The sequence below is a fragment of the Thermobia domestica genome, chromosome 6, assembly GCF_964235325.1.
Source record: "Thermobia domestica chromosome 6, izTheDome1.hap1.1, whole genome shotgun sequence".
NCBI lineage: Eukaryota > Metazoa > Arthropoda > Insecta > Zygentoma > Lepismatidae > Thermobia > Thermobia domestica.
The window spans coordinates 40,993,779-41,270,758 of record NC_137459.1 but is presented as its reverse complement, the minus strand read 5'-3'; the positions used below and the strand labels follow the sequence as shown (position 1 = coordinate 41,270,758).

The following is a 276,980-nucleotide window of genomic DNA, read 5'->3' as shown; positions in this document are numbered from 1 at the left end:
ATTTTATAAACAAATTAGAAACTGAACTTAATTTATCAACATCGACCGTTTCGAATGAACGCTGGGCTGTTGCTTTAGCCGAAATTCATTTTCCAAACACGTGTTATAATGTACTGAAGGGACAAAATATAATTCAAATATCAATATCAGAACCTGAGAGTAAAATTACGAGTAAGAAAATTAGAATTGCACCGGGCTACTATCCTACGATACAAAGTTTAATAGAAAAAATTAACAGTCTCACCAATTTATTTAATATTCAATTGGATGCTACAAAAAATTCCATTCATATCACTTATAATTCTTCATTAAAGGAAATAAAATTTTCACCCATTTTAAGTTTACAATTAGGATTGGAACCTAATAAAAATGCAGTCAAACAAACATATGGTACAAAGTATCCACATCTTGACATTGGTTACCCACAACAAATTTCTATTTATACTAATATTATAGAACATCAAATCGTTGGTGATACGAAAGCTCCATTATTACGAATTGCAGGTATTACTAATTTACAGTATGGTCGAAATCAAACTATTACATTTAATCCGCTGCATTATCTTCAATTAGCAAAATTCAATTTTAATACAATTGAAATCATTTTAAGGGATCACGCAGGTCAAAAATTACCATTTCAATACGGGACAGTGACGGTGAAACTACATTTCCTGAAAGTATAATAATAATAATAATAAAAATAATAATAATGGCAAGAAAGCAACGTTTTCAATTTTATGGTATGGGAGAACTACCCTACTTTCGGGGACCTATTTACCAACGCGGACATGGTCTCGGCAGCTTTTTTAGTGGGCTTTTTCGTTCAGTCGTTCCTTTACTTAAACAAGGTGCAAAAACTCTTGGTAAACAAGCTTTACAAACTGGCATGCAAGTAGTTGGAGATGTCATAAATCAAACACCTTTACAAGAATCTCTTCGTTCTCGATTACGTGAAGCAGGAGGAAATTTGCAAACTAAAGCAGAAAATAAAATTCAACAACTCATTAGTGGGCGCGGGAAAAGAGTTCGTTCACGTAATCAACAAAAGAAAACTAGAAAGCGTAAAATATCTATAAATTTCGGACCTCCACTAACTCCTCCTCAGTTCAAGAAGCGGAAGCTTACCAAGAAGACGACGAACAAGAAAAAAAAGACTACGAACAAGAAAAAAAAGAGGAAGATCAGTGATATTTTTCAAGTGTAAAAAATATGGCTTTTCTACATCCTAATAGTCATGCTTGTTGTGATTCTGCATTAGATCTTGAAAGTGTACCTCCTACTGAAACAAGTATAGAAGATTCTACAATCGTTGAGTACCGACCTGTGTCAACACTTAGAGATGATGGCCCCATTGAATTTTTTATCCCTGGTGATGGTGGAAATTACATCGATCCTGCTCACATCTACTTATATGTCTTGTGTGAAATTACAAAACCTGATAATACTAAACTTACCCAAACAACTGACAGTGTGGCTCCATTAAATAATTTTCTACATTCCATGTTTCAACAAGTCGATGTATCCTTAAATAATACTCTTGTGACTGCTGCTGCAGGAGGATTTTATCCTTATCGTGCATATATAGAAACTCTCTTAAATTATACTAAAGAAGCTAAGTCAACACACCTAAGTAGTGCTTTATGGTATGAAGATACTCCTGGTAAATTTAATAATTGTGATGATGAAAACAAAGGGTTTACGAAACGACTTTCTTTCGCTGCAGGAAGTGCTACATTTGACATGTACGGAAAGCTCCACTCAGATATTATGTCCCAATCAAGGCTTTTGATAAACAAGGTTGGAATCAGAGTCAAATTACATAGAAGTAAGGATTCATTTTGCTTAATGGCACCTGCTACAATGTCGTGCAAAGTACATTTACTTGATGTGACATTATTTGTCCGACATGTTACTATTACTGCGTCAGTTGGTCTTTATCATAACCGAGTGCTACAATCATCTACATTAAAGTATCCCATCACTCGAGTTGAAACGAAAACTCATACTATACCTCAAAATGTGACTTCGTATAATCTTGACAATATTTTTATAGGTAAACTTCCCAAAAGAGTGGTCTTTGCATTTGTCTCCAATGATGCTTATAATGGAAAACTTGAACTTAATCCATTTTATTTTCAAACGTTTAATGTTAATAAACTTCAGCTACTTGCAGGATCAAAAAGTATTCCAATAACACCATTAACCCCCGATTTTCAAAATAATTTGTACATTAAATGCTATTATTCACTATTTTCTGGAACAGGAACATTCTATCAAGATACAGGAAATAATATATCACGAGAAGACTATAAAAATGGTTATACCTTATATGCATTTAACCTTTCCCCTAACATTAACCAAAATAATGGAAGTTGGGACTTGGTTCATGAGTCATCACTTACTCTTAAAATTGGATTTTCTTCTGCTTTAACGTCATCTATCACGTGCATTATCTACGCGGAATTTGATTCGCTAATACAAATTAACGGTAATAGAGATGTATTTACTGATTACACACATTAATCAGTATTTCAGTTACTGTCAACGGCTTCACAAGCAATATGATACGTCTAATTATTGATTTTCTTCCTTTTCGTGATAGTGATGGGATTCTTATGCCCAAAGAACTAGCTGTTGTAAACCCTGATTCTACTTGTGTTCAATCTTGGATATTTAATGCACCATATGCTTGGAGTGAACTAGATCCCTATGTTCAAGATGAAAATATGTGGTACACACGTAATATCCACGGTCTCTCATGGGATGAAGGGGATGTGGACTATAAATTACTCACTTCTATTCTAAAAAAGTATACAAATATTGCATCCATTGTGTTTTCCTATGGCCCCGAAAAGTCAAAATTTCTTTCTTCCTTATTAAGTCGGGAAGTTATTAATTTGCAAGATTACGGGTGCCCTAAACCATCTGTACTTGCTCATCTTCCTATTACATCTTGCATGCATAGTTATCATAACTTGGCAAAAATAAGTTGTGCTGTTCGTAATGTACATGCATTTTCAAGATTTATAAAGCATCTCGACTATATATCTCTACCATTTTCTATCTGTTCACCCACGGAATCTACTGATGAATGTGATCGTACTTCTACTGCCGCTACTGCTGCTGCTGCTGATAGTGATACTAGTGATGTGCCTCAGTATTTTACTAAATGTTTTGTAAATAAATACTATTCACAGACAAGCAATGGATAATTTTGAGTTACTGCATTGTATTCTACGAGATAAGTTAATGGCTTCGGAATATGTTGGAAGTTTCCCCAATGATAAACTTCCTACGTTTGTTCATTTTCCTGCTGGTATAATAGTTAACAAAGACAATAGTGATGGACCTGGTTATCATTGGACTGCTATACACATTAATGAATGTGGTTTTGGTATCTATTTTGATTCTCTTGGAAATCAACCCAGTGAAAATGTAAAATATTTTATGAATAAAAACTGTATATCATGGACTAGAAACTTTTGTGCCATTCAACACTCAAGATCTGCATTATGTGGTTTATTTTGTATTTTATTTCTTTTTTATATGTCAAGACGTTTTTCATTTTCTTTATTTCTAAACCTGTTTTCAAATGTACACTTGGAAAAGAATGATCAAACTTTGTTACGTATAATAACATTTTTAAATTTGTTACCTTTACAAAAATTATACCACTTTCAAAATTTGTCATTAACTTCAAAGATGTAAATATCATATTATATATATGTACTGAATTCTGTAAATTCATATATATTTTTTACCAATAAATGTATTTTTTCTGTAAATTGTAACAAACTCTTTCTTATTATTTCTCATTTTTACCACATATATATATTAACAAATAAAATGATCTCTCTCTTAAATAATAATAAAAAAAATCTTTTTTAAGAGATCATTTTATTTTTTAGGTAATGAGGGTGTATATATATTTCTTTTATTAAGAAATAAAATATCAACGAAATATTTTTTTTTAATTTTTTATTCGTGAAATAAATTCAATACATACTTTTACAAATGCCATTATATTTGCATATTATACTCGTAAATACATCTACAAATGTTAGGATTTTCATTTACAATTCTGACATTATTCTTTCAATAATGCTTTCCACACAAATACAATTGATCTCCCACTTAATCATATTCGTATAAGGATCACAATCATCATCGTCATCGTCTTTTGTTTCTTCATTGCCTACACTAGTTACAACCTTTCTTAGCACAGATTTCAGTCTTTTTTCATCTTTTTTCATTAGTCCGATTTTTTCGTCCTTTTTTGCCTTTACAACACTTTTCTCAACAACTTTCTCAAAATGTTCTCTAGCAATTACACTATATCGCTCAGCGTAATTCAGCACTGTATCCACACACTTTCTCATTCTTAGAATTGATCCCCATGTCCAATCAGTTAACACCAACAAAAACTTATCAAAACTGTCTCTTGGACTAAAGTAAATTGATCTTTTCCCAAATGACTTTCCAAACTGAACAGCATACTCACTTAGTCTTATTGCTGTTGGCTCCTCCTCGTAAACATCATCTTTTTCCACACATGTTAAATAAGCAGTAATACGATCTTCATGTGCCATAAACACTTCCCAATCATCTTTCGACAAACTAACACCGAAAACACCATTTTCACTAACCTTCATAAGTCTTACTATGGCTTCAAAGTTTCGCTCTGGATCAAGTCCTACAACCATATGCTTAAAAGCTGATTTACATAACATATACGTAGTCTCACGAATATGCTGATGCTTTTTCTCAACACTATTCTCTTGCGAGTCCGGTTCATTTATCAGCTCCTCCTCCTTGGCCGCCTCCTCCTCCTCCTTCTTCTTCTCCTCAGTCTGCTTTCTCACCTTCTCCTGCATATCCATCTTGAACTTTTTCTTCAAGAGTTTTCCATTCTGCTGCTGATGCTGCTCACTCTTACGTTTCATTGGCTTCATCTTCTTCTTCTTACAACGATTGTACACTAACTATGTCTCTGTGTACTCTTATGCGTTGACTTTCTGCCTCTCTCTCGCTTTAACGTTTACTCCTAATGACCAGTGATGTACTCTAACGCTCAATGGACGACTACAACTTCAACTAACTATATATATAATACATTATCATCTAACATCCTGACGTCAACTGTACTATGAACATGACCTTTGACCTCACGTGACGTCATGCATACATCTACCATCATCTACTATGAAAGTGACCTTTGACCCCCTCCCCCACAACATGACCTTTGGACTGGCACTGCTGCATACTATCTACTATTATCAAATCTTGATGAGATTGGAAATGAAAAATGGTTGGTCATAGCTCAAGCAGACTAATACAATGATTGAAACTTACTAGCATTGTAGCCTACATTTAATTTCGGAATAAAAGTTAAAAATGATGGAGAGAGACAAAAACACTAACTACGGGACCCCATTCTGTAACGGTTTTCATCAACGGTACGCTAAATCTGCGTTAGACTAGGGCCATCGTAACCTGAGCTCTGACAGATCTAACATCGTGTAAGTTGACGACAGTGTTGCGAACCGTCATAGCAAGAAGAATCAAAGCGACCACATGACAGAATGATAAAGGAATCGAATTACTTTATCACTGATTGAATCAGATTGTAAGTTGAAATATTTACGAACTAGATATTTAAAGCAATAATCGTACTTCACTTTACTCCTCAACATTCCAGCACAACGTAGTTCCACTAGGCCTAAAGTTATTGCCACAATAATGAATTGTTTTTTTTTTCTTTTTCCACTTATTGACACAACTCTGTCCTTTTGACAAATTTGCTACGTAAATAGAAGTGAGGTTACATGGAACAACAACCGGTCCACCTCCCTATCGCCGCAGGGAGTAGGTTTTTGTGGAATTGAAAGCGAAGAGGGTAGTGAGTCTGTACGGCTCTTCTAAAGTTCAAGGGCAATGAACCATTATTTGGAATGTCAGGCTAAAATGAGTATAATTTCTCATGATCTTTGTAGGAAATTTGTTGACATAAGGAAAAAATGTACCTACATACTCTATATATTACAGAGATTGTTATAATGAGCTTTTCATAAGGACTGATTTAGAAGTTGAGTGGTTGGAAAGTAACGAACGTGATCCAGCTATGTTTGTCTTTTCGTAGAAGACATTTTTTCACCAATATGTGAAGGGAAGGATAGGTTTAGAACCACAAAAATACATTTGGAAACACTAGGTTGTTTCCATGGTAACCGAACAGTGTTGTCGCATTTATACCTACTCATTACTGTGAAAGTTTTTGTGTTGTCAGGTTGTTTTGATTTTTTGTGCTATCATCTCGTGCATTGGTGTGAATATTGTGTTGTTATTTTCATTAACCAGTGGAACATAGTTTGTATTCGTATTATTCACATAGACCTAAAATATAAATTTAGTATGTGTATGTGTGTATGTTTGTGTTTATGAACACAATGCCTGAAGTGCGTAAGAAGTGCGGAAAGGTGGTGCCCTTGACAAGTCAGGCACGGGAATTTGAATTTTACGTCCCACGCTTATGACGGTTAGGCTAAAGGAGAACGGGAATTTGTGTTTAATCTTAGGGAATATTTGGAGAAAGAACGTAACGACGGTCCTTTATTGCCATTGAATAAAGTGATTGAAAGAGTAGATTCAGCTTTATACATTAGCCCTACAACTGTGAAAAGAATCACAAAAGAAAAGTGCCTGAAAGACCTCGCCGGACCGACAGAAATTTTATCCACCCTAGGAAAGAAGCGTAAGATTTCTACAGTAAATGGAATTAAATTATCTAGAATTGAAAGCCATTCTCTAACGTAAGTAGTTTTCATTAAAAAAAGAAAAAGATATAACATTATGGGTCTTAGCAGAGTCGTTCTGACGCGTGTTTAGTGTCATACTAAAGAGTTGAACTGATTTTGAGTTTAACGTCTCTTTCAACAGCGAGGCTATATGAGAGGTGGACCTACTGATTAGCATGGAATCCGAACCACATGAGCTCCCGCCGGGAATAGAACCGGGGTCTCCCATGCCAAAGGCGTACGCTAACCGCTTAGCTACGAAGAAGCCCGATCTCATGCTAAAAGAGTTCGACTAACATATGTTTCCATGCAGTAGTCAGGCATTTAGTATGACGCTACTCATATGTCAAAACGACTCTGCATAAGGCCCTGTGTGTTTAGAAGTAACGATCTTAACGCAATACTAATTTGTTTGTTTCTTTTGTCTAATACTTTCGTCAGGCATAATGTTAAATAATATTTTTGTTGTAATACATATATAATTCATTTCCACAAAATGTGCCCCTTGTTATATTTATATTGTTACAGAAGATAAATGTGGCAACCGCGCTTGATCACACGTGAGAGTTGTCAGAGCTCTTCTTAGCGCGGCCTTACTCTAGTAAATTTAACATCTATAATTGATTTTTTTTCAGACCTTGCGAAGCGTTACACTCCACAGTTTTTGCGAGGACTGGTACGGTATGATGTTCTATGATCTGATCAGAATTTGATAAAAGTACAATAGTAGGCTTTAGTGTTAGTTACTTTTGGATGCTCGAACCACAACCTTGGACATATATATATATATATATATACACGCCTGATCTCACTTGGATAGTGGCACTGTTGAGAATATCAATTAGGTCTGAAGATTTGTTTTCAAAATTGTTCAATTTCTGTTTTCTTCTTTTCATTTTCTTTTCTCTTTTTTGTTTCAAAAATTGAAATTTTATTTTCGAAGGAAAGCTCTTTATTTTAAGCTACCCTAAGGAAACATGGGTGATGTGCTCATTTTTATTAAAAATGTGTATTCACATAGGCATGTCCTTAGTGTAAATACCGTGTCTATTGAAATGGTCTTTGAAGTTACAACATCATATCAGCCTGATATTAACACTATTGTTGCAGCTGTATACAAACCAAATGCTGAATATAAAGATTTTAAGTTATTTATTGACAGAATGAACAATCTTCTAGAACTTTTAAGTACTTTTACTCCAATATTATTTTATGTGGGGACTTTAATATTGATTTTAACTTGGAGAACAATATAGAAAGTATTACGTTAAATACTATGTTCTCTTCATTCACTCTAGCTGTTGTTACTACTGAGATTACCAAGACTAAAATTATAGGTGGTAGTTGCATTGATAATATAATTACTGTTATTGACAGGTCTATTGATAGTTCAATCGTAAACTGGGCGATCTTACTTAATTCTGAGATGTATTTTCTCAAGGTAACAGATAAATCTAGTAACAATAAATATAGGTTAAGGGTCGGCTTAATGAGAGAAGAAAACAACAAGATTTCAAGAGGTACTATCATTAGTTGATTTGAATCTTATGTATAGCTCTTTGCACGATACTAAGGACAAACTAGAATTTTTAATGTCTGTAATGTCGTTCTCAATTGAATGCGCGTTCTCAATTGAATGTGAAATATGTTATCGGTAAGCCAACTAAACCAAAACCTACTAGAGTTAAGAGTAAAGAAATTGATAGGATCAAAGCAAAATGTGAATTTTATTATTATAGTAGTACTGCCTCATGTGTCATAAAGAATTTATATATAATTACTAAGAAAAAGTTATATAAACTAGAATTAGGGTTAATGATAATACCATCAACAACTCTGGTAATAAGTCTAAAGAAATGTGAAATATTGTAAAAAAAAAAGAAAAAAAAGATAGTTATCCTATATACAATAACATTAAAAACTCTGATAAACAGCTGAATGCCTCTGAATTTAATATATATTTTTTGTTAACAAAATTGAAGAGATACTGAGGGAAGTTCATCATACCCTTATAATAATGATTCAGATTTTTATTCAAATAAATTGTCCCAACCTATTACTACGTTTAATTTTCATCCACTTGAAGTAAAAGATATTCAGAAAGGGATTATTAAAATGAGTAGTAGTAAATGTGAGGATATTTATAATCTTAGCCCTATTATGTTAAAATATGAAGTAATTTCATGAAGGAACCTTTGACTCACATTGTAAACTCTTATATACTACTGTTATTTTCCAGAATGCTTTAAATTAGTGAAACTAGTACCTATGATGAAAAAAGGAAATAAGTCTTCTCTTGATAACTACAGACCGATTTCACTGGTTCCAGTTATATCTAAAGTTTTTAGATTTTTTTGAATGAACAGATTGTTGACTATTTTGAACATAATTCGGACTAGGCTTAGGAAACTAAACTAAGTAATATGAGTGTTAAGGGTAAGGTGCCTTCCATTTCAATTCAGGCAGAGCATGTACCATCACCACCTCAGATATTGTTGAAACTTTTTTTATAGCAACTAGACATGTTTTTAAGAGACCCATATTTTTTTTTGTTTTGTCGAAAAAAATTTTCCCGCCAAGTAATGGGCCATCAAAGACTGGGAGTACAATTTATGAATTGTAGAAGACATGGAAAATGGTCAACTTCGGAGCCTCAACATTCGGCTATGGAGACAGGTAGAGTTATAATTCTTGTTGTGGTATGTACATAGGGATATAAATAAACTATATTTTACTATAGTTTGATTTGCGCATGCGTATCTTTTTGTACATAAATTAACAAATGAACGTCAATTTATCTGAAAAGTCGAAGTTTGCGAATTTTTTTTCGAGCACTTTCGGTTCGAATTTTAAAATTCTGTTTTCACGGTTGGTAAGAACTGGTTATCCGCTTTCCGAAAAAAATTTGTATCGCTTCTGTGTGCAACCGTTTTGTCGCAAAAAATTCGAGAAATTGTAAAATTTTCAAAAATCGAAATTTTTGGGCACCATTTTCTCGAAAACACCATCTTTTAAAATTCTGAAATTTTGTCAGATGGTTCAACTTTACATGAATATAAAACACACCAAATACCATTCTTGACCAATACTTCACGAATTAACTGCAGCCTTTTAAAGTTAGTGAAGTTTCGTTAACTTTGATGCCACAGTTAGCAACACTGGGAACAATAAAAGTGCAATGATTTGATGATATTTGTGGTTCACATTCATTAAATGAAGAATAGAAGGTTTTCTTGACTTTTTTTTTATTATTTTGATCAAGAAGGCTCTCTGAAATAGTAAAATGAGCCTCCCCCTATTCCTCCGTTTTCTTAAACCGAAATAATCTGAGGTGGAAATTACGATTACGAAACACACAAATTTTAAGTTTACTTGAAATGGCCATCCAATAAATTCTGATGATCTACAAAAAGCCTGAACTATTACCTCAGTGATGATTTGGAATGCTCCAGATAAAGTCTCAATTAAGTGCGATGTCATTACAGTGATCGAAAAAGGACAAAAAGTAAAAGAAATCGAAACGTTTTCTTACGCGTCCCAAACAAATTTACTGACTTTTTAAACAGAACAACCCCAACATAAGAATGGGTCACTCGGAATTTTACAGTATTCGACTAAAGTTGGTCAGTCCGCAACCTGCAAGGGAAGTGTGTATGTGTGTGTGTGTGTATTGTGCAAATTTTAAGTTAGCTGCTACTGCGTTGCTACAAATCAAAGGTGCAGCCTGTATTGAAGCTGTCATGAGTGACATGATCCGTAGAAAATGACAACTGTCTTCTTCAAGAATGTGGTGAATGTCCTGGAGTGGAAAAAATAAGTGTGGAGTCTTTAATTATTGATCCTGATGAAAATGAAAGTGTTACGTATGCCATATGGGAAAACAATGATCCCGTTAAAAAAATGTGCCACTTTCTGTTTTCGTATCGTACATTGCTGGTTTAACTGTAAGAATTGTAATTCATGACTACATCAAGAAAATCCAAACAGAATTAATTGTTACCGAAAAGCGTCGTATAAAATTTCAAGATACAAACTCTATTTTACTTCATGTGGACTTCGCTGAAAACTGGGCTGTTATATTGCAAAGTGAAATTCAGAGTTATCACCGGAATATTAAACAAATGACAGTTTTATTGTAATAAACAACGATAAAACACACGATTCGACTCATGTACTCATAGCCATAGACAAGATTCTAAAAATACTCGAAGAAAAGCGAAAATATATTTTATAGAAAAAGATTTGAATACGAGAAAATAAGTGTCTACAATTTCCCAAACCGTGTCAGTGATTTCTGATGGTGCTGCATTCTACTTTAAAAATAGCTTTCAGATGTTCGAGATGCAGACAGTTCCGATAAAGCAGTGGTTTTGCAGTGGAACCGGCCATGCAAGGGTCTCTGCGACGGCATTGAGGGGGAAGGGGAGGTATAAAGAATGTGACAGCGCGGCATAACTTCAGGCAAATACAGATACACAGTATTAAAAACGCAGAAGAAAAAAAATGAAATGAAATCTTATCTTTAAGTTTTACTTCCCACGTTTATGCCGGTTAGGCTAATGGAGACTGTGATTATGAGAAATGAATGAAATGGTGGAATGCAGAAAGTGGGAGGAAACGGGATAATCCAGAGAAAACCCACGAGCACGGTGTTTGTCCACCACAAAGCCCACACGGCGCAATCTGGGATCAAACCAGGGACCCCAAGCACCGGAGGTGAACGCTCTACCAATGAGGCACCGCGCCCCTACTAAAATCGCAGAAGAATTCGTGAGTATAGTGCAAGCACAAATTCCGGGTATTACTCTCGTTTTGTTGCCTGGAACTGAATTCGACGACTTCCGGAAGAAAAAAGGGAAAGTATGCGACCGGTAACTGGTATTCAACGAAGTCATCTTTGGCTTTCGGAAAATGGGAAGTTTTTATGGCAGTAACGGGTCACCATGAACTAACTTCATGCTTCCCCCAAAATCAAACTTCTGCAATTCAAAGTGTAGATTTAAGAAATCTGCAAAAAGGAACTTTTGCTACATACATATATGTATGATAACCTGTGGAGCGTAGCAGAAATATTATGAATAAATCATGAATTACGTGAAGTTGAAGTGCTGTTTATGCTTCCACATGGACCTTCAGCATTTGTGACTATCGACAATGTGCTACGCAGGGGCGGATCCAGGACGGACTTCTGGAAAGGGGGGGGGGTAATACTGCTACTTAGAGGTACTTTTAAGAGCTCCAAACTCTGAGATCGGTTTTATTTATATATAAAATAAATAAGTTTCTTCCCCCTAGATCCACTCCTGGACGAGTAGAGTGAGCCAACACCTATTGGAGCACCTGCACATTTACATGCTATTAGCGAAGAAGACACCGACCAAGCAAATGATTGGTTCATGTAAAAAATAAAAAAATAAAAAAATCAGTGAAATTTTGTTTCCGAAGACCATTTTAAGTAAGTGAACTTGAAATTTGTGCGTTTCGTAATCGTAATTTCCACCTCAGATTATTTCGGTTTAAGAAAACGGAGGAGTAAGGAGAGGCTCATTTTTCTATTTCAGAGAACCTTTTTAATCAAAATAATTTAAAAAAAAACAGTCAAGGAAACCTTTTATTCTTCATTTAATGAATGTCAACCACAAATATCATCAAATCATTGCATTTTTATTGTTCCCAGTGTTGCTAACTGTGGCATCAAAGTTAACGAAACTTCGCTAACTTTAAAAGGCTGCAGTTAATTCATGAAGCATTGGTCGAGAATGGTATTTGGTGTGTTTTTTACTCATGTAAAATTGAACCATCTGACAAAATTTCAGAATTTAAAAAGATGGTGTTTTCGAGAAAATGGTGCCCAAAAATTTCGATTTTTGAAAATTATACAATTTATCGAATTTTTTGCGACAAAACGGTTGCACACAGAAGCGATACAATTTTTTTTTCGGAAAGCGGATAACCAGTTCTTACCAACCGTGAAAACAGAATTTTAAAATTCGAACCGAAAGTGCTCGAAAAAAAATTCGCAAACTTCGACTTTTCAGATAAATTGACGTTCATTTGTTAATTTATGTACAAAAAGATACGCATGCGCAAATCAAACTATAGTAAAATATAGTTTATTTATATCCCTATGTACATACCACAACAAGAATTATAACTCTACCTGTCTCCGTAGCCGAATGTTGAGGCTCCGAAGTTGACCATTTTCCATGTCTTCTACAATTCATAAATTGTACTCCCAGTCTTTGATGGCCCATTACTTGGCGGGAAATTTTTTCCGACAAAACAAAAAATATGGGTCTCTTAAAAACATGTCTAGTTGCTATAAAAAAAGTTTCAACAATATCTGAGATGGTGATGGTATAATTTTATATTTTTTTGCCTGAATTGAAATGGAAGGCATCGTAAATGTATTTCATGTTACTGTCAAAATACAAGAGGATTGGATGCAAAATTAAGTGAATTGTACACAAGTGTTCTAGTTGCTAACTTTGATATCATAGTTATTACTTAGACTTGGTTAAAGCCAAGTGTGTATGATAATGAAATTTTAGATGATAGATATAGTATATTTAGACAAGACAGAAATAGTAAAGAAAGGAGGTGGTATTTTTATAGGAGTATTAAACCACTTTCATACATATAAAATCGACATCAACATAGAAAATATTAAAGCAGTTGGCCTTAAAATTATAGTAGAAAATCACTCGTATCTAGTAATTGCTGTTTATTTTCCTCCCAGTTCTAGAGCAGAAACTTATTATAATTTCTTATCAAGGGTGAAGGAAATCATTAAATCACATCATTTTAATATAATTCTGATTGGTGACTTTAACTTACCTTTGGTAACAGACTCAAATTTTTATTTATTACAAGGTGGAACGATATATTCTTCTCTTGCTAATTTTATGTCATTGAACAACGTTAAATCTATAAATAACATAAAGAATCGATTTGGCAAAACATTAGATTTAGTAATAACAAACCTCAGTGAAAATATGAATGTATATAGAATATCAGAACCTTTTGTAGCTGAAGATTTATATCACCCAGCTTTGCCAATTCAGAAATCGATAATTGTTAGACCATCTCATCCTAGATGCAACTCGATTAGAGTTTATAACTATTCTAAACCAGATTTTTTGAGTTTGTATCATGATTTGCGGGAAGTTAGTTGGGATGGAATATATAATTCGAAAGATCCAAATGAAACATTGGATCACTTCTATAGGGTCTTTAACAGCATTATCGAGAAAAATGTCCCTAAAAGAAAGTAATATTAGAAAGATCATTTCCCAATTGGCTTTCACAGACATAAATAAAACTTTGGAACAAAAGGAATATAATAGACCCAGACAGCACAATGCACGTACAGTATCCGTATAGTACATGTACAATTGCACGGATGCAACATGTACATCATCTGTATAAATGCACGCCTGTACATGTGATGCACATATACATGCCAGGTCCTATTCAACATCTTCACGTGCACAGAACATGTGCAATGCACACGTACACGTCCTGCGCAAGTGATTTACACCTACCGCGCAGGTGATTTACAAGTAACACGTATTCGATTTACATGTAGTTCACAGGTGATTTACATGTAGGACAGCGGTGATTTACACGTAGCACACAGGTGATTTGCATGTAGCACACATATAATTTACACGCAGTAACCAGGTGATTTTCATGTAGGACAGAGATGATTTACACGTAACACGCAGGTGATTTACACGCAGTACCCAGGTGATTCACATGTAGGACAGAGATGATTTACACGTAACACATAGGTGATTTTCACGCAGTAACCAGATGATTTACATGTAGTGCACAGGTGATTTCCTCGTAGTACAGAGGTGATGTAAAACCAAAATCGAGAAGCAACGAAAAACAAGAGTTTAAATATTTGGTGTCTTAAGCAGTAACACCATCTGTAAATACAAAGACATCACCTTCAAAGTATATAACAAGTAACGCAGAATTGTCAGTGAGAATTTTACTTTTGGAGTTTATTATTTACAACGAGCAAAACTTTAGGTAGTATCTTTGACATGTTTGCCAAGTAACAAATAACGCAACATATTCCGCTGTAATCGGTCACGAAAATAATTTTGTAAACTTATGAACTGTCTGACTGTATTTACATCAGTACAATGCTGCCACCTGTTGATCTTGTATCCTAGCTCAGCGGACGTTATGGAGTTTTTACAATCATTCGGCTGTTATTCGTCGAAAAGTCTCTATAACACCGCCTTGAGCAAAAACCACACCTACCAAAAATGGAGGTTACTTTCTGTTGATGAGAATAAGAGTAAAAGAATGAAAGTAAAAGTATACACTTGCACAGTATTATGGACGTCTCATACACACGTGCAGTAGCCGTGCAAATGCCCATGTGTACACAACGGCTTAAGCACCGGTAATTTAAATGTGCTTCATCCACGCAAATACACATGTGCACATGCACGGCTCAAGCATGGGTTATGTACATGCGCTGCATACGCGCAAAAGCACATGTGTACATAACGGCTACAGCACGGGTTATATAAATGTGTGCTTCATCCATGCAAATGCACATGTGCACATAACGGCTTAAGCACGGGTTACGTACGTGCGCTGCATCCATGCAAATGCACATGTGTACATAACGGCTTAAGCACGTGTTATATAAATGTGTGCTTCATCCATGCAAATGCACATGTGCGCATAACGGCTTAAGTACGGGTTCTGTACGTGCGCTGCATCCACGCAAATGCACATGTGTACATAACGGCTTAAGCACGGGTTACGTGCGTGCGCTGCATCCACACAAATGCACATGTGTATATAACGGCTACAGCACGGGTTATATAAATGTGTACTTCATCCATGCAAATGCACATGTGCACATAGCGGCTTTAAGCACGGGTTCCGTACTTATGCTTCATCCACGCAAATGCACATGTGTATGTAACGGCTTAGGCACGGATTATGCAAATGTGTACTTTATCCATGCAAATGCACATGTTCACATGTACGACTTAGTCACTGGTTATGTACGTGTGCATAACCCACGTCAATGCACATGTGCACATACACGGGTTATGTATATGTGCTTCATCCACGCAAATTCATGTGTACGGCTTATGCACGGGTTATGTATGTGTTCATCATCCACACAAATGCACATGTGCGAATGTACGGCTTATGCATGGATAGTGCACATGTGTCGTACATGTACGTGTTGTCTGAGAGAAAGAGAAAACAACATTCTGAGTATAATGAAACTATGTTTATTGAATTGCGTAAGAAGCAGGAGAAAATGATAAAAATTGAATATAATCTGTATTTACACAATATTGAAAATAACCTTGATAACAACCCTAGTTATTTTTGGAATTACATTAAAAGTAAAAAACTTAACAATCAAAACATCAACACTATGACATATCGTGATACACTTTTACTGTCTACACGGGAAATAGCAGATAGTTTTGCACAATATTTTAAAACTGTGTATGCTGCAGGACCTCCATCTTACGAAATTCCAAGCACACATTAGTTGACAGTACCTAATTGCTTAAATATTGATATCATACATGAAGACGAATGCAAAGAATCAATAAAGAAGTTAAAATCGAGTAAATCCAGTTGACCTGACCAAATACATCAGTATATATATATAAAGGATGTCGCGATCTAATATTGAAGCCTCTGTGTTATATATATAATTTCATTCTGAAAATTCAAATATTTCCTGATAGGTGGATAAGTTTTTCCCATTCACAAATCAGGTAATCCTGATGTGATTGAAAACTATAGGCCAATATCATTAATTTCAGTACCCTCTAAAATATTTTAACAGATTTTGTACAAAAGAATATATAATCATATAAAATCATATATTTCTGAATTCCAGCATGGCTTTTGTCCTCGAAGATCAACAGTGACAAATTTAGTAACGTTTACTCAATTTATGTCTAATGCAATTAACAATGGTAATTCAGTTGATGTAATTTATACAGATTTTGCTAAAGCGTTTGACAAACTTTATCACTCTATTTTGATCAAAAAATTGGCTATGTATGGTTTCTCTAATAGTTTGTTGAAATTGATCATACCCTATGTGTCAAGTCGAAAACAGTATGTTTCGTATTATCAGATTAATTCAGTACGGTATGAAGTTCTATCAGGTGTCCCACAAGGTTCCAACTTAGGGCCATTATTTTTTATGTTAAAATGATCTGCCACAAACAATTAAGTCATCTCATTGTTTGCTGTCTGCAGATTACCTTAAAATGTATAAAGTAGTTAATAAAATGAATGATGCTTTAGATGCAGACTGACTTAAGTAATTGTTACAAGTGGAGCGTAGAAAACAGATTGTTCTTTAATGTAAGAAAATGTCTTGTTATATCATTTTCTAGAAAGTTAGTAACATATAAATGAGTATAAAATGCATGACGAAATACTACGAAGAGAGGATAAAGTGAAAGATTAGGTGTGACAATAAGTTGCCGTCTTACATATGAAAACCATATTGATTCTGTTATTAATGATGCATACAGAACATTGGGATTTGTAAACAGAAACACTGTTGATTTCAGAAATATAAATGAAATAATAAACACTTCTGACCAGAGTATATACACTTGTTTATTAAAAAACTAAATTCCAGTGTAACAGTTTCAACAACGTAACGTTGTCTTCATCAGACACTAACAGTTAGTGTCTGATGAAGACAACGTTACGTTGTTGAAACTGTTACACTGGAATTTAGTTTTTTAATAAACAAGTGTATATACTCTGGTCAGAAGTGTTTATTATTTCTTTAGTGAGCTCCAGAGTCGTGATGGATAGAAATATAAATGCAATGTGCAGTTTATACAATAGCTTTGTAAGAACTAAATTATAATATGGATGTATAATTTGGGCTCCCTGCTATCAATATTATATAAAAAAGGATTGAACGGGTACAAAATAAATTTTTAAGATGTCTCTTCTATAAAAAAAAATATAATAGATCATCGTATCAAGAGAGAAAATCGTATAGATCCCTTTTAACGGAATTTCATTATAATAGCTTGTGTGATAGAAGGGAATTAATTGATGAAATGTTCTTGTACAAAATAGTTAATGGTTTGGTCGATAGTCAGGAACTATTACATTCATTAAATTTTAATATTAGGAAGCACACACTGTTGTAAATCCAATACACTCGTACATCAAAACTCGCCAATAGCAAGGATAACTAGAAACCATAATCTATTAGTGAAAAAATGTTGTGATGTCTACTTTGCAATGAATATTGAATATTATATAACCATAATAAAAGAATACATTAATAAGTAAAATAGTACTTTTGTTGCTAATGAGGACTTACTGATTTGCAATGCGATTTGGACCATGCATATTTACAAACTACAAAACAAGTATCAAATACATATGAAATTATATATAGGAATATCTACGGTTTGCACTTTGTTCATGTATTCATGTATTACACATTTATAACAAAACGATGTATTTACTCTTTTACTATGTAATGTATTGAATGTATGTACTATTTTCTTTCATTATTCTGTATACGTTTGTTACGTTTCTTTTCACTCTGTTTATTCTTTGCTTTTTGTAATGTTTCTTTTTATTAGTTTTACTGTGTAATTTTACAAGGAAAGTACCTGTAATACCTATTGTAAAGGGAGCAATAGCTCTGTAAAAGGTAATCATGATAAATAAATAAATAAATAATAATTTATTTAGTAAAGGACTAGGTACTGTTAAGGCTGCTGTCTCATTTTTGGTAAATTGTATTACTGGGTTGGACAGTAAAAACTTTGTACATGTAAAACTATATGATTTATCAAAAACATTTGATACTGTGTCTCATGATATTTTGTTTTAAAGAACTAGAATTCTATGGTTTAGACATTGTAGCTCTGTCACTTATTCATTCGTATTTAAATGGACGATGTCAGAGAGTTGTTTATGAAGGAAAGGAGTCTAACCTGTTGCCTGTTAGACACGGAGTGACTCAGGGATCTATTTTGGTCCGATTCTTTTTATTATTTATATTAAAGACCTTCCATACAGTGTCGCTTCACCCTTCGTCAATAGTTATTTATTTGCTGATAATCTCAATATCTGTGTCAACTCACGACAAGAAGACTCAGTTCAGTCTATATTAAACATCACCCAGATACTATCAAGGACTGATGTACTTCCAACTTGCTTTGTATTAACTCTGACAAGATCAAAATCTTGGTGATTACCTACAATAACAAAATTTCGAATGTAGAACTTAAAAAAATATTCCGTTCCCTTTCTTGGAGGTTTTAAATTGATAATCATTTGAACTGGGACCACCATATCCTGAAAGTGGAATCTAGAGCTAGTAAAGGAGTTTATCTAATACGTAGATTAAGATTGTACGTAAGTTTACAGGTATTTAAAACTGTTTACTATTTAAAATTCTTTTAAGTTATGGCGCGATACTTTCGGGTCATCAGTCCTCCATCAAATCCTATTGAAAATACAAAAGATATGTATAAGATTGATGCTTGGTCTCCCTAGTCGTGTGCATTGTAGGTCAAGTTTTGTTAAATTAGGAGTTATGACAGTTCCTGCAATTTTCATATATCAATGTTTGCTTTATATCAAGGAAAACAATCATATTTACAATGAATTAGGGTATTATCATACATATCAAACTAGAAACAGGAACCGTTCAGAATTTTTTAGATGTGAATATAGGAAGACACAAATAACCTTTTACTATATATCAATTAAATTTTATAATTTTCTTCCTACAATTTTAAGGGAACTTCTATTTTTGGTCTTTAACAAGCAAGTACAGAAATTACTTATTAATAATTGTACTAGAGCAATATTAGCAACAGATCGACCTGTATGGACAGGCATTTATTTCACTGGAAGTTCGCGGGGGTAACTTGGAACAATTTTTCTGCCATGACCTTATTCATACCAGCCAGCACTTTCCACTGACGTGAGTGTGTTCTCCACACTTGTAAAATGTCAGATTTGCTGATATGTCATTTGTAAATAATTCCCACGTATAACGTAACTGAAGATGAGAATTTAATGTCACCAGATACTTTTGACTTTATTGTAAGTGATGGTGAGTGTAAGTGAGATCTTATGCATGGACTTCCTGGAACCAGTGTGCAAGGAAAATCATTAGATGCATACTTTCTTAGTAGTGTTCTACCCACGAATGCAGTACCAGTTGAGAAGGTCACAAACAGTACATGTTGCGTGGGATCAGTATAGTACGTATCCATCAGAGATACTACAAGGGAGAAGAGAGGTCACAGCACTTGACAGAGTGAGTGCCGTGACCTCTGGTTCCGCAAAGGTTCCAGGGAATTGGCATAGTTTTATTTCACGTTCTAATAACAAGACTGAGCTAATTTCATATTTTTCAGGGAAAGTGATGGAAGTACAGACGCCAGAAAGCAAACGTACACCGCAGGCGAGTACACCATGTAGGAAGTGGCATTTACATGGGAGAATGCAATCACGAGGAGACACATACGCGCATTGTCCTACATGATCTTCATTCCCTGCAGAACTCACTGGGACATACATGTGACAGTAATTCTCTTCATTAATTTCCACCATATACTAAATGTCAACCCAGAAGCAGAAATCTGGTGGCATTTAAAGCTGGAAAGCGGACCAGAATTATTTTCATTAACCATCTTGCAACAATATTAGGAGAGACAAAGTATAAAGCATTGGCTCTGTTTCATTCTTTCACTAGATCAAACAGCACATAGGGCTTTAAGTTTAAGGGAAAACGATGTTGTTTAAAAGCAGTGGAGACCATCAAAAATCTACAAGCAGATTTTGCAAGTTTTACTAGTGCTCCATTTGAATTAACAACTGTGTTGGAAGATATTGCCAACAAACTTGATGCAGAATTTACTGCAAAGACGAAAGCAATGGCAATGTTGATCATCTACGAATGAAGATGTTCTGTCACAACACTCGAGACGTTGAGAGAATACCCCCCACAAGTGACGCTCTGAAACTACACCTGGAAAGAAGTATCTTCCAAGGAAGCATATAGCTTTCAGCCTACAAACCGGTGATGCTTGTTCCAGACCCCTGCATGTATGGATGGACCAAAATAGACAACAAGCTTGTTCCAGTGTGGTGAACATTACATGTGGCGAAGGAACTGTTTCAACTTTATGTTAAATGAACCTGCAAAACTATATGTTCATCATGCAAGTGCAAAGAAGCAAAATTAGAATATACACGCCTCTGCAAGTGCAAATGTGCTGTTTAGAAAATGAAATTTTGTGACACTCTGGATTTGAATTACAATCAATGACCACGGCCGGATTTCCATATTTTGCGCCCAAGGGCTCTAGTGACATTGCCGCCCCCTAACCGCAGCAATAGCATCGCGCTCCGAACCTTGCATTCTCCTGGATCCACTTCTTAAAATATTACTTTTTCCTTTGCTACTAAATTATAATTATTACTATTACTAATTATATTATTAGTTATTACTCTTCTTATTTTTATTACTCATTTTATGTAATATATTTTAATTCCTATATCTGGCCAGTATTTGGAGAAGATTCCTTATAACTTACCTAGCTTCTGCCTAACCTATCCAACATTACATGGTGTAAAAAAACGGATAAATATAAAACAATCTTAAATGATATAAACAGTTATATTATTGTACCCAAAAATTTACAAAATGACGTTTCTGAAACTTTTATGTATCAAAACTGCTTACGTCTTGCTTTGACTTTGGCAAAATCATTAATGATGTCATCAAAATAAAGTTTAACAGTCAAGTCATTTTCGATGTCTAAAATAGCTAGATCAACCAGTCTCTTCTGAGAAAGAATAGATCTCAAATAGTTTTTGATTCTTAACAGTGTGAAAAGTGATCTTTCCGCCTCACAGTTAGTTGCTGGTGTACATAAAACACTTTAAGGCGAATACTTATGCTAGGATATAGATGTAAGTCCTGAAGATTTTTCGATATGAGAAATCGGTTAAGTTGCGATAGTGACATTCCTTCGGCATTTCCCAAATTCTCTTAAGCTAAAAGTATTTTTAAATGAAGGCACTCAACAAAAAAACAAAGATTCCTTGATGTCAACTGCACACACTTCCTACAGAGAAGTCGCTGCTGTGGTGACTTCTTCGCCACTCAGGTTGCATTGATTTGTTAAGGAAAATCTGCTGAGAAATCCATTGTAGACCGAGATTCTCTTGTTCAATTCGGAAATAAGCTTGTCAATGACCACAACAAAGGTTTCTTGAAGACGATTATTTGGGTCTTCTATCTCCCTTTCCTCTTCTGATTCAGATGATCCTGATTCATCAGAGAATTTCTTTCTTTATCTCAATCTTTTAGGCCTGTTTCCTATGCATTCACCATGAGTTTCAAGAACAGTCTGAACAGTCTTTAGTTTTTTTTTCTCACATACCTTACAATTCATACACAAATGTAATGAGAGATGTGCACAGACTCACAGCTGTACTTACAGTAGTATTATTGGATTATATATCTTTTCACTTACAAAATTGAATTTACTGAGAATATTTCCACACAAGGCTGCCATACACGAAGTTTGAGGAGAATGGTGTTAAAATAGACCATACTGCTTCAAACCGAGTGAAAGAGCTCTGTTGGTAGAGCGTTGGGTTTGCATTTGGAGAGTCCTGGGTTCAATCGTCACCGCCGACCATTCTAACTGTGATTTTCCCTATATCTTTCCCTTGTTGTTATATATCTAGCATAAAATGGCTTCCGGACTGCATCTGGTATTTGTTGATTAAATAAATAAATAGCCTAAACAAATACACGTCAATTTGTGAAAGTACGAATGTCGAGCTGCCTACTGCCACCCTTTACAGGAGATCCACTGACAACTGATCAAACGACCATAATAACTAACTGACTTATGACAATATTTGCTACAATTAATCTGCTACATTATTTTCGAAGTCACGGTCATTTAAAAAAATGGCTTTCGCTTATTTTATTGAGTTGTTGGTGAAATATGTATTTTCAATAGTTTTATCGTTTTTTAAATATTTTTTAAAACTGCCACCCTGGTCCCGGGCCCGTGTGGTCCATGCCTAAATCCGGCCCTGGCAATGACATAGTAAGAGGTGTGCAAACTGTTTGATGAAACGGAAATAAACAATTTAACTCGTTTAAACAATCCTTTTATTAAATTAAATACGTGTGACCGTACGCATATTGAAAGGACATTGTATATATAGGGTGAATTTAGTAAGAGTGACACTCTTAAATAAATCTAGAACAACATAATGTGAAATTTTTTACCGTGAATATTTACCTACATTAGGGGCACGTCTTGTGTAACATAAACCATAGTAATTAGCTTACCAGTATTGACAACTTAACAGAAAATTATATACAGAACTAACAGAAAACAGTTAAATAGCTCGAAAAAGTCTGTTATATCAACCCTCTCATTGACCATGTCATGAAGATCATTCTCTAATTCATTTGAACTCGATACCTCAAGTAGTTTAGGAGATACAAAAAATGTAGGAAAAGTTGGCAATACTGATCTCCTTCAGTTGCTTGCATCATCACGTATCATATATTCGTGGAGGTTCATTTTTCTTTGCACTGTGTTAGTTTGGAAGGAAATAAGGACATTGTAGAATATATATAGTGGCGGCGGTTGGACGTTAAAAGTGGGGGGCAAGACATGATCAGAACAATTCTATATCAGTGTTAGATTTCCGTGTATCCCTATTTCCGTACTTAAAATGCCGTATATCGTATTTCTATTTTATTAAGTAAATTCATAAGAGCAATACAGATTGGTACTAGCCCTTTATACTCTTAAACAACGAAAGTGTAAAAAGAGATTTGAGTTCTTGCTCATGAACATCTTAAATTTTTTCTGGAAAATTGTGCGATCAGATTATTTAAGAAATTTGCAAAACAAATAAATAGAAGGGATAATATTAATCATAGTAATGAATAATGACGCTTGTTTTGTAGAAGTTATATTGAAACTGGGAATTAATGAACAACTTATACTTTTAATTCCACACATGCCATTAAATGAATGTTTTATTCTTAGAAAATGAAATACAATAAGTACTGCAAGCATATGCTATGGCATTTAAAGAAATATCCAATTGTAATATTAATTGCTTTGAAATGCAATTGAAACGCAATTCCTGTAGCTTTCTTAACTCCACGGGAAGACATATTGTAACATAAATTCGAATCTTTAATGTATATTAAAAACTTCTAAAATTAAAGATAAAAGAAACAAACAGGCTGAGGTTTCGTAAACTCACTTTCAAGGAAGTGAAATTTAAAAATTGAAAGTGAAATTGTCAATCGGCAAATACCATATGGCACCAGTTTTTCTATGAAACAGTAATACATACAAACCTTTACCAGGGTGTTCATATTCTGGAAAATAAGTGAAAGTTAGGGAAAGGTCAGGAAAGTAAAAATGTATTAGGCGAAGTCAGGAAAATAGCAGATTGCTCAGGGAAAGTCAGGGAAAAATTGATTTAGGTCCATTGTTCAATTACTGAATTCATGAAATAGGGTTGATTTCTTTACTGTTACTGGATGCAAAAATGTGGTGTTTTCAATGATGATATTGAGGGAGTCAGTGTTGTCTGATATAGTTGTTGAAACTAATTTTCTGCGAAAAACACATCTAACTGCATCCTGGCACATTTGCTCAAAAAGGTAGACGCTGTTCTAGAAGAATTGCATGGTGCCAAGAGGATATCTGGACAAGTGACTGAGAACGCGAAGAAATAGTATCCCCAGCTCACAGTGAAAGCTCAGACTGAAGAATTTAAGGAACACTCGAATGAATTCATAGTCAATGATAGAGATGGTATTTGACTTGATGATTTTTTTTACTTAGTCTTAGGAAATGGGAAGAACTTCGTTGACTTATGGTCAGTTATGAAATTGTGTTTTATTTTCTTTCACGGAAACGCATTTTTTGAATGTGGTTTCACAATAAATAAAATTCTCATTGTTAAAAACTTACAAGAAGAATCTCTGGTGGCTCAACGGATCATATATGATTCTGTGAGAATAGGTGGATCATCAGGATTAATAATTACAAGAGGTGTGATAAATTTAGTGAGAAGTTCAATGAGACAATATCAGGTGTATTTGAAAAGAAAAGAGAAATAAATGCTGGAGACGAGAAGAGGAGAGAGAAACGGAAGATTCAGCAACAACTAAGGGAGCTGGAGGAAGAAGAGAAGAAAATTAAACTGCGGAGACAACAAGAAGGATATTCAGATCAATGAAAAGAAAACTATGAGAGAAAGGATGAAAACAAATTTCTAAATGAGTTGCGTTTAACAACTGCACCAGCAAAAGTATGTGTTACATAATGTGTGTGTTTTTTTAATAATCAATAAAATCATGTTTGAACTCTTTATTACTATAGACCAGCGTTTCCCAACCTTTTTCAACTTGCGGCACACTACGGGTGTAAATTGAATTCTCGCGGCACACTCATAGATATTATTATTAGTAGTAGTAGTAGTAAATAGAAAATACCGTCGTAATTTTTTCTGTGATTACTGACCTTCTCACAGAGAAAAAAGCTCGATCACTGGTTTCCCCCCATCGTAAATCATTATTTTATTTTTCATTCTAATTCAAAAATAGAAAACAATTCCAACGAAATATAGGACTCAGGCTTTTAAACATGCACTTTCTTTTTGAAGACTGTATTTTAAAACAGATGGAGGTAATTTGTATGAGTGTTTGCTTTGTCGAAAGGGTAGAATGAGATTTTAAAATTTCAAGTTACGAAATAACCTGTAACAATGAAGAAGCAATAATGGTCATAGCAATGATAATAAATACCTTTTTTAACATTAAAAATGTATAGACAAGTAACAGTGTGAAACATAATTTATTAACGGTTAATGTACGCCACAATTTTTAAATATTAATAAAATTCTGTTTTCGAAATACAATATGTGTAGTAGTAATGTATGTATATACAATAATATATTACAATTACAGTATTTTTTTCCATTGTAGAGGTTCATAGTAATGTGAAATACAAATACACATTTTTCCTGTCTTGTAATTTGGTTGCTGTATAATTAATAATTTTGTTTTCATTTCCTCGCGGCACACCAGCGGCCCATTCGCGGCACACCAGTGTGCCGCGGCACACCGGTTGGGAAACGCTGCTATAGACAATATTATAATGCTGTGTAATTGGTATTATAATGTGTAAGCATATAATGTGTAATTTTTTTTCATATCTTAAGTACTCTGTATACTGCACACTTTCTTTGTAACTTTACATTTTGTGTAATACGTTGGCCTAATTAATATCGATCTAATGCACATGTTTGTAAATTTACATTCTTTTGTAAAGAAAATTGAAAAAAAGAAAGAAACAGAAGCGGAAGAGAACAAGGCCAACTATGGGGAGTGTGGAGGCCTGGGTTTCTTTCTTTCCTCTATATTTTTAAGTTATTCAGGGGTCAGGGAAATGGAACTTTCGTCATGGAAAGTCAGGGAAAAGCCAGAGATCTTTTCTCCAAATTGTGTGGACACCCTGTTTTTATTTCCAAATGAAATTATATAAACTAGGGCGTCACTTCAAAAAAGTGGGGGCATCGCCCCCTCTTGCCCCCCAATCGCCGCCCATATATATATACAACAAAGGGTGACTGGGTGCGAGCTCATGTTAGCGTAGTACCATATAGATCCATATTTCCACCGTACTTGACCAGCAATACACACGTAGTCTCTTTACATTTATTACATATGCGACGTGTGCGATTTTTTATCTGGCGGGATTTCCCCGTGGGTTATGGTGCCATACGGAGCCCCATAGCTGGCGTACAAGTGTCCACTCGAACTGAAATCGTTGTTAATACATATACCTTCAAATTAAGGAAAAGTATAAGACTTTTAGATGAAGTTGAAATGAAACATGTATTTCTTATGGAGCTGCTCCCACTATTTACAGATACAAATGAAGGACGTCTTCATAAAAATCGGCAAGGGGGATCATAAAGGGGAATTTTTTTCGATTATTTTTTTCAATATATCTCGCACCGTTTGCAAGATTTGAGCCCACTTCTGGTTGGAATTTCTAATTAATTTATGACCAGTGTTTTCTTTCTTTTGGCATGCATTATGTAATAAGTAAATAAATTACACACACAATTAAATATGTCAGTGATATAGGGTGTTCATTGGGCAAAAGTAGTTATACCGGCACTTGGCTCCGCTTTTGTGATCAATTTTCCACTTTTCCCAGGTCCCGCCTGATCCGAAGGACTCGATTTTCCACTGTCGCACGATATGCCGTGTCACGCGTACCGTCCAACTATGGAAAATCGAACACCCAGAAAACTCGTTCTCTTTTATGAAAGTGTATTCGTTCCCTTTTACGACCACTTTTTAGGGGTATACTCGTTCCCTTTTATGACCACATTTTCCAACCTCTATATAACATAGCAGAAAATACATAAGACTAAGAAAACGTAGCAGAGCCAAAAAAAAGAGTTTGGCTTATTTTTCCACCCTATTTAAACATAGCAAAAATAACGTAAGACAATGAACACAGAGACTACGAAAACACTCCTATGTAACATAGCAAAGACTACTAACATAACAGAGAATAATGGAGGTGTACTTGTTCCCTTTTATGAACACTTTTTTCAACCCCTATTTTAACATAGGAGAAATTACATAAGACAATGAACACAGAGACTACAAACACACAACTACGTAACATAGCAGAAAGGCTATTAACATAATAGAGGTGTACTCGTTCTCTTTTATAACCCCTATTTTAACATAGCAGAGCTGAGAAAAGAGTATGACTTATTTTCCAACCTCCACATAACATAGCAGAGCCAAAAAAGAGTTTGGCCTATTTTCCACCCCTATTTTAACATAGCAAAAATTACATAAGACTATAAGCACAGAGACTACGAAAACACAACTATGTAATATAGCAAAGACTACTAACATAACAGAGAATAATAGGGGTGTCTTCGTTCTCTTTTGTGACCACTATTTTAACAGAGCAGAGCTAATAAAAGACTATGAACACATTTTACAACTCCTATGTTATTAAAATTTATTTAGCAATGCTACTTTAAAGTGACCCTTTCTCTGAGTGACACAAAATATACAAAATCTAGCACTACAACTAAATAGACCACTCAAATTTATTCTTTCGTTTATTTGAATCCCCCAGAAAGGTATAAAATGCTGAGCTAGTTAAAATGAGCCACAGAATTTTATTATTTCGTTTATTTGAATAGCACAAAAAGTTATAAAATGCTGAGTTAGTTAAATGGCATCTCTCGTTGGTACAAATTTGAATAGGTCACTCAAATGTATTCCTTCGTTTATTTGAGAAGCAGAATATGGTATAAAATACTCATCTAGCTAAAATTGTCCTTCTTCGTTTTTTTCTGGTTGGTACAAAAATAAAATAGATCACCCAAATTTATTCCTTCGTTTATTTGATTAATACAACATGTACATAAATATTGAGCTATTTAAAATGGACCTTCTTCGTTTTTTAATCGTTAATACAAAAGTAAAAAAGCCAACAAAATTTATTTATTCTTCAATTTTTTCTCCTTGGTACAATATTGAATAGGTCACTCAAATTTAACCCTTCGTTTATTTGAATAGCACAAAAAGGTACAAAATACTGAGCTAGTTAAAATTGACCTTTTTTGCTTAAGCCACTCAAATTTATTCCTTCGCTTATTTGAATTTCATAAAAAGATATAAAATGCTGAGTTTAGTTAAAATAGTCCTTCTTCGCTTTTTTCTGGTTAGTACAAATTTATTCCTTTATTTAAATATTACAAAACGACAAAATACTCAGCTAGTTAAAGCTGTCCTTCTTCGGTTTCTTTTCTCGTTGGTACAACAGTAAATACGCCACTCAAATTTATTGCTTCGTTTGTTTGAGTAGCACAAAAAGGTATAACATGCTGAGCTAGTTAAAATGACAATTCTTCACTCTTTTCTCTTGGTACAAAATTGAATAGGTCATTCAAATTTATCCATTCCTTTGTTTAAATAGTACAAAAGTTATAAAATTCTCAGTTAATTAAAATGGTCCTTTTTTCGTCTTTTCTGGTTAGTACAATTTATTCCTTCGTTTATTTGAATACAAAATGGCACAAAATGCTGAGCTAGTTAAAATGGCATTTCTGATTGGCAACAAAATAAAATAGACCATTCAAACTTATTCCTTCGTTTATTTTAATAGTACAAAAAGGTATAAAATGCTGAGTTAGTTAAAATAATCCTTCTTCGCCTTTTCTGGTTAGTATAAATTTATTCTTTCGCATGTTTGAATGCTAGAAATATGTATAAAATACTGAGCTAGTTAAAATGGCTCTTCTTCACTTTTCTGATGCGTACAAATTTATTGAGTAGTACAAAAGGTACATAATTTCTGAGCTAGTTAAAATGGACCTTCTTCGCTTTTTTCTCGTTAATACAAAAGGAAAGAAACCAACAAAAGTTATTCGTTGTTCGCTTTTTTCCTCGTTGGTACAAAAGGAAACAAGACACCCGAATTTATTTATTCGTTTCTCTAAATGGCACAAAAAGTATAAAATGCTGAGCATGTTAAAATGGGCCTTCTTTGCTTCTCTTGTGATTGGTACAAAAATAGAATAGACCACTCAAATTTATTCCTTCGTTTATTTGAATAGCACATAAAGGTAGAAAATGCTGAGTTAGTTAAAATGGCATTTCTTGTTGGTACAAAATTGAATAGGTCACTCAAATTTAACTATTCGTTTGTTTAAATATTACAAGAGGTATAAAATTCTAACCCAATCAAAAATGGTCATTCTTCGCTTTTTTCCTCGTTGGTACAAAAAGAAATAAGACACCCGAATTTATTTATTAATTTCTTTAAATGACACAAAATGGTACAAGAATAATCAGCTAGTTAAAATAGTCCATTTTCGCTTTCTCTGGTCAGTACAAATTTATTCCTTTGTTTGTTTAAATAGTACAAAATTGTATAAAAATAGAACACCCAAATTTATTGTTTCGCTTATTGGAGTAGTACGAAAGGTACATAAATTATGAGCTAGTTAAAATTGTCCTCTTTCGCTTTTTCTCGTTGGTATAAATTTATCCCTTTGTTTGTTTAAATATTACAAAATGTATAAAATTCTAAGCCAGTTAAAATGGCCCTTCTTCGCTTTTTCTCGATGGTACAAAAGGAAATAGGGCACCCGAATTTATTCCTTCGTTTGTTTGAGCTAGTTAAAATGGTCCTTTGTCGCTTTTTCTGGTTAATACAAATTTATTCTTTTCTTTATTTAAATAGCACAAAATTGTGTAAAATACTCAGCAAGTTAAAATGGATCTCCTTCCTTTTTCATTTTTGGTATAAAAAGTACAACGCCCAAATTTATTCCTTCGTTTATTGGAGTAGTATAAAAGCTACAGAAATTCTGAGCTAGTTAAAATGGACCTTCGCTTCTTTCTGTTTGGTACAAAACTGAATAGGTCACACAAATTTATCCGTCGTTCTGTTTATAGGTTATAAGAGTTAAATATTTGACCTTTGATTTCCATGGTCAGCACTTTTGAGACATGTAGTAGTTGATGATCCATTACTAAATGTGAAAACAGCACCTCAATATGTGGCTCCCTTACGTGTTATTCGGGTTTAAATATTTGACCTTTGACCTCGATGGTCAGTACTTTTGGTACATGTAGTAGTAGATGGCCTGTTATTAAATGTGGAAACAGCACCTCCATACGTTGCTCCGTTTAGAAGTTATTAAGGATTAAATAGTTAATTTTTGACCTCGATGGCAAGTGCTTTTGGGATATGTAGTAGTTGATGACCTGTTAGTAAATGTGGAAACAACACCTCAATATGTGTCTCCGTTTACGAGTTATTCGAGTTTAAAGTTTTGACCTTTGACCTCGATGATTAGTACTTTTGGGACATGTAGTAGTTAATGATCTGTTACTAAATGTGGAAACAGTACCCTCATACGTTGCTTCGTTTAGAAGTGATTAAGGCTTAAATATTTGACCTTTGACCTCCATGGTCAGACTTTTGAGACATCTATTAGCTGATGACCTGTTACTAAATGTGGAAACAGCGCTTCAATATGTGGCTCCGTTTAGAAGTTATTCGGGTTTAAATCTTTGACCTTTGACCTCCATGGTCAGCACTTTTGGGACATGTAGTAGCTGATGACCCGTTATTAAATGTGGAAACAGCATCTCAATATGTGGCTCCGTTTAGATCCTATTTGAGTTTAAAGTTTTGACCTTTGACCTCGATGATTAGTACTATTGGGACATGTAGTAGTTAATGATCTGTTACTAAATGTGGAAACAGTACCCTCATACGTTGCTTCGTTTAGAAGTGATTAAGGCTTAAATATTTGACCTTTGACCTCCATGGTCAGACTTTTGAGACATCTATTAGCTGATGACCTGTTACTAAATGTGGAAACAGCGCTTCAATATATGGCTCCCTTTAGAAGTTATTCGGGTTTAAATATTTGACCTTTGACCTCGATGGTCAGTACCTTTGAGACATGTAGTAGTTGATTACCTATTACTAAATGTGGAAACAGCACCTCAATATCTGGTTTTGTTTACGACTTATTAAGGCTTAAATTTTTGACCTCGTTGATCAGTACTTTTGGGGCATGTAGTAGTTGATGACTTGTTACTAATTGTGGAAACCGCACCTCAATATGTTGCTTCGTTTACGAGTTTAAATATTTGATCTTTGTCCTCCATGGTCAGTACTTTTGCGACATGTAGTACTTGATGACATATTACTAAATGTGGAAACGCCACCTCAATATATTGGTTCGTTTACCAGTGATTCGGGTTTAAAGTTTTGACCATTGACCTCGATGGTAAGTACTTTTGGGACATGTAGTGCTAGATGAATGCTTGTGTAATTTCTGCTATGTTATAAGGGAACTAGTACACTCCTGCTATTGGTTCATTCTCCGCTGTGTTAAGTAGGAGCTGGAAAATGTGTTCATAGTCATACGTATTCTGTGCTATGCTGCATAGGGTTTGATAAAATGTACAAACCTGCTATTGGTTCATTCTCTACTGTGTTAAATAGGGATTTAAAAAAGGAGTCTTAAAAGAGAACGAGTACACCCCTAGCTTATGGTACATAGGAGTGCTGCTAAAATAGATGTTCGTAGTCTCTGTGTAATTTCCGCTATGTTAAAATAGGGGTTGTAAAACGTGTTCATAGTCTTTTATTAGCTCTGCTATGTTAAAATTGTGGTCATAAAAGAGAACGAAGACACCCCCATTATTCTCTGTTATGTTAGTAGTCTTTGCTATATTACATAATTGTTTTCGTAGTCTCTGTGGTCATAGTCTTATGTTAAAATAGGGGTTGAAAATAGGCCAAACTCTTTTTTCTTTGGCTCTGCTATGTTATGTAGAGGTTGGAAAATAAGTCATACTCTTTTCTCAGCTCTGCTATGTTAAAATATGAGTTACAAAAGAGAACGAGTACACCTCTATTATGTTAATAGCCTTTCTGCTATGTTACGTAGTTGTGTGTTTGTAGTCTCTGTGTTCATTGTCTTATGTAATTTCTCCTATGTTAAAATAGGGGTTGAAAAAAGTGTTCATAAAAGGGAACGAGTACACCTCCATTATTCTCTGTTATGTTAGTAGTCTTTGCTATGTTACATAGGAGTGTTTTCGTAGTCTCTGTGTTCATTGTCTTACGTTATTTTTGCTATGTTTAAATAGGGTGGAAAAATAAGCCAAACTCTTTTTTTTGGCTCTGCTACGTTTTCTTAGTCTTATGTATTTTCTGCTATGTTATATAGAGGTTGGAAAATGTGGTCATAAAAGGGAACGAGTATACCCCTAAAAAGTGGTCGTAAAAGGGAACGAAAACACCCTCATAAAAGAGAACGAGTTTTCTGGGTGTTCGATTTTCCATAGTTGGACGGTACGCGTGACACGGCATATCGTGCGTCAGTGAAAAATCAAGTCCTTCGGATAAGGCGGGACCTGGGAAAAGTGGAAAATTCATCACAAAAGCGGAGCCAAGTGTCGGTATAACTACTGGCAAAACACTCCAAACAATGAAGATTCATCTTACACTGTAGAAATTGTTATCCTTCGTTTCCATTATCACTTGACTTTGAAACAAACGCCTGGGAAATATACAACCCCTATATACAACAATGTGATATTGGAATATATAACTCGTAGGATATGATGCTTCATTTTTTTTAAAAAAAATTCAGTACTTCCAGTATACCTCTAAAAATGTAATAAAGAACTAATGGCCATGCTTTTTAAAATATTCAATTAGAACTGGATAATTTACAAAAAAATTGGAATCGACCAGTGAAAATGGCACGTTTCCAGCACTTGTGGGTTTGGAGATCTCATTGTCGAAAGGATTGGGGAGAAACATATAAAGTTTTCTGTGGGGAAAAACATATAAACCTAGTATTTCAATATATAGACTAACCTTTGGCCGCAGACCCCCGAATCTGCTGAGCCTATAGCCTCGCATTTCTTATCTATTGGCATTTGCATCAACAGAGAATTTCGTGAACTTGCTCTTCATATTTCCTGAATTTGTCCATCCGGGAGCTTCGGCCCCATACACTGTATTTGCTCGGCCTACGACCCCGCACCTCTTAAACCCACAGTTCTATTGTTTCTTTTCCTATCTCATCTATCTAAAAGATAAAACTTTGTATCCCAAGAAAACGTCCATTTAAATAGCATAGGAATTTCTTCATCCCCCTTTAGGCCCCTAAAAATTAAAAATATTCTTTTCTGGCAATTTTTCTGTCGGTTAGTCTTGGAAGGCTACAATCATGCCAAATTTCATCATTCTAATCATGCCGGAAGTGCCTAAACATTTTGGGGTGAAGACGTTTCAGTTCCCCATAAAACCAGTCTATAGTTGGAAATTTTTATTTCTGATTATTCACTTTTGTAACGCTAACGTAAACGTACAAGTATACCAAATTTCAAGTTTTTATTGCAATTCTAAGTACCTAAAACATGAGATTATAGGTCCTAAAAAAGGTCTTCTTAAATAACATGGGGAAATTCTTCATCCCCTCTTTAGACCCCGTAAAAATTAAAAATATTCACTTTTGGCAATTTTCCTGTGGGTTTGTCCCGAAAAGCTACAATGATGCTAAATTTAATCATTGTAGCCCCACAGGAAGTGCTCAATAATTTATGTCAGCTCATGTAGTTTTATATATAGTTAAGATATTAAGATAAGATATATATAGTGTTGAATAATCTTTCGAACTCGAAATTGATAGTAAAATATTTTCGTCTGTTATACAGTGATCTTTGTTTATTTTATGGTATGATATATATGTAGCACTAAATTTGCAACTTTGAACTATTTATTTTTGACGATTGTAATACACCTGATGTTTTCAGATATGTCTTCAATATTTATTTCTTCTTCTTCTTCTTCTTCTTATTATTATTATTATTATTATTATTATTATTATTATTGCATTTTACTTACAGAACAAAATTTAGAAAAGAGTATCATTATCCATATCTACCAGGTTTGTAATTTCTCGACTTTAATTTTAACTATTCGCTTAGCAGAACAATAATAATTTGTGATGGTTTCGGCAACTATCTACCTTGGGTTCATAAGATGCTAGCAAAGTGTTAATTAATGTCTGGTGAAACCAAAATAGGTGTTTAGGGGATACTATTAGACGTTATTATTATTATTAAAATTATTATTATTATTATTATTATTATTATTATTATTATTATTATTATTTAAAAATAATAATAGCATTGTTTAGCTCAACGAGTAGTTTGAATCATGCGCGCCGACTAAGCGGGGGCTCCGGGGCTCCAAATAATCTTGTTTGTGCGGCCCACCCACAAGATTTTTAGTTTGATGAAAACAAAATAAAATAAATATTTCTCACTTGCCATCATCAAAAAGTAATAAGCAATTAAAATATGACATGGAAGTTAAAATATCTAGCCTCTATAATATAATTGCTTCAAATTTGTTTGTGAAAAGGCAACCAAGCAACAACTTCCCTTCCTCACCTGTCTCTGGCAGTCCCCACAATAAAAAAATGGAACTATATAGTGAATAGAATCGAGCACAGCCTTTTATGATAGTGTTCATAAACGATTTTAACTAAAAGGAAATTAATCAAAAAATATTGAGACTTCCCTGAATACACATAACATGACCCGCCATTGACATGCACCCACATATATTTTGGAAAGTCGGCGCCGCACAGTGCGTCGAGCATATGGGAGTAATGGACAAAAATTTAAAAAAAAATCATTCTGAAGCTTTTATCACATGTTTATTGTGTTGCAAGGCGTTCTTTGGTCACTTAGACTGAAGGAATGTTGTTTTTGAAGTTATCGAACTTGACAACTGTACTTATATAGAAAATAATATTCCGTTCAGGGACGTAAAAAACTATGTTAGACATTTATTGTTTACAGGACTCGTAAACACGAACCCGACTCAAAATTACATAACATTAAAATATAATGAAAAGCAGTGCATGAAATGAGTGAAACAGTTATAAAGTTTTCTTCAGATCAGTCAGTACCATCACTGTCAAATTGGAAGAGAATTGTGGAGCTGGACAGCATCAGCAGCAGTTTTGAAATATCTTTCCAGATCCGTATCTGTCCTCCTTTTCTTTGCGTAAATCTATCTTGGAGGAGACAATAGGGTCAGTTAGAACAAACATATGCGTCATCAGGTGTAAATAAGTATCGAAGATAGGTTTTCTGTATATGATGTAGCCTAGTGTGACGGAAGACTTTGTGGAGAGTTTCTAAAGCTTCTTTCGCATAACCGACAAGCCTTTGGACTATTCGTCATTTGTTGGTGTATTTAATTTCGCTGCTGCTTCTTTGGCAGCAAAGGCAAGCTCCTCTGACGATTTAGTCGCTACAAGAGGATCTAAGCGCCTTTTCTTTGTTTTTACTGAACAATCCGCGGACTGTTTACTAGGTCTACCGCGAGTAGAGAAAGCTACATCGGTCTTCACGTTCTTCTAATACCGAGCAGTTATCACTGTTGTTAAATAGTCCGGAAGTGCACACACACGATCAAACCACTCTTTACTTTTAGCTAGGAAAACCGACCGAACTCTGTGCGACATCCTCCATTTTTTGCTCAAGGTCATATTAATAACTTACTAAATTTCTCTAAACTGTTTTACACATCTTCTGTGGCGTCTTCAAGTTTATAACGACTACAAATAGACTGCATAGTTTCCGGTTTCTTCCGACTAGCACTGGTGGTTGCTATTCATCTTTCAAAAATGTCCTTGTTTTTCATGGCGTTTTCTTTCACAATTTCACTAATTATAGTGACAATTGCGAACACTTGCACACACACTATTGCTGAATCCAAAGGAAATCATTAAAGCAAGATATTCCTGCAGAGATCTCAAGACATGTTTACGCTTTTTGAGATATTCCAAATATAATAGTAAAAAATGATTACCAATCGTTCGTTGTAAAGGAAAGAACGTACCTGTGCTATAACTGCCCACTAGTGACAAAAAGTCTAACCTTCCGCTTTGGTCTGAAACACCAGTGCAATCGCTGTGGAGATATTGACTCAGGTCAGTCAAATATAGTGGTTGTGCATGCGAATTGTTATCTATAAGAGTGTCATCTCGACTCGGGTCGGTCTAATGTGGTAACTTTGCGCGTGCCCTCTGTAGGCTGACGGGGTGTTATCAGTTTGTGGCTAGGGATTTCTGTTTTGTGAATCATTTGTGCTTCGTTCCGTGCTATTTTCAAGTCCGAAGAAAATTGTTTCTTTTCTCATTTTTGTCCATTGGTCGACGCACTGTGCGCCGTTGGTTTGAATTATATTCAAATCAAAAAGAAGGTTTCAAATATCAGCCTAGCCTAATCTAGATTTTAGGTTGGAATTTTAACGTCATTTTTCAGCAGCAATGCTATTAACACATGACCTACAGCTTAACGTGTATCCCGAACCACCGTGATGCGTTCAAATTCCAAGGTACTCTCACCAGAAATCGAGCGTGTAATCCTGCCCAGCAATGCTACGCTTGTTAGCTGTTTGACCAACAGAAAGAATTTTTGATTTGATTTGATTTTAGCGTCGCTTTCAACAGAGAGTCTATAGGATACATGAAACTACAGCTTAAGGTGCGGTCCGAACCACGTGAGCTCCAGCCAAGAATGGAACCCAGGTCTTCTGCGCCAGCGATCAACATGGAGGACCAACACAGATTGTAAAAATATGAAATAGTTATCATTAAACACTAATGAGCGTAAAAATTTAAACTTGGCGTTTTTTCAATGCATCGACGTTTCTAAAGGTTAATCTAAAACAATGTTTTGAATTGAGAATTAACTAGAGTGAATAAATAATAAAGAATCGGATGAAAAAAATCATCTGATGATGGACAAAATACATCTTTTCGTATCATGATTTTTATTGTTTTTGTTAACTTTATTAGTATTGTACTGCATGATTTACGATCTTGATGACTTAAGAGGAATGTAAGTAAATTATAAAGTAAAGTGACATTGTGTCATCAATCTCGTCTGTTAAACTAGAACCTAATACCAGATAATAAAAGTGTAGCAAATGTTTTGGTGATAAGCCCCGCCCACTTTTGTTCAGCCATTCGCAGTTAATGTTAGGAATTATTCCCAGGATTTTTCTAAATTCATGCATTTTCGTTATGTTTCATCCTCAGTTGTGAAAATTCAAGTTGCAAACATCAATGCAAACAATTTTACACATTAAAACGATAGAACAGAATTATGTACAAAAGAAAGTTTTATTGATAGAAGGATGCATACCTTTGTACTACATTCTTCTGCTTCGAATTTGTATATAATAGAATTGCTGAAATGGAGTGACGGTGAGAAATAAGTGAGACGGTACGTTATCATGCGATTGTGGATTTAGAAAAGGCACGAGTCTGGTATTTCTGCTCGTGTACAGTTTGGTAACATTGAAAGCGGCAAAGGGAGCCATACGTTGTGTTGAAAGAAGTAACTTGTTTGACAGTTTTTAAAATTTACAATTTTGTGTAAAAGTAATTAAACTGTATCAGTACGTCACTAGTAACAGCCAAAATGTCTACTAAAGAAGATGGAAAGTCTGTTACGCCTCCACCGCCTAAAAGACGGAAAGGTCATGCCGAAAATTGCACATCTACAGTTGTACCTGTAAGTAAATTCAAATAATAAATTGGAATGCATTGATAATAAATATAAATGTGTATCATAATTCCTATCATAAGTAGCATGTAATTAATCTACAGTTAATTGTGTAACGTTGAAGGTGATGCACGGCAAGAGTTACGAGAGTTAAGCGGTAAAAAAAAAAAAAAAAAGAAGAAGAAAATGTTATTCTCGTAAAGCATGCACGGAATGCAGGGAAGTTCAAAAAAATAAAAAAAAGTAGCTGTGCAATAAAATTACATTGAAATTGTGTTGAAAAAAATTCGATTTAATAGTGCTTCTGTTGTGTCGTGAAGAAATTATATACCACTTTGTTTTACAAAGTAAAGTCGTTCTTTTAAGAATTCTTTCCAAAAGTATTAAATAAAGGCGGTCGTTGAAGTTACGTGCATCGTAGTTAGGAGTTATGATCGTAGTAAATTTAGTAGGAGTTAGAGCAGGAATGTTAATGTGTATTTGGATATGATAAACGGATTCTGGGGTTTTATTCAGCAGTTGTGAGCCAGAAGTCCTCAAAAATTTAAACATTTACGGTACAGAAGAAATAGCAGTAAAATAGTTTAGAATATTACATCGTTCTGTTGTTCACCGTAAAGTGTTTAACTTCTACAATACGTACTCTTGCAACATCCTCGTTTATGCGCATATCCATTGTCGCTGACGCACCCCCGCGCTACTGCGTAGGACCATATCCTACGACCTTGTGCTGAATGGTTAGATGCAATTAGTTCTCTTTAGTGACAATCTAGCAAAGGTTGGTTGGTGTCTTTTGCACTGTAGTTTTTACGGCATGTATTTATACCCATGACTTTTTAGCCCCCTGAAGTCAAACTGCACGGAGAGAACTCAGGTCATAATATAATGTAACGCATTGTGTAGCAGTAACAAAGGGTGAGAGATTACATATTCAAGGAACTTATTAGGTTAAACATCCTGGCTCACATCGGCGGAATATACTCCTGGTAAAATCAACAACATACGCTCCAATTGTCCATCGATATGTAGGACTGATTTGAAGGAATCCTGTACTTTAGTGGAGTAATGTCAGGTTAGCTTTAGGGAAGGTTGGACTCATTTTTAATCAAGAGCGCTTTCTCGTGTCTGCATAAGGATAGCAAGAGAAGCTGGAACTGTAATGTTAACCCTATAACCCTAATTTTTAAAAAGCAACGCGTTCTAATAACATCTTTTATTTTATTTTAGTTTTATTTATTTAGTTTTTGATTGTGGAAGAGTATATAGGCCTACAGAAATGTTCATGTAAAAATGATTGGTTTAGGTTGATATTGAATGGCTCTTCTGTTTGCCGAGAGTATGATTTACCGCTGAGTTACTAGTGAAATATCATTTCTCGGACTTGAAGTAGGTTTATACATTGTAGTACATTCTTCATAGAAGGAAACTACTAATTGGATATTTTAAACATTTTTTCTTCATTTGAACTGGGTAATTGGTGTTCAAAGGCAGTCTAATCTTCCCATATTATGAAGGCAATAGTATTGTCACAGACGCTCATTGATATCATCGTTAAACTTTGTCCGTGATTGTACTTTTAGTTCAATATTCTTCAAAAAACATTCAACAAACAGCAAAAAGAAATAATAGATATTTCAAAACTAAATTATAATTAATTAATAAATTCTTTATCTATAAAACTGCTATATAATTCCGTCTTTAAAATCGTTGTCAAGCACTAAAATTAACAAGCTCTCTCTCAATTCAACATGTAAAATCATGCATTGACAAATATGATAGAAAAAAGTAAATTTCAAAAATACATGCCTTTACGTATTTCACCACAAATACAAAAAGTTGCATAACCTCGCCTCGAGTCAAATATTAAAACTACTGAACTTTTCCAAAGTCATGGTAGTAACATAAAAAGAACAATCAAGAGTAACACCTTATTATTAATATGTATTATATCACTCATCAAAACTACACCAATAATCTAAAAATATACACCTATTTCATATTTGTCAGTGCCTAATCATAAGTCAGTACGTAAAGTGTTTCTAATAAACACTACTAAACTAAAATTATACACATGAAAACAATCCCCACAAATTCTTTTCTTTCATTTAAGTTTTTTTTTTTTAAATAATCATAAATATTAATATATAAAATTACCAATGTCTAAATTATTAAAAGGTTGATTATTGCTATAATACCTCTTGCATACATCCTATTCTATGTAAATCATAAATAACTCACAACAAACCTCAGTATAACAGAATTTTAAGTAAATTTGTATTCTTACTAATACTCTAGCCGGCCAGTTATAAACTTTTTATTCTTATTATACTTTGATTCCAAATTGAATATCGTTTGTCAGAAAAAAAAAATACTGCCCATAATTTCACGTTAAAATATCGATTGTAAAATGTTTTTTAAAAAAATATTATATAATATCGACTATGAATTCGCGTTATGTGCTACAAACAGCTTAACTTACATAATAAACTTCATTATGTAAATTGTGCATTAAAGTGCTTCTGTCGTCTGACAAAATTTCGATTTGTATATGAACTCAGATTTCTGAGCTTGTCTTTGGAACGCATGGCTCTACGTCATAACCACGGGCATTTTAGGTAACAACCTCATCAAAAGTAATAGTATAAAACCTTAAAATACTTCCAAAATAAAATGGTGTGTAACTAAATGTTACATCACACTTTTTCTGTATATCACTCTAAAATTATATCTTGACTTCAAACTCCAGACATCTTCGTCAATAACTTAACTATAATATTAGTAAAATTTCAAAGAAAAATAACAGTTGATATCAAATAGCAGCAATCTCTGTAAACTTCTTCTAAAACGAAATGCTTATGCTAAGATTGTACGTAAGCAATCAAGTTATGAAATATTCACATCAATTAAAAATCATTAGGTATGTGCATAGTAAAAATCTGTCAACTGCCACGCATGTCACAATACAAAAACACCTCACAAAGACCATATGACAACAAATAATCAAAATCATTAGATAAATTACACATTGAGGCGTATACCTTCTATTCACGCTTAAAATTATATTATTTCATGTCATAAAACTTCACTATTAAGAGTATAGTAAAGAGTTTTATTATGAAAACTTTCTCGCAATACACTGCAAATAAGATTTCATAAATAAACCTTAAACGTAACCATATGGTGGAAGACGCGTCCGGATTACTCCATCATAATGATCGTAGGTTAAAATGAGATCTTGAAAAAAATATATATATATATCTATATAATTAAATTAGAATAAAAGTATAATTTGTAAATTACCTTAATTTTCACGTACGTGCATATTAATAATGGTAATGTGGTGTGAGGCATTGCTTCCTTATGTTACTAATATGATTTAAAGGATGGTAGAAGAATAACTCATTGGTAGACTATCGGAAATGGCTACCTAATATAAACCTTTATTGAAGTTTGAGTATTTCGTTTCTTCGTTCTAACACAAGAAAAAGGACTTCGCTGACGAGTATTTTGGCAAAAGTATTAGATCGAATCAGTAACAGCTTGTAGCTATTTACAAAACTCTTCTCTCTAGTGGCTAGCGCACCTTTGGGTCCCGGGTTTGATTTCCAGTAGGAGACCCTTGAAATGTGAACGTCTCTAGGTCCACGTCTCATGTAGCTTCGGTGCTGATAGAGACGCGAAACTCCAGTAATCCATTTACGTGATCGAGTCATCACTTCGCAACTGCTCATGAGTTTTTGGTTACCATACATAGTTACGTAAGAATATTTGTAAGTAATGAACGACGGTAGTGTGACACGTATCTTTTTCAGTGGGAGACCCTGGTTCGATTCCCGGCGGGAGCTCAGATGGTTCGGATTTCACGTGAAACAGTAGGTCCGGTCTCACTTAGCCTTGCTGCTGAAGGGGACGTTAAACTCAAACTTAACTCAACTCAACTGAACGTATCTTTTTCATTTTCAGAAATAAGTCATGACGTTTGTAACGCCCAGAACTTGAGATAAGTTTAGGTGAGCTGGTGGTGATTCTAATAGCTGTGCCTGAATTCTGGTTGCGAAGAAAATTTTAGATATTTTCATCCTCCTTTCCTAATACCGTGGACTAACTCTCCACAATAGTTGGTTTCAGTTTTTATATGAGGTCGTTGTTTTGTGTACATTGCATTCATTGTCCTCCCTTATTTGTGATTCTACACTTCTGTCTTCCTTGTTTCCCCACATGGAGGTTTTTCACCTGCGTCTTTGCCCAATATGAATTAGTTATATTTCGACAGCTTGTGGATTCTACTCGGCATTCCCTAAAAACAGGTAGAATTACAGACGTCTGCAAGTTTACAACATCTTTGCGTGTTGGGGTTTCTTCTTAGCGTGCAGTTTCTTTCTTTCCGTGTTGTTAATTACCTTTTTTTTTTCTTTCTTGTTTGTTCGTTTACATTCCCGAGTTCTGTGTTCAATATCCTCTCTTTCAGTTCTGCAGCTAATATACAATTTCCTATGATTTTTGAAAAAAATCTAAGTTACATCTCACTTTTTCAAGTGCTGGAATTTAAAGGTAATAGACCATGTCGGTCCCGGTGGCGTGGTCCTATAATTCATTTTTCTTCGAGACAAGTTAATGTAGTGGGGAACAGACTATATGGTGAGAACCGATCTTGTGAGCATCCGCCAAATGGATCAGATTCAAGCCTAGGTCGTGTTTCGGAAAACACTTGGTAGCAGGGGCAGTCCTACGTAACCTCGGTATTGAATAGGGGTGCAAGACAAAACGCTCCAACTTACAAGGAGTATATCAATTTATTATCCTTCCTTCGTTCATCCTTCTTTCACTAACATCCGAGATACTTCTAGCAGCGACCCATTCTTCGAGCTTCGTCAAACTTAGACATTACCTTGTAGATTAAAAATCGAGACGCCCGCCATACAATTATAAATTTATCTTTTCTTTGAGAAAATCATTCCTTCAAGGGCTGTATGCTATTAGTGTATGAACTTTTATCACCGTGCGCGTTCCATATGCAGATTAAGAATAAGAACACCTAAAGGCCCCAAAACAGAACAACAACAACAGGCGACAGTGCGACAATGTCGCAGAAAGAAAATGCGGGCTGCAGAAATACTGACTAACCTCTGGATGAAAATTACTGCATCAGAAAGATTGTCTACTCTGTAAATAAAAATTATGACTAGAGAAAGATCTGTAAATGAAACACGATTCAAACTAATTCAACGTTTGATACTCATTGATAATCTTCCAACAAACTTAAGAGGCGCGAAAGTGAAGAGTAGGCGATACGGTACAGTGTTACAGTGCATGCAGCCAAGTTGAGACTGCAGCAGACAACTGTTCGGTGGCGGAATACTCGCTGAGCCATTTCGCATTAGTTGGTAGCGCTACCGTTGTGGTTACTACATTATTGTGATATTTAGAAAATGGTTACAATGGATTTGAAGTGATTGACACAACTGATATGTTGGCTTGCATTTAGATAAATGGACTTTGTGCTAGTTACAATGGAAACAGGAAGTTTTTAAAATTGGCTATGTGTCAGAAATCAGGTAGTCAGTATTACAAATCTGTTTCTGGAAACAAATTAAGAGATGACATCCAAGGTTATAAGGATACAATAAGATTTAAATGATTCATTGGCATGTTTCAAGATGTAAAACAAGAATTTTAGGAATGATCCCAAGAAAATGGATCAAAAGATTGCGATCTTGGCCAAGAATTTTAGGAATGATCCAGAAAATGCATCAAAAGATTTCGATCTTGTCCACAGCCTCTAAATCGAGTTTTCGTAATTTTTACGGAATAAGCACATCATACTGAGTTAAGTTATAGTTTGGGTTTGGCTACACTATATGTAGTTCTCCAGATATAAGGCCTACAAGAAAATTTTTGATTGAAATGTATTAGATCTTTTGATAAAAATAAAATAAAATAATAAATAAATAAAATAAAATAAAAGTAAATATCCCTTAATACTTTTTGAGTAAATTTATGAAGATCTCTTGATTGGTTACTTATTCAGTTATTTTACAGCCCTTCTCATAAAAAACCTATGAAGCAACAAAAAAAAAGTTCAGAAAGATAAAACTTTCGTTCTTTTTATGCGCTTGAAAGTTTTAGTTTAAATTTTATTACACTATTACTAAAATGCTTGCAGAAAGTTTAAGTTTTTAATCAGCCGTCGCAGAAAGTTGAAAATTGTTCTGGTTTGGGGCCGAAAAATAATGACTAAAATAGCTTCTTTTACATAAATCTACTGCTAATGTCGTAAAAGTTTTACCGTATGGATGCCTTCCATTTTTAGTTAGTATGCTTGCAAGGGCATTTGTTTCGTAACCTACCGGTAAGTACAGGAGCTTGAGTGTGCGATATGGTAAAAAAGACAACCAAACATTACAGAAGGTTAGAACGCTGAGACGGGTGCTCTTTGAAGGCTTTGTGGCTTGAATTACAGTGGGAAGTGCGTATAAAATATTACTTTGTGTAAGTGCTTCTCATACGGGGTATTACATGGTAATCCCACCTGTTTGTTTCTGTCGTACTGTTTAGTTGGGGGTATGACTGCATTAGTAAGGTAGTTATATATTAATCTTTTGCTATCAAATAATGGATTTTACGTATAAATTTTGAAAATAATGGCATCCAGGTTTTTATTCTGCACTATGGTTGTTTTTCTGATATTTCCTCCAGAATATGTCTTCATTTTATAGGGGTGTGCCGAAATTCAAGATGACAGGGTATTATTTGATTTGATGTTCAGGTCTTGAGGCACCCATTTTGTTAGGTTATTTAACTGTTACGTCAATTCATATACAATTGAAGCATTTAGTATTCATTTTGTGGTATACTAATGGTCAGTCACCTTCATATGTGTATCTTGACCATAGCCTCATGAAGTGAAGTTAGCAGTATTATTACATGAGAAGCAGAGATTGTTATTGTAGGCTATTTTGTGGTCGGGGCCGGCTCTATCATATCTGCAACACGTGCATTTGCACAGGGCGCCAAGTTCCGAGGGGCGGCAAAATCTGTCACGGCAATATTATTTAAAATAAATATTTTTGTTGGAAACAGACTTCATTATGATGGTAGTTAAATTTACTAAGCTGGCCTCTATTTGAATACTTCAGTACATTCATAAATCATGTTTAGGTCGCATTAGCTTAAGGTCACATGGCCAGTGCTAAAGCAAATAGTCAAACAAATCCCAACATGAATTGCTTGATTGTTATCAAATACAAGAACTCAATTCTCGAACAGTAGCGAACACCTGTTCCATTTAGTCAGTTATCACAATTTTGATATGAAAACTAGTCTTGTCTTTGTCACAGACAAATTCCTAATAATTGAACGTGGATTTTTTTAAAATTTTTTTTTAACAAATGTAGAAGGAAAACCAAGAAATAAAGATAAAAGAGTTAGTTGTACTGGAATTGCAATCTGATACATTGAGATTGAAGCTCGATATTGAATTCGATATAAAGGACTACCATCTTTCCTCTGCAGGTGTGTTTGCTTTATCTTTCACCAACGTAGTAGATGATTATTTAAAGAAAAAGACATAACGAGATTGTATTTGTAGCGTTTAGGTCTTTGTGAGTTGCGAGTACTCTTTCCTGCCCCCTCGTTGTGCATAATGGGGTAGCATACTTAAAATTGTGTCTTTTAAGATTTTTTTTTTTTTCTGGAGAAAGAGCGGAAGGTGGCAAATGATGTTATTGCCTGGGCCGGCCATTTTCAGTCAGGTGGTTTACACGTACTTTCTGTGCCTGTGGTCCCTAGTTTGAACTTTGGTGGGGCATTTGCCACGGATGCAAACCCAACTCGTTGGGATCCCATTTTAAACGTTCAGTCTCGTCATATATTGTTTTTGTTTTGAAAAGGGATACCGGTGTTAAATTCCAGTCAGTCAATCCATTAGATGAGATAAGAAACTGGAAGAGTTTCCTTTGTTTACGCTACTCATACTGAAGAAGTTTATTATGTTCACATTACCTGTTACATTTGTCAAGTATAATTTTGGATAGTGCTGACAACCAATTATTTTCATGTGGTAGAAGGTACGCGATTTGTAACTGGTATTTCAAACGTTTTGTTTGTTGAAGTGTTGTCTCCCTTTTCAGCACCGAGGCTATACCAGACGCGAACCTACAGTTCTTCAAGGTGGAATCTGAATCACTGTAATGCTCTTCCACCGGAATCAAATGTGCGACCACGTGCACAGAAGCGCGTACAGTAGCCACTAGCGAGAACGGCTCTAATATTTTGTTAGCAAAATTATGTAATTTTTACAGGCGTTCATACTTCATCAGCTATCTTACGGTCAGATACATTCATTTAATCTTTAGTGCAAGATTGGGATGAACGTTACAGTACCCACTCTAGCTGGTATCCTTACACAGACACAAGAAGTTACGCGATTAATTTTTACAAAATGGGTCCAAACTTCCGTAACCATAAGCTACCCTACTGTATTATACCTTTATAAAGCAGTCCTACTTATCGATGCGGAGCTGAAGTGTGTATTGTTAAGTCTATCTGGAGATTAGTTACTGTGGAAATTTTTACACGTAACAAGTTGGGCGTAATGACTATTGATCGCAAATTATTTTCCAGTTATAATGTTATGTAGTTGTTACTTTTCTCAGCCTATCATGAATATACAATAGATGCTTGACAGTGTTTGCAGGCGTAGTTCAGTTCAACTTAACACTTTCATTTGACCTTGACCTTTACAGTTAGCGTAAAAAAGAAATCTGCGATACATTTGTCCCATTAGTCACATCACTGAGTTAATTAGTGTCGACCATATAGGTCATAGATTTCTCAATCCATTCAGAAATGTATGTATTTTAAATAAATCCAAGTCTATGAACCTGTTCGGAAATTTGCCACGCGATAGTTTAATGAGAAATCCACACTACTTATGCCGTTTGTATTTGAGTCTCTCTTATTGAGGATGAAATGGACCAGTTGTCTTTTGGAAAATATGGGAAGTGCAGGAAACAATTTTTCCAGCGTTTCTCAGTTTTTTTCTTTCTTCAAATCGGGACCATTTGTATTAATCAGAATGTTCTGTGTACTACCCTGCTCTTGTCCCCTTCGAATGCAACTTTATCATTTTTTTTTTTCAATTTTAAGCATATAATGATATACTTACATTAAAAAAATATGATTAATTAAAATTTCCTTATTTTATTTTGATATTAATAATATTAATAGAAGAAAATACATATTCTTTTAATAACTGTAGGCAGTTAAGGATAATTTTATAATAATATATCGATTACATGTTCATAGATCAATGTGGGAAATGCTGCACAATATCTTTCTCTACGTGTGAATTCAATGAATGAAAAAGTGAAACTGGACCGATAATCGATCTGTGAAAGACTGTGTTAATGGTGAACAGGAGTCTGGAGAAAGTGGTTGCGGTAACAACGTATGAAGTACATTGCAAGAAAATATTTCGGACGTCTGCGTTGAATGAAATGCTGCATGGTGTGTTCGACAGCGTTTTCGTTTTTGGGTTATTATTGTTTTCTTGGTCGTGTGAGATTACTTACGTGGCTTTATAGCCCTAAACGGTTTTCGAGGACCTGATGTGTGGTCAACACATGACTCACCATTGCATTTACTTCAAGTAGCTCCTCAATTGCCTCACGATGTTGAGTTGACACCGAAAATTTTATGCCACACCGGGAATCGAACCCGGGACTACGCATACCAGTAATATCTCTACGTGAGAACTGTAAGATAGCTCTGAATATTATTGTGTACACAAACATCTTATTCATTTTTGTAAGAACTTCCTATTTTCATGATGAAAAGGATCAAATCGAAATGCTGCGCTGTTTTTGCTTTCTTGCTGTACATTGCTTACGTTAAGTGTAGATCACGTTAACTTCTTACTGCATGGTATTCCAGTGACAACCGCAAAATATTTATTTATTTATTTATTTATTTACAGGGTTTCATACAGCATTAAGAATTGACTGAAACTGAACTATATAATCATAACAAAAAATAAAACAAAATAAAAAGCAAAAAGTAATAAATAAATAAATAAATAAATACAAACATAGAAGGTTCACCTATAAATTTACGATGTTCTCTTTAGCTGAGTTCTAAAGTTTTGTTCAGAAGTAAAAATATTACATCCTGTTAGCAATGTATTGTAATCAGCGCTAGTCTATAAAACAACGAGCGTTTTACAATTGATAATCTAGGTGTCTCGTATGTCAGCAAATTAAGAGAGAGATTTCACCGGAGAGGAACTCAAAAAGTTAATCTCCGATAGTAAAAATTCAGACTCAATTTTACCATTGATAATCTTACATAGGTAAAGTAGGCCTTCAGCTCGGCGTTTATTATTATTATTATTGCACTATCTTATCCCATAAGACAGTTTAATGATATGTCAGTGTTTTGACTTTTGATCCAGTAGGGAGTTTAGAGTAAGGAGGAAATACATTGTAAAAGAAAGAGGGATGAAATCGCTGTGGATTGGATATTTTACATCTTTTTAATTTTGTCAAGATTTAGTTTCTGTTTCTGAAATGCTGACTGAGGTGAAATGCTTGATGTAGCTTTAGACGTTAATCATTTTCCGTGAAACTTTTGAAAACGTCGTCGTTAAATGTACAATACGCATGTGGTAGAATCATAATTTTCCATTAAGTCCAAAGTCAAATTCTTATTTATATGTTATATTTCTACAAAACAGTTTCCACACAGGAAGTCTTTATTGACAGCTGAGGGTAAAAAAGTTCATACAGTAAGGATTAAAAAAAAAATATATATATATCTGCAAATCTTAATCTCTGAGTAAGATTGTATCAAATAGTAATCTTGTATGTTTCTCGTCCCTTCAAAGCCTTCCTTGCAAGCTTAAGAAGCACCAGATACTGCACACAAATGCAAGTACGGGGAGCTTTTAATGGAAAATCGATTTTTTTAAGTGCGAATATATCTTGTCTATTTATAGGGTTACATTTGAATACTTTCATTAGTGTGTGTGTGTTTTTCACATTCAATTTCAGTTTCTAGGCTTTGTCTTGCACGTGGGTCCGTTCAATATATAAGTTTCTTTAAGCTGGAAATATAAATTTTTAAGTTATATTTGTAAATTATACGTACATGTGTAGGTGTGTCCTTCTTCACCTTTCCATGTGATGCCCATTGAAGTTCATGCATTTGTCTCACCGTTGCACCGATTTGTCCAAACACTTTGCAGAAAATCAGGTTTTTTGACTATTTAGCACTCTCCTAACATTTCGCTTCACTTCATCACTAGTTGACAGGAGACCAGGTTGCTTGTGTCGAACCTGAACTCTTCTTCATTGAAGCGCAATTCGACCTAAGCGACCTGGTCTGTTCTTGTCGATAACGCCCACCAGTACTCAGCACACGCAAACAAGACAAAAAATTGAAGAAATAGGGTGGGAATGGCAGTCTTACTCTCCATACAGCTTCAATTTAGCGCCGAGTTACTATCATCTTCTCCGGCGTGCATTGCAAGGTGAACTATTCGAAACACATGAAGAAGTGAAGCTGAATGTCAGGGGGTGCTAAATAACCAGAGACCTGACTATTTTGCAAAGGGTTTGGACAAATTGGAGCAACGGTGAGGCAAACACCTGAATCTCAATGGAAATCATATGGGGACGTGAGGAAGGTCCCACCTTCACATGTGGATATAGTTTACAAATTTATTTTAAAAACTAAATATTTTACAGCTTAGAGGAACATATATTGAACGACCCACGTAACTTGCAAACTGGAATAAAGTACTTTAGTTAAACTGGATTCTTAAATAAGTCTGTCCTGTCTTTTCAAATTCATTGGGTACTCTTACATTTTTATTTATATATCGAAAGCGGATATGTGTATGTATATTGCGACTAAAATGAAACTAGTAAATATGAATATTAATATTAATCAGTGTAGTTACGAAGAACAACGTTCATGTCATTATTGTAACAATAAAGCTTGATGTGATTTGTTTGTTTTTCCCTGTAGTTTGTAACAATTTACCTTATAGGTTTTCATGAAACATCAATCAGGATAATGTACTGCTAGAAATTGATTCTGAAGTAGATAAAGGATTAAAGTGTCGATTTTTGGCAAGAAGTTTATTTTCCTTCAAGTTACATAAAATGCATTGCCCACTGTATGTTAATATCATATCCAATACCAAAATTGACAGTTTTTTTTCTCTTTCTTGTGTGTGATCCTATCAGGCTATAACCACACAATTTTTACAGAAATAACACTTTGGTCTACAGCCCTATTTGTCTTGTGTTGTACTACGAATTTCAAGTAATAATATATTATTCCGTATTTCTAAATAGCCTGAGAATTCAAACGGATTAATTTAAAAATTTTGCACATTTTTAAATACCAAAAGATTGAAGTAAAACTCCACATGAATTCTGCAGTTAACATGAATGTTAAGTTTTTTTCCTGGTATTGTTACAGCATTGTGGATCTTACGCTGTAAAGAAAACAGTTCCAATAGGTTCATGATAGTATGTTTATTTGTGAACTGTTCTGAGACGTAATGACAACATTTTGTACGTCAAATGTTATCAGGTAGAAGAAAATGTAAAACATTGTAGCGGAATAAACAGTGGCAGTAGAAAATCATAGCAAATGATTTACTTGAAGATGCATTTAAAATTAGTTGTGTGTTTAAAGCTGTTCATTTTTTTCCTTTTCGACATTCACTTTTCGAAGTGAAAATATTACAAGACAGTGAAACACCTTCGTACAGTTCTTGTGCATAACTTATAACGTACATAACTCAGTCTTTTTGAACTGGTTCCTGTTTTACTATGTATTTTTTTTTTTTTTTTGCTAGAAAAACACACGTAGAAATAGTAAAACTTTGATTTTATATATTTGTAATATTAAGTTTTTTTTTAAAAAAAAACTTACTCTTTATAAAGTAAGTTTACGTAGTAAGAGTTAAATTAATAACCTACACACAATTGTCACTGGATACTATAAATACATATTGTATTCTACATATAGTGAATCCTAGGTTCGGAAAAGTTACAAAACTATGCGCTGAGAGTTGGGTTCCGTAAAAAAATAATAAAAACTTAAGTATTGCTGTCTCTTTCAGGAGTAAAGATAAAAAAGAGATTGCATCAGGAATAATCGAAGGGATATTTGAAGAGTTAAAACATGAAGGTATATTTCGCTTTGTTGAAATCAATAGATGCATCTTTATTATTGTTATTAATAATACTAGCAATTTTATTTTATATCTATTATTATAGTGGTATAACAACATGCAATAATCCCTTTTTCGTTATGCTTTTTGGCTTCCTATTGACTTTTAAGGGAAACGTATTTAAATGTTACGTACCTTGTGGAATTCTCACGGAGATAATCGTGTAATAATTGAGAAGGTTGTTAGTGTTTTATTCGTGTTTTCATTATCTAATGTTCAATATATATATATATATATATATATATATATATATATATATATATATATATATATATATATATATATATATATATATATAAACAGTTTTCGTAGTCAGGCTTTTAAGATGACTGATGCCAACAAATATATATATATATTTACAAAGTTATTAGAACTCAACAATTGGAAGAAAGTATCCCAAATTTTGTATCTTTTGTTTGTTTGGTGTTAAATTTTACATCAAGAGGTCTTCATATCAGTCTATTGTAGGAATCTGTAGTTTTCTCTGTTACCGATATACCAAAACAAATTAACTTGTCACTTGCTCATTTTCATAGTAATCCCACTTCTTTCACTGAAAAACGATTCCACTTGACTTCTGCTGGAAATATTTACGGCGTAGATTCATTTTACACCAACAGAATAAATCGGTGTTAACGCGTTGACAATCTAGAACATTGGGATTATAAACACAAAAACAAACTCACAAGGAACGGACATGAACGTGTCACCCGGACATACGAATCAGACCTAGTTCATTCGATAAACCTAACATAGATATCTTTATGTACAAAAATTTAGGTGCCATGGACAACGGAGTAAGTTCCTAAGGCCCATTAACCTGTTAGTATAAAGAAAATCGTAGACTCGCAGTGGAATAGCTATTGCATCAACAATGTTCATTAGAAAGTCATGGTTTGTAGTTCATTCCCTTCAGCATGAAACTAGCTTTTATATGGTACTGCGTTTATATTTTTTATATTATGTTCTCGTTATGGGTCAGGTCAGAGGTTCGGTTTTGTATGTACTGAGCGTATTGGTATACAGCTTTTCCCCTCATACCTATTCCGCCTATCGAAAAGAAACTTGGTACACTCATTTCTTAACCCCTATAGTATTTTTCGAGGTACAGTTAGATTTCTTTTTTAATCCGGGGCCACTCCAGAGGGAGGTAAAGTTGATAGGATGGATTTTTGAAGGGAATTTTCCGGACATTATCCCGATTTTTCCTGTTCAGGTACGTTATGGGCCCCGATACATAGCACCTCTGGAAAGCTTGTTTTATGCTGAAGAGAATGAACTATAAACCATTACTTTCCAATGAACAGTTTTGATGCAATAGCTATTTCACTGCGAGTCTACGATTTTCTTTATACTAACAGGATTAATGGGCCCCGGGACTCACTCCCTTGTTCATGGCACCTAATTTTTTGTATCTTTGTTACGTTTATCAAATGAACTAGATTTGAGTTGAGTTGAGTTGATTTTGAGTTTAACGTCCCGTTCAGCAGCGAGGCTATATGAGACGTGGACCTACTGATTAACGTGGAATCCAAACCACATGAGCTCCCGCCGGGAATCGAACCCGGGTCTCCCACGCCAGAGGCGCGTACGCTAACCGCTTAGCCACGGAGGAGCTCAGAACTAGATTTGATTCGGACGTCCGGATGACACGTTCATGTGCGTTCCTTGTCAGTTGCTGATTGAGTGGAACAGATGAATCGACCTCAGTTACAATGACAATAAAGATTGAGTCTACGTGCAGTTGACAAGAGTTTGACAAGCTGAATTTAAGGGAGCGTTATTCATCAATAGATGGCAGGACGTTTCCCTTTTCTTTGCAATATATTTACGTAGGAAGTGACAATGTTTTGTAAGAATTCAGTCAAAATCAAAAGATGTATGTTGAAAATTTAATCATCAACTAATTAAATGAATAATCCCTGGAGGTTTTATATATATTGTGTATTTTATTGTTAGGAGCATGTTTCTGAAGAGTAAAGTCAAATAATGAATAAAACAAACCTAATTAAAAATTGCACGAATTGTACTTTGAATATGTAGGGTGTTGCAAAATACAGTTTACAACACTCGAGGGTTAAATCTGTGCATGAAAACAAACCAGAAAATCTATGTACAGAAATGCCCCAGACTGCGTCCTTTCCGAGTTATAAGTGTCCGCCATATCAGAAAAATGAAATTTTGGAGCGGCACAACGTAAATACCAATGACATTGGAGAAAGCAGAATGTAATATCTTTTCAAGAATACCAAAACCAACATGAAATGGGAAGTTGTTGAATTTACGCTCATTTCGACTTACTTTTACTTTCAGGATATACATGAATCTCATCGTTCCTTGGGGGAACCCTTTGCGCTCGTTCAGACTCGGTTTGATTTGACGATTTCCGAAAATAAAGGTATTACCATACATTAAGCAACTATCTGATAAAACCTCAGTATTACTTAAATTTCTTTGTGCTTTCATTCGTGTCTTGTAATAATTTGTCTGATGACCTAAACATGGCGCCACTATCGTATTTATTTAAACATTCACACCATCTTAAGGTCAGCAGATAAAGTATTTGAAGACACGGCTAAAACCTCGAAGAGGTTTATATAATACTGAGGTTCTGTCTGATAGTTCCTTACTATATTGTATTGCAGCCTGTAAAATTCACTAGACCGCCTTCTCTGGCGTCATTGGTACTTGCGTTATAGCGTCCCACAGTTAATTTTTCCGACATTTCGGCGGCTTATGACTCGGAGAAGACGCACTCTGCATCATTTTTGTGCATAGAGTTTCATGCATATATTCGTCTCTCAAGCTTTGTAAACGGTATTTTGCAGCAGTCCGTATACTCAGCTTGTCTTTGGGCAGGAATCATCTCTTGAATTTCAGTTATTTTGAATATTGTTATTCCTTAAAAAATTCACCTACATTCGACAGGTGGGAGAACATGGTGCCATCTATTGGCGATGAACGAATCTTTACATTCACCTTGGCTAAAATGGTCGGATCTCTTTTGGTGTGTAGTTAATATGAGATGCGACCGTTTATAACACCCATTTATAACATTTGTACTGACACTTGCAAGTCTATAACTTGTGTGGATTGTGGAGAAAACTACGGATTCCTACTATAAACTAATACGAGAAGCGTTTGGCATAAAATAGGCAGGCCCAAGAGTAATTGAAATTAAGCGGCATTTGGGATACTGTACTGTTGTAACAAGTAAAAGTGAGTATTTGTTTCCATTATTGAACTACGTAGGTTCTATAACTTCGTGAATATAATTGTTGTATAAGACTAACGCAGTTATAGATTTTCCAAACCGAAGAGTAAATTTAATCAAATAAAACACGAGTAAAACATTAAAACACACAGCAATTATTACATTCAATATTCTTTTAAAACAGTCTGCACAATTTACACTTAATAAGCTCTCTCTTTCACTACAAGAGGCATGTCACTCGTCATTCTATAGATGTGAATAAAACACAATTTATTAACTCTTGCAGCTTTGTGCACTGTTATATTAATTCTCTTCCAAGATACCAAATGATCACGCCTTCACTGAATCAGAAATGTCATACGTAACATCTCACATGCTCAATGCTTTTTCTGTAATTGGTGTTGATAAAATTGGTCTTGCTACTCGGCGAAACGAACAAATATTGAACCAGAAATTTTCCGTGTGTGGGAAAATTTTGAGTATTTAATAAATGCCATTTTGTATTTTATATGCTGTATGCTATCTGAAATCAGTAAAATCATAGTGACATTCAGTTACATTTTGATGCTTGATTGTTTTAGGCTTATTTTTTTTAAAAAGATCGTTGAATATAGTGGAGTCACAAAAAAAAAAAAAAAAAAAAACCGTTGGGATGATTTTAAAGTAACTCTTTTAAAATTCAGACAACGAATAATTTTATCAGTAGTGCTTTAAACAAAGAGCTGCCTCGTTGCTAAGTGGTTAGCGTACGCGTCTTTGGCACCGGAAAACCTGGGTTCGATTTCCAATGGCACATAATGTAACTGATATCCCACGTTAAGAGGCCTAATTAATCACTGCGAAATTAAAATACCGCTAATTTTACAGTAATTATGTGATATCTTCACGTAGATAGAAGATAATCGAAATGTACAACAGGAGCGCATTAGACAATATTACTTTTCATGAGGTACCGTTATCACGATTCACCTAGTAGCTTTCTGTTTGCCACCGTTTAAAAACGTGAAGATAAAGGCCGATTTTCTAAATGGCTGGAAATGGAAAGCAGATAAGTGAGTCATGATAACGGTATCTCATGTAAAATAATATTGTCGAACGGGCTCTTGTTTCACTTTTCGATTATCTTTCATCTGTTTCAAGATATCACATAGTAACTGTAAAATTAGCGATATTTTAACTTCGCCGTGATGGGACCTCTTGCTGTAGGTCTCATATCCTCGTTGCTGAAAGGGGCGGTAAATTCCAAAACACAGCAAAATTATTTCAAAGAACTACAAACAAATATAACATAATTTCGAGAACAATGTAGAATTTCGAATTGGTTTCCGTGATAGAGCGCTAACTTTGTGACGAAGGGATCTGGTTCGATCCCAGAACGTGTGTGTGGTGAACTTTTTTTTTTTTTTTTTTTTTTTTTTCACCATTCATTTCGATTTATAATCCATCTTCTTTAATATATAGAGTATAGCTATGGGACGTTAAATAAAATGAAGTGTCTCTTTTTCATTGGATCAAAAGATCCAATATATTGAGGCAAAAATTTTCTTGTAGGCCATATATCTGAAGAACTACATATAGTGTAGCCAAACCCAAACTATCACTTAACTCACAAGGAACGGACATAAACTTGTCATACAAACTTCCAGATCAAATCTAGTTCATTCGATAAACATAACAAAGATATGTTCATGCACAAATAAATAAATAAATAAATAAAAAAAAAGGTGCCATGGACAACGTAGAAATTCTCTGGAGCCCATTAACCCTGTTAGTATAAAGAAAATCGTAGACTCGCAGTGAGATTACTATTGCATCAACACTGTTCATTGAAAAGTCGTGGTTTATAGCTCATTCTCTTATGCATGAAACAAGCTTTCCAGAGGTGCTATGTATTGGGACCCCCTAACGTGCTTGGACAGGGAAAATTGGGAGAATGTCGGGAAAAATCCCTCCCATCAAATTTGGACCCCTCTGGAGTGGCCAAGAGTAAAGGCTTACAATCCAAATGTATCTCCAAAAATACTATAGGGATATGAAATGTATGTACCAAGTTTTGTGTTGACAGACAGAATAGGTATGAGAGAAAAGCTTATGTACTAACACACGCTTTCCCCTCATACCTGTTCTGTCTACCAATAGCGATTTAGGGGCCATTTTCCTGTGACACTTAAGCTTATATAAATTGGCCACTTTTGGTTCTACAGAAACTTACGAATGTATGTAATGTTTACACAAATGTACAAGAAAAATAAATAACCAATGTAGAAAATGTGGCTAGCGTAAAACTTACACTGCAGTATGAATTAAAATTGTAGGGTTAGCAAAGGCACATGTCATGATCAATTTTATATTTACGCCCTTTGTCAGCAGCGAGGATATATAAGACGAAACTTTATTGTAATGCTTCGATACTCATCCGCCGGGAATCGAACCCGGAACCTCGTGGACCGAAGGCACGCTCGTTAGTCGCACTAGATTAACAGAAAGACTCATGATCACATGGTGGCGTCATCTTACAACATTTCTCAGCTGTGAAGAAACGATCAAAACTCTCATTATTATATTTTTACACATACGTAATAAATTGTAACACGATGCTGTCTTCAAATTTTCATGTCGATTTTTGCGTTAATTATTTAAAAAGAGTCAAAATAAAAGTGGCTCCACTAAGAATGAAGTCTATGTTCGTCTACACATAATTAAAGAAAACTTGAATCAGATTTCAGATATTGTAAAAAAAAAAAAAAAAAAAAAAGTCTTAACTTGAACAAAAAAGTTAAAAGTCTTATATTCCTGCACTAAAAAGTTAAATGGTATTTCAGTGTTTCATTTTTAATTTTTGGGAGTAGATATAATCTTGTCCTCAACAGAACATTGAATGACTAAGATGCTGAATTCTGACGAATCAAAGTGTGTTGCTTAAGCTCAGTCGAGATAGTGAAGCGGTACATCCATGGAAGGATCTACTTCTAGTGATAAATATCAAAGTTGAAAGATCTAAGAACGTTTCTATTGGAACATCGCCTATTGGGGAAAAGACAAACTGCATATCATCTGCGCACAAAACAGTTGTTGGAATACTTCCATTCTTTGTAATTATTGTGTAAGTGGTTAAGAGTACTTTTGAGGTTTCTAGATGAAACTGAATGTGTGTTTGTATCTTATTTGCAGTCATCACCTGGTGTGTATATATATATCTGTGCCTTGGGTCTAAAAGGGCCCATGTCACTTTTTGGCAAAAATGAGATACTCTTCAATTTTAACGTCTATAAGTGGTTGTTTTCTTGTACAAGAAGAGCAAATGTCAACACGAAATAGTTTGGAATATATGTACCATTCATGTTAACATTTGTTTTTCTTGCACAAGAAAATATCCATTTATAGGCGTTAAAATTTGATGAACATCTCATTTTTGCCAAAAGTGACATTGGCCCTTTTAAACCCAGCCCCCCATATATATATATAATAAAATTATTTCTAATAAGGTGTCTGCAAGGTAGCTACAGTATAAGTGTGGTGGATATTGTTTTCTGGATGCTTTCGAGATGCTGAATTGTAGAAGGGTGCTATGGAATGGGTAATACACTTGGATGTGTTGGGAATATTGAAATGTGAGGTACATGCAGTAGATATCTGCAATCTTACACCTTTAGGAGAGTTTAACTCTAGGTCGTCCGTTTTGGATCCTCACATGATAAAGTAATTGAAACAAACCTGGCAAAATGTTCGAGGATGTGTTTTGAGAATGGGGCCCATGTGGAAATTTGTTGCCTTCAATTGTACTGAAAAATTACAAGTTACAGAGATGGACAACTTCGAATGTATAAAGAATATAGAGTGTACTTTGTAAATGTTTCCTTAAATGATGAACTTCCTTTGTATTCTTCGATGATTAGCTCTTCACTTGCTGCGAAATAAAAAAATTCTTAGTACTTCCATAGGACCTGTTAACCCCTTTCCGATCGAATGTCGTACCCCGTCCGACAATGATTTTCCTGTTCCGCCCCGATGTCGGAAGATATACACCTTTTTGTTAAATTAATTCGCCTGCTCCGTAGGAGTGCGTCTAGTGCGTTTCTTTCCTCTTGTACGGACTTGAGCCAACAGATAACGTAGGTTGCATTCTTTTTTTCGTTTTTCGGCGGGCCATGTGATTTGATGTGAGCAGGTAGTGGGAAAATGACAAAGAGATGATATGTAACTGACCCATATTCACACACACAGTCAGAACAACCTCTGGCGAACATCTTTTTGTCATATTCCGACAGATACTCCCTTGCCTCGTCCAGTCAACATAAACTTTCATCTGTCTCCTGAAAGGTAGCGTTCGTATAGATTTCGATTGTTCATCTTCCTCTCCATGATGTACACTCATGTCCAAAATTATTGTCGCATGTCTATAAATATGTTGTTGTAGGAATATAATTTGATAACGAATTCGCCCGGTATTTCTTATAATGTTAGTATGTGTATAATCAGCAAAGACATGAATGTGGCAAATTTCATGTCAAAAGAGGAGTAAATAAGAACAATAAAGTGAAAATAAAACCTTCTTGTCCACTTAACAACATTTTGTTTTACTCATTGTAATTTTCGTATTTATAATTTTTTTCCTATTAAATTTATGACAAATATACATTTCCCACTTGTACACATAGTATTAAAAATACCCTGCAAAATCATTATCAAATTATATTTTTTACAAGACAGTTAGATATGCGACAATCATTTGGGACATAAGGATATGAACTCTAGCTTCTTTACCAGATGTGAATCTAATGCCATTATGGGCTTTACGGTTGTGACGGAACATGTATACACTCCTTGTTCTTTGAGAGTAATCTTCACATTGCACCAAGGAACAAACTTTTTGCGCCACATCGGGCCTCCGGTATCTACGATGTCCAATATCGGAGTCCAGCAACATCAGGGATGCCAGTTTTGTTGCGATTCAATAACACTTCATTGGTCCCTTTCTTCGCCACACGGAAACCTTGTGCTATCATACATTGTTTACTTATTTTTTTCCATAATTATAACCAATGTCGGAAATGAGACAAATATAGACCTTCAAAATGACCGTATTTTTGGAGCCATATAATCATTTATATGCACAACAACATTCCTTCCTGCAAGCCAGCACACAGCTCTTTTGAACTACCGCAATAACTTCTGGGATGTGTTCACACGTTTTGCTACCAAGTGATTGAATTCATAACTACAAACGTGAAACGACTGTTTTGAGTCTATACTGTGTTTTGCGAGTCGTCATAGGCCTTCATCTATCTATAAATCTTGTTTCTCACAAGTAAACCTTACGTTTGGGTGAATCGAGTTGCTGACTGAGACACATATGAGAAAGTAGTACTAAATGTGGTCAGTATTTCAGTGAAGTTATAGGTGCGAAGCTCCAGGGGTTTAGGAGATACAGCTACCAGAACATCACATGGAAGTACAAAATAGTCTTCATACAGTTGGAAGTAAAAGCTCTGTAAGACCTCTTGTAACGACAATAGGTGAATAACAAATATATGGGTACATATTAGGACTAGGGGGAAGTCATATAGTAAGGGTAGACCTGGCGGCGGCCATCTTGAAATCCGCCATTTTGAATTAAGATTAAGTTTCTAAAATAGAAATAGGGTCATGTGATACATGATTTAAGGCGCAAATTTAATCAGAAGAACAATGGTGACGGTTATTTTGATTTACGCGCAATTGGTAAAAAGTTACAGGGAAATTAAATATTGTTGCAGCATATGTATTAGTCCTTTACCCCACCTTGTAAATTTTGTGTTAATGATAATAATTAAATAAAAAGCAGGTGGATAAATACTAGGTCTATGGTAAGAGTTGCTTTGATGGCAGTCATGTTCAACTCCGCCGTTTTGAATCAGACAAAAGTTTTAAACAAAACGCATAACATTGACACCTTATTAATAGCAAATTTTACCATAACTCCAACAATATAACCATTTTTGCTTTATCATTAACCAGCACAAAATTAAATGGATCGCTCCTTACGACTACTGCTTTAACGGAATTGTTAACGACAAATGTGTCAAGTGTAACTCGTTTGCCTTTGTCAGGTGTGCTCACTGTGAGCAGAGCATTTGTGCATGTCATGCACTCTTTACTGAACTACATATTGATTGTACTAATTGAGGACTTTTCTGGAAGAAAGACCCAAGTTCAATTATGACTCAATTCCACTTTGGTAATTTTTCCTTAAATTAGCAACTTGTTTATGCGATAACAAATGCTGGTTAATGATAAAGCAAAAATGATTATAGCGTTGGATTTACGGTAAAATTTGCTATTAATAAGGTGTCAATGTTATGAGTTTTGTTTAAAACTTTTGTCTGATTCAAAATGGCGGATTTGAACATGGCCGACATCAAGGAAACTCTTACCATAGACCTAGTATTTATCCGCCTGCTTTTTATTTAATTATTATCATTAACACAAAATTTACAAGGTAAGGTAAAGGACTAATACATATGCTGCAACAATATTTAATTTCCCTGTAACTTTTTAGCAAATGCGCGTAAATCAAAATTAACGTCATCATTGTTCTTCTGATTAAATTTGCGCCTTAAATCATGTATCACATGACCCTATTCCTATTTTAAAAACTTGACCTTAATTCAAAATGGCGGATTTCAAGATGGCCGCCGTCAGGTCTACCCTTACTATATGACCTCCCCCTAGTCCTAATATGTACCCATATATTTGTTATTCACCTATTGTCGTTACAAGAGGTCTTACAGAGCTTTTACTTCCAACTGTATGAAGACTATTCTGTACTTCCATGTGATGTTCTGGTAGCTGTATCTCCTAAACCCCTGGAGCTTCGCACCTATAACTTCATTGAAATACTGACCACATTTAGTACTACTTTCTCATATGTGTCTCAGTCAGCAACTCGATTCACCCAAACGTAAGGTTTACTTGTCAGATAAGGATTGACCGATATTGACTTAAAAGAAGCATAAATGTAATTGATGGCCTATTAAATGTGGTCGAGATTAATCAAGGTCATAAACTGAAGCTGAAAATGTCTAACGAAAATAAATTTTTAAAAAATACAAACGATATCAGACTTCGCAGTAGACGCATCGTAATGATTTAATCCGAGAAGCAAATTGCTCGTAAAGTGGATGAGGAAGGAACTGAAGTTTAATTTTATATATATATATATATATATATATATGTGTGTGTGTGTGTATACTAGCTGAACCTGCGCTCTCTACACAGCGCATCATTCGCATATGAGCATAAATCTCCTCCTCATTCCTCACAACATATGTACATGTCCCTTTACAAACACAAGTGAAAGACGTCTTGATTAAAAAAAAAAAAAAAATCGGCAAGGGGTATCATAAAGGGGAGATTTTTTCGATTATTTTTTCTCAATATCTTGCACCGTTTGCAAGATTTGAACCTACTTCCGGTTGGAGTTTCTAATTCATATATGACCAGTGTTTTCTTTCTTCTTGCATGCAGTATGTAATAAGCAAATACATTACATTTACAATTAATTATAATGTCAGTTATATATGGTGTTCATTGGGCATAACACTCAAAAAGTAAAGATTTCTCTTATACTCGAGAAATGGTTATCCTTCCTTTTCCATTATTATGTGGCCATGAAACAAACGCCTGAGACATATACAACCCCAATATACAACAATGTGGTGTTGGAATGTATAACACACAGGATATGATGCTTTAGTTTTTTTTTAATTTCAACGCTTCCAGTCTACCCTAAAAAATGTAATTAAAAAATAATGGTCATGTTTTTTTTTTTTTAAATATTCAATTAGAACTGGACAATCTACGCAAAATTTCCAATCAATCAGTGAAAACATCATCTTTCTAGAGCCTGTAGTTTCCGAAAGGATTGACCACAAACATAAACGTCCTCAACATATAGTTTAAAAGAACTCGGAAGATGGAAGCAAAATTCACATGTATTGATTTTAGAGAAGGCTTATTAAAATACAAAGGCTTTGAACAATAATTTTGTATCATAAACTTTATGAAAAAGATATAGTTAACTAATTTAGACTATTTAAAGTACAAATACTTAAAATTTTTTTCTCTGTTAAACGTGAAATCACACACAACGGTAAATGAAAGATTTGAAAGCTAAAGTTATAGGTTAGAGCTCAGGCGCTTTTAATTGCTATTGTAGCATTATATATATATATATATATATATATATATATATATATATATATATATATATATATATATATATATATATATATATATATATATAGAGAGAGAGAGAGAGAGAGAGAGAGAGAGAGAGAGAGAGAGAAAGAAATATACAGGGTGGTAAGAAACTGTTTGTACACACTTCGGGTGCTGATTCCCGACACCGAAACCAGCAAAAAGGTCCTGTCGAACTTCGGTCAGTGAGGGATAGTTTCGGCGATATAAGGTGCCGAAAGCGTAGGAAAATAAACTTCAGAGGGTTGTAATTCGAAAACAACGCAACGTAGAGAGTGCGGTTTAAAACATGACACTCGAAATCATCCCTGCTCAATTGAAAAATGTATGTTTCAAACCTCCGCAAGGTGTGCGCGATGGATTTCCCAAAGAATCATAGGGATTACTTGCCAGGTTACAGGAAATTGCTAAATTCCTTTGGGGAATCCCTCACGCACATCTTGCGGAGGTTTGAAACATTTTTTTCAATCGGGCAGGGATGACTTCGAGTGTCATGTTCTAAACCGCATTCTGTACGTATCGTTGTTTTCGAATTACAGCCCTCTGAAGTTTATTTTCCTACGCTTTCGGCACCTTATATCGCCGAAACTATCCCTCACTGACCGAAGTTCCACAGGATTTTTTTTTTTTTTTTTTTGCTGGCTTGTATTTTTGGAGTGTTTTGTCCAATGAACACCATATATAACAGACATTGTATTTAATTATGTATGTATTTATTTATTTATTTATTTAACGGCAGAGTTAAGGCTATATTTGCCTTTTCTTACACTCAACCAACTAAAATGTATACAAGATATACATACTACCATTATCATCTAATCCATAAAGATTACAATTACTACATTAATGCATATGTATATACACACATATATACCCCTACACACGAATATACTCCCTTACATACCCCATCCCCCCATATCCTCATACTATTTATCATAAAAACAAGAAAACTATACATACAGCATACACAGAACGATATATATATTCTTAAAAGTATATTACCTTACATTCCCCCCTCCCCCATACCTTCCCACAAACCTAGTATTATAGATACATACCTCAAGTTTCTGTTTACATTTTATTGCTACTGCTCATCTTTGTGAAGAAAGAAAGAAAGAAAGAAAAGAAAAAAGAACATCATTCCCGAGATTGGTGTACATTGGCTAAGGCTATCAGATATTGCTTCAAATTTCTTTTGAATGTCGCAATTGAGGGTGAATTCCTTACATGCTTACATGTAATGCATTTGCTTATTATATACTGCATACAAGAAGAAAGAAAATATTGGTCATACATGAGTTAGAAACTCCAACCGGAAGTAGGCTCAAATCTTGCAAACGGTGCGAGATATTGAGAAAAAATAATCGAAAAAAGCCTCCCCTTTGACACCTTTTGGCATTTCTTTTAATCAATACGTCTTTCACGTATACGTCTATGTGTCTGTAAAGGGACATGTACAGATGTAAGGAATAACATGGAGATTCATGCTCATATGTGAATGATGCGCTGTGTAGAGAGCGCAGGTTCAGCCAGTCTATATATTAAAATGCTAGGTTTTATATGTTTGTCTCCAATCCTTTCGACAATTAGATCTCGAAAACCACAAGCGCTACAAATGGGCCATTTTCGCTGGTCGATTCCAAATTTTGTGTAGATTGTCCACCTCTAATTGAATATTTGAAAAACGTAACCGTTACTTCTTTATTACTTTTTTTAAAAGTACACTGGGAGTGCTGGAATTTAAAAAAAAGTAAAGTATCATATCCTACGTGTTATACATTCCAACACAACATAGTTGAATACAGGGGTTGTATATCTCAGGCGTTTCTATCATGCCCAAATAATAATGGAAACGAGGATAACCGTTCCTCCAGGCTAAGATGAACTTTTATTGTTTAGAGTGTTTTGTCCAAAGAACACCATATATCACTGACATTATAATTATTTGTGTGTGTGTGATGTATTTGCTTATTACAGCTGCATGTAAGAAGAAAGAAAACATTGATCGCACATGAATTAGAAACTCCAATCAGAAGTAGGCTTACGGTGCGAGATATTGAAAAAAAATCTCCCCTTTATGGTACCATATGCTGATTTTTGTCAAGACGTCGTTCACTGGTGTCTGTAAAGGGACATGTAGAGATGTTGTGAGGAATGACAAGGAGATTCATGCTCATATGTCAATGATGCGCTGTGTAGAGAGCACAGGTTCAGCCAGTAATAAGTTAAAATAGATTTTGAGATGGATTGTATCCGGCAATGCATTCAGCAGCAGTAGGAGAATTCAGAATAAAAGTCAATCCTTTAACATGTTAACAGGTGCCTTGTTAACCGGTATCTTCCATAACCCATGCATGGAAATATTTCGCGTGATTTTCTGTATAGTGTTTACCAGAGTTGATGGACTTATAATCACATACCTCCTTAAATCTCACTTAATTTGTTTAATTTATCGAAATCAACACTCTTATAATGTACATATACCAGTGATGGAACGGGTCACGAACTTGCTGAATCGGGTGGCAGTCAGATCCGGTGATCCGGACAATCCATGACCCAGTGTGATTCGGAGACGACGAACATCGTCATACGCAAGGGGAGTATCTGATCGTGCTAGTCATTCAACAAATACATTCTCTTCTCTCTGCCGTCTATAGTTTCCTTTATCTTATTGCGTGTGTCAAAGCATTGCACTGAAACGTAACTACAAGTTTTGTCAGAATATAAACATGTGACAATCACAAAGGTATGCTACATGCTTCTCTAATGAGGGGTTAACAGAGTTTAATCGAGCGAAGTTTTAAAACTTGCGGGTCTAAAATATAAGAACTGCACTCAGCCCGAACGGTATTTGATTAAATCCTTTTTATGTAGTGTATTTCCGAAATGCAATATGCATTTGTAATATATATATATATATATATATATATATATATACTAGCAGCGTTCACCCCGCTTCGCTGCGGTCACCCCGGAACGCAATAAACTTTGTTACTTAGATAATTTTTACTTTTTCGCTTTCAAGTGATATGATAAAAACCATAGAAGATTGCAGTAAATGTTAACATTATATCGCCTGTCATTTATGTTAACCCGCCCCGCTTCGCTGCGGTCACCCCGTAAGTTTTCGCTTTCAAGTGATATGATAAAAACCATAGTAGATTGGAGTAAATGTTAACATTATATCGCCTGTCATTTATGTTAACCCGCCGAGTGACACGGTCATGCGGGTTGCATATAAATACGTTTATTTTTATACCTATGATGAACTAACAAAGGATTTGTACGTTATGGACACTTGAATGGTCAATTATCTCAAGACACTGGTAATTAAAAATTAAAGTGATATGATAAAAACCATCTAGGGTCCAAATCCTAATAACCCCCCAAAAATAAAAGAAATTGGTTCAGCCGTATTAGCGTGATGAGGGAACAAAGGATTTGTGCGTTCTCTTTTATATAATAGATATATATATATACAGTGGTGGATCCAAGGGGAGGGCTATAGGGGCTATAGCCCCCCTTGACGCTCAGGTATACACTCGATAAAATGGGCTTCAATCTTGCTTTACACTGGATAAAGCGGTAAACTATGGTTTAGCCACTCCATTTATCATATCCTGGATCCGCTACTATATATATATAGCGTTGGAGGACGAATTAAACATGACATATTTCAAATACTCGAAACATGGTATGTTGATTAAGAGATGTCACACCGGAAATCAAACATGTGAATTTGGAGCTGAAGTAGTTAGTGGAAGTCATTTATCCACTACCATATTCTGCAGTAATGCTTTAGAGATATTTAGGCTGCTGCCGGGTCATTGGTTCAATCTGGGCTGCTGGGTCTCCGACTTTGAGAAGCGAGATCCAGACCCAGATGACACAAAAGTCATGACACGTTGACCCGTTCCGTCACTGATATAAACAAATCAATGCTTTAATGCTATTTTCTGCAAGACTATGGAGGTCTAACTTACGCTATAAGGTTACCAGATTCGTTACCATGCCTCAGAAAATTGTTGCTTTTACGATAACAATAATAGATTTAGCGCTAAACAATATCCTGAATTTGTGGGGGCGCGGTGGCTCAGTGGTAGAGCGTTCACCTCCGGTGCTTGGGGTCCCTGGTTCGATCCCAGCTGGCGCCGTGTGGACTTTGTGGAGGACAAACACCGTGCTCGTGGGTTTTCTCGGGGTTCTCCCGTTTCCTCCTACTTTTTTCATTCCACCATTTCACTCATCTCTCATCATCACCGTCTCCTTTAGCCTAACCGGCATAACCGTGGGAAGTAAAACTTAAAGGTTTCATTTCATTTTCAATATCGTGAATTTTGTCAAATTCATTCTTTTCTAATTGCTTTTAAAAAGTTACAAAGTAAAATAAATAGTTTGCAGGTTTACTGATCGTAGGACTTGCTGAATTAAAATTAGAATTTAAAAAAAAAAATCTTCTCTCCTTTGCTAATACATTATATGCATCCTTTCAGCTGAGACTTGATTTCTTCCAAACACTGCAGTAAAACAACTTTCATTTTATTCCTTTAAAGAATCTATCCATCGTGTACATTCAGAGTTATACGTTTTCTCACCACAAAGCGACCCTATGCAATAATAATAAAAATCAAAGTGTGCTTTCATTCATATGTAGAGATAACTTAATTTTATATGTCAGGCCTTAACCATGTTTTACAGGGAGAGGGCATGGTTGCTTAGTGGTAGAGCGCCCACCTGTTGTGCTCGGAGACCCTAGCTCGATTTCTGACCAAGAGTGTGTTTGGTTGACAGTATCGTGTCTGGAAGTTTTCTCGAGATTCTTCCATTTTCTCTTAATTTCCATTCCACCCATCCTTTCATAACATTAAACTTCCATCAATCACCCGTCTCGATTACCTAAAGGACAATCCTGGGACGTAAAACTAGATATCTAATTTCATTTTCCAACCAACGAACGAGCGCAAAAATACTGAGAACAGTTAAGTATTTCTTTTGATCTTCAGTGGATCGGTAACACAATGGACTTCATGTTAGAATCGTCAATTGAATGCCTTAGACCGATCCACTACATCCACCAAAAGCTTTCTTACATTTCCCTCAAAATGATACAGTACTTTTTATTTTATTTTATTTACGAACATAATTCCAGATACAGCTGAACGCCACTTTACACTGGAGTATCTAACATATCTAAGAGATGGTAACAAGATAATAACAATCTATCTGTCTATTAAAATGCTTCAACAGCAATGAAAGTGCCTGAACTCCAAGCTCTAACTTTGGATTTCAAACCTTTGACTTACGGTTATTTGTGATTTCACGTTTAACAAAGACAATATTTTGAAGTAGGTGTACTTTAAATAAATTATTATTAAAATACATTTTTTCTACAAAGTTTGTTTTAAAGCTATTGTTCAAAACCTTTGTATTTTAATAAGCCTTCTAAAAAATCAATGCAAATGAATTGTGCTGCCATCTTTGGAGTTCTTTTAAACTATATGTTTGTGGTCAATCCTTTCGACAATGTAATCTCGGAAACTACAGGCTCTAGAAAGATGACGTTTTCACTGATCGATTGCAAATTTTGCATAGATTGTTCAGTTCTAGTTGAATATTTGGAAAATATGGCCATTATTTCTTTATTACTTTTTTACGGTTACACTGGAAGTGTTGAAATTAAAGAAAACTAAAGCATCATAGCCTACGCATTATACATTCCAACACCACATTGTTGTATATACGGGTTGAATATCTCTTAGGCGTTTGTTTCCTGGCCAAATACTGAAAAAGGAAGGATAACCATTTCTCCAGTCTAAGAAGAATCTTTATTTTTGGAGTGTTTTGCCCAATGAACACCATATATAACTGACATTATAATTAATTATGTATGTAACGTATTTGCTTATTACATACTGTATGCAAGGAGAAAGAAAACACTGATCATACATGACTTAGAAACTCCAACAGGAAGTAGGCTTAAATTTTGCAAACGGTGAAAGATATTGAGAAAAAATAATCAAAAAATCTCCCCTTTGTGATACTCCTTGCCGGTTTTTTTTTTTTTTTTTTCAAGACTTCTCTCACTTGTGTCTGTAAAGGGACATGTACAGATGATGTGAGGAATGAGAAGGATATTTATGCCCATATGCGAATGATGCGCTGTGTATAAAGCGCAGCTTCAGCTGGTCTATATATTAAAATCCTAGGTTTATATGTTTGTCTCCAACCCTTTCGACAATTAGATCTCGAAAACCACAAGTGCTAGAAACATGTCGTTTTCACTGGTCGATTCCAAATTTTTTTGTAGATTGTCCAGTTCTCACTCAAATTTTCGAAACTCGTGTCGTTATTGTTCTATTAAACATTTTAGGGACAGTTTTGAGCCCATAAGATTAACATTGTTGTAGGCCGAAACTACGATGTTAGGCAACCAGTAGAGAAGATACGTATGGCTCGTTGACGGACATTGCAGGCGCTTTGCTTAAATCTGAATGGCAAAACCTATTGCATGCTGGCAACTTCAAATGCTTCAAGAGAAGCAATGAGAAGTACTCGGATGGATATGGATTTATTAGAAAAAATACTTCCACTTGATATCGTGTTGCTTCTACAAATTTGCTCCAAAATCTATACACAGCAATTCACTTCCTTTGTGAGGTTCCTATCCTTCATTATGTGAGTAAAGGAGACATGCACAGTGGGAAGGAGATTCATGATCATAACAGAACGATGCGCTGAGTAGACAGCGCAGGTTCAGCTAGTCTGTATATTGGAATGCTAGGTTTATATGTTTGTCTCCAATCCTTTCGACAATGAGATCTCGAAAAACATAAGTGCGTCAAACGTGGCCATTTCACTGGTCGATTCCAAAGTTTGTGTTGAGTTGCCAGTTCTGATTCAAATTTTCATAAAGCTTGTCTTTATTTTTCTATTCCACATTTTAGGCGTCTTTTGACCCTATTAGTTTAATATTGCCACTAGGACGTTAAGGTTGATACCCTTCTGAAAGGCAACCAGCAGACGAGCTACGCATAGCGGGTTGGTGGACATTTCAGGCGTTTCGCGTTAATCTGAATGACAAAGACCATTGCAGGCTGGCAATTTCGAACGCTTAGATCAAAATGAGGAGTACTCGGATATGAAATTACAAGAAAAATATTTGTATTTGTATCGTCTATCATTCATCCAAGTTCGCCACACACACACATCTACATTCTATATATTAAAATACTACATTTGTATGTTTGTGTATAGCAATTCACTCCCTTTGAGGGTCTTCCTGTCCTTTACTTGTGTCCGTAGAGACTTGTACAAATATAACGAGAAGTGGGAAGGAGATTCATGCTCATATTAGAACTATGTGCTGTGTAAATAGCACAGGTTCAGCTATTAATAATAATAATAATTTCTAAATCCTAACAAGAAAAGTTGACAATAGCTGATTAGAATTTATCCATTAAAGTAATGTCGTAGTGCAAAGTTTTATGCAGTTTCAGATTTAAATAAATCTACTGGTGTATATGATACTTCACTGTATAACTTAGGAAGCCTGTAGAACAGAGAGCGTTGGACTATTTATAGTCTAGGTCGAGTTGTATGAAAAATACATGGGTTACGTGTTTGTGTGAATAGAATTCGGAAATACAATTCTGAGAGTAGTGTTTCGGATCTGAGTTGGCCATGTGTGAGTTCGTACAGATATTTGAGATCACTGATTTTATGATGTCAGGTAGTTGAATGTTTAGTGTTCGTAACAGTTCGTGCTGTGTCATCGCACGTGTGCGAGGTACTCTGAAACAAGCTATTTCTAAGAAGAAATTTAGAACTGAGTTTAGCCGAGATAGGTTTGTTAGTTGACATTGTCGAGATAGGTCAACAATATTCTATTTTTTTTTAAATAGCCCAGTTTCAATTAGTATTAAGTAAAATATGAAACGCATATTCCAATATTTTCTTCATTTAAAAAATCAAGAATATTAGATATCGTACCAGATCAACTGAACTCATCCGATCGGGATGAAACTTGGCATGATGATGAACCTTTACCTACTGTATAAGTCTGTGAAATATTAGATTGCACAGGCTTTTAGTTCCCGAGTTCTGGGCTGTCAAATTTTGTCATCTTCGATAAAAGAAGTCATACACGGAACTCGTCAGATCGGGATGAAACTTCACTTGATGAGGCCTTCACCTGCTGTATAAGCTTGTGAAATACTATCTGCGGGCTTCTGGTTCTCGAGCTATGTGCGGTCAAAATTTGAATTATATTTTTGAAAACAAAAAGTCATTCACCCAACTCATCCGATCTGGATCAAACTTAGCATCATGGTAGGCTCCACTTCCCTAGAATTATGTCGTTCTGGTTTTTAGTTCCCGAGTAATGTGTGGTCAAATTTTGGGTAACATTTTCCAATAAAAAAGGATCAATCGAACTCATCGGGGATCTAAATCAAACTTGGCGTGGTAGTAGGCTCTGAATTCGATACAAACGTGAGTGCAGACTTGGTTCATAAGTTATGCTCTAAATCAGTAAATTGAGTATAACTAAATGTAATGAACACTATTTAAGGAACAATTAAAGGTCAATCTTCGACAGAAAAAAATAATAAATACTGTTTAAATAGCCTTGGAGAAGAAGAAAGTAAAATGAAGGTCGAAAATGAAATCTTTGAATTTTAAGTCCCACCGTTATACCGTGTAGGCTACAGGAGACTGTGATGATGACAAATGAATAAATTGGTGGAATGAAGAGAATGGGAGGAAACAGGAAAACCCACGCTTACGGTATTTGTCCACCACAAAATCCACTTGGCGCGATCAGGGACCCAGTGCACCAGAGAGGAACATTTTACCACTGAGTCAACTCGGCCCCCAAAATGAAGGTCGATTTCTTACTACTGTGTGTTTTCTCACTAGTTATATACTGTAAACAAACAAGAACTTCAGGAGGATTTGCCTGGGATGCAGAATTAGAACAAACCTGGACACGTAGTTACTTTAACCGTGACCAAGGTTCTTGACCTAGTCTACACCCATATTTTCCATGACATGTCCCATACTACAGAAAATTTTCAATTTCGTCATTGTGCAGACCTCCAATAACCCCTCTCCGCTTCAACGTCTGTCCTTAATTAAAGTGTTATTATATAATTTGTACATATTCATCCTTCATTTGATTTTTTTTAAAAATAAAATATATCACAAGAATAGTATCAACGAAACTCTTGACTAAGCTTTGTGTGATAATAGCAGAGGTGCAGTGGATCGTGAATCAACAGGACGTGACAAACTGCAACCCACTCTGCTCAGTGCATTGTAGACAGCATCTTCTGAACACTGGGGAATTTGTCTACGTTTTCGATTTAAGGCCTCCATTTTTCTTCTTTTTTTCATTTCTTCCTATTTAACTAACTAACTAACTAACTCTACGGCCTATGGAACCCGCAGGTTCAGTGCCGCGTTCACAAAAGCTCTCCACTGACTTCTATCCTTAGCTAATTGCATCCAGTTTCTACTTTGTATTCCTATCTCTACGAGATCCATCTTAATATTATCCTCCCATCTGCGCCTAGGTCTTCCTAATGGTCGTTTTCCTATGGGTCTTCCAGTCAAGACTTTGAAAGCGTTTCTACTTTCTTCCATTCTAGCTACATGACCTGCCCACCTAAGCCTCCTAGACTTGACGACCCTAACAATGTTGGGTAAACCGTATAAATTATGTAGTTCCTCGTTATGAAGTTTCCGCCATTCCCCATTCCCGTTCCTCTTGGGTCCGAATATTCTTCTCAGGATCTTGTTCTCAAATACTTTCAGTCTATGTTCTTCCCTCAGAGTAAGTGACCATGTTTCGCAACCATACAGAACAATAGGCATGATTATCGTTTTATATATTTTAAGCTTCAAATTCTTCGACAGAATTCGCGACGACAAGAGATTTTGAACCGAATAGTAACACGAATTCCCTGCTTTTAGTCGACATTTCCTATTTACTTTTCAATTAGATGGGTATTCCTAATTGAAAAAAGAACTTCAGACACTTTTGGATATTCATATTTGTAATTATAATAATAGCGATAGGACTTACTATTTGGGTTTCGAGAGAGTCGAATTTTAAGTTTTTTTTTTTTTTTTTTTTAACATTGGCCTACTTTATCTTGATTTAAGACTTCCAAATTTCATCCTATTTCCCACTGAAAAGTATCTGTAATTCAACAAGGAAATAATTATATATGATAATTAAATTTAAATTCGTCGTAATATTGCCCATGACAAACACTGTATCATTTTATATCGTAAAGGTATCGTAACAGAACGGTGCTTGAGTGATTGACCGTAGAAATTCAAACTCCGATTAGTGATAATTTCCCAGCCTTCTTTTATTACAAGTGTAAACTCTTTAGTCAACGAAAGGGAGGACGTAGATCATGTGTCAGAGTTGATGATGGGTTTTGGTGAGTGATGTCGCAGAGTGGGTCACAGTGGGTGGTGGATCATATGTTAAGTTTTCATTGCCGCATGCAATCTCTGCATGGTAGACCTTGAAAAGCTAAGCAAGTATAAAATATTATGGTATGTGGGATCTTAGTTCGTGAGCTGTGGACCATTACATTTGATGTTTATATCTAGCTAATTTTCGACAGAAAATTTGTAATTGCTACTTAGAACAAGAATACACAGAAGAAACCTAATATTAATATGAGATATAATAAAGGAAGCAATGAGGCGGTTGTTAGTTAGGTTTTGAATGCAGTTTGTACTTTAGAGATTTACTTAAAAAAGAAAAAAAAATGATGGACGAAGTTTTTCAGAAATAGCCTCTCGTATTACACTTTCTAAGTTATGACCTGATTTAATTCGCAGTTATTTAGTCTCCCATGAATTTTCGATGATGCACTGCGCATAATGATCCCTCCTGATTGCGGATATCCTTGTAGTTGCTGTTAAGAAATTAAGTCATATGTAAAAATAAATAAATAAATAAAACATTATCTAGTTCATCTTGATCTCACAATTGCAAAGCAGTATTCGTTGCTTGTTCCTATGAGTTCTCTTCGCGGTGACAGAGATGGTGGGTGTCGAGCTTTTTATTTAGATGTGTACGTTGGTGACATCGTCACATCTTACAGCGGCAGACACGTTGTCAGACTCCCGATTCTAAAATTAGCCCAACGGAGGAGGCAAAGAACTCCTGGCTCATTATCGTTACTTTGTATCTACACAACATTTTCTTTTTCTTTTGCTCCTCACTATTGTTCCTTGTGATTTTCTCTTATTATGTTCTGTGAAGTGCATGACTCTTTTGTTGTTATGCGTTATGCTTGTATGTTATTGTCTTGTTACGAAAGTCTTCACTTTCGTGTCCATTTCCCTTTTATTGGCTCTGTGTTGGGGGTAAATGACCTAATGTCATTGAAACTTGCAGATGTTTCAAGTTTTCTTGTGCAAGGTTTCTTGCGCGTAGTTCGTACAACTTTTTTTTTTAACTCCAATGGCTTACGAAATACGTTAATATAACAAATATATACTGAATACAGTGACTTTGTGATGAACGCTTATTTCTATCGCGAAAAGTTAGTCAAATCCCATGCTGTATGGTGTTGTGACGGACAACAGCGTCTCCATTTGTTTTCCTGAATCTTACTTCTGTTTCCCACATTTCGTCTTCTTTCATTCCTGTCCTCTCCCGCAGAGAAAACACTAGTAAGGCTCGCGGTGGCTCAGTGGTAGAGAGCTCATGTCTGGTGCGTGGGGTTCTTGGTTCGAACCCAGCTGACTCCAAGTGGACTTTATTGTTGACGACACCGCGTGTTTTTTTCTCGGGACTCCCCCATTTCCTTCCACTTTCTTGATTCCATCATTTCATTCATTTCTCAGCATCACCGTATTTTTTCTATTATACACGGGATAATCGTGGGGCGTAAAACTGAAAGATTTTGAAAACTAGTAGGGGCGACCGAAACACTTTAAATTGAGTATTTCTTGAGCTCATCCTTTACCATTTTCTATCCCAACATGCAAGGTGTACAACTTTGTTTCCGCCGTTTTTCCCCCAAAATATGACACTTTAATGAAACAAATTGCTTCCCCAGGCATTATTCAAAGTATTGTCCATCGCTGGCCACTACTTTCTCCTATCTTTCGGGCAGCATACGAATGCCACGTCGAAAAAAATGTTTAATCTTTGGAAGCGATCCACGAATCTATCCACTTTTTAACTTCTTCATAAGATCGGAAATGTTGGTCAGCCAGGTCATGTGCCATTGATCGAAACAGGTGATAATCAGAGGGAGTGATGTCTGGAGAGTACGGCGGGTGGGGTAGGACTTCCCATCTTAAAGTTTCCAAGTACGTTTTGACCACTTTTGCAACGTGGGGTCGAGCGTTGTCGTGCTGCACAATCACTTTGTATTGCGGCCGTTTGTCCTTTAATGCTCGGCTCAAATGCATTAATTGCGTTCGATAACGATCACCTGTGATTGTTTCATTTGGTTTTAACAGCTCATAGTACACGACGACGAGCTGGTCCCACCAGATGCAGAGCACGATCTTGGAGCCATGAATATTCGGTTTGGCCGTCGACGTGGAAGCATGGCCGGGATATCCCCATGCTTTTTTTACGATTAGGGTTATCGTAATAAACCATTTTTTTTGTCCCCGGTCACAATGCGATGCAGAAATCCCTTCCGTTTTTGTCTCTGAAGCAACTGTTCACAAACACACAAACGCCGTTCAACATCTCTTGGTTTCAACTCATCCGGGACCCAAGTTCCTTCTTTCTGAATCATACCCATGGCTTTGAGCCGTTTTGGGTGTCTTGCTGTGCTTGCTGTGTCACTCCCAATGATCATGCCAATTCTTCTTGAGTTTGACGCGAGTCTTCACTCAGCAATGTCTCCAATTCTGCATCTTCGAAAACTTTGTCTTCCACTACTATGCCGGTCTTCGACGTTAAAGTCACCGTTCTTTCGCTAATAGCGTCCTCACCATAAGTACTTGAAAGCATTCGGTGAGACTCCACCGCAGTTTTCTTCATATTAAAACAAAAAAGTAGAACCTCCCGCAAATGGCGAGAATTTGGCTCTTAACCTGACATTTTCAATCGAGAACAACTTTACGATGCACACACAAATCGACTAATGCTTGAATGGGATTATGTTGACAGAGGTCCAAGCTAACTGCCTGACGTCTGCGATCTGTTTATTTCGACCGCTACCTACCGTTGTAGCCACCTATCAGAAAATGGCGAAAGCAAAGTTGTACACCTTGTAGATAATTCTGAAACCTCAAAGGAAGTATGCAAGATGTTTCATGGAAGTTGGGAGTCTTTTCTACGAAATTAAGCGAGAACAATCTGAGTTAAAATTGTTGATGAAATACTCCGCGTTTCTGCTAGTTCAACCCAAGCAATAGGCCTCGAACCGGGACTCCGTGCATTGAAGGTGTGCGCGTTAAGAATTATACCAGCGAGGAGGGTTGCATATTCAATTGATTTAGCTCTAAAATGTTTTTGTAAAAGCAAGCATGAGAAGCCACAGACTGATGTGTGTTACACTCGCTCTTCGTTATCTATTTCACTTGAATTCGAGATTTCAACATATTTACAAGTTTCATGGCCCCTATATACCGAAACAGTGATTTTTCAGTGTTTGTCCGTCTCTTCCAACGTAAATGTGTTCACTCGCGTAGACGACATACCGTTCAACGTATTTGCACCAAATTTTAAGCTTAAGGTTTTTGTCAGATTACCTAGGAGCTTATTTTGAATTTTCTTCCTACCCTCAAAATTAAGGGTAGCTTACTAAGGGGCGAAAATAGGAAATTCCAGTTTTCTCGAAAATGGCCGTAACAATGTTTAAATTTCATACGCTACTATTTCATGAACAACCATATTCTGATATGTCATTTCTCTGAGAAGAATCCATATATGATAGTTTACCCTTGAGGGTGTTTTTCTGGTCGATTTTCTCAAAAACGACTCAAGTGGTTTTGTCCATATTCCATAAATAAATATTTCGTTAGTAACATGACAATGTGGCATAATTCAGTTGTCCTGAAAATATTTAAACGTGATAGTTTACTCTTGTTTTTTTTTTACGAGCGATTTTTCTTAAACGACGGGCGATTCTGTTTATATTTGATAAATAAATATTCCGTTACTACCCAAAAAAAATATGGCATAAATGCGTTTATCCTGAAGAAAGAAAAAAAACAGACAAGGGGTATTTTAATCTTAGGTGTAAGTTTCTTCTTGGACGATTTTCTCCAAAGCGACTTCGGCAATTTTATCTTACTTCGTAAATAAATATTTCATTAATAAAATGATAATGTGACGTTACTCATTTCTCCTGAAAATCCACAAGCAGTAATTTACTCTTGAAGGTGTTTTTCAGGTGATTTTCTAAAAAAGAGTCTTAGTCAATTATCTTCGCGTTCTTGAAGAGTTTCATTTGTAACCTCACAATACACAATATGTGATTTTTCATGAAGCAACCAACAAGGATTAGTTTACTTTTGGAGGTAAGTTCCTGTTCAGATTTAAAAAAAAATAGGACGATTTTTTAATATTTCACGAATAACCTATAATGTGTAAATTAATTTTATGCAAATATCTACGAGTAGTAGTTTGCTTTTGGGATTGAGTTTCTTTCGGTTGAAGTTTCCTTCGAAAATGCTTATAATTTTGTGCTTATTTCACTAGTAAATGCGTCAGTTGCATAACGTTATTTAGTTTAAGAAATTGGATCGAGAAATTTTAGTGTGGTGACCGTTACCTTTTACTTCCAGCGAAGGCGTTGTTCTTAAGTTTATTCTTCCCGTGCATGCCAGCTAGCCTGCGAATCGATAGGAGTGGCAACTCCAAAGGTGTTGGTCTTCGTTATTTATTTCACACTTTCTTTCTTTTCTTTTTATTTCTTTTTTTTTTACTTTCAACGAAAGTGTAGGGACGGCAACACCAAGGGCATGACACGTTCCGATGGAAAGGGGTCACATTTACGGATCTTTATTATTACATTATCATTGAAATGTGTATTCTAAAGCCAGGTTGTCATTTCACAAGAATCTTGTAGCTGTCATTAAAAAAATCTTGCAACCCTACTATATTTCTCCCCATAAACATGTCTTGAAAAGGCATACTTTTTTTTTTCATCTTGCAAGGAGCCAAACCATGTGCAACTTTCTAGGTCGTCTTGCTTGCTACCTGCTATCGACCTTCCACTGACATAAAAAAAAAAAAAACAATTTTAGCGCTTCCGAAACGACAGATTCTTTTGGAAGGGAGGGGAAGCGCGCCAAAATACACGTTTTTAATGAGGAGGTTCACTATTTGTCCACTAGAGTGCAGTGCTGCATGTGTGGAGATATCCTCCTTCAAAAAGTTGTATGCGTAAACAGTAAATAAAAAAATGGGGTTGCAAGATTTTTTTAATGACAGCTACAATATTCTTGTAAAATATCCTGGCATAAAGCTAGGTTACCATGCTGCAATAATCTTGTAGCTGTCATTAAAAAATCTTGCAACCCTACAATATTTATCCATGTAAACATAATCTTGAAACGGACATGCAACATTTTTTCATTTTGCAAGGAGTCAAAGCATGTGCAACTGTCCGGGTCGTCTTGCGTGCTACCTGCTATCGTCCTCCCACTGACATATAAAGAAAAAAACAATTTCACCGCTTCCGAAATGACGAATTCTCTTGGACGGGGAGGGGAAGCGCGCCAGAATACTATTGGAGGTTGACTATTTGTCCACTAGTATGCAGTGCTGCATGGGTGGAGATATCTTTCTTGCTTTCAGAAAGTTGTAATGTGTAAACAGTAAATAAAAAAGTAGGATTGCAAGATTTTTAAATGGCAGCTACAAGATTCTTGCAGCATGGCAACCAAGCTTAATGGAGAAAGGGATTCACACAGACTTTTCGTAAACCTAATCCTCCCCCCCCCCCGTGAAGGCGGGACATTTCAGCTTGTATTATAAATATAGAAGTGAAGCTAGTTATTTAACTTACCACCATTACTTAGTTTCTTGCATCCGTTTTAAGTCCCAATATTAATAAAAAGGTTAATGGATATGTAACCGAATGATCTTTGTAGAATCGATTGAGCAATTGCAATGGAAGAAATAGGTTGTGCAGTGTTGGTAACATCAATTATTTTCCACTTCTTGAACAGGTTGAGTTCATTGTGCTGAGTAAAAGTGTTTAATTTCAATCATTTTGTATGTAACACATTGGATATATGATTGTGCAGTAACAAATTCGTGCGTCATATCAGAATTAAGGAGTGCCTTCAAAGTGAAAACTTAATGGAGGCTCGAAAGCCGGGGAATGAAGCGTGTTTAGCGCCACTGCCGATGTAGAACTCTAGAGGTGCCTTCGGAAACACGGTAGTAAAAGTTCATTATTCGCTAATTTTTCACTTGTGTTAGTTGTCGGTAACTTCTGGAGTCATGTGGTCAAAGCAATCGCTTGAATGCAATATTGTGTTGAGCAAATAAGTAAGTTCTGAGTCACTCTAGAGGACACAAATGTGTTTTCATTTATGGGTCTTGGTATATGTATCCAGCATCTGCAGTTACAGACGTGTACAAATTATTAGACTAAATGTCGATTCTTCAGGATTTTCGATGATTTTTTGTTTTTTCTCCATTTGTATTGTGTACAGTTGATATTTTTTTAAACCTAAAGTATGTTCTGGACTTTATATATACCTTGTCAATAGAAAGTAATGATCCTTTTTATTTCTTACTGTCAACAGTGGTAAGAAACTGGCAACAATGGTAAACAACTGTATCATTGTATACTTATATTAGCACATGTTGGCCCTTTCTTTATACGCCGTATTAAATTTGCTTTCAATGTTGTTATGTTTTTAATATTCCAAATAATAGTTTGATGTATATTAAGTGCAAATCACATGCATAAGTGCTTTCTTAAGTGTTATTTTTAGCTAAAGATCTGTGGGGGGGGGGGGGAAGTATTGAAATTTCTTTCGTTCTGTATTTTGAGCTTTAGTGAAAGTGACAATTACGGGCAAAATCAAAGACATATCACCAGCTAAAATTGCATTAAATGAATAACTAGTGCACGAAAAACGTTACACAAGCAAGAAATAGCTAGGAAACTGTCTATTTCTCAAAACACAGCCAGTCGAATAAGTCGGGCATTGAAGCTCGGTGCATCATATACACAAAACCGCTCAGGTAAATGTCGACATAAACCGAAAATCAGTCCTCTTGTTCAAAGGAAACTACTACAGATGGCCAAATCGAATAGAAGAGCTACTAGCAAGGATTTGTCAAATCAGTAAAAGGCGTACGGATGTCACATATCTTCATCTACAGCGAGAAGACAATTATGTGCAGCGGGCTTACCAGCGCGAAGGCCCTGCACAAAGGCGAAGTTAACCCCAGCAGTGGTAAAGAAGAGGTTGTAATGGGCAAAGGAAATGAAAAATAGATTCAAGGATGACTGGAGCAAGGTAAAGTACCAAACTTTACATATTTATCTTGTATATGTTGTCAATTGGGGCAGGGCCGTGCCGTGGAAAATCAGCGCCCGGGGCGAGGGTATAAGACGGCGCCCCATACATATATTCCAAGCAATTTTTCCTATCCTTTTTCCTTTTTTCTCCCTAATTTTTCGCCCCCTTACTTCGGCGCCCAGGGCCGTCGCCCCGCTCCCCCCCGCGGCACGGCCATGAATTGGGGCATCTTTGGGAGGTTGTAGTACACTTGAATATTTTTTAACCTTATTGTACAAGGGTTTACGGGAGTTGCTTTCCCGAATATGATGCTTGGTTTATGATAAAATTTAAAATCAATACACTGATATACATTATACTATTTCCAGGCATGTTTCTCTGATGAATAAATATTTTCCATAAGTGAGGAAAGTACCCAATATGTATGCAGGACGTCAGATGAAACATTTTCACCAAACTGTGTTTCCCCAAACAGTAAAGCACCCAACGTCAGTCATGGTCTGGAGCTGTATGTCAGTGTATGGTGCTGGCAGACTGTATCTCGTGAAAGGAATGATGAATCAAAATTAATATCTAAAGGTGCTAGAACCACAAATGAAGGAATGGTTTCCGGATGGGAACTTTTTTTATATGCATGATGGAGCCCCATACCATAAAGCAATGACTGTAACTAATTTTCTGAGGGGAAATGGTGTTCAGGTTCTGATCATGGCCAGGAAATTGTCTCGACTTAAACCCTATCGAAAACTTGTGGGCTATTGTTAAGAAAAAAGTGAAAAGAGAAAGAATAACCATCAAGATTGATCTCATCGCAGCATTTATCAGAATATGGCATCGCGATGAGGAAGTGAAATATACTTGTGTAAAATTAATGAAAAGTATGAGAAAGGGTATAGAAATGGTAATAAAATCGAAAGGAATACGTACAAAGTACTAACAGGTTGTAACAAGGTGAAAGAACGCAGCAATTCAGGATTTATTTACAATTATGTTTAAGATTCTTCATTTTTCCAACTTTAGTCTAATAATTTGCACACGTCTGTAGTATAAAAATTGGAATTATCTTTTTAAAAAATCGGAAGCTATAAACTCAGAGCAAAACACAGTAAATGGTGGTGTGTTGTTTGCCTCAGAGTCGTTTGTCACGACTCGATTTTGGTGTTATTTGCTACGATTTTCCCACAGTATTTGCATCCCGATTTTATCATCTTATTATTGTGAAGATTCGCACACACCTGGAATAAAAGGATCACTAGGCACCTCTGTTTTTGATCCCCTGGAACAAGTGGTAAGTGTTCTTGGCTTTGGGTCGAAATAGGTCTCATTAGATTTGCTGCTGAAGAGAACATTAAGCTCCAAACAAACGAACACGAACATCATTAATAGCACAATAGCTTAGTAAATTGATATAATAGCATTTTCTCTTTTAACGGAGTTCTGAACATCACCTGTTACATAATGTTCTGTTTTCCATTTTAAATACAGCTTAGTCTTCCAGTGGGCGTAAAACTCTCAGAACACCTAGGGTGAGTGGGGGAGGGTGACAAAAATGACCGATATTAGTGTTGAATCCATAGCTTTCGAGGTCAGTCGGATGAATAGTGGCACTCCCAATACCATTTACTTCTAAGTTTACCTCCCTTTTTCACTCCTGGTGAAGGATAATAACTTGTAAAAATGATCAAAAGCGACTAACATTAGTGTTGAATCCATAGTTTCGGGGTCTCTAGGTTTGTTGGTGGCAGTACTGACGCCCTTCAAGTCCAATTTTAGCCCCCAGAATGTGTAAAAGTGGGAGGGGTGACAAAAAAGATTTTTAAAAAGTTTAGATATCTATTAGTTTCAAATTTACACTTTTTTGGGGTCACTGGGATGAATAGTGGTAATCCAGGTGGCTTTTAAGTCATAGTTCAGTACCCATTCTTACCTTTGGAGGAGGAATTGTAACATGTAAAAATAATCGAAAGCTACCTACTTAGTTTCGAATCCATAGTTTTCGGGGTTCTTAAGTTGATTGGTAACAGTTTCGATGCCGTTCAAGTTCACTTCCCAGTTTGATTAAGACCCAAACATTTTTTGGGGATCATGGGAAGTAGGGAACATGTAAAAATAATCAAAAATGACCTCCTACATTAGTATGTAATTCGTATTGTTTAGGGTCGCGAGACAAATAGTGAAACTTTGGTGCCGTTAAGGCTCAGGTTTAACTCCCGTTAGCACCTTTAGGGGATGACATGTAAAAATAATCGCGAATGATCAGCATTAAGTGATGAATTTGTAGTTCGTGGTGTCGCTGAGATAGTCACACTTCCGATAGCGCTAAATTACAAGCTAGCCTCTATTGGCAAGGAGTTGAGAAAGGATGAAAAAATAAAATGTCTCAAATTACCCAGATTAGTGTCAAATTCATAGTTTTCTGGGTCGCTGAGCTGCAGGTGACAATGCAAATGATACAGGCATTGCTTTTACATCTCTCTCATAGCTGTATCCAGTGTAACTCGAGAACGTCTGGAGCAGTTAACCGATATTGGTAAACATATGACTTACAATGTGAGTAAGATACCCCAAGAGGTGGGAGTTGGATGACATGTAAAAATAATCCAAAACGACCGATATTGGTGATAAGTGTGCAATCCGTAGCTCTCGGGGTCGCAGAAATGAGGACTGATGCTTCCAATTCCAGTTTTAAGTCCAGGGTCAGTCCTATCTTCAGATGCGTGGGAGAAGGGGTTAGTAGTGTCAAATCATAGTTTTGGGGGCCGTGTGAACGGCTTACCCATTTGAAATGATTTTAGAAACATAGTTAATACCCACCTTAAGCTTTTTTTTTTTTTTAATGATTACAGGGTGTATTCTGTTGGGGTAGCATGTTTCAAAATTTGTGCCAAAAGTAGAGTATTTTCTGCATTTTTATTATACTTTAACTGAAATAAGGATTCTAAGAGGAAAGGGAATTCAAATATTTTTCCATAAACCTATTCACCCCGTACGAAGATCGAGTATTTCAGATAGTAATAATGTAAAAAAACAAAAAAACAAAAAAACATGATTCCCTACGTTTCATCTCCTTTGGATATTCACTTTAATCCGATTAATAATCCTGTAAACTTTCTCAAAAATATGAGTTTGCTCGCTTGCACCATCTGCACCACAGTAGGACCAGGTTTACTTCCAGAAAATTTTGTCCGAAAGTAGGGCAGATAAAAAGCTAGGGTGGCTGCACTAGAACATTATTTGATAAAGGATGTGCCGTACACAAGAGTGATATGTAAAAGTGATTTTACTTATTTTGACTCCTGGGGAGCGGTTGACTAACTCCGAGCCCCAAGTATGGAAAGAAGTAAGAAAACAAGAAACCTTACTTCCTCATTTTGGAAACTGCAATTCTAAGTCCTTAAATCGATGCTGGACTCGTTTCTCTTCCAGCTTTTCCGAGAATCAGCACCCAGAATCCGTTATCACTAATAAAGGAATCATAAAGCATTAAGGTGTCTTGAAACAGATTAACAACAAGATGACTTTTGAAGTGTTCTTCCTTACCCCAATCCAGCTTTTGTATACAGGGTGGCGCAGGAAAACGGTAAATTTTGAACGTTAGAGTTGGCAACACTGTAGTGCCAGCAGTTGTTCGGAACCGATGCGTAGTCTTAGTGGACCTGTTGCTATATAGTATTCATGCAGCATTATAGTGGTGCGGAAGTGTTATCGCTGTGAGAGCGTCTTTCAAGAAGGATGATGATGTGACTGCTGCGCAAAGGGTATTTCGACAGCATTACCAATTAGGACGTCATGGACATGTCCCATTTGTTCATGCGAATACAACGTGGGTGCGTACTTTTGAAGAAACTGGTTCAGCCTTGAAAAAGAGCCTCTCGATGATATTTATAATCACTTTTTCATGCATATGCCTATCGAGGTAGCTAGTGACACGTTTAGTTTCCTCTGTAAGTTCTTGCACAGTTCTAGGTTTGGTTACGTAAACCCATGATTGCAGAAACTCTAAAAGAAAGTCACTAACAGTCTGTACAACACTCATTATTTCTGTACTGAGGTTTCACAGTCAAAATTCGCTGTTCCTTTGTGTAACACTCCGTGTTGACTAAGTTGCGAAATGAACTGACAGTGATAAAATTTCAGTGTTTCCAGGTGGAATTAAATTCGACATTCTTCAATCGGAATATTTACCTGTTGTAAGCATGTAAAAACTAGTTTCCATATTCTAAAAGCATAGCATTTATTGGGCATATTAAATATGGCGTTCTTGTTGGGACACCCTCTATGTTCTGAATTGCCACAAATTGTATACATGATTGGGTACATACATCAACCGATCAATGAACTATAATCACCTGCGTAATACTAAGTCCGTATTTTGCTTTCCGTACAGCTACGTTCCGACGTAATAGATATACAGTGGCTCAATAAAGAAGTCGGACATATACATACTTACACATTCCAAGAGGAATAAACATTCCAAGAGTATTCTACAGAGAACAAAAAATATATTTTAATTACTCTATATTATTTACTTATGAAAAATAGAAACATCAATGACAAAACTCAATTTCATGACTATAAAAAATACCAAAAGTGAAAACATGGCGTAAATCCATGCCAAAAAAGAACTCGGACACTTAATTTGTAGCAAATTTTAGAATGTTATTAGATATTTTTAATATTTTGTAGTCAATCTTTAGTTTTCACGATCGCTTTCAATCTTTCTGGCATGAATTTTACAAGTTTTTTGCAGAAGGAAGGATCACCTTTTGACTATTCAGTCTGAAGTGCTGATTCCAAGTCTTCCTTTGTTCTAATAGTACGATATTTTAACTGGTTTTCCAAATAAGCCCATAAGTGCTCAATAACATTAACAGCAGGAGATTGCGGGGGTGTTTCCAGCACGTGCGGACAATTATACAGGAGCCACAAACGCATATTGAGTGCTTTGTGCTTGTGATCGTTATCCTGGTACTACTGGAAGTTCTCTATTATTTCCAATGTTTCAGTATTTTGTACCACATTTTGCTTCAGAATGTTTAAATACTTTAGTTGGTCCATAATACCATCGATTACACAAAGTTTATCTGGACCAGCACAGGACATACAGCCCCAAACCATTACTGATACACCTCTATGTTTCACAGTGGAACGTAGATTACTCGCTCTGAGTTCTCCATTAGGTTTTCGCCAGATATAACATGTATTATCTGAGCGAAACAAATTAAATTTGTTTTCGTCCGCGAATAACACATTGCTCCTAAACGAAAAAATCTTTATTTTTATAATCTTTTTCAAAACTAAGTCTCTTTTGCCTATTGCACTTGCTCACGAACGGTATTTTACGGGCTACTCTTCAATGTAGATTGCTTTTCTTGAAACAAATCGTATCGTTTCGGGATGCAAACGTTTATTAAGATGTTCTGATACTTCTTTGGCCAGTTTAGAACACTTGTTTTGGAGTTTATATTAACTTATAGTACAATCCATCGCTCGTCTGACTTTGAAAACACTCTAGATCTACCACTTTTTGGTGTATTTTCCACTGATTTTGTTGATTTAAAACGTCTAATAATATCATGAACTGTGGGGAGTGACCAATCAACTATTTCCACAGTATGATGAACTGATTTTTCCTCTCCCTAATGTTTTTGAAAAAGTTCTCTTACTGCTAAAGATGTTTGCCCACGTTGACTTCCCATTTTAACTTTTAAACACACAGTTTCATCCACGTAAAAACAGTACGGCTTCAACTCGCTTCATTTGGACATCTAAAAGTGTCAAGTAGACAAACTCTTGGAAATTCCCCTATTAAGCCCAAAAAAGAAAGAGAGTGGTGCTGCCTGTCCGAGTTCTTTTTTGACATGAATTTTCGCTGTATTTTCATTTTTTGTATTTTTTGTAGTCACGAAATTAAGTTTTGTCATTAATGTTTCTATTTTCCATAAGTAAATAATATAGAGTACCTAAAATATATTTTTTGTTCTTTGAAGCGTACTCTTGGATTGTCTATTCTCTCTTGAATGTGTGAATATGTATATGTCCGACTTCTTTATTGAGCCACTGTATATTGAGATTTTGGTAGTCGTCCGTCCGCTGGTGTAATCAACCAAGCTGCGTTGCCAAGGTGACTAGGAAGTATCTCAAGGAACTGAATGACCAATTCCTTACGTTCCACAGATTGAGATTCGCAGGGTTTGGGAGCCATTTAAGATGCTGAAAGTGTGTCCTGTGTTCCTCGAACCATTCGTGCACAGGTAGTCGTCTTGGAAAATAGAATCGCCATAGAAAATAGATGCAAATTGGTCAAATGTACCTAGTCTTCCCAGGCCCGTATTTATATATTGTGCGCCCCTGTGCTCTAAATAATCCCCCCGAAAACTACCAATATTAGAGTTTCATTCACAGTTTGTGGGGTCACTGAGATGAATAGTGACAGTTTTAATCCCATTCAACTTTAGGGTCATACTCCACTCCCCAGGGAGGGGGCAACATTTTAAAAGTGATTGAAAACGACAGATATTAATATTGAATTCATAGTTTTCGAGGTTGCTGAGTTTACCGGTATCAGTTTTCATGATGATTTAAGTTCGTCCTCACCCCTTGGGGTAGGGGTGGGAGAGGATGACTTTTTGAAAAATAATCAGATATGCTAGGTAATTAGTAACTACTGTAATTAGAGCGAATTAAACACATTAGCATATTTTATCGCGCTTGCGCGGGACTGCTGGTTGCTAGTTTTAAATATTACTTTATTGTGAATATTTAAAAAAAAAATTGAAAAATTTTGCCGCCCTGTGCTCCAGCACAGAATAGCACTTATCTAAATACGGTCATGAGTCTTCCAGGATATCGACATACCGGACACCAGTCATGCGCTTGTCTACAATACCATGGATCTAATTGTTGCCTTGTAAAATGCATCATACCATACACCAGTCTTCACTGGCTTGCAGTGTTGAGAATATGCACGAGAGCTTTAGCATATCATGTTTCCACCACACACGCATAGTCAACGAAACTTCGCTGCCAGGCGGGAATGAAGGAGTGTCTCATGAGACTAGACTATTCCATGGTGTTTCAGAATGAAGTTGAGATCCGGGGAATTCGGGAGCCATTCAAGATGCTGAAAGTTTGTGCTATATTCTTCGAACCATGTCTGTACCATTTAAAAATGTCCAACCACGGAGTGAAGTAAAAAAACGTGATTTACCAGACAAGCAGGCCTTCTTGCAATCTCGTACCGTCAATTCAAACGTTCATTGCACCAGACGAATCGTTAACGATCCTAAACTTGGGCGACGACGGGTACACCTGAAATAGCCCGTACGTGCAAATGTACGGTTCATGGCTATAGGACATAAAATCGAGTTGACCATAGTTCTGTTGGATAATTAGCTGTTCTACCGGGCTGTGCCCTCTTACCCCGTACCAGACGCTGAATAAAACGTTCACTCTAACCATAAACCTTGCGTAGTTCTCTGCAGTTTTGCCGATTTTCGTCACTTGGCCCTGTTGACACCAGAATTGACACACTTCCCCGAACAACTCCGTAATAGAGCTGCTTTCACAATGGATGCAGTAGCCTTACAGGACTTCACAATCTAATCGTTATAGAACTGATAAATCCTGGTTACCTATCACGCGCGAACTTTAACCTTTTCAGGACGAACGGCTCAACCCTTGAGCCAGCAATTCAAACCTCTCTAGCTCAGCTCCTAATTAACCTAGAGATATGATTTTGTTATGTATCTCTTTAGAAAGGATGGAACTTTCTAATTCTGTGTATATCATTCATGTAATGGGTCCCTCCGTGAAGGGGGAGGGGAGCAAAGTTGGGTGTTTATAGTGTTCCCTCTCTCCCTTCAGAATTTGGGGGGAGGTACCCCCTGATGGAGCTACAAGGATAAAAAAATGGCATCCATAGAGACAAATGAACATACTAACTAGCCACACCCAGTCCATTACTTTTGGGCTTGAGAGGGGTGAATAGGAGGGGTATTGAATTTACCCTTTTTTTTGTATATTTTCTTATAAAGACAAAAATATATTTCAAATTTGAGGAACTCTGGCAACATTGTTATTCATCGTACGCAAGAAAAAAAGATCTCACATTTACGACAGATATTTGGGACAAAGATACACAAAAGTCAAACCCATCGGTTCAATTATCACAGACACACAAACCATACCTCGTTGAAAACCTTATAGATTAGCCATTCCAACAATGTAACTTTTGTGTATCTCGGGCCAAACCAGTAAAAGAAGAAGAAGACGAAAGTCAAAATTTTGGGTGGAAAATCAAATTTTTCGAAATTTGTCGGAGTATGGCAACTCTGTTATTTTTCGTATGCAAGGAAAAAAATCTCACATTTAGGCCAGACATTGGGAACAACGATATAAAAAAATGAATGGTGCAAGTGCAATTGGAGTGAAGAAAAAAATTCGAAACCTCGAACCTACGTGAATCATCCTCTATTTTTTTCGATAGATTGTGGTATACGCTAATATCGGCAGGCTTGGCCACGCTCCTAATTGTCACAAGCATATCAGCTATACCTCGTTGGAAAGCTTATGGAACAAACATTTGAACAAGATAACTTTTGTGTGTCTCGGGCCAAACCAGTAAAAGAAGAAGACGACGAAAGTCAAAATTTTGGGTGGAAAATCAAATTTTTCGAAATTTGTCAGACTTTGGCAACGCTGTTATTTGTCGTACGCAAGGGGAAAAAATCTCACATTTACGCCAGACATTGAGAACAATGATATAAAAAAAATGAAGGGTTTAGGTGCAATAGGAGTGAAGAAAAAAATTCGGAACCTCGAACATACGTGAATCATCCTGTATTTTTTTCGATAGATTGTGGTATACGCTAATATCGGCAGGCTTGGCCACGCTCCTAATTGTTACAAGCATATCAGCTATACCTCGTTGGAAAGCTTATGGAACAAACATTCCAACAAGGTAACTTGTGTGTGTCTCGGGCCAAACCAGTAAAAGAAGAAGAAGACGAAAGTCAAAATTTTGGGGGGAAATTAAAATTTTTCGAAATTTGTCGGACTATGGCAACACTGTTATTTGTCGTACGCAAGGAAAATAATTCTCACATTTGCGTCAGAATTGGAAACAACGATGTAGAAAAATGAAGGGTTTAGGTGGAATAGGAATGAAGAAAAAAATTCGGAACGCCGACCCTACGTGAATCATCCTGTATGTTTTCGAGAGATTGTGGTATAAGCTAACATTGGCAGACTTGGCCACGCTCCTAATTGTCAAAACATATCAGCTATACCTCGCTGGAAAGCTTATAGAACAGACATTCCAACAAGATAACTTATTGAACAGACATACACACAGACAGAGAGAGAGAGAGCGAAAGGAAAACAGTTATACCTCAGAACGCACCGTTCTATTTTTAGCCTGGTCAGAGTCAGCTGTAGCTATCAGTTGAATCTAAGGGTCGTAAATATGCATTTCTTTCAACTCCCTCCTTTGACAAGTTATTTAGTTTTAGAAAAAAATCTTGCTGACGAAGCAAAAGGAAAGAAAAGCAATGATCTTGCGACGAACAATATTAGGTGAACCAATGCGAGTTTATCTCTGCCGTTAGTAAGAGTGCATTTCTAGTGCACTTACACGGTTTATTTTTTGCACAATTGTTCACAATAACGGGAGTAAATGTGAGAATTAGTTTTCCTGCATACGACAAACAACAGTGTTGCCATAGTCCGACAAATTTCGAAAAACTTGATTTTCCACCCAAAATATTCATTTTGTCTTCTTTTTCCTTTACTAGTTTGGCCCGACAGACACGAAAGTTATCTTGTTGGAATGTTTGTTCCATAAGCTTTCCAACGAGGTACAGCTGATATATTTGTGACAATTAGGAGCGTGGCCAAGCCTGCCGATATTAGCGTATACCACAATCTGTCGAAAAAAATATAGGATGATCTACGCAGATTCGGTGCTCCGAATTTTTTCCTCCATTTCTATTACACCTACACCATTCATTTTTTTATATCATTGTCCCCAATGCCTGGCGTAAATGTGAGATTTTATTTTTCTTGCGTACGAGAAATAACAGCGTTGCCATAGTACGACAAATTTTTAAAAATGTATTTTCCAACCAAAATTTTGATTTTCGTCTTCTTCTTCTTTTATTAATTTAGCCCAAGAAACACGAAACTTGCCTTGTTGGAATGTGTGTGTTATACGGATTCCAACGAGGTATAGCTGATATGTTTGTGACAATTAGGAGCGTGACCAAGCCTGCCAATGTTAGCGTATACCACAATCTCTCGAACAAAATACAGGATGATTCACGTAGGTTCGGGGTTCCGAATTTTTTCCTCCATTCCTATTGTACCTAAACCCTTCATTTTTTAATATCATTGTTCCCAATGTCTGGCGTAAATGTAAGAATTTTTTTCCTTGCGTACGACAGATACCAGTGTTGCCATAGTCGGACAAATTTGGAAAAAAATAGATTTTTTCGCAAAAATTTTGACTTTCGTCTTCTTCTTCTTTTACTAGTTTGGTCCGAGAGACACGAAAGTTACCCTGTTGAAATGGGTGTCTCATAAGGTTTCCAACGAGGTATAGACGATATGCTTGTGACAATTAGGGGCATCACCAGACTTGTCAATGTTAGCGTATACCACAATCTATCGAAAAAATACAGGATGATTCACGTAGGCTTGGTGTTCAGAATTTTTCCCTCCATTCCTATTGAATCTAAACCCTTCATTTTTTGATATCATTGTTTCCAGTGTCTGGCGTAAATCTGAGATGTTTTTTGCTTGCGTACGGTATATATCAGCGTTGCCACAGTCTGACAAAATCTGAAGAAATGTATTTTTGAAAAAAAAAATGATTTTCGTCTTCTTCTTTTACTAATTTGGTTTGAGAGACACGAAAGTTACTTTTCTGAAATGTCTGTTCTATAAGGTTTCCAACGAGGTATGGTTTGTTTATGTGTGACATTTATGGGCGTCGGCAAGCCTGCCAACGTAAGGGTAGACGAAAATTTCTCGGGAAAATAGGAACAGGATGATTCACCTAGATTCTATCTTCCGATTTTTTTTTTACCTAGCTATTGTACCTTTGCCCTTCAGTTTTTGGTATAATTATTATCAATGTCTGGCCTACAGGTCAGAATATTTTTTTCTAGCGTACGGCTAGAAACAGTGTTGCCAGACTCTCACAAATTTCGAAAAAAATATTTTTTTCACTTTTTCTCTTTCTTTCTTCTTCTTCTATGGGTTGGGTACGGTAGCCTCAAAGGTTATCTTACTAGAATCTTTGTTTCATAAGCTTTCCAACAAGATATAATTCATACCCATGGAAGAATTAGGAGGGGTGCTAGGGCCGCCAAAGTAAAGGTCTACGATTTTCTTGAAATCCCTGCCCGTCCTGAAAAGGTTAAATAGGCCTACTGATCAACTAGTTAGCCCCGTAGCTATGCACTATTAGAGCGCGCGGTGCGTTATTACTAGCGCTTGGATTTCTGACCAAAAAACTTCGAAAATATACATGCATTTATGCCCTTAATATATAACCTAAAATAAAGATGTCTTTGGGGCTGCATGAGTGGAGGCAAATAACCCCGTGAATCGTGAACATTTACATATATTACAATCAGTACCATAATATTATAGTAATGTAAAACGTAAACTTTACATATATCAGCGAATCCTCTCATCTCCTAACAATCGTTAATGGTACGTATAGTGAGCGCGAGGAGTCTTGAAGCTGGACCTAGATTTACCAATTTCACTACGCAATAGAGCGCGAAGGTGTGTCCCGGTTGTCAACCTCCACCCATGAAATTTTACCAGTGTCGTATCTTGCACTAGATGGAGAATATCTTCTAAGGATAACAGGGTTGTTGGATCGCCCCCTCCGGATTGGATTGAAGTAGAATATTTTCCATCAATATGCATAAAACAAACTGGACTTCATATACTGTTTCAGAAAAAAAAAGAGGCTAAGGGCGAATTCTCTTATCAAAGTGATTGTGTCTTCGCCAAGTCAACAATTTTGACCGCCACACTCTGTACAGTATTCCCTCAATCTTTGTAAGCAAGACGTTTCAAATAACTTCGTTGCCAATATTGGCAATATAATTCTTAGCAATAATAACTAAATGCCAGAAATGCGCTTTTATATAACTTCGGGTCCAATTATCACCTAAACCTAAATTATGGTTGAAATATGCATTTATATGACCAATAATAACCATACTTTTGTGTTAGCAAGAGTCAGAAATGTATTTATATTTAATTGGGTATGCAAAAAGATGTCAAGATAAACAATATGACATGTCATAGAAATCCGAGCCTTAACCATCATGGAACATGCCGGCGTACAAAATCGAATTCACTATTTGAATGGATAGCCATAGTGATCGTTCGGTGTGTATGCATGTATGTATGCTCATTTTGTTGACGATAAGTTAGATATTTGTATTACGTTTTTATCGTGCTGTCAATCAGATGTAATGAAGGATGGGAGCTACTATTAAAGTGAGATTTGTGTCATTACTCTCGACTTTTTCCTGCTTCTAGTCAATGACCTGCACTCCAGACGGGTATACGTTGAATTGCTATTGCAGACTTGCGACGAGTTAGTACTTCCGGACGACAGGATTGTCAGGTACTTTATTTGCAAGAGGGCAGGAATGATAGTTTATTACGAGACGATAATCGGTTTGGTTTACTCAGAGAGATAACAACTTTATGCACTTGGAATGAAGTGTTCTTGCATCTCGTGATCTTGTAGATGTCTTCTCGTCAGAGGACAGCTAGAAGTAATTTTTATGGACATACATATACAAAGTGTTTCTAAACAACACCGACACCGTTTGGGAGGTGATTCCCGACACCAAGATAAGACGAAAAGTATAGACCAACCTGGGTGCACAAATGCTTCTTTTCGGAGTTATAGGCTGCTGAAAACATGAAAAAATGAACTTTAAAGATTCATAGTTTCAAAGTTATGGGACCTAGTCAGGTCAAGACTTCACTTAGGAATTGATATGTGCCCTATCCAAAAATCCATGTTTCAGAATTCTAAGGTACTCACGTAAGAATTTTTATGGAGGGAGTTTGGCTACGGGCATATCATTTAAAATGTTCACCAACTACCTCTATAAAAATCGTTAAGTAAGTACAGCAGAATTCTAAATCTTGGATATTTGGATAAAACACATACTAGTTCGTAACTGAAGTCTTGAGCCGACTACGGTAAGCCCCATAGTTTTGGAGCTATGGGCCTTTTTAACTTCATTTTTTTTTCATGTTTTCGGCAGCCTATAACTCCGAAAGGAAGCACTTGTGCACCCAGGTTGGTGTATACTTTTCGTCTCATGTTGGTGTCAGGAATCACCTCCCAAACGTTTTCGGTGCTGTTTTGAAACACCCTGTATATTGTCAATATCAAGATCAATGACTTAATGCTAAGTGAAATATTAATAGTTTAATATATAAAGAAGGTTTAACAATTCTAAATATATTTAACGGGATTGGATGCAATAAATAATGCAATTATTCGTAACTGTAGTAGTTACTATCTTTACGAAATGTGCTGTGGGCTTCTAGAAGTCTCGTGACTAGGGTCTTGGGACGGGAATGATGATTATTACTGCTAATTGATTCCTTGCACCGGCAGAAGTAACCTTATGGTTTGGAGTTGCAATCCATCAAGAGGGCAAAATACACCACATGTAGCATGTCATGTACACTCATGTCCAAAATTATTGTCGCATGTCTATAAATATGTTGTTGTAGGAATATAATTTGTTAACGAATTCGCCCGGTATTTCTTACAATGTTAGTATGTGTATAATCAGCAAAGACATGTATGTAGCGAATTTCATGTCAAAAGAGCAGTAAATAAGAACAGTAAAACGAAAATAAAACTTTCTTGTCCATTTAGCAACATTTTGTTTTACTCATTCTACTTTTCGTATTTTGTAATTCTTTTCTTATGAAATTTATCACAAATACACATTTCCCCATTATACAAATAGTATCAGTATTAAAAGTACCCTGCAAAATCATTATTAAATTATATTCTTACAAGGAGATAGTTGTAGATATGCAACAATCATTTTGGACATGAGTGTACATGCAAGACTATTTTCCAATATAAACTACATTAACAACATTACTACATAACTACATTACTAAATTCGATTATGACAAAATTTAATGTATATTTTCTTTATGGCATTGGAAATATCCTCACAGCTTAGAGTTAAAATCTGCCAAGAACGAAAGTGTCAATTCACTCCCTTCAATTTCAAGGATATGTTCCACGATAATTTTCGTTAAAATGTTGGCGTAATATGTTGTACATTTACTTCAAAGCTTTCCAGTCACAGTTAAAAATCAGTAAAGAATAAACTCTGATAAAGACAGTAAACATAGTCACGCGAAACTTACATGCATGGGATATACTAGCCACTGTTATCCGTTAAGACGTTAACAGACTGACTCCATTTACGAATTTGACCAAAATAATTGCTATATATAGGGAGTTTAACAAAAGTTTCTTGCCATAGTCCAATTTTGTGATGAGCGCAGAGACAATATATATATATATAAATAAATAAATAATAAAGAAAAGACAGGAAAGATGCTGGAAACGATAGGTTTTCAATCTAAAGTGTTGGAATTGTTCAAATCGTACCAGCAGTTTTGGCTCTACAGTGGTAGTCACCCCCCAATGTAATTGAAAAAAAAGCAACGTTACCAGTCATAGTGTTACAATAGAGACACATAGTTTACGCAATAATTGAACGAAAAACAAACAAAAGGAACATCGTAGAGAAGAATCAAGTATACTACAAATCTCGGTTAAATCGTTAGCATCGAGGGATGCAGGAGCGGGCCGGGAGTGGGGGTGAAATTCGTAACGAGTTGAAATTGTTTGCAAAAATCGTTTAATATGCGAAGTACATAGTGCAGTTAAACTATATCTGATACTGTTGCTTACAAACTTTATTGGCTAGACCAGTGTTTCCCAACCGGTGTGCCGCAAATGGGCCGCTGGTGTACCGCGAGGAAATCGAAACAAAATTATTAATTCTATAGCAACCAAATTGCAAAAAAATAGGAAAAATATATATATTTGTATTTCACATTACTATGATCATCTACAATGAAAAAATACTGTAATTGTAATATATTATTGTGCATACATTACTGTGTAGCAGGTAGTATTTCGAAAACAGAATTTTATTTTCCGCAGCCTCTTACACATTTCTACAGCTATTTCTACAAAGGCTGTGAAAGTTGTCATTCCCTTTTCTACATCCTACTTAAGTGAAGCTGGATTTTCTGCAATGAACACAATTAAGTGTAAGAGCAGGTCACAACTGTTAACTCCGGCACACGATATGAGGGTGTTTTTTTCAACTATCCATACACAATTGAAGATGATTATGAAAGACTATTGTACTTAAGTTGCACATTAATTTTGCTTCGTACACCAACCTGTTTTCCTTATTTTTGAAAAATTGTAATCTTCATATATTAGAAAATATTATTGAACAATTCTAACCTTTGTGTTATATTTAAATATTGTAACCTATATTAACCGTGTTAATAAATTATAAGTTTCATACTGTTACTTTTCCGTACATTTTTAATGTCGAAAAATGTACTTGTTATCATTGTTATAACCATTATTGCTTCTTTATTGTTTCAAACTAGCCGCGGTGGCTCAGTGGTAGAGCGTTCACCTCTGGTGCTTGGGGTCCAGGGTTCGATCCCAGCCCCCGCCAAGTGAACTTTGTGGTGGACAAACACCATGTGCGTGGGTTTTCTCGGGGTTCTCCCGTTTCCTCCCACTTTCTTCATTCCATCATTTCATTCATTAATCATCACCACCGTCTCCTTTAGCCTAACCGGCATAATCGTGGGACGTAAAACTCAAAGATTTCATTTCATTTTCACTTCCGTTCAAGGGTTATTGTGCGGAGTAACGGCTGTACTAACAACATATTATTATAAGTCTCTGTGTGATCCTAATAAAGTAGTAGATTTACCCTTCTATTTCTTTTAGAGTTTCACGATAAATTTTACAAAATTCTTTCGGCTTTGATATAACATTATGCACATCAAAAAATTCTGGTCACATATACTTCAAGCGTCCTGTACTCCTACCTACAGTTGGAATTAAGTCATGCAAGTGTGGATTTCTTTGGCGAATTGAGATCTTTGTTTAAAGACGAAGTATTAGAATTTCTTATGTATGGTTGCCAGAATATGGTCTTCTGAAACAAAGTTGGTGGCCAAGAGTTTTGAACAATACTGTACATACGCTTTGATTGTTTTTTTCCGTAATCCGTAGTGCTTGGAGTTAGTTAGTCAAGATTGAGCGGTGAATTCAGTTTTCTCGTGTGAGATGGATCAGTCCCTCTATCCAACTTAAAAACGTTCCACGATAATTTCCGTTACAACTGTTCGATTTTGATGTAATTTTTCGTAGATTTCCCAGTTATTCATTCACTCCGTATTTAGCTGAAATTAGCACACCACTCGGTCGAGAAAGTGTAACAGCTTTTTCAGGCCAGACATCCTGAATGAGGATTTTCGTGGGTTTTCCTCATTCACATCAGGCAAATGCTGGAATGATACCTAACATAATGCGTCTCAGGCCGCTTCCTTCCTTCCTTTCTTCCTGTCCAATTCCTCGGGTACTGTCATCATCGAAGGACGTCATCCCTCATGTGTGTGACGGGCCAACATGGCCATAGATGCCTAAAGCCCAGAAATCAAATTCCTAATCCTAATCCTGAAATCAGCAAAATAAATAAGTAAAGTGGTGATATTACCCCCTTACTCCCAATTTTTCTTTCTTTCTTTTCTTTTCTTTTTTTTATATAGAGTTCGATGTTAATTTATACAGTATAAAACTCATTAAGTTTTGACACAATATTGTGTATATTTGACTCCTTTCCGTAATCCCTCGCACTTGTGATTAAAATCAGTTACGAATGAGCGGCGAATCTAGACCCCTAATATGATATGGATTACTCTCTACTACGATTTAAAAACTATGATCCAAGATATTTTCTTTAGCATATTAGATTTTCAAAATGGCTCGAAATCGAAAACAGATAAGTGAGTCGTGATAACGGTTTCTCATGTAAAATAATATTGTCTAGGGCGCCCTTGTTCCACATTTCGATTATCTTTTATCTATTTGAAGATATCACATAATTACTGTAAAATTAACGGTATTTTAATTTCGCCGGGATGAATACTCTTAACGTGGTATCCTTCTGCTACATGTACACTTACTGTGAGAACAACCCGGGCCACCCGCAAAACATAACAAACAAACAAAAAAAACATGTGGTCATAGAAAAGCTTTTCTCCCAAATTATACTTGATCAAATAATGAAACTAAAACAGGATCATCGGAATTCATTTTTCAGTTCGTTTTTTTACTCATATTCGGGACAGTCTCGGTTTTTCTATCTGTATTGTCATTATTTACGTTTTGTGCTCTATCATTATTATTATGGACAATACTCTAAGGGGAATTAACCAACCGTATTACCTTGAGATTGAACCCAAGGCCGCGCGCACTGAATGATAATCCAGTTTCTTTTTAATTCACTATTAACAGTATATTTCACAATACCTGAGTAAAGATGTGCGTGAATCATGAAAAAAGAGCTGTTGTATACATTACTTGCAACTTTGCGGCGTGTTCGTTTTTCAGCAGTAATTTTCTCGAGTTTATGCAATTGAGTTTAAATAATCTATAAAGTCGTAGCAGTTTGTTATTGTAGCGCCACCATCCTCCGTTTCTGCTCGTGCTCATGTGTTGAGTGTTCCCTTTACCTCCCCGAGTTTCCGTGGCTTCGTGTTGACTCGTCTACTGTTGACGTAAGCATGACGTCATGATCTTGTGTGTCGTCGTAACTCGTGAGGTACAGCAAAATGATCTTTCTGGCGATCTGAGTAAAACATGCTGAGAGTGAAGTGATTACTTGTGCTTTTGATTGTTTCTGCAGAAAATAAGTATTTCCGGAAGCAATTAGTCTAACTTACCAGTTGCAGTTTTCTGTTCACCAGCATTCTGTGTGTTTTGCAGTTCTAGAACCATTTCCCAACCACACTCCCGAAGGTAAGTCATATGGGCGCCTTGAGTTGGTGCGTGGACGTGCATGTGCCTGTACATTTGTTACATTGATATTGATCAAGTGCCAGCGGAAGGAAATATTCAAACATTTCATTGAGTAAGGGGGAATTTCAGTGTTATTTCACGAAGTTGTCCTTGTGCGGGTGGTGAAAAAATATTGTAAATTTATGTTTATTATTTCTAATTGGTACCTGGCAAAAATGGTCACTTAAGTGTGCTTGACATTCCATCAAGACAAAACAGCCGGGAATCATAATTACTAGTGATGAGATTGAAGAGGCGGGTATTTTATAAACTTCTGAGGACGATTGTGTTCTCGGTTTTCTCGTCTTTAGCGATGAATTTATTGTAATTGTCAACTTCGTTGGACAATGGTCTGTCAAAACCCAAAAGATAACGTGAATGTTTACAAATAAAATGGGTACTACCTGCAGTGGTGAGGAGGTTGTAGATGACTTTCAACCACTGGGGTCCTCATTTAATAGCGAAATGTTTCGAAACAGAGCGACATTTTTGTCCGTGGATTTTGAGGTAGTGCATCATGGATGTGTGTAATTATAATGCTTATTAATACTTTATATCTATCTATTGTATATTTATAAGTCATTAAGGTAAGAAAATCAGCAAACAAGAATCAAAATGGATTAACTTTACAACGCCCGCTCCAGCAGGTATACTCTCTCAGAAACGAGAAATTACAAAGTAATAATTTTATGAAAATGGATCAAAGCTTTCTTAACCTTAAGCTAGCCAGTTTTTAACCCCTACCTTACTTATTTATATCTTACTCTACTCTGCTATACTTTTTAAAAAGGCCCTACTTTTGGATGCGCAGCTGGAGCGTGTCTTGTCAAGTTTACCCATCAAAATTTTGTGTGGAAAAATCTTCCTAAAATAGTTCTGAAGTTCGTACAATTCAGTTGTCAGGTAAATGACTGAGTAGTACCTTGAAGAATGCTTGAGACATCATCCTTAACAACTGAGCAGTATGTTTACGCATATTGAAATAATTAGGCCAGTTTGTAATTAAAATTTTAATTTAAAACTGGTCTTCGAGTCCTTGACACAGTGCAGTTAGTAGATTGTAAGCATTTATGAATATTAGGGATATATTGGGGAGTAGTGAAATACTCAAGTTACGTTTCTAGTTTATGTATAGCAGTCGTGCTTTTGATCAAGTTAGTATCAGAGTATATTGGAATACAGTAAAATCTGTTAAATTAGACACGTACATAATTTGACCGCATAGTCTATCTGCAACCATGTTAATATGAAGATGATAATGTGTTATTACTCCGTTAATTGGCCAACTTAGGCTTCAGCATACTGACGGATGACCGAGATAAAACGGTTAATTGGACAGCAAAGTACGCAGGCTTTTTAAGTGTTTGATGGAATTATTAGTTACTTGTGCTCTAATTGGTAGCAAAGCTAAAACTTGGATAGGCATGCATAAAAAAAGAGAAAAATCGTGCCCTAGAAACAGATAATACACAACACGTGAACATTTTCTTCTTTTTCATCATATTATTTTTACAGCTTATAAAATTGTAGTGTTGCTCGTACAGTTTTTATTTGCATAAACAAAACTCTGAACAAAGCGCTTTATTATCAAACAGCGAAGAAACATGTTATCAAACTGTACACAGTTTGATAATAATATTTCAAGTGTAGTCTTTTGTTCGAAGTTTTATTTATCTAAATATTATTATAGCAACTGAAAAAAAAACTTTTTGTTCATGTGTCATTCGAGTTGTCGCAATACGTTGCAATATTTCTCCTGATTTTCGAATTTAAAACTTCTTGCTGTCCGGTGATGTAGTGTTATAATGCAACTTGCATGGTAGCAAAATATAGAGATCCAAAATTTCAAACTTAGTTAAATAACTTTTCATCTCTATTCTGGTCACATTCATAATATTGGGTCTCAGATCATTATATGGAAGTGGCAGACCTCAAACTCTGCGGTAATGATTTTCAATCTTCCCTTATTAACGACCCACTTTACTGTATGCCCATGATACCACGGTAGACTGATTCTATTTTATTAGTAGTAATAATATAAAACAAAAGAGTAAGAGTGCACTTTGTGCAGAACATTCTTACGAACCGATACAATAAAAGCAATTACACTTTATTAATTTTAACAAAATGGGTCCAATCTTCCCAAACTCTAAGCTAACCCGACCCTACCTTGCGTCATGCCAACCAACGTGACAAAATCATTTGTTCTGCATAAAGTGCACTCTTGCCAACAAAAGTTTCTGTATGTAAGTATCGGACATTGTGTAGATAGACCCAGTAATGCACACAAAATTTCATCAAGGGGTGTTCAAGTATTCTCTCATTGTTTTAAGAACATGCGATTTTTTTTAAAAAAATATATAACCTTTATCTGAATATAATAAATGTTTATTTTCCAATAATATTGCACATGAGGTTAAAGCTCAAACTTCCCACGTGTGTACGACACTGGAGAGGGCTGTTAGCGCTTTTTTAATAGAAGCTGCCTGTTGAGAGATGTCAGAGGAAGAGAATGGGCCAGAGCTTTTTATACCAAAATCTACACGGGATGTCCAATGAAATATTTTTATTTTTGGGTGCTCACTTATGTTTAAATTCTAAAATTCCGCCAAACACCTGTTGAAAAAGCCCTAGGTTATAGTTAAGGAGCCGTACTTCCCATTTAGGGAAGGACGAGAAACGCCATACTTTCAGGAATTATTCAATGACTATCTAGGATGTTAAAAAGTAGGTAATAGACTGAGTTCTTGCCCTTGTACTTAGGGTGTTTAGGTAGTGCAACAGTAAGATGTATCCTCGTGCACGGGAGATGAGAAGTAGCTGTTCTTAACTATTACCAAGCCCTATGCCGTCTATCATTAATATTTATTTAGTAATATGCGTTCGATGCCAGTTGAAAGTCGCAGAAAGACAATAAGGAAAATGCTATGTTTAAAGGTTTCATCCCGGCATTGATTTGATAGAACTGAGAGAAAAGTATGGAACAACCTCAATCAAAAAAGGGACAGAACCCTGAAGCTTCTGATTGCAAAGTATTAATTCACTCCCTGTTACGAACTAAAAAAAAAGTAATAGTATTTATGTAAATATAATAATAATAATAATAAAAGGCAATGTTTTTAATCATTCTTTTTAGATTAAAAGTAAAACAAAAAAAGACATTTTTAAACTTCAAACAAACTAGACTCAAGGAAACAATCAAGAAAAAAAAATAGTTTCCCTTGCAAGTTAATATTTCTATAAAGTTTTTAAGTACAAAGATCTCGGCTACTTTATACGAGGGTCATTCAGAAAGTTATACTTCCAAGGGGATACCTTTGTGTTTGAAAGATAGCACCGATACAGGTATCAGTTGAAAGCTTTGTTATGCTACAAATGGTGGCATCATTTTTCAACATAGTTCCCATTACGGGCAACATACTTTCACCAACTTGAAATAAGATTTTTCATGCCGTCGGCAAAGCATTCTGGTGGCTGCTGAGGACACTATTGCAAACAGCTGCTTCCACCTCCGCGTCACAACTGTAGCGTTGATCCTTAAGTTTGGGGAAGAGCCAAAAGTCGCAGGGCGGAAGATCCAGAATATGGGCAGGACGAGGCGTCGCTAGCAGATGGGACAACTTTGAATTCTTTAGGCGGAGGAGAGGACGTGTGGCGGTACTCCATCGACTGACGCTTTGTTTCCGGATCGTAATGTTGTATCCATGACTCATCGCCGGCGATGAATGTTCTGGGCGCACAATCTTCCGCAATCAGAAATTCAATGACAACTGACTGTTTCAACCAGACGTCACCACTGGGTGCCATGGATTGCTCCGTTACTCTGGAACGAGAAGAGATAAGAAGTTGCATTATATAGCTTAAATATCAGTGCATTAATGATGAACAGTTCAAAATGTTTGTCATACTATTGGCAAATAATGGGCTTGGACGCATTACTTTCTGAATTACCCTCGTATATAAAAGTGATTTGGTCGCTGGGCATTTTGCGCATTAGATGGTTAATTGTTTCTGGAACATTTAACACTTAAAAAGTAGCTCATAACTTTACAGATTAAATTTAAATATAATTGTTAAAAACCAACCTTCACTAGAATCGAACAATGGATTTTGTAATATAAACCAACTAAAGTTAGAAGGGGCACTTGAGACCGCGGTGGCTCAGTGGTAGAGCGCTCACCTCTCTTGCATGGGGTTCCTGGTTAGATCTCAGCTTGCGCTCAGTGGGTTTTGTGGTGGACTGACAATGTGTGTGGGAGCTTTCTTGGGATCCCACAGATTTCTCTCACTCTTTTCATTCAAATATTTCAAATTATAAGTGAAGCTCTTGAAACGAGAAAAAGATATTTCTAATTTTACGAAGTTTTAAATTAGTTTTGCATCTGAGTTTCTTTATAACACTATTTGCATTTCATTAACCATAAAAATGAAATCTTTTAAGGTTTATTTTACTTTAAGATTAGAGTTTCTTTCAGCAGTGAGGCTATGTGAGCCGTAGACCTACAGCTTAACGTGGGATCCGAATCACATGAGCTCCTGCTGGGAATCAAACCCAAGTCGTCTGCACGTTTGAAATTTTGTCCCACAGTTATACCCAGTTGGCCAATGGAGACGAATGCTTAATTAAAATGAATTATTATTAAATAGTTGGTGAAATATAAATGCAAGAGAAACTAGAGAATTCTCAGAAAATCCACAGACGTGATGTTTACACTTACAAGGCCTGGGATCGAATTAGGACCCCAACGCCAAGGGTGTGTGCACAGTGTCTCTGTGGTAGAGCGCTTACGTCTGGTACGTGAGATGTCATCCCGCGTAGCGTAGTCGCTAACGCTCTTGCCTTCGGTGTGAGCGGTTTCGGGTTCGATTCCTGGTGAGGGCACTCGGTCGAAAAAGTGTAAAAAGAGTTTTCAGGCCACCCTGGGTTTTCCTCATTCACACGAAGCAAAATGCCGAGATAGTACTTAACATAAAGGTCCCAGACTGCTTCCTTCCTCCCCCCTATCCTTTGGTCCTTCCCTTTCCTCGGATAATGTGATCGTCGATGTATGACATCCCTCATACGTGATGGGCTAACATGACCATAGATGCCGAAAGCCCAGAAATCTAAATCCTTAAACCTTAATCTGGTCTGGTTCGATTCCGCGCCAAGTAAGTTTGTGGTGGACAACGTCGTGTCCTCCGTGGGTTTTCTCCCACTTGCTCATTCCACCAATTATTCCATCTTGATTTAATCATAGTCTCCCTTAGCCTACAGGGCATAAAACCCGGACGTTAAACTCGGATTTCATTTCATTTCTAACGCCAAGGGTGAGTGCTCCATTTCTGATCCATAACATTTGTGGGGAGTCATTTGAGCAGTACAGGAGGGCTTAATTCCCCCCTCCTCTGAGTGCGATAAACACACATTGATTAAATGTATAGTAAACCAGTGTTATAAGGAAAATCTTATTTCGGCGGAGAACTCCTCTCCCCGAACAAAATCTACAATGACGCTGCTTTTAGCAACAAACCTACATAGTTACGATAGCATATTGCTAGAGCGCTTACATTTGGTTTCAAGAGTCGAAGGTTTGATTCCAAACCTTGTGCGTTCATAGTAGACGACATTGAGAGAGAGAAAGATCCAAATACGGATACAGAGAAGGATGATTTACATATGCGAGATTAGAATTTGAGAAAAAAAAATGATCGAGTAGCATCCATATTATGACAATTTTTGATTTTGTGAAACAGAAAGAAAGTTTCCGAACCGCGAGGATCATATCAGACAGTTGTCGAATTAAGGTGAACTCTCTTTAGAGCATCAGATAATCGCGAAAGGAGATAAAGATCTTAAGATCTGGGAAATTTAGATTTTTTAAGAAAAATCTTTAGCTTCCGAGACTGGTTTCGAACCACGAATCTCTTGGTTATCGAACCATGATTTTTTACATTCAGCCATGGAGAACACTACTCATTTGTTCATATACTTTTCGCTTAGCTACGTTGAGGCACTAATAGAATGAAATATTCGAAAAGTTGACATGAACGTAGGCCTCTTGTAGCTTAGTTACAGGATGCATAATGAACTTACCGTTGTTCAGGAACACTTTTTAAGGCAACCAAAGTTTGTCACTAAATCGAATTGCTACGATTTTAAAGCCAGAGTGAGAGGTGAAATATTCCTTGCTAAAATTTCTCGTATAAGTAACGACGTTTGTTCTTTTAAAGTTTCAGGGGGAAATGCAAGCCAGAAGAAAAAAATAGTAAATTTGCTAGGAAAGTTCGCATAGAATCCTTGAGAAAATTCGACTAACTCGTCACTATTGTTTTTACATAGTGGTGGCTTGCTAGAAATCAATTTATGATGGACAGAGAAAGGAAGAATTTCAAATTCAGCATCCAACCCTCCTATGTAATATTCTTAATGTCACTGATTTACAATAAGGATGTTCTGTGGGAAATCATTTTGTCTACTGTGCTTTCAAACTGAGGAAAGTACTTTATCTGCTAAATAGTGATTCGAGAGTAACCCCTGCCTATTACCAAGAGGCTATTGAGGGGGGGAGGAAGACTCTCCGTGTCTGTATCTGAGTATGTCCGTTAAAGCAAGAGCTTCGTTCCGCAATAATGCATATATTTCTGCCGGAGCAAAAAAAGAAGAAAAATCTGTCCGTATTTTGGAGGTGTCCATTAAGTTAGGTTTCGCTGTATATGCATTTCAGTAGTAAGATTAATACCATAACAGAGGAATTAATGCTGCTAATCAAACCAGTGGCGGCTCTTGAGAGTAGCCATATGGGTAAAAAGTTATTGGTAGTTTATCACTACAAGCGAGGGTTAGCAAAAACCATGGTTGGTTGGGTAAAAATTAAAAAAAAAAGAAACATTGATTTAAATATTTTGCTCAATGTATTTATATGGACAGAAATAAGTTTGTCTTCCCTTTGTGTTATGCAACACCGGGGTTATTCGCGTAGGCGGCCCCAGGATTTTAGTAATGTGGTTGCAGGCTTGGATGGGACAATACATCCTAACATTGTTGCCAGAACGCTCTGCACTATTGAGCCTTAAAATCTCAGAAATAATCCCTAACCATTACTTAGAAAAAGAAAAACACGGTATGATAGCATCTAACTTGAGATACTTAAGAAATCATAAAAATATATCCAAACATAGGAAACAAGAAATATTCAAAATAGAAAGGATTATTGTAGGAAATCGGAAAATCGAAGTTAATGTGGGTGTAGCTGCACCCACTGCACCCATTGTGGCGTTGCATGGTTATTCGGGAAGGAGCCACATAAGCTTAAAGAAGCCCGCTCAGTAAATTTCTTAAATCGGGAAACTCCCGCCTTAGCCACCAGGAAAATCCCGTCATTACTTGAAATGCAAAGCAATAACGGGAAAATCTTGTTATTGCTTTGCATGTAAAATTTTAAGGTTAACGTATCATAACCAGTACGGTAAAACTGAGGTATTAAATTATAAATTTAGTATGTAGATATCATTGAAAGTCTAATCCAAGCTAATATTGGAAGCTACGTAGGCAGTCTATAAATTCAACCAGTTTCTATCAATATATTTAAAGCAACATTAGCTTCTTTATAAAACAACAGGTATTCAGGCAAGCAGAAATATACAATGTGGTTTCGTATGTTTAGGTTTATCATTCTTACGTAATACCGAGGTTATCAAGATTATTTTCGTTTAAAATGACATCCGAACTACTCTTGGTTTAGACTTGAAAGAAGGGTTATAGTTCGACCGAGAATTGAACATGGGATGCCTTGATTAAAAGATGAAAAGGAGATAAAACTAATGCAAATGTATTGATATACGGAAACGTCACCATGAAGTTCACACGATTCACATTTTTCGTTTTATTTATTTATTTCTTTATTAATTTTTAATTTTTTGGTTTAAACCAGCCAACTCTGCTACAAGCCAAGACAAAAAATTTATCTTCATCGCGGTATACAAGAATTAGTACGTTAGTTAAGCTTTTTCCCATAGCTTATAGCGATAAAATTAATTTTTTTTTATGCCGATGTGGCTTCCAGTGAATCAGTTTTTTCCTTTGTAATGAACTAGAAGAATGATTTATTTTGCTTTTTCATTTTTTTATCGTCGCAGCTAATATCAAAACAGTTACGAGTAAAAAAAATAAACTCTAAAAGTATAATTCTGCCGGTCATATTATATGGATGTGGAAGTTAGTCACTGACTCGCAGAGAACAGGAACCGGGGTGTAGGTGGGTTCGACAACTTTTTTTTCTTCTTTTAAGAAAAAAAATACAGACGCGGAAAACAGCAAATTGGTGAATTTAGAATTTTAAACTTCAGAATAGTAACAATTCAGGGAATATCGTATGCATAATAAGCGTCAAGACATTTCAAATGGGCGAGGAACATCTCGTAGTGAGTAGAGTTAGAAGTAGGCATGCATACAGTTTTTTTCTTTTTTGTTACCAGGGGGTCGAATACTACAAAACACTAGTCTGTGTACTTACTATTCAACCAGTGTTACTATGCACTCAGGAAGATAATTAATTGTAAAGTACTGCCATGTATATTCACAGAAGAAAATATAGAACTAGTTGTTTTATAAGAAAAGAGAGCACAGATGAAATGAGATCAGCTGTTGAGTCGACATCAATCATTTATCTGCTAAACAAGTGTAATTTTATTAAGTGTAAAATGCATGTCTAGTTACGAAGTTTCCTTTGGTAGCCCGGACCCCCCCGGAACTTCCACGTGTGCGCCCCTGGTCAGAAAGCCTAAAGGGAAAGATATTTTGGTTAGACCAGAAAGAAGTTGGGAGGATAATATAAATCAGGATGTTGTAGCAATGAGTAGTAATAATTCACACTGGATTGACTTGGTTATAGGGATAGACATGGGCGTCTCTGGCGGGGGAGACGAGGGGGACGCGTCCCCCTCAATATTTTAAAGTACAAAATATTCAATATTTTATTCTAATTTATTTACTAATGACAGAATAACCACGCTATTTGGAGTATAATATTCAGGCTATGAAAGGATTATAAGGATTATAACAGACTTGTTGATATACCTAAGGGAATCCGTGAAGGTAATCAAAAAGCTAACAAATGGAATCGAAGATAATAAACAGGTTGGGCTTGGTAGTACCATTTAAAGCACTTTCCTTGATGTCCCCCCCCAATTTTACATGTCAGGGACGCCAGTGGGGATAGAATCTAATGGAAGTATTCTGTTTCTTCTACAATGAACCTTTGAAATCCTTAAGCCATAGAGTGAGTGATATATACCAAGAAAGAAAACACACTATCAAACACAGTTTTGTTAAAACAAGAAATATAGCATTTCAGTTACTAGTTACTGGGCCGTAATGTGGGTTCCTGTCACCACGGCATGACTTGTCCTCAGGTTGCGGATTGAGAATGCGGCCTTTAGATATAGAGGTTAGCTGCGAATATATTGAATAAGCAGTCATGGACAGACGTCATGGGGTGGTCCTCTCCAGCTTGGGTGTTTGACGTGAGACTAACAACCTCTCATCCTGTAAAAGGCACTTGTTCAGAAACATTCATAGAAGCCTCGTACCGGGACTGATAACTTGGCACGACTTCAGAAAAATAAAATGGACATAAGATTTGGAAAATGAAATATAAGAAGTTCTTATAGGGTAGGCGCGTTATAAATCTTGAACGAGTTAGATGGGGAGAAAGAGCAATAAAATACGGAAATTTTACGTTCTCTGACGGGCAAGGAAATAAAAATCACCAACTAGGAACAGGATTTTTGGTTCACAGTAGAGTAATATCAGCAGTTAAACCGTGCTGAGTTTGTTAATGATAGACGTTCTTTTATTATTATTATTATTAAGGGTCGGTGGTGTGATATGATTATTCTGAATGTACAGACCCCAACAAAAGATGAGGACAACACAAAAGACTGTTTTTACGAAGAAGTAGAATGGGTAGTTGATCAACTCCTGCGATACCATATGAAAATTTTATTAGATTTCAATTCGGAGGTACTACGCACGGTCACTCAGTGTTTAAGCGATCACGTCTAGTACGAGAGGTCCTTGATTCAATCCCCGGCTATGCGAGATTGTGGACAACACTGTGTCTGTCTGGTTTTCTCCGAGTTCTCCAGTCCAATTCATCAATAACTAATTACTTTAATCATCCATCTTCTTAAACCGAAAGTGAGATATTAAGATTTTTTTTTTCATATTTGAAGTAGTCCAGTGGTGCAAAAATGAATTAGAGCTAGTATATTTTTTCTTGTTCCTTGAGTGTCCGTTTAAGAAATAAACAGACTATTTTCGTCGAGAAAACTAAACATTTTCATTTCTCATCAAAGGTAAGATCACTTTCATCACCTGGAAATATGGTGTCAAGAAACTTGTGGGACAGTATTGGACTGTAGTATGTTTATTAGCCTCGAAAGCTAACGTTGTTGCCACTTGCAGGATTCCCCAGTTTAACGTCCCACTATTGTCTGTTAGGGTAGGTGAGACTGATTTAGGCAAGTGAATGACTTTGAAAGAATTTATGGAATGGAAAAGTAGGAGGAAACAGGAGTACCCCGAGAAAACTGCCGGACGCGATGTTGTCCACCACAAACTTACTTGGCCGGGGATCGAACCGGGGACCTTTGCACCAGAGGTAGGCACTCTGCCACTGAGCGACCATGCTCCCCAATTTCCCACGAGGCAATTTTCGTGTTGAGATACCAGACGAGACAGAGGCCTCCATAATGGCCTCTTCTAATAGAAACATATATTTCCCGAAAGAAGACCTCTTTTTCACTACATATTTTCGAGACTAGTCAGCCGTAACTTTTATCTAGTAGACCAGTATTCCGCAGTATTTTTCTCTTCGCGGCACACCAAAATGTTATTCCCCTCAAATAATATTGTACGACACTATAATATGCGTGTTTTAATCAACCTGTTGCTACTCTCTTTAAACAGAAATCTAATCGTGCATTTATTAATTTATGAACATGGATTATTTTTTATTATGACACACAAATGTATTGTAGGTTTGAGTTCCATATTATGTGAAGTTATTCTTCCATAGATACCTGAAATACAATAAAATACACTTTTATGTTAGTATTAAAGTAAATAAGTTTACTCATACCTTAAAAATGATACGTCTGCCTGTTTACACACAGGACGCTTGAGTCGTGGAGTAATCGTCGACAATGCAAGTCGCATTTCTTTCGAAAGATTTGAATTTCTCCTGCTTCGATATTTTAATTTCAGTCAACGTCGAGAAATCCGGTTCATACAAGTATATAGTTGGAAATTAACTCTCCGATTGATTGTACCAGTAGGAAGAGGATTAAAAAAAAAAATGATGGTAGCTAGTGAACACAGGACTATTTACACCACTTCTTTACAATAACAACCTTTCAGGTATTGTGTGTGGTTTCTTGATCATTACGATAAATTCTGCTACATTATGAAGTGAAATTTCTAGTTATACGTCTCATGATTGTCCTTTAGACTAAAGGAGGCAAATAATTAAGAGCAGTAAATTATTATGAAATAATTTGTGGCATGAGAGTGCAGGAAGAAACGGGAGAACCTCGAAAAAATCCACGGACAGGACTTTGTACAGAAAACTGTTCGCTGTATATCCGACCATTTCCGGTTTGGTGTTGCTACCTGGCGAATCCTGCTAGAACTATGGGTTTACTGGCAGGAGTATTGTTTGACATTGTAGGTGCGTGAGTGTTGCTGGTGAGTATTATCAAATGGCGCCGAAAATCAACTGTATTGGGATAGTTACGTAATGGCCCTCTTCCATGCTAAGTTTTTGTTCGTACACATTGTTAGTGTCGGGAGAATGGGTTAACACTCGAAGTGACGTCCATAACACACAACAGGCTCCCCTTGCGAAACATTCACCTGCGAAAACCATCAGGAGAAGGGCTGCAAGCAAAGTAACACCTGTAGTGCTAAGGGAGATTGATCGATTGCTGTACCAAGAAAATCATCCGACTCCACGTGATATGGGCCACAGATTCCACCTCGCACCGTCAGCTGTGAAGAAAACAATTCTCAAACGCATCAGATTGAAGTGTGTGCGAAAGGCCCGTGCACACCACCTGCCAACGCGTTATATTGCCGAACGTAAGATGAACTGCAGGAAACTGTATGAAATGTACCTGGCGGGTCCCAAGTGGAAGAAAGTTGTAGTGGATGAATCGTAAATGCCAATCTCACTGCTGGTAGTCACATTCGGACTATCACATACCGTAACATTGACAGCAGGGCGCAGCTACTTTGTTCGTGAGTGCAGGGAAATTTTCCCTTGGTCTTCGATTGTTACGGGCTTCGGAGATAAGGGTAAGTTGCTGATACGCAAGATGGACAAAAACGTGAATGTGAGATAGTTTCAAGAGTACATTCTGACACCTATCTGTCGGACAGACGTCCCACAATTGCATGGAATGGACGCCGACGGAACACCACTAAGGTTTTACCAGAAAATGGGAGAGGAATTGTGAATTCGTGTCATTCTGTTTGAATCATAGGTGTCCAAACTCGCGAGCCCGACGCACGTGAGCTCGGCACTTGCGCTTAACCGGGCTCGGGCTCACTAATTGAGCGCGAGTCCGAGTGAGCGTAAGCCCACTTGAGATTAGTGAGTGGGAGCCCCAGTGAGAGCGAACCCAATCGAGAGAAGTGAGTGCGAGCCCAGTTAAGAGAAATGATCGCGAGTGCGAATGAGCGCGATCCCAGTTGAGAGAATTGATCGCGAGCTCAGTTGGGAGAAGTGATCGCGAGCCCGAGTAAGTGAAAGCCCATTTGAGAGAGATGAGCGCGAGTCCGAGCTCAGTTGAGAGAAGTGAGCGCGATCCCAGTGGAAAATGGCCATCTGTGGTTTGAATACATTCCTGTGAAAAGCCCAGACGCAAGTTCAATGGATTTTTACGTGTCTTCAACATCGCCGCCATCGCATCGTGTATGGTCTGTGGAAAGCTTGCAGCAGAAAAGGGACAGAATTCCCATACTTTTCCTGAGCCAGAGCTTGCTGCAATGCAAACTGCGATGCCGTGTTTAGTCTACAATGCTAGGTCCAGTAGAACATGATCGGTGATGGCGGCGTAGTATCTCTTGAAGTGAATACCCGTCAAAAGTGGTTGGATATGAAGCGAACAACTTTCTGCATATCACAATCTCACATGGACGGGGATCGAACCAGAAACTTCTCACACGAGAGGTGAGCGCTCTTCCACTGTGCCGTGTAGCTCCCGGCTACCTTATAACTAGTTCCCTGTATTTTTTTTTTTCGAAACACGTACTTTAGCAGCCATGATTTTTTTCAGCTGCAGACGAGAATACTGTACAGACAATAAAATACGTCAGAGAATCAAATGCTGTACAAGAATATGAAACACATTAACTCAATTTCTTAAAATCGGTAACAGTCCGCGTCACATTCTCACTCCTTTCAAGCACACAAGTGTGCAGAGGCAGAGTTGTTGCCTAACACTGTAGTAGACAAACCTAGCCACATGCTTATCAACTTCTGGCGATCCAACACTGAAACACACGAACATACATATACTCTAAATTTAACTTCAAGTAAATCTTGTTTTAGAGAGAGAGAAATCGTCTGTCCTTTAATGAAACTAGGGTTGGGCACGAGCGAGTTTTCTTTGAAACTCGAGTCGAAACAGACATCTTTGAGCTCGACTCGAGGACCCGGCTTGAAAAATTTCCTCCAACTCGACTCGAATTTGGGTCGTTTCGAGCCGAGTCGAGCAAACACTAGCCAAATCTATCTATATCTTCTAAATCCTGTGTGTAGTTTCAAGTACTCCCTTCAAGTACCCTACATGCAAATAATAATAATAATATCGTGTATCACCGTGAAAGATAGGCGGTTTGTATCTGAATAATAAAAACTAGTTGGTTGCTGATCTCTGTCGTCGAGAAGTCTTCAGGAGGCAAGGACATCGTCCACGAAGTTCTGAGTTTGAGTTCTGGAGGAGCAAATATGCGGACTCGAGCCAAAAATTGTTGAAAGTTACAGGGCACCGGCCAAACATGTTCAAAACTGCTCGACCCGGGTTTAGGGTTATCAATGGCTCGAGTGGCTAGGCTCACAGCTCATCCACTATCGATCCAAACCGAGAAGTGTGCCGAGCCAACAACTTACCCAACCGAGCCAGCTCGAGCTGTTTGCTCAATTGAACCGAGCAGAGCCAGTTGACATCACTACCCGAGTTGGACTGAAAAATTCGACTATTCAGGTCTGTCTTGATGGTAAGAACTACATTAATATATTTATATTGGTGCTCATGACATTTGAGGCTGTCTCGTTATAAAAGAACGAGACGAGATGCGAGTAATGTCCCCTGTCGTGAGCAACACTAAAATATTCCAAATTACTGCTTACATTTATCATGGCTTTCGCTTTCCAATTTAATTAGACCATGGTTTCAAAACGAGTTGAACGAGCAAGCCATCTGTCAAACTGGACCTCAAAAACAGTGACTCGGCTCGGAAGTCGACTCGAGAAAATTACCTTTGACTCGACTCGAAACTCAAGTCGAGTTTTAGCTCGACCTTGTACCTATCCCTACACGAAACATATTACAATGTTTGTTATAACAGTATAACCAAACTTGTTGCTACAAATATACATATTTTGGGCATTCTTCGTGGAGCATCGTTTGATTTAGTGAATGAAAACGCTCAAAAGTAACGTGTTAAAAGCCAGTCGGAAATTATACACACGGCAACAGTCAGAGCGTTCGTCAAAAATACGTGAAAAGAAAAGATTTAGTTCGCTTCAAGAGTTCCTTTCAGGACAAAATCGATATTGAAGGCCGTCAGAAATGTGGGTCAAGGCAATGTGGTCGAACTACAATAGAAGGTGTTCTTTTCGCATTTTCTGCTTCAGAATTCCACAAAGGAAATATATTGATGTATGTGTTTATTACTTCTTTTTCAAATTCTTTTGAAACTTCCAAATAGACTTGACTGAACAATGAATACCCTTAACAACAGGAGTATTCTCCTTGTAATTAGAAGATTCCTAAATTCCTAGTTTGAAATCCGGATACTAGGATAATGAGATCATAAGAGACAGTCTTCATTTACCTTCTCATCCACACCTGCTGAACCTTTTTCCTAAAGTCGTCAGCCATTGTGTATATCGCATTGGTCCAGAAAAAAAAAAGGAACGTTTTCATGGTAAAATAAAATCACTGTCTTTTCCACCTGTACACAAGCGGTCTCGGGTTCGATTCCCCGTGGTAGCAAACTTTGTTAAAAAAAAGTGTAAAGGCTTTTTCAGGCCAGCCATCCTGAGTGAGGGCTTCGTCATTCACACCAGGCAAATGCTGGGATGGTATCTAACATATAGGTCTCAGGACACTTTCTTCCCCAATCCTTTATTTCTGCCCTTTCCTCGGATAATGTGATCGCCGAGGGACATCATCCCTCAAACGTGACGGGCTAACATGGCTATAGAAGCCAAAGGCCCAAAAAACTTATTCCCCTTTTCTCTCTGAACCTTATTGATCTTGTTTTGTGTTATATACCTACTGAAGATCAACGAATTGTGAGAGTACTAACACACGGAATTCAAAGGGAATTTCGTAATACTTAATACAATATTCTTCGTTATGATAGTTCATTTAGTTGAATAAAACTTTCAGGAGTTTGCTTTCTTCACTTGAAAAAAGAAAAAAAATCTTTTGGAGTATGTAAAATTCAAAATATTTGTTTCCAGCTTCATAGGTGAGGTGAACAGTCTGGATATTTTATATCAGGCTGCGTTCGTACAAAGTGACTGAAAGAATAAGATGCATTCCTGTTTGTAAGACATAAAATTAGCTTGTTTACAAAGATATAGCAACGATGTCTGTGATGAATTTCTAGAAAAGAGTGGTCAGAAGAACATCTATTTTCCAATGTATTCTCGCAGTCTTCCCATTTGAATGGCAATCTCATAAATTCCAATGCTTTAGTAGGATTCATTGCAAGGCTCAGAAAGGAAGTTTGACATTACGCTTCGTAGTCAAATCAGCGTTTTAAATTAGGACTTCAAATGAATAAAGAAATAGTCACTGAGGAAAGAGTCTGTAAGTTTGAGGGTATAGTTAAACATTCTGTATAGTTTCGCCTACAGGCTCTGGCTTTCCAAAATGTCTTTTGTGATGCATGGTCATGTATCCTGTTCAGCCAATACTTACCCCGTGGTGTTGTCCACGAAACGAGAAATTTTTGGCTTGTCTTGAAGACTAAGTGAAAAGTACATTTTCAAATTTGAGAGGAGATTCAAGAGTTCTCGCCTAATTTTCGAGACGAGATGAAAAGTTGGTCGAATCTTGTGGACAACACTATTTCATCCGAGTCTCAGATCTCAAACACTGTTGTAACATTACATGATTCATTTTGTAAAAACTATAAATTGATGCAGTGTACGAACATATTGAAGAGCACTTAATGTTTAAAGATACACAAGTCGTTACACAATATACGCCAATAAGAAATATGGTTTAAATTTTGTTATATCACACCCTTTGCGGACCTCTCATCCTGCAGAAGCATTCTAATAACTTTGGATGAAACTAAGAAAATCAGGACAAAAATTTTCGAGACGAGACAAGGTTACAGAGACGAGGAAGAATTGTTTGAGAATCAAGACAATTGAGAATACGAGAGGACACGAGGAAACTTTATTTCTCTTCTCATCTTGGAGGCAACATTACTTCTCCATAGTATTTGTCTTCTGGTCCAAGAATTGATATGGATCGGGTTATAGCGACAGAATCACAGACAGTTACGCGACCAGTAAGTGTTAGCACAGGACCCACAGGAAACTAGATATTGTGGCTCACAGCATGCGCCGACGGATGTTTTAAGATTGCGCGGAGACACTGCTTCATACGCTTTAGGTACACAAACACGACCCTAATAGAGGTAATCAAGACTTCAAATATTGACGTGAAGTATCCACACTTTTAAAATGTCCGTCACTGTGCGCTATCTTGGAAAATTCATAAGGTTTTATACGATTTTCACTGAGGTTTTTGCTCTAAGGAAAACCATATCGTGACGTATGACCACACACGACTCAAAATCAAGACCGCACACCGTGCTCATGGGTTCTCTCGGGGTTCTCCCGTTTCCTCCCACTTTCTTCATTCCACCATTTCACTCATTTCCCATCACCAGACCCGGGTTCGATTCCCGGCGGGAGCTCATGTGGTTCGGATTCCACGTTAATCAGTAGGTCCACGTCTCATATAGCCTCGCTGCTGAAAGGGACGCTAAACTAAAATCAACTCAACTCTCATTATCACCATCTCCTTTAGCCTAACCGGCATAACCATGGGACGTTAAACTTAGATTTCATTTCATAACTGTACATCTCGTGATGAGCTGTGCTGGGCGAACGTCTGGAGGGATAACGTCCTTCAGCCAGTACAAGGTCCGGGGAAAGGATGGTATCCAGTAGCGGCCTAGGCCTTGGATAAATACCATTACCACATTCATCTTGTGGCACAGAGGGCACATTCAGGAGAACTTTCGAAGGAAACAACGAAAAGTAATACGTAGGAATGACCGTAAGGCGGGAGGCAAGGAGGTGAGATGAGAATAAGAATAATAAAAATAAGAACAAGAACGACTAAAGAAAAATACACAGTCAATGTGCTCGCTATAGTCTAGTCAAATACACGAAAGAATAATAGTACTGTGTTTAAAAAAGGGACCCTACAATGCATAGCACATAGGAAACAATACGAACGAAATCTTCAACAAAAACACCATGGATAGATACCGTTACCACATTCAACGTGTGTAACTGGGAACATCCAGGGAAAACCACAGTAGGGTGAAAAAGAAACAAAGCACTTCGTAGTAACAATTAGCCAAATAATTATCGGCAATCTGTCATTAGAGCATTCGTCCAGTACACGAATGGTGTGTAAACTTGTGACAATACCGTATCGTATGCCACAGCTATGTGTCCGTACTTGTGGAAACTTCACAAGAGATGTTCTAAGTATCTTCCTTGGGTGTCAGCGCGGCCGACAATTCGTCGCATCATGGATTGCCGTACCCCTTCCAATCGTCCCAGAAGAGCGTCAGTTGATGCACGGATACGTTGTTCAAGTGTCGGGCGATCAGAAACTGGCTCGGCACGCAGGACACTTTTCAGGTTTCTCCAAAAGTAAAAGTCGAGGGGGTTGAGGTCAAGTGACCGGGCGGTCCATTGAACAGAACATCCCTGTTCAATCCATCTGCTGGGGAAAATTCTGCTCAGATATTAGCGAACGGTACGGCGGAAGTGGGCTGGAGCTCCCGTCATGCATCACCCACATGTCCCGTCGTACCTTCAGTGACACAATAATTCCAATAGGCAGTATGTTCTGAAGAAGTTCCATATAGTCTGTCCATCGAGGTGCTGTGAGAGAAATACTTGCCCAAGTAGGTGGTCCCCAATAATCCCCGGCCAAACATTGACGCTGAACCGTTCCTGATGGGACGATTCAAACATTCCATGGGGGTTCCTTGTATTCCACAGATGACGGTTGTGTAGATTAATGATGCCAATCTGACCGAAAGTTGCCTCATCTGTGAAGAGAATCGACAAAAGAAACCCAACAACGATGGTGGCCATGTGCAAAGACCACCAACAAAACATTTCTCTAGGAGGGTAATCCCCACGCGATAATGCCTGCACACGTTGAGGTGCGGTAGTAGTGGTTATCGTGAAGAATATTCAGCACATTCCTTTGGCTGATATACTGGAGGGCCACGTCCCTAGAGTTGACATTGGGATTATTCCAATGTCTTGTAGCACACGTTCGTCGAGATCTGGTGTACGAACATAATCCGGACGTCCTCCATGTTCACCCGTTCCAACAAAAGAGCCTGTTTCACACAAACGCCGAAAAAGTCACCAAACGTCTTGTGCGTCGGTTGCTGTCTGTGAAGATATTTGTTCTGGTAAATTCGTGCTACTGCCCGAATCAAAAATTCCAGTATTAAATAATTGATCTTATCCACCTTTGATCCCCCCTATTCTTCGTGGATTGCAACCGCAAACAATACTATTATTTCCGATTGTTAAAGGAAAGCACGTACCAAATTTCGTTAAAATTGGTTAGGTTTTTACGAAAGTTATCGTGGAAGAGATGGACGGACGGACGAACACACAACTGTCAATCGAGTCAAATGGTAAAGGCTTCGCTAACACTCGCTTCAATGTTTTCCTCAAATTAAAAATAAATGCATTTTGCGTCAGCAAAGTACTTGCTCTCTCTAACCCAAAAGTTATTTTAACTCTTTGCTTCCAGTAATAAGAAGTTAACAGGTTTCTGCATAAGTAATTCACTTTTAAGGTTTCGTGAAGTGGTTCTTGCCTTGAGTCTTCCTGGTCAGCTGGAGCTGTTTCTCTCTCTCTCCTTTTTTTTCCTTTTCAATTATTTCTGCAATAATTGCATACTAAAACCAAACTGAAGGATATGGCAAGATAATCATTTTTAGTTGAATAATGTATGATTAGAACCTTGTCTTTTGTGTTTGTTTGGCTGTCTAAACCAAAATTTAATGCTTCTTAATGCAGGTAATAAGTATTTCCTCATGGTGAGACATCAGCGAAAATTCTCTGGCTTCATTGAGAAACTTTCTTTTCTTACATTTTCTCTTCTTTTTTTTCTCTTTCTTTTTGTAAAACACTAGTTTGGATCATTCGTGCCAAAGGCACGTGAACTGTTTGTGAAAACTTGCTTTACTTCATTCATATCGGCAGAGAGAAATCTCGGTGTATCGCTCACCACCAATTCGACGTCATCCAATTTTTAACAGACTTCAACATACAGTAGATGGTGGTTCTCAATTCATCCCGTTTATATTATATATGAAATACAGCGGACTCTCATTAGGAGTCTGACATACTACAAAATAATACAAAATTTATCATTTTTCTTTTGCTTGTTTTTCATAAGTGAAAGGAGGTAATGCAACTTACCACAATCATAAATAATGTTATTCTACAACAGAAAATATAAACCTAAAGAATTTTGTGTGTTGCCATCCATAGAATTTACAGTGTTGCCAGAATAACATTTCCCCCAAAATCTGTTAAGCCAGCGACTAGAGGAACGAACTCAACTGCATTTGATTACGTATCGTATTGTCTTGGAATCATGTGAACTACTTTTTAAATAATAGTTGTATTTAGTTTGTAATAAACAAAATAGTTTTAACATAGTTATTAAAATTAAATAATATTTAAAAAGTAGTTCACAGCCACTGTAATCCAACTCTGGTGTGACAAACACCGTGCTCGTGGGTTTTCTCAGGGTTCTTCCGTTTCCTCCCACTTTGTTCATTCCACTATTTCATTCATTTCTCATTATCACCGACCCCTTTAGCCTAACCGGCATAACCGTGGGACGTAAAACTAAAAGATTTCATTTTATTTCCAACTCTGATGTATCGCCATCCTTCCCCATTCTACGCACAAGCATCACACTGACTGATCGAGTGAAAACTGTCGTAGTCTAGCTAGCGGTTCTGCTATACCGTGCTTCTTGCGTCAGCCTAACGAATTTGTTCAACAAGTAGTAGATCATAATGACTTGGGTGGACAGTGTGTACCTAGTATCTGTATTCTTATGTGTATACAGTACTAGTAAAAAGGACTTCTCTAACGAAGCTATTAATGCCTCTATACTGTTAATTTATTTTGTATAGAATAGAATAGAATATTTTATTGTCATTGAGCTTTACAAGCAATAGACAACGTCCGAATGAAATATACATAGCTATAGATACAGATATATATATAAAATAATCATTACATACAGACAATCAGTTATTGGTTAATATTATTATGAACAATCTAATAATATTTGAAATAAAGTGATACAGCAAACTAGGACACAATGTCTTGACATTCAATAAACTCTTGAATCAAGTAAAATGGATTCGTTATTAACCAGTCATATAACTTTTTCTTAAAAACCTTAAATGGCAGCTGTTGTGTGGAGGATGTTAGTTTATTAAATAGCTTTGGTCCTATAACTAAATAACTATTTTTGATCTTCGATAATCTAGTGAAGGGTATATCAATTTTCTTACACAATCTAGTATTATATGTATGTACTTCATCTCTGAGTGTCATATTTGCCAGGTTTTGCTTAGTGTAAAGTAGCACTTGATAAATATATACATTAACTACTGTCATTATCTTAAGCCTGATAAATAGTGGTTTGCAGTGTTCTTTATCATGTGTTCCAACAATAATCCTGATGGCTTTCTTTTGCAAAACTAGAACATCATGTGCTTGGCTACTGTTACCCCAAAGCAAAATCCCATATCCAATTATGCTGTGGAAAAATGCAAAATATGAATTCCTCAGATACTCATAAGGAACTGTATCTTTCAATTTTCTTAACAGAAAGAGCACTCGGGAGAGCTTTGTACATACATATTTGACATGTTGTTCCCAGGTTAGTTGGCTGTCTATACGTATACCAAGAAATTTAACCTCAGATGCATCATAGTTTCCTCTATCATTGCAGTGATTGAGACTAAAGGTTACTTTTTTTGTTTTATCTTGATTTAGCACAAAACCATTTCTTTTAAACCAGGTCGCTGCCTCTCTTAATGCAGCTTGAGCTTCTATATACACTTCTTCAAAGCTTGTATTTATGTTAAGTAACGTAGTGTCATATTTGTTATAATGAAACCTAATAATTATATGATGCGAGTTATCTTATACTTTTTTGTACAGTATGTGTTTGGAAAGACGACAGTTAACTTATGATCATGCATTACTCGTAAATCATTGGTATCTGTCATCCCTTCCAAAATATTACCATCCATCTTACACTCTAAGCAGATGAAATCTACCTTTCTCTCGTGATGTCGTAAGGTTTATTTAATTTTCCTCTATTTTTTACTGGAATGTTCGTACGTGTTAGAATACCAAGGTTAACAGAATACCAATTGAGTTGACAGAAAGCGATGAGAGCCGTCCGATTTGAATTTATCAGTGCAATCGGAAATTTTAACATTTCTTTACATATTGACATTTCCGCTTATGTTCTGCCTTCACGTCGCCCCAACGCGCACAGTATGGCTAAACACTCGAATTTCTGGCAAAAACGAAAAAAAAAAATGCAAAACCATTGAACCAACGCATGGAATGTATTGATAATTGTCTGTAAAAGGCAGCTCTGCTTAAAGGCATAGAAGGAAGAGCATCTCTTATATGATAAATCTAAACGTGGCAGTTCTTATAGTTACCGCTCACCACTATGTTTAAACGCAGCCTCCAGGACGAAGTTCGAGTGCTTATACTTTAGTGCTATTAGTAGTTAAGTTCAGTTTGCAGATGTCCTTAATATCATCAGATAAGACCGTGTTTTCATCTTTAGTTATTGTCTAATGCTTGTCGATGTTTTTAATTCTGGTAATTTAGAACAGATCATTAAAGGAAAAACATTGTTCACTTGTACACTTTTGATTTCTAGAGATTTCTTTTGTATCAGGGCAGGTCATGCCTGAAAGAGAGGTACTGACATTTTGTATGATATATGTTCATGCCAAAGTGCTTACAAGCTGCGCGTTTATGCGCCTCTTTAATACGTTACATTCGATACATCCATAGGTTAACACATACACACAAAGACGTTGAAAAGGTTTTAGGTAAAGAAATACTCGATCCGTCAATACTAGAATTTGCATTGCCAGTGCTTCACGCACATATCAGACTATGAATGCCTTCTATACATTATCCACAAACTACATGTTAAAAAGTGGCAAGTTCGTGTTGAAGAATATAAGATAAAAATAGCAACCGGAAGGAAGAAATGCATTCAGGACAAAATTAAAGAGTGAAATGGGCCTACTATTTGACAAACCTAAGCCAGGATATGGAAACACCAATGATGGCAACATTTCCAGAAGTTTCTTTGCAAATCAAGAAACGTCTGAAAAGATTTGTGGCATTAATATAGATATAATCAGAAGATATAGAACTGTGCTACAAGCTATTTCTGGTGGTCACGAAATAGATAAGGAAAAGTTTCGCACTTACGCTCTGGACACAGCAAATCTTTTTGTTAAGGAGTACCCTTGGTAGCCTATGATCCAACTGTATACAAGGTACTCATCCATGGTTCGGCTTTAACACACGCTGATTCCAATAGGGCAACTGACCAAATAAGTTCACTTATTTCATTAGGCCACGTGATTTCAGGCTTGCGGAAACCCCTGAAGAAAGAGTTGGATACTTGAAAGAGAAATACTCTATTTAAAATGTTACCAGAAGTTGATTGAATTTAAAAGGGCAAGAGTGATTCGGAAAGTGACTCCCAATCTGGAGCTTCAACTTGAAGATAGTTCAAATTTCGCATAATGACAGAAAAGTGATGTTTAAATTTTGTAAAATTGTGTTCAAAACCTTAAAAATGCAATTAAATATATTTACCAATGCATGCATGTACGTGTCTTTATTACCATTTAAACGAACTAATCTCAAATACAACTTTGCCAGAAATTCGAGCGTTTGCTTCCCAATGTGCAGGGTTCGGAAACAAAAGGGTATTGCCACACCATTGTACTTCCTCTAGAGCCGCCGGTGCAGCCGAAGGAATTAAACTATCGGTTAATTGCTATAAAACTTATTCGTAGAATTTAATACTAATATATATATATATATATATATATATATATATATAAAACACTATAAGTAGGCACTGTTAAGGTAATGCCTCGACCACTGTTAATTTGATGCCTCAATGATTGGTTAACAGTAGTCCCGCTCGTAGAAGGAACCAATTGAATCGGTCGTTGTTGAAAGGGGATATGCTTTATTGTATTTAAATGACACATATCGCCTTTTAACAAACTATTCATGGGGCCGCGATGGCTCAGTGCTAGAACACTCATCTCTTATGTGTGCGATCTCTTATTCGATCCCAGCTCCCGCCAAGTGAACTTTGTGGTGGACAAACACCGTGCGCATGGGTTTTCTCGGTGTTCTCCAGTTTCCTCCCACTTTCTTCATTCCACCATTTCATTCATTTCTCATAATCACAGTCTCCTTTAGCCTAACCGGCATAACCGTGGGACGTAAAACTGAAAGATTTTTCTTATTCGATCCCAGCTCGCTACAAGTGGGCTTTGTGGTGGACAAGCATATGTGCATGGTGTTTCTTGGTGTATTCCCGTTTCCTCCCACTTCCTTGATTCCAACATTTTATTTATCGTCTTCAGTCTCGTTTATCCTTCATAACCGTGGAGCGTAAAACTGACAGGTTTCATTAAGAAGAAAGAGTAGAGGTTCATGTTCTCTCTGGTCTTTTAGAACTCTTATATTTTAAATGAGAAATATTTTAGACTGTGTGGATTTTTACCAACAAGAGAGCAACTATGAAGTTTCTAGACATATTTTTTTTTCTTTTGACTGCTGCTCACTAGACATATAATTAGTAAAGTTAGAGACGTGAATCTCACATCTGTCCATATCTAAGCAACGTACTTCCCGAAATGTAACATGCCCATTGAACGTCCCAGTTTTGACATCCTGTGGAAATCCGAGTATCCATTTATGACCGGGAAAGGGACCTCCAGCGAATTCCTGAGAGATATTTTTGCACTGTTTGTGGGATAATACCAGGACTACGTTTGGCCATTTAAAGATTGCCTCGGAACTAGTGTTGCCGGCGAGACGAGAAATAAGGTTGTCTCGTCTCATAACATTTGTAGGTTTAATCTCGATTGTCAAAGTTTTTCTCGTTTCGTTATAAAATTCGTGCCCCGATGTTTCTCTTAATTTCATCTAGAAATTATCAGACTCCTGCGTCATGAGATGTTCACGAAGAATGTAATGAGTGGCGCAACCAGCCATGAGCGCGGGAAGTCCATTCCCCCCCCCCCCCCCCCGAAACTAACCTGGCCTATTTTGTACAGCAGCACTGGAGACAAATTTTGGAGAATTAAAAAAAACAATCAGTATTGCTTGTCATTTGTCCAGTATCTTTAAAAATGTGCATACTAACACACACTCATCGTGCGTGAAGAGTGTGCTTAATTTGCATTGAGGTATGAGAATCACATGCGAAATATAGTCTTGCAATAGTTTACTTCTGTCGGTTTCGAATAACTGTCTCACCTGTAGCCAACAACCCCCACAGACAAAAGGCAATGTTCTTATGTTTCCCGCTTTCTGAACATTTTTCTAAGTTTCTACTAGTTTCGTGCTATGATCCATCCGTCCACTCTAGGTGTGGTCAAGTAAGTGGTAAGCAGTAAGTGACAGAAGTTCTTTCCGTTTGGTAAAATTTACTCTGGGGATAACGGTGGTACGGCTGGAACGTACAGAAAATTAATTATTTTGTTTTACTGAAAACTCTACTCAGATTCCTTCTATTCTGAAGTTATTTACGAAACTAATTTCATCAAACGAAAAGAACTTTTGTCGCTGACTGTACCCACTTTATCGATTGATATCCTTATAAAACTACGAAAATTTTAATGCCATATTACTAGTTATGCGAGCAGAATTTCTCGTGAGCTGGCATAGTGAAGCGCATAGCTTTGCAGGTATCAGTCAGTAACAATACATACCTCCACACCTATGCCACTTCTGTGCAACAGTCAGCCTGTGGACCAATGAGACTTTTCTTTGTAGTCAGAGTGGAAATTCCGTTTATTCTTGGTTAGTCTATTACTCGTATTTCTAAACTTGACTGTGTTTCTGTAATCCCTTGATAGATTATTACCAAGTGATAACAGAAAATTTGTAAATTTGAATTTTTGTTTTAAGGTCTTTTAGCATGTTAATAATATGGATAACTAAATTTCTTGTAATGAAGAGAATTAAAACTTTCAATTTTGTTCATATCAGACGTCGTTTAATGCAGCACGTCGTTTGCAGACTACTTTACTAGGTAATCTTGGTCACTCCCGAAATAAAATCCTGGTTGCGTCACATGATGTGATATAACATTTAAACCATCTAAGTCTCTTTATTATTATTGGAATATATTGTATAATGACTTACGTATCTTTTAAACGGTGATCAGTTCTCATCATCTTGTTCGTACAACAACTTGATTAATTTATAGTTTTTTGTATGAGTCGTGTAACACTAAAATAATGTTGGACATCTAAGACCTCGGTGAAGTGTGTTGCCCACGAGACTCTTGAAATTTTTCATCTCTTATCTATCTATTAAAATGCTACAATAGCAATTAAAAGCGCCTGAGCTCCAACCTATAACTTTGGCTTTCAAATCTTTCATTTACGGTTGTGTGTGATTTCACGTTTAACAGAGACAAACATAACATTTTTAGTATGTGTACTTTAAATAAATTAGTTAAATACATCATTTTCATAAAGTTTGTTTTAAAATTATTGTTCAAAGCCTTTGTATTTTAATAAGCCTTCTCTAAAATCAATGCACGTGATTTGTGCTGCCATCTTCCGAGTTCTTTTAAACTATGTTGTGGACGTTTATATGTTTGTGGTCAATCCTTTCGACAATGAGATCTCGGAAACTACAGACTCGAGAAAGATGACGTTTTCACTGATCGATTGCAAATTTCATGTAGATTGTCCAGTTCTAATTGAATATTTAAAAAAAAAAACATGGCCACTATTTCTTTATTACATTTTTACGGGTACATTGGTAGTGTTGAAATTTAAAAAAAAACTAAAGCATCACATCCTACGCATTATACATCCCAACACCATATTGTTGTATGTCTCAGGCGTTTGTTTCATGGCCAAATAATGGTGAAAAAGGAAGGATAATCATTTCTCCAGTCTAAGATGAACATTTATTTTTGGAGTGTTTTGCCCAATGAACACCATATATAACTGACATTATAATTAATTGTGTATGTAATGTATTTGCCTATTACATACTGTATGCAAGAAGAAAGAAAACACTGGTCATACATGAATTTGAAACTCCAACCGGAAGTAGGCTCAAATCTTGCAAACGGTGCGAGATACTGAGAAAAAATAATCGAAAAGAGTTTCCCCTTTGATACCCCTTGGCTTTTTAATCAATACGTCTTTCACTTGTGTCGGTAAAGGGACATGTACATATGTTGTGAAGAATGAGAAGGAGATTTATGCTCATATGCGAATGATGCACTGTGTAGAGAGCGCAGGTTCAGCTAGTCTTATATATCAAAATGCTAGGTTTATGTGTCTGTCTCCAAAGAAAAGTTCATATGTTTGTCTCCAATCCTTTCGACAGTGAGACATATCAAATCACAAGTGCTAGAAACGTGTCGTTTTCACTGGTCGATTACGAATTTTGTATTGATTATCCAGTTCTAATTGAATATTTAAAAAAAGTGACTGTTATTTCTTTATTACAATTTTTAGGAATGCACTGGAAGTGTTGAAATTTTAAAAAAGCATCATATCCTATGAGTTATACATTCCAACAGAACATTTTTGTATATAGGGGTTGTATATCTCCCAGGCGTTTGTTTCATGGCCAAATTATAAACGAAGCATAACCATTTCTCGAGGCTAACATGTAAGATGAATCTTTATTGTTTGGAGTGTTTTGCCCAATGAACACCATATATCACTGCCATTATAATTAATTGTGTACGTAATGTATTTGCTTATTACAAACTGCATGCAAGAAGAAAAAACACTGATTATACATGAATTAGAAACTCCAACTGCAAGTAGGCTCAAATCTTGCAAACGGTGCAAGATATTGAAAAAAAAACAGTCGAAGAAATCTCCCCTTTATGGTGTCCCTTGCCATTTTTTTTCTTCAAGACATCTTTCACTTGTGCCTGTAAAGGGACGTGTACAGATGATGTGAGAAATGACAAGGAGACTCTTGCTCATATGTGAATGGTGTGCTTTGTAGAGAGCGCAGGTTCAGCTAGTCAAATTTAAAAAGAGATTTCTTATCTAGTGGCCAACATGGCCCGTAACGAACACACCCATTAAAACCCAAAGAATATTTCTATTCTTTTATTCCTGTTATTCTTTATAAGTTTCCACTGTGAGCCTGAATGTACCGGGACATGTGGGACGTTCCATGGACGTATGGAGCCTTTCTAAATATTCATGATAATGTTAAGTATTAAGGCTATATTCCAAAATGTATACTCCATATTTGTACTACCTCTATTTTCATGTTCTACTCTTTCAGGATTTCGAAGTTTGCTTTCGCAAAGCACAATATTCTTATTAATTCGTATGTATTTATAAGGAAGACAGTTTAATGCTGCTGTGACGAATTCGAAATTGCATCTAAGCTCTGTGACCCGCACAATACGCTGCAAAGAAAGCTGGAAGGATAATTTGTTGTATAGAATCTCTATTAAAATGATAATAGTACTTACACTTTAACACCTTTGGCTTCACATGCACATTATTTTTTTGCACCTTAGTATGTACAGTCACCAAATCTACACTTCAGCAACTTTCGGTGACACCTATTGGTGAAAGTACCCACATATGTATTTGTATTGCGTATATGACAATATTCTTCCATTATATGTTAACGAAATTTTATAATTGTAAATTCTGTAAGAACTCTCGTGCGTTACCTATAATCGCAATTACTCTTTAAGTGTTATTGTCTAAATGTTGACGGTAACAAGATACTCTATATAATATCTTGTTCTGACTTATAAATTTGTTTGTAGTTGTATTGAATACATTTTAAGGAGAGTTACATGAATTTTCTTCTCTTCCTCCTCTAGGATATGGCTCAGAATGGAGCAACACATCCAAATGAGGACATTGACGAAGGCCTGTATTCAAGACAGCTTTACGTTCTTGGCCACGATGCTATGCGCCGCATGGCAACATCAGACATCTTGATTTCAGGATTGTCAGGGCTTGGAGTTGAAATTGCCAAAAATGTTATTCTTGGGGGAGTCAAATCTGTTACTCTGCACGATAGAGTAGCGTGCAGTTATGCGGACTTATCTTCTCAGGTAAGTGTCGAGGTTAAATAATAATAATAATAGTATTAATAAACAAGAGTTGTGTTAACCCTTTAACTGCCACAATGTATTAGCAAAAACTCTATCCCTGGAGCCAAAACATAATTTTGATTTTTCTAATTTTATTTGTACCGATTCTGCGTAGTGCATGTGTATAATCTTCGAAAACAAAAAAGTGTGAGGCATCCATAAGTGCCACACGTAACAAATTTATAAAAACAGTGAGGTATAGCGTTCAGTTGCGTTCAGTTTTTGGATCCATACAATATACAACGACTGTTCATTTAAGTTTCATATTGCCCCTTCCCCCTCAAAACATATTGATCCTAGCTTGGAATTGTTCAATGCAGGTACACGTTGCAGCATCCCACGATGTTATGAGTTATTGCTCATCTGAGCCCATCTATTGTTGAGTGAAACGTTATTAGGGGTATGATTGGTGTCAGATTGTGGAACGAGTGGTCAAAAGGACCAGCAGATGCGTTAAATTTTGTTTTAAACTTGAAAGAACTGGTACAAAAACGCACGAAAAGTTGCAGGTAGCGTTCAGCGAGTCGCGCAATAACTTTTCAGTGATTTGCACGCTTTCAAGCTGGAAACATTTAATGGAGGATGATCGCTGTCGTGATCGCACGTTCCGATGTCTGCAAGTTGAAATGAGGAGAAAAATGTCCTGGTCAATGCATTTTTGAGATCCAGTTGTCGACATATTGCGTATAAAATTGTGGGGAAAACATTTAAATCGGATCATATCACCAAATCTTACACAAAAACCAAGGAATGCGGCGTGAATCACAAAATTCATGTCAAGAATTCTCACAGGACCAGAGGCACACTCGTATTACTATCAGTAGGAAGCTGAAGAAAACAATCTCCTACTTTCCTGGCCAGTATCATCACAGATCATTAATCGTGGGATTACTGGTACGACTCGGAAATCAAGCTAATGTCTCAATAGAAATTATCTGGATCCTCAAGCTCCAAAAAGGGCAGACAGGTCTGATTCCGGGTAAAGTGCTGCTGAGTGTCTGACATGTTCAGTACTTGATGTGTACACAGCTATGTTAACGGTTATGCGATTTCTGTTCATCGTAAACGATCGGACAAGTGCCTATCTAGCGTTGCAACACGACAAAGCTCCGTGTCACAAATCAGGAATATTGGCACTTGTCTTAATGAAAAAAAGAAAATCCTGTCGTACACCATCCCAGATTTGGAGGATCTAAGTCTATTTTTTTTTTCTGTTCCTACACTTAAGTCCATTTTGAAAGGGTAACGAGTCGACACCATCCAGGATGATACGCGGCAAGGGAGCTCCGGAGCATCCACAACAGATATTCCAGGATTGCTTCCAGCGATAGTGATAACGTTGTAATCGACTCGTAAATGTAACAGAAAAGTACTTTGAAAGTAAGGGCAGGGAAAATAATTGATTTTTTTTACAGTATCAGTCTAAGAATTAAATAAACTTCTTTGTGTTGGGACCAGTAATTTATCTTTAAAATATGACAAAATGCAACAAGATACCTTGAACCGTTCCAGAGATAAAGTAGTGTAATATTTTGCCGAAAATCGCACGTGAGGAATGGTGCCTAAGAAGCCATCTTTGGCGTTCTGTGTCTCGAGCTTTTTTAACAAGAAGAAACTAATACGGGTGTCTTACTTTTGTCCCTAATTTTAATCTGTTAACCCTCCGATACTCATGATATTTTTTAACTCCAGATTCCCACCAACAGGGGTACAAATATACCCCAATACAAATTTTTGTAATTAGAAACATCCTTGTTTGTGGCATCGATAATATTGGTATGTTAGTTTATGTTGGGTTGTGCTTTGTTAGGTTGTGTTGGTTTTGTTAGTGTAGGTTACTTTATGTTAAGTTTATGTAGGTGAGGTTAGCAGAACAGAAATGTTTTTATACGCTATAGAACTGTATTAATTTGGTAATGTTCTTGTGGCAGGAGAGGTTGCAATATTAAAATATGAATGCAATATTGCAACGAAACATTAAAATAGGCTCTAATATTCCCGGTTCTTTCTTCTATATTTCGTTGAACAAAAATCAAAGAATAAAATACTTAAACAAATATGGTAACATAGATACCCAAGGAGGATACAAATGTACCCCAGTGTAGGTTTTAGCCACATCTGTAAAGCAGATCACCTTACAGCATAATTGTTATTGAGGAAATAAGTTTCCTTAGTCCGGTCCACAATGTAAAGAACGCTTGTCAACCTCGGTTGTCTGTGACATAAAATATTCAGTAAAACAAATGCTTTGGCCAGATGTTATTTTTATTTGTTATGCGTAATTGCAAAAGCTACAGTACCTTTTAATACGAAACTGCATTTTTAGTTAAAGTAGTTAAAAGCATATTTTGTGCATATTGTTATCCATGGTCTGATTTGTCAATACATGTTCTGCAGAACAGTGCTAAGGAGTAAATCTCCATAAACCTATGAAAGTTATTAAAGAAGAATGGACAATATGCAGTACGTGTCTGGTTACCATTTTTAGCAGCCATTTCGGAGTTGAAGCTCGTATGATATTTTCATTTGAGAGTTCCATTTTGAAGGTCACGAAGATTGGAGATAATTTCGACGGAAGCTCTTCCAAACACTTGTAAAGTGTAATTTCTTGGTTAATTTTAATCTGATTTGAACGATTTCTTTTTAAGCTGAGGTTAATTAGTTACGATTTATATTAGTTTCGATTTTTGGTAATCTCAGTTGGAGTTTAGAAAATCTTATGCAACCCAAGATTTTTTTTTAATTGCATGGAGAATAGCGTTGTGTGTACAACGCTATGATCAAATAGTATAGACGAAAGTCATAGAAGACTGTTTCTAGAAAAAAAATTCTTGTACATAATTGAAATAACTTAGTTCTGAGCTTAAGTGTGGGACCATGTACACTCATGTTCAAAATTATTGTCGCATGTCTATAAATATGTTGTTGTAGGATTATAATTTGACGACGAATTCTTCCGATAATTCTTATAATAATTCGTATAATCGGCAAAGACTTGTGTGTATGGCAAATTTCATGTCAAAAGAGCAGTAAATAAGAACAATAAAATGAAAACAAAACTTTATTGACCATTTAGCAACGTTTTGTTTTACTCACTCTAATTTTCATATTTATAATTCTTTTCCTATGACATTTACTACACACATAAATTTCCTGATTATACACATAGACAATATTAAAAGTACACTGCAAAATCATTATCAAATTATATTCTTACAAAAAGACAGTTATAGATATGGGACAATCATTTTGGACATGAGTGTACATGTAAGACAAACGCCATTTTTGGTATGAAGGTTACATGTGATTTCAGGAGACTAATATCACAGGTCTGCAAAAATAAAACAATGCTAAGCTGTTTTGGTTTAGTTAACTGATTCGTATGTATTGGGTGCGCTGAATTCAGGAATGACAACAGTTTTGTTCTGGGACGTCTAGGTTTCGAACAAACGGGTGGTCATTGTTGAACAAAAATATGAACACAAGTATGCGATTTACAGAGACAACATTAACAGCGTAACACAAATTAATGTACAGAAACACGCACACACGTGAAGACAAAAAAGTAATACCACCCTCAATCAGATTGCTTGTGAAGTCGTCTTTTATAAAGATCAAACTTGGTTTGGAGCTTGTTTTTTGTAGGTGGCTGCCGGAAGATCCTTAAACAACATCCAGCAGTAGTCTTCCATCATCGTAACATTTCAGTTTCCCTGATACCGTCATTCCATTTCTTTGGTATCTTTATGGAAACACTGCCCCTGCTCTTCACTTACTGCTCCTACATTGTCAGGAAAGTAGTCAAGGTGGGAGTTGAGAAAATGGACTTCTAAGCTCATGGAGCAGCCAAGCTTTCGGAGCGCGTACAACATTTTTTCCCACCATTACCTTGTACTGTGGGTCCTTTCGGTTTCCCAAAAACGTTTTGATGACCACAGTAAAGGCAACCGAAGCCTCTTTCTGAGTTGGAGTGATTGAACTGGTGAAGACTTTGTAGGATATGTGTTTTCTAATATCAAGGTCAACAAAAACCCAACTACTCGTAGTGTTTTAGCAACAAACAGTGTAGCTAGAACTACTTACCAACGTTTTACAAATCTAAGATGTAATCTTACTAAATTCGTTTTATGAACAGATTTATTGTTTTTGGTTTGTCTTTGTAATCTCGTACTCTCATTCATGACACATTACGATGTGTCAGTGATCCCCATCCGGACCAATATACATGTATATTCAGGTTTTGTGGAGCACAAATATATTTAATCTTCCATGTTCATTTTTATTTTCGTGTGATACATTTGCAATTTAGCGATTTCCAACTACATGTTTGATCACATCACATTACATTTCGATTGTGCAAAAACTTGACATCCCAGAAAGAAACGGGGGGGGGGGGGGTCATTTTTTACTTCGGTGCACACAGAAGCGTAAAAATCAGCTAAACTTATGCAAACAGCTTTTTGGTTGCAGACCTGTGTATTTGAAATTACCTTTAAAGCAAATCTTGAAGTTTTCAGCTTCTGAATTATTTCAGCTCATAGCCCATTATTTACTGCCCGACTTTTGATTGTGTCAAGTAACATTCAATGTTCCTAAACCATAATGTTAAGTGATAGGTTCATTTGGATCTTTCAGCAGCGAAACTATGGGACGTTTGTCTACTGCTTATTGTGGGATCCGAACCACATGAGCTTCCACCGGGAATCGAACCCGGGTATTTCACGCCGAACGTGCTTGCGCTAACTACATAGTCACAGGAGAGTTCGGTAAATAGAATTTTGAAAATCAGGTACAGGGCTAGCATAAATGATTAATTCATTTTGAATTAATGTGTATACGTGTATTACTCCTCAAAATATAGCCTTTTCAAAACGAATGAATTATTTATGCTAATCCTGTATTATGCTGTATGTGAATATCGAGATATGCAATCTTTCTACAAACTTTCCTAAAGTATTTTGAGTAATTATAATGATATAAATATAAATTATGTAATAAATATTGTTAGATTATCGAAACTTACTTTCTCCAGTTGAGTCGTCTCAGTGAATGTTGTTGTAATATAGGTTCACGTAAATTACCATAATTCACACGCTACACATTTAATTTCTTTTTTTGATACCTGCCAGCAGATGCTATATTTCATATCGCATTTTTTTTTTTTTTTGTTAGCAGTAATAATTCATGATGTGTAAGTGACCCTCAAAAAAAAAAAAAATTCTCTGGCTCTAAAGCTCTTAAAGCAATGACCAGCTAGATGGCGCAAGTATACGGTGATATGCGGTCATCTCAGTGACTCTGATTTATTATTTCTAGACGTATATTTTCTAGACTTATCGTTAATTCACGTAGCTCCCAGTGTTTCGTGGATGATGGAAACATACGAATACATTCATTCATGATTTTAATGTGTTTTAGCTGTCACATCGTAAGTACAATCACTTAATGATAGTTTCTTCAGAATAAGAATATTTGTGTTATTGACGTATAATATTGTTCTTGCACTTACAATACATTTTTTGTTTTCAGTTCTACTTAACTGAAGATGACTTAGGGAAGAACAGAGCAGAAGCGTGTTGCCATCGCTTGGCAGAATTGAACACCTATGTTCCCACGCAGTCGTTTACAGGTTCTTTGACAGAATGTTTCATCAAAAAGTTCAGAGTAAGTAAGAATATATTTAGGATCAGATGAAGAGATACGTATTAAAATGTCCCGTTCGGTTTTGTCCTTAATTTTTCACATTTTTAAAAGTGTTTCAGGAAGTACTGACAAAATAGTTTACACTTGAAACTATGTGGAATGGAAATAAACATCGAAAAATCGAAAATCATGAGAATATCCTGTGAAAACGCGCCCTAAAATAGAACAAAGAGAACTTGAAGAGGTCGATCATTTCAAGTACCTGGGAAGTATGTTGACGAGAGATTACTGTACCAAACAGATCATCAAGAATTCGACAAAGAAGCATTCAACAAGGAAAGATCATTCTTAACTAGCAAGCCCAATATTGGACTTAAGAAGAAGTTGGTCAAGTGCTATATATGGAGCATTAGACTGTATGGTTCAGAGACTTGGGCATTACGAAAGTTAGAGAAGAAATATTTAGAGAACTTCGAAATGTGGTGTTGGAGGAAAATGGAGAAGATAAAATGGACAGAGAGGGTAACAAATAAAGATGTTTTAAAACTGATAGGAGAGAAGAGGACACTTCTAGCCAGCATTCTTCGTAGGAAGGCCAATTGGATTGGACAAATCTTGCGAACAAATTGTCTTCTTCATACCACAGAAGGAAAGATGGAAGGAAAGCAAGGTATGGGAAGAACACGACTGATCGATGATTCAAAGAATGGAAGAAAATATTGGGAGTTAAAAGAGGAATCTGAAGATCGACAAACGTGGAAAAACCTTTACAGCCAAACCTTATTTAAAATAATAATTTTACAGATCAGAAGAATCGAAAGTATATATATGAAATTTTCTAGGAAGTACTTCATACTGTTACGTAATCGCTGTTATTTACATGTCTTTAATTTTGCTCGATTCGCCATATAACGTTAAGTCAATACGTGTTTGAATATATATTCTTTGATAATGGAGGAAGGTCTCGACAACACAGAGTATTTTACAAAGTAGTGTTTTCTACGTACTAAGTAAGTACGCAGAAGAACATGAGTATTGTTCTTTGATTGCTGCAGTATTTCGATGTTAAGAAAATAGGAAGCTGTACTGATTACCACTCCTCAAGTTAAATTCGTAAGGCAATATTGAATCAATGCTTCCCTCTCTCCTTCCTTTTAGGGAGAGCGTTTGACAACTCATGAAGCTTCAGCATTTCATTAATACTTGATGGTTTCACTTTTGTCATCAGCTAAGCTAACAAGGCCTGCACTTTAAAGTTGGATTCTACAAAACGTTGCAATAGGAACAACTCCTTCAACGTGCTTATCATATGATGAAAAAAACATCATTACTTTTCATTGTTTTCTTTACATTCTTACATTTTTTAAAGTCTGATAATCGGGAATGCGGCGTAGAAAAGAAACCGTCTCAACCGGCATGTGACTGAAACTTCAGCTGAGAAACCTGTTTCTATCCTACACCGGTATCGATCTATGCCGTTACGGTCCTACGTCGCTGTCCTAAAATGATTCGTATCAATCCTTTAAAAAAAAAAAAGTTTAATCTGTGCTGGTCTCAGTCATAAACTCTTGTCGATCCTATGCCTATGCGGGTTATATAAATACGTATGTATGGACTGCATACGATCGACGCTTAGAATTCACTAGAGCACAGATTTATTTCTCAGGATGGCAACAAGAGCTCTGCCAATTTATTTTAAATTATAGGAATTCTCAACTTGAATACGATTAATTGGAAGCAACAAAATATCAGTGCTAAATGATAGTGGATGTTAGATATAATTTGGAGGGTGCTTGGTCAAGACATCTCAGATATGGATATTTGATGCTGATAATAAATTTCCGGTCTGTTCTGTAATATTTACAGATTGTTATGGATAGGATATGTTCCCTACGTATTCTGAATATTACAAACGTACTTGCGTTGTGACTTCTGAATACATAGGGAACATACGTACGGCATGTTTGGTATACCATTACAGAGAATGTTGCCACACCCTGGTGAAACCGCCAGATCAACATCCTAGACGTATTTTTTCTCCGTGTATTATAGGAAACACACCTAAGAGACAGTATTTAATTACTGTAATCTGTGATAAATTTTACCTGTCATTACTTATTCGCCACTCTCTCTACTACATACTTTAACACAGGCAATCCGTGGGCCAAAAATTGATCAGTTGACGCTCTTGTATATATTACATATTGCATATTCCAATCTACATTGTGAGAAGTGATGTTGAAGTGGATGTGCCTACCACGTATCACCTTGCCGAATGTGCGTCATAAGGATATCCATAACCTTTTTCTACGTCTCATAGGAGGTTAAAACGTAAGATGAGGAGATGCGAGAGTCTTAGTACTTGTAAGGCACATCCAATGAAGAAATTTTGGATTTATTAGAATAATAATAATAATGTAAATAATCGTATTCAAAATCATGACCAAATAATCCGTGACACTAAATTATTCATAGTTCACACTAGGTCGCAAAAGAAAAGAGAATTGTTTCACTCAAAAATTCAAAATTTTCAAATGCAAATTCTACGTCGACAGTTTTATATTACAAGTACAATTAGGTATTTCGTATGCCTTAACTTAGCATACATAAAAATTTATATCACTCTAAAAGTATCATTAGATATTATTTCGTATGTATCGATGAGCTTTAGTCAACTACACTGGTGTCCAAAGCTTAAGCATAATGACTGTTCAAGGATATAGGGCACGACAAACCTAAATAAGTCACTCCAAAACACCAAAGGGAGCCACTTCACATACATGACACGGAACCGGCCATATTGGCAAGAAACCATGATTGCGGGTTTACATATCACAAACGCAAGAAAATGACCAAACCACACACAACAGAAATACTGAGGCGTACTGGTGGCACCGGAAACATGATAATGTTCCTGGCACACATGTCTGGCACTGACACTCTATGCTGAAGATCAAGTTATTGACGAGCTCTTGGGGCTGCTGGTTTCACTCCTCTCGAACAGCAGTTCAGAGGTTCTTGTGTCTCCTGGGAAGCTGTTGGCGGTTTCTAATGACGCAATCTTCTAAGATGACAATGCGCCAATTCACAACTCTAAAGCTGTTAAGGCGTGGTTTCATGAATGTTATGATTAATTAAAAACACTTCCTCAGGTTCACTCAATCCCCAGACCCCTCAACATTATTGAACGTCCATTCTAGAGCTCAGATATCTCCCTTCACTCTCGCTGACAGAAGCGAGTGCTGCACAGTATGAGGAATGGGATAACATTTGTCTAGAAGCTATTTATGATACATGTTTCCATTCCATGACGAATCAAAGCTGTTCTGCAGGCTAACGGTAGTCCCACATCGCATTAACCAGGTTAAGTTACTTTTTCAAGTGTTTCCGTTATTTTCATAACCATTTGTATGCCTATTGTAACATGTAGTAGAAAAAAGTCATCTCCATGTTAACAATTTACCCTCTTCAGACCTTTCCGAAGTATTTCAGGTTTTTCTGTGTGCAAAATTTGATTTATAGATTGCGTCTTTATATTTGGCTAAATAAAGAGTGAAGAAGGAATAGATAACTGCACCACATTCTACAGAAAGGAAACACTGATTTTTTTTTTCCTTGCTGGATTGGTTACATCTTTGTTAATTAGTTTGTTCAGAATGTAGTCCAAATTCAAAACCCCTTTATTGAAAATATCAAGGTCCTAAACAAGAAAACACTATTGATTTATGCAAATTGTTGTGTAATGTAGGGAAACCGGTAGACTACAGTAAAATTCTTATAATGTAAGTTGGGAGAAGCTTGAGATAGCCTTCACATTTTCGTTGTCTATTCTAGTAGCCAGGTAGCATAGTCTGAGGCAATAAGCTGGCTGTCATGAGACCTGTCAGTTGCAGGTTCGAATCCCACTTAAGGCATGAATGCTACACACTGTTCTTCCAGCATTCGTTTCTAGTCTCCCTTAGATTAAACCCATTCGTGGGACGTAAAACTGAAAAATTAGTGAAGTAACTCAAGCAGTTTGGACGTTGAACTGGATTTCACTAGATGAGTTCACGGAGATGAAAATTTCACCTTCCAAATACCGAGTGCGTAAAAAACAAAGAAAAAAGTGTACACACTTTAGACTGTCAAAGAAATTTTTTCAAGCTACAAGGGGAAATGTCTGGCAAAAAGTGCTGTGGTTCCTCAACAGGTGGCAGCTGAGTCATTGGTCTAGCTGCACAACCCAGTTAGTGGCAAAAGAATAACATAACATTGCGGACGGACATTTGAGGTTTGAAGAGCGGAAGCAGGTTCTTAAATGGTACTGAAAGTTTGAGAACGTTGCTGCGGCGGCAGAGACTGTGGGGACGTGAGTATGGGACTGATCGACCTTCAGTGGTAACAACTACATGTCTAGGAGACAAACTCAAGGTTCGAAAAACTGTGTGATGTGCAAAAAGGACTACCAGAGCGACCTCTCGCACGGCTGCAAATATTGAATTCTCAAGTTGCAGTGTTGGAACTGCTCAGCGTTCAGTACAAAAGTCTCCAAGCCAAGGGTCACATAACAGCAGTGTAAGTGCTATGAGTGCGTTACGCATACTAAAGAAAGGTAAGGTGCATGTGTACATTCCGAAGCTGAAGTCACGACGACCCAGATCGCAGGATAGTTTTGTGAATAGGTTCAGAAGATGGTTACACACACGTGAACCGGAATTCATGGATAGCATTGTTTGGTTGGATGAAGCACAATTCAAACTTAGTGAAACTGCCAGTAGGTATAATTGTGTGTACTGGACAGAAGATAATCCCCCCATTATTGTTAAAAAAAAATAATAAAAATAAATAAATAAATAAAATAAAATAAATGGTAATTTTCCTAGTGTGAATGTGTGGTGTGGTGTAGTTTGTCTCGTAGGGGACTCATTGGGTGTTCTCGTTTTAACGGTACTGTAACTGAAGAAACTTACCTAACAATGGTTGCAAATTCCATTTTTCCTGACATGTGCAAGGTCTCTATTGACAGCTTTTATTACCAACAAGATGGCGCCCCGTCGCACTGTCATAGGGCTGTGCAACCATACCTGGATTAAAATGTACCAGGTCGAGTGTCTTGTACGCCCTCCAGACTTTGCGCCGGTCGGTTTTTTTTCTCATGGAACATGATAAAAGATTAGATAAACTCTCTTAAACTACGCCCTACTACGCATACTGAACATACTTCGAGGATGAAAGTCAAACGTTTGTGCGCAGAAATTCCAATTGGACACTTTGGTGTGGAGTGCGGAAGCAGTCGTAACTCGTACTCAGATGTATCGATGCTGAAGGCTATAATTTTGAGCATTTACTTTATCATTTGGAATATTCAGTTTGAACAGAAAGTACATTTATTTTTCAAATTGTATTATATTATTACTTTTCTCAGAAATTTAACCTTGTATGTTGGAAAATAAACTGTCCATGGCACTTGAAAGTGAGTATACATTTTTTATTTCTTTTTTACTGATCCGGTATACTGTAGATGTGTTAAAATTAGTCCCTCGAATGATACAAAATAGAGAAATATTTTAAAATTGAGATTTTGATTATACAAATAACTTATGAAGCAGCATCACTTCACACCTAGAGAAATTACTTGCAACATAAATGCTGCTATTTATTGAGAGAGTAGATCCAGATCCACAAGGGGAAAATTATCTTCCCCAAAACTTTCTAGTATGGCATAATTCCTTGCTTAACAGACTCAAGGAAGAGTTACAAAGCATCGAGCTGATACTAACATGACCATATCTTCAGTCAGGTACAAATTTTTTCTTCTCTTTCAACAGAATAAGTTAGGGATGTCATTCCTCGGATTTTATTGACTAAAACTAGCTAAGTTTAGAAACTTAAGAAAGGAGTGTAGAGGACTTGGCTGACGATGTTGATAGTTTTTGTGATTAAATAAAGTTCAGTAAGCCCTCCCCGTCGGTGAAATAATAACTAACATGTACGCCTTTGGTGCACAACCTCCTAATGGGAAGGCGTTGAAATTTGAACACATTATGTCGGTTTTGATTGCCAACTGTAGGTGCATGTCACATATAGCCTCGATGTTGAAATATGTTAAACTCTAATCCAACCAACCAACCAAGCGTTTCAGCAATATTGATAAACACATCTTTGACTAGTGCCATGTAAAACAGTCGACTCGATTATAATGTATCGTAGATATATTTATTTATCGAAAATTATTCTAGAATTTGTGTTTTACTTTCAGGTAGTTGTGTTGGTGAATTATACGTTAGAAGAACAGCTTAACATCGCCGAGATGACACGGGCAAATAATGTTGCTCTTATTATAGCGAACTCGAGAGGTTTATTTGCCCAGGTATTCTGTGATTTCGGAGAAGTTTTCTCCGTACTGGATACGAATGGAGAAGAACCAATTTCTGCCATGATTGCAAGCGTTTCAAAGGTAAGAGTTGTATTCCTCAATGAATTTTTAGGATGTTTAAAGGTAATTAGAAAAGGTGTTCAGTGCATTTTCTTGTATCTATTTATAAACCAGGTGTAATATGTATATATGGTTTTGAATCACATGATTGTACTGCTGTTTCGATGTAGACTTAAGGTGTCGCTACATATTAACGTTTGCGGAGTTTCGAATAATAATGATATATCCTAAATAATGGCATTCAAGTTTATACCGTGGTATTGAGATTATTTCAAATATTTTTATTATTGGAATAAAGATACTGATAACACATCACAAACTAAGATTCCCGGCCGGCCATAGTCCGTGTGCCATAAGAGGTAATTTTGATGCGAAAGAAATGAACCCTTCATCCATTGTTTCGTTTGCGCATGTAACTCTAGAGCAGAAAAGCTAACCATGTTCCAAATGCTCACAGTAATAACGAAAGTTGATTACTAGGCTTATATCTGACTAATGATGGTGCTGAACAATAGTGGTTCTAATACTTGAAGTTTCGATTGCCAATGTGATATATACACAACGAGGCATATTCATGAGTATTAATGGATTGCATAACAATGGGGAAATTAGACAAAGACAATAACAATGCTTCTTATATATTTACTTTGTAATTGTGTTTAGGCTTTGCTTTCAGAATACTCACCACGTCCTTTCATGAAACACACTGATTCGACATTGGTAGTTCCACAGTCAGGTTATGGTAAAGCTAACTCTACACTTTGCTCAATTTTACATCTCAGAATATTTCTATAGAGTTGATAAACAATCAGAAATAATGTTAAACGTTTAGAAATAATCATTCCTTCATCTTTTTCGGGGGATGTGAGTGATAGAAACTCTTTGTACATTATGCTTACTTGAAAGTAAGTTATTGAGAAAATATAAATTTATTGTATGACTCTTCATTCAAATATTTTATCTAATTTAAATCTAAGCTACTAATCTGTAAATCTTACTCCGACAGTGAGTTGTTGAGACCTTAGAATTGGGCATATATTTTTCACGTTTCATGTGTGTGTGGGTTAGTTCAACTGCCGTAGATTTTACCTATTGGATGGCATTTAGTATCTTTTCAACTCGTTGCATGGTTCCAGAACCGAGTACCTTGTTTTTGTCTAAATTGTGATAAAGGTAGAAGTACCCTGGGGGCTTCTAACTACCTTCGCTAGCTTTCCCTAGCTCAGCTATGTGCAAGATTGGGGGAGATACTAAATATCAGCCTTACCTCTTTGCTACTGGAGAGTGGATGCGTGTCGAAGATACAAGATGTTAATTCCATCTAAATTATTACCATTCAATTTTCATACATCATAAAGTTCTATTAAATACGTCTTTGTTGTCATGTTTGAATATATAACTATCCAGTGAGTATGTCCTTGCTTTGTTCATTAAATTATTACGTGACATCTTTTCTAATGATTGTAAGTTTACTAGATTGTTTAGCATGTTTTAAAGTTAATGAAAATGTAATACAGTGGAAACTATGCAACCTTTAATACTAATAGCCTCTTCCAATTTCCATGTATTATATATTATTATTTTATGGTTTCATATAGTGGTGTATAATACGATGTTGGCCCATCCTTTGGCATTATCGTCTAGTCTCGCGAGCGTACTTTCGATACGGTGGCAGAGAGTTTCCTGGAAATTGGTAGCATATTCTTCGTGTAGAGCTGCAACGAGAGCATCTATCGGTGTCTTTGTGGTCTGGCGAGAAATAGACGTTCTTAAACATACCCATAGTGTTCGATCGGGTTCGAATGAGAACTTCAGTCTCCCCCTTCGAGGTCCACTGGAAAATACGGGTTGCTAGATACGGTTCATCAGACATTCCTCAAATCCACACTATCTCCTTTAGCCTAACAGTCATAATCGTGGGACGTTAAACTGAAAGATTTCTTTTCATTTTCTACTTGTTTGACTTTGCTTACGTCAGTTTCACGGCGTTACTTTGTACACAAAGATGTATAGCTTTTACAAACCTGTGTGCAAAGAAACATCGAGGGAGTTAGCTTACTCAGTCAATAACCACATAGAGGAACAATACGCATTTTGTTGTTACGTTTTTGGTTTAGAAATACTTAATTTTGTGATATATTTCTTTGTACTTATCGACAACTTGTCAGGTGTTAATCATTGTATGAGTGAAGTATAAGTAATTTCGCAATTTCGCTACTTTTGACACCAGCAAGAGTGCATGGATTTGTTCGTTCTACTTTTTGTATTCAGTTTTAGAATCAGTAATTAGATTTCTGGTCTTCAAAAATTCCGTATTCGATATTTCTGGATTGGTTAGTGCGCAAAAGTTTATTTACCTCCAACCAATAAACTTTTAATGTGTAAAATTAGAAAGTAACTAGTTTTACAATATTCATCGTATATAGAGAGCATATTTAAGTTTCTTTTGCTTTCCAGGAATCAGAAGGTGTTGTGACGTGTTTGGACGATGCTCGCCATGGTCTTGAAGATGGAGACTATGTGACATTTACAGAGGTCCAAGGAATGGTGGAACTGAATGGCTGTGAACCAAAGAGAATAAAAGTTTTAGGTAACCTATTTCTCAAATATCTTCTACATCTAAGTGTTTCATACAAGATGTTTCAGCGGGAAAAGGCAATATTTTGGAAAATGTTCTTATGGGGATTGTAAGCAAAAATAGTTCGTATGAACATGGGTTCTATTCTCAGCTATTTGAGAGCGACAAGCTGCGAATCATTTTTGTTATGTAGCTTATTACTTACCCTGTATTTATTCTACACAGACGAGACATAGCACATCTGAAAGATGATGGAAGGGCCTTTCCAACAATATGCAAGATGTGATAGTAGTTTCTTTGCAGGGGAAGTTATTGAGGGGGGAATTTTGTAATTAGTGTTGCTATCCAGTTCCCTTAAATAATATTAAAATAGGTTTGAATCCTGTCGAATACGTGAGTTACATATATTTATTGTTTCTTGTAGGTATCAGTGAACAAATCGATCTAAGTGAGCTGACATGCAAAAACCTTACGCCTTTTACAAAAGCGTAAAGCGTAACTTCAATCCACTGTGTTAGTAGCAACTCAACTACTCCAAACAAATTATAATACACACAATGGTACCTTTTGTATAATTCTTAATACACTTAGAATGAGCTTGTAAAAGGCCCACTTTCTTTAAATTGTATCTATTTAATTGAACAACTTCCCTATCGTTGCCTCTACTAAACTTCAGTATCCAAACAATAGTCACAGACTAACCATTCACTACAAACATTAGTCAAAGTGATACGAACGATATGGAAGGTAAACTGAACAATCTTATCGCTATTGGTTGCCGAGATATTTTAATTTCTAATTAGTGTATTTTCAACTGGTCACACGTATGCTGTTAATAATTGCCTTAATTTATTTAAGTCACAGGTGCCCACAGGGTATCATGTTTGTCTCATTAGTATTCCTCCGTTTGCGTCTTGAGATTACTTTTTCCAAATTACTAGTGGCTGATATGATTTTTACAATCATAGTAAGAATGTATCCTGGTATATAGCCAAAGAATATACAGTATACTGCCTAGTATATTGTCATACAGCCTAGCATATAACACCTAAGATTTCAGTAACTTTGAATATTGAAGTAGGTCCAGATTTGAAATGCAGGTATATACCTTGAAGGCAATCCATCTAGAAGAGAATCCTGAAAGAGCGCCCAGATCACTGGAAGTATCCTGCTGACTTCAGGGAACTTTGATTCAAATAAGAGCTACAATTGTTTTTGTTCCTGTGAGCTTGAAAAAAATCATGAAAACAAGGCTGGACTGAAAGATTCGAGAAGGCAATAGGATCACTTGTCTTACGTAAGATTCACGTGTATTTCATAAGATAGTTAAAACGCCCTAAAATTTTTATTTACATTTAAAAAATTGGGCAGCTCCTTTTGTGACTACCCAATGGAGGGTGCTGTTTTTGATACACACATTCTAATATGCATATTTCATGTATATAAAACCTCAAACTCTAAAAGATCACTACACTTACATAAATAAAACCTTTAGTCGAATTCCATCCAAAATAAGAGCTCCTTCGTGGCTAAGCGGTTAGCGTACGCGCCTTTGGCGTGGGAGATCCGGGTTCGATTCCCGCCGAGAGCTCATGTGGTTCGGATTCCACGTTAATCAGTAGGTCCACGTCTCATATAGCCTCGCTGCTCAACGGGACGTTAAACTCAAAATCAATTCAACTCCATCCAAAATAAAATTCTGACAATGTTGCTATTAGACAGGAGTGACTTCGGAAACGGCTGGTTAATCACAAGTGTTGATTCCAAATCAGAAGTCCGTTTCTTGTAGCTCTTCTTGTTTTCAAGATAGTCAGATCCCGTTTCCCTCAGTTACTGACAAACAAGTCACAAGAACAACCGAATAAACATACGATAGTAATTCAGGATCTGAAGACTGTTTATAGCTCTGCTTGTTCTAGTTATACTGTAAGATGTAACAAACACCTTGATGAACAGAGATATTTCATATCAATTTATTGCTTGCGTGCAGAAAAGAAAGATAGATAAAAGAAAAAGGAGATTACTGAGTCACACTGACCTTGAAAGTCAGAGAAATTAAAATGTTAGGAAAATGCCTCAGAATATGCTGAAAGTCAGGGAAATTGCTATATTTTATAAATCAGAATTTTTTCCTTTCTTCCTGAGATATCAAGAACACTTTAGAGAGAGATTCAGAAAGACTGAAAAAACTTAATTACCTCTAGAAATAAATTCACTTATGCATATGTCTGGGAATTACAGGCATCTGTGCCTTAAGTCCATTGCGTATGAGGGATGATGTCCCTCGTCGAGTACTTTATCCAGGGAAGGAAGAAAAGGGGATCTGGGACCAATATGGTAGGTGCTATCCCGGCAGTCACCTGGTGTGGATGAGGGGAAACCCATTAAAATCATCACTTAGGATGGCTGGGCTGAAAAAGTTGTTACACCTTTTCTATCGAGTGTCTCCACCGGGCTTTAGAAATAAGGAAACTTTGAAACAAAAATAACGAAAGACTAATTCTTACCAGAGTATATATCTAATAGAAATAGTTACGGTTTCGCAAAGTATTTTTGCCTTTATCTCACATTATCATGAAGAAGTGAGAGGATACTGATGTTTAGTGTAGCTGTCAAAGCAATATTTCCCTACTTAAGAAGAGATTACATTTTGAAGTGTTGGAAGAAGAAATGGAAAATAGAACAATAACAAAACGGAAGATGATGATGTGTCTGATGAAATCAAAGATAGTTTACCGAAACTTCAACGCTATTACAGTATTTACTAGATATTATATGCTCTGGTCAGAATTTCCTTTATTTTATACAAGAAGTTCCAAAGCTAGAATGAGTGGTGGTCAAAAATAACTAAAAAAAATTTAAATACTACAGGAAAAAAAAAGAAAGAAATTTAGGTTAATTGTAGATAATCAGGGATTACATGAATGATAATATTTGTGGTGGTGCGTGTCAGGAAAATTTACTTACTTAGTCTTGAAAGCTCAAGGAAATCAATACCAGAATTTGTGTAAATCTTGTGTAAACATAATCATACGATGTGAGTATTTCATTGACAAAATCTACAAACTAGTGAAAAATTTTCCGTAATTGACAACTTTGTTATCATAGTGGGTATTTTATAGTAGTTTCACATTTGGTAGAGCTACTCATCCACTGTTAGAACTTATATGTTACTTTGAACTTGATTATTACTAATATATCCTTTTATTTTTTCCTCTACAGGACCATATACCTTTAGCATTGGTGATACAACTTCCTATAGCGAATATATTCGCGGAGGAACGGTTACTCAGGTTAAAATGCCCAAAAAGCTTAACTTTTTACCGTTAAAAGATGCCCTTCTAGAGCCTGAATATGTCATAACTGATTTCGGAAAGTTCGACAGATGTGATCAGCATCATCTGGCGTTCGCAGTGATGTCTGAATTCATGAAGGAGCATGGCAGACCACCAAAGCCATGGAATCAGGTAAATATACTTATTTTGTTTACATATTTAGTGCTGTAGGTTAAGCTCTATAATTAACTTCAGATAAATTTCTGAAAGAGTGCGGTCAAGTTTAGCCCCAATTCTATCTCCCCATGAATTTGCCCGAACCTGATTGCAGTCGATAGCTTCCGATACGTAGAACACGCCTGTGACGGAACCAGAGGGTCAGATGCATCGTTCCTGAGATATCGCGTTCCAAAGGTGATATGACACAAGATGGCGCCAGCATCGAAGTTAAGGTCCACGAGGCACTTTAGTTTATGAAACTCAATCAGAAACATCTTAATCATCGGAAGCATTTTCAATGCGAAGAGAAACGTTGGACTATCGATGACCGGGCACATCAAACTCATAATTATGACCCTAAGAGAAGAACCAAATAATGATGGCCACGTGTGAACAACATCCTACAGAGGAAAAGATAGAAACAACGAGCTTCATCAACGAGTTTAAAGCGATACGGTATTATGTCTGTGACCACTGTAACGTGTTAGCTTCACACTTTACACAGATACCCTCGAGGCGTGAAGAGGCGATCTCGCAGCAGCGCCTCGATACTGGTGCCATCTCGTTAGATGCTGCACCTTTGGAACACGATATCGCAGCAACGGTGTATCTGACCACTTTGGTTCCTTCACATGTATGTTGTACGCATCGGTGGCTATCGCTTGCACTCAATTTCGGGCAAATTCATGGGGAGATGAAATAGGAGTTTCTTGTTGGCCGCACTTTTTCTTTCTAGCTAAACTTGTTCGTTTCGAGAGAGGAGATAGCTGAGATTCCCCCAAACTGAAAAAAGTAAAACCAATTTCAACTATTTTTTTACATATCAGATCCTCTGTAGGTGTGAATTCAATAAACACACAGTGAAAAAGAGAATGACTAAACCGGGATCTCTGGCAAACTGTGCCGATGCGTTAACCACTACGCCACCCAGAACAGTCTCTCTCTCTCTCTCTCTCTCTCTCTCTCTCTCTCTCTCTCTCTCTCTCTCTCTCTCTCTCTTTCTCTTTCTCTTTCTCTTTCTTTCTTTTTCTTTCTTTCTTTCTCTCTCTCTCTCTCTCTCTCTCTTTCTCTCTCTCTCTCTCTCTCCTCAGACCACATGGCTTGCACCACAGCGTAGGTACTGTGCTTGGACAATCTAGTGTCCATATATTGAGAACACGTTTTGACAGTTGTAATTTCATATACAATGAAAGGAAACAACCGATACGAGATCCTCTGTAGGTGCGACCACAATAACACACAAAGAGCAAAAAAGTGAATAACTGGGCTGAGATGGACTTAAGGACTATACATGTGGCCTGAATGGAGAGCACTGACTACAGGAGTGAGAAAGTGTGTGGCTGTTCTAGGAAGCGGACTGAGTGGAGTAGTGGTTAACGCATCGGCATGCGTATGCCGGAGATCCTGAGTTTGAATCACGGTCCAGTCATTCACCTTCTCACTCTTTGTGTGTGATTTAACGATATTATATATATATGTGTGTGGGTGTGGTAATCCAAAATGTTACATGACTACCAGAAACGCCCTTTCTTTGAAATTAATAAGGGTTAATAAAACAGGAAACTTGAGGTGAATTTTCGACCTTTTGGAGCAGAATTGTCGAAAGACGTGTTGCTCATTTTTAATGAACAAGTTACATACCGAATTCCACGCAACCCACTTGAGTGAGTCCTTACATTGGGCATTTCCTGGATAGACAATCTGAAATTTGAATGCTGTATAAATTGCTCTTCTTTCCCCTTTAAAAACAGAATTTTCGAAAACTCAAACACTTGTTACTTTAACTGAATAGTTATACGTCCCAAGTTAAATTTCCCTAACTTCAGAGATACGTGAGACTGTTTTTGAAGTAAAAAGGAAGAAAAAAAATCATCTTCTTTAGGATATGTAATTCAAAAAAAAAAAAAAAAAATCCTTTCGTATCCTTTGTTTTTATGAAAAAGTGAGCTTCCCGTTCAAAGAGCATTCAGTTATGCCATCAGTAGGAAATACTCACGCATGGATAAATTTCTAATTACGTCTTTTGGACGCTGAGTACAAAGTAACTATTTTCTTCATATCCGTCCATGGCGTTCCAAGAACATTGACCTCAAAGTTGGAGTCTTTGAAGTATCGCTTACAGTAAAAGTGCCTACGCTTGGATACATTTCTAGTTGCATCTTTTATATTATTTTGAGGATGATAAATTGAGTGGAACTATTTTTAGACGTATCACAGTATTGCGAGCGGTGATGTTTAGAAAGAAATGTAAGCAAAAGGCTTGTACTCGGCCAAAAAATTTTTCTAAGTAGCGCCTTCGGAAGATCCTTCTTCCACCATCAGCTTAATCCAGTTCGAAAAGGATTGAAAACATGCAGGGAATATGGAAAAAGTAAAAAATGGTTAAAATGATTTAAAAATGTATTGAATTTAAGCTTATGATGGGAGAAGGATCTTCCGAAAGCACTACGTAATCGTAGAAAGTTTTTTTTTTTTGTGGTGAGTATAAGCCTTTTTGCTTACACTTCTTTCTATTTTTAAACGTATTCGTTCGGGTATGGTGTTACGCGACATAAGCAGTACTTCAAAGACTCCAACTTTGAGGTCATCTTCCTTGTGACGCATGAATGGATAAGTTTAAAAATAATTTCTTTGTACTCAGCATCCTCAAGTTAGTCTAAAAAGCGCAATTAGAAATCAGGCGGTTTTTTTACTAGTGCCGTGATTGAATGTTCTTTCGCGTGTCTAACTACAGTAGTATAACCTAGACATTGATGAAGTGGTCACCTTTACTTTCATGCAGTAATAGGTAAATGGTGGAAAGATTTGAGTTCATCCACAAAATTTCGTTCACGAAGTGATCTGAATGACTGCACACTGGTCTCAGAGTAAAATTGGTTGACTGGTGAGGAGGTGGTGTGTTGGAGTGAGTATCTCACAGACGTGATGAACTGGGGAATGAGTTTGATTTTGGGAACAGTCGCGTTAGTTTTTTTCGCTCTTAGAATTTTATTAATCCAAATAGGCAAGTGATGAACTCATCTATTTTCGATCATTATTTGGGTTCGATTGTTAGTGGAATATCTCTGTCTACATGTCATAACTACTTACAAATAAACTACCGTCAATATGGACTTGCTTGAAATGTAGTTTTGACAATATTTGGAACAAAAAAAATGTCTATAAAGTATCTATAACACGAGGAGTATTATTTACAATCACTCTTTCATCATGCATTTATCTACTTACCTATGATGTAGTGTTTGTGTGTATATAACTGTGGAACACTAGGAACAATTTCAAACAAATTTGGTAAATACATTTACAACCTGGAAAGGAATACTGTGGGGGTAGGAACCTTTAGCACACATAGGAGGGGGATGACTGATCGAAAATGATCGATGTCGAATCCATAGTTCTGGGGGTCATGAGGTAATTCGTGACACTCCTGATACCATTAGAGTTCAGATTTAGTCCCTATTGCCATGAGAGGAAGGGTTGATCGAGATTACTGTCGAATCCAATAGTTTTCGGGATCACTAAGCTGCTAGGTGACAATTCTGATGACATTTAAGCCAAGTTTAGGTCAAACCCCACCCTTTCAGCTATTTGAGTTTTCGTACACTTCGAGTGTACCCCAAGGGTAAAAATCACACACAGATCAGAAAAGTGCCGAGGCTGGGTCGTCCCTCTACTACTGATGATCCTGTTTAGTAGAATTTTAGAAATTACATTGATAGTGGCACTTCCTATAATTATTCTGGCGAGAGTTTATTCACGGAAACTTCGAAACTTACATTCGCGTAATGGTGGGGAATGTTTTAATAGAAAATACATAGATGTGATACAATAGTCTGACACGGTGCACCACAATCTAATCTGAGCATCAGGTAATGGAATTTCCCAATACACTTGTGTATTTTGTTCCGGTTTGACACGTATTCTGAAACTCACTAATCTGATAACCATAAACACGCTTCATCGGAAATAAGCAGATATCTCGACTTGACGATTCCTGGTACATTATTTCCTGGAAACCATTCACAGAATTGCAGTAGTATTGCTTCTTTAACTTTGTGCAACTGACGTTTCACTGTTAGTTTGTCCAGATGCAATTGTAAATCCTGTTTCATAATTTTCACAGCTGTTTGTTTGGGAAAATTGAAACTGCTGTGAGAGTCTGTGTGATGATATATCTGTGATTCATATCATTATTGTACGCTTCTCCGCAAAAGCTCCTGGTGTGCGAATTGTTTACTTACGTTTCTTTTGACGTCCAACACAAACCGTGTCACCTGTCATTTTGCTATTGTCAGTGTATTTATAGCCCGAAATGCAGTTGCACACTTTTTACTAGTTACATTTGACACAGCATACCTACCATAAAAGTCTACCGTTTTAATGTCATCATCATCTTGCCCACTGCCTACTTGCGCTGTTTTACTTACTGCATGTCATTCGCTACTTACTCAGTACGTTGACCAGTCAGTTCTTGCAACAGGACATCCAAAACATGAGTGCGACATTTATGGGCATACTACACATATATACACATTTACATGTGCACCTATCCTAAATATCACGTCTGGACTTCTCTTTTTTTTTTTTTTCCTTTCTTTCTTTTTTCCTTTACCTGTACATTTTCGCCATCAACACATAATTAACCAGTTGAGAATGCTCCAAGAGCATTGCCAGAACGAACTTAAAAAGAATGAAGAGATGGAGCGAGAAGGGTAACTGTGATTGTTTCTACATGTAAAAGTAAATATTTTTATCCACACCTTGTTCTTTCTCGCAAAAAATTGCAAAATATCATCTCTCTATGACTTAGTTCCCGACGTATGGCTCCTTAAAACTCCCAAAATCGGAACTATTTTTTTGGCCAATATCACGGGAACGATAAGTCATAGATAGATGATATTGGTGCTAATCAATACCTAACAGGATGGTAAATATTTTGGTACCAATATTAATTGATGGCCAATGGCCAAACCAGTGGCTAACTGGACAGTGGCCACCGGTTACTATTTTATACCAAAATATTTACCATCTTGTTAGGTATTGATCAATATCAATATCATCTCCACAATTTACGGTTCCCGAGATATCTCCTTAAATCTCTGTAAAGCGGCCATTTTTGGCCAATATCTCGGGAACTGTAAGACTAACGCGAAAAATTTAATCACTCTATGATTGTTTTTGGTGCTCTATCGAATGCAGGGTTTAAAATTGAAAATATCGCAAATAATAGACAGACACACAGACATGGAGAATTCTGTAACAAACTTCTTAAGTTCACTGAAAATTGTATAATCCTATTCCTATTTTTCAGGATGATGCAGCCGAATTTGTTAGCTTAGCGGAAAAATTAAACGGAGAAAACATCAAGAAAGTGGAATCGTTGGACACAGATCTGTTGGAGTTATTCGCAAAAACTTGCGCAGGCAATATTTGTCCAATAAATGCTGTTATTGGAGGAATAGTGGCGCAGGAGGTAAGTTCTGCTTATAATACATACACACAGCTCTTCGACTTACGAGCCTTATTTACTAAAAATAATACAAAATTTACCATTTTGCTTTTGTTTGATTTTCATAAGTGAAAGAAGATAATGAAATGCAGCGTACCACAATCATAGATAATGTTATTCTACAACAGAAAATATGAACCTGCATTTTCAGTGTTGCCAGAATAACATCTCCCCCAGAATGAGAGTTACGGAAGAGGCTAGAGGAACGAACTTAACTGCATTTGATTTCTTATGTTGTCTTGGTATACTGTGAACTACTTTTTAAGTAACATTCTTATTTAATTTTAATAACTGAAGGTTAAAAATATTTTGTTTATTACAAACTAAATACAGCTATTACTTAAAAAATAGCTCACAGGATAGCAAAACAACATGATACGTAATCAAATGCAGTTAAGTTTGTTCCTCTAGTCGATGCCTTAACTTAGATTTTTTGGGAAAAGCTATTCTGGCAACACTGGAAATTCTTCAGGTTAATATTTTCTTTTGTAGAATAAGATTATCTATGATTGTGGTAAGTTGCATTTCATTGTCTCCTTTCACTTATGAAGAACAAGCAAAAGAAAAACTGTAAATTTTGTATTACTTTTAGGAAGTCAGGCTCTTAAGTAGCTTGTGAAATGTTTCGTGCGAAGTATTGCATTTTATGATGGCAGGCATATGGACACTACGGAAATAAAAGGTTACGGGCTTGAACAAAACTATAATAGTCATTTTCGGAGAAGTCAGTCTGAAGAAAGCACCCCAGGAGTAAACTACTCCTTGTGGAAACTTCTATGAGAAACAACTTATGCCATATTGTAGGGCTATTAATGAAATATGAATAAAATAGTCTGTGTTGTTTTTGAAAATAAACAAAAACTTCCAGAAAAAACGCGTATTTCCAAGAGTCAACTACCCCTTGTGAATTCTATCTTCATAAAAAATCACTTAAGACACTTTGTAGAATTATGAATTAAATTTATGAAATATGAACTAAATCGCTGGGGTCGTTTCTAGAAGTTCGCAATTTGTTTTCAGTCTCCATTATAATATGCATAGTTCTGATAGTTTTGAGGGTAGGAAGAAACCCTTTAAAAAAATGAAGAATCTTACAAAGTCAAATTTGACCCGGATACCGTTGAACGGTATGGCGTGTAGGTGAGTGTATATGCATTGGGACGAGTGGGTAGACATGCATAAGTCACTTTTTCTCCATGTAGAGGATATGAAATGCGTAAATCCACTAAAACTTTTTGTAAGATCTTCGTACTTCCTTCTATTGTCGCCCGAAAGTAAAAGGGATAAGAAGTACTATAAGCGTTTAAACTTCAGATATAAAGAAGCATGAATGAAAATGACTGCATTGACCGGAAAATAAATAAGGTGTTGAAGGAAGCGGGAGATGGTACTAATTTTGGTTTGGGAGAAATGAATTTGATTTTGTATTTCACTTTATATTCATTAAGCGTGTGTTTTACAGGTAATGAAGGCGTGCAGCGGGAAATTCCACCCGATTTTTCAATGGCTGTACTTTGATGCCACAGAATGTTTACCCGAAGATCTTTCAGAAGTAACAGAAGATCTGTGCCAACCGGTAAGTATGCTGACCCATTTTAATTGAACGAATCGCATATCTAAGATAGTGTGTAAAATTTAACGTTTACCCATGTTTTCGTGTGTTCTGTTCGTTTTCCGTTTTATTTCTTTTTTTCCTAATGATTAAGAACCATAACCATGTAAGTGCACAAACCCTGCTTACGAGAAAAACTAGTTGAAAATTGCCTGATCCTTGTACGTTCTTATGGAAAGTGCGAGTAAAAGCAATTACAACAGTGCTTGTGATGTTTACTCCATAGGATGGTAATCCAAGTAGAGCAAACATTACAATAGTCATTAATCGAATCTTTCATCCGAGCGTTAACGACGAAACAAGTTATCACAAAGCAATAGTTTCTTTCACCGCTAACTACACATAGGCGAAAATTCAAATAACAAAATTAAATTTACAAATAGGATATAAATTCAGCATCATTTAACCTGAAAATCAACTAAACACTCCAAACATTCATTTATACCAATATATTGCACCATGCACAACAAAGCGAAAGCACATGTGATGACTACTGGGTGCCAGAACCGGAACCATGATAGGAAGCATTTCACACTCACTGCGATAAAAATTTGGCAAGAAATATAAAAATCAATATATCCGTTTATAATGTCGTCAGCCTAAAGCTCAATGTTTTAAATTTAAAAGGAAATATAGGAAGAATAGACTTATTCTGAACTTTATTAACCAACCCTCGTATATTCCGAACACTCTAGAAACTCTTCTCTCATCGCTTTGGCATGCATCTTCGTTTGTGTTGGTAAACCTTAGTTAGATTTTGTGGCCAAATATGGACATACGATGCAGAGACAATGACTTCCTTTGTGAACACTTCCTTGAGTCCGGAAAAACGGGAAAGTTGCAATAACACCTCTGCCTTGTCATTGACTACTTCTGGTTGGATAATTCGGAATGTCCGCACTTCCTCAACCAAAGAGTGTGAGCTTGACATTATACGTCATCAGCAGGGAGCTCCAGCCTCGAGGGCATATACACAATAGCGAACTGAACAAAGGGGCAGTCTTTCTGTATCTACACGACGATAGTCCTCGTGTCGTCGTTTGTTCACGTATCGCGTGCTTTTCACTAGAGCAGCGTTCATGCGGCCTACAATTATAGAACTGCTATATGATTACTCGCATATGAACATTCTCTTTTAATACGTCGAGTGTCAAGTCAGAATTGGTGAAGTTACGTATATGTGAAAAGAGATAATTCGTACTTTCGCTGTAATCCTTACATAAGTGAACTCGTACAATAAAGTGTCGTTGACAATCTCATGGACAAGGGATTATAATTGTGACACCAGTTTGGAATATTCGTCAAGGAAGCAGCAGTCGGGACTCAAACCTAAAACACTAATTACAGGAGCAGCATCGGTGATTGAACCCAGGACATCGATGGAGTAATTCATAGGCTAGCCGAAGAAATACGTGAGTTGTCTTTTATCCAAGCCACCCCACCATAATAATAATAATAATAATCAGTGAAAAGTTAATTCTAGTTACATTTTGAGCTTGAATGTACGTAATGTTTACGTTTATTAAGTAATATTACATTGTTACTATTCAAAAGTGATCTTATCATTTGTTGTACAGTTAATATTTAGTTCTATTATATTTGTAGCTTAACAAATAGCTTTACGTTGTCTACATTTTCGTCTGTTGTGTTTCCAGCGACCGCATGTCGAAATTGTAGGCATGGGCGTCGATCATAGTCGTCGTGAGATAGCTGGAAAATAAAAAGGAGCGAGGTATGAGACTAAAGAAATCAATCCGAACCACGACGTACATATTGGTCACAATAACTTTATATATGTAGAACATCGATACATGTTATTGTCAAAATATTACCTTGTATTTTCGAAGGAATGTAAGTATAGTGCTATATTAAATATAACTCCCAGGCTTGAGTGTCATTGACGTTGCTGCGGCCTATAGTTAGTCGTCACATGTGCTTTCGCTTTGTTGTGCATGGTGCAATATATTGGTATAATTGAATGTGTGGAATGTTTAGTTGATTTTCAAGTTAAATGATGCTGAAGTTATATCCTATTTGTAAATTAGTGTTGTTTGAATTTTCACTTATGTGTAGTTAGCGGTGAAAGAAGCTATTGCTTTGTGATAACTTGTTTCGTCGTTAACGATCGGATGAAAGATTCCATTAATGACTATCTATTGTAATGTTTGTTCTACTTGGATTACCATCCTATGGAGTAAACATCACGTAGATCTGTTTGCCCCACAATCTGTCTATTGTTGTCTTTGAACCTATCTCAATGTTCAGCAAAATGTTCAAATTCATACTGTTACTATTTTCACCCATTATGTATAAAATGCATTTCATTCCCTTTCAGCTATTTTTTAAAATCTTTTTTGTCTTCTGGAAATAGCACTTACACTTAACTCCTAAAATTATAGGGATAAATTATTCTTTTGAATTACAGAATTGTATTAACTTTTGTCTGTGGTTACTTACAATATTTAGGACATAAGTGTGTTGCTACCTATGAACAGATTAGCTACTCAGTCACGGAATTTCATCATCATTTCAAATTCTGTTTCATTATGAGTATTTATGTATTGTAAAATGAATGAATTAAAATAGTAATTTCTTACAGCATCAATTAATAATAGAATCATATACAATATAGTCCTTCCTAATGGTCTAGTGGTTCGCGGACATGCCTTTAGTACATTGGTTCCCATGTTCGATTTCCGTTTGGAAATCGCATTATGATGATTCGGATTTCACGTTAAACTGTGGGTCCGCGTTTCATTATAGCCTCTGCTGAAAAGAGACGAACTCCAACAAATACGCAAAACAAGGGATACAATGAATTAAAATACGATATTAGAACGAAAACTCAATGACAGGATTAATGTAAATAGTATACAAAATATAGAAATGTTGTAAATGAAAGAAGTTTCAATAGCTTCTCTACCAGACGGTGCGCTAGCAGTATTTCGAGACACCTTTTGTGAAACATGGTTAGAAAAATTGAGTATTAAATCTGATTGAAATTGTTAGTCCACGGGCATCTGGCAGAAACCATAGTTGACGTAGAATAAATATTTGAATTGTATTGGGAATAATCTATTGAGATTTGGTAATGGAATGATTTTCGTGTATAAATGACGTCAATGTAGATTATCTTATTGCATAAAAGTGGGGAAAAAATTTGGAAAGTACGTATGGCAAGATGTTGGAGTAAAGGTTTTTCACAATTCTCGGTATCGCGGTCAGAATGTTTCCTGTATCTATTAGCTTTAATAGTTAAAAAGGAAACTAAATGTGACCTCGAGTGACTTAACCACACCTGATTGGACAAATCCTGTAATAAAGATATTATTAAGGCAAGCAATTTATAACTAGGTATCATTCACACCAGCACACAATCTTAATACCTAAAGTAAGTGAAGGTGGGTGATTAGAATTACAGATTTTATTGAAAGAAATTCCCAAAAATGTTAAGTAAAATATTTAATGCAAGTCAGATTCCTTCAGAGCAATTATAACAATAATTAATTTTCAACATTCTTTAAACAAATTCTTAATAAGTCCTGAATTTCGAAGGTGGTGTTCAAAATTTTAATTGAAAAACCTTTACTCCAACAATTACAGTTAATTTTCGCAAGGCAGAGATCATTTACAGTAATCTAGATCATGAATGAAGATAATACTATCAAACCTCTCAATTCATTAAATATTAAATGTTAAATTGAATTCTATAATTCATAAACAGCAAAGGTAACAACCACGTCAACTAATTTATCTAACTGTAACAAAAAGGTATCGTGACTTTCGAAGTAGCCTCGTATATTTATTAACAATTTACCTTTGAACTATTTATCTCTCTATTTCTCTCAGTATGTCTTAATTAAGGAATGTACGCAGTGATTGTGCTACTAAGAAACTATTTAACTAACTACAATACTTTAACTAGCATTAATACTTCACACTTACCATAATACAGCAGGAAATAATAGTGACAGTAAAGCAGAGGTAGTTACCATTTCTCATCTCCAGATCCTCTTGGGTTTAGAGACTGTTCCTTACAATACCATTCCATACAGTACAGTGCACGCGAATATTTCAAGCATTAAAAATTAAGCAAAAAAAAAAAATATTCGGACGGACAGCATGTTCTAAATTTAATCAAAATTATTCATTTTACTTCAAATTTACATTTGAAACTTAGCCGAGAAATCCAATAGAACTAAAATAGCAGTATATGCATTTAACAGCAATTAATTAATGAATTAGGTAACTAGTGAAGTTTTCATTAACAGCACTGTAAATTAGTTAACCTATTTCCACAGCAGGGAATACCAATTTATATTTTACTTTAGTTCTTCAAAACTTTAAGCACGTTATTAGAGACTGTTTTAGATTTTAAAATTTAATAGAACGAAAACAAAAGTAATTAGGAATTTAAATTACCATTAATTACCGACAAGGTTTAATAATGAATGAAAAGAAGTTATGAAAATCCTTCTCATATTAGTTACCACGCGAATTTGCAATTTAAAAGTGGAATTTTAATACTTGATTTTACGTTTATTTTTCCCCCCACTTTTACAGTTGCCCAGTTAAATTTCTCACTCGACCTTCAATGGCACAACGAAAGCAAGAAAGGCACTAGACACGTTGACGTATCACACGTGTTCCGTCTCTCACATAACAGCATTAGGAATTTAACGTATTTTTCAGCTTTTAAAAAGGTTTACTTCGGAAGTATTATTAAGAGAAATTTAGACCTTTTTAATTTTACTTTATTAACTTGCAAGATACGTCTTCTTTAACACTACTTCACACACTAGAAACACAAGTAACCTTTTCACTTTTAAACTGATTCAGCTTTACAGAACTTATTTAGACACAATTTAATTTAATTTAATTTTTGAAACTCTTAGTACTTTAGCACTATGTTTAGAAGCACAATTATAATTAAACCACTCTTCACAATGTTAAACGAGGCACAGCTATATCGAACTCTCGACCACGTTTTCTAAAAAGAAAAACTATCGGCGCGAAGTAATGTAAGTTTAATACTTGAGTCCAACCCGTGTTGGCTCAAACTACGAAACAGTTATGAGGCGCAGCGGATCAGAATGGCATATATAACAGCAAGACTCTCGCTACTGCGCAGAGCCCAACTCATTACATACGTCACTCTAGAATACTGCGCTAAACTGAAGTGGTTGTGAATGTAAAAAAAAAAAAAAAGATTCTCTGCCGTATTACAAGTATTACTAAGTTAACATATAGACATATATATATCATTTTAAAGCTTTTTTCACGATCTTTACAATGAAAGTATTCTCCTTTCAATACAACAGTGTATAACAAAATAATTCTTCAAAAACAAAATTTTTTAAACTTTCATACTTTTTCAAAAAAAGAAAACAAAAAGAGTAATTTTCATAATGAAGCTATTAACAAAAATGTAACGATTTTACAATCGTTACAGTAAACAGCCTACTGTTTGAAATTTTCTTGTTTTATTCTTCCTGTGTTATTTGATATCATACCCAGCTTAATTTTCGACGAGATCGTAAGTGTGACGCAGGAGGCTTGAGGAAAGGTGTTAAAACTTTAAGTTTTGAAAGAAGAAAAAAATGTTGGGTTTGTTGGATGTAGATAATCAGAGACAAGTCAAACTATAATATATGTTTACTGGTTTGTGTATGAGTGTACAAGGGAGTATCAGAAACCAAGGTTACATGACCGATATTTCTGGAGTTTCGTCCGTTATAGAGGAATGAAGAGTGTGCGGTAATTTCAATACATGGAGTTGGCAACTGTGCATAGTTTCAGCCACCCGCGCTACCTATGGCGCTAGTTGTAGGTAAACACAAATGGCGACTCGTTTGGAAATCTGCTCTCGCGAAGAAGTCTGCTCAGTTATTCCATTTCTGTGGGCGAAACATGTAACCGCGAAGGAAATTCACCGGCAACTGGTAGAAGGTCACGGAGAGACTGTAATGTCTCGTCAGCGTGTCGCAGAATATTGAAAGTTTGTGGCCACAGTCCAGGAAACCGCATACAACCCAGAAGATCACTACGTTGTTAGGTTATTCAAGACCTACGCCGGACACGTAAATGCTGATTGTTATTAATTAACCAGTTCACTTTACAAGCGACTATTAATGAATATAAAACTTCAATTTATCTCTTCGCCTTTAATATCCATATTTACCTCTGGTACCTAGCTGTACCTTATCGCAACCACTAAGGTTCAGTAACATACTCTTCTATAATCTTATTTGTTGTAACACATTACTCTACAACTTCCACATTTAACCCAGCAATTAATATTTTAACTTAACCTCAGCCACTAATGGCTCAAATCCTAACTTGGACAATGGTTTCACTGTCAACAACGTAATACATATAATCAACATAACATAGTAACGCTATTCACTTGTTATTTAAACTCTTAACATTTTGTCCGATTATTTTCAATAAACACCTTGTCCAAAGCTTACAAACCCCAACACGTTGTTGAAGCAGTTTCGCTGGGACGTCATCGGCTACCCTCCCTACAGTTCGGACCTTGCTCTAAGCGACTTTCATCTGTTTCCGCACTTGAAGAAGCATCTCAGAGTCCGTCGCTTCATCTCAGACGAGGAAGGGAAACCATTCGTGACGTGGCTTGAAGACGCAAGGACAGAACTTTTTACCATGAGGGAATCTTCAAAATCATCTCACGTTGCGACAAATGCCGCAACCGATATGGAGACTGTCGAAAAATAACGTAATGTATGTACTATATGTTGACTGCAGTGGGTGTATAAAATAATACATGCACGTTTCACTGCAGGCTTTGTAACCTTACTTTCTGATCATCCTTCGTATTCAGAATGCCGATATATTAAAGATATTATTAATTTATAATTATTATTTAGTACTAGTGTTTTATTGTATTCCAGATACAGGAAGTTTGACTCATAAATATTTATGGTTTATACTGTATTTGAAAAGTAAATAGGAAAGCGGTGGACAGGTGTGGAAATAATGGAAACGTATTAAAAATATTAAAAATAAATAAATAAATAAATAAATAAATAAATGATAGCAGTGTAGCGGATCAGGGAAAAATTTACTTCCTCAGGCATAAAAATTCAGGGAAATCAGTATCAAAATTTCAGTGTGTGAACCTTGATGAATTAAGTAATAAGATAAATCCTGCTAAGACGCATCGCGTAAGGGACGTCCATAAGTCATAAGTAACGGGGCACCCGAAGTGCTATTGAGACCTTTGTCAAACTTGAGGCATCGAGAGAAGCATTCAGTTGTAGTGCAGAAACCATTTGCCAAAACCTTCCATTAGTTTGACGATTCATCTCACATGACACGAGCAAATAGCTTTGTTTCCTCGTCAGGGAAAGAATCCTTTCTAGGTAGTGATGACGTTCGATGAGAAGTGGATTCTTTACGAGATTCTACGCACCGTCGTCATTGATATTCAACATACAAACCTACTCCTCAAAAGCCAAGACCACCACTGCATTATCGGAAGGTATTTGGTGCACTTCTTGCAGTATCGTATCATCTGGGCAGATGATCAATGCAACTATGTACACTCATGTCCAAAATGATTGTCGCATATCTATAACTGTCTTCTTGTAAGAATATAATTTGATAATGATTTCCAGGGTACTTTACTACTGATACTATGTGTATAATCGGGAAATGTATATTTGTGGTAAATTTCATAGGAAAAGAATTATAAATACGAAAATTAAAATGAGCAAAACAAAATGTTGCTAAATGGACAAAATTTATTTTCGTTATTATTCTTATTTACTGCTCTTTTGACATGAAATTTTCCACATACATGTCTTTGCCGATTATACACATACTAACATTATAAGAAATACCGGATGAATTCGTTACCAAATTATATTCCTACAACAACATATTTATAGACATGCGACAATAATTTTGGACATGAGTGTACTTGTAGCAGTTCGAGTGTGTGCGTGAAGAATTAAAGATCGAGAAGGTAGTTAATGAAAATCGCAGATGTGCTATTCTGCTTCAGGACAACGTAAAATCTATGTTGCTAAGGTCACTTCATGGCACCATAATCCCAGTTCTACCACTGTGTTATCTATAGTCTGCTCGAGGAAAAATATTATGACTGCTAACGGGGACTCGATCAAATTTTCAAGGTAGTCTTACTTCCTGCAATCGCCTTTTTTTCTGTAAGGTCAAAATCTGACTTGAGTCACTAATATGCCATTGCGAATAGTATGTTCATAATTGTTGTGTACCAACGTTAAAACACAAACAATACAGTAGACAAAATTGCAATTAACTGTGTATTTTCTTTTTACTTAGCACATAAATAATAAACTTTTATAAAAAAAAAAAATCTAATTAATATTGGCAGCATATTACTTTTTAGCGCCATAAAAAATCTAATTTTTCTCTAAAAGTAAATGGTGCAAGCGATCCCGGGTTTGATTCCCGGTGGAGGAACTCAATCAAAAAAGTGTAACAGCTTTCACAGACCAGCCATTCTGAGTGAGGTTTTCCTGAGTTCCTCATTCACACCAAGCCGATGCCGGGATGGTACCTAACATACAGGTCCCAGGTCGCTTCCTTTCTTCCCTTCCCCGGATAGTGTCCTCGTCAAGGGACTAATTCTTCATACGTGACGGATTTAAGGCCATAGATGCCGGTAATACCCATAAATATGTATGTATAAATAAATCGAAAATTACGGAATAGAAATTTAATTTCAAATATTGCGTTTTGCTCAACTTGACTTCATTTGTCGATTTGGTATACGTATCAGCTTTGGACATTACGTTATTTAAATTGAAATTAAAGTTTAAGTTAATAGTAATTTGTATTATATCTTATTAATCACACTATAAACTGTCATCTTACTAGTATCATGATGAAGAGCTTGAATGGTATATTCCAGTATCAGTTTCACCCCATGGTTCCTATACAATCAACATCAAAAGTTCTTTACGTTTGATGAAATTAGTTCCGTAAGTAACTTCAAAATGGAAGAACAATTTGTGTAGTTTTCAGTAAATTAAAAGGAATGCAATTTTCTGTACGTTCTATCCAAACTACCGTTATTCTTAAAATAAATTTTACCAAATGGAAAGAACTTTTGTCTCTGACTGTACAGCATTAATTTTTGGGTTACAAAAAATACTTGATTTTGTCGAAAACTGTGCTTGAGCTATCACACTGACCCATATAATTTTAATCACCTTCTTGAGGACAATCGATTGGTATGCATCTCATCAAGTTTGGGTTTAAAAAAAAAAAAAAAAAAAAACTGTTAATACTGTAGAATTTGCAGTAAGTTGTATTTTTTTGGTGTAGTAGCAATTAGAAAAAAAGTTCTGGTTACTATTTTGTGTAAATCGGCATCAATTTTCTTCTTTTCAGGTGGATTGTCGCTACGATTCACAGATAATGGTGTTCGGTGAAAAGTTCCAGAAAAAATTAGGTTCGCTGAAATATTTCGTCGTAGGCGCTGGTGCCATTGGCTGTGAATTGTTGAAAAACTTCGGCATGATGGGTGTAGGAGCAGGTAAGGGATGCAGTATTCAACTTCCTTTTCTCCATAGGTTTCTACCCTGTGGATGCCATCTTAACTAAACTAGATAAGCTACATAGGGATAAGTATAGTTAATATTTCAGCAGCTCCCTTTTGATTGTACACTGTTAATTTTTTTTGAACACTTGTACACGAAATCATCTTTGGTACGTATAACAGGTTTTAAAACAGGAATTTTGATAGAAACAATGTAAGCTAGAGCGAAATCGGATACCAATTATTCCACTGTACATTTAGAAGCAAGTATCGGAGGAAGCAAATAGTGTTGACCAGAGATGTTCATTCACCCATCGTCCATGATGAACCATCTCTACAAAGAAATTACTAATAATCTCATAGTACTGCTTTTACAGGGTTCACACTAATCTTGAAAGTCAGGAAAATTCTTCAATATACATAGATCTGCTGTATTTCACATAGGAGTCAGTGTTTTAGTTCTCCACTTTAAAGAATCAAGACACCATTTGATTTTTTTTTTTTTTTTTTTTTTTTTTATATATATATATATATTCAATGAATTTCAGTATCGCATTTGTAACTTCATACTTCTCCTCTGTATGAGGCGCATATGCTACAGGAACAGATAAGTGAACATTTCCAGTATGAAGAAGCACTGCCTTGAGACGTAGTTTCGAGCCAAGGATGTTATAAAATAGAAGATCTGCTCATATGTATCCTCATCCTATTAAATCAATGAAGCCAAAAAACAACCAATCATCGGCACGTCTGATTGGCTATTCTCGTTTCCGCCATCTTCTGATTGGTTACTTTCGTTTCCGCCATGATTGTTGGCTCAAAACATTGCGATCGTATTGGGCGGAGTGGGCAGAGGGCGTAGGGGTGGTGAAACTGTGACGTATGGCTTCAAGATTTTCTTGTAAGGGCAGATCCTCTATTTTATAAGAACCTTGTTTCGAGCTATCAATAAAGAAGCGCCACTCGGTGGGACTATATTCATCTTCCAAATACTGAAATAAGCCATCTACAACTTTTCAGTAAACAATGCCTCAATTTTCAACAAAATTATCCTCAAGATGACTTTATCGTTTTGTAAACAAACTTATTTGAACATCTTGAACCGAGAGACTACAACCTTCAAGCCCGGAGCCCAACAATTCCGCAGCAAGATCTTCTTATGTGATCAAATGAGGTGATGTTGACTGTGATGTAGATAGCTGAAAGTCTGCATCTTCCCTGTTGTTTGGAACGTCTGAGGTACCTTATTCTGAATCAATAATGTATTGTTGTGGAGTTTTAGGTACTGAAAGATCTTCGTGTGGGGAACTGGTCGAATAGCTGACTTTAAATTACGGTACTAAATCTGATATTTAGATTTAGAGGAAAAGCCCTTTACATCTGTTAAGCAAAAGTAAGTCAGTTACATGATATGTTTGTTTGCGCCAAATCATAGGAACAGCAAATTTCTTAGAACTAAGTTTTCCTTGTAGCCACTTTCTCAAATTCTTGGAACACGCAGTGCAAGACCAAGACCAAGATCCTAGTCACCAACCCTACAGCCAAAGTACAGTTCATAAGCCTTTTTTAACTAAGGTGTAAAGCTGCTTTTTTGAGTTTTAAATGTAAGTTTAGCCACATATAACAAAATGAGTCAGGTTTATTTATACACGCACAGGCATTGCGCTTGTAGATAAACGTTTATTCAGCACTTTCTTGAAACTCAGATGCACAGTACACATTACCACAAAAAGACAACCCGGCAAACCCAACCACTCCTAACTAAACACCACACAGCAAATAACAGTACGAGTGCAATCGAACCAAAAATTACTCACATGCTAGAACATATGGCAGCAGAGTTCGGGAACACAGATCTGAACTCTTATCAGTGGATGTTAATGAGCTTCTACGTGAAATGAAGATAAAGAGTGAGGGTAAATATGAGAAACTAATGTTCCCTATTATAATGCAGAAAAAAACTCTTACGCAGTAGGAGAAAATTAGGGGGACGAGAATTCCTCTTTAAACAGCGTATTCCTTCTGTAAAGAATAAAATTGTCACTTGGGTAACGTTTAAAGAAGCATATATTGTAAGATATATTACATATGCAACAATTGTTACCTTAAGCATATTTGTACCCTCCTCGCTGTTCTAGTCGGTAGCACGCGCGCCTTCGGTGCACGGGGTCTCCGGTTCGATTTCCGGTAGAGAAACATTAAACAACACGGTAGTTCGAATTCCTCCTTAACTGTAGGCCCACATCCCATATAGCCTCGCTGCTGAAGAGCTACCCTAAATTTCAATAACCGAACCAAACATTAATAATTAATCACTACTCGTAAAAATACAGTATTTCACAGTACAAAATTTCAAACTCCGTAATTTTTCAGATAATTGGTATTTGATACATAAAAAGTAATTACAGGTTGTATTTTCTCGTGTAAAAATACATAAGAAAAGTATATTTCTATGTAAAGGACAGATTTCGTGTTGCGCAGTGTAATAATAGATATTTATAGACCAAGAGATAGCACACTTTTATTTACCCCAAGTTTACCATAAGCTTTGTTATGTGCTTAAGATTACTCATAACCTACAATCTCCAGAAAGGATTTTCTTAACGTTGGTGAATGTTGGTGGTCAGAGTAATGGTACTAATTACGTGTGCCAAATACCAATCTCCTATCTTCAATACTAAGGGCGGGAAAAATATTTTCCTCTTCTGCGAATATTTCCGAAATTTCCCAAGGATTCTATACAAACTTCAAAAATTTCCTGACACGTCCCTAATTATCGTAGGATGATGATTCATACGTCGTTCTCTTCAGAATCGAGTAGGCTTTTAGAAAGTACCACTCAAATGTCCCTATCATGTAGCCGAGTGGAGCAAGAATCGCGAAAGTGAGATTTTTGGTCAAAAATATCCCTTTTTTACCATTTTGTCCCTCTGAACCCCCTTCTATGTTGACGAAGAGATCCGAAAAAATTCTCATAAAAACTAATGGGTCCACTGATTGTTTATGGAAAATATTAGGATTCTAGGATTAAAGAGAAGCTCACCAAAAAATGTTGAAGTTAGACCTTCCTTAAAAAAAAAAAAAAAAAATGTAAATTGATGACGTCATACCCCCCTATGTTCTGACGCTCGGAAGCATATAGACTCTTCCAAGGCTTTCTTGAATGCCTCCTCTCTTGGAAAATTAAAAAAAAAAAAAAAAATCGGAACTAAATAGCATTCTTGGTTCTCTTTTAATCGAATCTTTAAGACACTACAATATCGGTTGAAAACGACCGAAAAAACTTAAAAGGGTTAATGCTTTCTTGTTCAAGTCCAGACACATTTGTCATAAACTTATTTGTGGATTTTGGTGTACCCGACTCAGACAGTTTAATCCTTTTTATTTTAAAAGTCTGCTTCCTTTAAACAAATAGTGTAAATAATCGTTGTACGTTCTTGCAACGGATGTATATCAGCAACGAGCAGACGAAGCAGCCAGTGGCCTTGGCAGTCAACTTCAGCCAATCACAGTCGTACTTGTGCTTACGTCACTATGGTAGGTGGGACTCAATGTGAGCAGCGAAAACAAGGAGAAAACGCGAGAGGTAGCCATCATTCGGCGCCAGGGAAGTTAATAGGACGCGACTCACCTTCTCATCGCTGCTGAAACAACTCATATAAAATATAATATCGAGCACATTCGTTTGTATTTTTATAATGTAAAAACATCAACATCTTTTGTTGTGCATGGTACGAATATATATTAATGTAAGCAAAGTAGTATTGTAACTGAAATTTTGTCCTATTCGTAAGTTTAAAGTGGTTGTTTGAATTTTTGCCTGTGTGTAGTTAGCGGTGAAAGAAGCTATTCTTTTGTAATAACTTGTTTCTTCGTTAACGCTCGGGTGAAAAGTTTGATTAATAACTATCTACTGTAATGTTTGCTCTACTTGGATTACCATCCTATAGAGTAAACATCACATTTATTTCATTCACTACCGTTTCAACATTGAGTACGTTATGCTCAGTATTCTTGGTAGTTGGAGGCTCATAGACGTCAAGCACTAAGTGAATTTCTCTAGCTTTTCCTCTAATTTCAGAATGTTGTAAGCGAGAACTCTGTAGTTATCTGGGAATTGAATTGTACGCAGGATGAATATGGCATCAAAGATTGTGTCCACAGTAGCTGGAGCAGATACTAAATCTTCCTTCTGAAGCTCTTCCAACATATGTATCAGTTTTGATTTACATATTTTATTCATGGAGCCATCTATTTTTCCAAGAGCTAGGGGAACTGGCATAAGAGAATAAGTCAAAACATCCCTCATGCCACACCTCTGTTCAGAAGCAATATTGAGAAATCTTACAAAAAGATCACATGTATATTTTACGACCTGCAGTCTCTTATCTAATTTTTTGGGTAGTTTTAGAAGCACAGTTCATAACAAGTTTTCTTAGTATTGGAAGTTCAACATTCCTTGAATCACTAACATATAACGTATTAAATTTTTCGGAGGCCTCTTTGCCTTTGATATACTTACTTAGAAGATTTTGACTTATTTTACTGCTCACAACTTGCCCATGAAATATATTTCTAACAAGGGATCCTCTGTTAATGTCTTCGAGATGATCTGAAAAGCTCTTGAGTGAAGATATTACACCTTCAACATCTTTGTCTTTCTCGATCCTACTCTGTTGAAGGTCCTGTTTAAAGTCAGGTTTCCGGGATACTCCACGCCAACGAACTTGTTACTATTTTGCTTCTTATTGAGCTAATTTCCCCATCACTCACAAAGTTAAGAAAAGCCTTTCTGAAGACTGTAGGTTATGGGTAATCTTAAGCACATAACTAATCTTACGGTGAACAGGGGTAAATAAGATGTGTTCTATCTCTTGGTCTATTAGAAATAGTAAAGTCACATCCTTAGTATTCCGCTGAAGCGTCTTCTGTAACTACCCTTCCGTTAGTGTGTGGTTACAACGGAGGCCTTAGCGGAAGCTCATGACATGGCAACAGAGTAAAATGTCTTCCTCTGAATGATAATTCGTTTATTTTGCTCCGATTATAGTTTTAAAGTTGAACGTTTAAAAATGGTTTCATTTTCTTCGGCCATTTCTTTTCACTTTTCGTTATCTCAAAGTAAATCACATTCTCTTTAAATCTACAGAAAGGTAAATTGAAATTGGTCAGTCGATTTGGAAGTTACTGGGGTATCAAAAGTAATTAAATGGATACCCGCTTTTGAACGTTAACTGTACAGTAGATATTATTTTGTGATTTCTATCATTTGGTGTCAGTGATTGTGATTGTGGTCTTTTTTTTCAGGCGGTGGTGCTGTGACAGTGACGGACATGGACCTAATTGAGAAGTCGAACCTGAACCGTCAGTTCCTTTTCAGACCATGGGATGTTCAGCAACCTAAATCTGTGACTGCGGCAACAGCTGTAAGTTCGTATAAGTTTTAGAACATGTATAAAACTTATATTTGTGATATTTTCTCAACAGATAGCCTCTCAGTTGCTTTGAATCTTGTAAATGGTAGCGTAAGAAAGTCATGTTGTAGTGGTCGGTAGTTCTGTTCTTTACTATTAAGTACACCTAATGTGTAACATACTGGTATTTTGAATACTTCATTAGTTGCAGTACTAAGCAATTACAAGGGATTAATTACGTATGGGTTCCTATTAGTCACTATAGAATATTATTCTGTAAGTGGTTTCCAGTGTTGATGAAAAACTGCTCCAGTAGAGGGTTCGAAATTTGCTCTATAAATAAGAATTGCTGAGAACTGACGTGGATATTTTCAACGAACTTAAAAAAGTTAATTACTGAATATTCTTTTCTCTCTCTTTCTCTCTCTCTCTCTCTCTCTCTTTCTTTCTCGCTCTTTCTCTCTTTCTCTCTTTCTCTCTCTCTCTCTCTCTCTCTCTCTCTCTCTCTTTCTTTCTCTTTCTCTCTTTCTTTCTATCTTTCTTTCTCTCTCTCTCTCTCTCTCTCTCTCTCTCTCTGTGTGTGTGTGTGTTTGTGTGTGCCCGCCCCCTCGCGCTATTTGCGAATTTGTCAATTTTTGATCCCTCCATTCGATACATCGATAGAGCATATAAAAAAAACTATCTGAAAGAAGTGATGGAATTTTTCTCGTCCATCTTACCGTGCCCGAGACATTGGCCAAAACGTTCGGATTTCGGGAGATTTGAGCCATATCTCGGAAACCGTAGATTGCGAATTTTTCCAACCATAATTAAGCCATAATCGTAATTTAAGTATGTACTGCACAAATTCTTTACAACTCATTTTCTTTAATAAACTTTCTGCGTTTAAACAGCATATTTGGAAGGCTAAACCTACGTTTAAACAGCATGTTTATAAGCACCCTTCTCTAAAAGTTCTTGCGTGTCTCGCCTTTGACCTAAACGTGTACCATTGAATCCTGTAGAGCGTAGGTATCCTGTTCATATTTTCTAGCGCTCTTGCTGTATTCCTACTGTTCTGAGGTTGTCCTCCCCGTCGATCGTTGTATTTTCTTGGTGTTCGTGATCTCAAGCACAGTTTCAGAGCTGTGTTTTTGTCTCTGTCTTGCATTTTGCCATCAGTGGTGTGCTGCCTTCATTTAATTTTTCGTTATCTCTCCTTCATCACCAACATAAATTTTGTCGCTCAATTTTGTCATATCATTCGCTGTGCTGCTACCCACAGTTCCCACTTTACTTTGACCACTGTCTCGACTTTTGCTAGAAGCTTAAAACACTGTGTTGCTCGTTGAGTCAACTCGAAATATATCCCCTTCACTCTGAAACGCGAAAGTTGCGTATTGCCTTCCTTCTCCCCTTGCCTGTTGTAACTTCCCAGATAGTAAGTTTTTCCGCAAGTACTTTTCTGAAAACTGCTCGTAAGGTACATACCTGCAACTTAGATTTCGACTCCAGTGCTTCTGTCTTGTCTTTATAAAACAGAAATTTAACCGCTGTGTTCGATTTATTGCACCCCGAGCTTAGGAAATAAGCATGCTCTATCTCGTCGTGTTCTGTTTGAACCTCCAGCTTATTTTGTATAATATCTTTCACAGTCCTCTCGTGTCAATCCATGATCTCGTACCTACACTTTTGACTTCCACATTTCGAAAAATAAGGTTGTTTCCCATGCTTTGATTTTCGTTGTAATCACATTTCATTTCGAAGTCTATTTTCTTTTGTAAGTACGTATTTCACTCCTATAGCTTATCCGCTTCCGTTTCGAGACTTTTAACTTCCATTAGCAGTTTATCGAATTTGGTTCGCAAGTTGTCAGTTTTTGTGTCAACGAATTCAGTCTGTTCACGTTTAGTTTCATGCTGCTTAATTCCTGCAGGATATCTTCTACTTTATGCTCTACATCTCTGTTTACTGGCCCTGGATTTGCTTCGATGTTATCAATCAATAGTGCTATCAACACTATCGCTATGTCAGGGCCACGGTGGCTCTGTTGTAGAGCGTTCATCTCTGGTACGTGGGGTCCCTGGTTTGGTCTCAGCTCGCGACAAGTGGACTTTGTGGTGGACAAACACCATGTGCGTGGGTTTTCTCGGTGTTCTCTTGTTTCCTCCCACTTTACTCATTCCACCATTCCATTCATTTCTCACCGTTACCGTCTCCTTTAGCCTAGTCGGTATAATCATAGGATGTAGAACTGAAACTTTTCATTTTATTTGTACTATCGCTATGCAGATTTCCTTACCACTCTTACCTTTCTCTGTTCCTATCAGTCCCTCTTTCGAAGAACTTCTTATTTTATACGCTGCGTAGAATGTACCTACGGCAGCGCACCATTGTTGAATTATTTCCATTGAGATGGCAGCACTGATTTGCTAGAGCTAATTCAAAAGAAGCCTATTCTCTACAACGTGTCATAACGAACTGAAGTTTAGAAAAGGGTGAGTAGAATTAACTAGATTGAACGCAAAACTAATGAAGTGTGTGTAATAGTAGAGGAGAAAAGAGCAATATTGAACCCAATTAGGAAGAGAAAACAAAGAAAAAGAAACTTATTAGGTCATTAAGAAGGAAAAAAATCACACTTTTTAAGTGTAATCAAGAAAAGAGGAACAAAAGGATTTATCATGCAACATCCAAAATTAATTTTACATATATTTACACCTGTATCTATCTGAATCTAATGTCTTAGTGTAATTTTTGTTTTTTCTTCTGGTAGGTGAAAGCGATGAACCCCAATATGAATATCATAGCTCATGAAAATCGAGTAGGACCAGAAAGTGAGAAAGTATATGATGATGAGTTCTTCGAGAATTTGGATGGAGTAGCAAACGCCTTAGATAATGTTGATGCAAGTAAGTGTTTAGTTCAGGATGAAATATTGGTGCAAACTTGTCCTTTATGCCTTCTTCTAGAGATCAGAGCAATTGGTTAAAAGTGATTTCATTGTTCAAAGTAATGGGAAAGTACTAATTCAGAAAGTATAATCACGTGAATTGTTCATTTGTCTTTTATTTCGTTTATATTAAGGGGAAGTAAGGATAAAGGGCAAATGAATGACGATACTGATCGCACAACTTTTGAGACAGAAGGAAAAAAAAATACCTGATGGTAATAAATTTTTTGCTCTGAATTCAAATATCAGATAGTCCAAAAAGTATTGAGCCCTTTGCATACGAGATAGCGTTAGTGACCCAAATCTTTTGGTATTTAAGTCGCAGCACTTATTAGATCGCAAGTCCGTTGTAGTTTCACAATGTATTATATTAAACTACCCGAAGGAGTTATGCGTGGACTGCATAATACCTAGGAAAATGGAAAGATCTCGATTTTACGTTACGCTAGTGCGTATTTGTAATGCTGTTCCGTAGCCGATGATTAACGCGTTTATTCCCGGGTTCGATTTCTCATGAGGCCCAATTTTTTGTAAGGCAAACGTAGAAATATTTAAATTAAAGGTGACTTGCTCCGAACTAAAAGAAAAGAAATAAAATGATGACTATGAGAGCAGAGCGCGGACCTCATTACTGAAGTAAAAGCAATCTTCCTGGTCGAAGCCTTGGAGAGCTGGATTGCCAATGACTCAAGTGTTATATTTAGCAAGTTTGACTTTACCAATTTACTTCCTTGAAGGAAACTACATCGTACTGAACCCAGTCATATTAATAACACCAGCTGTAGCTTACAGAACATTAGTTTTATTTTGGTAATGTGTGTAATGTGAATGTATCTTCGTAATCATACGTAGACGTATTAATTATTCGTGGTTTTTTCTTTGAAAAATAATTGATAATGAAACTTAATAATAAAGGTTTTCATATATATATTTATGGTTTTCTTTCATAATGAAGTTCACAACTTATATCCGTTTCTCTTAAGTGTAATTAAAAACAGAGATCCGTTTTGGATCTTAAATTACTGGGCAGCTAACATTTTTGTTAGTGTGATTATTGCATTTTCTACTACTGTGTTCGTTGTTTCAGGAATCTATATGGATCGACGGTGTGTGTATTATCGGAAGCCACTGTTGGAGTCTGGAACATTGGGTACCAAAGGGAATACTCAAGTGGTCGTTCCATTTCTAACAGAGTCTTACAGTTCGTCCCAAGATCCTCCAGAAAAGAGCATTCCGATCTGCACGCTCAGAAACTTCCCCAATGCTATTGAGCATACTTTGCAGTGGGCTCGTGATATGTTCGAAGGACTGTTTCGTCAGTCAGCAGAGAGCGCGGCACAGTATTTAACTGACCCAGCTTTTATAGAAAGAACTTTGAAATTACCTGGGGTACAACCAGTAAGTTATTTTACTGTAGGTTGCATTTATGTTATTATTTAGATTATAAGGTTTTATATGTATTCGTGATTTTGTACTAAATTATAGTAATTATTTATATATCTGAATACTGGTCACTCTAGCGTAAACAAAGATAAAATCTGACCGAAGCAAACGGTTATATTAATCATGTGTTAGTTTCCGCAATACATTATTGCCTCTTTCTGATAAAGATCACCAAAACTGTAACAGTTCATTAATAGGAGTGTTGGCTTTGGACAGCTTTTATCTTTTCAATTAATTAATTCATTATATATGTGTAAATTCAAGAAGAAAGATACCTACATGAATGTTTGGAATATGTACAGACTTATGGCGCAATATAACACTTCTGTTTCAAACACAATATTCAGCTGCCATTTTCAGCGACTCGTCAACTAAGCATAGGGAAGAAGATACCGGAGAGCGAGTTCCGTATTTTGACTGTCAGCCATTTTGATTAATATTGATCGGATAGCATTCAAATGGCGGATAGTGATACCCGACCAGACTTTAAGATTGTCTTGTCTTCTTTGCCTTCAACTAATGAATATCTAAGGTACTTTTACAGAAGGGGAAATTGCGAGCTTTTGAATTAAATCTAATATAAATAAAATAGAGAGTTTGTTTGTGTGCGGCCTGGGGACCAGACGAATGGACCGAGAGTTACCAGATTTTGGTCATGGGTACCTTGGTCCAGGCCCCAGACGAAGTGTTTCTTTCAAAATTCGAACCGGGCGGGGAGCGTTTACCGGGACATGTAAAAGTAGTAGAAAATGACCGATGTTAGTGTAGAATTCATAGTTTTCGTGGTCGCTCAGATCAATGGGGAAACTCCTATCACATTCACCCCATTAGGTTGCGGGTTGGGAGTCACCAAGAGGGGGGGATACTGAGAGAAGTAAAAATCATCCAGAATGACCAATATTAGGGTTAAATCCATAGTTTTCGCGTTCGCTGAGATCAATTGTGACACTTCCATTAGCGATGACTTGCAAATTCAGCTACCATTGTATGCAAGCCGGGGTCACCTGCGGGAGAGGAGGTACTAAGACGTAAAAATAATCCAAAATTACCTATATTAGTGTCAAATCCATAGTTTTCGCGGTCGCGGAGATGAATGGGGATACCCCCATAGGCGTTAACTTACAAATACAATCCCCATCGGCTGGGAACCATAGGCGTTTTCTTTTTCAAAATTAGAAACAGGGGCCTCAGGGGGTGTTTACTCAGATATGTAAAAGTAGTAGAAAATGATATTTTTTTTTTTTCGTTGTTCAGTTTGTTGACATAGATATTTTATCTGACCCATGCGAAGAATGGTTGTATTCAGCTTTTTTTTTTTTTTTTTTTTTTTTTTTTTTTTTTTTTTTTTTTTACTGGTGAAAACTATGTACTGCTAGATAGGGAATATTTAATTAAGCCATTATCAACTTTTTCCAATATATATATAAAATATCGAGTGAAATCAACAACCACAGCAAAAAATCAGGAAATGGCCAAAACAAAGTGACATACCATATTTTGCCAGTCTTGATTGAGTTTATTTTGAGTTTAACCTCTCTTCCAGCATCGAGGCTGTATGACCTACTGATCAACGTGAAATCCGAACCACCTAAGGTCCCGCTGGTGTTCGAACCCGGGTCTCTCACGCCAGAGGCGCGTACGTTTTGTCAGTCGTGTATAGATTCAATTAATAAAATTATTTGCTTCATGTAAAAACATATATTTTGCCATCCTTGTATAGATGTGTTCCAAACAAAATCACGAAATTACCATTTGTTTTGTTTTATATTGTATGCACATCAAGAAGTCCGTACATAATTAGGCACTTAGCTTTCAAGCTTGGACGTCTCGTTATCTAAGTATAGAGAAAAATGAAGATAAGAACACTAGAAATACTGGTTGTGTATCAGTGTCACTCGTATTGAACGTTGTTTGAATGCTGTAACGAAAGAGCGTGGTGGCTGGTAAATGTCTCGATTGAGTTATCAAAAGAGAGGTTAAAATACTATAATGGGAGGGCATGGACCGCAGGAGAAATTTAGAAATGTAAAGAAATAATAATGTTGCTAATAGCAAGGTACAAAGCTACAATGAGAAACTGTGAAGAAAGTAGAAATTGCGGATGAAAGAAGTTAAAATAATAATTACAATGATGGTAGTGCGTAAACTATTGTCATATTATTTGGAAAAGAAAGGAGGAGCAGAGGAACAAATAGTAAGGAAATGGAGTTTACAAGAGTTTCAATCCAGGCTCATACTTAGCAGACACTTTTGTGACCGAGAAATTGGTGACGTTGAATGCAGGATTATTGATACGAGCATACTGACATGAAGAGTTCGGAATCTAAGGTGAAGTTGGTGACGGTTTGTTTATCCGGGTTCGAGCACTTTTCTTCTTCCAATTTTATTTCTTCTGATTTAGAAACCAAGATAGTGGAACTACTTTAGGAGGTAGATGAGATTAGAGGCATCATAACGAGCAGAATAATGGAATAAATGTATAATACTTTGGGAGTTCTGGGATGTTGAAACTGGTGTCAAGAATAAATTTAAATCTTAATTTACGTTATTGATTCGGTACAGTCCGTAGCAAAAAACCTTAAACATTTGCATGTAAGTTTATTGTGAAACGACGAAGTCTTTTGCTCTAAAATAAGTGTGCAGGGGAGGACACCGAGGTTTCTCCTGCAGTAATTCGTGTCACTTAGACGTTATGTTGATTCCCTCCGCTGTTAGGCGTAGTTTTACAATAAACTTACATGCTCATGTGGCAGGTTTTTTGCTGCGGACTGTACAAGAGGAGTCTGTTCTAGAAGCAGTTTTTGTATGCAGTTTAGGTGGTTTATAGTAGACTCTTTTTGATGCAACTAAAGGATTTTTCCACTTTCGGGTAATGAGGTAGTTTGAGGTAAAACTAAAGTCGTCAGTTTCTATATGGAATGCAGTTGAGAGTTTGGGTTTTACTCATTAATGAATACCGAGGTTATGAAGGATAAAATCTACTATTAAGATGAGCTCAGAACTACGACCAAAGCTTGAATTTGGTGCAGTTGTTGGGTACAAAGACTATCATACAAGATCAACCCTTACAGTATACCCTAGTAATTCATCACACAGAAGATTCGGAATTAATTTTTCAGAAGTGGGAAGTTTCTGCACGCCCCTGTTGCTTATGGCTAAGGTAAGACGAGACATCTTTGGTTTATGAGTGCTAATGCTTGTTACAAGCTAGGTACTGGAGTAGTAGTGTCCTTATTTGATAAGGTAGGAACTTTTGAAGTGAGCATACTGTATGCTGTTTGTGGGTTTGATTCGTACGTCAGTTTGTAGGCATCCATTCTCGAGTCTGAATTTGGCATGTAGGAAGGTGATGCGTTTGTAGAAAAGGTCCAAGTGAATTTAACATTTATATATTGCAGAAATTATGCTCCTGCTGGCTGTGCATGGGTGTAAGTCACGAGCATATAAATTATTAATCTTCACTACAGAATAGGGTTTAGCATTACATAGTTTAAATTTATGCATACATGTTACAAAAGAGTGCATAGAAAAGGGAAGCATGCAGTTACATTAAGCTTAGGAAGACTTTTTTAAATTATGATTCTTTATTTATTTTATTTTTTTTCTCTACATCTCTATACAACAGTGAAGTTTTGATGCATATGTTCTATTGAAGTGGGATTTGAAACAGGAGTTCAGTTTATCCGAGACTTCATACTTTCACTTGGGTTTGAACCTATGAGAACGTACCTCGAAAGCGAGCGTTATAGGCATTAGGCTATGATTAACCACAGAATAATACCTCAAGATAAATTGCGGCAAAAAGTGATGAACTTTTAATCTGGGATTGCGAACATATCTGAATATAGGGTATACTGCATACGTGTACGTATGTAATGTGAATGAATGAATCAATCAGTACTTCTTACCCTTATAATTAAACAACATTAATCAATGAGTACGAATACAGTTATTCTTCAGTAGATTCTCTCTTAAGTTCAATATAATTTGTCCAGCAAGTTTCCAGTTAATTTCCCCCAATCTTTGAAGTGATTTTCCTTAACACTTGTAAAGTATTAACAACTATGGGTGCTATAACTTCGTTTCATGAAGTTTGCCACGTAGGAACTTTTTTGAGGTTTGGAAACAGTTGAGTCGGAGGGAACCACATCTGAATATGGTGGATGCTCGAACTGTTAAGTGGGGTTTGTGTAACTCCTTTATTTTTGCCATTGAAAGAATGCCTTTGTCAGCCGGTGGATTTCGCGATGAAAAATTTTCTTTTCTTCGCTAAACCAGGTCTTTTCTCCCAAATTTTAGCATCCAATTGATCCACAAGGTTTGATTAATGCTCTTCTGTCATTGTTTTATCGGTTTGAAGGTAGTCAATTATCAAAATTCTTTTTGCATCCCAAAAATTAATGCCCTAACCTTCTTCGACGATTTTCACTACTTTGGCTGCTTTGGAGCTGAACAACCGGGCTCAGTCCACCCCACAATCCGGGATCGTAGTGGTAAACCCAAGTCTTATTCAGAGAGACAAATCAATACAGTTTTATTCCTTTGAAAACGATTCAGATATTGGTTGATTATGTTGGTTTCATACGAATGCGTTTCTGATCCGAATTTACTGAATGATGCACCCATTTTGTCAATAGGTTTCTCATATGTAATTTATTAGTAATCCCATGTACTGATCCAGTTGAGATGCTGTGGTTTCAGCTAAGTCAAACACTGTTAATCTGCGGTCTTCAAAAATCAAATTATAGACATAATTAATCATTTCTGGAGCGGTTGAAGTTCTTGGATGTTCTTAACTTGGAGCACCATTAATAGTATGTATGTATACGATCACGTTTAAATAGAGCAATCATTTTTCTTTTTTAACTCTTACATATGAAAGAGCACTATTCGCTAATACATTCACCATATCATCAAAAATTTCCTTCCCGTTTAATCCTTTTTTAAATAAATATTCAATCTTTGTACGATTTTTTCAACTTTTCCATTTTTTAAACATGTAAAACACGTCTACTCTTACCTGTTAATCAACAGCAGGCTGTCTGTCGGTCACGAAAGTCACGAAAAAGTCACGAAATGAGAAAACGGTCATGAAAGTCAAGAAAAAGTGACGAAATTTAGCTTTTGGGTCACGATTGTTTTATATATATATATATATATATATATATATATATATATATATATATATATATATATATATCTACAAATATACGTACAGACTGGAAACTTTTGTTCTACAAAACATCAAAATTCACCACCAAAGATGTATATGGTCGGCTTTAGACGCTACAAAATTGCTACCAAATCGAATGCATGAAAATTTGGCCTAATTCGCATCCAACTTCGCTCTTGAATGTTCCGAAATTTTATGGTTTGATAAAGAAAAAAATCACGAAATTTTATTTTGGAATTTTAGTAGACATCCTGAACAGTCTGAATTAACCTATTTGACAGATCAATTTGACATTTATGGTATGTTCACATGAAGGCATATAATATGTATGTAGACAGTTAATAGTTAGTAGAGTAAGTTCTCCTTTTCGTTCTCTAGGTGGAAACGTTAGAATCTGTGAAGCGTGCTTTAGTGGATGAGCGTCCAAAATGTTTTGAAGACTGTGTTGTTTGGGCTAGAAACCATTGGCAGGAACAGTTCAGTAACCAAATAAAACAATTGTTATACAACTTTCCTGCTGATCAACTAACGTCGAGTGGACAGTTGTTTTGGTCTGGACCAAAAAGATGCCCCCATCCTCTAGAATTTTCAGTGGACAACGTAAGTAAATTTCACAATAGAATTGGGGTGTAATGAAAATGTTAATGGTAAATAAACTGTGAATGGTATAATACATTATTATTTTTAAGGTTTAGTATAAGTAAAGCCGAAAGTCTTCATAATAGGAGTCGAGCCTCTATATTACTTACAACATGCGATTAGTTGGATTTGTAATTTCCAGGCTCCTGAATTTGAAAACGGGATCTCATGGAGAGCCACCAACGATTCCCTTACCTGTCGCTCCTGAATTTTCTACGTGTTGGGTCACGTGAAATTAGAGGTGTACAATGTGAAAATTGTCAGCATGATATATATCAAGCAACGAATCTTGTGTATCCATGACATCGGAGGTATTGCTGGTTGTCCAATATGGTTGTTTGGAACGTCTAAACACCTTTATATGTGGAATGATGGCAGTCATTACATCACTAGTGGAGTACATGCATACTATATACGGAAGCTTTTGGCAAACCCTGTGCATAACGCATATTGAGCGTGTAACTTATGGTTGGTTGAGTATGTTTTCGATGCTATTAAACAGCAACCGAAAGGACCAAATAATTTACCATCTGTATCTAATTGCTGATCCTTAGAATAAACAGCATTTGAAACTGCAATTTTCCTTAAATTTAACGTACATTTTTATGTAAATTTTAAGAGCTATTACAATACTTCCGGATAATAACGCGGCAGTATGTTGTAGAATGTAAAGTAATTTACATGCGATCACCGGACACACATCGTTCACAAAGTGGTATTTTCTATTTGAAACTGTTTCAACTACACTTTCGTATCAGGAACTATTTTCTGGCATTTTATATAGATGAAACTTGAGGACGGCTATTGAAATTGACATCCATAATTACCTTGCATTTAATTCGTGAAATGTGAATAGAACTTTTTTTTTTTTTTTTTTTTTTTTTTTTCGATCGGCTGAAAAATCACAACGGCACAGGTGCATTATTCTTTGTGTGCGAGATAAGCTAGTTTTGGATTTCCTGATCGCTATAGTTTCTGAACCAATAACATTTTCCTTAATTTCTTTCCCACGCGAATTTTTTTTCGCGTATTTAGTTACCTATAATAAATGTATCTGAATTTTGAGAAGAATGCTACTTCTACCATTACGGATTTTAACCTTTCCTCGAAGGTCTATATAATTTATTTACTCTGTTCATTGTGCTCGTGTGTAGCCGAATAGTTTAAAATGAAATGAAATCTTTGAGTTTTACGTCCCACGGCTATGCCGGTTAGGCTAAAGGAGACTGTGATGATGAGTAATGAATGAAATGGTAGAATGAAGAAAGTGGGAGGAAACGTGAGAACCCCGAGAAAACCCACGCACACGGTGTTTGTCCACCACAAAGTTCACTTGACGGGGGCTGGGATCGAACCTGGGATCCCAAGCACCAGAGGTGAACGCTCTACCACTGAGCCACCGCGGCCCTCTAATAGTTTATACTATACATGGCTTCATATTTGATTCCCAGTGGAAGCTCAGACTTTTCAGTTTTGTGACTCAGCTTCATGAGGCTATTGGAACTATCTGAATTGAGTAGCGTAATTCAATCTAGAAAGCTGCAGATAATGACACTGGGAGTCCATGCTTTGAATTTGATCACAAGTTTAGCTTGGTGTCATCTGACCTTTCTTTCGTGGGTTGAAGCGACAACGAGTATAGTTTTAGGTCAGTCTTGGTTGGATCGTCTAAAGTTTCTACGGCAGTTCCTGTTCTAGAATAGGTTGCATATTGTTTTATTTCAATAATCACATTCTCTCTTAACCTAAAGAGCATAATCGTGGGATGTTAAAGAATTTGGTTTTTCGATCAAAAGATCCAATATATTTCAATCAAAAAATTTCTTGTAGGCCTTATATCTGGAGAACTACAGTGTAGCCAAACCCAAACTATCACTTAACTCAGTATGATATGCTTATTGCGTAGAAAATACGAAAACTTGTTTAGGGACCGTTCAAAAATTTTGTGGCTCCTAATCCAAAAACTAGTTACTTGCCGAGGTCGCAATCTTTTGATCCATTTTTGGTTTTCGTAATTTGTGTGTGTGTGTGTGTGTGTGTGTGTGTGTGTGTGTGTGTGTGTGTGTGAGAGAGTGAGTGAGTGAGAGAGAGAACTAAAGTTAATGGTAGTAATCAAATGTGTTTTGTTATTGTAATGCTAATAGTAACTAGAAGGACGATCTTAATTATGAATGTAACGATTATACATTTTATTTCCAGCCATTGCATCTAGATTATATTTACGCCGCAGCCAATCTGAAGGCTCAAGTGTATGGAATTCCTCAGGTTCGCAACCGTGCAGAGGTAGCCCGTATGGTAGAAGGTATAGAAGTACCTGATTTTGTTCCTAAGTCTGGAGTTAAAATAGCAGTAACAGATGCTGAAGCTCAGTCATCAGCATCTAGTGGAAATGTTGGTGAGTGAGCGTTTCTTAAAAAAAGACTAGGAAACTTGCATTAATATTAAAATGATCTAGTTCAGTGTAGTAATGTAAACACCAGTTTGGCCCAAGCAAAATGGAGGTATACTAATAGTAATATGAAAATCTTACTCTAGACGTAGGAAATTTTGTATATTTCCACATCGAGACAAATGAGTTTGGTTAAACAACGCGAATTCACATTACTAATTCCAGATCAAGCTGGCAAATACACCCGTTTGGTATGCAATCGCTTCTTTAAAGTATTAGTACTAACATCTATTTTCTTTTTCATGTTCAGAAAAAAATATCATTTTTTTCTTTCTTTCTTTTCCCTTTTCCTTTCTTTCTCTTTGTTTTCTTTCTTTCTACACTTCTTTTTCTAATTTCTTACATAAATAATATAACCTTATAATTTCTAATTTCTTAAAGGCTAATTTTTTTTTTTTTTTTTTTTTTTTTTTTTTTTTTTTTTTTTTTTTTTAATATATAAGGCTAATTTCTTAACCTTTTAAGTACCATGTCCATATCTGCTAAGTGTAGTACCAAGGAAGAAGGGGGATGAAATTTGTCCCCGCTTTTTACTGATTTTAACACTATAGTTATTGAATTTAACTAAACTAATAACAAAAATTTAAAGTAGTTCTATCATTCATCGTAAATGGCTTCATACATGACATTGTTTACATTATTAAAGCACGGGTATATGTTACCCTACCTGAATTTGTTTTGTCTTCGTGGTCTATATATTGTATGTATGTACGTCCACTTTTAAAAATAAAATTTATCACACTCTTTTAAATAGGAAACAGAAGTAACATCTTAAAAAAAATATATAGGGTTTTGACTACAATGAAATTTTGGCAAAAACGGATGGGTTATACCTAGTACCAACGGGTGCCAAATCTGCCCGAAGTAAATGGATTATTATTTTTTAGTAAAAAATAAAATAGATAATAATATAAAACTAACGAAGAAAGAACATTACTTTCAAGCGAACAATGGAAGAAATGAAGAGATCTTAGAAAACACTATCCTGCAGGAAACTGAAAAGGACACCGTACACAAAAACATTGCATTTCCTCTCCTGTCCAATTTGGGTGTTTCTTGGATATGTTGTAACTGAGGACCTTCCGGTCAGTTGTTTGTATGGGGCCAACTCTCTATGACCAACCCTGTGCCTCTAGAGGTCACCAAAAGTCACACAGTTACGTGTACTATCCTCATTTGCCGTAGCTCAGTAGAACACATGTAACTATTTTTTGTATGCTAAGTTTGAACCAGTTCTACCAACACCCGTTGTGTGACCTTTGGTGTCCTCTGGAGGGCACAAGGTTGGTCATAGGGAATTGACCCCATATAGACAATTTCCCAGAAGGTCCTGAGCTACAACATATTTTAAAATCCCCCGGAATCGGACAGACGAGGAAATGCAATACTGATTGTACGGTGTGACCTTTGGTGACCTCTGGAGGTCACAAGGTTGGTCATAGGGAGTTGGTCCCATATAAACGAGTGACCAGGGGGTCCTCAGGTAGAACATATCCAAAATTCACCCAAATCTGACGGAGAAGAAATCCAATGCTTTTTGTGTGGTGTCCTTTGAACGTGATGGCAAAATTGACTCCGCTCCATGGTACTTCTAAGGTTAAGTCTAGAAGAAACTCTTAATAGAACGAGCTGTGCGTTTTGAACCTAATCTAGTTCTGAGCTAGTTAGTTTTCTTGAACTAAATGTTCTATAGTATGAGAGCTCTCCTCTTGTACATCTGCTGTCCAGTGCCGCTGTAGCGTATGTAGCAAATTCAGTATGAGGCTTTTTATGATCGGTCGCAGGGCAGTCGAAAAAACTGACAGCTTCCTGTGTTGCCGTGTTTGGGACATTTCTGCATGTTTTGTGTGTGCACGTCATAGAATTTTATTCAGTTATTTGTTTTGAGTATATGAAAATTAAACAGAAAATACAAAAACAAGAAATGTTCTCAACTTTATAACCTTCAAAATTTAAGGTAAAAGATCTTGCTCCCATCTGTGTTAGATTGAAATAAACTTTGAAATACAAAGTGGCCCAAAAGTAGGTATACAGAACTGTATCCATCAAGTATGACATTTTAATTTATTAAGGTAATGAATTGCTTTAGTCTGTTCCGAGCTTAAGGTATAAATGAAAATAAATTAAGAACAAATAAGGAAGAAACTAAGTCAATATCTCTGTGGAAGCCGACGGGACTATATACCTACTTTTGGGGCACCCTGTATTACTTTTTTATTTACTAGCAGAACTGCCAATTGACATGTAGGTAATGCCGTTGGGAGGATTGGTTGTTAGTATCATTTAGGTGTTTTCTGGTTACGAGAAAGGGGGCAGCCTTTGAGTTTCTGAAACTACATGAGGAAAGCATCTCTTACTATGCCTTGTATGTCTTTCAGATCATGACAGAATACAACAAATCCAGATGGAGTTACCTCAGACTGATGTTTTGGATGTTCCTAAAATAAATCCGCTTATATTTGAAAAAGATGATGATACCAATTTACATATGGATTTCATTGTAGCTGCATCAAATCTTCGTGCAGAGAACTACAACATTCCTCCTGCCGATAGATTGAAGGTACGTTTATTATAAAATTGAACTTTGGTTTGTTTTACGTTGATACTCTTTATTCTGAGTTTCCAGTCTTCATTTTACCTAAAATTACAGAGAAATAAGATCAGCGTTACTGCAAATGAAAGATTCGTTCAATATAGTATACAGTTAAAAGCATTACAATTATTGCCAAGTATATTGCACGATTTTGTAAGGAATGTCTGAAAAGTTCGTATTTGTAAGTTAAATTCTGTGTATGTGCTATTTGTAACACGGCAGACACGTAATAGTCCAGTTCCATTTTAACTGGCGAGAGCTTGTTGGTGTTTATATATAGCAACACTAGTTAACGATCCATTATTTCAGTTATTTTTCATTTACGATAGAGGGACAGACGTGTCTTGTCGTTGACATTTCTCGGTAGTTCTGTTACCGAATACTCATTTTCAATAGGATTACGGCCAGCTTGTTTAACACGGATGCAACTGAAGCTGACGTAAGAAGGAACGGCCATCATTCTTTATTATCACACGATAATGTTAGTCTTTTATTTGTAGTAACTCTGTATGCGAGACGTTAATTCTAGTGTGGAGATTAAATTTATATCGATAAGATTCAAGACACACACATGTAATATTAACAGTTTGGAACAAGGAGTGTGTGCGTGTGTGTGTGTGTGTTCTGTCAGCCAGGCACTAAGATGATCAAATGAATTAGAGTCCTTCTTGGGCTGGCATTGACCTATTTTTCCTCTCTTGAATTTTCTTGCATCTGAAAAGTCAATGGAAATTGTTACTTGTTTGCGAGAGTCTCATTCACAAGTACTGAGTCAATTTACATACACACAGACAATAATTTCCCAATTAATTGCTCAATTACTGTATTTATAGTTTTAAATAAACAAATAAATAAAAAAATTATCAGAAGAAACTATACTGAAATCAGCCTTGATATTGGAAGTAATAACAAAAATTTAAGAACTTTTGAACGTATCAGTGACTGACTGACTGACTGTCTGTCTATGTGAATATTTATTTATTTATTTGATTGTTGCCTGTAAAGTGAGAAGGTAGAAAAATGAGTGGTAACTATTATATTCAATATAGCTGATTAATTAAAACATTCTTTTTAAGTGTATTAAAATGTGTAAACAAACGAGAAGCACACACAAGTCAATATGTATAGAATTATTATTACGTATTCTGTATTAAATTTTTCAAGAAGTCGAAACCTACGTTACCAGTTTTCAGATTTTAAGTTGGTCTTCAGAAAGTGTAATTGCATGTTGCATTGTAAATATTTTCTTGCTTCACAAATGTCCAGTACGAGATATTAGTTTGTGTAATAGTACATTTCATTCATTGTACTCTTGATTGAGGGACGAGCCTTTTACCATGACAGTACAATGCTGTTACCAAGAAATTCTTAAAGAAAGAAAAAAAAATCAAAACCATATATGTGTTATAGTAATGCTTTGTTTATAGTAAAGATCTCTAATAGGAAATGCGATTGGTCGTTCATTCGATACTATTAATGGATAACAGGACTAGCTTCCTCAAACAAATGGTGACAAACCACGATTATTTAACACAAGTTGCATATATATAGATAGATAGATACTATTGTAACTTTTGGAATTTAGTTTCTTAGCTAGAAATTTCTTTCCAAAGCATTTGAAAAGACTGATGTACAAGATACCTATTTGTATGCAAGGAAATTCCTGCAAAAGTTTATTAATCGACTTTGTAAATACTTCCTGAGTTCATGAAGCTGAAGATTTATCTGGAAGGCAGCATATTGACATGGCAGAAAGCAATACGTACAAGGGAGTAAAGACTTCAATAGCAAATTCCCAAAAAAGAGCTAATATGAAACTAATGTGAAGCTATTCCGTTTGAACAGCGGAAAACGGGGAAATTTTACATTCATATTTCACATTATCTAATCGCCAATGAGAATACTTGAATTAAAAACATACTAATCAAGAAAACCCGTATCTACTTTAAAAACAGTTTTATAGATATGAATAATAATAATAATAATAATAATAATAATAATAATAATAATAATAATAATAATAATAAAAGATCCTATCGATACTTCACAAAACAATCGATGAGATTTAAGCCACGTAGATTTAATACTTTTGGTATTTGTAGGCAGGAGCCACATGAATCATGATTTTCATCTTGACAACATTTCTTGTTCCTGTTGCCCATTTTACGTGCGTTTTATTGTTTTGTATTTTACGGTATGTATTAAAGTTGGAGCAGTTTCGGTAAATTTTCTGAGGGGGAAAAATAAGGTATACTTATATAGGTGTGGAAAATTTTCTCCAACTTTTGTGCTTTGTTGATACTCGTTGTCTTTGATTTTGATATACCTTCTTTCTTTTTGTAATGTTCCAGAGCAAATTGATTGCAGGAAAAATAATCCCAGCTATAGCAACTACCACGTCTGTTGTAGCTGGTTTGGTGTGCCTTGAACTTTACAAATTAGCGTTAGGAGTCAACAAACTGACTCCGTTCAAAAATGGATTTGTGAACCTAGCGCTGCCGTTCTTTGGTTTCTCTGAACCTCTAGCAGCTCCAAAGCAGAAGGTAAGGAAGTACTGTATAATAAAAATATTCGACATTTCCTTTTTATCATTAAGTTGGATTATGACCGATGGCACCATATGAAATAAAAATAATAATTTTATTATTGGGGAGCAGTGAGGCCATAATAGGCGATTGGAAGCATGGCGCACCACATCTGAACACACAAGTCGCTTAATTGTGAATTCAGCGGAAAGGATCGATGAGCTCGGATCTGACGTTCAATGACTTCCCAAAAGTGGTGAATTCGGTTAAGATCGGGTGAGTTCGGGGACCATTAATTGAATTTCACCACCGGGCTGTTTCATTTCAAATCATACAATGGGTTCCCATCGACCCTTTTGAATTCTTATATATATATATATATATATATATATATATATATATATATATATATATATATATATATATATTAAAGATGGACATGCCCAGAATACAGAAACAAAATGGTTTTGGTCTCTGATTTGCAACAGTGTTGCAACCTCTTTAAAAATCACCACAAATAGTTACTTTTGCAACAAAGTGGGGAATTGGCGTTTTGAAGGTATTATTAAGAAAGAACAAAAAGTGCCAAAAACCTTTTTTTGTTGTTTATTTTATACTATGTTTTCTACTGTTCCAAACCATACCAAACAGACACATTAGAGATGTAACATAAACTGTAACAAAATTGATTTCCTGTGCCCAAATGAAAACATAAGATTTGTTTTATGCTAGGAATAAATACTATGGAAACATGACATTACAGTAAAAATATTATTTATTACCTATCTGTACACTACAAGTGAGAATTTAGCATGAAAAAAGTTAAAATTTCAAAATTGGACTATTTTCAAAAATTAATCTCACAAAAACCCCATCTTGAATTTTTATAAAAGTTACACAAAGCATGCACACGACATTGTTCTCCAGTCCTGTAAAGACAGACTTGGTAATATATTATATTTTTTTCATAGGAATTCAAAATGGTCATGGTACACATTTGGCTATCACGCGCACGATTTGAAATGAAATGGGCCCACTGTGCTCGTCGAATTACTACAAAACAGCATTGGCCTTATGACAAGAAGAGTTACCTTGCCGCAAGATACTATTGCCAGTTGGAAATGGCTAGCATGAATGGGTGTGCATGTTCAGCACTGACTTTCCAATAGTTAGTAGCCATCATAGTGCCTTCCACACGCACTACTAGCTTCATGGATGACCATGTACAGGTTTCTCAAATCATAATGAAGCCAGGTCAGCTGAAGCTTACATGTTGTTCTATTGTACATGCCCTGAAAGACGACGAATTCTCATACGGCCATCGACGTAATGAAGGCAATATCGTATTTCATCGGGCCATACAACGGTGGGCTATTGCTCGGCGGTCCAATTACGATGAACATGTGTCAATTCCAGTCGTAATCGACAATGCCGTATGGTTAACATTGGTACACATGTAGGATGTCGGCTGTGGAGGCTCATATCTAACAGTTTACTGTGAACTGTGTACTCAAACATACTAGTGATTTATCCATTCTTAGTCTGCTATTAATTGTGCCACATTTTGCGCCCTATCCTGTCGTATAAACCTCGACTGTCTAGACGTCCGACATTTTTAATGAGGTGCGGCTGTCCCACGCCTTGTCGTTTGGTGCTAGTTTCAAAGTCTTCTGCCCGCCTTTGGAAGACACTAGTCACGTCATCTCGCGAATATCCCACAAGTCACGCTTTTGCAAGATGCTCATTTCCGTAACTTGGCCATTACAATCTGTCCTCTATCTTATATCTGATATATATTCGGCCCTCCCCGTTCTATGTACAAGCACCGTTCTGACTGATTGAGATTCCTATCACCGTCTGCCGAGCGGTTCTGCTGTGCCCCGTGCTTGTTACGTCAGCCCAACGATTTTATTAAAAAAAATACCGCGTGCTTATAATTATTTGGCTGGTGAGTGTATATTTTGATAGCATAGGATCCAAGACTCTAGACACTACTCTGAAGTATGGTGATTAAATAATGATTGTAGCAAAGACATATTATACTGTTATGACTGTACAACTACAATGATTTTTATTCTCAAGTGAAAAATAGTATATTGAACATGTTACCACTTTCTCCCTATTACTTAAGTTTTCGAGTGCTGTGTTTTTCCAACTTCTAATTATCCTTTGTGATTTACAAACACACTATAAAGAGAAAAGTGTATGAATGTTAACTTTGAATAATATTATTCTTATTATTTCTCTGTTGGTTTCAGCTTTATAATCTGACGGGCATCTCTGGCAAGTGCAGATTATTAGAAGAGTTCTCCTCCAAAAAACTTCCTGATCATATCTAGTATTATTGATTTTTTTTGGTTTGTCAAATGTTTTGTTACAGTACTTTTAGGTATAATAGCTGTAGCTGAGATTGGTCTTACTGAAACTTTGACATTCCCATACCTTCTTGATTTCGTCTGCAACGTTTTTGTATTTGCTAATTTTCATACTAAAAGTTGTAGTATGTTGTGAGTCAGTAATACCGCTACATCTATCAGAATTACTTCTTGAGCTCCTCCGTGACTAAGCGGTTAGCATACGCGCCTTTGGCGTGGGAGACCCGGGTTCGATTCCCGGCGGGAGTTCATGTGGTTCGGATTCCACGTTAATAAGTAGGCCTACGTCTCATATAGCCTCGCTGTTGAAAGGGACGTTAAACTCATGTACTGACTTACATTTGTTAATTCCTAAAACCATACATATGTCAGGACAAAAATTTGTTACAGTTTCTAGTAATCTGTGTATTTGGTGTAGAGCTTTACGTCATACATATATAGCAGATTGTTAATTTTAAAAGATTTGTTACGTGATTTTACCTTTAACCCGTAAGACGTGTTTACTGATCATCTACTGAGAGGATTGAGATCTATGCAGAACCATAGGCACTGAGAGAATCTTCTTGGAATATGCCTCTGTTTATTTTTTCGAGATATTACCCTGTTCTGTTCATTGGAAAGTTCTGTGGACCATTATTTCATAGTTGGTTTCAAAATTTCGGTGATCGTAGGGTGCGTTTTAAATTATTTGTAGTATTTCTATTAGGTACGAGTGTGGAATTCAATGGAAGTCCTTTAGGTAGTCATAAATGCTATACTTACGTTTGTTTCCTGGGATTTAGCTTGCTCGGTAAGTACTATCTGAGTAGTATGGGCCCCACCATATCTAAATTTTGATTATCCTCAATGAGGGGCCCGAAGGCCTGGGGTCAATGACCTAGGGGTACTTAGGACCACCCCCTCTAAAATTTGGCAGGGGTACCTTGGCCCACCCCCTAAATTTTGGCAGGGGTACCTAGGACCAACCCCCTTAAATTTTGGAAATTGCCAAATCTAAAAATTTGGTATGGTAGCCTAGGACCATAGTATGTAACTCTATCAGTATTGGGGGTCTATGTCGTTCCCTTTCATGGGTAAAAAATTGCCAAAAATTCAAATTTCGGGGGTTTTGACCTAATTTATCCCCTTTGATGAGGTGTTTTTATCCTATATAGTTATATGGGCGTATACAGGGGTCCATTCCCTTTCATAAGATATGGGTATATTTGTGCACCCCTTTAAAAATTTGGGAGGGGTACCTTGGCCCATCCCTTCAATTTTGGAAATTAGGACCCTAATATAGATTACTATAAATTTTGGTGGTCCACCTCGTTCCCTTTCATGGGTACGAAATTGCCAAATTTTAGTGCAACCACGTGTTTGGTTTTGGCTCAGTTTATCCCCTTGGATGAGGTCCTATTACCTTATATGGTTATATGGTCATGTATATAGGGTCATTTCCTATCATAAGACATGGGTACATTGATGCACCCTTTAAAAATTGGGAGGGGGTATCTTGGCTCATCCACTCAGTTTTAGAAATTGTTTAATATAAGCATTTGGTATCATAGTACTGGTCTTCAATATGTACCACTATAAATTTGGATGGTCCACATCGTTCCCTTTCATGGGTAAAGAACTATCAAAAATCAAATTTTGGAGGGGGGGGGCGCGGTGGCTCAGTGGTAGAGCGTTCACCTCCTGTGCTTGGTGTCCCTGGTTCGATCCCAGCTCGCGCCGTGTGGACTTTGTGGTGGACAAACACCGTGCTCGTGGGTTTTCTCGGGGTTCTCCCGTTTCCTCCCACTGTTCATTTCACTCATTTCTCATTATCACCGTCTCCTTTAGCCTAACTGGCATAACCGTGGGACGTTAAACTTAAAGCTTTCATTTCATTTCAAATTTTGGAGGTTATTGATCCCTTTGATAAGTATTTAGCACGTTATATGGGTAGGTACAGAGGTTTATTACCTTTATATGTTTTTGTTCCCTTTTAAATTTGGGAATTATCAAATAACAAAATTCGGTAAACGTTTTCTAGGACCCATTGTAGATGTTGGTGCTCCTCTTATGGCCAAATATTCAAAATTTAAAGGTTATTGACCGGCTTTATTATTGAATAACTACAGGATTTATTACTTTTTCATAAGACACACGTGTATTTGTGTACCAATCTTAAATTTTGGGAGGGGTACATTTCTTATTGTCATATCAATAATTGGTAATTGTTCTTAAAATTTGATAGTATCTCATTCATTGGGTAAATCATTGTCAAATATTAGTATGATCACGTGATCAGTTATTGACCTATGATGGGATTAGAAGTCCAGGACATTGGTACATTTAAACTTTGTAGGATAATTTGAGAATTGTCAAATGAAATTGCGTCATTGGTTTTGATTATTCCAGCTTATGGACCAAATATAAACGTAAGCAATATGATGTACCACGTGATTGACCTTAATGAGGAAGTGTACAGGGATTCATTTCCTTTGTTGTAGTACTTCTTAAGTTTGAGTACACACTTGCAGAAAACAGTTGGTTCTACTCAGGTAAACAATTGACGGACATTATTGACCTTATTGAACATATAATGATATGATTAATTCTAAGACTTAGGTATATCAAGAGACGTATTCTTTAAATTTGGTAATTGTGATAAACAGAACTTTAACATAAGGCGCGAAATTTGAAATAGTACTTTGAACTTAAGTCACAGCTCATACTCTAAGATCATTTGTGATGATTGATTTGACCTTGACCTTTACCTTTAGAAATCTGATAGCTAACCTTATTGAATCTTATGACTCATAGTCTTAAGGGAATACATGCTACAACCCTGAAATTTAGTCACAAGGTGATGTAATCTGACACTGGCCAAGTTATTGTTGATGCAATTTGATTGGTTGATCACTATCTTTCGTGCAATCTGATTGGCTGATCACTATCTTTCGTGCAATCTGATTGGTTGATGATTTTCAAATCTTTGCTGCATTCAGTTTTAAGTTTTGTTTAACATTTAAATGTTTTTGAGATTTTTGTTTGAAACTTTGGTTTGACATTTTTTCGTTTGATATTTTGTTTGAAACATTTTTGTTTGAAATTATTGTTTCAAAATTTTTTGTTTGGAAAACGTTTGTTTGAAATTTTTTCGTTTGAAATTTTTATTTTTTTTTTTCGTTTCAAAACTGAAAAAGTTTTTGTTCGAAATTTTAGTTTTAAAAAAATTGTTCGATTTTTTTCTGTTTAAAAATTTTTTGTTTGATCATTTTCGTTTCGAAATTTTTGTTTGGAAAATTTTGGTTTCAAATTTTTAAGTTTGTGCACTCATTAGTAAAGAACTGGAACTGCTTAGATGAAAATTTTGTTTGAAATTTTTCGTTTGAATTTTTTTTTTGTTTGCAAATTTTTGTTTCGAAATTTTTGTTTGAAAAATTTTTTGTTTGAAATTTTTGTTTCCAAGTTTGGTTTGACATTTTTAAAAGTTTGTGCACTCATTAGTAAAGAACCGGAACTGTTTCGAACAAAAACCTCTGCCAACATTGTTTATCATGGTGCAATAATACACGTCAGAACATGATAATGCAACGTCATCAGTTTTGCATCATATATAAGTATCTTTCGAGTTAGTATTCATGATAACATCATCATGGCTACTTGTCTGCAGTTTCTAAACACACGTGATATGATGAAATCATTTACCAAGATTACTGATTTAAAACAGAATGTACCTTATAGAATCTTAGCTAGCCAAAACATCCCTACAAAGTTTGGATTAAGAATCGTAGTGAAGCTTCAAAATGATAAGAATATAATTTTACCAGCAAGATATTTACCCATGGAAGCATCAAAACAAGAACTGCTGCGTTTCTTAAATACTGGATCTGTATCTTTATGTTACAAAGGATTCTTGGGTCGAAGTCATCAATTTGAATTTAATACACAGCCGGATCAGTGAATTTGGTTTCGTCAGCAATTGTGATGAAATCATGAATTCAAACGTCAGCACATTCCTTTGACATCAGACGTAGTTGTATGCTGAATGCGATCTATGAATTTGGTTGGTCAGCATGACGTCAGCAACTGTGATGAAATCATGAATTCAAACGTCAACACATTTTTTTCTAATGACATCAGCCGTATTTCTATGAAATCAGGAATCCCGTGAAATCATTTGAGAAAGTGCGTTTCAACAGGAAAGATGTGTACTTCTAACGATAAAGAATTCATCTTCGCAAGCTATTATCCAATAAATATATTTCAAACAAAACATGTGATGATTGGTATCAGTGCTAGAACATTTGAACCAGTGATTCGATTGGGCAAAGCAGAACAATTTGGTGTACAACTGACCTGTGAAGAATGGCAAATATTATGTTCACGAATCGACCAAATGAATGATTATTTTCATGATGAGCTAAATGTGACCATAGTCAAATCATTAGGCTCAAATCATGAAGTGGTGCTGCGTACAGTCCTCGAAGAGAACATGGTGCTGTTACGTAAAAAGAGTACATTGCATGTCCCTCGCAATATGGTGTATCTAACGCAAACGGAATGGAACAAATTCATCAATGTATTCCAGTGTGTTAAACATGCAGTGGAAGTGTGCAACAAAAGAAGTATATTCCTGAAAAAGTACTATTTTGAAAAATGTGTCACGCATATTGTACATGTATCTAGATGTTGTGATGATTGTCAACATCGTTCGTGGGTGCATACCTGTATTGATAAACAGCTTATTTGTGATCAAATGGACATTGAGTTTCCACCAAGTGATATTGCAATAGATCTTAAAAGACTTCAGCTGGAATTAAAATTATACGCTAAAGACAAACTAGTGCAAGAAGTTCAAAATACATTGTATCGACAATATCCAGATCCTTTATCTGGTATGGATGTATGTGATTAACCAGTGCAGTGTAATAAAATGATCCATTTCAATGATTTTTTTTTTCATTTCAAGTACAACCCCATGTTCTGACATGTACTATTGCACCATGATAAACAATGTTACCAGAGGTTTTTGTTTTAAACAGTTCCGGTTCTTTACTAATGAGTAAAAAAACTTTTAAAAATGTCAAACCAAACTTTGAAACAAAAATTTTTAAACAGAAAAAATCGAACAATTTATTTCAAACAAAAAAAATTCAAACAAAATTTTGAAACAAAAATTTCAAAAAATTTTCAAACAAAAATTTTTAAACTAAAAATTTCAAACCAAAGTTTCAAACAAAAATTTTTGAAACAAAAATTTCGAAACAAAAATTTTTAAACTAAAAATATCAAACGAAAAAGTTTCAAACCAAAGTTTCAAACAAAAATTTCAAAAACTTTTTAAATGTTAAACAAAACAAAACTGAATGTAGCAAAGATTTGAAAATCATCAGCCAATCAGATTGCACGAAAGATAGTGATCAGCCAATCAGATTGCACGAAAGATAGTGATCAATCAATCAAATTGCATCAACAATAACTTGGCCAGTGTCAGATTACATCACCTTGTGACTAAATTTCAGTGTTGTAGCATGTATTGCCTTTAGACTATGAGTCATAAGTTGGAATAAGGTTAGCCATAAGATTTCTAAAGCTCAAGGTCAAATCAATCACGCAAATCAAAACCAATGACGCAATTTCATTTGACAATTCTCAAATTATCCTACAAAGTTTAAATGTACCAATGTCCTGGACTTCTAATCCCATCATAGGTCAATAACTGATCACGTGATCATACTAATATTTGACAATGATTTACCCAATGAATGAGATACTATCAAATTTTAAGAACAATTACCAATTATTGATATGACAATAAGAAATGTACCCCTCCCAAAATTTAAGATTGGTACACAAATACACGTGTGTCTTATGAAAAAGTAATAAATCCTGTAGTTATTCAATAATAAAGCCGGTCAATAACCTTTAAATTTTGAATATTTGGCCATAAGAGGAGCACAAACATCTACAATGGGTCCTAGAAAACGTTTACCGAATTTTGTTATTTGATAATTCCCAAATTTAAAAGGGAACAAAAACATATAAAGGTAATAAACCTCTGTACCTACCCATATAACGTGCTAAATACTTATCAAAGGGATCAATAACCTCCAAAATTTGATTTTTGATAGTTCTTTACCCATGAAAGGGAACGATGTGGACCATCCAAATTTATAGTGGTACATATTGAAGACCTGTACTATGATACCAAATGCTTATATTAAACAATTTCTAAAACTGAGTGGATGAGCCAAGATACCCCCTCCCAATTTTTAAAGGGTGCATCAATGTACCCATGTCTTATGATAGGAAATGACCCTATATACATGACCATATAACCATATACGGTAATAAGACCGCGTCAAATGGAATAAATTGGGCCAAAAACCAAACACGTGGTACAACATATTGCTTATGTTTATATTTTGGCAGTTTTTTATCCATGAAAGGGAACAAGGTGGACCACCCAAATTTATCATGATACATGTCGAGGTCATGTACTATGATAGCGAATGCTTAAATTGAAAAATTACTAAAATTTAAGGGGTTGGCCATGGTACGCCTCCCAAAAATGTAAAGGGAGTGCATCAATGTACCTATGGTTTATAATATGGAATGGAACCCTATATATGATCATATAACCATATAAGGTGATAGGACCTCATCCAAGGGCATAAATTGGGCCAAAACCAAACACGTGGTTGTACTAAAATTTGGCAATTTCGTACCCATGAAAGGAACGAGGTGGACCACCCAAATTTATAGTAATCTATATTAGGGTTCTATACTATAATGCCAAATGTTTAAATTGGGCAATTTCCAAAATTTAAGGGGGGTGGGCCAAAGTACCCCTCCAGGGTGCATCAATATACCCATGTCTTATAATAGGAAATGGACCAATATACATGACCATATAACCATATATGGTAATAGGACCTCATCCAAGGGGATAAATTGAGCCAAAACCAAACACGTGGTTGTACTAAAATTTGGCAATTTCGTACCCATGAAAGGAACGAGGTGGACCACCCAAATTTATAGTAATCTATATTAGGGTCCTATACTATAATACCAAATGTGTAAAATGGGCAATTTCTAAAATTTAAGGGGTGAGCCAAGGTACCCCTCCCAAATTTTTAAAGGGGTGCACAAATATACCCATATCTTATGAAAGGGAATGGACCCCTGTATACGCCCATATAACTATATAGGATAAAAAAAACCTCATCAAAGGGGATAAATTAGGTCAAAAACCCCCGAAATTTGAATTTTTGGCAATTTTTTACCCATGAAAGGGAACGACATAGACCCCCAATACTGATAGTTACATACTATGGTTCTAGGCTACGATACCAAATTTTTAGATTTGGCAATTTCCAAAATTTAAGGGGGTTGATCCTAGGAACCCCTGCCAAAATTTAGGGGGTGGGCCAAGGTACCCCTGCCAAATTTTAGAGGGGGTGGTCCTAAGTACCCCTAGGTCATTGACCCCGGGCCTTGGGGCGCCCCTTTGAGGATAATCAAAATTTAGATAGGGTGGGGCCCATACTACTATCTGGTTCTTGTATCCCTTGAAGGCCCTGTAAGCATCCTTTCTGTTCTGTCATAGTTCTTTTCTTTTGCAGATGAGAGTATATATTTTCAGTTAGTATTGATATTTATACATTATAGGAAGGCATGTGATCGACCTGTAATTTGCAGTGTTCTTAATGTTTCTATTTGTTGGTTTAAAAAAGAAAAAAATGTATTTCCGTTTGTTAGGAAGCTAGTGCGTTTTAAAGAAAGTTGTTATAGTACATAGCAATGCTGATGTGTAGTGTTGTGAATTGTACACTTCTGGTCAAAAAAAAAAAAAAAAAAAAAAAAAAAACTGCCTTCCAGAGATTGTCCGAAATAATTATCCTTACGGATTCCCTTTAGGTCTTGCTCTTTTTCCCTGCAGGTAGTGAGAAAATGTTTCTGAAATAGATTCAACGTGCGATATTATATAGATCCCATCACTATCCGTATCTCTCGATTAAAAACCGAAACTGGTCCCCTCGTGGGTCTAGTGGCTAGTGCATGTGCCTTTTGTTCAGATGATCTCGGATTCGATTCCTAGTGTAAAAACACACACACATACACAAAAATCACAATCATTCATACTTTCATTAATCACCCGTCTCCTTTAGTCTAAAGGACATAAATGTGGGACGGTAGACTAACATTTCATTTCATTAGAACTGAAATTAAGAAATCTGTTACTTACGATTACAACGTGGGATCCTATAGTTGTAAGTCCGGTGTAATTTCATAACGTGGAAAGAAACGCAATTTGTTCTATTTTTAAAAGTAAGTTTTATGTTTCAACGCATAGTTGTATAGCATCTAAGAAACACACTCGCTCTTTCTGGCTCCTCGATACCAAAACACCTTCCGCTCTCAACTTTGTTACTTATGGTGAGTCAGGGTAAGAATATTAATTTTTTTTTCTCGGTTTTCTGATCAGTTTGCTGTGTTTATTGAATTTATAACAAATTAACTCGCTTAAAATTTTAGTCCTGACTAGTTCTTGAACTATCAAGTTTCTGGCTGTCTTCTAGAGCCTTATATGTACTGCCTCATAAGAGTAGACCAATAAAAAAAAGACATGGAAACGGAACAAACTCATTTTGGAATAGTAGAATATCTTGTGTGTATTGCTGTTGTGTCAACCCCAGGAAATATACCTCCACGTCTGTTCTTAGGTGTCACTTACTTGATATTTTTTATTTTTTTCTTCTATAATCATCCATTAACAAGGATCTAGGGGAGAAATAAAAGCGAGAGAGTGCAGTGAGTATTCAGGACTTAACATTCGGAAGAAGTAAGGTGATAGATAATATTACTAATCGGGTCCTTACATCATCAGATGATATATCAAATTGTTTCTCTTTACAGTACTACGACATAGAATGGACTTTGTGGGACCGATTCGAAGTTCAGGGTGAGATGACTCTTCGTGAGTTCCTGGAGTATTTCAGGGAGAAGCATCGCTTAGATATAACAATGCTGTCCCAGGGTGTATGTATGTTGTACTCCTTCTTCATGCCACCAGCAAAATGTAACGAGCGAATGGATCTAACGTAAGTATAAATTGCTGTAATAGTAGTTTTAAAAACTATTCAAATTAATTCTAAATACGGCACTTAGCATGGGAGAATAAATTTGTAAATGACAATCCTGGTGATAAATTCCTTGCGGTTAAGTGATCAGTGTGGGTTTGGGTTTCCTCCTCGCAGAAGCTTCCTGTGAAAGACTGATTCAATCATACCTTCGACAAATACAGAGGTTGTTCAGTCTACATTTGGCCAATTTCGACTTACCTTAAAAGTTTAGAAGAATCCATGGCGCCTGGTCCGTAAGTGCTCGATGTGTCTCCGGTGGTTCCTAAAAATAGCCCGACAGCGTGGTTTCCACTGTAATAGGCTTCTCTGAAGAACTGGGAGGGGAATCTTGTCCCATTTCCTTTGCACAGCTTTCCATAGTCCTTCTACAGTTGTCACACGCCGTTTTCCCAAAGCCCGCTTCAGCAATCCAAATCCACAATAGTCCATAGGACTTGCACCTGGAGATTTAACAGGTACCTCATTGAAAGGCATCACCTTTATACACTTGCCTCCTCCATTTCCCTGTAGAATGCGAGGGACGATCGTGAGGTATGTGATGAGTCCTTGTCCATGTGAATGCGCACCAGATTGACGTCATTTCCGTACATTGTTGGAATATCATGCTCGTAGATCGGCCGCATGATCTGCTCCTGAAAATACTGCGAATTTATTTTGCAGTTCTTCGCCACCCTATGAATCTTCAGTTTACCTCGGTAACAGTAGCCAGTAACGACCATGAACCCTTTTGGGAAGGATTCATTACAGACACGGACCCACCTTCTGAAGTTTTTGGCGCCTTTCTCTCAGTATATGATGGCTCTCGGTTTGCAGCAGTCGGATAGGTAAATCCATGCTTCATCGAGCGTTACGATGTACATCCACCTTTGTTTTGCCAGATGCCGTTCGTACAGCTTCCGAGCGTTACACTTTCGTTCCTTTTAGTGGGCATCCGTGAGAAGATGGCCGCGAGCTTTCATGACTTTTTCCAGCTTGAGTTGGTGTAACGTCCGGCTCAAAGTCTCCAAAGACACGTCAAGATGATTAGCCATACACCTTTGTGTTGGTGGATTTTCTTGCATTGCCATTTTGCGAAGTTTCCTCTGCATGGTAGAGGTGGCGTTGGCATTCCCACTTCCTAGGCAACTTCGTTGGTGATCCAAATGGTGGAGCTTCGTTGCCCTTGTACTTTTTAATAACATTTTTTATTCCACTTAAACTGATGTTGCATCCATTCTTCTTGTACTGTTTTCTAATGACAGAAACACTAAAGTGGGCGTCATAAAGAGCCGCAACATAGCCTTCCCAAAACCGGCTTAGTTTAGGCGGCATTTTGGTCACAGAGCGGAAACCCACACACTTGGAAACAAATTTAACACAACACTCGCAAATGCAGTGGCTTCCTGTTTTGTGCGTTATTGTCGTCGGCGCGGAAAAACAACTTAGTTTCCAGGAAGCCACTGCACAACACTGCAGGACGCTACGTGCCAGGTCGTGTGAGTCAATTCTGCCGGGAGAGGGAAGGAACGAAATCGGCCAAACTTTGGCTGAACAACCTCTGTACTATAGCAGACAGTGTGTCAAAACTTGATCTTTTACCATATCTTATATCGATGGGTTCTTCAGTACGGAGAATTGGGCGGGTTTTGTACAAAGTTGAAAATTTATAAAGTGTGTTTTACTAAAATGATATGTACAACTTTCTGCATGCATTTGCTACATTTATGCTGAACAACTTATGGGCCACACTTTAGATAAGAAAACATAGATTTCATATAGAACTTAATCTTTTTATATTGCCTATTTCAATCCCCGGGAGATTAAGGGTGAAGTAGTACTATTATATATATATATATATAATATGATAAATGGAAGAAATAATTTATTTTCATCCTCCTCTGACTTTTCCGTGAAAAATCAAGGATGATATATATCGTACGAGTTCAAACAAGCGCATCCGATCTTGATCGAAGTTCACAGAGTGGTTGACCTTGACCTGCATTGCAAACGTGTGAAATATTATGATGTACATGCGTTTAGTTCCCTAGTTATGGGGCATCAAAATTTGTGATTTGGACTGAAATTTTTGCGAAACAGTTTTTAATAAAAGTATGGTTTAAAAAAATCAGTGATGGACATTTTCCTGCCATTACACAAAAGCGAACATTGAGATAGTTATAAACCGCATATTCACTTCCTGTAATGGGTGCTTAATGAATTAGGCGAGATGTACTTTTCAAAGTTACGTACATAATATAAACTTCTGATATTACAAAATTTTTGCACTAACTTAACAGTTGTCCGAATAAAAATTTGAGTCTTAGAAGGCTGCCAAATATTAGTATGTGTGTATGTATAGAATATTGTGTGCAATAGGAATGTGAAATAACTGTAAACTCGTATCTTGCGTGGAATTTGAAGTTTATTATGACAAATTCTGTTAATACATCTATACGAAAATGACAAAACCTACATTTGTAGAGGCAGCAAACTTTTTCCAGTTCACTGGTGAAAACGATATACAGGGTGTTTCAAAGCAACACCGAGAACTCATGGTAGGTGATTCCTGACACGAAGATAAGACAAAAAGTATAGACCAACTTGGGTGCACAAATGCTTCCTTTCGGAGTTACAGGCTGCCGAAAACCTGAAAATCCATGTTTCAGAATCTCGCGGTACTTCCGCAACAATTTTTATAGAGGTAATTGGTGAGCACTTCAAATTATATGCCCGTAGCCAAACTCCGTCTTTAAAAATTGTTGCGTGAGTACCTTAGGATTCTAAAACATGTATTTTTGGATAGGGCACAATTAGTTCCTAAGTGAAGTTTTGACCCGACTATGGTATGTCCCATAGTTTTGGAGCTATGGACCTTTTAAAGTTTTTTGTTATCGGCAGCCTCTAACTCCGAAAGGAAGCATTTTTGCACCCCAGTTGGTCTATACTTTTTGCCTTATCTTGGTGTCAGGAATCACCTCCCAAGAGTTGCCGGTGTAATTTTGAAACACCCTGTATAATTGCTAAATATGGAATTTTTCATTAAGCCATTGTCTGCAATTTCCAGCATATAATGTTAGTGTGACCAACTTCTGATGCGAAAAGTAAGAAAATGATCAAAAAGTGACTATCATGTTTTGTCATGCTGCTCATAGATTTAATTCATAAGATGGTAATCTTGTGTCTTGTACAAATGTACATGTTGGTGTTTTGCCATCATCATATCGATATATAAAAACATGAAACATTCAAATACAGTACGTTTTGTGTGAATACATAGTTGATAAATGTGATATGCCAAGTATTGAAATAAGTTCACATAAAAACTGTTCTTTTACAGAATGTCCGAAGTTGTGAAAAAGGTATCCAAGAAGAAGTTAGAGCCACATGTCCGTGCGTTGGTGTTTGAATTGTGTTGTAACGACCTTGATGGAGAAGATGTGGAGGTACCATACGTTCGGTATCTACTTCCATCGGCTATAGTCTGAAGCTGTTGTTAACAGGAGAAAAAGACTGGATTTACATTTTTTTCCTTTCTTGCCCCCACAAGTAATGAAGCAGTGATAACATCGAATTTGACGTTGTATGAATCTTCATAGAAGTGTGGATCGTCAATTGTGAATGCATGCTTTGCTACGAATAGCGTATTTTCTGCATGCTTGTGTAAATGATAAGGGTAAAGTTAAAAATTCATTGGCGAATTCTGTAAGTGAGCGTGTATGTATGTATGCGTGCTCGTGCGTGTGTGTATGTATGTAGATGAATTAAGAGGGTTTTTTTTTTCTTTTTTTAAGACACGCTATTCATGTTTGTGGAATGAGCGCTTGCAGAGCAAATCATGCTGAAGTTTTGAATAGCAATCTAGAGCCATTGTTTCTGAAAGTTGTAGTGTGGCTAGACAAGCTTTTACCGTAGAATTTTCACGTATTCTGTAACATTAAGGTTTGTGTCTTTCAAGAAACAATAAAGAAAATGTTTCCTGAGTCAGCTCCATTCTGTAAAGATTTTTTTTTCTTCTGTATTATTTTAACTAGTACGCGCATAAATTCCACAAAAAATCTCTGAGTAACACATAATCACCTTGATGTTTACTTTCTTGTACAAAAATGCAACGCTGCATTACTGTGTTCGCATTTGTTTTAAGGAGGAAATTGTTTCTAGTCACTGTTGGCACAGTAAATGCAATTTTCTATTTCGAATTTCTAGCAATAAAGCTTATGTACTGCAAATAATTCTAACTTTTTCTTGTGTATCACTGTATTTTTCTTTTGTAGAATATATTTCTCATGTTTGGGCTTTTGTGTACCATTATATCAAAGGCACTTTTACTATAAAACTTTGTAATTTTTTTGATTCCCTCTGTCAAATTGTACATTTGTGCTTAAGTGAATTGGAGTGACAAGGTGAAATGCATTGTAATTATAATTTTCCCATATGAAAAGAAAACATTACGTAAACAGTTATTATTTCGTGTTTTGTTTAGCCAGTGTGTGCTTGTTAGGCGATCACTATCAAAGTATTTGAATGAAGCTTAAAAGTAAATGTTGTAAAGTTCATTATGAAAACTTCGTTACTTTTATTTGTGTTGCGTCGAATAAAGAGGATATCGATTTCAGCAGCTGGAATGTTGGAAAGTATACTATAGAGTTTGCTTCTGTTTTTATATATATAACCTTGATGGTTTGAGGTCACATACATTTACCCCGTTCCACATTCTTTTTGAAAGAATGGTAAAACAAAAACAAAATTTAACTATCATGTTGGTTTAGAACAGGAAATAATATGAAATACAGTAATTAGTTTCAAGTTTTCATCTGAAAATAACATGTCTCTTGCGTAGTACTTTGTATTCTCTCAAATTATAATGTTGCTTTTTTTTCCCAATTGTAATAATAATAATAAATGAAAATGGCACGAATTCTTCTTTCAATAACTTAAATGTTTTTTCAATTACCGCAAGCCCATTGAAATTTTAGGTATTTTTTTTTTTAGTAGCGGCCAGTGGAATTCTGCCATAGTTGTACTGTTGAAGAGGAGGAAGTCATATCTTCTATAAGTTTGTTCTAAAACCATCAGAGGTAAATCATAATGATCAGCAGACAGTTTTGTTGTACCTGTTTGTGTAGTCTTCAACCCATATCCACGATTTAACTTCGAATCTATATTATTCCCGGTAGCGCACATCTCATGCTGTTAGAAAAAATTTTTTCGATTCCTTATAGTGGATGTTTCAGATAATTTTAGGGTAACTAAAATTATCTTACTATAAGGAAGAAAGTAAGGAATGGTTCATTGAAAAGTTGTCAATCAAAACGAAAGTGCAAGCAAGTTACAGCAAGACTAAAATGAAAAACACTGTTGTTATTCGTTTGAATAATTCTTGTTTGACGTTCCAAGAATGCTTCACTTCACAAATTGCATATATCAATTATTAATTTGTGAAAATTGTTCGTATTATTTAAGTGTACAAGCTATAGTAATGGGTGAGTTAAGTAATTTCGTTACTTCTGATAACAACGAAAATGCAAAGATTCCCAGCAGTTTGATTGCTAAATAAAGACCGGAATATAATTGACGTTTATTTCTGCGTGATTACTTCGACTAACTTAACGTTTAAAGGCTCTAGTTTCGGAAACGTAAACAAAAAAATACAATTTTCTTTCGTGATTTTTATCGGTTAACACAGAACATAACTCTTGTGAATTCCATATGTAGCACATTCTTTTGGAATTCGCCGGAAACAAATGATGCTAGAAGGACGTCATGCTTGACCCACCCATTACGAGCAATGAGAATCTGTTTCCAATTTTGAAAAGCTACGAAATCACTGATTTGTACAGTGCGAATCGAAAATCACTTAAAACCTTTCGTTCTGAAAGCGGCAATCAACAGGCTGCATTTTATGAAAGTAATTGAGGAAAATATATTTTCACACACGAAATACGGATTTTATTTTACGCATTATTTTATATTAGCACCTAAATAGAGAATTTATTGAGTCTACCCGGATTGTGCTCGTGGACACTACGTAGGGAACCCCTGACTTAAAACTACATACAAATAATTGGAAATTAAATTGCTTTATTGTTAATAAAATAAATTTCGCTTGGAAAACTACCCAACAATGCAGGTGTTTTATCCAGTCTTCTCGATGTCACTGGGTGGAAGGGGAAGGGGATCTAAAGCTCTTGGGATAATCTATATTCATCGGCTACATGCTACCCTTAAATCTTCAAAATTTGGGGGTGGGGAGTTATAGGACTTTGAGGGCTTGCCCCCTGACATCTAGATAACGTCAATTTAGTGATCGCCATTGAATTTACGGATTGGCAATGAGGAATTGTTCGTCTGTCTTGCTTTTCCTCTGTTATATTACAAATTAGTGTGTTAGAAATGTGCTTCTTGGTAAAGAAGTTGATATGCGAAAAAAAAAATCAATTTCCATTACATGTTCTTTTGTCATACACTTCAGAGGAAACTAAGTTTTCATTGTTCAGTGGAACCTCGATCATCCTGAAACCACAAGGATACAATACTGTATTCTAACTTCAATTATGAAACTACACTACTCTGTATTTATTTTCACTATATATTTCAGAAAATTATTTTCACAATGAAACTACACTACACTCTAATGTATTTTATAAAAGAATTTAATACTTTTGTTTTGTGTGTGTATGAAATGCAAATCTTCTGTCCTGAAGAAACTACATAATCGGATTGGAGATCGTCTGGTATTTCAACTTAATAAGCACACAGAGCAATAATGAGTGATAATTCTGTGATTTATGTATGCGAAGAATAAACGATTATATATATATATATATATATATATATATATATATATATATATATATATATATATATATATATATATATATATATATATATGTAATAGTTTCTCACACATTCTTTATGTAATGTGTTACCTTTCGTGTATTTAATTTTCATGTGGTCAATAAGACAACAAATTAAAACATCTAAATTGTAGCTGTAATAATACTTAATTCTCCTGAATTGTATATGGAAGTATTAACACCAAAAAGAGAAAGGGCATTGTATTTTCTGTTTTGGATTTTCGTTGTCATATTTTGGTGATACATTTTAATGATGAAGGAGTTTTAAAAAACTGTATGTTTCTCTATTCAGTTGTTCTGTGTTGATTTTGTTGTAAACAAACACTCTTGATGTATTTGTGCCATATAAATAAATATTGTGCAATACGAAACAGGCCCGTGGCCAGCAACATCATTAGAAGTGAAGATGGAGAAAATTTTGGTACCCAGTGCTTGGCAAAACGTACACCAGTAAGTAGACATTGAAAGGGGTAGAAAACAACTTTAATCCGACCTGAATGCGGGCCTGATACTTAGTTCCCATGTATAGCAAAACACAGATTCATTGTTGCTATGTACTTGAAAATAGGATTGAATCTATTTAAGTGTGTTAAATATAAGGGAAGTATAGAGTACGATGATAAAACGTAATACTTTTATCTTGCTATGTTGGATCTGTCGATTGTTTGCACTGTTACCTGTATTTCTGCTATTTACATTCTATTAAGTATATAATCTTCAACTACGTGGTATATTTTCTTTTAGGAATGGAATTCTTAACGGAATTGTTCAGTGGTTCAGAAGACTGCTTACTTAAAAAGACATTTATCTAATTTACTGAAATTTGAATTTAATTTCAAATGTGGGAAGTGTGTTCAATTCAGGGGCGGATCCAGGGGGGGCGATCGGGGCGATCGCCCCCCCAGAAGAGGAAACTTTCTTATTTTTATATATATAAATAAAACCCATCCCAAAGTTTGGAGCCCTTAAAAGTAGCAGTATGACAACCCACCGCCCCCCCCAGAAGTCAGTCCTGGATCCGCCCCTGGTTCAATTATTTATATATATTTTTTTTTCACACTCCAAATTCAGAATAGTTCTGTATCTATCAAAAAGAAATCTTTGTAGAATTGAAGATTCCAATAATTCTGATCTAATAAGTGGGTATATTATATGACAGTGTGAATCATTGTTGATTTGTCTGTGTGTGTGTGATTTTTCGAGGAAACAAATTGTTGACAGTAGTAGAATCAGGATTTTTTGAAGCACGTGTGTTTTTGTTTTACATTTAGAGTATCTCTTCACACCACTGTTGGCTTTTATGCATTGTTTTGAGGCAGATATATTCAGATCAAGTATTATCATACTTTTTGTATGTTGACACAGTAGTTAGTAAATATAGTCTACAACTGAATTTAAACAAATTGTAATAATTAAAAATCGAAATCTGTGTCTGCTTCCAACGCAAGTTAAATTTATTTAAGAGGACCGTCTGTATCATTTTTTTCACTTTACTTCCAATTGTTCATCCACTTTTTTTTTTTTTTTTTTAACTTTAAGGTTTTCACTTCAAGAACAGTCTACAAGTCTTATCCTCGAATAGTTCAGATTAAATATATTTGCCTATTTAACAGGGCGATTATAGTAATTGGCCTCAATTGAGTACGTCTAACTGTTATGAAAACCTCTTTCTTCTCCATCTGTGTGAAATTTTGTGAATAAGTCTCTTCGGAGTTTAGAATTACTCAACATTTATGATTATTCATTCAAATGTAAAGATCACAAATGAAGGGTCAAGGAGTCACATGAAACAAATGTTGTGTAGAATACTGCTGCTTCATTTGCATTTGTTCCATTGGCTAAGGACTGATATTACAGCTTTACATTATAGTGAAGATGTCCAATATTGCCATCAGATGTCAGGGTTGTCTTAATTTTTCTGTGATCTTTATATAAATACTATTAAAGTTTGAATTGAGTAGATCAAAAATTTGTAAACGATTGGATTCTACTATTGGACGTAAAATACAATAAAAAAGGATGTACTTTTCGTATTGATGGACCACGAGGATGGATCAGAAGTTCTGGGCTTAGGTCAGAACTATACTCGGACACACACATGTTTGTTATCTTCTAACGTAATGTTCAACCTCTCCTTATTGTAAATATTCCTGAATCAAAGCCATTACATATCACATTCAAAACATATTCAGTGCAGATGTTCGTTCAAATTAGATAGTAGGTCGATATTACTGGATGCCGCCGTAGGTGATACAATAATTTTCAAATACGCTTCAACGGAGTCGCTTTATGTATGCAAGTTCGCAGGATCACACCCTGTTTGAATACAACACTTCGGATGTAAATCCGAATAATGTTTTGGATCGTACTTTACTATGACTCGCCCTTCATGACCTCGGTATTTCATAAGGACATAAGGAAAATCCCTCTAATTTGAGGGAAAAGTACGAAAACATACATTGCGGCCACCGATTTGTGAGTAAGACACAACTTAATTTGCATAAATTTATAGAAGAATTATACTAATTTCTAATTGATTTATTTAACTTAATTTGTCGCTCAATTTACTTAATAATGAAATTTAGCAGTTAAGCATATTTATAACTAAAGAATACTACGATTTCAAGGGCAAGTAATATTAGACTTCGGACTTCGTGATCTATCCTCGTATAATTAGTTTTAGAAATGCGGAATGAAGGGAATAAAATATTGTTGCTGTTAGTCTTATAACTAGTGACAGAAATAACTCCAGGAAAAGGCCCTGGAAGCTGATTTCTTTCGTCAGTTATGCATGGGAACCATGTTTTTGATGATTATGTATATAGTAGCATTAATATTTAATGCTACGATAAAAAGAACAGGATATTCAGAAGTATAGTGAAGTTTCTGTAATAATCTGGCCATTTCATTTTTAAAAGTTCTGTATTTTTAACCATAGAGATTTTTAATAGTTTAAGCCAAAATATTAGGATGTTTTACATATGGCTGACATATGAGTCGGAGTCCTTTAAGAAAAGTGAACGGCCAAGTTTTGTAAAATCATGCCTGTACATGTGTTGTAATATTCCAGTGTAGCTAACTATTAATTTTTGTTAGCACTGTTGCTAACAGAACCTTCATTTTGTTAATGTAAAAAATGAAATATCTATTTTTAATCTTGTAGTGCCATGCGTTTCACATCACCTTTTGTTGCTGGCAACTTGTGAAATGGCTCTCAGGACCCAATGTAGATGCATTACGGAAAAAAACAAAAGCAGTGCAAATATTGTAAACATTTGTTGTTTGTTATTATAAGTAGTGTGAATTTTGTAATACTATCAGGATCCCGCATGTATGCCATTGTGAGTGTTCGTTTAAAAATATGTGAAAAACAGGAGTCGTGTATTATCACAGAGCATATTTTTTACATCAAAAAATCTTGTATGTCAGATGAGTTGCCTGTGTACCCCCAATGAGAATGTAGCACTAACAGCTTGATTGTTTTTGAATACGTGTATTGAAGTTTTGCAAATTAAAAAAAGAAGGTAAAAGAAATAACTAGATTTTTTTTGTGGTACTCATTAAAATATTGTGCTTGTTTTTATTTATAGTAGAATACTGGATTTTTTTTTCTTATGGTTGCTTATAATACAGGTTGAATATAAATGATTCATCGAGTTTGAAAGGGCTGTATTTAAAAAAAAAAAAAAAAAAAAAAAAAATACGAGGATCAGTCAAAAAGTTCCAGGAATGTTATTCTATTTTTGACATTTGTGATGCAGTCCCAATGAATCTTGTACAGTCCAGTCCTTAGGTTGCTTAATTATGAATTTGACAAGTATGAACACGTCATAACAGGCAGTGTACGAGTAATGTAGTTGAATCAAAGAATGTGTGGTGATCAGTTTGTGCAATTTCACAGATCGAGCAACGCGCGAACATGTTCATGTGCAAATTGGGGATAATCTGCTTCAGAGACTTTCATAGTCTTAACACTTACAAAACCGGAGTATTTTTTAAGGAAAATTACCCAGAAAACAGGCCTTTTTTTTTTTTATTCTTTTCATTAAAGAGTTACAGAATGATCTTCTGCTCAGTAGGTGTGTTTTATTACGTCAAATTAAAGGCCATTGCATCCTCTACATCCACAAACATACATTTCAACCATACATGTATCCTTAGTCGAGCTATAATGGCTTATGTTTGACATTATTTTCAATATAGGAAAAAAGTCCGTGCTTTGAGGAGTTAGGCGTATTTAGCCTTGATATGAAATAGCGTGAAATATTGTGGCATGCAAAGCCCACATTGCATTCAGAACACATCCACGTTTTGTTATTTCACATTCTTTTGGCATCACTTGTCTTTTCTGCACCATAACAGACCTTACAATATCTACTAGGTCTGGCTGTTTTATCCGTAGCCCGAACTTTCTGCACAAAATGTCCCCTAGTCAATATGTTGGTTCCAGTTGAGATTTGAGAAATCCTGCATTTTCACTGAAGGTTTCCCCTACTTTCTGCAGAAAATGTGCCAATTGCACATTGTTCTCTCGTCCACTTCCAGTTTTCTTTTACAGAATTCATACATTTGCAGCTGACATTCAGAAAGTGGAAGAATAGTTTCTTCCATCACTTGAGTTGCTTTCGATAGAAGGGGTAATATGCCACTAATTTGTCACTTTTGTCAACACCAGCTTTGTTTATTGCTATTGGAACGTTGTATGCCAAACAGAAAAAAAATGCCTAAAACTACTGTTATTCAAAAGAAATTGAAAAAAGGTAATATGGTATATCAGCACAAAAATCATCTCGTGTGTGAAGTGGAAAGACACAAGAGATGTCTTGATGCTTTCAACCAAACGTTAAGCGACATCGTTTGAGGTTACTGTGATATCCAAGAACAAACTTGTAGTGAAAACAAAACCAGTCCTAGTGCTCGATTACAATGTCAACAAAGTTAGTGTTGACAAAAGTGACCAATTAGTGGCGTATTATTCCTTCAATCGGAAGCAACTAAAGTGGTGGAAGGAAGTATTCTTCCACTTGTTGAATATGTCAGCTGCAAATGCATGGATTCTATACAAGAAAACTAGAAGAGGACGAGAGAAGTGTGCATTTGGCCGATTTTACTGCAGAAAGTAGAGGAAGCCTTGAATAAAAAGCAAGTATTGAAGCTCAACAAACCTCATGCAAGGACACATGAAAAAAAAAAACAAAATGCTAAGCGCGCTCAAATGAGGCTATTTATTGTTGCTGCTTTCTGCCTGCAACGGAGTTCATTTTTTGCCCGCAAAGGTGTAGCAGCATGCAGAGGTACCCATATAGACGCTGTAAAATAATTTTTAGCTTATCTGGAACGCAATAAGCAATGCTATATAATACTAGTAAAATTAGCCTGCTTGTGCTATGCACGAGCATGGCTTTCAATGTGTTAAAAGTAGTTTAGCGCCATCAGATGTTTGGCTCTTCTCAAAGCCAAAAATGGTCCTTTTCCGTTTCACCAACGCAGAAGAGATCAGAATTAACGCGATGCCTGAATTTCGGAAGATACCAGAAGAGGACTTTCGTCCGTATTTCCACCAATTGCAGGAGGTGGAACAAGTGAGAGAGAGGGAGAGAGAGTGAGTGAGTGTGTGTGTGTGTGCGTGCGTTCGTTCGTTCCGAAGGAGCCAACTTTAGAGGTGATTTAAGTAAATGAGTACTTATATTGTGGCAATAAAGAGCTACAACAGAATTCCGGGGACTTCTTGGCTGCCCCTTTTACATTAACGAATGATACATAGAAATATACAGAATCTGTCCAAGTTTCAGACGTATTGATACAAATGTTCGATGTGGCTTCTTTTTGTTACACGACACATGCAAATTCGGTAGTCTAGTTCGCCTAAACGCGCTCTAGAATATCCCTACTAATGGTCGTAAATGCAGCTGTAATTCAATCCTGAAGTTTATCCAAAGTTGTTAGTAGTGGATACCAGGCTTTCCAATGCTCCTATTTTTCCTATATATTTGCGTCTCTTCCTATAAACTTTTGTATTTTAACGAAACTTCTTATATTTTTATGACATTGCTACTTCCACTTGTGAAAATAACATAAGGAAATAAGGTGTAGATGGTTGGAGGGCCTTTTGTCTCCCCAGTAGGGTGGTTGAATGGAGACTCTCCTATGTTTCGCCCTTTCCTGCTAATTGTCTAAAGATAATTACACCAAACAATATACAGTTAGCGCAAAAAGTATTCAAACACCTACAAAATGGATCAAAAAATAAACTGATTTCGTCATATTCATTAAAAAGTTTTTTGGAGTTATAATTTTAAAGACATGTAGATAATTTATTAAGGTGTATCAACTTAACAAACGAACTCTTTGTATCATGTGTTTTGTGATTTTTAAAAAAAATGAATTTTGTATTAATTTTTACAACTTAACGTATAAAATTAAAAAAAAAAAAAAATAATAAAAAAAAAAAAAATAGAAATGATAGGATCTTGCAAGTGATGAAATTATTCACATCTGGGAGACGTACAAACATATTTTCTCGTGCAGATCCTTTTTACACTTTCCTTATGGTCGTTGCTTAGTACTGGTGAGCGACGTGCGAAAACACTAAGAAACTCGCATAAAATTTTGTAACAGGATAATTACCCGTTATATTTAGAGTAGAATGTATGTTCGTATAACAATTGGTGTAATTTCTGAGATTCTTTTTTTCTACCTATTGGGTAATTGAAATGTTCCGTTTTCACAGCTTCACGAAACCACCTATATTTTTTCGTCGTGATTTCATATATATATATATATATATATATATATATATATATATATATATATATATATATATATATATATATATATATATATATATATATTCCATTAGCATTGGAAAGCCTGGGATGCACATACCCAATCTTTCACATACCACCGAAGGAAAAATCTTTCACATACCACCGAAGGAAAAAATCACAAACTGTCAGGAGATCTAGACGGCCATGGGAGAAGCGCCAAGTCATCTTAAACACATCGTCCAATCTAATGTTTGGGAGTTTTTCTGTTCAGGTAGTGACCTTTACACAGGCAGTCAGTGTCCTTAAGTTGTCTATACCATCTCAGAATGCTTTGATAAATTGGTAACCTGCAGTTGTAAACTGTCTACGGAATGTAGGATGTACGGTAAGAAAAATAAATCATTTTCCAAAAGAGAATGCTTTCTGCTGCATACACCATATTTTGGAAACTAGACTTGTGCTGCCATCTCTCGCCACAAGCCAAAGTTACAATATTACAATTTAAAATATGTTCTTTCGTTTCATCATTAGCACAAACGTATTAGTTTTCGACATATTTTACTTTTAAATGCAATGAATCATAATCATTGTATAGTATATTCATATATTCCCCATGGAATTTACCTTCATACTTCGACATTACTTATTTTGTGCCCTGTGAACCAGTGCTCAAAGTGTCAGCAGAACCCATCAAAGGTTTAATGGTGAAAATGAGATTGTGCCTAGAAAGAAAGAAAAACTCGTAGTTCATCACATTGTATTGAACATACGTGAAAATACTTATTTGCATACATAAGTATGATGATTGTGCAGAAAAACACACATGAACGGATTTAAGTGTTTGCTCCTATATATCGAAAAAAAAAAAGTTACCTTTGTCTCTGTCATACAGTTCAATTTCCGTGACAAATCTTGAACTGAAGGTTTGTTTTTCTGCTATTGAAACTTCTGGTATGCGTAAGTGTCTGAACTCTTATAGAACGGCTGCGTCTGTCTGTTGACAGGTAGCAGAGCGAAATCGGAAAGAGATCGAGAAGCTGTTTTTTAATGCGATCGATTCAGCATCCCATGAATACATTGCATCCCATCCGTTAACCCTCTGTTCGTACTAAAAGTGGTACACATTAAGGATGGCCAGAACCGGTTCCTGGTGGAACCGGTTTTCGGGTCTGAACGGATCCGATTCTAGAAGATCCGAAACCGGTTCTTCGGATCCAGGTCTGGAACCGGTCCCCAAGATCCGGTTCTGGAACCGGGTTTTCGGATCCAGGTCCAGAACCGGTTCCACCGGAACTTTGTGGCCATCCCTAGTACAAATCAATTATTTTCGGTATCAACGCTGATCCCCATAGAACAAAAATGGTAAAACATTCCTGCAATCGAATCAGCGTCTCAAGAATAGGTTCCATCCGTTAGCTCTCCATTCAAACCGGAAGTGGAAGAAATAAACAATTTCCAGTTTCAACTTTGATCACCATAAAACAAGAACTATAATAGATAGCGGCAAGCGGTTTTCAACAATCGAATCAGCGTGTCAAGGCAACATAACATTGCTTCCTACAACACTATAATTTGTTTCACATAACCTGATAGGAAAAAAGTTCTGTCTCCCCACCACGCTTAAGTACAGGTAAATGTTGGTGTTCCGTCTTGCATCATCAGCCCCCGCACACGGAGGTATATAGTGTGTCTAAATAATACATTACAACTTTTATAACACTACTACGTATTTTAAAACAATTACATTTTCCTGTAGTAGTGAGGTAAGTAACACGTGTTATTATTATAATGGAAATTTTGTTGAACGGTTGTATTTATTTTACTTCTTTTCTGCAGTCGGGGTTGTGATACAATGTTGGTATGGCAGGATTAGTAATTGAATGGGTATTTACTTATTAATACAATAATTTCATAATATAAAAGAAAAAACCAAGTACGACATGTATGGGTAAATTTTCAAAGTGTTAAGATGATGATAGAACCTGAAATGATAAAAGAACACTTCTCGTTTCCTCTCTTATAATCAGATGTTCTTACATTAAAAATAACTGTATTGTATCGCGGGTGGGTGGGTAAAGTGCACTAAGTCAAAAATCGCCCGAGTTTAGTTATGATAAACATTGTGTGTACGTATATTGCAATAAGTCATAATGGCAATAGTGGCGAAGTTATGAAGAAGTGTATTTTGAGTTATCTCAGATCGAAACAGAAATGGGTGTGTAGAATGCGTTATGTCATGGTGCTCATAACTTATCATATAAGACACGTTGTAAAAATATGATTGTGGGTGTACAAAATGTGTTATGTCGACACTGTACTGACAAAACGCATTTTACACAGATATTTTTAAATTTAATTCATGACTTTACACATTCTGCATTAGCTTGAAAAGATCAAGGAACGAAAACAATGCTTCAGTAAATGAATTTATGTTTTGAAAATACTAATGTCCTTCATACACAATTATTTTATTGAGTGCTGTTCAAATTTCACATTCCCCTTTCCATAAGGAAATGCTCAGTAAAATAAGAACTCGAGGAAAGAATGAAATGAAATGAAATCTCTAAGTTCTACGTACCACGGATATGCCGGTTAGGCTAAAGGAGACGGTGATGATGAGAGATGAGTGAAATGGTGGAATGAAGAAAGTGGGAGGAAACGGGAGAACCTCGAGAAAATCCACGAGCACGGTGTTTGTCCACCACAAAGTCCACACGGCGCGAGCTGGGATCGAACCAGGGACCCCAAGCACCGGAGGTGAGCGCTCTACCACTAAGCCACCGCGCCCCCCTCAAGGAAAGAATGATGAGAACAGAAACAAGAGGGTACTATGACTTTAGGATTGCTGCAATAACACTGCTCACTGGGAGTGGTGTGTACTGTGGCCTCGAAACCACCGGAAAACTTCGAGCTCGGTGCGCGACAATTGAATAATATCAGGAAATGAGATTGTTGTACACTGAGTGGCCATGCATGTGTTTTTCTTTTAATATTGTGTAGAAATCAGACGTTTTTAATCTAGTGCTTTCTAGAATACTATTAATTGATGTGAGTGCACAGGGCGAAATTGCTACAGTAGGCTGTTGAAAAACCTGCGGAACATGAAGAAAATGTAACGAAGATTGAAATGTGAGGAAGTAAACAGTGCTATTCTATTTTACAATAAACTTAGTTGCCTAGTCTTTGAATGCAGTAAATGAGCCTATTCATATACGTATTTGTGCGGTAAGATTATAGTTTGGGTAGAACGTTGTCGCATATACTGAATTTGATTTAGGTAGAGTTAGATTCGTTTGCTTAAGAAATAATAAATTAAAGCTATGATATGAGGGATTGTATTTAGGAAAATTTTAGTTCTTCTAGTTAAGAATATACTAGAAATGGTAACGGTTCATATTATATTCTACCCAGAAAAAGAAGTTCTTTGTGCATCGTATGCATAGTTACGTTGGGTCTAGGAGACAAATAGCTACCTAGGTACGAAAGCCATTATGCAAGGAATGATTCTGAGAAAAAGTATTTACCATATTATGAGATCCTGGCTGAGCTTTAAAGAGTGCGCAGATGTTCCAGTAAGCAGACTTATTTTTGAGAAAGTACCTCATGAAATGAAATTATCGATATAGAAACCACATAAAGACACATGCCAAACTTGTAATAAACTTACTTTATCCATCAAGTCAGCTTTCGAGATGGATAAAGAAGCAATACAGAAAGAGCTTGATGACCGCCAACATAAAGCAAGAACAGCATATGAGATAAAGAACTCCGATAGGGATATTTCTAAAACTCACCTTACAAGGAAAACAGTAACATTTGACATGCAACAATGTCTTCCGACTCCTCCCTTGCAGTGTTCAATTGCTTTTAATAAAAGACAGTTAGGGACATCCAATCTAACTATACATGATTGTGACAACGGACACTGTTATAGCACTGTATGGCATGAAGTGATTGCAGGACGAGGTGCTAATGAGGTCAACTCCTGTATTTGCAAATATCTGGCTCATTACTTAAATCCATACGTCAAACATATTACCATGTTTTCGGACCTATGCGGTGGCCAAAACAAGAACAGTCATGTTACAACCATGTGAATGGTAGCCTAACAAGACTCAGACACACTCGAATCCATTGATCATAAGTTTCTAGTTTCCGGCCACACTTATATGGAGTCAGATAATGCCAATCGTATCATTGAAAAGACGAATAAAGTTAAATGGAAACATTGAAAATCCATATGATTGGACAGTACCAATGAGAATAAGCAAAGAAGATTATGTTCATAGTACCTAGGTATATGAAATGAAACGTGAAGACTTTCTCGATTTTGCTGCTAGAGGACCTCTGCAACGCAGAAAAACGAATCAAGAGGGAGAACGTTTAAACTGGAGAGAACTGAAATGGTTGAATTTTAAAAAATGCGAAAATGTTTTCATTAACTACGAAACATCCCTGAATCACAACAGATTCCAACAGGTATCTTTTGCAAGAAGAGGAAAGCTTGTAATTTTGAAACCAGATTTGGCCTGCAAAGGACCTGTTCCCATCAGTGTGAAAAAGAAGAAGGATTTGTTCGACCTGCTTCAGTTCGTTTTGTAGTGTTTCACAACTTTTACAAAGAGCTGCCTACATCCTTTCCAGCCAGAGACATGCATCATGACAGCATCGAAGACGGAGATGTATAACTGTAGGTGGTCTCGTTCTTAGATATACAATAGTGCATTGAAACTTGAACAAAGTGATGTGTTGAAAAATGTGAACTGGAATTAAAAAAAAAAAAAAAACATTTTAACAGAGATTAAAATGTAATATAGTTCTAATAATAGTAGAAGTATTTCAAAGATTTTTGTACTGTTAGTTCATAACTGTAAGTGGTCTCGTTCTGAGAGATATAATTGAATGAGTGAGTGTAAAAAGGAACACATTCCAAAAGCCTCAAGTTTCAAACACTGGGTGGAAACATGAACACACTCCAGAAATATGTTCGACTTTTCACTCATACGTTCCCGCAGATCTCAGTAAACAGGACCAAAATTTAATAAATGCGTTACTTGTTACTCTCAAACGGTGTAGGTACATACAAAATGAATATAACCATCCCAGTTTAGCCTGCCGGTTTTCTGGAATGTGTACCTTTTTCAACTCACTCATTCAATTGTGCTGTTGTTCTTGAATAAAGTGAAGTGTTGGAATGGGAACTGTACATTTTGGAACTGAAGAAACGATGTAATTGGGATTGACATATAGTTCAGTACTATTAGTAGTAGCAGTATTTCAAGTAGCAGTAAATTTTATAGTATTATTGTCGGAATATATAGAAAGTAATGAAATAACACATTCTACACGCGCACATTCAGTTTAGAAGAAATTGAATGTGCGCGTGTAAAATGCGCTAGCTAATTCGATATTTTCTATGCACGCTGACAATAATTCTATGAAAATCTTTGAAATACTGCTTTGTTCTGAATGACGTGTTTTCAAGCAATTAAAAACAGTCTTATTAACATGAAGAGCTACAATAGTTATCATTTTCTCAAAACCGGATTTTGCATTTGTGTCTGAACTTTCAAATGCGATTTCTCCAAAACACTAATTTTTGACTTAACGTACTTTACCCACCCACCCACCATATACAATATACACTGATAATAGTATTCCAATAATAATGTTTGCTTGCTAAGCCTCTCTTGCAGAAGAGGGGGGGAAATGACTATTGTCCCAGAAAGATTATCGGTCTCCATTAATAGAAATAATCATTTGCAATAATTAACTTGCAAGAGAGATGGTTATGGCGTGCAGGATAGTCTAATGTAACAAGAGTTGATTATTGTATAAGAAAGAAAAGGTAACGATAAATACGAGTTCGTTCAATTATATAAAAATAACGAACGCTTTGGCTTAAAAAGCTAAAAGGCTCACCGTAGCAGAAATAAACATTTCCATTAGATTTTAACTTGCAAAAAGTCAATGTACCCATGTTTGTTATCAACCATCCTTCAAAGATCCTGCTTTATATTGTCCGGAAACCTTTTCTTTCGCCCAGTCTCTTTCTGCTAGGCTTTTTGAATAGGACTTAGTGCGTATTTCCCATGCAAGTAACGTGGCATACTTATACGTATTAACTTTTCTATTTCTGTAATACTCAGTGACGTGTTGTTGTGAAATAAAAGCTTGTATAGCATTTTAATTCACCTGAATATTTGCCTTTTTTGCTCCAAATATTTTTATCAACATTTTATTTTCGAAACCTCGCAATTCCCGTTCTTCTATTCCTGTTAGGGATCAACTTCCACATTCATACAAAATTGGGCAGATTGAGCTCTTATTAATTTCAATGTTTTCGATATTAAGGCAATAAAATGTTTTACAGTAGGGTAAACTTTAGTACGTAAATAATATGAAATACTCTTCTACAAGACAAAAATTAAAAACAGTAATTATTTGTTACTCGGGGTTGACGGCTAAAAGAAACAACATCAGAAGCAAGCGAATTGATGTACGAATTTAGAGTTTACACGATTCTGTTTGCTAGAAAAACTTCCTTCCTTGTAAAGGTAAACGACTTGCTTTCCCCTTCTGCAGTGGCAAGTGGTGGGAGATGGGAATTTCCTATCAGGTTGCTTGGAACGGACTTTAGTGTTGTAACATTTCCAGAAATTTTCAACGGCCTAAAAAAGATTTTATTTTTTCTCGAAAAGATTATTTTTAAAAAAAGAGAGTTTTACTTGCATATAATCTCTCTCATTACACTTTGCCTGTTATGGACTTCAATATTTCCTGCTTCAAGATCGACAACTATAATGAATTGCCAATAATAATGGAATTAATGAAGAACGAATTATCGTGATTCAACTTTGAGATTTATAAAATTAAATCTAATGACTCATTCACCTATTAATAGATTACGAAATTATTAAAAGTAGAGCCTTGAAATTTTGCAGAAGTTATCTTCCTGTACCCAGTTTGCATATTAGATGAGAGTTTGTGAGATTTGTCTTTTAAAAAAGGGGGGAAATGGAGCTTGAAAATTTTCCTTTGTTGTTCTCTAGATTTGCAAAACTATTAGGAGCAGAACTTTGAGATTTTGATGAAATAATATCCTCGTACTCTACTAAATTGCAGGTAAGGCAGGTATTTTACGAGATGGAACCTCTAATGGGGAAAACGGGTTCTTGAAAGTTTTGTTGCTATACTTACGATCGCCGAAACAACGTACAGAAGATTGATCCGTCTGTATGGGTCCGATTTTAACACTACTCACAAAATCGATCGATCCAAATGATTTCAAACAGCAAAAGAAAGCCAGAGATGCCTCTAGTAATGCGTTAAGTTTAAGTGTGTGTACATCATGGCTCCCAAGGTGAACTGGTTTTGGGAAGGTTACGTTATAGCACTTTTCCACGCCAAGTTTTTTGTGACATTCAAGAACAGTGCAGGGAAAATGAATATGTATTATGCTCAACGACCATCAAGAACAATCAATCGGCATAAACACCACTTCGTTCGCCCAGTAAGAGGAGTAGGAAGGGACCATGTACTTGGTGACTCCACCTATAGCTCGGAAGTTGCACCGAATGGCTTTGTAAGGAAACCTTACTTCATAATGTGTGATAGCAGTACGATTGCACGTGACACAGTCAACTGTGAACCGCAACCTAGTGGCAAATTAAAACTCCGGATGATGTTTAAAAGTCGTGGGCATGTCCTTACTGCAGCGCCTGTACAAATGATATCTATTCGAGAAAAAGTGAAAGTTCGTTGCCACACTCGATAAGGCATGGATTTATCTATCAGATTGTGGCAAAATTCGAAATGAAATTTTAAGTTTTACGTCCTGCGGTTATGCCAGCTAGGCTAAAGGGGACTGTGATTATGAGAAATGATTAAAAATGGTGGAATGAAGAAAATGGGAGAACCTTGAGAAAACCCACGCACACGGTGTTTTTCCACCACAGAGTTCACTTAGTGTGAGCTGGGATCGAACCCAGAACACATGTACCAGAGGTAAACACTCTACCATTGAGCCACCACGGCAAAATTCGATGCGTAACGTATACCCTACGAGAAGCAAAACCCACCCTGACATAATCCGTATGTGTAAAGCAAGTTTCTCGAAGGAATATCTCGTTGTCGCGTGATACTGCTATCTACGAAAGTTAATGATTCAGCAGGTTGCCTATAAAACTGCAAAATCAACTCCGCATTTTATCAGCAACATATCCACACACCAATTTATACAGAAGATCTATCCCGTTTGTATGGAAATGCAATAACCCAAGTTAGTGTGCATGTGGATAAGGCCTCATCACATACATCCCGTTCTACACAGATGACGGCAGACTCCGGCATTCAAGTTATTCACTTCCAGACCATATCAGTGATGTCACCTGATGTCAGTTCCATAGATTTTTGCAGGTTTGGCGTATTGAAAAGAGCTCTTGAATGTCGTCATGTTACCATTGTCTGTGGCCTCTTCAAAGTCTGCTAGGAAGAGTAACTAAGGATTTCCGTTCCTGTACTTCAACAGATCCTCCTACAGTGGAAGTTACGGTGCAGGGCTATTGCCAAGATACATGGTGCTTACATCAAGGGTAAGTGATGGTGATTTCATGGCTTTTCCTAAGGTAGGTGAGAGGTCAAAATCGAAAATGAAATGAAATGAAATCTTTGAGTTTTACGTCACACGGTTATGCCGGTTAGACTAAAGGAGACGGTGATGATGAGTAATGAATGAAATGGTGGAATGAAGAAAGTGGGAGGAAACGGAAGAACCCCGAGAAAACCCATGCACACGGTGTTTGTCCACCACAAAGTTCACGTGGCAGGGGCTGGGATCGAACCCGAGACCCCAAGCACCAGAAATTAACGCTCTACCACTGAGCCACCGTGGCCCTCAGGTCAAAATCGAACGCACACGGACGGATCAACCTTCTGTATTAGGCGTAGAACTTTCATTTTTATTATTAAATAGGTATAAGTTTTTCCCGTGTAACCTAGGCTAATTATACCGTGGAGTTCTACGAAACATGGCCTCTAAAGGTTGAAACGAGGTGGAAGTTTTAACTCCTTGCATGAACAACTATTTTAAAGCTCGAAAGATTATATATAGTTTCAAATATTTCGCACAAAACTTGTTCTCCTATATGCTATATCGAAGTCCGTATTTTCATTATTTACTGCACACTATTTGACGCACACACAGAGATTTATATATATATATATATATATATATATATATATATATATATATATATATATATATATATATATATATATATAGGGTGTTTCAGGAGGAAGGGGCAATATTTTGGGAAGTGGTAGTATGGGCGATTCTAAACAAAAAGGTTCAAATGAACGTTGGTCCTAATCTCAACGATTTGAGAGCTATAGGTTGTGAACCATTTTTGAGATTATGTTACATATTGCTCACCCTGTAATTATTCTACAGAGGTCAGACATAGCAGATTTGAAATGTGATGGTATCTCTCCTGTGATCTCTCCAACGGTATGCAATATATGGCAGTGTTGTCTTTGAAAGGGAAGCTATTGAGGGAAATTTGAGGAATTTAAGGTTATTTAAAGAAATTGGATGGCAACACTGATTCCTAAATGTCCTTCAATAACTTCTCTTCCATAGACACCACTGCCATATATTGCATACCATTGGAAAGGCCGTTCCATCACCTTTCAAAGCAGCTATGTCGTACTTCTCTAGAATAACTACAGGGTGAACGATATGTAATTTAAAGTCAAGAATGGTTCACAACCTGTAGCTCTCAAATTGTTGAGATTATAACCCATGTTCATATGATTTTTTTTTGCTTAGTATCATCTATACTACCATTTTCTGAAGTATTGCCCCTTTCTCCTGAGATACTCCCTATATATATATATACGAATATAGCGTAGACACTGTTTGTGTACGATTGATGCTCCTAGTTCGAGTCCGTTATAAGGATTTTACTTTAATATTAGCCCAGCCCATTAAACCTGCCCTTATTATAAAATGAAGGAAAATTTTAAGCTTTCTTTCCCAGTGACGATACTGAAGTCTAATAATTTAGGTAGAAAGTACGTTACATGCTACAACACAGGTCAATGTAGTGTCCATCCCGTGCAATGCATAACTGTAGTCGCCGCAACCACTCTGACTGCACACAGAGGAGAATGTCGAATGAAATTTGGTCGCAGTTGTTCTGGATGTGTGCCTCAAGGTGTCTCAAATCAAGGGGCGTTAGGTCAGGGGATCTGGGCGACCAATCCACTTCCCTGGAAGTTGTGCATCTAACCATTCGCACACATTAACTTCATAGTGCGAGGGGCTCCATCGTGCTGAAAATAAGATAGGAAACTGCCGTTTACGTTCAGTATGGAAGGAAACACAAGGTCTTGTAGCAGCATGAGGCACTGTTCCGCCGTTAAGAGGATCGTAATGAAAAATGGCCCAATGATGCGGGTGTCCCATATGCCTCACACACCACTCGGGTCAACCAGTGCGGATTTGCATCACACCAGTATCGACAGTTAATGCTGATTGACCTCCCCGTTCAAAAAGTGAAGTACGTCTCATCGCTGAACAGTATGCCCTTGGAAAACGAGGGATCCCATTCCTGTTGTTCGGTAGCCCACATGCAGAACTCCAACTGGTGATCAGGGTCCTCCTTGTTAAGTAACATGTGCAGCTTAAAAGGGTGTCACTGATTGGTGTGCAATATCCGGATCACGGAGGATTGACTTACTCCACATTCCAATGACACGACGGGTACTGAGTTTAGGACTTTCCACAAACAATGCTCTCACCGCCATTGCTGTTTCCTCAGTGGTCTTTGGTCTCCCACTACGTGGCTTATCTTAAAACAGACAGTCTCCTGGAATTTGGTGATCATGTGTGCGACCGTACTGTGCGATATCTGTTCTCTGTCTGGGTGCCGTCTGTTGTAGTTTCTCGGTAGCTGCGTTCCCTGGATATAAGGATGATTTTCACCTTCTGTGCCTGCAATAAAGAGATTGTGTCGGTGCCAATGTAACCTATTTTAGGTTACCTTCAATAAAGAGAGATTCTGTCAATGTAATTTTCCATCTTTGGGCCTTTACGACTCCCGAACTCTCCAGCATCGACAAGAAATAATCATACCACTGCATTTGTGAGCTCAACATAGTGTTATTTCGTATGCCATATCTCCCCCTTCCCATTCAAGCAATCGACTTGAATCCAAGATGGCTGCCATGATAGACATACACCCCAAAAGTTGCGGCCCCTCACTCAACCCAATATCACTTGTAATATTCACTTTTCACTTGTTCCATTCCGGGTTCAAATTATAAGAATGTCTGGAAACTTTTGACTCACCCTGTATTAAAATCCACTATAATTATTGTGAGTCTGAACCTGAAGTACATCTTCGAAACTTTTAAAAAGTAATATGTATCAATTTTATACTTCGGTGGAAAGTAAACAGTAATTATTATAATGAGCTCGCCCTTTCATTATCCTATCACTGTGCATGCTCTATATTCATCTTGGTTTCTTGTATTTGATATATGCTAGAAACTGCTATTAGTGAACCGCCACCCATTCTTTCAAACCTATCTTATCTAAATTGTATCCACTATCAATAAACTCATTATCGTATACATAATTATTTAACCAAGTATATGTCAATAATATCAAGTCATAGTTAGTTTCAAGGATACTTGTATGAATTGTGCTTAATTTTGTATCTATATCTTTTACATTCTGGTAATATATTGAAACACACTTATCTGAATTACTCATATCCTTATCTCAGAGCTCTAACATCATTTATGGTTCTAAGTGTGTACACTACTGTATCATTTGCCCTTTTTCTTAATTTTGTGTTTCCTGACCAATCGATCCATACAAATTCATATTATTTTTCCTTTTAATTTTCCGAGCTTCAGTGAACACAATTTTTCTTTCAACTGAAAGATTCTGGTTAACATAAATAGGGGCTCCAGAGGAAAACCCAGTATCTGTACAACTCAGATTGTGTTTCACTTTCTTTTTGTGAAGAAATTGGTCAACCCTCCTAACGAATTTTACAATTATACCCGCGAAAATTAGATTGAGGTCAATGTCATGCGCCAATCAGGTTATTTTCAATATTTATATCAAGTACGTGGCCAACATTTTTATGGTGGGCATGACATCCTCATTCGGTATTTCAGGAATTCTTTAAAGTTCTAGAGTATGTCACCTACCATATTGGTCCAGATCATCTAATTGTATTTGAAGCTTATCTGTCTGATTTTGTAATTTCACTTTTGAGGTTATCAATTGTTTCTGTGCATACTTGTAATATTTCAATACTTGTAATTGAATAATACAAGCATACATACTTGTAATATTTCAATACTTGTAATTGAATAATACAAGCATACATACTTGTAATATTTCACACTTTAAATATTGGATGTATGTGTATAAATGTATATTCGGAAGTTCGGAACATCTGGAGCAATTTTACCCAATACAATATTACTAGTTCTATGAACAACGCCTTCGATCCTGCCTCTGTAAATTCAAAATCCAGCTGACATGCTAGCTCATGCCTAAACGTACCATTAAATGTCATTACCATTGTAATCCAATAGCTTGACGAATCTAAACTATGGATTCGACACTAATCTCACAAGAAGAAAGCAGACTTTGGTAAATAGACTTCGGAGCCATTTTTTGCAAGGTGATAGTGCACATTTAAAGTGTTCATATCACAAACTGGGAGAGCGCAATGGCCTAATATAGCAGAGAAAAAGCGTCTTAAACTTTTCGACTCGAGGCATATGTCGTACGTTGCGCATGTTTATGAAGTGACAGAGTGGCAGAATCAGTAGCATCTGTGACTCATGTGCAAAGGGTCCCGCGTTCGATTCCTACTGGAGTCAGCTTATTTTGTTTTTTGCTTCAACCAATAAAGTAGCCATGTGTAGCTACAAGTAAATGTTAATTCACCACATGTTTTTTAATGAATTAAAGCAATAGAAATATTCAAATCAGTTGTAAAATCTTTCAATGTTCCCTGTTAACTAGCAACGAAATATAATTTATTTCGTAAATATATTGATATCACGAGTTATATTATGGTTACCACAGTCGTTGTGTGAAAAATGTTCTTGACGCTTCGTGTCTATATCTGTTGACAGTGTAAGAATTACAAGAGGAATGAGAAGTAAATCCCCTTGGATAATACTGGATATTACTATGACCAAAAGAGATTTCTCCCTTATTCTCCTTATAATAAGCGCCGAAAATGTGTCTCCAACATTGGGGGGGAGGACGGGTAAGACCGTTCCCATTTTTTTAAAAGCGACGTTCAAAATATTTATGAAGTTAAAAAAAAACAATACTGTGGAGGATCATGGGGGCAGAGTTGTCTTCAAGATTGGGAGGCGGGCTTAGTCTGGGGTAATATCAATTTCACCTCATTGTCGTTTTGACAATCGGACACAAATCATCACATTTCTCCCCAAAAAACACATTTCAAATCGGATTATTGCAGGGACAGTCCTTCAGTTCCAAGATTGGAGGGGACATGTCCCCCTCATCCTCCCGTGCTATTTGCGCCAGTGCTTGTAATATACACACTGTCAACAGACGTAGACACGAAGCGTCAAGAACATTTTTACACAACGACTGTGGTAACCATAATATAACTCGTGATATCAATATATTTACGGAATAAATTACATTTCGTTGCTAGTTAACAGGGAACATTGAAAGATTTTACAACTGATTTGAATATTTCTATTGTTTTAAGTCATTACAAACATGGTGAATTAACATTTTACTTGTAGCTATAAATGGCTACTTCATTGGTTGAAGCAAAAAAATAAAGAAAGTTGGCTCCAGCGGGAATCGAACACGGGACCCTTTGTACGTGAGTCGCAGATCCTACTGATTCTGCCACGCCGTTACCTTACAAATTTGCGCAACGTACGACATATACGGAGAGACGAAAATTTTAAGACGCCTTTTCTCTGCTATATAAGGCCATTGCGCTCTCCCAGTTTGTAATATGAACACTTTGAATGTGCACTATCATCTTGCAAAAAATGTTCCGAAGTTCATTTACCAAAGTCTGCTTTCTCCTTGTCAGTCATTTGAGACAATTCATTTTTCATCTTTTCTCGCCCAAATGCTGATGGTGGTTGAATTTAGAGTTTAGTGCTATCAGGGATGTAATTATTAATATCTGCGACATCTACAACTATAGATTCGACATTAGTATCGGTCGTTTGTGATTCTTTTTACATGTCAACCCCTTCCCACCAACCGTTTACTAATGAGAGCTAAACGTAGAGACTTGAAGATGGTATAGGGAGTATCGACAATCAACTTAGGGGCCTCGAAAACTATGGATTCGATACTAATTTCGGTCGGTTTTTTATTATTTTTTTTTCATGTCACCATTCCTCTTAATACCACGGTTACTTAAAAGGCATCGTAAGTGTTGATATTTATCCCGGTGATCCCGAAACTCTGGACTCTACACTAATGTCAGTCGTTTTGAATCATCTTATATGTTACTCCTTTTCACTCTCCCTAGGTTTGCTAGAAGGGTCTTACCCATATTGGAAGGTGAACTTAAATGTCATCAGAACTGCTCCCAATGAACTTGGGGACCCGAAAAGCTATGTATTCGACACTAATATTGGTTATTATCAATTATTTTTACATGTCAGATTTCACACACCCCTTCAGGGTGCTAATTGGGGCTGAACTTAAATGGCATCTAGAGTGTCACTCTTTATCTAAGTAATTCCCCAAAATTCGACACTAATATGATTATGGAATCGACACTATCGCTCTTTTTATCATTTTATGCCTGTCCCTCCCATTGCACTTAGGAGGGCTAAAGGAGTATTGTTACAACTGAAGCTGAATTTGGACTTAAACGGCATTACAACTGCTACTAATATCGTTCGATCCGACAGTAATATCGTTCGATTCGACACTAATATCGTTCGATTTTGTTATTGTTACCTCACCCCTTGCGTGCAAATGGGAGGTTAAATCGGAGTTAAATGGAGCCAAACCTGACACTATTTACCTAAGCGATCCCGAAAACTATGGATTTGACACTAATTTCGATCGTTTTCTATAATTTTTATAGGTATCCCTACTTCCCCTTGCTTACCCCGGCAATATTCTTTTCCAAATTGTTAGTAATATGTGTAGGAAGTTTGGTTAAAATTACTCCAGGTATACTACAATTATTTTGAAACACGCACCCAATACACAAGCATACATCCATTTTTCATCAGACGGATAGGGCCTACGGGCTTCAACTTTTGAATATCCAAAAATGTGTATTTATAATGAAAATATATACGTTTTAATTAAATATCTGGAAAACCTTTAAAGAAATCAAAACAAAAGGTGCACATTATAATGAGAACAAAATGCCGTATCGAAAACCACAAACAGTGTTGTTATAGATGAAGCAGTGTTACCAACTTAGAATAAAAGTATTTTGTTTGTAATAGCACCATATACAAATGTGCACGGATTTAAAATGCGCTATTATCACTAAACATAACAGTGAACTGTAGTTGTACAGTGTTGCACAATTATTGGAGCTACGTGTGCTGAAAATGTACAATGGAAAAGTCTGATATGTTGCCACAAACGGTAATAAAGGAATCTGGCTCTCATATTATGAATTAATTGAAATACAGAATAACACCAATAGTATAACATAGAAAATGTCAGTAGTGCCAGAAAAGATTGATGCATTTGAGAAACGGAATTGAGTGTTGCCAATTCTACGTCCTGTATCAGCACCGAAGCTATAAAGGACGGGACCTACAGCGTAAAGTGGGATCCGAAGCACTATGAAGACGAAAGGTGATAATGAAATGCAAAGTAAAAAGTACAACAAAAACCCTTCACGTCCGAGGCGGGATTGGAAGCGGTGATCCATTATAAGTCGGTGATCTAGCCCTTTACACAACTCGGCTATCCGAGCCGACTAAAAACAAAATTTGATAGTAATAAAGTAATTTATTTCCAATGTGAATATGATAATATTACAGTGTACAGTAGCATAATCATATGATGTGAGGAAAGGAAGTAAAAGAATGTGTCACTTAATACGAAAGACATAAACCAAGAAAGTACTCTACCAAATCTTGGAAAAGCAGTTCACAGCTGAAGAAAACAAGGGTTTCTTTCTTCGCGTGTAACATTTGCTGCTTATTTACCGGGGCTACGGAAATGTAATACAGATCCATTAATTTTTCTAATGCGTTCCTTTATTAATCTCTGTTCTTGTTGTTGATTTAGAGTTTAACGTTCCTTTCAGCAGCGAGGCTATATGAGACGGGACCTACTAATTAACGTGAAATCCGAACCACATGAGCTCCCACTGGGAATCATACCCCGGATCTCCCACGCTAAAGGCGTGTACGCTAACCGTTTAGCCAAAAAAGAAGCTCTTTATTACCCTCTGTTGCCATATATCAGACTTTTCCATTGTACATTTTCAGCACACGCAGCTCCAATGAGTGTGCAACACTGTACCACTACACTTCACTGTTACGTTTAGTGATAATAGTGCATTTTAAATCTGTGCACACTTGTATATGGTGCTATTTCAAACAAAATACTTTATGCTGAGTTGGCAACACTGCTTCTCCTATAGAAACATTGTAGTTTTGAACGGCATTTTGTTTTCATTATAATGTGAAACTTTTTTTGATTGCTTTAATGGTTTCAAAGATATTTACGACTCACGACCTTACGATTTGAACTGCCGTGGTTTCCACTGATTTAACATGACCACTCTAGCTAAGCTCCTTCTAACGAAATATAACTGAATTTCCATATCCAATGCAAATGTTGCTGAGTTTCTCCTTTTTTATTTTACTATGGATTCGAGAACTATGTTCGCTATCTTTCTTTTCATTGGAAATGTTCCTTTACGTATCTAAAAGTTGTTTTACATATAAAAACCTATGCTATGAGGGATGTATGGAAACCTAAATGACAAAGCTAGCACGTGAATACATAGTTTCGAAATACTGTATCAATAAGTATTTCAATCAATGTCACTTTTTACTATACTTAACAACATTTCAACATGTCTTGTTACACTCGAAAGAAGAAAAACCACATCTGCACAAATTTTCCCAATTGCTAAGGTTAACTTGGAGGTTTGAACCAGTATCTTTGGTTTACTGTTTTCCGAAAATACTCAAAGTTGGACTTATTTATTTATTTATTTATTTATTTATTTTACCTCAAAACAGCCATAATTAATGCACTGGACCTCTTTGGAACAAGATATACCTATTGTTGGAACGTTAAATAAATTTTTTAGAAAAACACTTCTCGCTATCTTCCATCATTTATGCTTTATCAATGTTGAAACCGGAAATTGTAGTGTATTTCTATGACTTCCGGTTTAGTACAGAGCTAAAGATGAAGTGGAATATGCTTTTGGGATACTTAATTGATTGAAAAACATTTATGACTGTTCGTTACTGTTTTTATTCTATAGCGATCACCGTTAAAACACTGGCGTCGTTAGCTTTTTAAATCTGGGGGGTCAAATGATCCAAAATCAAAATCCTCTTTCCGACAAAAGTTATACATACAAAGTAGTATAGTTCCTTTAAATACTCTTGACTAAAATCTGGGGGGTCGCGACTTATTCATTTATACATTCATCGTATGCTCACAATTAGCATAGTGACTGGCGTACACGCCTAGTCCAGGAATCAATTCTTGGTGGATAACACACACAGTTTTGATCTCGCACTGAACTATGTTTCATCTCATACAGCATTGATGTGGTAGAGGACGTTATGCGAAACCCATTATTTTTATCATTTGAACGTTTTCTTTCTGACTCACATACCCTAAAGGTCATAAAAGCCAGAGTGTTATCCGTACGATTTTATTTCCTTAAAAATAGTGATACATAGATATATATATATATTCAAAAAGCAGAAAGTAAACAATGCAATTCCTGTATAGTGTGTTGTTTTTAAAATGCAAGAACTCGTTTATAAGTGACACAGGGTCTCGTAGAGATAAGGTTTTGTGTAACCCATTTAAATTATAGACAATGAAGAGCACAGTCTGAATGCTACTGTGGAAGGAAATTGTTTAATCTGTGGAAAATAATGTTCACTGATAATAGGACACAACTCATATAGCTCAAAGTTAAAATGACTACAAAACCTTTTTATCATCGCAATGTTATTGAGAAAATTAAAAGTTAAGATCTATAAAAAGCAAAATTCAGTCACTTGTACTTTATATCTGTCACAGTGCAAAGAACTTCGGAGCTAAGTACGTGCTGAGAGTTTCCGAAAACAAGCTTTGTGGAACATGTATAGTACAGGTAAGAGAAGGAATGGATGAATATACAAAGCTGAATAACGCGAAACTTCACGTTATATACTGGTTACAGAATATCACACGGATAAGATCGAAACGATTAAGGCTTTATTTATAATATTCACTCAGAAATGTAACCGAAGCTGTTACTTGATTCGTTGGGGGCATTGTTCTTGAATGTTTTTACTACCACGCTGTATGTCAGACAGGATAGTATAAATCAGCCGTAAGGGTCTTCACTACAGAGAAATTAAACTACCGCTAATTTTACTTTTTCTGTATTATCTTCAAAACAAATAAAAAATATTCGAAAAACAGAGACGTAGTGACCTAGACAATACTATTTAGCATGTGATGATGCATTTATCACATTGCTTTTGGTATGCCGCTATTTACAGAACCCGCAAAAAATGCTAAATTTATCTACAGTTGCAAATCCAAAGCAGATAGATGAGTTGTGATAACGGTATCACATGCAAAATCGTATTGTCTAGTTCACTACGTTTCTGCTTTTTGAATATTTTTGTTTTGAAGATATTACAGAAACACTCTAAAATTAGCGGTAGTTCAATTTCACTGTAGTGAAGACACCCTTAAGTTGTGCGGGACACTCGCTTGCACTTACCTACTTTTGGATAGGTCAACAAGACGTTGGTAGGACAATACAAAGTTCCATCTTCATGATACCGGTGCCAAAAATCATACACGTAACTAAAGGAAACAGGTGGCCAGGCCTCTCCTAGAACACTGTTGTTCCATTAGAACAGTGGTTCTCAATCGATGTTTCGCGACACACTGGTGTGTCACACGGCCCCGTAAGGTGGGTCCCGAAATTTTAGAATTTAAAATCATGAAAAATTTAATAATAATTAGTTAAAATCGACCACCTCCAGCGGCAGCGATAACGACCAGTGCTACATAATTATTATAAAAACTAATAGGTTTCACTATTATAATAGATATTATTATTATCTAATATTAATAAAATAAAGAGTTTGTTTGTGTTTGTTTGCCTGTGTGCAGCCTGGGGACCAGACAAGTGGACCGAGAGTTACCAAATTTTGGTCAGGGGTGCCTTGGTCCAGGCCCCAGATCAAGACTAAGCGCTTTTTCCAAATTTCTAACAAGGGGTCTCAGGGGGGTGTTTACGAAGACCGACCTGGGGACCAGACAAGTTGACCGATAGTTACGAAATTTTGGTCACGGATACCTTGGTCCAGGCTCCAGACCAAAGTGAAAAGCTTTTGTCCAAATTCGAACCAGGGGGTTTTCAGGGGGCGTTTAACGGGACATGTAAACGTAGTAGAAAATGACCGATATTAGTGTAGAATTCATAGTTTTTGCGGTCGCTGAGATCAATGGTGATACTCCCACAGGCGTTGACTTCCAAATACTGCTCCCGTGCGAAGCATGGGTATATTCAACTAGTTTATAATAAAAATATCAGTGTCGTCATGTCCTTGACGTTCAGTAAAGTGTGTCGTGAGTCAAAAAAGGTTGAGAACCACTGCACTAGAATACCGTTGGACCGCAGGCTGAAACTATAGACGTTCTCGAAAGTAAAGGGCCCTGCCTTCTAGCAAAATATCCTAGTTAGACCAATGTTAAGATTCTGGATGGGAGTTTGTGGTTCGGATCCAACGTTAAGCAGTAGGTCCACATCTTATATAGTCCCGCTGCTGAACAGGACACTAAACTCAAATACAATATAAGCCAATGAAAAGGATTCTGACTGGAATGGGACAGATTAGCCCGTAGGAACAATTGTGGGCATTCGTTTCTGCTTCAGTCAATGTTCAGATGCTTTAAACCAACGAGGTAGATAAGTTAGCGTCCCTTTCAGCAGTGGGACTATATGGGATGTAGACCTACAGTTTGACTTGAAATCCGAACTACAAGAGATCCCACCGGGAATCGAACAACACAGGTCTCCCGCGCCGGAGACGCGTATGCTAATCGTATAACCAGAGAAAGTTTGTGAAACCATTGAGTTAGTTGTGCATGATGCTTGTCTGGAATAGAAACTCAGGTTTTGTTCTGAAAAGCTGAAGGTATTGACTCACTTTCGAGAGCGACCCCCAGAGAAATCTGAGTAGGTTGCATTTAATTAAAAATCCGTGATGCCTCTCAACTTCGGATTCTGCCCTATCAATATAAGAGCGAGAGAGAGAGAGAGAGAGAGAGAGAGAGAGAGAGAGAGATAGATAGAGAGATAGATAGATAGATAGATAGATAGATAGATAGATAGATAGATAGATAGATAGATTGATTGAAAAACATTTATGACTGTTCGTTACTGTTTTTATTCTATAGCGATCACCGTTAAAACACTGGCGTCGTTAGCTTTTTAAATCTGGGGGGTCAAATGATCCAAAATCAAAATCCTCTTTCCGACAAAAGTTATACATACAAAGTAGTATAGTTCCTTTAAATACTCTTGACTAAAATCTGGGGGGTCGCGTCCCCCCGACACCCCCGCTAACGATGCCCGTGGTTAAAACCAATTCCGTTGATTTCTGCCACTTCTCGTTTAAATAGAGTGTTGAAAGAGAACATGGTACCTTTCTTACAACACTAAATCGACTCTGAGAAACTGCTCCTCCGTATCTGTTATTGTTTATTCTCTATGAACTCAATATTGAAATCAGAAATTCTAGATTTTTTTTTTATCACTTTCGGTTTACTTAAAGAATCAAAGATGGAGATCTAATGTATTCTTGGGACACTTATCGATTGCAGAAAACCAGTTCTCGCTATGTATTACCGTGTTTGCTCTATAGTGATCAACATTTAATCTGGCAATTGTTTATTTCTATCACTTGCGGTTTGGATATAACTTACATCAACAAACTTGCTTCCTTACCTTTGACCCCTCTACATTCAGGTCAAAATTGGTGGTTATCAATCAAGTAGGCCTAATTTTTGAGATTTTGGGCCTTATGCAGAGTCGTTTTGACGTTTCATTAATGCCTTACTACGAGTTTGACTAACGGATGGTTATCAAAAGTACATTCAGAGTCTCTGATTAGGACGTAGTAGTTGACAAAGTTAATCACATGTGACTAATTAATCTAGAGCAGAGGCTAATCTTTCAGCCACGGTTTAGCTTGTGCGACACAACATTTCGTATTTCGTGTTTCATGTATTTTCATTTTTATAGACTACGCTTGCGCACATCTACTTTTCCGTAGTTGCCATATTTATTTTTCTCACGCGATGCATTGGGGTTATATTAGTTAATCATAACCAAATCAACTTTTTAGTTGTACTCAAAGTAGACTCTGAATACCAAAAAGTGAACTTTTCTTAGTAAAGAGCTAGTATGCTACTAACTAGTCTTTGACTAACGCTAGATTAACGAATTCTCTCTTAATACCGCCCTTTATGTCTTCCGAACAAGGAGACAATTTATTTACAGTAGAGTTCCGAAAACTCAGCCTAATGTAGACCGAAGAGTTGCCAAGTTTGTAAAAATTCCGGGTTATCGGAAATGGGGTGAAAAAGGAATAAGTACAAGTGTTTCCCCAGAAAATACAGTACTGTACTTGCATGTGTTGGCTGGTTGCTTGCTAGGATGTTATAAAATAGAGGATCTGCCCTTACAACAAAATCTTGAAGCCATACGTCACAGTTTCGCCACCCCTACTCTACCCACTCGGCCCAATAAGATCACAATGCTTTGAGCCAACAATCATGGCGGAAACAAAAGTTGCCAATCAGACGATGGCTAAAACGAGAGTAGCCAATCAGACGCCCCGATGCTCTGTTGTTTTCTGGCTTTATTGATTTAATAGGATGAAGATACATATGGGCAGATCCTCTATTTTATAACATCCTTGGTTGCTTGAGAATATGACAAAGACTAAACTGCCCACTTACCCTTAAACAAACTAAAAGTAGGCAAGTAGCCAAGGGGTGGGTCCGGGGGGTCCGGACCCCCACCTTCGGATCCAGAAATGAAAAATATTAAGGAAGGATGAAACAAAAAGAAACGAGAGAAAGATGAATCAACGTGAAAAGTATAAAGCTACAGCAAGCGTTTGATTACTCTTTCTTATGAGAAGCTTTGTGTGGAGGAAGCGGAGGGAGGGAGGCTGAATGTCCTAACAAACTAATATCTATATGTTGCCAGTAAAATAGTTTAAATTGATCGATCACCTGGTGTGTAACCACAGTATTCCATGACCCCCCTCTCCATAACGAAATCCTGGCTAAACGAACGAATATATGTTGCCAGTAAAATAGTTTAGAATGATGATCACCTGGTGATCACAGTATTTCGTCACGGACCCCCCCTATTGCGAAATCCTGGCTACGTGCCTGCTAAAAGTACTGTATGTACTTTGTAAAGGTATAGAACATTTACTATACATGAAAATATGAAAATTAATGAAAACACACTGCGGTGGAGGAGTGAGAGTGTGACGCGGGAAGAAGGGATACACGTACGCGAGCAATGACATTGAACGGGTCTGCGAGCGTTTTTTTAATATATATATAGACCTGCTAGGGTGTGGCCAAGTTACCCAGACTGCCGAGTTATCGAGTACTGAGTTTTAGGTTCTCTACTGTATATTAAAATGAAAGTTTCTATGTTTGTGACTTCGTACGTTTTGAACCACCCGACCGATGTCGATTAAAATTTTCAACATAGATGAAGTTGGATGTTTTTTTATTATTTCACTTTGGCGGTACAACAGGGGAGAGGGGGTTAGATATATAAAAATAAATAAAACTTAATGGGTCGTGTTCAGAGTTATTTTCTCGTGTGACTAACGTCATACTAAGGACCTGACTACTGCATGAAACATATGTTAGTCGAACTCTTTAGTATGGCGCTTGTCACGCGTTAGAACGACTCTGAATACGACCAAATAACTCTTGAACCACGCGGCCGATTTCGATAAAATTTGCCACATAGATGAAGTTTGGAGCTGGAATGTTTTTTATTACTTTTAACGGTGCAATTTAAGGGAGGTGGAAATATATAAAAATAAATAAAAATGAATGTGACTACGATTATGATTTAATAACTCTTGAACCACCCAACCGATCTCGATCAAATTTTCAACATAAATGAAGTTCGGATCTCGGAGTGTTTTCATCATTTCACTTTGACGGTACGACATAGCTTAGGAGAAGGGGGAAGATATATAAAAATGATCAAAAACGACCTATATTTAGTGTCGAATCAATAATTTTCGGGGTCCCTGAAATGAACAATGATACTTCCGATGCAGATTAAGTCTAAATTCAGCCCCGCAACTTGGGAGAGGGAGGAGGAGATATATAAAAATGATCGAAAATGATATTAGTGTCGAATCCATAGTTTTCGGGGTCGCTGAGACGAACAGTGACACTTCCGATGCAGTTTAAATCTAAATTCAGCCCTCTATATCCAAAATGAAACGTATTCTCCCCGTGCGATATACAGAACAAAACTTCTTAAAACCATGTAATTCTAGCTTTAAAATATCTTATACTAAATAACAATACTAAATAATTGTTCCAGAGAATTTATTTCTTATACTTAACAAGGGGACAAGGTGTCCCTGTTTCAATTCCAGGCCATAGTATTTGTGGAGGACAACATTGTGTTTATGGTTTCTCTGAATTCTCTCTTTTCTCCCACATTCACATTCCACCATTTTTTTCTTAATAACTTTCATTAGTCATCGGTTTCTTTTAGCGTAAACGGTATAATCATGAAACGAAAAATTAGAATTTTCATTTATTTTTTTTATTACCGGTACATTTGAAATAAATATGAACCATGGGAGAGGGCGAGATACAGCTCGAAATGAGGACAGAGTAATCTCCTTAATACATAATGGTGGTAGTATTTCCCGTGCTGATTTGCTCACAGAAGCCTAGGATAATTATATTACAGTCAAACCTGGATAAGTGGGATCGCAAGGGAAACCTATAGAGGCATTTAACTTGTCGAGTTTCTTACCTAACAAGTTGAAATAGTCAATGTCCCATTTTTAGAGACAATGTTGACGAACAAGTTTCCCAGTTCTAGAGATTTCTCAGTTATTCTCGTTCCACTTGTCCAGGTTTGACTGTACACTATTGTTATTTTAAGCATGGTTATGCTGAAAAATATTAAGAAAAGAAGAAAATACCTTTGTGAACTAATCTATACTTAGTGTAATAATTTGAAGGCTCTCATCCAGGAAGTCGTTAGCCTGCGAAAGTCGTCATAAAGCAACTCCAAGCATATTAACTTAAAGCAAAACGTGGGGCTTACGATACTCGAATTAGCATTTCGAATGAAACAAGCATTTCTTTGAAATGGCTTTAATGAAAAAAAAATCTCAATAAATAACTATAATCTAATCTTGATTAAGATACGAATTATCTAACGGCTATAGTAAGTAATTTATCAGCGTGATCTTCGCCCTCTTCCCTTATTTTTTCAATGTACTGCTTTTTTTTTTTTTTTTTTTTGACAGACATCGTACTACGAGATATGTCACTCGGTGGCAGCAGTTGTCGGGGAGGTGGTTATCGGCGCGCGTGCTCCGATGAATCGGGCGTGCTAGCTAGGTCTGGCGCCGCACGGAGAAATGTTTCTCGTAGTTCGATCTAACCTTGTTGCAGCGTCGTCCAGCATCGCCTGACGTCATTCCATCGTACACCATGGCAGCGTCGATTCTGTTGATGTGTTTCCTTCGTAACGTGGATATATTTCTGTTGATATTAAGCATGTTTGGGGACATCGGACAAGCAGGTAAGGCATTATATTGTGATCATTTTTTGGCCTTTCTAATTTTTCTACTATTTTTCACTTAATAGAACGACAAGTGCGGCGTCTTTTCTTTCTGTGTGTTGGTATAGTGTCAGTGACATGCTTCTTTTAGGTTGTCGCCTTAAGTAAACAGAAGATAGAGTACTATTTCTCTATCTTTCTGTGATGTGACGTTTGACGCTTGACTTTAGCAGTTCTACTACCGACCGGTTCCAGCGTGCGAGGCACATGACACTATCAAGTTCAGCATCGATCGAAATTGAAAACATTCAGCTTTCTCATGTTCACAGAGAGAACTCACTGATCACTTTGTTGGAGGGTCTAGCTATCAAATTATTGTTTCAACGTGCACAAATTTTCTTTTGCTGAAAAACGAAAGAAAAAGTAAGAAAATACAATTTTCTTCATGATATATGCGCATCTCTTTAAAATTAATTTTTTTCGAGCTTTTTAATACACATAAGTATCAATTAGAAATTTAAAAAAATCCCATCAAAATTCAATACCACGAAATTAAGCAATAAACAGAAGTTCTTGTATTTCATCACACTACAGAAATTATTATGCAAGGTTGAATTACATATACTGACTGTTAAATAAATAATAATAAAAAAACAGCAAGAATTAATTTTAAATAACTTCTGTTCAGTTTACGGAGGCTTTTTATTGCATTTTTAGACATGTCCATTATCCGTTATGATTTTAAAATTGTATTTCTCATTTATGTCCTACAAGCTTGTTGGAGACAATTTACACTGGGAATCGAACTCAGACTCATCTATAGAAAACCCTTACGTCCGCAGCGTCCGACTTAAGCTTTTTAGATTTATATGAACCAAATAATGTTAAAAGCTTAATCTTAAGGCGAAGATCAGTGCGCTCACGTGTATGTAAATGTGTTCAAAATTTGTTTTTGTTTTTGTTTTGATTGCTTCACACACTTGATTCTTGACCTGCTTTGAACATCGTTGAATGAATGCGGATGTGTCATTGATTGAATCAAGTAGTTTTATGTTTCCCAGCAAGGGAAACTAACGAGGAATCCAACAAAAAAAAAAAAAAAAAAAAAAAAAAAAAAAAAAAAAAATACTCGGGTTCGAATGCATGCTTTTCCGTTTGAAAGGGCAACGCGCTACGTCTCCACCACTGGTTCTTGTACGCTTACAAATATAGTAGAGTAATCATCAGACTCTCTGTTCAAGTATCTGAAAACTCTAATAGTTTATGGAATAGAAGCAAATGTTGATTTAAAAAAAAATGTTCAAATAAAACTGGAATTTTGTAGAATCATACGGATTTGGTGGTCGTTGAACTAATTCTGGAAGGTGGGTTCGTAGAGCTCGGACAGAATACAATACTAAAGCATGCTTTGTTGTGCGTACTGTACATAGAGTACTTGCAATTTGAATAAATAAGGGAAGTGCCAGTACTCTTTTGAGCTCGCGTGCCGTGGGAGACCCGGGTTCGATTCCCGGCGGGATCTCATGTTGTTTGGATTCCACGTTAATCAGTAGGTTCACGCCTCATATAGCCTCGCTGCTGAACGGGACGTTAAACTCAAAATCAACTCTACTCTTTAGTGCTCGCGAAGCGTTGCCTGTTACGAGGAAATTTTATATAGTGCACGTATATACATCATTTGTGTCAACAGCTTTTAAATATAAACATTTATTGGTAACCCATTTGATGTTTAGATTAACTTCTTTGCGTACCGTAAATAAAATTTCAATATTGACTAATTACAGAGGAAAGTGGATGATACAATATTAACTAACAGCTTGATCCGAAATATTTTTGAGTTTGCTTATGTGATAAATTTAGAAATAATTATATATCGGAATTAAAAATAGGTAATGCTGTTCCCTAACCGTCACAAGTCATATCTAGAGAGAGGGAGAGTGTATAGTAGTACTTAGTGCTGTCCTCGAATTTGCATCTAAATTTATCTTGCAACTCGTTTGCGCTTCATTTACATGTATATGGTTCATCATATAAATGGCATGATGGCTTTAATTAAACCACGAGGCTCAGAATATTTAAAGTCTAACTTCGAATAATTATTTTCTCATTTATTACGCATATCCTAATAAATTTAGCTTCTTAGATATTGCATTCAAGATTATAGCAAGAAATTCTTCGTAGGAACAAAACAAGGGCCTGACTTAAGCCATTTAAATTGTCGGGATGTTTTGTTATTTTATATTTTAAATAATTTAATTATGTTTGCAAAGCATCTGGGATATAACTTTATTTTTTTTATTATTATTATTTTGGTTTTACAAGGTACAAATGGGTTTAATCACGATGCACCCTAATAAATTTAAATCGAAAAATGAATCTTACATAAGATGCCGAAAGTACGACAAAGCACTTTTTGCAGAATTCTAGGGGTCGCAGTGGATCTGTTATAGAGCGATCACCTCTGGTGCATGGGGTCCTTGGTTCGATTTCAGCTCGCGCGAAGTGAGCTTTGTGGTGGAAAAACTCCGTGTGCGTGTTTCCTCAGAGTTCTTCAGTTTCCTCCCTCTCTTCATTCCACCTTTTCATTCATTTTTCATCACCACCGTCTCCTTTAGCCTAGCCTGCATAACTGTAGGACGTAAAACAAAATATTTCATTTCATTTCATTTTTGCAGAATTCTAGGTTGGAAACTGAGGCATAACAAATATTGAGTTTGTGGTTCGAGAAATTATAAACAGACTGTATAAGCTGTACGTGAATACTATGTATTTTGACCATGCGGTAATTTTAAAAGAGTAAGTCAGCAATTGTTGTAAATTCTTAACAGGAATGCTTGTAATATTTGTACATTATTATTATTATTATTATTATTATTATTATTATTATTATTATTATTATTATTATTATTGTTAGTAGTAGTAGTAGTAGTAGTATGGAGTTCAGCGTTTCCTCATAGAGGCTGTGTGAGACATGGACCTACAGATTAGGATGGAATCTCAACCATGGTATTGCATTCAAATTTCAATGTTCTCCGACCGCAAATCGAACCCGGGGCCCCATGTATCAAAAACGCGCGCGCTAGCCGCTACACTAATTCAGTTTAATTCAAAAGTCTTTATTAAAGGGGCGAGATTCAGTCAAGGCTGTTCAACCACCTAACTTTTGTCATCAAGAGAGAAAAATAATTAATGCAAAGAATAATATTTTAAAAAAGGACCAGTGGGGAGGGCTGTCCGCAGTTTTAGGAGAAACAACAGTTCATCCGATAAAGCCCCTAATCACTATATTTTTTCGTGTTCCGAATGTCTGTACTGGATACGAGGCATAGCGACAATTACATTTTACAAAAAAATAAATAAAATAAAAAATAAAATAAATAAATAAAATCTTAGTTTAGTGTTGTGCTGTTCAAGAGATGAAAGAAACTTGTATTATGCATAATCCTCAGTTGCGAAACACATTCCTGGCATTTTTAGAAGATCCTTTCAGTTTAACGTCCCACGATTATGCCTTTAGGCTAAGGGAGACTATGATTAAGAGAAGTGAACGGTGGAATGAGAATGTGGGAGTATCCCGAGAAAACCCACGGACACGATGTTGTCCACCACAAGCTTACATATCGAGGATCGAACCAGGAATCCCACGTATAAGGGATAAGCGCTGTACCAGTGAGCTACCGTGCCTCTTTTTCTTTTCTTTTCTTTTTTTTCTTTCTTTTTTTAAGAAGATGAAACTAAACTGTTATTGTTGTTTCGCTGTCAAGAGGCCAATGGTTTGAATTCCATTGCTGGTCCCATAACAAGGTTTAGCTAAATATTTTTTTATTATATAAGGCGAATGCTGGGTGGAACCTCTAACTTCGTTTGATCGTGGCAGACTTCGTTCTAGAATACATTTTAAAGTTTCCAGTTTAAAATATCGACTTCACTGCAATATGAAATCTTAGTAAACAGTGAATACGCATAAATAAATTTGTTAATGTATTTATGGTAACGAGAGAACGACCATCTTTCAACGTTCACAGTGGACGAAGAGAATAGCAAAGAAAGAAAAAAAAAAGACATTATTTCCGTCGAGAACCAACAGACGATGTCTACCAGAGATGAAGCCCCACCTTGCTCTCTTGATGGGCGTCAATAGTTTGACGCTTCTGCCCTGTAAGATATGGAAACTGACTCCTGGAGATCTCGAAAAGAGGCAAGCGTGCGTGTTCTCTATTCTGGTGTTCAGGATTCTATAAATTAACGGAACTCCCATAGTGGGGAGCTAACACTGAACCAGAAAGTATTGAAGCGTAAATGTTCGTCTATATAAAAAGAACTTACTCAGGAGAGTTAATCTTTTTAGTTAATATATTTACTGACATTTTCATTGTGAAAAGTGAGAATCAATCATGCAGAGATGCATTTCTTTTATCATGCTAACTTGTTATGCGCTTTATTGATTTTCTCTCATCTGTTAGAAATTAACATTTTTACTTTCGGAGAGGAGAAAGTATGGTGATCGTGAAAAATGTGGATTTCGAAATTTTAATGGATTATAAGTTTCTTGGCTCCTACTTACTGAAAAAGTGATGTATGAATGTCTGTCCATATGTTTGTTTGTCCTGATGTATGTGCACTCGCCTAGAAGTTATTCTACTGAACGTCTCAGGACGAAATTTTAAATTTGCGATTTTTACATGGTACTTAAGAGAGGTTTATCGAATTTTGTTCCTATCTCTGAAAATAAAAGTATGTAGTTTACTGACGGGTTAAAATAAAAATTTGAGAATTTCTTGAAAGCGGGAGCAATGATTTAGTTTATATTTTTAGGGGGCACGGTCGCTCAATGGTCGAGTGCTTACCCCTGCTGCGCGGGGTCCCTAGTTTGATCCCCGCCCAAGTTAGTTTGTGGTGGACAACATTGTGGTTATGGGTTTTCTTGGGATACTCTCGTTTCCTCCTACTTTATCATTCTACTAATTGTTCTATCATCATTCACTTGCTTTAATCATAGTCTTCCTTAGCCTAACAGAGACAATAGTGGGACGTAAAATTCAAAGTTTAGTTTGTATTTTATAAATCCATATTTCATTAACATCTTTAAAAGTTTTGTTTTCTAAAGGGAAAACAATTAGAAGTGGTAGGTTATTCTTGAGGGTGAGTTTCTTTTGGACATTTAGAAAAATGTTCAGGCTATTTTCTTTCTATTTCCCAAATAGATATTTTATTAATAACAGCAGTGTGACATGAACAATTTCTAATGAAAAATAATCCAAAAGGAATAATCCACTCTTGTGGTGAATTTTTGCGAGGAATTATCTCGAAAGAGTGACAAGCGATTTGGTTCAAATTTTGTAGTGTTTCTGGTAATTGCAACATGGCATGACCTCATTTAAGTAATTGGAGAAAGTTTAGTGCGGTGGTTTGTAACTCTTATTGTATTTATATTAATTACATTTAAATTCTAAGGTATAAAGGTAATAGTCGTTACCACTTGCGGTCCCTTGTTCCATCCCTTGTGGGATTTACATGTGCTTTGGATTACACATTAAATTATAGATCCACGTTTTATATATCCTCGATGCTAGATACGGACAGTGGACAGCAAACGAAAAGCATCTGAGTGTTTTTTTTTAGTTTTCTCTTTTCTTTTTCTTTTCTTTTTTTTTAGTTGACCAATGTTGTATAATCTTAGGTTTAGAATATCATTAATTGCCCCCAAGATAGATTACCAAGAATATTGGACCATGACTGATATTCCCTTTCTACGTAATTTTGAGTTTAGGCTGATGATATATTTAGTACTGCAGAAAATCAACCATAGTACACTTTTGGATCACTCTGTATATCTCATTGTTTCCCAACCAGTGTGTTGCATCACACTTGGGTGTGGTGCAATCAGCGTTTCTTTCAGAAAAAAAAATGTTCCGGGGAGAGACATACGTAGTATTCGGAGGGAGGGGCATATATTGTTTTCACACGGTACCATTCTATTTATTATTATATTATAAAAATATTATTTTGATCTTCTTCGGGGAGTACTCTGAGCTCCGAGGGGCAGTGCCCCCCAAAAAATATGTCTGGAAGAAACACTGGATGCAGTCTCAAAGGGTATATCGCGAAATCTAAGAATTTAAAATCATGAAGGAATTTATTAAAATAAATTTTGAGACAGGTTGTACCTGTCAATGTCTTCATCAACAGCAGCAATGCTCAGTACTACATAGTCACCACTTTATTGAAACTTAGAGGCTTACAGTATCTTATTTTATTATTAATAATAAAAAAACAAACTAGTGTGTCGTGATGTCTTGGCAGTTCCGTGAAGTATGTTTTTAGTCAAAAAGGTTAAGAACCACTGCTAAAGCTAATACTGTGTACTAGAGTACTTGATTTGGATATATACGTCTATTTTAGACATTACATTGCGGCAGATCCACTTCATAATGCAGATCGCGATAAGATTACCGCCTTAACTCACAGCTGAGTAAACTTTGCAAAGCACACCTGATTCATGGAACATTAATCTTAAAAACTAGATACATGTCAGAGATAATTATTCCCCAACGCATGCCCAGTCTGATTGGTTACCTACCTATTTCCTCAACACTTGGAAACTTGTTTACATGCTATCGTCAGTGATGCCAACTTGTGGGGATAAATCCCATTTTGTGGAATGTTTTGGCAATTATTCGGAATGGATAAAGAAAATTTTGGTCGAAAATGACATGAAATTTTTCTCTATACGTAAAATCCACGCCAACAAGATTTTCAACGAGCGGGAAGTAGTAGAGATAATGTCATCAATACGCGTGTCAGTGTTTCAACGTTTAGTTTGAAGTCATTTCTTTCTTATCGGCGAACTCCATGTTAGTGAGGAGTGACTTAATCAACCAAGAAACGAAATTTCTGTTCTGATATTTGAAGAAAGAAGGAAAGAAAACAATGAATGAATGAAAGAAAGAAGGTAAAATATAAAACGAGGAACAATCAATTTCCAAAGGTTTCACAGGACATGTGTGTAGAACAGTTCTTGTAGTATCAATCGGCTTGTATGATGGAGTCTGTCTGACGTTACAAAATGTGCTTACGCGAAAGATCGAAATTTATTGATAATTCACCCAGATATTGAGAAAAAGTAATACACAACATATATAAGGTTCATTTTCCTATTTTCTTAATAATAATAATAATAATAATAATAATAATAATACAAGGTAGAAAATTAAGATGCAAAATTGGAGATTTTGCCTGTCGTGATGGGATTTTATAGCATTCCAGGTTGGTATCACTTGTTATCTTAAGACTGGTACGATTCTTAGCTTGCCTATCATGTTATAGGTTGTTGCTTGAATTGGACAGATTATACCGTATTCTTTTAGTAAAGACTGTGAGCAATAGATAAAAGTTTTAATGAAACAGAAAATCTAGACGTACGAGCACCCCTCGGAATTTAAAAAAAAAAAAATGTTTTAATGGACGAAGACAAATGTAGAAGCCACTTTCGAGTAATTCATGGTTCAGCGTGAGAGTATTGCTATTTATAACACAGTAACAGGCCATCTTCAGTGAATAATTTATTTGTTTTTCAAGTGTGTGAAAGATTATATTCTTAGTAATACTCCTCCTTGTTTTCTTCATTTTGACGTCATCCAGCACTTTGAAAAGAGAAACCGACAACTTAAATTTTCACATAGATTCCTCTTTACAGATACCACTATGATCTTTTTAAATACTGGAAACTGTTAATAATAATAATTCCTGGGAAGACATTATGGGAAGAAGTCTCCGTTGCAGTGGCGTGTGCGTAGAATTTCATCAAGCGGAGTATTAAAATACTCAATCTCGTATTCTTTTACGACAAGCGTAATTTTTGTATATCCTAATACAACATATAATATTTTTCCATAATATATGATACCTCTCAAGGGGGAGGTTATACTCCGAAATCCGGAAGTTATATATATGCCACTGCTCCGGTGGATGTACTAAAGTATCAATGGGTATTCACCTAATGAAATTGAGAAAGAATCTTAGATTAATTCTCTACTTTTTTTTCACTTATTCATTTATACATTCATCGTATGCTCACAATTAGCATAGTGACTGGCGTACACGCCTAGTCCAGGAATCAATTCTTGGTGGATAACACACACAGTTTTGATCTCGCACTGAACTATGTTTCATCTCATACAGCATTGATGTGGTAGAGGACGTTATGCGAAACCCATTATTTTTATCATTTGAACGTTTTCTTTCTGACTCACATACCCTAAAGGTCATAAAAGCCAGAGTGTTATCCGTACGATTTTATTTCCTTAAAAATAGTGATACATAGATATATATATATATTCAAAAAGCAGAAAGTAAACAATGCAATTCCTGTATAGTGTGTTGTTTTTAAAATGCAAGAACTCGTTTATAAGTGACACAGGGTCTCGTAGAGATAAGGTTTTGTGTAACCCATTTAAATTATAGACAATGAAGAGCACAGTCTGAATGCTACTGTGGAAGGAAATTGTTTAATCTGTGGAAAATAATGTTCACTGATAATAGGACACAACTCATATAGCTCAAAGTTAAAATGACTACAAAACCTTTTTATCATCGCAATGTTATTGAGAAAATTAAAAGTTAAGATCTATAAAAAGCAAAATTCAGTCACTTGTACTTTATATCTGTCACAGTGCAAAGAACTTCGGAGCTAAGTACGTGCTGAGAGTTTCCGAAAACAAGCTTTGTGGAACATGTATAGTACAGGTAAGAGAAGGAATGGATGAATATACAAAGCTGAATAACGCGAAACTTCACGTTATATACTGGTTACAGAATATCACACGGATAAGATCGAAACGATTAAGGCTTTATTTATAATATTCACTCAGAAATGTAACCGAAGCTGTTACTTGATTCGTTGGGGGCATTGTTCTTGAATGTTTTTACTACCACGCTGTATGTCAGACAGGATAGTATAAATCAGCCGTAAGGGTCTTCACTACAGAGAAATTAAACTACCGCTAATTTTACTTTTTCTGTATTATCTTCAAAACAAATAAAAAATATTCGAAAAACAGAGACGTAGTGACCTAGACAATACTATTTAGCATGTGATGATGCATTTATCACATTGCTTTTGGTATGCCGCTATTTACAGAACCCGCAAAAAATGCTAAATTTATCTACAGTTGCAAATCCAAAGCAGATAGATGAGTTGTGATAACGGTATCACATGCAAAATCGTATTGTCTAGTTCACTACGTTTCTGCTTTTTGAATATTTTTGTTTTGAAGATATTACAGAAACACTCTAAAATTAGCGGTAGTTCAATTTCACTGTAGTGAAGACACCCTTAAGTTGTGCGGGACACTCGCTTGCACTTACCTACTTTTGGATAGGTCAACAAGACGTTGGTAGGACAATACAAAGTTCCATCTTCATGATACCGGTGCCAAAAATCATACACGTAACTAAAGGAAACAGGTGGCCAGGCCTCTCCTAGAACACTGTTGTTCCATTAGAACAGTGGTTCTCAATCGATGTTTCGCGACACACTGGTGTGTCACACGGCCCCGTAAGGTGGGTCCCGAAATTTTAGAATTTAAAATCATGAAAAATTTAATAATAATTAGTTAAAATCGACCACCTCCAGCGGCAGCGATAACGACCAGTGCTACATAATTATTATAAAAACTAATAGGTTTCACTATTATAATAGATATTATTATTATCTAATATTAATAAAATAAAGAGTTTGTTTGTGTTTGTTTGCCTGTGTGCAGCCTGGGGACCAGACAAGTGGACCGAGAGTTACCAAATTTTGGTCAGGGGTGCCTTGGTCCAGGCCCCAGATCAAGACTAAGCGCTTTTTCCAAATTTCTAACAAGGGGTCTCAGGGGGGTGTTTACGAAGACCGACCTGGGGACCAGACAAGTTGACCAATAGTTACGAAATTTTGGTCACGGATACCTTGGTCCAGGCTCCAGACCAAAGTGAAAAGCTTTTGTCCAAATTCGAACCAGGGGGTTTTCAGGGGGCGTTTAACGGGACATGTAAACGTAGTAGAAAATGACCGATATTAGTGTAGAATTCATAGTTTTTGCGGTCGCTGAGATCAATGGTGATACTCCCACAGGCGTTGACTTCCAAATACTGCTCCCGTGCGAAGCATGGGTATATTCAACTAGTTTATAATAAAAATATCAGTGTCGTCATGTCCTTGACGTTCAGTAAAGTGTGTCGTGAGTCAAAAAAGGTTGAGAACCACTGCACTAGAATACCGTTGGACCGCAGGCTGAAACTATAGACGTTCTCGAAAGTAAAGGGCCCTGCCTTCTAGCAAAATATCCTAGTTAGACCAATGTTAAGATTCTGGATGGGAGTTTGTGGTTCGGATCCAACGTTAAGCAGTAGGTCCACATCTTATATAGTCCCGCTGCTGAACAGGACACTAAACTCAAATACAATATAAGCCAATGAAAAGGATTCTGACTGGAATGGGACAGATTAGCCCGTAGGAACAATTGTGGGCATTCGTTTCTGCTTCAGTCAATGTTCAGATGCTTTAAACCAACGAGGTAGATAAGTTAGCGTCCCTTTCAGCAGTGGGACTATATGGGATGTAGACCTACAGTTTGACTTGAAATCCGAACTACAAGAGATCCCACCGGGAATCGAACAACACAGGTCTCCCGCGCCGGAGACGCGTATGCTAATCGTATAACCAGAGAAAGTTTGTGAAACCATTGAGTTAGTTGTGCATGATGCTTGTCTGGAATAGAAACTCAGGTTTTGTTCTGAAAAGCTGAAGGTATTGACTCACTTTCGAGAGCGACCCCCAGAGAAATCTGAGTAGGTTGCATTTAATTAAAAATCCGTGATGCCTCTCAACTTCGGATTCTGCCCTATCAATATAAGAGCGAGAGAGAGAGAGAGATAGATAGAGATATATATATATATATATATATATATATATATATATATATATATATATATATATATATATATATATATATATATATATATTGGGTGTTGGAATATAAAAGAATATTTGAAGAATTCAGGCGGAGGTTCTACTCTATCCCATCACATTATGCGAGCAGAGAGAATATTATATTACTTGTCGACTCTGCATTCCCTCACACGCAGCCGTCAAATGCTACGTACGTCATAGTGCCAGCATTGGAAGGGTTTCTTCGCATAGTTCGTCCTAGTTCATGAGTGGCAGGCTTGAAATGTGAAGAGTTGTCGTAATGATTGTAATGCCTCGTAATTGAATTGACTTAATAGCGGTGGGGGTCAGCCGTATCATGGGACAGGCATCCAGCAAAAGTCACACATTACCAGCGGGTTGTAAATTATTAATCCGAACACGTATGTTGATGATTGAATTTTTATCTACTAAAAATGCTTTTATTTTGTATCTTAAGGAATATTAATCGTGGTTATGGGGTGTGACCAGCGTAAGTAGGACTAAAAAATATACAGACTAAAATAACAGATGACATTTTTTTCTCTCTAGTCATAAATAGTAATTAGGGCAACCCAAAAGCATAATAGCATTTTACACATATGGTTCGTACCTGGAACATGGTTGTGGCTGTTTAAGGGTTCAGAAGAAACTAATTTTAAAAGCATAATTTTAGAAAATAAAGCATAGAGCATAATTTAAAATATATAGCACAATCCTTGAAAAATTCTCTTTAGCTGCTAGTTGAACATAGGCCTACTGTATTAATATTTTTTTAAACCAATATTTACAATGCACCTTATGTCATTGAGAACATAACAATGCAACAATGAATAGTTTATTTTTATTTCTGTAACCTTTTCGGTGTAATTCTTTGATATAGAGAAAAGGAAAAAGGAAAAGATGAAGAAAACATTCTGCCAACAATGAACAGTACACAAGAACTCCACACTATATTGTTATATATACCTCTTGAACTTGAGCACTTTCTGTATATTTTAGTGGCATCTTTTACTTTCCCTTTCTGTATATATGCACCTTTAAGGCGCACACAAATGATAGAAGAAACTGACTCAAGTAAAGCATCTCTCTTTACGGTGCATTAACTAGAAAGTCCATTAAATATGAAAGCAACTGGTTGTATAAAATAATAATAAATAGATCAAGATATTCAGAATATTTAATGTATAGTAAATATTATACATTATACACGATTCATGTAAAACAATGATTGAAATTAAGAATAAAGCATAATTTGGAAAGAATATAGCATAATTAAACAAAAAATAAAGCATAATGTGGGTTGCTCTAATAATGATGTTCTCATTGGACTAAGACATTATCGATATTTTCTCTAACTGATGAAACCTGTATTGGTGGAGAACATTCATTTTTCGTAACCATGTTACGGTACTGTCACTTTCAAAGAGCGTTGTTTAATTTTCCTTGAGCAGTAATCTATATAAAATGGAGATAACACCTTGCACAGTTGCAGTTCTGTTTAATATCGGTTTTAGTAATAACTGGTCAGACGCCGATGCAACCGCCTTGTAGTTTCAGTGGCTTTTTTCTGTTGATCGCGTAGTACTTCGGAAACTTTTTTTTCTTTTTCTAATACATAAATTTGGATTTACACAAGATATTTCGACGGTCTGATAAAAAATGTAGATAAGCCTTTGGTTCTAATGTTGTTGATAGAATACTGTGGATTAATTTTAAGTTTCCAAAATACTGTATACATTAGAAGTTACTACAAGAGTTTCAGAAAGTCACCCGTTAGTGCTTACGAAGTACTAAAGCTACTACGAAATACTACGTCACTAAAACGTATGGCATCGAAAGCGAATACTTCGTTATGAAGGCAAAATTCAGCAATGAGGAACAAAACGTTAATAGTTGATCAAAAGATCTCACGGTCACTGGTTCGAATCTTGCTCAGATCCATATTAACGTATGAGCCCGATGGTATTTCACAGAGATCCCGGACTAATCTGCTTATGTCAAGTGACTTGCCATGAGTAAATACAGTCACACAGTAATCTAGACCAGTGGTTTCCAATTATTTCAGTTTTATTGATTCCCTTTCGTTTAAGGTAACGTACCCATTATTAGTATTATTTTTACATATCCGTAGTAGCAGTAATTAAGATGTAGGTAGTAATATTAAAAACAATTAAATTACAGTTCTTTATTTATGTTATAAGCATAGAACATAACAGTACATACATACATACATCGGATCCATGATATTTATTATTTTATAAATCATGAAATGTAAATCATACCAGTTGCCCTTAAATTTCTTCCACGGTCCCCTAGGGTTCCGCATACCACCCACTGGGAAACTACTGGTCTGGACTATTCTAAACTATAAAATAACATTTGTTGTAATTTTCTTGTTACGAATTGAGATTGTGATTTCTCTGATTTAATATTCCTGGGTGAATATTGCAGCCACCTCTGCTACAGTGTTACCTCCCATGCATCTAGGCCCATTTACATTTTATGCAGTCAGTGTTTGGCGTAGGGGCACTACCACACTGGTTTTGTTCAAGGGCCTAAATGCTGTAAATACGACACTGACGTGGGTAGTATGTATTGTTCTTTTACGATTTACTTTATTATAATTCATTTTTCATCGTCTCTTTTGTCTTAAAGGACACAACTGTGGGTGGAATATTAAACCTACAAACGAATAAATAAAACGTTGATAGTATTTTACTAATTTCAATTTCCTTTGTGTAAATCGACAGTAAGGCCGTCTGTATATTGACCAGAGAACAGGATAACTGAGCTGAGGCACAGTACTGTAAGAAATGGCAGCAAAACCTCGTATTGCGTATTCACTCAAATACGTGCTGCACAAAGGCCTCCCCATCGTTGACTAAGACACACAGTCAGTGAACTTAGCCCTCTCTCCACATCTTGTCTCCTTCTGCCTAGTTTTCATATTTCTGATGTGTGACTTACAATAATAAATCCACATAAAATAAAAGAGTAGTAAGTTTTACAAATGTTAAGTGCTAATATTTTTTTCATACGGTACGTATTTAACATACAAACCTGTTTTTCCCATACTTTATTCAGGGTCTGGAGAAATGAAGGCAACAGCTGCTTAAATATTGCGCTGTGAAGCGGAAAGACAAGGAAACGCTACACGCATGCGCATCTATATTCAAACTGGATATTTTCTGAAGATCGTTGAAAAATTATCCAAAATAGAGCTACATTATGATAGTTGTTTATGCGTTATTTCTTTCTTTGTAAGCAATCTAGTAAAAACTAAAAGGACAAATAAACCACATTATACTTCCCATGATTATTATGTATTTTCCTTTGTTGTTCAGTTTCGTTTCCAGCGTTGATGCTATAAGACCTAAAATTCGATGGTTCCTAGATCCATTGGGAATTGGGAACGAACCTAGATCTTGTGCACACCAAGTTAAAAGGTCAATATAGTAGTTCAAAAATGTTAAGATTTTGATAACAGCTTTTCAAATGGTAACATATGTTGAGTGCAACAGAAGGACGGAACAAGGAAGGCTTCTTTAGAATTATATAGGGTGTTTCAAAACAATACAGACAACGTTGGGTAGGTGATTTCTGACACCAAGATAGACGAACCTGGGTGTAGAAATCTGTCATTTCGGAGTTACAGGCTGCAGAAAACATGAAAAAAAAAAGAACTTTGAAGGTCCATAACTCCAAAACTGGGCGACCTACCGTAGTCGGGTCAGGACTTCACTTAGGAACTGATATGTGTGCTATCCGATATATATGATATTTATAAAGAATCCTGCGGCACTCACGGAACAACGTTTCTAGAGAGAGTTTGGCTGCAGGCATATCATTTGAAGTACTCACGAACTACCTCTTTGAAAATTGTTGCGGAAGTACCGCAGAATTCTGAAACTTGGATATTTGGGTAGAGCACATACTAGTTCCTAAGTGAGTGTTGATCCGACTACGGTAGGTCCTATAGTATTAGAGCTAAAGACTTAGTTTATGTTCATTTTTTCATGGTTTCGCAGCCTATAACTCCGAAATGATTGATTTCTGCACCCAAGTTGGTGTATACTTTTTGCCTTATCTTGGTGTCAGGAATTACCTCCCAAACGTTGTCAGTGTTTTTTGAAACACCATATATATATATATATTTGGTCTATGAATTAATTCGTGCGGTTGGTACGCACACATTGAAGCTGTAGTACAAACACAAAATACATAAATACCTTAAGAAAAATATTGTCCATCGCTAGCCATCACTTTCGCCCATCTGTCAGGCAATGTACGGATTCCGTGGCGAAAGAAGTCCTTATCCTTGGAAGCGATCCAGTCAGAGACCCATGTTTCGATATCTTCTGAAGAAGTAAACCGCTGTCCAATCAAATCGTTGTTCATGCAATCGAACAAGTAGTAGTCCGAAGGAGCAACGTCTGGTGAATACGGCGGATGGGGTAAAACTTCCCATCCGACATTTTCTAAATAGGTTTTGACCGGTTTTGCGACATGTGGGCGAGCGTTATCATGTTGAACAATAAGTTTATCATGTCTGTTCTCCCATTCTGGTCGTGTTCTGGCCAGAGCTTGCTTCAAACGCATTAATTGTCGTCGATAACGTTCTCCATTCATAGTTTCACCCGGTTGCAGCAGCTCATACTACACCACACCTTTCATATCCCACCATATGCACAGCATAACCTTTTCACAGTGAATATCTCGTTTTGGTTGTGATGGACCTGGTTCACCTGGTTTCACCCAGGCCTTTTTTCGTTTAGGGTTCTCGTAATGGATCCACTTCTCATCGCCCGTAATAATTCGATGCAGAAACCCCTTTCTGCTCTGTCGTTGAAGCAGCAATTCGCAAATGGTTTTTCGTCTTTCAACGTCTCTGTCTTTCAATTCATGTGGAACCCAATGTGACATCTTTTGAATCATTCCCATGGCTTTCAAGCGTTTGGAGACTGTTGTTTGATCAACGCCTAATGCTGCTGCAAGTTGTTCCTGCGTTTGACACGAATCCTGCTCGAGCAATGCTGTCAATTCTTCGTCTTGAATTTTTTTTGGCTGTCCAGCTCGCTCTTGGTCTGCCAAGCCGAAATCACCACTTCTAAACCGTGCAAACCACTTCTGACACGTTCGCTCAGCTAGAGCATGGTCACCATACACTTCCACCAAAATACGATGACTTTCAGTCGCACTTTTCTGCATGTTAAAGTAATGCAGCAGAACACCCCGCAAAAACACTTTATCAGGCACAAATTGCGCCATGTTCACTTAACTACAAACTGGTGTTGTTGACGCTTTAATCCACTGCCCTATACTACGAACGATACGCGATGACAGGGGTTTTGCAACACATGTGTGGATACACGGAACTGTGGGACGCTCCGTTCGTTGCGCCATCTCTTGTCCACCCGCAGGAATTAATTCCTAGACCAAATATAATATGATTTGAGTGAGCTTCACTAAACACTAGTGTAATCTATACGTAGTAAAAGTAGGGATTCCAAGCACCCAAATAGGTAAACTTCGTTCAAGAAGCGAAAGTTAGCAATAAATGTGTATAGTGTCCATTTCTTAAAGCTCATGGAATAAATATTTTAGTCCATGAGAAGTAGTGAAAATCCTTATGCAACGGGTGAAGAAACAATGTGATTTATGTAGACTTTTAGCGATGAGTTGTTTATGACAGCACACCCAGAAGGAAGTAACACTTACTCTGAGTACTTTCCTTTTGTGTTAAGTAATGAACGCTAATGTGGTTGACCGAGTTTGCAAAACAGATGATGTGGTTTCAGAGATGGCGTCAGCGTGTTGATTGATCCCGTTATCGCAGTACTGCTTATAAAATCTTGGGGAATGACGAATGTTTTTGAAAGTACTGCGCAAACTTGTAGTGTATTGTTGCATCTAACTTGCAATACTTGACGTGTACGATACAGGAATACCAGTTCTAAAAAAATGCTTTTATCTCTTTTTTTTTTCTTTTTTGTTTCCTGATTAACATACTGGAAACCAAATCTTTCATGATGAGTTGAATAATATCACCATAATTAAGAAAGTATGATAAGTATGATCAGGGTGCGATGTCGAAGTGGTAGAGCGCTCAGCTCTGGTGCTAGGGTTTCCTGGTTCGATCTCAGGACATGAGAGTTTGTGTTAAACAACGTTGTGTCCGTTGGTTTCTTCCGGATTTTCCCATTTCCTTCCATACCTTCATTCCACCAATTATTTCATAATCATTCACGTTCATTAGGAATTTGTTGTCTATAGCCTAAAGAACATAATCGTGAGACATAAAACTAGAAATTTAATTTCAACCGTACGTCAATCCGAAAAGGCTTCAGAGTCTTTACTACAGCGAAATTAAACTACCGCTCATTTTTTTAGTTTTTCTGTAATATCTTGAAAACAAATTAAAATATTCGAAAAGCAGAAACGTAGTGAACTAGACAATGCGATTTTGCATATGATACCTTTACCACAATTCACCTATTTACTTTTGGTATCCGCTATTTACAGAACCCGCAAAAATGCTAAATCTATGTACAGTTGCAAATCAAAAGCAGATAGATGAGTTATGATAACGGTATCACATGCAAAATCGTATTGTTCTAGTTCACTACGTTTCTGCTTTTCGAATATTTTTGTTTGTTTTCAAGATATTACAGAAAAACTCTAAAATTAGCGGTATTTTAATTTCGCTGTAGTGAAGACCCTTAAGGTTAGTGTATAGGGACAAGTTTTGCCGATAGATGGCACTACAGTCTTGGTATCTCTCCCATGTATTTTTTACCTTTCACGAAAATTTACAATTTTTGTTACAAATTTCAATCTAGAGACTTTAAATTTTTAGAGAAGGAACTTCATAACCTATTAAAGGGAACAATCTGTGCTGATTTTTTATTTAGAATTTTCTTTATCGTTGAAACAATTCCATTTTTAAAGGTTTGAATATCCATTTCAACAATCAAGCCATTTCAACAATGAAGGAAATTCTAAATAAAAAATCGGCACGGATTATTGCCTTTGATAGATTATGAAGTTCCCTTTCTAAAAGTTTGAAGTGTCTAGGTTGAAATTTGTAAGAGAAATAGTGATTTTTTTTTGTGAATGGTAAAAAATACATGGGAGAGATATGAAAACATTAGTGCCATATATCGGCAAAACTTGTCCCTTTAAACTAACCTTAATGCGTAGAAGCTTCTCTGTTTGCTACAAGTTATTTGGTAGTATGTGACACTAGGGGCACACGAACAGGGGAGTCTACCGGGTCCAGACTTACCAAAAAAACGTCTAGCTCAACATACACTTGTATACTTTTTCAATAAATCTATACTCGTTTAATAAGGAAATGATTGATGTGGCATGAAAAATTTATTGTACACTTCATCTGTACTCTTTCTCTTCCAAAAATAGTCTAGTTCTATAGTTTTCTTTCTAAAATTATAGGTGGAAGTATTTTTACAATTACGTATCGTGTTTTTGAGTACAGAATAATAGACGTAATGGCTTGTAGTATTGGACCGCAACGAAAACTTCTGTGTGAGCGCCTATGTGGCACTGATTGCATGATATTCCTATTGAAAAATGGGAACATATCAGGTTGTCTAAAAATATTGTAAAGTTCTTCCCTTTTTGCGGGTAGGTAGAGTAAATTAGAGTCCGGAATCTACTCCCACTATCGGTTTATTGTAAAATCTGCTAATATAATACAACAGTATTTACACAAATACTTCCATATATCTTTCTGTAATATGATGTAGAGAAAAGGTGGCCCAAGGTCTTGCAGCTGTAGGGCAGAATCTCGACAGAGCTCCGAAATAAGCTAAGTGGAGTGCAATAGGAAACCTCAATGCTCCGAAGCAAGCAGAGAGGAGGTTAAGAGTCACAGAGCCCCGAAGCAGGCTAAGAGACTTAGGTTGGGATCCCGACAGAGCATTGAGCAAACTAAGATGGGAGGAAGGGAAGCCAAGAGTTCCGCAGCAAACTAGAGGCTTTTTAAAGTTTGGTTTCTCCTAGAGTTCCAGGCAAACTAGAGGAGGAGGTGACCAAGCGCAGACTGGTAGCTGTCCGTTGAATACTCTTTGTTATATAGGCGCTCTGGACGGCGGTGGCGCTGCTGCTCCCTTGTCATGTGACTATAGTTGGCGCTGGTGTTCCGTCGTCTGCTTCTGTAGTAATCCAACGTGAGGTGTAGTACTCCATCGTAAAATACGCGTGGTGGTTGTTTACAAAACAGGAGCACATGTAATGTTTATAAACACAAGCACGTGGTACAGTCAGCGACAGTAGAAACTGGAGGTTGGATACATAAGAAATGATAGCTTTTTCCAGTAGCAGAATAGTTTCACTCGATGTCTGATAGTTGGACAACCAACATGACACCAAATACGTGCCCGAAAACATAACATGCCAGGATATTCCACCATTTGGAGGAAAAAGTATTACTATCTGAGAGCATCACTTAGAGAAACAACCACGAGATAAATCTGCAGAAAATCCATTCACTTTAAGATCAAAGAGATAGGAATTAATGCAAAGGAAACGAAAAGAATAATACGCATCATGCAGAGACCGAAAAAGTATGGAAAGCTAAACAAAATGAGAAAAGAAGGAAAGAGGGAAAGGAAAGAGCAAAAGACATGGGAATAAATTAAATTTTAACACTTAAGGATAAACAGTGTCCGTTTTTCCTCCTGCCCGCTGTATCCGTCCTGGTTTTTCTCCCTTCATAGGATAAATCTCATTCAGCATCAAACGCGAACATCATTTATAGTGTTTTAATTCCTTGAAAAAAAGTTAACTCCATCCAGGCCGAGACTCGAACCGCGGACCCTTAGAACGACAGTCAGACGCTGTAACCACTTACCTACACACGCTATGTCAACTGCGGTCATTTATAAACCAGCCATTACCCGCGCTGTTATCAAACGTCTTAAATCAGCCAACTTAATCTATACTCTTACTTACTGTTGTCTATATATATATATATATATATATATATATAGAGAGAGAGAGAGAGAGAGAGAGAGAGAGAGAGAGAGAGAAAGAAAGAAAGAAAGAAAGAAAGAAAGAAAGAAAGAGAGAGAGAGAGAGAGAGAGAGAGAGGTATATAAAAATCGGATTAATGGGGGTTAAAAGAATGATTTCGTAACCTCGAAATGGGTCTTCAAGACGGTGATCGCACCACTACTGACATCTGGTAGCCGTGTTAGGTAACACACATTAGAAATAATGCTTCGAAACCATTAGTTGCACGTTCTGCCGTGGATAAGTCGGTAAGGTGTCTGCTTGTTGAGTAGGCAACTCGAGTTCGAGTCTCGAATACACCAATTACTTTTTCCTTCAAAATACATTTCTATATTTTTATATATGTTATTAATAATTGCTTTCTTGCATTTTTTGTAAATTACCTTAAATTAGTGAAGGTTCAGTAAAATCAAGAAGGTTAAAATACATATATATGATTGTTTTATCCGTATGTATAGTCCAGAGATGGAGCGGGTCGGGGGGCCACGGGTCAACAGAACGTGACCCACTGCAACCCCCCACCCACCAGGACCCACTCTGTCTTAACAACGTATTACGACCCACAGACTCATTCTGCTCAGTGCATTGTAGACAGCTTCTGAACACTGGTGAATTTGTCTACTTTCAAGGCATCCTTTTTCTTTTCATTTGTTTCTATTGACAAAAGAACTTCAGTCAATTTTAAATATTGATATTTGCAACTGTAATAATAGCAATAGAACTTATATGAGACGCAGCCTGTGATTTCTTAGAGGAGCTAACTACTGGGAAAAATGTTTGAATCATGTGTAATATATGAATTATTATATAAAAAATTGAATGTAACTATGTCTGCATGATCATCATATCCAAATTGCAAAGTCAAATGAAATGATTTTTGGTATATACTTAGGCCTCAATCTCAACTAGGAAGTTATCATACATGTATGGTTTCATTATATTACATATTCTAAGAGGGTCCGAATATTTGCGAAAATTTTAGTATCTCACAAGCCGTTCAAGTTGGAGAGCTGATATTCAGTATATTAATTCTTTATCTAAATAAAATAAAGTTTGTTTTATAAATAAATAAAATAAAGAGTTTGTTTGTGTGTTTGTCTGTCTGTCTGTGTGCGGCCTGGCAACCAGACGAGTGGACCGAGAGTTACCAAATTTTGGTCAGGGATACCTTGACCTAGGCCACAGATCAAGACGGAGCCGTTTTCTTTTCAAATTTCGAACCAGAGGGGTCTCAGTGGGGCTTTTACCGGAACCGGCTTGGGAACCAGACAAATAGACCGAGAGTTACCAAATTTTAGTCACAAATACCTTGATCCACGCTCCAGATCAGAGTTAAACGTTTTTCTCAAAATTCGAATCAGGGGGTCTCAGGGGAGCGTTTATCGGGACATGTAAAAGTAGTAGAAAATTTCCGATATTAGTGTCGAATTCATAGTTCTCGCGGTCGCTGAAATCAATAATGAAGCTCCTCTTGCAATAAACTTCCAAATTCACGCTATTCGGCTCCTTGCCAGGGGTCACCGCGGGGGAGGGGGGGGCGAAATATCGAAACATATAAAAGTAATCCAAAATGACCAATATTAGTGTCAAATACATAGTTTTCGCGGTCGCTGAAATCAATGGTGACACTTCCATTAGCAATGAATTGCAAATTTAATAACAAATGTATGCGGACCGGGACTCAGCGGCAATGGGGGGGGGAGAAATACCGAGACATGTAAAAAATAGCCCAAAATGTCCGATATTAGTGACAATTCCATAGTTTTTGCGCTCACTGAAATCAATGGTGACACTTCCATTAGCGATGACTTGCAAATTCAGCTACTATTGTATGCGGGCCGCGGGTCAGCGGGTAGGGAATACCGAGACATGTTAAAATAGCCCAAAATGACAGATATTAGTGTCAAATTTAAAATATTAGCGGTCACTAAGATCAATGGTGACAATTTTATTAGCGATGACTTGCAAATTTAGCTACCATTGTATGCGGACCGAGGGTCACATGTGGGGGGGGTTACCAAGATGTAAAAATAATCCAAAATGACAGATATGAGTATCAAATCCATAGTTGTCGCGGTCGCTGAGACCAATGGTGACACATTCATTAGCGATGACTTGCAAATTCAGGTGAAATTGTATGCGGGCCCGGGTCACATGTGGGGGAGGTTACCGAGGCATGTAACAGTTATCTAAAATGACCGATATAAGTGTCAAATCCATAGCTTTCGTGGTCGCTGAGCTCAATGGTGAAACTCTGAGCGCATTCACCCAATTCGGCTAAGGGCCGGAAGTCACTGGGGGTCGACACCGAGACACGTAAAAGTAATCCAAAATGACCGATATTAGTGTGAAATCCATAGTTTTCACGGTCGTTGAAATCAATGGTGACATTTCCATTAGCGATTACTCAAAATCAGCTATCATTATATGCGGTCCGGAGTCACCGGGGGATACCGAAACATGTAAAAATAGTCCAAACCTTGTCTGTTTTTTTTAAGACACAATGTTACGAGGCACAGAAGCCACCACGCCTGCGGTGTGCTTGCTTTTTTGCCTCAGGCAGACAGTACTACAATTCTGTCAATTTATGTGTAGCTATCAGTCAACCACACAGGTTCTTTGCAACGCTGAATTTTACAAGAAAGGTTTTGTCCATCGGATAGGAAGCGAACGAAGCCCATCGTACGTTGTAATCCCTTCCCCTCTTTTGCACAGTGTGTGAAATTTAACTTGTATACTGTAGTGTTACAGAAAAGAGAACGCTATTTTTTTTAATGACATTATCGAATAAGATTGACCACTATTACAATATATTCAAGATGAAAAATATTCATTTAACAGTCGTCGTACTTAGTTGTCTGCACTGAAATTCCCATAATGTGCTTTCTTTTTTTTTCTAATATGAGCTCCGAGCTTCTTCGTGGCTAAGTGGTTAGCGTACGCGCCTTTGGCGTGAGAGACCCGGGTTCGATTCCGGTGAGAGCTCATGTAGTTCGGATTTCACGATTAATCAGTAGGTCCCGTCTCATATAGCCTCGCTGCTGAAAGGGACGACAAAATCAACTCAACTCATATTCAGCACCATAGGAGATATAACTCCGAGGGGAATTTTGTCCCTGGAAAACCTCCCAAAATCATCAACGGTACGAAATATGTCTGCAATGCAAGATGTCAATCATTTCCAACTCTATGCTCTGTGACCTAGTTTGCTTTTCATGTTTTCAGTAAACTAGACAGACAAAAGGAAGAATAGAGGCTTTCTTCCAGAAAATTGTGTTCGAGGGTGGGGGGTCACACAGGCCCGTATCCATGGGGAGTCTAGGGGGAAGGGCTCACCCTAAATTTTTACATGAGAATGATTTATGAGCATTAAAGTAGTCAGCCATTAAGATTTTTTCTTTTTGTTTTAGGATGATACTAGATTCGACTCCTGGTGTAAGCTCAACTTTCAGTCCTGTGTCATTTGCATGTCTCGTTTCATACAGATTCGTTGAAAAACCTCAAAACATGTGCTATGACTAGTATGCGAACTAGTTTTTTTTAAGCAAAAAAGAAATTTCTTGCTTTAGACTCTGCCCTGTAATCCAGTTTTTCTGGAGGCGAGATAGTATGGTTGGGAACGGCCAATCAGATTCAAGTTCCGAACCCACATTAAAAAGACCTTCCTTTATAACCTTGGTGTTGTATAAGGGCGAAAAACAAAAATATACTGATAGCTCCAGTAATAGATATTATGGGAAAGAGATTTAAAAAATAGGTGGTTTTGAAATAGAGAAAGGACAATCCCTGAGCTTTATTAGTATTACTAGCATATGTTATCCGCTTTGCTAAGTTGAAATGAAAATTTAAAAGCACAACTCCGTATTTCATGTGTTTAGTACCCGTGAAATATGCTGTTTTCGTTTTTAATGGCATCGATTTAAACAGCATCGGAAAGATCATTGATCATCTCGGCGACCCTAAAAATCATGGATTCGACACCAATAATGGTCATTTTCGGTCATTTATATGTATATTTCCTCCTCCCCCACGTTGCGGGCCAAGGCATCGAAAGTGTCACTGTTCATTTCAGCGACCCCCCACAAATGTGGATTCAGCACTAATTATCGGTCATTTTCCATTATTTTTAAATATCTCTTCCTCCCTCTCCCCCAAGTTGTGGGGTTGAATTTGAATTTAAACGGGATCGAAAGTACCACTGTTCATCTAAGCGACCCAGAAAACTATAAAATTGACACTGATAGTGGCCATTATTGATCATTTTATATATCACTTTCTCCCCTTCCTGCAAGTGGCGGAACTGATTTTGCATTTAAACCGGATCGAAAATGTCACAGAATGATCCCGAAAACTATGGATTAGGCACTAATATTGGTCATTTTTGATTATTATTATATACAGCTCCCCCTCCCCCGTGCTGTGGCAAACAGAATCAGAATTGTCACTGTTAATCTCAGCTACTCCTAAAACTATTGACTCGACACTAATATTACTCAGTTTTGATCATTTTTAAATGTTTATACCCCTCTCCTCCATTGTACCCCCCTTCCCAACTATTAGGGCTGAACTTGGATTGAAACAGCATCAGAAGTGTCACTGTTTGTCTCATCGGGCCCGAAAAGTATGGATTCAACACTAATATCGGTCATTTTTGATCATTTTATAATTTCTCTTTCTCTCGCCCTCCCCTACGTTGCTTTATCAAAGTGAACAGCCTAAAGTAATCCGTGCCCTTACACTCATGTATGTTGAAAATTTGATTTAGATCGGTCGGGTGGTTCAAGAGTGATGAAGTCACAAAGACAGTCATATTTTTTTTACATATATCTCCCCCTCCCCCCCCCTACATTGGCTCGTCAAAGTGAAACGATAAAAAAAAACACCCTAGGCTTGACCCTCATATTTGTTGAAAATTAGATGGAGATTGGTTGGGTGGTTCAAAAGTTATTAGGTTTTATTAATTTCTATTTATATGTCCTCCTCCCCACTCCCTAGGATGTACCGTTAAAGTGAAATTACAAAAATGTTTCCAGATCCAAACCTCATATATCTTGAAAATTTGATTGCGATCGGTCGGATATTCAAGATATAGTCCAAGTGTTATTAAGTTACAAAAATAGTCACTTTCAGTCTTATATAAATTGATTTTTATATATCTCCCCTCCTTCTCCGCCCCCCACGTTGCTCCGTTAAATTAAAATTACAAAAACGATCCCAGGCCTGAGCCTCATGTATGTTGAAAATTTAATCAAGATCGGTAGAATGGTTCAGGAGTTATTAAGTTTTATTTATTTTTACACCCCCTCCCCCTAAGTTCTACCTTCAAAGTGAATAGCCTTTAACCAGCCCAGCCGTAAAACTCATCCATGTTACAAATTTGATCAAGATCGGTGGGGCGGTTCGGGAGATTTAGAGTCACAAACATATTGTTTCTTAATTATATATATATTAGTAGTGTCGAATCTAGATATTTTCAGATGGGGGCAACGTGTGCCATGGCCCATAACATGGGGGAGGAGAAAATAAACATATAAATGATCGAAAATGACCATTATTGGTGTCGAATCCATGATTTTTAGGGTCGCCGAGATGATCAATGATCTTTCCGATGCTGTTTAAATCGATGCCATTAAAAACGAAAACAGCATATTTCACGGGTACTAAACACATGAAATAAGGAGTTGTGCTTTTAAATTTTCATTTCAACTTAGCAAAGCGGATAACATATGCTAGTAATACTAATAAAGCTCAGGGATTGTCCTTTCTCTATTTCAAAACCACCTATTTTTTAAATCTCTTTCCCATAATATCTATTACTGGAGCTATCAGTATATTTTTGTTTTTCGTCCTTATACAACACCAAGGTTATAAAGGAAGGTCTTTTTAATGTGGGTTCGGAACTTGAATCTGATTGGCCGTTCCCAACCATACTATCTCGCCTCCAGAAAAACTGGATTACAGGGCAGAGTCTAAAACAAGAAATTTCTCTTTTTTGCTTAAAAAAAACTAGTTCGCATACTAGTCATAGCACATGTTTAGAGGTTTTTCAACGAATCTGTATGAAACGAGACATGCAAATGACACAGGACTGAAAGTTGAGCTTACACCAGGAGTCGAATCTAGTATCATCCTAAAACAAAAAGAAAAAATCTTAATGGCTGACTACTTTAATACTCATAAATCATTCTCATGTAAAAATTTAGGGTGAGCCCTTCCCCCTAGACTCCCCATGGATACGGGCCTGTGTGACCCCCCACCCTCGAACACAATTTTCTGGAAGAAAGCCTCTATTCTTCCTTTTGTCTGTCTAGTTTACTGAAAACATGAAAAGCAAACTAGGTCACAGAGCATAGAGTTGGAAATGATTGACATCTTGCATTGCAGACATATTTCGTACCGTTGATGATTTTGGGAGGTTTTCCAGGGACAAAATTCCCCTCGGAGTTATATCTCCTATGGTGCTGAATATGAGTTGAGTTGATTTTGTCGTCCCTTTCAGCAGCGAGGCTATATGAGACGGGACCTACTGATTAATCGTGAAATCCGAACTACATGAGCTCTCACCGGAATCGAACCCGGGTCTCTCACGCCAAAGGCGCGTACGCTAACCACTTAGCCACGAAGAAGCTCGGAGCTCATATTAGAAAAAAAGAAAGCACATTATGGGAATTTCAGTGCAGACAACTAAGTACGACGACTGTTAAATGAATATTTTTCATCTTGAATATATTGTAATAGTGGTCAATCTTATTCGATAATGTCATTAAAAAAAATAGCGTTCTCTTTTCTGTAACACTACAGTATACAAGTTAAATTTCACACACTGTGCAAAAGAGGGGAAGGGATTACAACGTACTCCCATGCGCAAAAAAAATTGCGCGTATACTGTAACTCACGATTTTCCGTATTTATTCCTTTTTCCTTACGTTTATGGGTAAAATTGAGTTATTAGTATGTGGAGATAATAGAGAGCAATCCATCTAAGGAGATATTTCCAAAAAATATAATAAAATAATAAAAATATAAACAAAAAACAAAATTATGCTCGGTTTTGTGTATACTGGCAACGATGATTTCTAGGGATTTTTTCAGTAGTACAGCACGATTGCGGAGGGAATTCAGTAGGGAAGTCGAGGAGATGGATACTGAACTAAAATGTTGCATTTATTGGTTAAAACCTAGTGTGTAGATTGCCTGCCAAATATAAATTAGCTTCTGTAACTAAGATGTCGTACGAAAATATAGAATTAAACAGAAAAACTCTTATGTTAAGGTTCGAAGCGATACGCACCATGGTTATGAAGATTATTTCTTAAGAAAAAAGAACAAATACAACGTAGCCTCTGTGGTTAGGTGGATAGAGTGGCGGACTCGTAGATATTTTATTATTTTGACACCACATCGAATCCCATCCTATCCCATCCCATTTTTTTTTAACAAAACATTATTGGAAGTGTATAACTTTGATGTTAATAAGAATCGAAACAGTATAATAAGGAAATAACTTATTGATAGTATCCTTTAATCGACGTATTTATTCAGTATTAGAATACGTGTACTATTGTAAAGTTATTGTTTTCAGTTTATGGTCTTGTATGTTACCTGCCCGTTCTTGAACAGCAGACAACTCACTTCGGATTCGTGTGTCAAGAACAGGAAAAATAACATACACGACCTTGACAGTCTTCCCAAGTTTACCCCTTGTTATATCGACATGACGTTACATCGAATGATGCTTGTTGTCGTGAAAAAAAGGAAGAAAGGAAAAAGCTGATGTCAAATTATCGTTTGTCTGTGTGTGTGTATGCTTGTGTTTGTTTTTTCTTTTTAGAGTATTGACTCTCTCCCTCTCTCTCTTTTTTTCATATCCACAATTGCAAGAAATTATGACCGACCTTTGTGGGTTTATTGGGAATAGGACGATTTATTTTGGATTGCTAGCAGACGACATTTTTTTAACCATTTGCTTTAAACTTTGGCTTTGAGGCTCTTAGCACCCACAAAAGGTCATTATAAACTATATAAGCAGTTCCCGTTTTCACCGGCCGCTGAAAAGATATTGGTGAAGAGAAAAGTGCTTGCCGTAAAGATAATGAATAAAAAAAAAACAAACAAACAAACAAATTAAAACAAATAATTTATAAATCTTTATAATACACTGTAAAGTTACGAGCGATTACGGCTAAGAATTTAACGTGAGATTAAAATTACGAGTATTATGTATTATGATTAAACAAATAATATACAATAAGTAAACTACAAGCAAATTATATATTTAACAACCTGAGTGCTTAAAAACAATTACTTTATTTTTAATTTTTATTTTTTTAAAATTATTTACTTTGATTAGATGGCCTTTTTGATTTATAGGAATGATTTTTTTTAAAAATTTATTTATAATTTGCGCTAGCGGCAACGAATGAGAGTAGGGGATAATTTATATAACACTTGCGTTTTATTATGCACTGCACAAGGAGGGTGGGGATTAAGTCAGCCGCAACTTTTTTCTTTTGGGCTTTTTTTTTTTTTTTTTTTTTTTTACAGAAATTTGGTTTTCTGTAAAAGTCAAAAACTAATTTGAGTGTTATGCTTATATTTACTAAATTCTAACGACGACAAAAACACGATTTCAAAATGTAATCATAAGTCGGTGTAAGGAATGTTTTCGTTGAACAAAGCTAAATTATACAGATCTATGTATGCGGAACACGAATATTTCCAAAAGATAGCATGAATATGAACGATAATCATACCCTATTTCTACATTATATAGTAGCGTGAAAAACTGATATTAAAATGATATAACAAACAGGCATAAGCTTTTTTTCTAGCACGGCAACACATTAAACTTAACTCATTAAATTTTCGGAATTACAAATTATCACCTTACGTGTCGTTGTATTCCTATTCGTTTTCACGTTCGAGCGACGAAAGAAGAAATTGTAGTAATAGTGATAAAAATCGAATTCGAGATTTCAATGAATTCAAGTTTCACGCCCCCACATACCGAAAAAGTAATTTTGATGTCTGTCCATCTGTTCGTCTGTCGGTTCGTCACACTTCTTCATGTATTCAAATAGAGGCCATACTGTTCGACGTATCTGGACCGAATTCTAGACATGAAGTTTTTATAACACTTTAAAAAAACTAACTAACTATATGGCCTATGGAACCCGGAGGTTCAATGCCGCGTTCACAAAAGCTCTCCACTGACTTCTATTCTTAGCTAACTGCATCCAGCTTCTACTTTGTATTCCTATCTCTGCGAGATCCATCTTAATATTGTCCTCCCATCTGCGCCTAGGTCTTCCTAATGGTCGTTTTCCGATTGGTCTTCCAGTCAAGACTTTGAAAGCATTTCTACTTTCTTCCATTCTAGCTACATGACCCGCCCACCTAAACCTCCTAGACTTGACGACCCTAACAATGTTGGGTAGATCATATAAATTGTCTAGTTCCTCGTTATGAAGTTTCCGCCATTCACCATTCCCGTTCCTCTTGGGTCCGAATATTCGTCTCAGGATCTTGTTTTTAAATACTTTCAGTCTATGTTCTTCCCTCAGGGTAAGCGACCATGTTTCGCAACTATACAGAACAAAGGCAAGATTATCGTTTTGTATATTTTAAGCTTCAAATTCCTCGACAGAATTCGCGACAACAAGAGATTTTGAACCGAATAGTAAGACGATTCCCTGCTTTGAGTCGACATTTAATTTCTTCGTGAATATGATTTCCCTCTCTTAATATTGATCCTAGATATTTGAAACTATCCGCTTTACCAAAAGTATTATTTAATATTTTAACGCATCCATAATTTGCTGTATTCCGGTCCCGACGCACTTCCATGTATTTAGTTTTCTCTGCATTTACTTCTAAACCCATGTCCCTGCAAGAGTTTAATAAGATCTCTGCATTTCTTTCTATTGTTCTCCTATCATCCCCTATTAAATTTACATCATCAGCATATGCCATAACCTGGTCAATACCGTTCAACTGTAGGCCCTGGTTGCTATCTTTGATTTTCCTTATAGCGTATTCCAGAACGAAGTTAAATAATAATGGCGACAACGCATCTTCTTGTTTCAGGCCATTTTCGACGTGAAAGCTCGTGGACAAAAATTTTCCTACCCGGACTTTACTTTGGGATTCATTTAAACATATCTTAATTAATCTAATTAGCTTTCTCGGTATTCCAAGTTCTGTAAGAACGTTGTATAATGTTTCTCTCCTAACCGAGTCGTAAGCCTTTCTAAAATCAATAAATAGTTGATGTACCGGGGTATTGTATTCCCACTTTTTTTTTCGAGTATTTGGCGAATGGTAAATATTTGGTCGATAGTTGATCGATTTCGTCTAAATCCGCACTGATAATCTCCAATAATTTCATCTGCGTATGGGGTCAGTCTTGCTAACAGAATATTTGAAAGGATTTTATAGGATGTTGATAGAAGAGAAATGCCTCGATAATTATTACAGTTTTGTCGCCTTTCTAGTAAATTGGAACAATGATTGATTCTTTCCACTCTTGTGGCAATTCTTCCTTGTTCCATATAAGGAGAATGAGTTTGTGAATCTTGTTCCACAATTTTTCGCCCCCAGCTAAAATTAACTCAGCCGGAATTTCATCTACACCCGGAGATTTGTGTTCATAACACTATCGTTTCGAATTCTATATCCTCCGACACCTAAAAATAAGGGTAGCTTACTGAAGGATGAAAATTTAAAATCATTAAATTGTCTCGAAAACGGCTGTAAAGATTTTGTTTGTATTTTTACAAATATAGTATGAATCATTGCTCTGAAAAAATACGTAAGGTGTAATTTACTGTATGGGATGCATTTTTTTGAACAATTTTCTCAATCACATTTTATAAATAAATGTATCATTAATAACCTGACAATATGACACAACTCGTTCGTCCTGTAAACATTCAGAAGAGGTAGTTTAGCCTACTCTTCGACGATTTTCCTATTAACGCCTGACCCAATTTTGTTCATATTTTATAAATAAATGTTACATAAATAACCTAACGATATGGTATAATTCCATCATCCTAAAAAGCTAGAAGTGGTATATTACTTTTCGGAGCAAATTTTACCCTACGATTTTGTCGATAATTACTCTGGCAATTTTGTTCGTATTTCATAAATAGCATAACTCGTTTGTCCTGAAAATATATACAAGGGATATTTTATTCTTGGGGATGAATTTGAACGATTTTCTCAGAAAGTACTCAAACGCTTTTGCTCATAGTTCACACAATTATCTGCTTAATAATTCTAATGTATGGCATAAGTTATTTCTAACAGAAATATGACGAATGGGTACTTTACTTTTGGACGTAAGTTGCTTCGAACAAAGTTTTCTAAAATACATTATTTTATTCGCATTTCCCAAATAAATGTTTCAGTAATAGCTGCAGCCTAACACGAGTCAGTTTAAGAAATTCGAGCGAGAAAATTCAGTGCGTTTTATCCGTACCCATTCTTAAATATATTTTTAAATGTTACACCCAATCACAATTTTCCTAAGAAAATCGAAACTTCTTTTTAAATGTGCCTTGCTGTGGCCAAATGGTTCAAGTGCATTGGTTCTGGATTTGATTCCCGGTGAGAGCTAGTGTATTTTTATCCAACGTTAAGGAATAGGTGCAAAGAGAAAAGTGTTTAAACAAATCTAACCAAGCTAATGAATAATACAAAGAAATAATACAATATTACGAAATTCTAGAAGAAACGTTGTTAATATTAGATATTTGCGTGTAAAAGTCCAACCCATGACTGTCAACTCCAAAGGTAAGAAAGTGAAACATCCAATACCAGGTTAATCAGTGGTCTCTAGTTAAAGCTATCCTACTAGGAAGTGATTGAGATACCAAAAAATATTGTAATCGCTGGGAGACATGTTAGGAGAATACATTGGGTGAGAGAGTTTAATACTGGAACTCATGAATAGTCTCTGCACCTTCGTTTAGTATTGAAGTGCGTAGGTCTATATAGGTTTGCATTGAAATGAGCATTAATGCACAACATCTGTTGAACATTACGGGGGGCTTGCGGAGAGGTTTGCAGTACATTTTACGGGGTTCGATATTGTAACGATCCTAGCAAACTCCTCAGCCTTTCCGCACTGTACTCTATATGTTAAATTCGTGCTTAATTAAAACTATGTGTTTAAATTTAACACTGTTAACCGTTAATACCTGTGCACAACGGGCAACAATCCGCCAGTAATTCTTTATTTTTGCCCTTTGTTTTAGCGCCATAAATGTCTTTGTTCATAAATTTCTTTGTCTATGGTTTTGCATATACGTAGCGTGGACATTAAATTTTGACTTCTACGCCATATGCATCTAATTACAAACACACCTATAGAACGAACACAACAAACTTGGAATATATAGTTTATGTATGGAAAATCATACACGAGGCGCTGCACGGGAGAGCAGTGTGCATACATATGGCAGTCAACTCCCTAAGAAATTTATAATAATAATAATAATAATAATAATAAAAACAGAAAACGAAACAGTTATTTACATAATGTATTTATTTAAGCATGGAAGTGCAATAGACTTAAGTTATTTCTCTCTCTCTCTCTTTGAAGGCAACAACCTTTAGGGTGCCAAGACGTAGAAAAGGACTTGTGGCACTCATGACTATAGAATGGTGTGTGTTTGGCATATCGGGTTCCTTCGTTGTTAGCCCCAGCTTTCTAGACCGGATGCAGTTATTCCCGGTAGAAAATACAAGAAAATATACCTTTCTATTACTATTAAAGTAAATAATTACACTCATTCCCTCAACGTGATACTTGTTTAACTGTATACAGACAGCTGATCCATGGGAGAATCGTTGATAATAATAAATAAAATAAATTCGACAAATATTCTTGTAATTTGCTGGACACGCCAGTGTGCCTGTTATCCGGTTGTGGCACACTGGAATATAGGGCACACTGGCTTTCTATTTTTTCCCCAACTATTTTAACTGCTTCAATTGAAATTAATCTATAATAATAAGAGTGAATTTAGTCTTCTTACCCTTCGATTTAGAAATAAGGTCCGCTAGAATTGTATATTTAAAAAATAATAATACAGTACTCAGAATTTTATAGAGTAGTTTGTTTTATTCGAAATGACATACTTCCTGCAACTGTTTGGGTTGGAATTATTTGAGATCAAATCTTTAAGTTTTACGACCCATGGTTATACCGACTAGGCTAAAAGACATGGTGATGATGAGAAATGAATGAAATGGTGGAATGAAGAAAATGGGAGAAAACAGGAGAACCCCGAGAAAACCCATGCACATGGTGTTTGTCCACCCCAAAATTCACTTGGTGCGAGCTGGGGTCGAACCAAGGATCCCATGCACCAAAGGTGAACGCTTTATCACAGAGCCACCGCCTCTGAAATTATTTATAGGAGAGAGTGACTACTTTATGAAAACTTGATATCGAACACATTTGTTTAAAAATACCAGCTTTTTGTGAAATATTGCTTAATATTCAGGAAAACCTAAGTCAATAAAATAATAATAATAATAATAATCTTAAATTAAAAACTCTCTGGACCTAGTGCATTGGCACAATTCCACGAATTAAAAAGAGTTTGTTTACTTCTCATGTAAGTGTAGAAGGACTTAATCCCTGTTGCTTTCAATATACGAAGAAAGTGTCCAACTGTCAAATGATATGCTACATAAAATGCCCTATGCAACATAATGTAATATAGAGTCATCATTTCAGGTTGTCTAAAGAACACTTTCGTTTTAGCAAGAAAGGAAGAAAATAGAAAATACTCAGTTTTAACCTAGTAGAAAGTTTGCAGATTTAAGAGAAAATGTACCGAGTTGTTGGATATTAAATGTAGTTCGGATTAATGGAGTAAGACACCGTAGTTCATTGTATGAAATATACTGGGAGTGACCAAGCCATTGCCTATGGAAATATCGAAAGAGATACGTTAATGATGTTAGTTGCCAACTGTTGTAGAAATGAAAAATTTAAGGAAATTTCTAAAACTCTAAAATCACAGATCCAAATTGACTAACTGCTAAGTAAAACTGCTAAATCTGACTAAAGCAAAAAAAAAAAAAAAAAGTCTTAATGACCTGTGTTACAGTTTCAGACACATCATTCTCATATCAAAACTACGATAGAAGTAAATTATGAATACAGGTGAATTTGCAGTTCTGGAATACCAACAAATGATTTTGCTAGATGTAAATTTTCGGAAAACATTTTTATAAGGTTTTAGATTTATTTATTGGTTTGTTTGTTTATTAGCTTCTCCATGCCGTAAACGTCGCCAACACCTAGTGGCCGACTTGCTGGTAAATTGCGATTGTCAATATAGCGACGCGTCGAAGGATTGCCGCTAGTGTGCCACTAGTGGCAGGGATTCGTCGAGTCGAAGCAGATATCTAGAATCGGGGATATTGAAGTTACCACCACGTAACAGCGAGGACTTCATTTTGATCCCCGCTCCTTTGATTTGTCACGGAGAATCGCAAAGGGACCAACACGAACTATCCCAGTCATGTGCATGCGGTTATTATTATATATTACTTTTCCCTGACGAATTGTTATTATAAGGACAATACTTGAGCTCCGGGGGTCAAGAGTAACTCCTGCCTTTACATCATGAAGTGAAAAATCTTGAGATGGGTGCGTATAATTGTATGAATTTAGTTGGCAACTGTCGCCGATCACTAGCAAGTGAATATGGGAGAACTATGAAAAAAGTAAATAGACGCTTGCCATTTTGTTATAAAATTACATGACGAGTGCATTTGATCTGATTCCAAACAGTTATCGTCAAATATACACGGTTAATGGAGCACTCTGATTAGAAATATTAAAAATACTTCAACGATTTATCACTCTACAAGCTGTGTCTTCACAATCGCCTCCGTGGCGAATTTGGAAGAACACGCACCTAATAACGTTAAGGTTGGTGGTTCACGCCCAGCTCAGGGCACTTTATTTTTACTTTTTTTAAAAATGTTTGTAGACTCACCTTAATGCAAAGGCGATTTAACGTATTTTAGGGGAACAATTTTGTGGTTCGTTGGCGATCCGTCGCTTCTCTGCCAGTGGTGGTATAGTTTTCAAAGCGGAAGTGGGACCAAGTTTTGGCTGCGGGACCACCAATTTTTGGGGACATGTCGCTAGTTGCCTATCGGTAGTCCACCGACGCTTACGGCATGGGGTTGTCCCCTCACAAGTGAGGCAGATTGTAATCGACCAAGAGTGTTTGGGAAAAATGGGAAACATCTTCCGACTTCGACTTCTGAATAATCCGTTTAGGATCAAGTCGAATCAAGGCTGAGTCACGGGAAGGTAGAACAAGTGAGGCAATCTTTCCAAGCACTACGCTGAAGAGCCTCTCTCTCATTCAAGACTTAGACTCTTCAGGAAAAGTAACAAGTTTATTACTTGTAATTTATTCTTTGAGTCAAAGTATTTTGCAATAAACCATCGTTTTGTAAGATATTTTTACGATTGTATACTATTAATTTCGAAAATTGTACACATAATATAATTTCCCATCATGGATTTGAAAAAATCAAAGTTCGAACAAAGAAAGATCTTCGATCCACATGTCTCTTTCATTATTGATCCTTAATTTATTTTAGTCCTAGGCAAAGCGAATCGACGGGATGGCTCTAAGTGAAAACATTCATTTAGATGGTTAAGTAATCTGGAAATTCCTGCTGTTATTTCACGAAACACAACAAATCTTGAGAAACAAAAACAATTTTGCTTACCAGGGGAAGGGAATAAATCATCTGCTTACGTTTGCTTAACTAGGAAGAAGGCAAGGGCGCCGATCCTAGGGGGCCGGGCCCCCCAAAGCTCATGTAGGCCCCCTTTGTATTTATGAATATACAATATTTGGCATAATTTGAATGCAATTTGCCTTAAAATCCTAATATATATCGTCTGCCTTTGAATGCCCTCCCAGAAAAAAAATTTACAGAGAAATCGGCGCCCTTGGAAGAAGGTCTAGTGAAAGGAATAAAAATGTGATAACGTAATGCTTGAACAACTCTATCTAATGGAGAAAAGTAAATTAGTATTCAACACTTCTTTCAATTTTAAGCATTTCAAAGCTTCTCGTAATTTAGTAGCGTCCCGGATTTGCATTTTTGAAGTACGGGTACTCTATCTATACCTTAACGTTTCAGACCACGCACTTAAGCCGCTTTGCCACAAGAGGCACATAGGAGTTTTTCTTTCGATTTCCTTAGGAATATTGAGAATGGTATGACTTTTAAAACTATGTTTAAAAAAATAATACATATGGACACAATAAGATGATAATCTAATACCTAGGAAATATATTGAATTGTTTTTAATTTGTTCTCACGGTACCAAAACAGTATTTATTTTTTTTTTATTCCAGCCTTTTAATATAAGCATTTCACACTATTGTCTGTTCTAGGACAATACAATTCTAGTTCATGTATATGCTAGCTTTGGAAATACAGTAGAATTTCGCTTATCCGACATAAACAGGCAGGCAGAACGCTGGATAATATGGATGTGTTAAGAAAAGACCTGTTAAAAGTAAAACTTATGATATAATTTTACATATTACACATCTAATAATAATGTTTTATAACAAATAACTGCACTGCACTGAATCAGGGACGTATCCAGCGTGAGGGCCTGAGGGCTGTCCCCCTCCGAAACTCAAGCACTTTTTAATAAACATGCTTTTACCCTTTTGAGATTCTTTTATATCAGTTTACTAATAGTCAGTGTCCAAACTTTGGGCAATGTGCTGTTGTCTTGTTATAATTCTAAGAACATACATTAATGCCATTATACGATTTGGAATTAAAGAACAGGAATTAAATAGGATTAACATTTTGTTTCCGTTCTGTTTTTAACTTTAATATATTAGAACGATACACTCAATGTCTTCTTGCTATTTTTGTTATGTGATATACGTAGCAGACAGTTTTCTTTAGTTACATTTCTCTCGAAAATATGTTTCATTTTGTTTGTGCTATAATGCAGTTTCCAAAGTAAACCGGTTTATAAATGAAAAGTAGAAAAAAGTTTAAGAGAAATACAGAACTGTTGCATTATTATTATTATTATTATTATTATTATTATTATTATTATTATTATTATTGATATTGATATTTTTAAAACATTAGAATTACGTGCTTACGAGGATTCGTGTTGGGCCCCCTCCGAATAGAAAACCTGGATACGTGTCTGCACTGAATGATAGATGTATGAGTCAACGTGTAGACGGGCGCGCTAGGCGATATACTCCAGAGCATTAAAAATAGATTAAGACCACAACTTGCAGTTCTTCTTGCCGATTGGTGCTTTCTGCAATGATATATCGGATCATACGGTATGTGTAACAAAGGATGGTCGGATAAGCGAGACCATTGTGTGTTGGTGTTTCACGCACCTAAACCTGTAAAATGTTTGTATAAACGATTATCTTTCACTCCCTAGCTAAATTTGTGGGTATGATCACACACCTTGCCTCATAAAGTATAGTCTTATAAAGAAAAAAAATATTTTTTAGCTAAAAGCTAAAGGGAAGTCAACTTCAGTAATTTACTTTAGTTTTTTTTTTTTTTTTTTTTTTTTAATGGCAAACTAGTCTATTTCATCACGATAAATCACGTTTGATATTAAGATGTCTTTTTCTGTCCGTATATATCCTTTACATTTTGTTGGAGACAAAATTGTTATTTTCCCAAGAAAACAGGGTGAGAGAAGCTATACAACAACATGAACGGCAAACAATAGCTATTACCAATAATACTGTAATCCTGGATATCAATAAGTTGTCCTTAGTATATTGCTTCGGTTCTTATTAACATGAAAATTATAATGTTTTGTAAAAAAAAAAAAAAAAAAAAAAAAAGAATGGGATAGGATGGGATTTGATGTGGTGTCAAAGTAATAAAATAACTACGAGTCCGCCACTCTATCCACCTAACCACAGAGGCTACGTTGTGTTTGTTTTTTTTTCTTAAGAAATAATCTTCATAACCATGGTGCGTATCGCTTCGAACCTTAACATAAGAGTTTTTCTGTTTAATTCTATATTTTCGTACGACATCTTAGTTACAGAAGCTAATTTATATTTGGCAGGCAATCTACACACTAGGTTTTAACCAATAAATGCAACATTTTAGTTCAGTATCCATCTCCTCGACTTCCCTACTGAATTCCCTCCGCAATCGTGCTGTACTACTGAAAAAATCCCTAGAAATCATCGTTGCCAGTATACACAAAACCGAGCATAATTTTGTTTTTTGTTTATATCTTTATTATTTTATTATATTTTTTGGAAATATCTCCTTAGATGGATTGCTCTCTATTATCTCCACATACTAATAACTCAATTTTACCCATAAACGTAAGGAAAAAGGAATAAATACGAAAAATCGTGAGTTACAGTATACGCGCAATTTTTTTTGCGCATGGGAGTACGATGGGCTTCGTTCGCTTCCTATCCGATGGACAAAACCTTTCTTGTAAAATTCAGCGTTGCAAAGAACCTGTGTGGTTGACTGATAGCTACACATAAATTGACAGAATTGTAGTACTGTCTGCCTGAGGCAAAAAAGCAAGCACACCGCAGGCGTGGTGGCTTCTGTGCCTCGTAACATTGTGTTAAAAGAACAGACACAAGGTCACTTGTCAGTGATAAGTGGTTAGTTTTTTTGAAGCCTCTTTATTCCTTACAAAAACAATATAACCAGATTTATGGGAACCCACAGCAATTGTAATAAAAGTTGAAAAAATGTCTTTATCATTCAGATCCTTTATTATTATTATTATTATTATTATTATTATTATTATTATTATTATTATTATTATTATTATTATTATCACATAATATTTTAAGTTAGTCCTCACAGCAATTAATACTTAGCAGCAGAGGTAAAAGTGCGTGGGAACGCGGGGGACCCTACCCCACCCCCAAAAAACTGGGTATGGCGACCCCCCACTTCCTAAGCATTTACAATGGACACAGATAGGCATGGGATACGGCGTGACGTCATGCCGCTACCTACCGTCCCCCTACATTTTCAGATGATTCCATTCCATCTAGCCTAATCCCACTTAGCCTAACGATTTATCAGCCACTTATATCTCCAAGATAAGAATGTCTATCATTTTAGGCGAGATGGGAATTCCCGTCTTACTTAATCCCATCTCGCCTAAAATTGCGGTAGGATGCAAGGAGGGAATTTCTGTACTGAAGAGGGAATTCCTCTACTAGCATTTTAACCAGATATATCAATCAATATTGGCAATCTCTGTCAACTACAATATAAATATATAATAAGTACTATACAAGAAGAAAGCATAGGGTGTAGGCAATTTAGTGAATTTAGTTCACTTTTGGTTTGTTTTGGGAATACTGGAAATTGATTGGCAAAGAGAAGCTAATCAGAAACAGGATGAAAATATAGAGCGTGTTTCAAAACAACACTGACAACGTTTGGGAGCTGATTCCTGACACCATGATAAGACAACCTGGGTGCACAAATGCTTCCTTTTGGCGCTATGACCAGCCAAAAACCAGTCGCAAAAATGCCGAAAACAGCGATAACTCGAGAACAAAATGTCGGATCGAAGTCGGGGGAAAGGAAATGTATATTATTTTTAGCCATGGCTTCCATCAATGCACAACTGGATATGGTACAGGAGCAGCACAATGGTCATCTCAAAGAAATTGAAGAATTATGGGGATATTTTATGAAACGTTGACCGAGGCAAGTTAACTACAATTAAATACGGTATTCAACTAACAGGAATCTTAGAACACGGTCAAAGTTACAAGAACATTATTAAAATTATAAAAAAGGGAAGATGGACACATTTGATTGATCTACTATGTCTCAGTATAGAATTGGCTATCGAGGAAGAACTGAAATTATATGAAGTCCATAAAGTTTAAATGTTATGCCTTCTAGGCTAATGAAGACAGAGAGATCACGCATGGATATTGGGTAGCGTCTGCGACTTTCGCAAAGGAGACCCGGCTCCGATTCGCGGCGGGAGCGCAAGCATTTCGGATCTCACGTTAATCCGTAGCTCCATATCTCATGTAATTTTGCTACCCAAGGGATGCTAAACTGAAATCCGATCCAATAATAAAGAGAGGTAATGGATGGAAGCTAATTTTTGGGAAATAATTCGTGAAATGAGAATGTAGGAGAAAACAGGATAATTCCGAGAAATCTCACGGGTACGATGGTATCCACTACAAACTTTAAGTCTGGGATCGAACGAGGTCCATCCCGCACCAGAAGTAAGCGCTCTATCACTAAGTTACTTGCTCCTACTTTGGAGGAAACACTATTATTCTGACAGATGTATCGATATGCTAAATAATGTTTGTGATAAACCAACATACAAGAAGTACAAACGGTCAGAATGTGGGATTCGTGGAGTTTCCTTTGTGAGAAAATGGTAAGTACGTTTTTTTGTCAGTTATTCTTAACTGGATTCCCGCGTCTCTTAGGGATTGGGGAGGACACGGTGAAGCAGTGGTAAACACTTGTTTCTGGTACGTGGGGCCTCTGGTTCGATCCTCAGCCAAGAAACTTTGTAGTGGACACCATCGTATCACGTGTGGGTTTTCTTGGGATACTTTAATTTCCTTCCACATTTTCATTCCATCATATCTTCCATCAACATTCACTTGCCTTAATCATTGTCTCCCTTAGCCTAAAGAGCATAATCGTGGTTCGTTAAAATGAAATACTTCATTTCATTTTACAGGGGTTGCTTACAGTTTGTCGGTGGGTTACCGTTAAGATAATTTTTCAATTGGTTATATTACTGATACTAATATTTGTAAGAAAGAAGGAGTCTATGAGGCTCATAATTTTGAAAGGCCAAGAACTACAATTGAACGTTGATTGTAAGAAATGCTAAAGGTACGAACTAAATTTGATTTGTGAGTCTTTTAGCATTATTAGTCGTATTATGGACAAAAAAGAACTCATTCCTACAAACCAAGAAAACTAACAGTGAAATTTGATATTCGACAGTAAAATATAATAATATACAACTTGGATATCAAATTTCGAGTTTTCTTGGAGTTTCAATAGTTTTCTTGGCTTTAGACATGTTCAACTTACATGTGTTTTCGTGATAGTCCAAACTTTCAACATACGAGTATCAGTCTCCTAGATTTTCGTAAATAACTATGATGATTATCCTAAATCTAACAACTAAGTACAGATACCGATCACTAAAGTTCATAATTGACTTTTGAGAACATGCTGGCCCTAACTGATATATCACATCACTACCTTTCCATTTCCAAAATTATCACAGATTTCAAAATGGCGGATTTGAAGATGCCACCAGAGGTTCGCGATCTACTCTGACCATTTTTCTTCTGTCAATATGAGAAACTATCACCGTTT

General features: G+C 36.4%; 3 protein-coding genes across 10 annotated transcripts in view; all 3 read left to right on the top strand.

Moving 5' to 3' along the window:
• The first annotated feature begins 1,209 nt into the window (after window positions 1-1,209).
• On the top strand, window positions 1,210-2,523 carry LOC145687162 (uncharacterized protein F54H12.2-like). The gene has a single exon (XM_081760624.1). It carries the CDS (start codon window positions 1,210-1,212, stop codon window positions 2,521-2,523), a length of 1,314 nt encoding a protein of 437 aa, XP_081616750.1.
• Window positions 2,524-37,807: 35,284 nt separating this feature from the next.
• Window positions 37,808-200,962, top strand: LOC145687959 (ubiquitin-like modifier-activating enzyme 1). 6 transcript variants are annotated; one of them, XM_081761561.1, is made up of 18 exons: window positions 37,808-38,052; window positions 127,129-127,365; window positions 132,934-133,068; window positions 139,289-139,486; window positions 141,923-142,055; window positions 145,266-145,510; window positions 150,849-151,010; window positions 152,509-152,622; window positions 162,061-162,205; window positions 167,516-167,634; window positions 170,378-170,513; window positions 171,642-171,952; window positions 177,549-177,770; window positions 180,009-180,204; window positions 182,637-182,818; window positions 185,203-185,394; window positions 196,647-196,831; window positions 200,190-200,962. In XM_081761561.1, exons 1-18 carry the CDS (start codon window positions 37,960-37,962, stop codon window positions 200,335-200,337), a joined length of 3,153 nt encoding a protein of 1,050 aa, XP_081617687.1. In that variant the 5' UTR covers window positions 37,808-37,959; the 3' UTR covers window positions 200,338-200,962. The 6 variants fall into 6 exon arrangements, with proteins under 6 accessions (XP_081617687.1, XP_081617688.1, XP_081617691.1 ...); XM_081761562.1 differs by lacking the exon at window positions 37,808-38,052 and adding an exon at window positions 51,226-51,246; XM_081761565.1 differs by lacking the exon at window positions 37,808-38,052 and adding an exon at window positions 83,923-84,052.
• A 34,368-nt stretch (window positions 200,963-235,330) lies between these two features.
• Window positions 235,331-276,980, top strand: part of LOC145687958 (transmembrane protein 8B) — a 1,033,730-nt gene continuing 992,080 nt past the window's right edge. For all 3 annotated transcript variants that reach the window (XR_014131821.1, XM_081761557.1, XM_081761558.1), the window contains exon 1: window positions 235,331-235,579. Coding sequence is in view for 2 of the 3 variants with exons in the window: in XM_081761557.1 (XP_081617683.1) it covers window positions 235,489-235,579 (91 nt within the window). In the remaining variant the exon portion in view is untranslated. The remainder of the gene's footprint in view (window positions 235,580-276,980) is intronic.

Excerpts from the sequence above, each read along its gene's own strand:
- LOC145687162 (XM_081760624.1), top strand. The coding sequence starts at position 1,210 with ATGGCTTTTCTACATCCTAATAGTCATGCTTGTTGTGATTCTGCATTA.
- LOC145687959 (XM_081761560.1), top strand. The coding sequence starts at position 98,785 with ATGTTTACAAATAAAATGGGTACTACCTGCAGTGGTGAGGAGGTTGTA. Across the intron at positions 152,623-162,060 it reads CAGAAGATCTGTGCCAACCG|GTGGATTGTCGCTACGATTC; the intron begins GTAAGTATGCTG and ends TCTTCTTTTCAG. Across the intron at positions 180,205-182,636 it reads AGCATCTAGTGGAAATGTTG|ATCATGACAGAATACAACAA; the intron begins GTGAGTGAGCGT and ends TATGTCTTTCAG.